Source organism: Zootoca vivipara, chromosome 9, assembly GCF_965207765.1.
Source record: "Zootoca vivipara chromosome 9, rZooViv2.hap1.1, whole genome shotgun sequence".
Classification (NCBI taxonomy): domain Eukaryota; kingdom Metazoa; phylum Chordata; class Lepidosauria; order Squamata; family Lacertidae; genus Zootoca; species Zootoca vivipara.
The window spans coordinates 54,183,468-54,471,825 of NC_142592.1; the positions used below are offsets into that span (position 1 = coordinate 54,183,468).

Here is a 288,358-nt window from a genome sequence, read left to right on the forward strand (position 1 = left end):
CCTGGGAGAGGAGCATCTGTGACAATTTCTCAACCAAAGTAAAATACTTTTCAGTTTACTTAGGTGCTAAGTATTTGTAAAATTGCAATGCTTAAGTGTCCACAGTATTTTTTGCAAGCACAGGTGCTGCCATGAGCAGAGGTGTTCGCTGAATTTTAATCCTATGCACACTACTCTGACCACTTTTCCAGGAGAGGGGAATGGAATGTTCCTCAATTTCCAATGTCCAGGTTGTAAGTGCCATTGCTTATGGAGCCAAAAATGGCACCATGCAAATAGCACCCACTGGACTGGGATGTGAAACCACAACACTTGCAAAAATACAAAAAGCAATTAGGAAAAATCTGAGTTGAGAGGACCATACACACACAAAGAATTTGTTCAGTAGTCACAGAATGCTGAACTCCAGTCATGACAACCAACAACAAGATCGCTGTTAGGAGCCTCTACTCCAGCCTTTCCCAACCTGGTGCCATTCATGTGCTTTGGATGACAGCTCCCATAAACCCAAGCCACCATGGCCTGTAGATAGAGATGATGGGAGCTGGAGTCAGCATCTAGAGGGCATCGTGCTGGTGTATATTTCCATGAGTTCAAAGGTGCCTGTAAGAGTTTAGGAGTGCTTAACTTTTTACAAGGGACTGAGGGTAACAATTGGAACCAGGCAGATACAGGAGGAGAGGTAAGTGATTGAGGCTTGAGATTAGAACTATTTGTATATCTAGTCCACAGAACCATAGAATTGTAGTGTTGGAAGGGACACTGAGGATCATCTAATCCTACACCCTACAATGCAGGAATATGCAGTTGCCCCAGACAGGGATCAAACCTGCAACCTTGGCATAATCAGCACCTCACTCTTAACCAACTGAGCTATCCAGGTATTTGGAGAAACTGAACCATAGTTTCCCAGAAGTCAGGGGTAGGGGTGTCTGTTCTTTGCCTTTTTCTCCCCCCTACCTTGAAGAAGAATGCCACTTTGCGAGATTGTCTTCATTCTCTACCATCAGTGTGTGTTTGAAAGGTTGAAAGACAAATCACATCACAGGCTTCCTCCAGAAAGCATTTTAGCTGATCTCAAGACAGAAGGAGCTGGTTCTGTTGAGGCAAGAAATCCACTGCATGTTCCCTCCTGACCTTCTGTAAAGTATCAGTCAGATATTTTCTCTAGCTATTAAAATGAAGCATAGGTTGTGTCCAAGTTCACGACTCAAAAGCGCCACTCCTTCCCTTAAATTCTGTCAACTGCTAATAGATTGAAATTCTCTGGGTTTTTCTCTTGACCAGAGGTCACATCTTCTGGACCTTCTCTTCTCCATAGGAAAGAAAGCAAAGCCACAACTATTGTTGGTTCATAATTAAAGAAATGCTGTTTATTGAGATTATCTTAAGTACAAAGGTTTATGAAAAATATAAAGATATAAATGTACATCTATGACAAATAAAACTCAGTGAGCTGGTGGTGGCAGCACTTTCTTCCTGTGCAGCCTGACATTCAGCCAATGAATCTTTATTTGCATCGGCCACTAGCCATAGCAATGAAACAAAACAAAATGTACTAAAGATAGAGGTAAAAACTTAACTATACAAAATATATTTTGGAGGTTTACATCAAGATTCAAATAATAGATCTTATTCTAATTGTACCCACTAAAAACCTTGCTGTTTTCGCTGTCACCTGATCATCTTGATCTGCTAAAAGAAAGGACACAGTCACAATGGTTGAGCAACCCGACATGGACAATAATAGAGGGGTAATAACCCCACTCATCAAATCTTTATAAAGAGTGCAAGCCAGAAGCACATGAGCCACTGACTCAATACTGCCATCTCCACGTGGACATAACCATTTTTCCAGTGGAGTTTTTTTGAAATCAACCCTCAAGTACAGCCGAAGGCAGTATATTAATATTGTGAAAGTGAAAGCGCGTCTGTATTTTGGAATTGTTAAATTTTGCAAACAGGGTGCCAAAGGAACATGGGGGGCCATTGCTGGCAGCTGAGAGATTGTCAGATGGGAGCACTATTTGGATTGATAATGCGAAGTCTTTTGTGGCTGTTGCGATTTGCAAAATAGTGGTAGCTTAGGATTCCGGCAAACGGCATGGACACCACCTGGCTGCAAAGTTATTGCCTCCTGTGCTTCTGTGGCACTCTACCAGGAACCACTGAAGACTGGGAATTGGCCCAAAGTGATAGGAAACACTTCAGTTGCTTCATTTCTACATACCAGGCTGCTAGGGAAGGCATGGGAGCAGAGTTTTTTTAAAACAAACAAACAAACACCACTTGTCAATCTTTTATGGGATGTCTTCTGTACACACAAATGCTGTAAACAAGAGTTAGATGGCTTTTTATGAACATTCAAGTTGCTGATGAACACCTTGGAATTAGGAATAACTTCTGCTGGTGGAAAAAAAAACCCTGACAGATAAAAACTCTGATGAGCACATCATTTCTATGGGCTGTATTCAGTGTTTTCTTGCAAGGGTTCTTGTGCAAGTGGGTGGCTGAGTTTTAATGTTATGCAACAGAGGAATCCACTGCAACAGTTGTGCTAGCAGAAACTTGTTCCAAAAGAGACTGCACAACAAAGTTACCAACAAGCTGCTTATGCATTCACTCATGCATCAATGCTCCATTGGTGCAACACATTTTCCAGTGGAACAAGTATACCACTAAGAGACTTCAACTTAGTGCTGCATTGGATGAAACTATTGTCTACAAACAGATCCTATGAAAATTTGAAGAGACTGTCCTAGGTAAGTGTGCATAAGTTTTGCCATAGCAGAACAAGAAACAGGCAACTGTTCTGGGTCATTGTGGGAAATGTGAATGGTGACTCACAGACCCATCTACCTGACTTGGGGGCCAAAGGTAGGTTTTAGTGCTGGTGTGCCCTACCAGGCACTGGGCTCTCAACAACTGGCCAAGAAGTTCCAAGTGCTGAAATGGACCCTGGCTCCACATCTGCCTCCTGTTGACATTCATGGTACGGTATATGATTTGACCATTTCAGAACCGGCCTTTCCATTACTGAGACAGCACACCTTGCCCAATCTAGGGGTGGAGGTGGAATTTGGCTCAACCTGCATTTTAATCCAAGTTTATGCAATTCACTCTCCTTGAAGCAATAAGCAAACTGAGATGCAGTAAACCTTTAACTCTTTTGCTCTTCTCCAAAATTCTGCAAGGAATACAAAGGAAACACAATGCAAATATGGGAGAGGAGGGTTGGAATCAATTGCTTATCATTTGAGGGCTGAAAGCAACAGCAGCAGCAATTACTGATCATACTCAATGGATTTCCGGACATGGGACAAATAAACAAACACAGGCAATTTCCACTCCTGTTTCCATTTTCGTCAGAATTCTCCAACATCCCTAGCTGCAGCCACAACATTCACAATGCAAAAAGAGTTCCCTCTTGGTGTTTAGGATATTGAATTGACCTTGGTTAGCAGTGAACATTTACACAAGAAATAAATGAAAGCAAACCAGGACTCTGTGCACAGAAATTGATTTTCTAGCTTGCGCCTTCCATTTCCCTCCCACCCCCACTACCTCTTATTTTGTGCCACAGACCATATGCCAACCTCTGTATCACAAATGCTAAGCTAGCATCATGCAGTCAGAGACTTCAGCTTTGTTATCTCCTATATGATCCAGACCGTCCTGCACTTCTAATGCAGTTTTGGCATTTACTTATATGGCAGTTGCATTCAACTTGCATTTCTCAAGTTTTTCTAGCAACTCAAGGATGTCACACAGAGCTGAATCAAACAATGGATATTCAAGCTGAAATACTGCCTGCTCCATTTCCTTTCTGCACAAGTCTCTTCTTAAAAGGAAAAAAAAGAGAAAGATCTTAAGTGGCTTTGACATGCTCTTTTTCTGACAAACTCATCTTGCTTCCAATTTATCGCCTTTCCCCCCTCCAGGGCCTCCTGCGTAATGGGAGAGGTTGAGCGATCAAGCTCTAGTTTCTACATCCAAATGAGGATTGTTGCCACTCTTCTTAAGATAAAAATAAAAAGGAATCTCACCTACAGCAGAGATCTCTGTGAATTTTAAAATTAAAAACAACACAACAGTAATCCACCAAATTTGCTACAATTCCTGCAGTTAGGTCATGCAGATATAGCTAAAGATTCAGGTGTTCAAGGAACGTGAAATGTTTTTGCCAGTGAGTTAAGCCAGCAGTGGAAGAAACTTTCAGGAAGTCACCAGGAACTTGAACTGGCTAGCTTTATTCGCTGTCTTTTCTGACATCTTGCTGCTAATTTATTTCTTATAAATGGGAAGGAGTGTATAGCACAGTGGTTAAAGCACCTGTGTTGCATGCACAATATGCCAGGTTCAATCCCCTAGCACTGCCAGTAAACAGGAATTCAGGTTTCCTCTGAGCTGTGGGCTCTTCACAGACAATTTTCCACCTCTACAGTGACTGTTCCATTGGCCCTATTCCAGTCTGTATGCTAAGTAAATGCAAAGGGAAGAAGGTGCTGGCATCTTAAGAGACCCTGAGCAGCAGCTTATCCCAGATGTAAGCAGAAGACAAACGAAATAATGAGAGATGTCTCCAGAAGGTAAAGAAGTTCTTCCCTGGGAGGTCTAGAAGTTGGTTTCCTTCTCTGTGGTGATGAGCACATCCTTGCCTGGATGTTGACCTTCCGGCTTGAAGCACAGTCCAATCAGGTGCTTCTTGGGCTGGGGCAAGTCCTCTGCTGCAGAAGTGAGCTGGTGTAACCGCTGTAGAAAGACAAGCAAGGAGCAGACAATGAAGCTGTCAATGAAGCTGTTAGACAGACCAGCACTCAATAGCCATCTGTATCCATTGCTCTGGGCAAAGGCATTCCACGAGCAAATCCATTGTACTTCCTAAAGCATGATTATTGGAAGACACATCTAAAAGAGCAGAAGGGAAACAATGTAACATTCTGATCCATTTTGCCTTTAGGCTCACTTTTTGTCGACATATGGTAGAGCCCAATAAACATTCAGCAGTGCTTACAGATGAGTGGATAGGTAGTGCGGTTGGCACAGGTTTGGGGAGAACAGCAAAGCATCCTGGGACACCTCAAAGTGTGATCCTCCAGGTCTCTCTATCTGGTCCTTGGGACACTCCCTAGGCCACACCTCCTCAGCCACACCCCTCTCCTCCAGCCACACCCCACAGTGGAGTGTTTTTGCCTGGCTGGAATGTGCCCTCAAACTCTGATAGTGCTTCTTGCTCGTCTGGATGAACGACAGAAGAACAGTGTGAATTAGTAGGTGATTCCCCTGGAACTGCTCCACAGGAGCATGCAAGTGCAGACTAGGTCACAGGCCCTTTAAAACAATGCAAACAGCTCTGCTAAGGGGACACAGCCATTTGAAAGGCATGCCCTGCTAGCCTTTTTATAGCTTTGTTAGCTGAGACATCATGCCAGCTCAAGTAGCAGGGCCCCATGGGAGCTGGCCAGGGTCCTGACTTGCTTCGTTTCAGACATTTACTCACTGGATGAAATTCTAAAATCCATTGCCACTTCCTCCATGCGCCCCAACCCGCAGCAGAACAGGGTATTAATCTGTCTTATTTCAGCATTTTAGTAGGCCAGAGCAGTATCTCTGCTTGTGATAATGGACAGCTTCAACTACCCTTAAGTTAACCAAGTAAATATATTCGAAACAAAATAAAAAATTCCTTCCAGTAGCACATTAGAGACCAACTAAGTTGCTACTGGAATGAATTTTTTTTATTTTGTTTCGACTACGTCAGATCAACATGGCTACCTACCTGCAAGTAAATATATGTTTGGCTTGAAATACAGGTTGGTGTGTTTCAGTTGCTTTTGATTTCAGACAGAGCATAGTGATAGATGGACTTTAAATGCAACCTGAATCAAATTCCTCCCCTATGCTACTTGCAGCTGATGGTGGTAATGGTGACCTCTTGGTGGGTGTGCTGGGACAAGGTTGGGAGAGGTGTGGAGGTGAATGGCAGCAGCCCCACAGATACATTCACAGTTGGAGGTTACCACCACCCTGGAGTTCCCCTGATCTCACTCTCTTGCCTTGCCCCATCTCGACAAGTGCAAAGCTGTCAATGGAAGGATGCTGCTGCCTCCACCCACCAGCCTCACAAGCCACAGCTGGCTGTGCTGAACCTTCTTAAGCTTCACGTTTTTCAGGCTGCTGCACTGCCTGCTCTTCATCCAGAGCAAGCCCTCAAACGGCTTATTTGTAACCATCATTTCAAGCAGTAGCAGTTCGTTCCAGTGCAATTTTTTTTCAGTACCATGGAGTTGCTTTCTCTTTTTGATAAAATGCTCAAGATCTGGCCCAATCTGGTGCCATGGCAAGAGCACCCACTTTTTATTAATACTAGTAATATTAATATCCCGCCTTTTGCTCAGACCGAGACTCAAGGCGGCACACAGGCATATAGGAAGTACCTGTCTAAAACAATAGAGGAAATTAACAGCACCCTTCACACCCTTAAACTAAAAGCATGCACTAGCATAGGTTAGTTAAATGTCAGGATTTACATCTGGGAGTTTTGCAAAGTTAATTAACCTTGGCACTTCACAATATCAGGACTGGGTACATTGCTCTGCTTCATGAAGCACTGCTTAACCCAGCTGCTGTGTGCAACATGAGGCCTGGAAGCTTGTGATGAAGCCTTAAGAATCTCAGTTCTCATTTTGTTTGTTTGTTTAATGAAGTCTCTAGCCCTCAGGATTGCTGAGAGGAGTTTGAAAAATACGATGGCAGGAAAGTACATATGCCTGCCTGTTCCTATCATTACTGGAATCCCAGAAGCAAGAAGAAATGCTTTCATTTTTGAAAGTGTTTCCTGGAGTTAATTAGTTACTCTGATGTTTCTACAAAAGCCTTCTAAACATAATAAATCTAGAATTCTTCGTGTGAGCAGAAGGCACCAAATCAGAATGATATGTCAGCAAGGGAGTGGGCTGTTAACTCAAAGTTTTTTTTTAATCATTTAATTTTCCAAAACTTTTCAAGGACGAGAATAAATTCACAGAAATGCAGTTTGCTGCAAAGTGTGTAGGTTGTTGTTGTTGTTGTTGTTGTTGTTGTTGTTGTTGTTTAATCACTTCTGGGATTGATTCAAAGTATGAGACCCCTTCCTCCTACCAAGCCCATGTCAAATAGAAGTGACTTTCAGTAACGCCAATGTGGTGCACACTTTATAGCATAAAGTAGAAGGAAAGTAGCGGAAGGGATGTCGCTCAACTGTAGGGCAACTGCTTGGCATGCAGAAGGTCCCAAGTCCAATCACTGGTGCTTCCAGGTATGGATGGGAAAGATTCCTGCCTGAAACCCTGGAGAGCCATTGCCAGTCAGTATAGGTAAGATTAAATTAGATCAGGCACATCCAACAGGTAGATTGCGATCTATTGGTAGATCACTGGATGGCTGTGGTAGATCTCAACAACAACTTTGGCTCCCCTAAAAAAAAGCTCAACATTTTTGCCCAGCACCCCCAAAAACTGGGCTTTCCACCTTCTTAAAAAAAAACTCATCAACTTTGACCTGAACCCAAAAAAGGGGGTAGATCACTGCCAGTTTATAACTCTGTGAGTAGATCGCAGTCTCTTGGAAGTTGGCCACCCCTGAATTAGATTGAGCAATTGTTCAATTCAGTAAAAGGCAGTGCCCAGCAACCTGTTCTCACAATGTCCAGCCAGACGCTTATGGGAAACCTGCAGGCAGGACCTCAGCACAACAGCCGTGGCTTCCAGAAACTGGTATTCAGAAGCATGTGATTGGCATATTACTGGACCTGCCCACCTATCAAAATTGAGCCCCGACCCCCCACATCAGCTCACAGATTTTGCAACACAGCTCCAGTGTGCAAGACACATGTGGAAAAAATATGCATTTCACATAAAGATGCATATTTTGTGACAGAATGCATTGAAAAACCTTGCAAGTGTGTGTTTTATGTACAAAGCACATAGAAAATGTGCACCATTTCAATGTGGACTTTTCATGTGCTCTTTTTTTAAAAAAAATACTCCACACAAAGAGGAACGGAATATTAAATGCTAACAAAACTGCATCCAGATGGAATTAGCCTATTTAGTCCACTCCTAGCTGTAAACCCTCTGGAGAAAGTGTTGGGTTGAAAATGCTGTAAATAAATTAATAAAGCAATAGCAGGAGCTGCTCCAAGAAGGCTCCACTCGGTCAAATCCAGCTCTCCAGGCCTCTTTTCCTGGTCCTGAGGATTCCCCCTAAGCCACAGCCACTTCCCTGGCCATGACCCTCATGGCCCCCTGCTCTGCACTCTCTCAAGTGCTTTTGCCTGGTTGGAATATGTCCTTGTACCATTATAATGCCATTTGCTTGGGTGGAGAGTAATATGTGTGTATATAGGAAGGTAGAAACATCCGACTTCTCTGCATGGGTGGAATGTAGCCTCCTGTAAGAATCGCATCCATTGCACCGTCCACTTTTGCCTCTAGCCCCGCCCACAACTGGAATGAGGCCTGCGGTGGGGGATCTCCCCCCCCCTGCTAAATATAAATGGCACTTGGGTTTCTCACTAGTTCTTCACTGCCTGTATTTTCACGGCAGGTCCATCCAAATATTTCCCTAGGAGATTTTCTTCAAATCTGAATCTATTATTGACAAAGCACAAAAAGAGGTGACCAGGTGAATAGTGCTATAAACACTGGGTGTGTGTTTCTATTTGAATTGATGGTTGTTCTTCACAATGACCTTCTCAATGTCATTTATTGTTAAAATGATTGTTATGACAGTTCTGTTCTCATCTGGTTGTACTTTAAGAATTGTATTTTTTGTTTTTGTTTCATTTTTACTATTTTTCTAAGCTACTTGAATGATAGAAGAAAAAAAATTCCTTCAGTAGCACCTTAAAGACCAACTAAGTTTTTATTTTATTTTATTTTATTTTGTATGAGCTTCCGTGTGCATGCACACTTCTTCAGATACACTGAAGAAAATGTTAGCTTTCCTGTTATGAGGAAATATCAGAAATTAAGCAAAACTGGTGCTGTTCTTGCTTTTCTGGGTTTCCTAAAGGCCTAGATTTCATTTCTGGTGGAATTAAGTAACTTGGCAAACCAGATCATCTGGCTGCTAGGATGTTTTGCACTGGGGTTTCTTAATAATAATAATAATAATAATAATAATAATAATAATAATAATATTTGTTTTGTTTTCACCTAATTAAATGTTGTGCAAGAATTGCTCTGAACCAAATGGTTTTTTAAAAAAAATAAATAAATCTTCATTATTTTAATTTTGTTAAAACATAAAATGGGGGAGAGTTGATATTTGTTCCATTTGTATATATTTAATTGTTCTATTTTATATTGTTTTCCCCATCTGTGCATGCTAACTACGGTATATTCAGTGGTATTTGTTATGGCCTTTGGCTAAGACAATAAACTGAAATCAACAAGGCAATCCAGTACTAATGGTTTAATGCTGTCTATTTCTTGGTTATTGGTGCTGTAGTTTCTTTTTATTGTCTCAAGCCGATTCCACACCAGGGCCCTTTAATCCTGCTCAGGCATTGCTGTTCCCCAGCCAGCTGGAACAGAGGCTGATTCAAAGAGGCCACAGCATCATAGGGCAAAATGCATATGCCAGAGACATGGAGACACATCCTGTGCAGGTGTTTATGTACTAATGCTTGAAGACTCCAAGCCGAGAAGGGTGAGCTAAAGTGCTTGATTTTAAAGAAAAGGATAGATGATATAGTGAGCAGAGCAGAAACCCGGTGGAATAGCGACAGAAACAGTGGGGGGGGCACTTATCTTGAGATAAAGATCTATAGGAAGAACAGGGGAGGGCATAATGGAGGAGACACCAATATGGATGTCAAAGACATACAAGCTAGAAAACCCCAAAAAGGGCAGACTCATCCACATACTCACTGTGGATGGTAATACCTGGAGCAAAGAGTAAGTTAGTACTGGGAAGATACAGTTGTACCTTAGAAGTCAAATGGAATCTGTTCTGGAAGTCCATTCGGCATCCAAAACGTTCAGTGCGGCTTCTGATTGGCTGCAGGAAGCTCCTGCAGCCAATCGGAAGCCACCGAAGCCCCATCGGATGTTTGGCTTCCAAAAATAGTTCGCAAACCCGGAACAGTCACTTCCGGGTTTGGGGCGTTCAGGAGCCAAAAAGTTTGGGAACTAAGGTGTTCAACTTCCAAGGTACAACTGTACTAAATGTCCAGAGTTATCCTGAGATGCTGAATGAAACTAAGGAACCATCCATAAGACGAAATGCAATAATGGACCAATAACTTCACATAGACTGGTAAATGTATGTTCACATAAACAAAGAGGTAACATTGCTAGATACCCTAAATGACTGTGCCCTAGAACAGTTGGTCATGGAACTAACCTGAGGAAAAACAACCCTAGACTTAAAGTTATGTGGTGCCTCTGGTTGCTCTTTGATAGTAAAAGGCAGCAGCAGAGAGCTATTTCTTCTTATCTTAGTGGTGTGGTCTCACAGCACTTAGATTGCAGGTGCTGCCTGAACTTTGACAATTTATTGTCAAAAAGAAGTCAGAAGCTTATCTCTGATCTTAGAGCTATGGTGCACAGTGCTAAGAGCGTAGATAATACATGTCTTATCTCCATCCCTGATGTCAGGTGAATGACAGGTAGGGGTGGTGTTATGTACTGAGCTGAATCCTAGAACAATAGGATTCAGAATCAGCAGGAGCTATCCAATCCAACTCCAGGTGGAAGTGAATCCGCAACCTGATTGGCCTGCAGGAGCAGCCAATCAGGCGGCTGGCAGAAGTGAATCTGCAACCTGATTGGCCTGCAGGAGCAGCCAATCAGGCGGCTGGCAGAAGTGAATCTGCAACCTGATTGGCCTGTAGGAGCAGCCAATCAGGCTGCAGGCAGAAGTCAATCCACAACCTGATTGGCCCACAGGTAGCCAATCATGAAGTAGCCAATCATGCAAGACCCATTGTGTAAATAATGTATATAAGCAGATGGTTTTGGGGAAAGAGCCGTTCTTCTCTTCTTCTCCTTGATGACTATGAGCTGAATAAAGAGCATGAAATTCACTCTCGACTCCGAGTATATTTCAGGTGGTTTGCCCAAAATGGCCTGGCAGGCCAATTCAGAGGCCTGGTGGCCCTAGTAAGACCCATGGCCCAGAGGTCTCCTATGCCTGGATTAGTAAAACAAGCCTTAGCCTTACAGAAGACTTGCTGGTTTTGCTTCAGCAAGACTCATTTTTCTATATGCTTGGTAATTCTATATTTATGCTTTCTACCAGCTTTCCCAGAACAGATGTTAAGGTAACTGACCTGTAACTTCCCAAATTCCACTCTGGATCCTTCCCCCACTTTTAAATGGTGTTATACTGGCCACTTTCTAATCCTTGTTGTGTAGAAGAGGGAATTTCAGCAGCTGTAACTTGCCACTTGCACTCCCTCATCCAATGGTGGGGGCTCCTGGTCCCCTTTTGCAGCTGGCCAGTAAATCAATGTCTCCATAATAAGTGTGTAAATTAAGTATTGTCAATATCACATGGTTTTTACTTTCTGTAAATCACTAAGGCTACAGCCCTAACCCCATTTGCCAAGGAGTAGTCCCCATTGAATTCAAAAGGACTTACTTCTGTGCTGTTAGAGTGTTGCAAGGAGAAAAGAGGCTCAGAAACCTATTTAATTATGGCAATTATTATTATTCCTTTCCAGTGCAATCCTCAACCATGGAGATGTTCAGATTCCTAAGCTCATCATTTTATGACTTGAAGACAGGAAAGTACTGCATATTGAAGACAACACATTTAAAGATCCTACAGTTAATATCTCAGCAGTGGTGAATTAAAACCTCCAGAGCAGTGGTTCCCAACAGGTGGTCCGGGGACCCCCAGGGGTCCGCGAGCTATGCCAGAGGGGTCCGCAAGATGCTATTAGAATAAAAATATATTAAATATATTTCGTATGATAACAGATTTTTTTGTTTTGGCCGCTTCCTGCATGAGCAGCGTCTAGTGCAAAACTAGAATTAGATGAGGCAGTAGTTCTGCTGTATGCCGTTAGGTGGCGCTTTACAAACACTCTACTAACGCTCACCTCCCCAAGATGCTTTGCATGCGTCAGCTTCATTTGTGCGCTACTGCGCAGGTACCCTGTCTTCTCCATTCCCCTCCCTCTTCCCTGGACTCTTATAAAAAGACTCTTAATTTGGCTCTGACTTTTTAATTTTAGGATTAGGAATTAATGGGGGTCCTTGTCACAATAGCGGCATGATGAGGGGTCCTCGAGAAAATTTTGTTGGGAACCCCTGCTCCAGAGAACAAAGGATATCCCTTTTCATTCCACTCTGACCATATGAGGCATGCTGCGTCAACACAGTTGACTGGAAATGGTGCAGCTGTCTTCAAAGGTGTTAAAGGCAACATCAAGGTAGAACCAAATTGTCTCCTGAAAACACAACCTTTGCTCTCCCTCCCCAAACAAAAAAGTTGTCCACCTGTTAACAACTCCACTAGCAATTCACTCCCTGTCAACAAGTGAACCACATCCCTCGTTCCCCTTCAGGTAGGTGCCCACCTTATCACACACAAGAAAAAAGTGTCATTGTATTACATGTAGCTGTGGATACACCCAACTGGAAACAGTGAAGTCTTCTTATAATGCAATATTTCTGATCTTTCCTTCCCACTGCACATTTTTCATTTGTTTGTGCCCTTTGCCTCATCTGTGTGTTTTCCTCAAGGCTCCCCTTCCTTTTCTTCCCTGTCCGGGACTTTGCCTCACAACTTGTCCACCTGAGGTGGACATTAAATCAGCGCCGGCATAAAGCCTGTCATTCCTCATTATGTTAGAATCCCTAGTCAGTAAACAAGGGCCTGCGGGCACAACATCACCTTCCCGGAGGTCAGAGCACTAGGAAGGGCACCCTCTGCAAAGTTCATTCTCTTCAGTGCTAGTGTGTGAGATTTCCCAGCCACTTGTCACTGCAACTTAAATTGCTTCACCAGGAAAAATGCAGACACACCACCCAACGAGGTGTGCGCCTAGAAGATTGAATTTCATCCTTTTCAAATTATCTGTCATTCCAAAAGCTGCAGTTTTCAGCAAGCCAACAACAATGATTTTGCACCAAAGATGCACAAGATTAAAAGTCAACGGCTCGATTTAGACATCACATCAAACTGTGGTTTGTATGAAGCATTGTTTTAGAACCCCAGAACAAGCTGCATGCGTCCAAATCAGGGTGGGGGAACTTTCTTCCATTGAGGGCCTCATTCCCTCTGCAGTGGTCTGCCAGGGATTTCATGCCAGTGGTGGGAGGAGATAACACCAGAGACAGGCAGGGCTGCCCCTTCTCACTCTATCTTTCTGCCACCTCTCCCCCACCCCATTCAACAACTCCACTCGCAATTCACTCCCTGTCAACAAGTGAACCACATCCCTCGTTCCCCTTCAGGTAGGTGCCCACCTTATCACACACAAGGAAAAGTGTCATTGTATTACATGTAGCCCGTTTGAAAAGGAAGGGGAGCCCTGAGGAAAACACACAGATGAGGCAAAGGGCACAAACAAATGAAAAATATGCAGCGGGAAGGAAAGATCAGGTAGCTGGGGAGAAGACAGATCATTCTTGCCAGAGTTATGAACTGATCACTTGCAGAGAGCTTTCCCCTCTCATCTTTCCATCACTCCACTAATTTTGACTCCCTTCTCCATTTTTCCTCTCCCAAAGGCTCAGGGCTGCATAAAATTAGGTAAAGGTCTGCCCACCCCCATTCCAAATTTGCAAGCAAATCATAGTTTAAAACTTCTTGGTTGCTCTCATCTGCTCAGCACTCCAACCTTTGGAGCTGTAATTTGTCAGTTCAGACACCGCATCAAGCCATAGCTGTGACAAACCCTGGTTTCCCAACTTACTTCAAACTACGGTCTCTGATTTTAGTTTGCCAATCAGATTTTAGTAACTTGACTCTTAGCATGCTCTTGTTATATTGATTGGGTTTTTAACAACTTGGGGTGCTGAAGGTGGGCTAAACATTTATTAAATAAATAAATAACATCAACATCACAATCACAAACAATGATCTGTCCATTCACACATTACCCAAAAACAGTAAACTTTCCTAAACCATAGTTTGGCGTGGTTTCTGCTGTTGTATAGGGGTCTTCCTTTCCCCAAACAGATTGGCCATTTCCTTGATGTAACAGTCCAACAAGGGCCTTGCCTATGGCTCTTGGTCTGCCATACTCAATCCAATGTATGGTGGCAATCTGTTGTTCATGGGGAACTGCACGCATATCAAGCCAGGTATGCTTTTAAATATGCTAATAAAAAAAAAGAATGCCTTCAATTAAGCAGAATTCATGGTTAGGTTCTCTGTAATAACCAGAGCATTACTTCATTACTTAGGATGTCACTAATGCACAATTATTCTGGGACACAGCAAACCAAGGCCATTCTGACTTTCTGTGCTACAACAAAAACCACCGAAGCTGCCAATTTCACATCTTGTGAGCCAGTGAACAGCCCTACCCAATAGCAAACCAAGGTTCTGTGACCTTAGAGATGCCTCACTTTCTTTTACCTCTTTTAATGATCCTTTGGTTTTCAGAAGGATGAACACAGCATACAATGGGATGCAGATAATAGAGGACAGTGCCATCAACCAGCCCACAGCAATACCCCATGGTGGATATTCGTATACTTTGTTATACGTGAGCGGTGTGTACCTAATGAGTGAAAACAGGAAGGTGGCCTGAAGAAGACAAAAGCAGAAAGCATGACTGCTATGCTAAGTGCAATGAGAAGATAACTCTGGAAAAGGGCTGTATACTGATATTTATAATTTGATACTTCGTAGCAGAATGATTTAAGCTGTGAAGGGAAAGACAACCCACACTGAACTTGAGTCATGGTGGCCCATGGAGAGGTGGTTGTGAAGATCCTCTTGGGCTTCCCTTCCTGACCTGGCGCCCTCCAGATGGTGTGGACTACAATTCCCAGCTATTATGGCCAATAAGCAGGGGGAATGGGGGCCTTCTGGCGGTTCCCTCACTGCGAGAAGTGAGGTTACAGGGAACCAGGCAGAGGGGCTTCTCGGTAGTGGCGCCCGCCCTGTGGAACGCCCTCCCATCAGATGTCAAGGAAATAAACAACTATCTGACTTTTAGAAGGCATCTGAAGGCAGCCCTGTTTAGGGTAGTTTTTTAATGTTTGAAATTTTATTCTGTTTTTAGTATTCTGAACTACATTGTTACTTGAGCAACACTGCAACAGAAGAACAATAAGTTCTTTACTGCAATCCTCATGGAAAGTTCAATGTTTCATCCTCATTCAGAGATGCATTAATGACCTAAAACATGGCACAAAAGATACAATCTACCTACCAGACAAACTCCAGGTGTGAGAAAGAGCCAGCACACTTTAACCAAGGGCCATGGCCTGTAGCCAATCATATCCTCAATGTTGTCATAGAAACGGCCTGCTCCTTGATGCCCACAAAGAAAGAGAAGGGTGGTTTTAAAAAAATAAACATAAATCCATAATATTATAAATCAGATGACACAGATTAACTTGATATATATCAGACAGACAGACACTCAGACAATCAGCTCTATAGTTTGTTTGTATGTTTCCATTCCCTCTTTTCTCCAAATAGATCTGGGCAACCGAACAACAACCATATCAAGATACCATTCTGTCAACTTCATGGCTGACCGGGGTTTTGAAGCTGGGTTTCCTATATCCATCACTAGCCCAGCGATGGGGACCACTGTTGAACACTTACTCCCATCATCCCTGATAATGGATCTTGCTTACTGGGGGAAGCTGGGAGTCCCCACCATGTTCAGAGGGCCACAAACTCCTCATCCCTGTTCTAGCAACTTCACTTCGTTACCAGTGATGAAGTAAACTGGGGAGATCTTGCTGTTATGAATAAGATTAAATGGTGTATTCATATTATTATGTTTTTATATGTGTTGGAAGCCTCCCAGAGTGGCCAGGACAACCCAGCCAGATGAGTGGGTTATAAATAATAAAATTATTGTTATTGTTGTTAGGCCATTTTTAAATAAAATGGAGGGTAACCTGAAAACTTCTATAGTGCTTTGGAATGCAAACAAGGTTTTGTTAGAAGTAACCATTTTCGGTGATTTACAAGGCATTTTATTTATTGTCTTTTCGTATCTTATCTTCAGAGTTAAAATGTTTTATTGTTCTTTTTCATCTTTAGGCATAATGCTGTTTTATGTTCCATAAAAATAGCAGTTGTTCTTATACGGTTGGTCAGTTTTAGTGGTGTCTTATGTGTTTAGTCATAAGGAGTGCTGGGTCTGGTGATTTTTATAAGCTTGGCTGGGGGCGGGGACACCCTCTGAAGATTGGATTAATCTTTAGAGGTAGGGTGAAATTCTAAGAACTGTCAAGGTGGGGTGTTATAAGATGGCCAAGGATTCCCCTCATCCTTTTTAAACCAAAAGAAACCCTTCAAACCAGAGTTTGGCCACTCTCAGCAAGAGGGCCACATTTCTTGGACAAGGTTCTTGCAGGGTATGACAAACTGCTTCCTTCATGGATGTGGGGAAGATCTGCCAGTATCTTGTTCAGGACACTCCCAACCAGAAGCCACAGCCCTGCCACCATTCACTGACTCAGGGGATGAGTCCTATGCAGTACCTCTGTCTCTGCTGCCTTGAGGACTACAGAATGAGGTGATTGCCCTTTAACAACTCCTGCAAGGCAAGGCCTACCACACTCCAGGTTTTGTCTGCTTACATAAGGCTTCGTGTGGCACCAACTCCCTGCAAAGGCAACATCTACTGTACAGTTGCTACTGGCTTTCAGAGCTGTCCAAGGTCCTGTTCTTACCTGCCCACATTTCACTAGCATGAGTCACTGCCTGCTTCCACTGTGAGTCTCCACCTCCCATGACTCTGGACATTAGACATCCCTGCATTGCCTAAAAAACTGTGCAATGGTCCTTCTTGCCAGAAGAGAGTGAGCATTGCACAGTTGCCTAGGCAACCCAGGGATGCTTGCCTAGCTTCTGGGGCAGTGACATGAGGAGACAAAATGGACCTCTGTTGCCTAGGTGATTGTACAATGCTCACTCTCTACCAGTGACAGCAAGCATTTCCCAACCATGTGGGCAATGCATGGATACTTGCCTAAATTTCTGGTGCTAGGCTAGAGCATAGCACTAGAAGTCTTCCTGTGCTGCAGGCATCATCATCATCACCATCATCATTATTCATTTATAGGGCACCTAATGTTTTCTAAGGATATGGGTGGCACTGTGGGTTAAACCTTGGAGCCTAGGACTTGCTGATCAGAAGGTCGGCGGTTCAAATCCCCGCGACGGGGTGAGCTCCTGTTGCTCGGTCCCAGCTCCTGCCAACCTAGCAGTTCGAAAGCACGTCAACGTGCAAGCAGATAAATAGGTACCGCTCCGGCGGGAAGGTAAACGGCGTTTCCGTGTGCTGCTCTGGTTCTCCAGAAGCAGCTTTTTCATGCTGGCCACATGACCTGGAAGCTGTACACCAGCTCCCTCAGCCAATAATGTGAGATGAGTGCCGCAACCCCAGAGTCGGTCATGACTGGACCTAATGGTCAGGGGTCCCTTTACAGTGGTGCCTCGCTTAACGAATGCCCTGCTTAACGAAATTTCCGCTTAACAAAAGGATTTTTCGAGTGGAGGTTGCCTCGCTAGATGAATGCGTTTTATGAAAAATTCGTCTAGCGAATCGCAGTTTCCCATAAGAATGCATTGAAATTCAATTAATGCATTCCTATGGGCAAAAAAAAATCAAAAAAATTTCAATGCATTCCTATGGGATTCGCTAGATGAATTTTTCGCTATAAGAAAAGACTCATGGAACGAATTAATTTCGTCTAGCGAGGCACCACTGTACCTTTTTAATGTTTTCTAAGTACATGTATGAAAAGATGTGTACAGCCACAATCCAACCCTGCCCATGGTACACTGTTGCATTTCACTCCCAACAAAAACCCAATCCTCCACATTTTACACCAAATTTGTGGATGATACGTCGACCCAGCGGTACTTTATTCAGATCTATGGATGAATGTGTGGAGGTCAGGAACTGGAACTATAGACTCAGTCCTGCTCCCTGCTCTGTGAACATTTGATATGGAGTATCACAAAACATTAGCCATAACTTGTCCTGCTTGTAGCACCATTGAAGTTAATGCTAGTTTTAAAATTTCAGAGTCAAACAAGCAGCAAGTGCCATCTCTCTGTTTTCATCTTCAGGCTCTGAAGCCACTCCATAACTGAGCAAACAAGGAATCATATTCCAAAGCCCGTAGCATTTAGACAGAAATGAAAGAGTTACATTTAATTTAAAAAGTTACTTCTGGAGCTGGGATTCAGAGTCAAAGGTCCAAGTGCCTGATCCCAGGTGGCTCAGTCTCTCTGTGAATCACAGCAAGTAAACCACTGGCAAGTCACTAGGAAACCTTCCCCACACCCCAATGAGCATATGCCTGCTGTGACATCAGGGAAGATTAGCGAATTGGGATGCAAGCAACATCAGAAGTCAAGAATGACTTATTATGAGATACTGAGATACAACTTTTTATAAAAAGCAGCCATTTTGCTAGTTCAGGGGAATGGTAATCTAGTGGGTGGGGAGAGAAAAGGAAATATTTTAGATAAGCAAAAAGTGAATAACAGCAGCAATTTGGGACATATGCACCAACACTGCTCAGCTCTTAATTTCAGGATCGTGGTTTCGAGTCCCGTGTTAAGCAAAAGGTTCCTGCATTGCAGGGGGTTGGACTAGATGACCCACATGGTCCCTTCCAACTCTGCAATTCTATGATTCTATGACTATGGTAGCATTGTTAAAGCTTTCTTTACTCGTCTGTTTCCTGCAGAAATGCTGCACTGCAAAGGTTTCAGCCAACCCATCAAAGACAAGGGGTGATGTAGTAGAAAGCAATGGAACCTGACATGAATGGATTTACCGAGTCCTTGAACGGGGAGGTTGGCATGCTCTAAATTTCAAAATGATGATGGAAAAAAATTAATCAGGCTTAAGGAGTCATCAGTTCAGTCAGCCAGTGCTGCTCTCCGGCAAAAGTGGAAGCTGGAAGAAGGATGTGGCACAGCCTCCCCACCCCCGGTCATCTATTCGAAAGGATTATGTACACTGCCGTAGAGAAGGGCCTTGAATAACTCCTTAGGGAGAGCTTTGTTTAAGTAAATGGAGGTGTTCGCTGTTATCCTGGACAACCTAAAGCACACAAGCTGAAATACTGTCACAAAGCAGCAATCCATGGAAGCAGTATGCACCCTGCCTCAAAGAGCTTATCGGTCCCCAGTCATCCCAGCAACTACCACACAACAAGGTGCTCCCCATGCCCCAAGAAGTGGTCAGTGCTCCACCACTGTACCATAGTATATCTTCAGCCTGCTCCTGGTTGCTCACCTGGCATAGGTGTCCAACTTGCAACGCCTGTGCCCAAATACGAGCATAACCATACTCAGCATTTTAATAGCACGTTTCAAGCATTCTGAACACACACCCTCCCCACCTGTTATTGCAGAATCCTTTATAACAGTTCCTGAATCAAAGGCCAGCAATATTATTACCCACTGACTCTGAATATTGCAGAGAAAAGCTGAGGGAACTGCATATTACCCTAATCCTAGTGCGATCTTGCAAGTTTGCAACTGGGTAAGATCTGAAGGGGGTGGGAATATCCCATTGCACAGCTTGCGCTCTTTGCCACACCAACTCTGTCTATCCAAATTTGTCTGTGTGCTTGTGCAAGAAAGATACACTTATTGGAAATTATTAGAGACAAGCCATGGATTCATTTCAAGGCCACTCAGAACATTGCCCTGAGCATTCTTTCACCCAGTGCCAAACCCGGTTATCTAGGATTCCAACAGCTTTAACCCGATTTCTTCTGCAACAGGAGAAGATCTCTTTCAGAACAAGAAATCTTGGGGTCATATACACTGGTGCTGTTCAGAAAATGCTCCCTGGGCTGTGTTATTATTCCAATATTTTCAAAAACATGCATGTCTGTGTGTGTGAAAGAGAGAGGGGGAGAGGGGGAGGGAGGGGGAGAGAGAAGACTCCCATCTAGACTCTTACTTTTGGCAACTGCAACAGCAACCAAAATTTGACTGGAAATGGCATGCTCCTTTCACAGAAATAAAGCCATATGCAGGAAATCCTCAAATCTTTGTCACGACGTCTGCTTGACAGGCAGGGGGAAAGCTGCCAGGCTGTGTGGGTGGCAGCAGCATGGCTGCCAACAGGCAAGTCTGAAACATGTGTCTTTATTTACGATGTTTGCTGTAATCCTTTGCAGCATAAGCAAAGCAGATCTGGGCTGCCAAACTAAATATCCTGGGGTGGAGAGAGGGCAAGAGGAGGAACAATCTCTGGGCACAAGTTGCCCGTTTACCTACATGGTACGGTATTTCATGCCAACATGGAGTGAGGTTTTGGGGTGGGGGAGGAAAGAGATTTAGAATGGAGCGCATATAATTAGGCATGTCAGCTTGCACACAGGAAATCAGGGGATCCTCCCTAAGCCTTTCCAGCAATAGCGTTCTGTCACCAAAATAACTATGAGTGCGTTATTTGTCTTCCAACAAGTCCCTCGCTTGCATAAGGAGTTGCTGGGATGTTAACACTGGGGTAGTTCAAGAATCTACCTGAATCTGGGCAACAGGCATAACAAGAGAGCACACCGGTCAAATATTGAAATTAACTAGCAGGAAAAGCAAATAAACCTATTTTGGATGTACACCTAAATATGTCACATGAATGAGATAAGCATGTGTTGAGTAATACAGTTGTCATGCAGGTCAAGAATGTGGAAAAGCCCTGCCCAGAGGGGCACACCTTGGGACTGGGGTGTGGAAGCAACAACCGAGGAAAAGAAAGACATAACATCTTACAAGGACTGAAAGAAACACCATGGTCAGAAAAACTTCCAAACACACTGGAAGAACAAGGACATAGTTTGAGTTCCTCACTTGTAGATTTATAAATCATTTAATGTGTCAACACGAATAGAAGTTATTAATATTGCAGTTGTTGTATAAAGGATTATTATTATTACCAGAATGTTATGGAAATTAATAAGATTTTGGAATGCAGAAATAAAGCAAATAATCAAGCCAGCCAGCAGTGAGAGATTTTACTTTCTTGGGCTCCTTGATCACTGCAGATGGTGACAGCAGTCACGAAATTAAAAGACGCCTGCTTCTTGGGAGAAAAGCAATGACAAACCTAGACAGCATCTTAAAAAGCAGAGACATCACCTTGCCGACAAAGGTCCGTATAGTTAAAGCTATGGTTTTCCCAGCAGTGATGTATGGAAGTGAGAGCTGGACCATAAAGAAGGCTGATCGCCGAAGAATTGATGCTTTTGAATTATGGTGCTGGAGGAGACTCTTGAGAGTCCCATGGACTGCTAGAAGATCAAACCTATCCATTCTTAAGGAAATCACCCTGGGTGCTCACTGGAAGGACAGATCGTGAAGCTGAGGCTCCAATACTTTGGCCACCTCATGAGAAGAGAAGAATCCTTGGAAAAGACCTTGATGTTGGGAAAGATTGAGGGCACTAGGAGAAGGGGACGACAGAGGACGAGATGGTTGGACAGTGTTCTCGAAGCTACGAACATGAGTTTGACCAAACTGCGGGAGGCAGTGGAAGACAGGAGTGCCTGGCGTGCTCTGGTCCATGGGGTCACGAAGAGTCGGACACGACTAAACGACTAAACAACAAATCAAGCCATCAATTCTAGCATGTGGGGGGGCCACTTTATCTAATTTATATAATTCGGTACTTGAACAATTGCTTTTAATAATTGCGTTATAAATTGGTATTGTTATAATGAGGCTATTATTGGATTGTAATTGAAAACTAATAAAAAAATATTATTATTTTTAAAAAGAAATGCAGGTTTGCTCCCTTCCTGCACGGACAGCTCAGGAGACAGACTCAGCCTTGCACTCTGTTCTCTGCTGCTGAGCTGTTTCCTGCTAATTGGCAGAGGAGAGATCAGGAGAAGAGAAAGTTTAAATTTACCATTCCCCTCTCCCTGCTGATTGGAGGGGGAAATCCTTGTAGTAGAGAAGGAGGGCCCTTTTCAGATGCTGTTTTCACTAAGACATGCATTTTTGTGTACATTTCTGGATTGGAAAAGTGCATTGCAAAATGCATCTCAATTCACACATCATTTCAGGAAGTGCAAATTGTGGATATATGCCTTAAAATGTGAACCTGAACCAAATTTCTCCCCAGTCCCAGAACTTCTACATACCATAAACCCATCCAATGCAGACAACTTCAAAGATAGCGAGGAAAAGCAGGCATGTCCCACTGGCTGCGTAATAATCAAACAGCTGAAAGATGTACATTCCACCCTGCGAGAGGCACAAAGGGGAAAAGAAAGACCATTTGCAAACAACCAGAGCAAAATGTCTCAAGAAGCCAACAAACCGGTGAGCTATATTAGTACAGTATGGTGTCCATAAGCACAGAAGAACTCACTTTGCTATTAAAAAAAATATGCCAAGCAAACCCAGCTAAATGCCTCCTCACTGTGTCAACATGCCTTGCAGCAGGGATCTGTAGCCCTTCAGATGTTGGTGGACTCCAGCTCCCATCAGCCCCAGTTCACATGGCCAGTGCTTAAGGATGCTGGGAGTTGTAGTCCAGCAACAATTGGAAAGCACCAGGTTCCCCCTTCCTGGATTACAGGTCTTAGTGAAAGAGGATCACAGCCCTTCTCATTCCCTACATTTCACAGCATGCCTACACACTTTTGCAATTCCACAAGGCGGAGGGACTTGATGCTGTGCACATCCACCTGGAAAATGCAATGATCCAAGTGCCTCTGGGGCAAGTTCCCAATACTCCATGGAACAGGAGCCTGAAAGAGGAATGGAACGGGACTCCTACACTCTTCTGCTGCTGAGAACAGGGAGTCTTCCTGTTGTGCAATGGGGAAATCGGCCCAGCAGCTTCTGCCAGCACTGGGCCCTCTGCCAGACTCTGCCCCTCAGCAACTGCTGACTTTGGTGCCAGCTCTGGCTCCCTTGCACAGATGGTGTGTTCTCTAAGTTGGGCCATTTGGGGGCTTGGTGCACAGACTTTGAATCCTCACATAGTACAGATGTGCCTCACATTCTCCATCATTTCACAGATGGAAATGGGGACACTTACCTCTGGGGTCCCTAGTGTGACACCCATTGGCAACAAAGCACTCTCAGACCTTCACCAAGGCCCCCCAGCCTCCCCTCTCACAGTGAATGGAGCCTTTGGGGGCTTTTTTTATTGCTTGCCTGGGTGGAGGATGGGTTTGCGTGTAGAAACCTATAACTTCCGTGTGGCTGGATATGTAGCCTAATGGACAAAGATAATAATGATGATGATCATAATAATATAATAATAATTTATCATTTATCATTTATACCCCGCCCATCTGGCCGGGTTCCCCCAGCCATTCTGGGCGGCTTCCAACAAAATATTAAAATACAGAAATCCATCAAACATTAAAAGCTTCCCTAAACAGGACTGCCTTGAGATGCTTTCTAAAGGTCTGGTAATTGTTGTTCTCTTTGACCTCTGGTGGGAGGGCATTCCACAGGGTGGGTGCCACTACCGAGAAGGCCCTCTGCCTGGTTCCCTGTAACTTGGCTCCTCGTAGCGAGGGAACCGCCAGAAGGCCCTCGGCGCTGGACCTCAGTGTCCGGGCAGAATGATGGGGGTGGAGACGCTCCCTCAGGTATACTGGACCGAGGCCATTTAGGGCTTTAAAGGTCAGCACCAACACTTTGAATTGTGCTCGGAAACGTACTGGGAGCCAATAGAGGTCTTTCAAGGCCGGTGTTATGTGGTCTCGGTGGCCGCTCCGAGTCACCAGTCTAGCTGCCACATTCTGGGTTAGTTGTAGTTTCCGGGTCACCTTCAAAGGTAGCCCCACATAGAGCGCATTGCAGTAGTCCAAGTGAGAGATAACTAGAGCATGCACCACTCTGGCGAGACAGTCCGCGGGCAGGTAGGGTCTCAGCCTGCATACCAGATGGAGCTGATAAACAGCTGCCCTGGACACAGAATTGACCTGTGCCTCCATGGACAGCTGTGAGTCCAAAATGACTCCCAGGCTGTGCACCTGGTCCTTCAGGGGCACAGTTACCCCATTCAGGACCAGGGAGTCCTCCACATCTGCCCACCTCCTGTCCCCGACAAACAGATAAAAAATGTATTTGTTGTTCCACCCACTTTTTGTTGTTCCACCCACTTTTGCCTATGGCCACGGACCCCTTGGTACATGGCCTCCAGAAGATGGCCTATGAAGGAACACAGCTCTCAGGCTGAAAATAGTTCTCCACCCCTGGTTCAAAAGGCACCCTAAAGACAAGGAAGAAAAGAGGGGTAGTGATTTATTTGGGTCAGGCACCAAAAGACAGGGACTGTTCCTGAGGGAAAGGACATATACAGTCGGACCTTGGATCTCAAGTGCCTTGGTTCCCCAACAAATCAGCTCCTAAATGATCAAAACTGTGAGTGTTCCAGTTTTTGAATGATTTTTGGAAGCTGAACGTCCAGTGCGGCTTCTGCGGCTTCCAATTGGCTGCAGGAGCTTCCTGCGGCCAATCAGAAACTGCTCTTTGGTTTCTGAACGTTTTGCAAGTCGAACGGACTCCAGGGAACGGATTCCGTTCGACTTCCAAGGTACAATGTGGAAATGCAAATAGTGTTGCAGCTTCTTCTAACCATTTATGTGAGCTTAGTGTGCTGGGTAATAATGATTGTACGCCATTGTGTGGTTGATGGGGCAGGTGTTATTTCCAAATGGCTCTTCTGCCCTCCCACTGAGCTCTGCTTCTCACCTCAGTGACCAGTAGCAAGCCAACTAAGTAGCAGATCACTGCAATGCCCAGGATCAGCATCTCCCGACGTCCTTTCTTACGGAAGATGTCCGGGAACAAGTCAACAATGGCTGTCACCAAGCTCTCAACACAGACAAACTATGGAAGAAATAGTCCTATCAGGAAATACAGTACCACGTTCCAGAGCTCCCCTTCTTTGGTCCTCCCTCTCCTCCAATTTCCTTGTCTGTGAGCACTCTTAGGCATAACTTCTTGTAGCCATAACCCAGTCACGCACATCTCCCAACACATGCAGGACTGGACTTGAGATACACTGCTGGAAACCAATCCCACCTGCCACACACAGTGTTTGCAATGGCATGCCCCAAGGGGCCTGAATCCTTCCACATGGGTGTGTGCATGACTGCCTTGGCACAAATCAAAGTGGCTGGAAGCCAAAACTTCCCCTTGCCGTTGGGGAGGGTTTGTAACTCAGCGATGGAAGAACATTTTTTCCTGCATACAGAAGACCCGCGGTTAATTCTTGGCAGCTCCAGTTTAAAGGCTCAGAAGATACCTCCATGCAAGACCCTAGAAAGACTGTGCCAGTCACAATAGACAGTACTGCATTAGATGGGCAGTCATCTCTCTCTCTCTCTCTCTCTCTCTCTCTCTCTCTCTCTCTCTCTCTCTCTCTCTCTCTCTCTGTGTGTGTGTGTGTGTGTGTGTGTAGATCTTTAATAGTGGATAATTGTAATTAAAATAATTGTAATGGATGCGTGTTAGTATATCCTTAGTCCGCCAATTCAGCTGCTTTTTCTTCTCTCTCCCCATCTTGTAATATTTAACCATGTAAGCAGCTTGGGAAATGACATGTTTCATTTGGAAAACCAAAAAGGTGGTGGTGGTGGTGGGGAAATAGATGCAACAAGAAGGAAGTTTGCATTTGTGTTAGCAAAACCTGTGGATCGTGACAGCTCACCTGGCACCTTCATTACCTGTCTTTAGGCTCCAGGCAAAAGCATTTCTCTATAACCTGGCCTTTGGCTGATTAACATTCTATAGCCTTTTAAATGTGTTTGTGAGAGGGGGTTATTAGTGGTGGTGGTGGTTTGTTTTGTTTTCTTATGTATTATGTATTTTTAATATGTGAACTTCCCTGTGATCTTTGGATAAAGGGAAGTATAAAAAATTAATTAATTAATCGGTTAGTTAATTAATAATGCACATCTGATGCAGGTCGAAGTGACAGCTTCCCACATCTTTTCACCAATCTATACAACAAATTAATGCTTATCATTTATTCGTGTCACTCCTTTTTTCCAGATACCATTTAGCAGGTTTTGCCCCTGCAAGATACTATTACAGACATACCACCCCCAAACTCAGGAAAAAGATAAATATTTTTCCATACTTGACTGTCCAGTCCCAAGAAGATCAGCATAAGGAAGAACAAGCAGGACCACAACTGAGACACAGGCATCATGGTGACAGCTTTTGGGTAGGCAATAAATGCTAGGCCAGGACCTACCAATCGAGCAGAAACAGGTGAAGTGATGTTTCACTAAGCCAATAGATAAACTGGGTTGATATAGACACATCTATGGCTATCATGAGGTGCCTTTCCATGTACAACAAGGTGGAGTGAAAGGGCCAGATTCAACTACCCCATTCAGCTGTCAGACGTTGGTGCAAGGACTTCCACTAGCAGAACAGGACTTTCGACCCCCTCCCCTCATTCACCCTGTGCACCCCCCAAATCTGCTTTGGGGGATTTGGCAAACTCCCAGAACAGTGAACAGGTGGGAGGAAAAGAGAGATTCTTCCATCAGACAAGCATATAATGGTTGTGCTGATAGAACAATCTCCTTAGCGCTATACATTCATACTCATAGTAGACCTATTCACACCAATGGACTCAAGTTAGTCAAGTGCATTGAACTCAATGGGTCCACTCAGAATATAATTTATTGGATACAACCCAGTGCCCTTTATCTTTCTAACCAGGTGCTCAATATTTCATGCTGGCCTTTCGAGCAATTTTTTAAACCTCCTTTAGTGTTGTAGTGGGACCTACAACAAAAGCTTCCAGGTTCTGGGATCTCATCCACTCAATTCCGTCCCTCCCATTCCCAACAGTCAGTCCAGATTCCACACCCTCTAAACATGCTCAGTCCATCCCATCGGAGCAGGGTCAATTATTCCTCCCCACATCTATTTTACCTTTATAACAACCCCACGGAGTAGGTTATGTTTAGAGCTTTCTGGTTGAATGGGGTCTTCCCATTGTCTCAATGGTCTCAGTCAATGGATTTAACTAGCTCTCATAATGATCCATAACTGAGCCACTATATGAAAAGCCAGGTATTGCCCAATAATACAGAATGGATCACATGTTCTAGGAATTTTTGCCGGGCGTGAATGCAGTCTTGGCTCTGACTCTGTTTATGTCCTGATATGTAATGTCAGCTGGTTCTGGCCAAAGAACAAACTCAGAACATCAACAGTTTTAGAGGTAATAACAAAATGTTTTCCACTCGTAGTCCTGATAACTTTTATGTGTCTCTTCAGGCTTGGGAACGGCCATAGCTCAGTGGGAGAACACCTGCTTTGCATGCAAAAGGTCCCAGGTTCAATCCCCAGCATTTCAGGGTAGGGTTGGGAATGCCCCCTGCCTGAAGTCCTGGAGAGCCACTGCCAGTCATTGTGGACAATACTGAGCTAGATGGACCAATGGGCTCAGTTTATGGCAGCTTCCTGTTCATAGTTCCATTCTTAAGACCCCAACCCATGCTTTATATTTCACCAGTCTCTTTGTTGCAGTCCCTGCATGCTCACCTGATTCAGCCACATATGAGACAGGCACACCCTGTTCGTGCGCCATGAAGCCCAACACAGAGAAGATGGCAAAGCCAGCCACAAAACTAGTGGCACTATTCAGGAAGCAGAGCATAAAGCAATCCCTGCCAGGGGAAAACGAAGGTGAGTGGGTTACAACTGGAGGACGCTCCTGTCCTTTGCACCACCAGGCTGGGGGTGGGGCTTGTGCATTAAATTAAATTAAATTAAATTAAAGCCCCCCTCCACCTTATATCCCAGAATTTGAGCGCTGGACCCACCAGTACTCACTAGCAGAGCAAACAGTTTGCAAGGCAGGAGATCTTACATTCAAGCCCTCACATCTCCTGATAGGTCTCCAAGAGACCTTTGCTGAGGAGCGTGGAGTATGGTTCCTAGTCTCATCATAGTCAACATTGTTATGACTTAATATATGGCGAGTGTGTGTGTGTGTGTGTGTATGTGAACACACACACACACACACAGGCCATCAGTCCAAAAAAACCCCACAAAAGCAACCACTAAATCATAGTTAGCTGAATGTCCTCACAAAATTAATCCAGGTCATTACTTTATTTACATTACTTATGAGGAGCCTTTGCAGTCTGCCCTTCACCTCAGTGGATCCCAGAGCTTAGTACAAAATGGAGAACGTATAGAATCATATAAGGCATAATAGTAAGTCATCAATAAACAATAAGAGCAGCTAAAATAGTAGGCTAACCTACTATCAACTAAATGATAACCACTGCAAATGCAGAGGCAAAGAGACAAGCCTTTAATTGGCACCAAAATTATACCTGTTTTGGCACCAAGTGGACTTTTATGGGGAGGGTATTCTCCAAGTGGTACACAAGTCTCACTGCGAATGAGGTTGGTTGAATCATGATGAGCATATTGGGGGTGGGTGTGATGAAATAATTTGGACAACTCAAAAGGAAGCATCATGAGTAGAGGAAAACCCATGTCCGAAACCTTGGTGGGGCGGAAAATTCTACTCCAGTCCTAGAATTTGGAACTGCTTGCTGCAGAATCCCAAGGGAGTCTGATCACAGTGAAGCACAGCTGAGTAGGCTTGCAATATTCCCCAAAGTGAAAATCTGGACAAAGTTTTTGAGTTTTTTGTTTGTTTACTTTTTGTCAAAGTAGTTGAGATTTTGGGAGGAACATCTCCTTTACCTGTAGCAATTGTTGTTGTACTTGTTGTAGCTGCCCAAAGCTATGAGGCACCCCTGGCAGATGGCATAAGAGAAGAAGACCTGAGTGCCTGCGTCCATCCATACCTAGAGCAAAGCAAAGGGGAATCATTTCTAGATTCAGAAAGCAAACCATCACAGTCTGGCAGACAGGGCATCGTTTGAGATGCCAGGCACAAATCCTGCATCTGTGTCAACTACCGTGCTTACGGTAGGTGACGTCTTTTATGCCCATGTGACAGTTGCTGCTTTGGCAACTGTAGAAGAAGCCCCATTAACATTAATGTACTTAATAAATGTACTTAATGTACTTTCTTTGGTGATGTTTTATTCCGGGTTGTTTTATATGATGGTTTTAATGTGTGTGTGTTTTTTTAAAAAAAAACATATAAAGTGGTCTATACTGTAAATGAGATGACTAAAGATGAAGATGCAGCCCCTGCCATTTCCATCATGCTATACATTTAGCTGAGCATAGGGACAGAGGAATCTCTCAACTTCAGTTTCTCTCAGTTTGTTCTCTTCCCTACATTATGCTTGGTTTACTCCATTTCTGCATTTCATTTCCCTATGAAACATTCGCAAGAAAGTTCACGCACATTTGTGTGCAGAATTCTCCTCCTAATATGTGGTTTTATTTTATTTTTGTATACAATTTTGCACAATATTTGCATTTCTGGAAACTTCCTCCTCTAATGCAATGTAGTGTCTATGTGTACTTTATTTTCATTAATATATGTACTTTAGGGCACACTTTGGGGTTGAGAACAGTACTGCAAACTTCAGGAAAGTGAAAAATTCAGAGGATAATTGTTTTTCATATACAGTGGTATCTTGGTTCTTGAACTCAATCCATTCCGGGAGTCCGTTCAACTCCCGAAACCGTTTGAAAACCAGGATACAGCTTCCAATTGGCTGCAGAAGATTCCTGCACTCAAGCAGAAGCTGCGTTGGACGTTCAGCTTCCAAAAAATGTTCGCAAACCAGAACACTTACTTCTAGGTTTGCGGCATTTGGAAGCCGATTTTTCAACAACTAAGCCGTTCGAGAAATGTGAGTTATATAGGTTGGTACTAAAATGTGAACCCTTGAGTCTTGAAAGAGTTGGTCCCCCATTTTCTGTCTCATTCATTTCCACTTGGCCTAGGAAGGCAGGGCCCTAAATGATGCCAGCTGCAGAGTCTGTTTCTACAAAATGTTTTGTGTAGCTGGCTAATAATTGCTACAATTGCTAATACTACCATATTTATGAAGCATGTCTGATATATTTATGTTTTAGGTAAAGGTAAAGGGAGCCTTGACCATTAGGTCCAGTTGTGACCGACTCTGGGGTTGCGCGCTCATCTCGCATTATTGGCCGAGGGAGCCGGTGTATAGCTTCCAGGTCATGTGGCCAGCATGACAAAGCCGCTTCTAGCAAACCAGAGCAGCACATGGAAACACCGTTTACCTTCCCGCTGTAGCGGTTCCTATTTATCTACTTGCATTTTGATGTGCTTTTGAACTGCTAGGTTGGCAGGAGCTGGGACCAAGCAACGGGAGCTCACCCCATCACAGGGATTCGAACCGCCGACCTTCTGATCAGCAAGCCCTAGGCTCAGTGGTTTAACCACAGCGCCACCTGGGTCCCGATTTATGTTTTAGTTGTGCCCATTTACTGATTTGTTGACTGCTTGGCTTCAAGTATTATTCAAGCTTGTGCTCTCTGTTCATTTCTTGGCTGCTGAAACTATTTGTTTAATCTGCTTTCTGGGTTGTATTTTCAGCTTGCCTTGGTTTTTATTATTGTTTATTTTCTATTGCTAAAGATATAAGTTATCAGCAGTGGCATGTGAAGCTACCTGCCCAACGTTGGCAATGCGGCTGATCAAGCAGTGATGTGATCACGGCGCCAACAGGAGAGCTATATACAATTCTCCCACCACCACCACCCAACATGGAAGCAATGTATGGGTAGCCCATGTGACCAAAAAACATGATAGAAATCCTCTTTTTTAAAAAATGGCAATGGGGCATAACCCTGTAGCAGGAATGGATAGCCCATTACTTGTTTCATATTTAGAGTAGCCACTTGTACTGTACAGTGATGGTTTTTGGTAAAAAAAATAATGAGATGCCAGTGCTCATATCTTGATCAAGATGAATCATTGAAATCAATTACCCTGACTCACTTAGGGTCTACTCTGAGTAGGACTTAGTTGATCACAACCCAATAACTATAATTTCAATAGCAATGCAACACATCTCACTACAGCGAGAAGATGGCGGCCTCTATGCCTGCTCAGTCTGAATGTTAACTGTTGATGGGCAACTTCAAGGCCCCTGCCTCCTCCTTCTTATTTTTTATCCTTAAACCAATCTTGGACCTAACAGCCTTTCAAATAGAGGACTGTCCTGTGTAAAAAGAAAAAAGAAAAGAAAAAGCACCCAGCTACCCTGTTCATAATTGTTGAACCACAAACTACGCAGAAATAGTTCCCATGTTTCCCATATTCCTGACTGCTCACAGTTGAGATGATAACTATGTAATTTTTCAGGGGTTTTTCCTTGGCTAGAAACTCTGGCCTCTCTGGGGAAATTCTGACGTTATCCATGAGAAATTCAAGCCAGATCCCAGTAAATTAGAAGAGACATCATCTTTCTCTTTCTTAATCATTTTCACTTAGGGCTCGGTGAAGCCATCTGTCAGGTATTGAATATTTAATAGAAGCGGCCGCATTTGCTGTGCCTTAAGTGCCAATGGCCTAACATATCCATATTTTAAAATATTCTGGCAAACAGCAGTCCTCGTGCTAGAGTAAACTTCTGCTGCCCTTTAGAAAGGGCTGTTGCCTTTAAGGTGGAATGTTAAAAACTGCTTTAGAGGGAGCAAGGTTGCCCTATGTGACCTAGATATTTTTGTCCAGGAGGATTCTTTCTTAAAAATAAAAATAAATCCAAACTGATGCAGAAATATGAATTTAAGATTGGAGAAACGGAGAGAAACTGACAGATTTCCCCATCCTCTTTAATGTGTAATATTTTATGTTTGCGTGGACATTTTATTCTACTGGTTTAATCTGGTCATGTTCTTAGATCTTTGGTTCTTCAGGTAGGTATGGAGGAGAAAAATCAGATCTTGTGAGATCTAGCCACCAAAGTCAAGCCCATCAGATCAGAATCATCCATAAACTCACCTGGGGATCTGCTAGTCTTGAAATGTCTGGCTTCAAATAGAACAGAATCCCTTCGGTTGCACCAGGAAGAGTGACTCCTCGAACCAGCAGAACAATCAACATCAGGTAAGGAAATGTGGCAGTGAAGTAGACCACCTGCAGGCAAGCAGAACGAAGATGTAGAGACAAAGTCCTCCAGAACTTAGGACTGTGATCAGGGTTAGAGAAGGAAGGTAATCTGAGAAAAACATTGTAGAAAAGTGGAGCTTATTTACAACATAAGGTAAAGGTAAAGGGACCCCTGACCATTAGGTCCAGTCGTGACCGACTCTGGGGTTGCGGCGCTCATCTCGCATTATTGGCTGAGGGAGCCGGCGTATTGCTTCCAGGTCATGTGGCCAGCATGACAAAGCCACTTCTGGCAAACCAGAGCAGCACATGGAAATGCCGTTTACCTTCCCGCTGTAGCGGTTCCTATTTATCTACTTGCATTTTGACATGCTTTCGAACTGCTAGATTGGCAGGAGCTGGGACCGAGGAACGGGAGCTCACCCCGTCGCAGGGATTCGAACCGCCGACCTTCTGATCAGCAAGCCCTAGGCTCAGTGGTTTAACCACAGCGCCACCTGGGTCCTATTTACAACATACTGGAATACTAAGATCCAAGACACAATCAACCCATGCAGGGGGAATATAGAAATAATAAGGTTAGTACTAGGTACTAGGTTAAACCACAGAGCCTAGGGCTTGCCGATCAGAAGGTTGGCGGTTCGAATCCCCGCGACGGGGTGAGCTCCCGTTGCTCGGTCCCAGCTCCTGCCAACCAAGCAGTTCGAAAGCACATCAGAGTGCAAGTAGATAAATAGGTACCGCTACAGCGGGAAGGTAAACGGCGTTTCCATGTGCTGCTCTGGTTCGCCAGAAGCGGCTTTGTCATGCTGGCCACATGACCTGGAAGCTGTACGGCGGCTCCCTCGGCCAATAATGCGAGGTGACCGCCGCAACCCCAGAGTCGGTCACGACTGGACCTAATGGTCAGGGGTCCCTTTACCTTTACTAGGTACTTAAACATACATAACCGTGAAGGAAGGTATGACGGTTACAGCAATATTATGGGAATATTAAAACAATGAAACAATTAAATTCATTGGGCGTTTTAAAGGTGCTAAAAAAGATTATCCTGGGATGAGCAAAACCTTTTTTTAAAAAAAGAACTATTGCTCCTGCTGTTAAAAGCAGGTGACATTTAGGGATGTCTCATTGGCAGTCAGAACTGCCAATCAACTCAAGCAAAGTAACTGTGTTCACATATCACGCTATGCTATGCCAAGCCAAGCCATGGTTTGGTGTGAATGTGCATAGGCTTCTGGATCAGGAGAAGGTGTCTGGTTTGCTTTTCCTCAGTCATTCAGGTGCTTCACTGCACTAAAACTCAGCTCATGGTTTCAGATTACAAGACATAATCCATCAGACAAACCTTGATCACAGCTCATGGTTAGTCTAGAGCAGGCATCCCCAAACTGCGGCCCTCCAGATGTTTTGGCCTACAACTCCCATGATCCCTAGTGGTTGGGGAAGATGGGAACTGTAGTCCAAAACATCTGGAGGGCCAAAGTTTGGGGATGCCTGGTCTAGAGAGAGCTAAATCACAAGCCTGGGTTCAGATAACACTCTAAACCAACCCCTGGCTTAGCTCAGCTCTTTAGTAGAACCACCAGGCAGGAGCAAAGCATCTGCCATCTCCTCTTCCAGAGTCCACACATTTACACTAAACCATGGCTTAGCATAACATGTGAACTAATATTATGTGTGAAATTACCCAGCATCCTTAGGTGACAGAGCACTGCACATTTCCCTGCCTCCAACATAAGCATGCTATGAGCCAAGGATGGTGGAATGCACCTTGCCATAACATCACCACACACGGTAGGTGATGCTACCTGAAATTGACCCTCAGGTTTATCTTCGGCTGAACGGAGGGATGGAAGGAATCTGCGAGCTTGCCAAGGAGTTGATCAGGTCATTACAGAGTTATTTGCAGATCACTCTCCTTCCCAGGCTGAGAGGGGGGAAATGGTGAAACCAGGTTATTTATTGGGACAGTGTGATATTTGCAGCTGCTCTTGAAATTGCAGAACAATGAAGCATGAGACAGAGCAATGGAGAACTTCTGAAACAACAATGGGATATTAGCTCCACTCAAGGCATGAAGGAGAACAACAACAACTGGGAAAAGATAGACATAATATTTTACAAGGACAGAAAGAAACATCATTGACAGAATAATGGCAAGACACAGGAAGAACAAGGATATAGTTTGAATGCTTCACCAGTTGATTTATAAATCATTTAATGTGTCTATACGAATAAAAGTTGTTAATATTGCAGTTGTTATATAAGGGATTAAGGACGTGGGTGGCGTTGTGGGTTAAACCACTGTGCCGCTTGGGCTTGCTGATCGGAAGGTCGGCGGTTTGAATCCCCGCAACGGGGTAAGCTCCTGTTGCTCGGTCCCAGCTCCTGCCAACCTACCGGTAGCAGTTTGAAAGCACACAGTGCAAGTGTAGATAAATAGGTACCGCTCCAGCAAGAAGGTAAACTGTGTTTCCATGCGCTGCTCTGGTTTCGCCAGAAGTGGCTTAGTCATGCTGGCCACATGACCCGGAAAAAACTGTCTACGGAAGCAGACAAATGGCGGCTCCCTCGGCCTTTAAAGCAAGATGAGCGCCACAACCCCAGAGTTGCTCGTGACTGGACTTAATTGTCAGGGGTCCCTTTACCTTTTTATATAAGGGATTGATATTTTGACTGGAGTGTAATTGAAATTAATAAGATTTTGGAACGCTGAAATAAAGTACAGTGGTAACTTTGGTTAAAAACTTAATTCATTCCGAAGGTCCAATCTTAACCTGAAACTGTTCTTAACCTGAGGTACCACTTTAGCCAATGGGGCCTCCTGCTGCTGCCGTGCCGCCGCCGCACGATTTCTGTTCTCATCCTGAAGCAAAGTTCTTAACCCAAGGTACTATTTCTGGGTTAGTGGAGTCTGTAACCTGAAGCATCTGTAACCAGAAGTGTCTGTAACCTGAGGTACCACTGTAAATCTTCAAACCATCAATTCTAGCATTGGGGGGGGGCACCGAAATTACATAATTTGGTATCTGAATCTTTGGTATTAGTAACTGTATTATAATTTGGCATTGTTATAATGAGGCTATTATTGGATTATGGAAGGAAGGAAGGAAGGAAGGAAGGAAGGAAGGAAGGAAGGAAGGAAGGAAGGAAGGAAGGAAGGAAGGAAGGAAGGAAGTGACCCTGGGGAAGGAAGTGACAAGCACACTGTTGCTCCTACTTTGCCAGTGGACTTGACGCCTTTCCAGATGCAGAAGTAGCAGATGATCCAGGCAAGCAAGAGGCAGAGAGCCAGTTCCCACCTCACGGTGCCCAGATTATGTATCCCATCTGTTATTCCCAAGACTCTCCTCCTGCCAAAGCGGATTAAAAGACGAGATACAGGGTGATGTCCCAAGTCTGACATTTCACTATTAGCCTATTCCAGCCCCTTCCTGATTATTTTCACTTAGACCCCCATATACCGGTAGTCTGTTTCCTTTAGAACCCATCACTTACAGTGCCAGTGCTAAATTACTTTCCTTCATCTTCCTCCATTTGATCTTTGCACTTGGTTTCAATTCATTTTATTATCTTGAGCAATGGCCATCGCTCTCTTTCCACAGACTTACCCTCCCCGCTCATCACATTGCATGGTTTCCCCTCCTTTGGACAGTGGACATTTAGCCTTTTTATCTTGCACAGAACTTGAGGCGTAAAATGTTCACATCCTTGTCCAAATCCCTGACTTTTTTTTCAGTGCCCCTGTCAATAAACTCATGAGGTTCCCCTATGCCTGGGTCTTCTGTGCATGCTTCTTGTAATTTCCTTTTGCTGGAACATTACAGAGGCCACATTCAAAAGTCTCCTGCCTGTGATTTATAGGGGGGGGGGAGGAATCAGAAAAATCTAAATACATACTCCCAGAACTCAATGGCTGGAGAGGTGGCGTTAGCTGGCATGATCTTGTCTTCCAAACTCGAGCTGTTCAGAAAGTCCACACAAAGAGCTGTGGGAAAGGGGAAAGCGATTGGGTGAGAGCCTGCAGCGCTCCAACAACATTCTGGCCTGACTTTGACCGGAACCCTCCCCTGCTCAGAGTTTCAGAAGGAAGTGGCAGCGCCTTATTTATATAGAATCCAGATGTTTGCAGTATGCAGGCTATTACTGAGCAACACAGATACAAATTCCCATTTCCCCTCCACCTCCCCCCCCCACACTTGCCTTCTGTCATCGCTTTGCATTCATCCAAGCCCACCCTCACTTACACAAAGTGGGGAGGGGCGGCGAGAGAGAGCAGTTTATTGGTGAAATTCCTAGAGAGGGAAGTAAGTCGCAGAGCATCTAGCAATGGTGGCGATAGAAGCTAACAACATATTTTAAATGAGTAATGAAAGCCCCAAGAGGAAATGCAAGAGAAGGAGCAGGAATTGCAAATGTTAAACATAAATCTAATAATAATAATAATAATAATAATAATAATAATAATAATAATAATAATAATAGAAGGAAAGACATTCACAATAAAACATCCTCACTTCTGGATCATTTGGCGATGCAGTGGTGCCATCAAGGCAAGACTGTGGGACAGGTGTCAATAGCCCCCTACTCTCTCTCTCTCTCTCTCTCTCTCTCTCTCTCTCTCTCTCTCTCTCTCTCTCTCTCTCTCTCTCTCTCACATAGGGTGGCTCTGTGTCTTACTTCTTACTTTAGAAAGGGCAGATCTCTGTTTGAAGGACCCCTCTCTCTATCTGAAGAGTTGTCCATGCTAAAGATACAGAAGAACCACAAGAAGAGAGAGCAGTCAGGACTTTGACATTGCCCATCAAGACTTTGTGCCTGGACAGCAGACTTAGCAGCCGCCCAAGACACTTGGTCACTTTCTTTCCCAATATTGTGGGGAATTTGTGGTGGTACAAATCAGCACAGAGGACCCTCACATCTTTCTTTGTTGCCCTTGGCAGCCATTGTGTGCTGGCACACACATCAAGATAGGAATACCAGCACCTCTCTTTAAAAAAAAAATACCCCAAAAAACATTGGGTGTGTTGTATTCCTATTTAAGTGATAGCGATAATGTTAAAATTGCCTCTATGTATATAAATCTTCTATGTATATAAATCTAAAAATCAAATATGGGTCCTCTTATTTGGTGATGCCTCCAGGGTGAGATAAGAACTTCAGTGTACAGGAAAGTTTTTAATGTTTGATGTTTTATCGTGTTTTTAATATTTTATTGGGAGCTGCCCAGAGTGGCTGGGGCAATCCAGTCAAATGGGTGGCATAATAATAATAATAATAATAATAATAATAATAATAATAATAGCCCTGCTGAGCCAAGCCAAAGTCCAGCCTAGTCCATCACCCTCTTCTCTCAGTGGCAAACCAGAAGCCCACAAAAAGTCTGCAAAGTACATCCTGAGTTTCACATCACACTCTCCCACCCCTCCAATCCCAGCAACCATTCAGATATTCAGAGTCATACTGCCTCCAACAGTAAAAGGTAAAGGACCCCTGGACAGTTAAAGCCGGCTATGGGGTTACAGCGCTCATCTCGCTTTCAGGCCAAGGTAGCCAGTGTTTGTCCACAGACAGCTTTCCGGGTCATATAACCAGCTTGACTAAAACGCTTCTGGTGCAACGGAACACCGTGACGGAAAACAGAGCACACGGAAACACTGTTTACCTTCCCACCAGAGTGGTACCTATTAATCTACTTGCACTTTTTGGCGTGCTTTCGAACTGCTAGGTTGGCAGGAGCTGGGACAGAGCAACGGGAGCTTATCCCATCACGGGGATTCGAACTGCCAACCTTCTAATCAGCAAGCCCAAGAGGCTCAGTGGTTTAGACCACAGCGCCATGAGCATGAAGGACCCCAAATGCAGCAGGGTTGGCTTACTCCATTTTAAAGTAAGTGATGTTTTACCCATGGCCATTTATAAAGAGATGACCCTCACCTGCCCCACCGCCAGGAGGACCATAAAGACTCTAAAATTAGCAAACTATGGGCAAACCCACACCACACATTTAAAGCAAGTTTAAAGCACATGACTACCCTCCCTCAAAGAATTCTGAGAACTGTAGTTTCCCCTTCACAGAGATGCCATTCCCCAGCACCGTTAACAGTTCCCGTTATTATTTTGGGGCTGTCATGCTATTCAGACGTGCGCTGGATATTCTGTTAACTTGTGGGGTAGATGCCCTACTTGGAAACTGTGAAGGGAAGGCCACCTACAGACTGGGAACAGGGATCAGGCCTTAAGATGTCATTAAAAATCAAATGCCTGGTATGAGTAAAAGGAAAATGGTGATTTGTAACGTGGATACAGTACACTTGTTCCAGCCTGCAGAGAAAGAGGCAAAATACTGTAAGAGAAGGCAAGAGGCATTCAGAGGTCAGGCGGAAGGAACTTCTGGCCTTGCTTCTCCAGGGCCCTGGAAATTAAGCAAAGGCTGACTGTACAAAGGTGCAGTTCACAGCCCCACTGCATGAGACTCTGGTCTCTTCAGAGACTTGAAAGAGAGAGTCGGGGGGGGGGGGTTGCAGTGTTTATTGCCATGTGAGGAGGTCAGTGGTACAACATTCTTATCCTTTCAGTCATGAGTTCAGAAGGTCATGATTGGCTCACAGAAAGGCTGTCCGCAAAGCCAGGAACCAGCCAGGCACACAAAGGCTTTAAGGGAAAAGAACTAGACTTTTTTAAAAACTCAGAACAGAATTGACTACAACATATCTAAGGAGGAAAGCAAAGAGAAGAATATGCGGTGGGTATTTCCTGTCCCCCCCTCCAAAAAAAAAAGCAAAACAAAACCCACTCTCTGGGAGTTGCACTCATGAGATTAAAACAGCCACAACCTTGTAAGGAACCTCTTCGCACAAGGGTTTTTCTTTCCAAGACATCATGTCTTTAAAAAAATAAAATAAGGGTAAACCCCACATCTCTATCATCTTGACTGGGCTCAGAGAGAAAATAGGCGGTATCAAATCTTCTCAAAGACAAGACAAAGATGTATCACAAGCGCTAGGTTGCCTATGGTCCAGAGCCATCCCTAACCTTAGGCAGAGAATGATGGAGAAACCTCAGCCAACAGATTTGGGATAGCCTTTGAATTATTCCAATAGTACCAACATCACAACATCTGGGGTTCATTCACCTGCCCATCTAAGTCCTAACTCAGAACAGACCCATTGGAATTGATGGGCCTAAGTTAGCCATGTACAGTGGTACCTCTACTTACGAATGTTTCTACCTACGAATGGAGCTCCGTCCGCCATCTTGGATGCAGTACGGATTTTTAGATAGGGTTGCTTCTACTTACGAATTTTTTCTCCCAATGCATTCCTATGGGATTCGACTTACAAATTTTTTTGACTTACAAATGTGCGTTCGGAACACATTAAATTCGTAAGTAGAGGTACCACTGTACATTAATTTCCATAAGTCTATTCGGAGTAGCATTGGATACAACCCAGTATATGTTATCATCTGCCAATAATGTCCTACATAGGACTAACCATCCAGTCTATGCAAAAGAATAAATGGGCACAAATGTCACATCAGAAGTGACAATATTCAAATGCCAATATTTTTGCTACTTTAAATTGTTAATTGCTTATTATATTTTCAACAGCAAGGGGGTGAGAAAAAGGATTTGCATTTTTAATTTCGTGTGCCAACGTATCTTGCGCTCGAACCTTTATAGCAAAGTAAGAAGAACTACAGTTCCATTGCTTCAGAAAGCCATGCAGGAGGTGGCATCTTGCCAGAGTCATACCTGTATTCCAGGTATTACTGCAGCTGGCCCAGGGTAGAACAGCAGCAAAGGAGTTAAATAGGTAGAACAGGGCCCAAGCCAATATGATGATGTAGTAGACATTCAGGAACGATTCAATGACTTGGGAAGCATAGCCAATTCCTGAGTGGGGGAGAGAGAGAGAGATAAAGGTGGTGGTTAAAAACAGACAAAAAAGGGCCAAAATTTCCTGTCAAGCTGTGATTGAAAAAGAACTGGGTTTTCAGTTACTGATAGGACCAAACATAGTTCAGAGACTGGCCAGAAGCAGAGGTGGGGAAGCTGTGGATCTCCAGATGTCACTGTCATCATCCCAGGCTGTGCTCACAGGGGCTGATGGGAGCTGGAGTCCAGCACTGTCCAGAAGGTCACTACCATGTTTTTCACATTTTAAGACACCGTCTTATATTTATTTTACTGTGGTGTCTTATTTTTTAAAAAAATTACCTCCTCTTCCTGCTGCGGCTTGGCCCCCAGAACTGGCTGCTGCTGCTGTGCTGCTGGGCGCTTTGTTGGCGCTTCAGCAGGGCACGCTGCTGGGTCCTGCCGGGTTGGGGCTCCAAGTGGTGCACGCTGTGGCTCTTGCCAGTTTCTGCCGCTGGGACGGGGCGCGGCGCGTGCTGCCGCTCTTGCCGCGTCCCGCCGCCGGGTTGGAGCTCGGCAAAGCGTGCGCTGCTGCCCTTGCCGGGTCCCACTGGGTCGGGACTTGGAGCGGCGTGCGCTGTGGGTTGCGCAGGGTCCTGCTGGGTTGGGGCTCGGCGCGGGGCGTGCTGCAGCTTCTGCCGGCTCCTGCTCCATCTGAGCTCCACACGGTGCACGTTGCGCATCCGCTTCCGGCAAGGACAGGCATCTTCCGGCAAGTACAGGAACACCTTTTCCTGTTCCTTACGGAAGCGCCATCCGGACCTGCTCCCAGCACGGTATAGTACCGGTACCCCAGCATGTCTTATTTTGGGGGGATGCCTTATATTTTATTGCCTTGAGAAAATCGTGCCATGGCTTATTTTATAGGCACGTCTTAAAATGTGAGAAACACGGTAGTTCCCCAACTCTGGTCTGAAGGCAGGTGAGATCAACATGCCTGTGGAGGGCAGGACCATCGCTCCATAGTGGGCAGGGCAATGGATGCAAATTTCATATTTGTACAGTAAGCTAGTACACACACACACACACACACACACACACACACACACACACACACCTCTATCCTCCATCCAGGCAAGCAAGAAACATTACTAGAATTCAGGGACACATTCCAGGCACGCAAAACCACTTGGGGGTGAAGCAATGGCCATGAGGGTGTGGCCTGTGGACAGTTCCTAGGGCCGGGCAGAGAGACTTGGAGGGCCACATTCGGCCCTTTTGTATGAGGTTCCCCATCCCTGTTGTACAGGATCAGTTTGTATCTCTGCAGTGTAACCTGCCACTCCTAGCATAAACAACACCTTGCAGGAAATCACCTTGTCCTTCAATTCCTCACTGCTGCTGCAAACAGGGAGCTCACATTTTTATCTTAAACGCAGAAAGACTTGCACACTTGCGGTTCCTTGTTGCCGCCACCGCTTCCTCCTCCTCTGAATATCTGCCCTTTCACCTCTGCTTCACACCTGCCTTGGCAGGGGCTCCACAGTTTTAAGCTTGTTCTGCTTCTGGCTGCTACTTTGCCACCACCTTTTGACTCTGTTTTGAGTACCAGCTCTGCCTCCAATATCTACACTTCAGAATGACTCGCCCTTGTGATTTAAACTGCAGTTCTGAACAGGTACAACAGCAGCTGGCTCTGAGCCATGCCCTGTAGCAGGGGAGCTCAGAGGGAATTAGATCAAAAAGTACAGTGCGTGTTTGATGGAAAGCTACCAGGACTTCCCGTGTACTACCAACTTGCCTTCAAAGATAGGGCAGATCCGTCTCCAGGCAGTGATCCCACCCTGGCCAGTATACTGCCCAAGGGCTGTCTCCAGCAAGAATACTGGGATCCCACAAGTAAAGAGGAATATGAGGTATGGGATGAAGAAGGCACCTGTGGAGAAAGAAAGCAGGGAGAGAAGCTGAAGCAAATTCATTGTTAACACCTTTGTTAAAAAGAGGAAAAGTGATATTTTCACAGGGCAGGATTAATGATAATGCAAAATAGTTGCCTCCACAAATGCACATACAGTCTTACCTTGGTTTTCGAACAGCTTAGTTCTCAAACGTTTTGGCTCCCGAATGCTGCAAACCCCAAAGTGAGTGTTCTGGTTTGCGAACATCTTTTGGAACCCGAATGTCCGACGGGGCTTCCTGCAGCCAATCAGAAGCCGCGCTTTGGTTTCCAAACATTTTGGAAGCCAAACGGACTTCAGAAATGGATTCTGTTCAACTTCCAAGCTACAACTGTATAAGAGTTCCATCACCATTTTTTGTTTTTACAAAATGGAGGGCAGTGAAAAATGAGAGCAGAGAAGCAGTGAGGAAGTGGAATCCTTATGCTGACTACCTCTTCTCTGTTCTAAAACACCCTCAACTACTTCCCCCCTCTCTCAACAGGAGGGGCCAGTGTGGTGTAGTGGTTAAGAACAGTGGACTAATAATCTGGTGAACCAGGTTCGCTTCCCCGCTCCTTCACATGCAGCTGCTGGGTGACCTTGGGCTAGTCACACTTCTCTGAAGTCTCTCAGCCTCACTCACCTCCAGGGCCGTCTCAAGCATGTTGGGTGCCCTGGCGCCATGGTGCGGAGATTGCTCTGGCGCTCCCCACCCCACCCTGTTTCTTGCCGTGGCTGGTGGGCTTCCGCGCGGCTCCGTCGCGTGGCGCCCCCCTGCCAGCCCCGCACCACCCAGCCTACCCCTAGAGCCTGCCCTGCTCACCTCACAGAGTGTTCGTTGTTGGGGAGGAAGGGAAAGGAGATTGTTAGCCACTTTGAGACTCCTAAGGGTAGTGATAAAGCATAAAGTGGGATATCAAATCCAAACTCCTCCTCCTCCTCCTCCTCTTCAACAACAACAGGGGGCAAGGGAGTCAAGCACCCACCCAAGCAAGGTACTTACCTCTCCCACTGGCCCCTTCCCTTTGCTGGACTCCTGTCAATAACATATGCCACTATTTTTTCCAGTGATCATGTGGGACACAACTTATCCACCTAGAGATATGCTATGCCCCTTATGCCCCCCCCCAAAAAAAATCTGGTGCCACCACTGGGGAGGGGGTGAATTGAGCTCACAGCTCTTTGACACACAAAAAATGATTGCACAGTTTTGCAACAGAACACCTAACTTGTGCAAGGCTGAGGAAATCTGTTATCTACTTTGTGACAAATATCTAGCTCATAAAATAGTCCTCTTTGCAATAAATCTGCTGCACAAAATATGATTAGCAGGTGCTAATGGCACCATCTTACCTAATGATATTTTTTTAATCTGATATATTTTTAATTAGTTTCTTCATTGCATGTCGTAAATTTTATAGTGAGTTTTATGTTTAGTCTGCATATTGCATATGGCTTGCTGTATTGCAAGCTTAAAATGCACTGCTACGATTATTTTTTTATTGTTTCCTGATGACCAATGGGTACAATGAAATAAAGGGAACTAGAAAAATTATGGATGCTGTGCACTTACCACCTCCGTTCTTGTAGCAGAGATAAGGGAATCTCCATACATTGCCCAGACCAATGATCTCTCCAGCCACAGACAATAGAAACTCCACTTTGTTGGTCCACTGTCCTCTGTCCTCGAGCTCATCCTTCCTCTCTCCTGGCTTTTCTTCTACCTCTGGAATAACCATGCTCCCACTGGATTCTGCATCCCATGGTCCTTTGCTTTCCATGGCTCTGGAGGGAAGGGATGTCAGAGGGGAAGGCAGATCACATGACGTGGGGAATTGTCATAGGATTCCTATCAAGTTGTTTTGCTTTGCTTTGCTTTGCTTTGCTTTGCTTTGCTTTGCTTTGCTTTGCTTTGCTTTGCTTTGCTTTGCTTTGCTTTGCTTTGCTTTGCTTTGCTTTGTCCAAGCAGTTTCTTATGTTCAAAGTGAGCATGAACCAAGGAGTGAGCCAGTGAAAATAAGGGGGGCTAGGGAGGGGGGTGAAATTGGATCCAGTTTGCAGCTAAGGGTGAATCTATTGAATCTGCACTTTCCAAAATAACATGAGAACTAAAACACAGCCATCCTTCAAAATTCACACTTCTCCAAACAATGGGTGGTGTTTTTTTTAAAAAAAAAAAGCATATATATATATTATGTGTGCATAAAAATAAATATATTCATGAAAATAACATCCAAAAGTGCATTATTTTAGGGGAAATTATCAGCAAAGAATGTGTACATTAGTCAAAACCACATGCAAAAATGTATTTATTCAGTGAAATTTGCACTAAAATGCTGGTGAATTTTCATGAGGATCTTTAAAAAAAAACACAACCTGAGGCCTGCAGGTATAGGGCAGTACACACATTTTATTTTATTTTATTTTATTGTTGTTGTTGTTGCTGTTGTTGTTTTATGCAGCAATGTAGAGAAGTGAATTTAAGGTTGGAAAAATGAGAAATATAGACTACTGAAATTGCTACTTGAGGTAGACCTTCGTGGGGAAAATGATACAGGGTTGTATCTACTCTGATCATAGTACACCCATTGAAATGAATAAACCTAAGTCATGTCCGTTATTCCAATGGGTCTACTCCAATTATGGCTTACATTGGATTCAATCCACAGCCCTCACTGGTCTAAAACCACTTCTTCACATCTGTGTGAATCAGCAATAGCCAAAGTATGAGAAAGAAAGAAAGAAAGAAAGAAAGAAAGAAAGAAAGAAAGAAAGAAAGAAAGAAAGAAAGAAAGGAAGGAAAATTTAACTAAAATTTAAAACTTTGAATGTAACTGTTTAACCAGAAGTAACGGGATTCTATAATCCTTATCTAGCTGAACCATTCCTCAGAAGCTTTGCATCACTTCAATCTAATTCGCAACAGCTTAGACAAATATAGGCATGCCCCGGTAGTAATCTTGAGAACTTTCATCTATCAGTAAAAGCAATAATAGTGAAAAGTTAATTTATATCTGTGAAGCCATTTTTGTATATGATTAAAAACCTGAAGAAAATTCATCATTGCAAATAATAATAATTAAAAACAGTGTACATCCTACTGCCTGCACAATTACAACACACCGATATTTAATTCAATCCAAAGACTAAACTCAAATAGTGTGGTTTGTATGTGCAATTTGAACTCTGATTATTTGAATTTCAGTGATTAAAATTCTGAACTAACATTTTTTTAAGAATCCCAAATACCTAACCATAAGATAAATTGCAGTTTGACAAGATTTAAAAACTTCCCTTTCTCTTGACCACCCCCACAAGGCACACCATATTCCTTCCTACCAAGGCTCCATTTTTCATTCATTCGTGATATTTATGTACCACTTTTCAGGCAGAACTCACAAGGCACTTTATGTAAGTTCCTTACAATGAGCATCTTTTCTTTTTAAACCCTATTAGAATATTATACAAGGCAGCAGGGAGCCTGACTCCTGGAGTTGTTTCTGCTTCTCTCCTCAGGGCATGATGCTCCCTCAGAAATCCCTGCGGCAGCAGTTGGAGGGAGGGGCCACCACAGGAAGCTGGGTGGCGGCAGCACACAAAGCTATTTGCATTTCTCCCCTTTTCCCCTCACTCCTGTTTCCTCTCCTCTATCCCAGGCCCTGCAACCTCCTCTCCTCCTTGTCCTATCCCATATTGCCTTCCCATGTCCGTGCCTCACATGTGTCAGCAAACCTGATAGCTGAGATACTTGCAGTGTAATGACCCTGACCCAATGAACCCTATTTTCACCTTGTACTTTTTCATTGATGGCCTTCCACCTGCTGCACTGAGGATCAGCTTCGCTGTTTGTGTGTGTGTGTGTGTGTGTGTGTGTGTGTGTGTGTGTGTGTGTGTACGCACACGCACACACCATCCTGCTTCTCCAAGATCCTCAAATTGCTAAGAGAGTCATCTGCTGTATCCAGATCTGTTGCGAACATGCCATCTGGCTGATCAGCTAAGGAAAATGCCTGATCAGCGCAGATGCCTCCTCCATCTCATCAGAGCTCCATGGCTTGTCAAGTGAATGAAAGCCAATGCTGTGTAATGGAACCTGTTCTGAACTGTCACAGTCCTCACCACATTCCAATTTGCGTCTGCCAAATGCAAATCATCAAGCACAGCAGTGCTTCGGACAACGCTTATTAGCAATGTCATTATGGGCAGACAGCAGAAGATCTAACTTCAATTTATTTGCTTATTAGGGATGAAAACAAAGCGTATCTCCATAGCCAGCCTGTTTTTATTACTATTTACTTGCATTTTGAGAACACTTGATCAGACACTTGTTCTGGTGAAGCACAAACCTTGACGGGCTTACAGTGATGTGGAGCAGAATCTTTTCTGCAGAATTCTTTTTTGTCCATTTCATAAGTTGGTTAGTAGAAATGAATGGATGCCAAGTACAAATATATTAAGCCAACTTGGCAGTTTCAAAAAAATTTTTTGACTTTGTTTACTGCATATAAATGCAAGTAAAGTAAACGTCCTAAATTGGATCCCTCTCTAGGACATCAGGAACATTTTTGGTGCAAACTACCGTACCGTACCGTTATGGGACACAGGTGGCACTGTGGGTTAAGCCACAGAACCTAGGGCTTGCTGATCAGAAGGACAGCGGTTCGAATCCCTGTGACGGGGTGAGCTCCCGTTGCTCGGTCCAGCTCCTGCCAACCTAGCAGTTCGAAAGCACGTCAAAGTGCAAGTAGATAAATAGGTACCACTACAGCGGGAAGGTAAACGGCATTTCCATGTGCTGCTCTGGTTCGCCAGAAGTGGCTTTCTCATACTGGCCACATGACCTGGAAGCTGTATGCCGGCTCCCTCAGCCAATAACGTGAGATGAGCGCCGCAACCCCAGAGTCGGTCACAACTGGACCTAATGGTCAGGGGTCCCTTTACCTTTTTACTGTACCTTATGCAGATTTGCACAGGGTAGTTTACATCAGCAAAATCTACTGGAAAATTTCCCCATTCAGAATTTTTCAGAAAATCCATACCACTGCAGAAATCAAAATTCAAAGTTCCTGCAAGTTTCCCCAAAAGTACATACTTCGTATGTACAAAATCCAAGGTTTAATTACTTCTGCCAGAGAAATCCTGGATAACAGCTACCAGCCAAGGTAAACAGCCCTGGGCTACCGGTAGATGAGCCTATTGGCCAGAATAAGTCAGCTTCCTATATGTTATTTTCTTAAAGGCAGGAGGAGAAAGGGGAGTTCTGTATATCGATTTATCCTAGTAAAATTCACAAACCACTATGAAATTGCTAAGAAGACTATTTTAAGCACATCGTATAATGTGGCATGACGCTTGCAAAGCACTCCCAAGTCATATGTCCAGTATGATTAAAGCCTGAATTGTGCCTCTCTGTCTGTAGGATTCATCAGCGTCATTCCTTACTGGCTCCTCTACAGCAGTGTTTCTCAACCAGTGTGCCTCCAGATGTTTTGGGACTACAACTCCCATCATCCCTAGCTAGCAAGACCAGTGGTCAGGAATGATGGGAGTTGTAGTCCCAAAACATCTGGAGGCACACTGGTTGAGAAGCACTGCTCTACAGGGATGGACCTGGGCTTGCTGAGCTTCGTAGACAAGAATCTGAATCGGAATGGACAAACTGATGGAAACCCCTGCACAATTTACAGCATGGGGAACCTCAAGCCAACTGGGTGTCAAATGTGGCCCTCAAGGCTTCTCTAACTGGCGCTCAGGACTCTCTCCAGCCCATACCTACTCCCCAGACTACACCTTTCCCCATCTCTGCTCTGTGCTTTTGTGCACCTTTTGCTGGTGGAGGAATAGGATCTTGTCTCTTGCATGCCTAGATGGAAAGGTAGGGATCCATCTGTGCATGTGCTGTTCCCATATAATCATTAAATTTTCTAATTTACATTTCAAAATATTAATTTAAACAACCTTAAATCAATTACTTCCCTTCTTCTCTTTCCATGGTTCATTTTGCATTATCATACATCCCTGCATATTTTGCATGAACCAAACCATTCAGTAATCTATTGTTACATCCATCAAAACTTATTTACACTGTTGAATTTCTCTCAACGCTACCAGCATTTTTAATTGAACACAATTTTCATCCACATAGTCAGTAAACATTTTCCAGACTTCTTTAAATGTACATTCTTCCTTTTCTCCTATTCTACATGTTAAATCTGCAAGCTGTGCTTATTCCATCAGTTTAAGTTACCATTCTGCTTAGGTGGGGACCTCGCTCGTTTTCCATTCCCCCTTCATTTTATTTACTGCAAAAAGTCTGCAATTTCAGGAAAGATGGCTGGTGGTGCAGGACCTCTCATTCAACTATAATTGCTCAACCTGAATTTGCTGATTTGTAAGGAAACCAGCCCTGAGTGCTCACTGGAAGGACAGATCGTGAAGCTGAGGCTCCAGTACTTTGGCCACCTCATGAGAAGAGAAGACTCCCTGGAAAAGATCCTGATGTTGGGAAAGATGGAGGGCACAAGGAGAAGGGGACAACAGAGGATGAGATGGTTGGACAGTGTCTGACCAAACTGCGGGAGGCAGTGAGTCTGACCAAACTGCAGGAGGCCGTGGAAGATAGGAGTGCCTGACGTGCTCTGGTCCATGGGGTCACGAAGAGTAGGACACATCTAAACGACTAAACAACAACAACAAAATGCATCCCACCCAAAAATTGCAAGCCTACAAATGCCTCTAGTCACAATCTTTCCCAGTATGGTGCGATGCATTTATTTCTGTTTATTTTATAATATTGTGTGTGTGTGTGTGTGTGTATTCCTAAATCCGCATTTATAGCATATGCAAAATTTATTCATATCTGCACCCTCTTTCATCCTTTTTAAAAAAATGTGTTGTGTTTCCTCACCTCCAGCAGCCATAGCACCACCATTCCAATCCAAATTGGGTCCCCCTCAGCTGTATAATTTTTTTAAAGAAAAACAGCAGTCCAATCACAAAGTTTGTCTGTATAAGACAAGGGTATCAGGTTTACATTATAAGAGTTTGTACGCAGTGTATATTGCTGCCTTTAGACTATAATCCTAAAGGGAAAATTCTGCATTCCCATTTCCAGAAATTTTGCAAAACACCTTTTCCCCCAAGGATACTATGTATGGATACTATAAGAGCTAGTCTAGAAAGAATGAGCCTTTCTGAAAGGGAAGGCAGGGGACCTTCCATTCTGAGTTTGCAGATTGCACTCTGGGATCATTAATTAAAACTTCAATTCCATGCACACTTACCTGGGAGTAAGCAAACTTGGTAGGATTTACTTCTGAGTAAATATGCGGAGGATTGCACTGTAGCACACTCATGCCTTCAATTCCTGTCCATACATGCAGCAATAAAATCAACAAAAATCCCATAAAAGATAAACCAACTCAGTGGAGATGACCACAAAGAATTCTCCTTCCTTGGAGATTTTAAAGCAGAGGTTGGATGGCCATATGTCTTTAATGCTTTATTTGAGATTCCTGCATTGTAGGGGGTTGGACTAGATCACACCTGGGGTCCCCTCCCAACTCTATGGTTCTATGATTCTATTAACAAGTTAGCAACCATTCTTATCCTAGCTCATCAAAGCTCAGAGCAAATACCTTTCACTTACATGGGAGTAGGTCCCATCTAACTCAGTGAGGATTACTTCTAAACAGAGAGATGGCTATAACACCAGGGTTCCCCACCATCAGCGCCGCCATCAATTGATCCATGAAAAGGGGTGGCTGGTTGGGATTCCTGAATGTTTCGTTTGGCACAGCCCTGTCTCAGATGGTGACATTGGTTGAGATGAGGGATCATCAAGAGTGCACTCTGGACTGCCCACAATTCCCTGTGGTGGGTGGGCTCTCCTGCTGCACACCTAGGCAGGTGAGAGAGTCAATTTGCTAAGCAATCCAAACATTTGCAGTTCATCCCAAGTGACTTTTGGCCAAGTTAATCTCTGCCTACATCTCTATGGAAGCAACTCTCTTTGCCAGTCAGTGTTCAGAATAGGCCTGCCAAGCCTGGTTGAGGAATAGCCCCAGAGGTAAAGTCCAAGGTTTGACACGTTGTATCAGCAATTGCTAGTTGAAGGAGTGGCGCAACTGTGCTTACAGCAGCAATATTAAGGTCAATAGATAAGGGACTTCCTTTAGGAACTCTCTTAAATGATCTGCTGCAGGTTCACATACAGACAAATTGATATATGCAGCAATAAACCCCACATGGGATGATGCACGGCTTGCTCAAGACATTTGGGTGCCTGAGGCAAACCACAGGATGTCATCCTCCTCTCCACCAGGGGGAAAATGGGTGCATGAAAAGCTACATCAGGAGCAGGAGGGGGTGGGAAATAAAGATCTACATCAGGATCTGCTGCCCCATGGATCCTGCTGCCCAAGGCAGTCGCCTCACCTTGCCTGATGGGCGGGCCAGCACTGGGCAAAATCATGGGCACAAACATGTATGCTGATGTCATGCTTGCACGCTGCGAGGCATGCACATACATATCACTGACGTCACATGGCCTTGGGTCCCCTCTATCATGGGGGCAAGGGGTGTGAATGGGGCAGTATCCCTGCCCCAAAACGTTGGCAAGTGCCAATGGTTTTGCATATGACCACTCCAATAACATCATGAGACCAAATCATCATGGATGCACAATAAAAAGGATTTATCAAATAGCCTAAATTTGTTTCACAGAGGTATTAGCCCGGCTCTCACACACACCAAGCACCAAACCATGTTTCCCCCAAGGTGCTTGTTTTCAGGGAAGCAATGTGATTTCTCAACCTCAGTGAAATGAAAACAAATTCTTGGAGTCTGGTCTGCTGTTTTCCACACATGTACATAAACACCACTGGGCCTTCAGTTTCCGGTGTTTCACAATTCATTTCCAGCCTGTGATTCATATTGCTTGACCCTGTCATGACCTATCCTTCCACACCCACATACAACCTCTTCATTGCCCCATTTCTCTCCATTTCCATCAATAGGGATGGGGCAACCTGTCCATTTCAGTTTCTCTCCGCTTTTCATTTTTCCAACCTTAAATTCAGTTCTCCACATTTCCATTGTGTGATTTTTTTAATGGTCCTTGTGAATATTCACCAGCATTTTAAAGGAGAATTTCTCCCAATATACACAATTTCCCCTAATATAACACATTTTTGCAGGCGTTTTCCACTGACACATGCATTTTTACCCTAGTATATGCATTTCTGGTACGCATTACTTGGGGGCAGAACTGCACTGAAAATTCAGAGAAGTGTGAATTTCAAAAGATGGCTGGGTCTCAGTTTGCATATTGTTTCAGAAAGTGAAATTTTGGTGGGTTCATCTTCAAATGGGAACTGAATCAGATTTCTCATCCATCCCTACTCCCAACACCATTTTCCTTAGGGCTTTCCAGGGGAAAGGAGTGTTGGGAGTAGGAAAAAGGAAATAAATCCTGCTAAGAGTTCCCTGAAAGCCAATTCATTTTATCAGCTTGCAATCCATGGGCGTACCCACCACGGGGCAAGGGGGCAGCTGCCCCTCCCTAGAAGCAGGGCGGTGGGTACGCCCATGCTTCTCCCCCCCCCACCGCCTTCTTCTCGGCGGAGCTGCCGTGGGCCTAACCGCAGAAGCGCAGTGGCACTTCAAAAGACCGGCGGTGGTGGAAACAGGCGTCCCCCGCACTAGGTGCTGCGGGGCGGGCTCGAACAAGGCTGCACGCACCCGCTCACAGCTAATCGGCGGGAAGCACCTGCCCACGCGCACACCGGAGGGAGCACAGCAGCACGACGGCAAGCCCAGCGGCCACGGGGGCGGCTGCCGAAGACGATGGGAGTGGAGCGAAGTGGAGCGGAGCCTGGTAGCTCGCGGAGCGCATGAACGGTGCATGCCCCTTGGCCAGAAAAGCGCTGCCACCACCGCTCCCTTCACCGTCGAGTCGTTTCCTGGGCGCACTCCTTTGCTTTGCTTTTCAGTTTCTGTTGGTGCTGCTGCTGCTGCTGTTTTCCTCGCTGTCCAGAGTTCAAGGTGTGGGGGTTCTGTAGCCCCGCCCATGTTCCCACTTCATGGCCCCTCCCCTCCCGTGCCTTGGCCCCACCCCTGAACAACTATGGCTTGCCCCCCCCCTAGATTTGATCCTGGGTACGCCCCTGTTGCAATCCTAGGCACACATGCAGCTGCACTTCCCAGAATTCCCTGGGAACAGGAAGTGGCTGTTAAATCACTCTGCAAATTGTAACTATGCATGTTGGGGAATAGGGGTCTCCTAACAACTCTCACCACCCTTTACAAACTAGACCTCCCAGGATTCTTTGCAGGGGAGTCATGACTGTTTAAAGTGGCATGGTGCTGTTTTGAATGTATATTGCAGATGGGGCCACTGAACACAGAGGGTCTTAGGATTGCGCTGTTAATCTACTCTCCCTGGGCCAAAGCATTGCTGCCTCCAGTACAACTTCCCATGTTGCATTGCGCTGCCTCTCAAGGCTTCTCCGACTGAAGCAGGGCACCAAAATCAGTGACAGGCAAAAGGAAGAGCCACTCACCCGAGGTCCCACAAACGCCTCCGTCTTGTTCCAGTTAGGTCACTGCAAACCAGCTGGGGAATGCCACAACCTCAACAAAATATTAAGGAAAAAGCAAATCCGGAGCCACTAAAGAGAGAGGGAGGGAGAGTTGGTTGAGCAAACAAACCCTTCTCTCTCCTCTTTCTCTCCTCCTCCTTTCCCTCCCCTTACATGAGATATTCCAAGCGAATTATCACCAGAGTTCTCTTGTGGGTGGAGGGTTAGGGTGTGTATATGCATTTCTGAAGGGGGGGAAGGGCCTTCTCTCTCTCTCTCTCTCTCTCTCTCTCTCTCTCTCTCTCTCTCTCTCTCTCTCTCTCTCTCTCATTGCCTTATAATACTTCTCTTTATGAAGCAGTGAGAGTAGAGGGTGGGTGGGAGGGAGGGAGGCCAGCAGGCAGGCCAAAAATGTGGAGACTGTGATCATTTCACAACACTGAGGGGGCGTTTTTCACACATGCGACCCGTGCCGTCATAAATGGGCATGCTAGGAAGTTAACTCTGTGGGACTTGTGCCCAAGTAAAAAGGCATCGCAATTGGTTGTTAAAGAGGGAGGGAAGGAGGGAGGTAACAACTGGAACCATACATTTCTAGCATCTGTAAAGCACATAGCTCTTCCCCCCCCCCACACACACACAAAAGAATCCTGGGGACCATAGGTTGTTGTTTTTAAGGGTGCTGGAAATTGTAGCTCTGTGAGGTGTAATCCACAGTCCCTGGGATTATGTGGGAGAAGCCAGATGCTGTGGATGTATTTCTTTAAGCAAGATTTCTGTACGACTTGATTGTAGAACACACACACACACACACACACACACACACACACACACCTCTAAGTGTTTTGCAAAAATAAATGTACAGTGGTACCTCTACTTGCAAATTTAATGCGTTCCGAACACACATTTGTAAGTCAAAAAAAATTGTAAGTCGAATCCCATAGGAATGCATTGGGAGAAAAAATTCATAAGCCGAAGCAACCCTATCTAAAAATTCGTAAGTAGAAAAAATCCTATCTAAACCGCATCCAAGATGGCGGATGGAGCTCCATTTGTAAGTAGAAAAAATCGTAAGTAAAGTTATTCGTAAGTAGAGGTACCACTGTATGGTGTGGGCATGACCTTGTGGGGGGTGTTCTTGTCACCATAATAGTGCATTGGCAATGAGTTCATGCTGCTTTAATTTGCTGTGCAATTCTTCCTGACTGCTACCACATTATTGCTGTCTGAACGGACAACGAAGGTGGGCCGAAAAGTGGGCCCGTGTTCTGCAACTGTAGCATTGGATTTATCCATTTCATTTCTATTCTTCACCCTCCTTCCTCAAAAATGCTCAGGATGGCAATGTTTTACTCACAGCAACCCTGCAAGGCAGCTAAAACTGAGAGACAGAGGCTGACAAGCGAATCATGCCTTGAACTAAGTTGAGTTGGAAAATAAATAAAATAAATGTTTGTTTGTTTGTTGAATAAACAGGATTTAAAAGTTATTAGCTTTGGTTAGATTGCGGAAGAAACAGCCCATCAAGTCCATCCTGGCAACAATTTGGGAAACTTCATACAGGATACTTATTTATGAAAATTCGTAAATGGATACAGCGGTAGGAGATGCAATCAAAGAGGCTTGTATCTTCACATGTGCTGGCATTGCAAGGAGGTATATAAGCACTGGGAGTTAATTTTCAAGGAATGAAATTTACAAAGCAAGAGCTTGCTAAATGTATGGGAAGGGGAGAATGAAGGAATGTCACATAAACACCTACTTGGCTTTATGCAGCCAGAATGGAGATTGCTAAAAGCTGGGAAACTAATGTTGGACAACTAGGGTATGCAAGCCAGGGCTGTAAAACTAGCATTTAATGTAAGGGTTGGCAAGGGGACAGACAACTGTAGTCAACCTCTGTGCTGAAAGTTTCTTAATGGTATGCCTTGCTTCCTCCAAGGAAATCAGGGCATTGTTCATGGGTTCATCCTCCAAAACAATCCTGTTATAGTATCTTGGACAAGAGCCATGGGTTGCCTAGGGTAACCCAGAGAATTGATGGCTGATCAGAGAGTTGAACCCAGATTTTCCCTGCTCCAAATCCCACAGCCTAGCCACTATACCACATCCAAATCAGGGCCAGGTTCTCTAAAAAGCGCAATACTCTCTAGTTCCCAGTGCCTATTGCTAATCAGCAACATTCCAGAATGGTACAATTAAGTTAAGCAAACAGAAGCTATGCTCTTTATAAAACATCTGGCAGCAAGGGCACTCCCACGCCTTTCCGAATTGATAAACCCTTCATACAATATTCACATTATTTGCTTTTGTACGTTTTTGCACCACGCCCAGTTGCACCCACTTGGCCCTTCTAACGTTAGAGCACCTTCCCTGAACCACTGCCTTGAAATGCCCATAGATGTTATTAAAAGACGTAAATAAGGAAGAGACTGGGTCAGTTTGCATGACCAGGAAAGTGGGGTGAGGGAATACAGCATCTGAATGATGAATGCCACAGCCTTTATTCCCAGTGGCCAGGATGCTGAGAACTACATGGCAAACAGGCTCTGGGCTTGAGGTTCTAAGGCAGAAGACCTTGAATACCATTTTCATTGAAATATGATTAGGCAGCCATATGGTTTGCTTTTTTAAAAAAAAGCAATGTTGAATAGGTATCATTGCTTATGGCAGGGGTCTAGAGTAAAATGGCAACGTTTTAAAGAAGCTAATTGTTTAAACAAGACTCTTTAAAGAGGCGATCTTCTTCTGCTGAAGGATTAGCAGCAGAGAGTCAAAAACTGAAGATTTGCATGAATGAGGGGATCCTATGACAAGGATTAGAAAACCTTTGTATTTGTAGGGAATACTATACGAAGTCCATTTGGGAATTTGCTATCCTTGCCACATCGCTACACAATCTATTTAAAAACTTTGTTGACAACAAAAGGTTCCAAAGTGCAATAATAGGGTTCACCGGACAGAGGTTTGTTGATCTGTATTCGAAAAGTTTAAAAGTCAGTTAGTGCTGCCACCTCTATTGTTCTAGCCAAATTAGGAAGTTTATAAAGTATCCTCTGAAGGGAGAGGCCCCAGTTACCTTTAGCTACAGAAGACAAAGCCCCACCCCTGACCCTTGGTTAAAACAATTTCGCTAACTACTAATTTCTGGGCACAATTCAAAGTGCTGGTCATGACTTATAATGCCCTATATGGTTGTATGAACCTGATGAGGCAGCAAGATCTTTGAGTGAGCACCTTCCCTCTGTTCCATCATCATCAGAAGAGAGAACCTTTTCCATGGTTGCTCCCATATTATGGAATTCTCTCCCAATAATGGCTCACTTGGCTCCCTCTTTGTTATCCTTCCACCAACAGGCTGAGACCTTCTTATTCCAAAAATTAAGGTATATACAATGCTGATCACTGGACCGCTGTCAGGGCAGGCTGTTTTTAACTGCAGGTTTTTAATGTGTTTGGATGTGTTTTAATTATTGTTTTAAACTAATTTGCTTTTGTTACATTGGATTTTGTAATGTTGCTTTTAAATGCATGCCGCCATATTGAAGGATCAGAGTTTTCCTTCTCCTAGGTGGGCTACCTTCCCAAGTTGACGGGCCCCATCTGCCCCTCACTTTCCTCTACAGCATGTGCAGAAACTGCTTTCTTGACTGTGGGACCCACTATTGATCTCATCCACTCAATCTCTCAGAGCCTGTCTTCAAATGCAAGGGAAGTTCCTAACTCACCAAGGGTTTGAGACCCATTGGCTGTGCCCTCACCTGGTTTAGCCAGCCAGTTGAAGCCATTCCCAGGATGTGACTGCTGTTGCGTGGTGGCAGCTTCTAGGAGCCACAGATGAGAGCTGAGTACAGGGTGGAGCACTCTGTGTCCCCCACCAAAAGTATTGCCCCTCCCCCAACACCCCATATACCCCAATTTATGCTTTATTTTAAAACCACTATAGTATCAAAAACTACATGCATTTCTAACTGCACTACAGACATAGCAGAAGACTAATCTGCTGGGGGCTGGTCCATGAGGGCGAATGGACCACTGCCCCATCAGCCTCAAGTCTGACCTCAGCCAGCTCCCACCTGCCTGATTTTTTTCTCTCCACCTACCAGTAGACCAGCTGTCCTCCTCCCTACCATCACTGACAGACACCACCCCCCACCGCTGGACTAATCCCAATGTTTGAGTCAGGATTCAGTATTCTTCCATAACCTGTGTTGTGCTGCAGTCTCCTTCCTGCCTTACCAAATGCTAAACCTAACAATGGGAACAAGCTACATCTCAGCAGTTTTCTTCTTCCGACAAGCCCTCTTCTTCCTCTATTCATCTCTTGCCAGCTGGCAGAGCCTCCTCTGTCTCCTATTCTGCTTGGCCCTTTTCTTCCTGAAACAGGTGCAGAGATTTTAATAGAACTGCTTGGGCTGACTCACGGCCCTCCCACCTGGTCTGTTAACACTGCGGATGTCTTTCTGAAAGATCCATTGGGAGATGTTCCAGGGAACTCCCTTCCTGTCACAGAAGCCTTGTGCTGGAGTCAGAGAAAACATAGAAGTCCACACAGAGGTCAGCTCCAGGCCACCTGTTAATTGAGAATTAATCCTGATTTGTTTGCAAAAAGCTTATGGGGACATTATATAATGCTGGCTATTCAGTGACCATTCATTCTGATTTGTTTCTGGGGAAGTTATGTGACCATACACCAAGCAATTGTTATCCCACACAAGAGCTGTTCGATGGTGGAACAGTCTCCCTCGAGAGGTTGTGGACTTTCCTTCCTTGGAGCTTTTTAAGCAGAGGTTCGATGGCCATCTGTCATGGATGCTATAGCTGAGATTCTTGCGTTGCCCATGGTTGGACTTCCACCTGTGGTACTTCTGTGCTTGATATACCCTTTTCCACTTCCTTGCTTCTTTGGCTTAGGTTTGCTCTTGTCAATCATCATGATCCTGGCTGGCAAGTTGTGGGTTTTGGAAAGATGCCGGACAAAAAACCCAACCTCAATCTAGATGCAGTGTTTGAGTTCTCAATTGTTCTCTGTGTGCTTGACTGCATTCTGTCCCAATGTCCTCCGGATAATATACACATGGTTTGAATTTGATGTGCTGCCTCAGTTGCTAAGCACTTGGAATCCAGGTCTCTACCTCAGCACTTCCCAATCTGTGGCTAACCTGTGCAAGTGGGTTGCAGGCTCCATAAGTAAACCCAAAATAATTATTGGTTACAATCCTTAATTGGTATGATGAATATCACTTACAACTTTTGTTTCCTTGGCATATTATAATGCTGTGTTGACATCTGCAACTCAACTTTGGAAAGGCTCAAGTCTTACATTTTAACACTTGGGAATCGCTCTCTGGCAGCTGGCAGAAGATCCAGTGACCATTTGCCATAAGGTGTAGGAGTTAAGTAATTTTTTGCTTGGATGCCTCAAGTCATGGTTATAAAATTGGCAAACTTGAAGTTAAAATGCATGAAGCAGGCAGCTGCTGAAGACCTAAGGTCCAAAATTCATGTGATAATAAATCAATGAGTCACCATGCCAAGTCAATGTGGGCTTGTGGGTCTTTAGCCAATCATAGTCCCCTGATGTCCCTACCTGCATGATATGTGCATTTGTAAAGCGCTTTTGTTGCTTTTTAGACATTTCAGACATTACTCTTTCAGTAAGAAATCTGTAAACAGCTAAAAATGTATTGTGTGGAGGCATCTGGATGTTGTTGTTGTTTAGTCGTTTAGTCGTGTCCGACTCTTCGTGACCCCATGGACCATAGCACGCCAGGCACTCCTGTCTTGCACTGCCTCCCGCAGTTTGGTCAAACTCATGTTCGTAGCTTCAAGAACACTGTCCAACCATCTTGTCCTCTGTCGTCCCCTTCTCCTAGTGCCCTCAATCTTTCCCAACATCAGGGTCTTTTCCAAGGATTCTTCTCTTCTCATGAGGTGGCCAAAGTATTGGAGCCTCAGCTTCACGATCTGTCCTTCCAGGGAGCACTCAGGGCTGATTTCCTTAAGAATGGATAGGTTTGATCTTCTTGCAGTCCATGGGACTCTCAAGAGTCTCCTCCAGCACCATAATTCAAAAGCATCAATTCTTCGGCGATCAGCCTTCTTTATGGTCCAGCTCTCACTTCCATACATCACTACTGGGAAAACCATAGCTTTAACTATACGGACCTTTGTCGGCAAAGTGATGTCTCTGCTTTTTAAGATGCTGTCTAGGTTTGTCATTGCTTTTCTCCCAAGAAGCAGGCGTCTTTTAATTTCGTGACTGCTGTCACCATCTGCAGTGATCAAGGAGCCCAAGAAAGTAAAATCTCTCACTGCCTCCATTTCTTCCCCTTCTATTTGCCAGGAGGTGATGGGACCAGTGGCCATGATCTTGGTTTTTTTGATGTTGAGCTTCAGACCATATTTTGCACTCTCCTCTTTCACCCTCATTAAAAGGTTCTTTAATTCCTCCTCGCTTTCTGCCATCAAGGTTGTGTCATCTGCATATCTGAGGTTGTTGATATTTCTTCCGGCAATCTTAATTCCAGCTTGGGATTCATCTAGTCCAGCCTTTCGCATGATGAATTCTGCATATAAGTTAAATAAGCAGGGAGACAATATACAACCTTGTCGTACTCCTTTCCCAATTTTGAACCACTCAGTTGTTCCATATCCAGTTCTAACTGTAGCTTCTTGTCCCACATAGAGATTTCTCAGGAGACAGATGAGGTGATCAGGCACTCCCATTTCTTTAAGAACTTGCCATAGTTTGCTGTGGTCGACACAGTCAAAGGCTTTTGCATAGTCAATGAAGCAGAAGTAGACGTTTTTCTGGAACTCTCTAGCTTTCTCCATAATCCAGCGCATGTTTGCTATTTGGTCTCTGGTTCCTCTGCCCTTTCGAAATCCAGCTTGCACTTCTGGGAGTTCTCGATCCACATACTGCCTAAGCCTGCCTTGTAGAATTTTAAGCATAACCTTGCTAGCGTGTGAAATGAGCGCAATTGTGCGGTAGTTGGAGCATTCTTTGGCACTGCCCTTCTTTGGAATTGGGATGTAGACTGATCTTCTCCAATCCTCTGGCCATTGCTGAGTTTTCCAAACTTGCTGGCATATTGGGTGTATCACCTTGACAGCATCATCTTTTAAAATTTTAAATAGTTCAGCTGGAATATCATCACTTCCACTGGCCTTGTTATTAGCAGTGCTTTCTAAGGCCCATTTGACTTCACTCTCCAAGATGTCTGGCTCAAGGTCAGCAACCACACTACCTGGGGTGTACGAGACCTCCATATCTTTCTGGTATAATTCCTCTGTGTATTCTTGCCACCTCTTCTTGATGTCTTCTGCTTCTGTTAGGTCCTTACCACTTTTGTCCTTGATTATGGTAATCTTTGTACGAAATGTTCCTTTCATATCTCCAATTTTCTTGAACAGATCTCTGGTTTTCCCCATTCTATTGTTTTCCTCTATTTCTTTGCATTGCTCATTTAAGAAGACCCTCTTGTCTCTCCTTGCTGTTTTTTGGAAATCTGCATTCAGTTTCCTGTATCTTTCCCTATCTCCCTTGCATTTTGCTTGCCTCCTCTCCTCCGCTATTCGTAAGGCCTCGTTGGATAGCCATTTTGCTTTCTTGCATTTCCTTTTCCTTGGGATGGTTTTCGTTGCTGCCTCCTGTATAATGTTACGAGCCTCCATCCATAGTTCTTCAGGCACTCTGTCCACCAAATCTAAATCCTTAAACCTGTTCCTCACTTCCACTGTGTATTCATAAGGGATTTGATTCAGATTGTATCTTACTGGCCCAGTGCTTTTTCCTACTTTCTTCAGTTTAAGCTGGAATTTTGCTGTAAGAAGCTGATGATCTGAGTTACAGTCAGCTCCAGGTCTTGTTTTTGCTGACTGTATAGAGCTTCTCCATCTTTGGCTGCAGATAATATAATCAATCTGATTTCGATGCTGCCCATTTGGTGATATCCATGTGTAGAGTCGTCTCTTGTGTTGTTGGAAGAGAGTGTTTGTGATGACCAGCTTGTTCTCTTGACAGAACTCTATTAGCCTTTGCCCTGCTTCATTTTGAACTCCAAGGCCAAACTTGCCAGTTGTTCCTTTTATCTCTTGATTCCCTACTTTAGCATGTCCTGTTATAGAGATTTATACTTTAGCATGTCCTGTTATAGAGATTCTAGGTGTTCATCTGTTACACAGCCAATGCCTGCTTGGGGAAGGTTGAATGAACAAGAGCTGCAGCCCATTATATTTAAGGATCAGCAAGGCCAGATATATTTCCGTGGCCTGACTCTAGACCTAGGTCACACACACCCTACACATTTAAAACACTGTCATGACACTTCAAACAGTCATGACCTTCCCTCAACGGATTCTGGGAACTGTAGCTAAGGGTGTTAACAATTGTTAGCAGATCTCTATTCCCCTCCCAGAGCTACAATTCTCAGAGTCATTTAAAAGTCAATCCCTCTTCACAGAAAACTCTCAGCACCCTTAACAGCTCCCAGAATTCCATGGGGTAAGCCATGACTGTTTAAAGTCATATCATAGCACGTTAAACGTGAATGGCACCTTAAGCCTAGGCTTTCGTGGAGCTCTTTTTCCAATTTATTTTAGTTTATATTTTAGTTTTTTCTCAAGAGTGGAGAAGAAATATAGGTGGGGAAAGCTGTGTCTCCATGCAGAGGAGACTGCCAAAGGATCCACTTGTCAAGATTATGCTATGTAAGCTGAAAGTCAGAGAAGGGATTTGTTACTCAAAGGCTGGGGAAACAAGCAAGCAGATGCTGGCTGCTTTAAGCTTTTCATGTTGTCGCCTGAAATCTGGGGAAGAGATACCACCAGTGATTTTAGGGCTCAGCTGCTCCAAGATTTTCCGAAGGCACAGCAGTGCACTTGATGCCTTTGAAAGCCCCTGCAGTACAACATGTGCACAGAGATGGCAACCCCAATGGTGCTGTTGGTTGCCTCTCTATGCCTTGCACAGCTTACACCACAGAAAGGACCAGGCAGATGGCTGGCATCAGCTCTGAGAGCCAGTGTGGTGTTAAGAGCGGTAGACTCATAATCTTGGGAACCGGGTTCGTGTCTCCGCTCCTCCACATGCAGCTGCTGGGTGACCTTGGGCTAGTCACATTTCTTGAAGTCTCTCAGCCCCACCTACCTCACAGAGTGTTTGTTGTGGGGGAGGAAGGGAAAGGAGAATGTTAGCCGCTTTGAGACTCCTTTGGGTAGTGATAAAGCGGGATATCAAATCCAAACTACTACTACTCCTCCTCCTCTTCTTCTTCTTCTTCTTCTTCTTCTTCTTCTTCTTCTTCTTCTTCTTCTTCTTCTTCTTCTTCTTCTTCTTCTTCTCTGCAATGTCCACAACCAGTTTCCAAAATGTGCACAGAGGCTTCTTAAATGAGGGACTTTTCATCTGCAGCTTCTGAGGAGCTCTGGTTTCACCAAGCCAGTTCTGTAACATGGAGCAGCCCATCCTTTTCTAAACTTTGAGCCAGTTGTAACATAACACTCCTATGTCCAAGTCATGAATCAGGCCAGCAGATATTCCATTTGGACACCTAAAATCACCCTCCACATCCAACTGCAAAAGGAAAATATTTCTTCTCTCTTTTTTTGGAGGTTTAGAATTCTGCCTGGCAATCGAACATTTAGGGTAAAGCCCTCTGAACAGCAGGAAGTGTGCAGTCCTTATAGATAATGCAGAAGGCTCCATCATTTATTTACTTGCCGTATTTCTGAATTGTCTCCCTGCCAATGAACCCCTTGTGTGCTGCGGTGTATATCTCAGGAGGCATGGGAGAAGCCTCCCCAAAACACAGGGGAGATGCAGCGTTGAAAACCCTTGTGCTGAGGCAGCTCCTCCTGGCATCATGCAGACTGTGGCATCTCTTCTGTGTCATCAAGATTGTCTTAGGCAGGGAACCAAAACAGCAGCACCATCTGACAGATGAGAAGATTCCTGCTAGATCATTAATCACTCCCTCTAATAGCAAACTCGGATGATGAGTGCTGACAAAAAATAGAGCTAGAATGAGGCCTCGGAGGAAGAGGGATGCATTCACTTACACAGGGGAGCAGATGTAGAAACAAAACTTTAAAAAACAAAATTCGCTATTGGGGCCAAACACCAAAGGAACCTCAACACACACAGGGAGAACAGGGTGTTTGTTGGAGAAGTAAAATAGAAAATGGGAGGGAGCAGGGAATGTTCTGCTTGAGCTTCTCACACTTTTTGCAAGTTGGCAGGAAGCCTGAACAGGATTACATCCTGACATTGAGGTGCACGGCCACATTTTGGTGCAGGCCCTACATGTGAAAACACACAATTCCTTGAAGAGAAGGTGAGTGTTGCACTTTACCTTGGGCAAAACCATACTCAAAAACACATTACAGAGCAGCTAAAAAAGCACCAAATGTTGCTAAACTACAATTCCCATCACCCTTGGCGATTGGCCATGCTTCCTAGGGCTGATAGCAATACCTGGGGTGAGCAAAGGCTCCCCACTCCTATAATAAAGTATTAAACACCACATGCCAGTTTTAAGTTATATTTCTATATGTACCATCCATTCATTGACTGGATTCATCCCATCTGATTAATCCTACCCAATCAGACGCCATGGGAGTTATTGTGACCCAGGAAAGCTGGGTTCCCCAAGGATTGTTGTTGTTGGCACCCATCTGTCTCGAGAGACAATGGAGTGCAACTCCAGGGATTAAGTCAAACTGCTGGAGAATCACAGCGCTGATTCTCTGTGGCTGCAGAGGCTAGTAGCTTGTAAATCGGGTCCTCCCTAAACAGAGGGCACGTGTTGCGGTGGTGTTGGGGCGGAACCATTGGAGCAGGCCACAACACCCTATTGGTGGTCCCTCTAACAAGGGAACAATTGGGCTATCGGGATGCCAATCAAAGCAGTTAGAGGGACCACTACTTAACCGCTGCACGTGGCCCTGAGCTTCTCTTTCGGGTCTCAGTGCACCGGAACACCTGCCCACCTCTCCCTATATTTGGGGCTTGCACTTTACCTTGCTATGCCGTTGTGTGTCACCTGCCGTTGGGACAGGGGCACGGCAGGAATTTTCCCCACTTGGCTGATTGGCTGGTGCCATTTGGGTTTCGCCTGCAGCGTAACAAATCGTCACAACTTGTAAGTTTGTGGATAGGCTCTGGTTCGTGTTGAAAGGGGTGGCAGGATGCCTAGCCATCCCTATGCATTGGGTATTCCTTTAAAAGGAATCCAAGGACTCATGGTTGGTCTTCCCCTAGAGGGGTTGTGCCCTGAGCCTGAGTTCAGGGCTCATCTGGGGGAGGTGTGGCAGGCACCCCTGTCTGCTTCTGTCCCAGGTATTCACCCAAGGCTGACTTATGGTTGCTGCCCAGAGTCAGCGCTGCCTGCAATGCTGCACAAAGCTAGCTGAACCAGAGCCTATGCAACAACTCACTTGATTTGTAATCAATAAAGTTGTGGCCTAAATTCTGCCAAAAACCCAACCAAAATTTGAGTCCAGCATGAATTTATTTCTAGGCCAGGATAAAGGGTCTCCACACGCAACTGCTACCTCCGGCGTTGATTTTGCTGCATTAGCAGCAGTGAAGTCACCTTTCTGGGGCACAAGTGTGGGCAGTATGTAGGGAGGTTCTGGGCTACCCAGACAAGAAGACTAATGGTGAAAAGGAAAGCAGAGCAATATGCTTGGCACCAACTTGGCTGCAGGAGTTGCTGGAAGGAGGCGTACAAGGCACCATTCAACTGTATTAGGGACTCCACTCCAGATTTGGGTAGGATTTACTCCTTAGCCTTTTCTTCTCCTGAATATGTCCTGCAAGGCAGTGGGTATAGAAAGAAAGAAAGAGAAAGAGTTTGGATTTGATATCCCGCTTTATCACTACCCAAGGGAGTCTCAAAGCGGCTAACAATCTCCTTTCCCTTCCTCCCCCACAACAAACACTCTGTGAGGTGAGTGGGGCTGAGAGACTTCAGAGAAGTGTGACTAGCCCAAGGTCACCCAGCAGCTGCAGGTGGAGGAGCGGAGACGCGAACCCGGTTCCCTAGATTACGAGTCTACCGCTCTTAACCACTACACCACACTGGCTATAGATTTTCCCTCAGGGTTTATTCCCGAAGCCTTTCTCGTGAATGAGTTCCCCAAGGGTACTCAGCAATCATAGAGTCATTATTATTATTTTTAGAGATCCCTTAGGATGATGCTTTGGGATGAGGAAATACCGTACATGCCATGGGGATATTTTGGACTCTCTGCAGTGTACAGGAATCTTGTTGCTGCAGAAAACTCAGCATCACCCCTGAATTCAACTGTTTAAATTGCTTTTCCCAAATTCCAATCCGATTGCTGTGTAGGGTACCTAGATCACCAAAAGGAGCTAAAGTACTGGGGACACCTTGTGGCTGCTAGAATGAACTTTATAATTTTATTTAAAATGCAATCCCAGTAGTTGTTGTTGCTGCTGCTGCTGCTGTGCGAGGTGGCTGTGGGATATCACCCACAAAGCTAATCAGTAAGATATCATGGGAGCTGTATGTACTCAAATGGTCCTTTATTTATTTTTGCCTGGTAGGAACATAGCAAGCTGCCTTATATATACCAAGTCAGACCCTTGGTATGGTGTAGCTCAGAACTGTCCACACTGACAGGCAGTGGAGCTCCAGGGTTTCAGGTAGGGGGCATTCTCAGCCATACCTGGAGATGCCAAGAGGTTGAACCTGCATGCAAAGCAGATGCTCTACCACTGAGCAATGGACTTTCCTGGTAAATAAAACTCCCCACTGGTGCTATAGGGGTTTGGGGGGGTTGTTGTTGTTGTTGTTTTGCAGAAGTCCTCTTATTTACAATATATTCTAGTTCTTTGTCCCTCATTGTTTATATAATAATAATCAAATGGCCAAAAGCAAAGGCCTCTGTAAATCATTGCTCTAGACCTAAGCAAGTTCATGAGAGCTTTCCGTACCTATAAGATCCCAGGTGTCGCTCACCTTTACTGTGTTCAACTGCTGAGCTGAAGTAATACTGAACTGTAAATGCCAAAACTTTCTCCCACTATTTTCCTGACTATTTTTCAATCAATTAATTTTAAACCAACTGCATTCAAAAGTTAACATAATTTCGGTGAAATTTTCACAGGGCAGGGGGAATGCAGAGTCTTTCATCACACATTTTTGAGATGTTGGAAGCTTGTCTGCAAGTGTTCTTTCATTCTGCGAGTCATTTCACCAGTGGCCTGCACTGTTCAGTCTTCCTTGCTGCAGATGCTTAGAAAGTTGAGGTAATTTTAATCTGTTTTAGCGTTATAACTTTTGTATGTTTCTTGCTTCTGTTTTATCTTTTCTAAACCACTTTGTCATTTATTTATTTTTTTACAATCAAGTGGTGTATTATGCAGGAATAGAATAGAATAGAATAGAATAATTTGCTAGAGCTGGAAAACCAGTGAGATAAGATGTATGAAATCATACGTGGAATCTGTGGGATTTGCAGCCATATCACAAGTGCATGTTTTGCTAGGACCCTCTGTGTGAGGCCTTATCAGCGCAATTCTGTAACAAATGTGATAATCCCTTACACTTCCTTCTGCCTCTGAGGAGACTCTCTCTTTACGCCATGCTCCCAAGCTAACCAGACATGTGTCTGGGGCTTCAAGCATGCGCGCACGCGCACACACACACACACACAATTTTGAGACTACCAACTTTTATATTACAGTAACTTAGAATTATTTTTCTGCGCGCTACTTTGATGCATTTGCTGCCTTCATTGAAATGTAAGTAAAACTTTTTGCTTATCTTACTAAAAATGTCTGGTTCATTCTCTGCAACGGGGGGTGAAGAGAGGAAGGTCAGCAGATCACAAATAAAAGGGGATAAAACAGTCTAACTTCGTAATTCTTAAGCTTCAGCAAACTATAAAACATATAAGTGTTTTTGCTCAGCTACAAAGGCTTCGCAGCCTGCTTACTTTTCCATTTCTCCCGCACATGTGTTTAGGAGGTTTAAATTTTAATCTACAGATTTAATCCTCAATCCATCTCCCTCAAAGAATCTAGGACTTTTTACAATGTCCCATCAATATGCTGGACTGTTGCCCAAATAATTGTTAGTATTCCACACGACAGCACCTCAGCACCTCCTTCTTCATCATGTGATGCAGTTTCATCAGTCTGCAGCTTGCCAGCCTATACTGAATAATGGACAAATAATGAAGTCGGTGAATAATGAACTGCTGAATAACAAACGCCTTCATGCCTGGACTATAAAAGAAAAATGATTTCTTTCACACACAAAAATTGTGGCAACAAATACTTGCTGCATTTGTGTTGTTGTTTTTTTAAATTGGAAAGTTCATCTCTAAATGTAAACTGAATCCAATTCTTCCTCCATCTCTAATCATGATGCCCCACCAGAGAAACTGAGGTGTCGGGGTCAGGACTGTGCATGAGTGCAACTAATGTCTGGCCCAGCACACCTGCACAATATTAACACAGCTGTGTTGCCCTCTCTCCACCGCTCCATGCTTCTAGTGGTCCATTTTCTCTTTTTTCTTTTTCTTTTTTAGTTTCAAAGCTCTGCAGGCATTCATCCATTCATCATCTTACTAAAAAACAACAAGAAACAAGTGCCCCTCACACTCCCAGTTCTCCTACCTCAATTTGACACTGGAAAGGACTTGGCACAGACAGGGGACACCCAGAGCAGCTCCTATTTGTCTGCGCTGCCAGAGAGGGGGGGATTGAAGAGCACTTTCCTAGCCAAGTAATTTCATGCTTTCCTGCAAAAGGCCTTATGGGTCAAGTTTCAAATGAGGCTCATTGCATGTAAGCAATGAACATGCAGAGATAATAATAATAGTAATAGTAATACAGTCGTACCTTGGTTTTCGAACAGCTTAGTTCACAAACAACTTGGAACTAGAACGTCGCAAACTCGGAAGTAGGTGTTCTGGTTTGCGAACTTTGCCTCAGAAGCTGAACGTCCGGCGCAGCTTCTGATTGGCTGCAGGACACTCATGCAGCCAATCGAAAGCTGCGCCTTGGCTTCCAAACATTTCGGAAGTCAAACGTACTTCCGGAATGCATACTGTTCGAAAACTAAGGTACGACTGTAATAGTAATAATAGCAGCAGCTGTTGGGGGTTAGAAGAAATGGGACCATTGAATTTTTAAAAAATCACACTTCCCTGCCATGGTTATGATGACTGCTTCCACCTCCCACAAGAGCTACTTTCAGCTCATTAGGAAAGGAGCACCTGTTGATGCTGTGCACAGTTTGGGCCTTAAACGAAAAAGGGAAAGGCGACAAAATCCTACTGCAACAAGGTAAAAGGCCAATACTGGAATACTCTACTTCTGTCCCAAGCTATATGTCCCTACAAGTTGGAAATGGAGCAGGTGCAAAGCCTTGAGCAAGCAGATCACCACCCACTTTAATAGACAATAATGCACGTCACAAATATGAGGAAAGAACAATGACTTTATAGATGGAATGGGAAGCTCCCTAAAACCCATGCAAGATAAAATGCTTCTGTGACGGTGTTAAGTATTTCCATCCCAGGCTTCTGTCCTTCCAGTCCTGCTCCTGGAAGATCTCACAGGAGGAACTTTTTGGTTTGAACCATCTCCTGTGGTTGTGCCCCCAGAGAAAAGACGGAGCTGAATCAGCTTCCACCACAACGTCTTGGGAGAACTCTCTTTCCCTAGCAGCCGCCACGGATCCTTTGGAAGGGGGGAAGGGGAAATCAGCTCCTGGGTCCCTCTCTCCTTGGCCACAGGCAAAGTCCAGGATTGTCCAATGCAGAAGGGGCTTGCTTCCCTCTAACAGTGAGAATCCAACTCAGTCAGCATCAGGAGCCTAGTTTTGGAGGCTGGAAAAGACTGTCTTGGGCACATGCCTTGGGGCAAGTCTTCATCTGGACAGACAAGTTGATGGAATCTCTGAAAAACAAAGTGGGTAGGAAGAGAAAGTGGAAGGAAGATTATTCCTCTAAGCAATCAAAGTGTCACTTTGTAGACACACACACACACACACACACACACACACACACACACACACACTAGAAGCTGGTCTATCCTAAGTCAGGCTTTTGGTCAATCGAGATCAGGGTTTCCTGAGTTCATTAACCCCCTGATGAGCTTATAAAGTTGTCACCGACTCCAACTTCTTCTCCAACTTTTTATTGTTATTATTTTTTCATTCAGAAGAAACAAACAAAAAAGCTCTCCTCCTCCATCCTCCCCTTGCCCTGCAGAAATTAAAAGTAAAGCAATGAAAAAATAAAACAAGTGAAACTTGGCATTTTTATCAAACAAAAGTATTGTTCCAAAGGACTCTGTGTGGTGGCAGAGTTCTGTGTCCATGCTTATTCAGTGTTGCATAGGTGATAAAGTCATGCCAAATGGGGGGGGGCCTTTGGATTTTTTGCCCGATCTCTTTTCCCGCACATACGCTGTCAGTTTGTCTATTAATATCAGGTCCCATAACTGAGCGTGCCATTCCAAATTAATAGGAATGGTACTGAAATTAAGTCAAGAAATATCAACATATAATCAACATTTATTAATCAATCAATCAATCAACATTATTAGGAATCATAACATGTAGAAAAGAAAAAATAAAACAAAGCAGCATGGGCTGAAAATACTGTTGTATTGTGTCATTTAATACTGAATAAGGCTTTTGAAACTTGCTATGAATTATTTGGGGGGGGTAGAGAAAGAAACTTGAAATGGATCTAAGAAGGCATAGCTCCAACTACAGGGCTGTGGCAATCACCCCACACTGCATTCATGATTCTGCAACTTCTTCAATAGCTCTGCATAGTGGAAAACAAATTTAAAATATCACACAGGAAATACATGAAGTGTTTTGTCTGGAAGTCAATAAGCAGAGGGGGGGGGAGAAGGGAGCCAGAGAGCACTGCAAAGCGAAGCTCTCAAATGGTGACATTTTTAAAATGCTATGCAGTCAATAACAAGCTCACAGGAAGGCAGTTTTCATCTGCCTAGCCCTCGAGCCAAACTGAGCTCAATAAAGCCGCGAACTCTTCTTGCCAGTAACTGAATGATCCTTGGCAAAAATTAGTGCAGTGTCCCCGTTAATTACTTTTGCAACACAGCAAGCCTGCCTCCAAAGTGCATCACGTCAATAGGGCTGGGTGACCAGCAAGCCTCCCTCGCCCAAGCAGCCTCTCAAAGCCCAGTTCTTAAACACAACGACAACCTCACCTCTCTCAGGGAGCCCTTGATGGTGGAAAGTTTATAGACAATCCAGAGCGGGATGCAGATCATGGATGAGAGTCCCAGCAGCCAGCCCAACGTGTCTCCCCACCACGGGTACACGTATTTCTTGTTGTATGTCAGTGGGGCGTATTTAATGAGAGAAAAGAGAAATGTAGCCTGGGGAGAGGAGAGGAGGGAGGGTTAAGCACACTGTCCGTCACTAAGTCATGTTGCTCACTTTATGGCCAGAGCAAAATGGCCTATGACACAATGAGAACCTCCCTGGCCAAGAATTCTGAGTTCTGCCCAAAAGAAGTACTTCTCCTGATGACCCAACACACACACACACACACACACACACACACACACACTGCATACACACACACTGCATACACACACACTGCATATACACACACACTAGGAGATGTAGGCAATGTGGTTAGTTTCCAGATGTTGTTGAACTACAGCTGGCTGGGAAAGAAGGGTCTCAGAGTCCAACCACATCTTCTTGGCTACCCACAGCATATAGATACCACCAGGGCCAAACTAGGTGAGATGTGCAGGGACAGCCCAATATGTTTTGCTGCCTGATGCAAAGCAGCAAATGCCACTCCCCACTTCCCCAGTCATAATACTCACGGCTAGCCAAGTTATTTTGGCACCTAAGACAACAACAAAAAATTCTCACAAGCACCTCTCCCATAGCAGTAGAAGTATCATTATCATTATCACTATCCATTAAATAACCAAGCATTTGCTGCCTTTTCTTGACACCCCAAAATCAGCTGCCTGGCACCCCAAAATTAGCTAGAACTCTTCCCAATAGTATAGACTGGCCTTGGTGATCCACAATCAAACACTTCCCAGGCCCATTGTCAGGGGTTGGTGTGGTCAGGCACTGGATGAGGCCCCTGGGGCTCAGAAGGGCCCATTTTCTTCTGGTGAGTGGCAGCACTTTTGATTCTGATCCACTACAGTCACCTGCCATGGCCAATTACCCACAATGCAATATCTGACCACACATTACTGTACATTTTGGGCAACAGAACCTGGCTATCAACTTCTGCCTCATTTATTACCCACCTCCGTCAGAATTAAACTAGTATAACTCCAGCACAAACATGCAACAGTTATGGCCAATTCCATAACTGTCAGGATGTTGAACTATGGAACATGAACCAACCTGCATCAAGTTTTGGGTTTCTCCTTAACTTCTTCTGGATTCTGTCTGTTTCCACTTATGCAGAATCCTTTCATTACCCCCCAGTTCCTTGAGGAACCACACGCTGCAGTGCGGTACAGCAAGGATAAAGACTATCTGTATCCCCATTTTGGAAAATCACTGCCCAGTTGCCCAAGTGCACTCTTTCCTGTTGTGCCTCCTGAACAAATGACTGGGATGCCTAACTCACCAGGCAGACAGCTGGAGTGATGAATAGCCAACAGTATTTGATGACAGCCCATGGCCGGTAGCCAATCATGTCTTCGATGTTATCATAGAAACGGTCAGCACCTGTGAAAAGGAAAAAGAGAAGAGGGAAAGCAGTCTGCTAGATGCATATGGTGGGGAGAAGGAAAGGCTAGCAGCACCTGTTTAAGGTATCAAAGCAATGATTGGCAACTTCTCTGGCCAGTAAGGCAACATAGGGTAGGCCAGAGAAGTGACATCAAGGTGCCTCGTTCACTAGGAGTTTTTCTAGGGCCCCTTCAGTATTGTTGCAGGTGTATTCTGCAACATGCTCTTGACATTATTATTATTATTATTATTATTATTATTATTATTATTATTATTATTATACCACACCCATCTGTCTGGGTTTCTCCAGCCACTCTGGGCAGCTTCCAGCAAAATATAAAAACACAATAAAACGTCAAACATTAAAAATAATAGTGTACTAGTGGCAGATTTATTCTGTTTTAGCATTGTTCTGCAATGTTTGACTGATCCTACCATGTTGCTGCTATCTGGAGGGGCTACAGGGCAACAAAAGCAGGACAGAAATAAACCAGGGCACTTGTGTTATAAAAAGTTATGAGATTTCAGCAGGAAGTTATGAGATGTGTACTGATTGAAATGATGCAATGTGATCACCTCAAAACCTTTGCGGGTACAAACGATATTGAAAGAGGCATCACTTCCAACCACCCCCTTAGTATCGTGAACACAAATCATTAATGTGTGTCAAAAATGACATCTAGGGAACCTGGTGTTTTTAATGCCTGCTTCAGAAACCATAGAGATGTGCTCTTAAAACAGTGGCACGTTTTCCCATCGCATTTGCACTTACCATATACCCATCCAATGCACAGGGTTTCAAAAATGGCGACAAAGAGCAGGCACATCCCACTAGCAGCATAGTAGTCAAACAGTTGGAAGACATACATGCCACCCTAAGAAGGGGAATAAGGATGCAGAAAGAAGGAGAGAGAGGAGAGAAAGCCAAGGGTTGTAGTTAATGCACAGAGCTTCTCTTCCCAAGCAACCAATGACTGCCTGACGTCTTCTAATATAGATCTAATTTTCAATGTAGTATAACTTTCTATTAATCTGATCTTCAATACAGTGGTACCTTGGTACTCGAACGGCTTGGCTCCCAAAAAAATCAGCTCCCGAACACTGCAAACCCAGAAGTAAGTGTTCCGGCTTACAAACGTTTTTCGGAATCTGAACATGCAACACAGCTTCTGCTTGAGTGCAGAAAGCTCCTGCAGCCAATCGGAAGCCGCACCTTGGTTTTTGAATGGTTTCGGGGGTCGAACGGACTCCCAGAACAGATTAAGTTTGAGAACCAAGGTACCACTGTATAGTACAACTTTCTTTTATCGAGAAACCTCCTCTCCAAATATCAGTTTGGGAAATTATCTTACCTCAACTTGGCATTATCTCAACTTGGCATTTCAATACAGTCTCCCTTTATACATGTGGATAGACAAAAATTACATGAAAACCAAGAAACAATGGGTAATGGCATCCAAACAAAATCAGAACATGAAGCCATGATTTAAAATTGGCTACCAGATTCCGGCTTGTTTGGAAGTCACTGACCATAGTTTCTAGTTCAGACACAACAGGAAACTATGGTTAACTGCGTCCTGGCTTACTCATGCAAAGGGAAAATCAAAGTGACTGCAAAAAGAGCCTGTGGTGCGATGGGTCAGTGTAACCTTCTGTTAACCAGAAGGTTGGTGGTTCAAGCCCACCCAGGGACAGCTATGGGCAGGATTCCTGTATTACAGGGAGTTGGACCAGATGAGCCTCAGGGTCCCTTCCAACATTACAATTCTATGATTCTACAATGGTCCACATCCTGGCTTAATTAAGCAGAGGTATTTATCATCCACTGGGCCATTATTTGGAATTTGGAGATCCTGCCAATGTATCTTATATTGGCAGTGGACTCCATCTGCTCCCTTCAGATTCCTGTTGTTGCTTTTTCCTTCTTCGCTGCTGCCAAAAAATATCTGAATTTAGGGGGAAACCACTGTTGCTCCAATATCTAATAATAATAAGTAGTAGTAGTAGTAGTAGTAGTAGTAGTAGTAGTAGCAGCAGCAGCAGCAGCAGCAGCAGCAGCATAACAAAGGCCCTAGTGGCTGTTTATATATATTGCACTATTTAATGTTAAGCACGCTACACAGCAACTGATGTGCATGTTGTGGGGAGCGGGGTCCAAGATGGATAATAAGTAATTTATTGTAAAAGTCCAACCCCAGGGACTATTCCTTAAATACGCCACATCATGATGGAAAGCCCATGTCTCTGGAATGCAATCTTAGCAATGTTCTCCTTTCAGCCTCTTGTTACCACGAGGCAGAAAAGAGACGGTAAGTTATAGTCTGGGAATGCAAAAGTATGCAGCAGGCCTATATTTAAGCCTCCACATGGCGAGAAACTAGGAATCCAAGGTATCCAGGAGGACGAGCTACAAAAACTTGTGTCATTTCATGCCTCTGTAGAAAGCTGGAAAAGAGGGAGCTCCGCTGCTGCATAGATGTCCATGCACTGGGTGGCAGCTGTTCATCTCCATCCAAAAGGCACTTTATCAGCCTTCAGAAGCCCATAGGGTAGGTGGGTGTGGGATAACTTATTTCAGTCTAAGGGCCACATTCTCTTTGGGGCCAACTTCTAAGGACCACATGCCAGTGGCAAGCAGGGCAAAAGTGGGCAGAGCAATTAATATAAACGTTAGTCTTGTGCAGTGAGCTAGTTTCTCAGACACCCCTCTCCCTCTCTCTCTCTCTCTCTCTCTCTCTCTCTCTCTCTCTCTCTCTCTCTCTCTCTCTCTCTCTCCTCCATTTAAGCAAGCAAGAGGCATTGCCGGAGCTCAAGGACACCTCCCAGCCAGGCAAAACCACTCAAGGAGAGTGCAAGGCAGGAACAGTGAGAGGTGAAGCCGAGGAGGTTTGCATGGCCTGGTCCTGAAGGTCAGCTAGAGAGGCTTGGAGTCCCCAGGCCTGAGGTTTCCCACTCCTGCCATAGGGCATGACCAGGAAGGCAATTCCTGATAATTCACAACACAAAAGTGGACCTGCGGTTCACACGCTTTCACACAGTTTCTGGACAGTAATATCAGAAGTCTAAGAAAAAGTTGGCTTGAGCATGAAGATGCAAGTCTTGTTTTCCAGAAGACTGGAGGTATTAGACCTGTATCTCAGCAAATAATATTTTAGTGGTTCCATTATGCTTTCTGTTCTAGATTGTTTGCTATTAAATTTGTGGTTATTAATTGTTGATGTTTCTAGGCAATGTGCATAATTCAACAGAAAACAATTTATGCATAACTGAGGCAGCAAGATTGCAGCTTTTGATATATTTCATGAAAGGTGCTGATTATTGTATGTTTTTCTTAAATCTTCAAAATTAACCAGCATTAGGAGGGGAATATCTATCATAACAAGGAACTCAACTGGGATGATACATTTTCTAGCAGATAGTAGGATACTTTCTTAAAGTATCCCCTTTCAGGGGTGCCAACTTGAATAAAATATGGGGGGGAGGTAAGACCCACCAAGCATAATTGATTACATGACATGGTGCATGCAACCATTTGAATGGCAATGCCCATCAACTGGGGGGGGGCAGCCCCCTCAAAAAATTTATTGGTGGGGGCAAACACCCCTAGGCCCCTAGGAATTAGCTCCTATGCTACATTTCATGATTAGATAGTTGGCTGTCTGTGAAAACCCAGGCTGCAATGTAGAGTGATTACTCAAACCAACTGATAAAGTGCTGGTGATGAGTTAAAGGCAGAGCCCCATTTCTCTGCCCCTTTATCCAGGGATGGTGAACCTGTGGCTCTCCAGATGTTTGATGGGAACTGTAGTGCAACAACATCTGGAGGGTCAAAGATTCTCCACCCCTGCTCAAATCCTGCTTGAGTCTCCCTGGCAACTCCTTGCCTCAATGTTGCCATTATGAAGTGGGAGACCACAGGATCCTCTGAGGTGACTTCCATTTCCTTACAAGAGGGATGTCTCGAGGGGAAAATAGAGCAATTTGTTCATTTTAGTGCCACTGGCACCCATGGGGCTAAAAAGAGTGTGTTGATTTTGGAACAACAGCAAACCCCCTTTCCCTCCCTTTTTTATGCAGAAGTTATATAAGCAAAGGAAATGTAGGTTCCGATACCTCTGTGATCATGACCAGTCCCACGAGGTATGAGATGATGGACACAATAAGGATTAGCATTTCTCTGCGGTTCTTTTTCCGGAAAATTCCAGGATACATGTCAACTAGGGCCGTCACCAGGCTCTCCACACAGACAAACTAGGGAGATAATTTAGGCACCCATCAGCAATTTCCTATCACAGAAGATCGCCCAATTTAGACCCTCCTTTATCATTCAACTCAACAAGTATCCACAAAGTATTGAACACAACACAGCCATAGCAGTTCTGAGCCGGAGATGAATTTGAGGGCTTCTAATGCTTGCCACACCTTAAGACATAAGCAGACCGGGTCCCCAAAGCTTCATTCTAGTCCTGAGCCCAACCAACATTAACATCATTTTTACCCGCAACATTGGTTGCTCACCCAAGCAATGAATTAATCGAAGGTAACATTAAAAGTTCTCCTTTAGACAACCAGATTCCAGCCTCCTGCACCTTCCCCGGCAGATGATGAGTTAGGTAAGCACACCAAGACAAGTCTAATCAGGTAGGAAAAAATGTATTTCATGCCCTGTTAGGTCTGTCCGAGGCCCCTTTCCTCAATGTTTAGTTGCTGTTATCACCCACAATGAAAAGAAGCAAGCTGTCTTCTGCCTCCCAGGAGAGAGGTTAAGTTCTTGGCTGAACCTACCCACTCAAGGCATTGTTACCTGGCTGTCCAGTCCCAGCAGAACCACCATGATGAAGAAGAAGCAGGCCCAGAGTGGTGAGAAAGGCAGCATGACGACAGCTCGCGGGTATGCTATGAACGCCAAGCCAGGCCCTGTCGAGAGAAAGTTGCTAAGCGAGGTGTACTGGAATCAGAGAGTTTTGTGAAGAGGTGTTATGAGCACCAGGCAGGCAGGCAGCAAGAACAATGACATAACATAAGCCACATTCGCCAAATTATATTTATAGGGCAGGGAAGTCCAGCCTCTTTCCACTGCCATGCACAGTATTGATAAAGAAACAAGGCTGGTGAGGTGTTGGGTACCATCTTCAGCAGCAAGTAAAGCTGTAGGCACTGCTACAAGAGAAGGGAGATGGGGAAGAGAAAAGGCCTTCCAGTCTGATTTTGGCTCTCCCATTATAGAATCAAGGCACGGTGCCCCCCCCCCCCGCAAAACAAGCGCAGTCACATACAGCATTCTAGGATGCTGATTATCATAATGCTACTTTTCTGCACACAATCTCACATGCATAAACCACTCACCCGACTCAGCTACCTCAGAAATAGGCACTCCCTGCTCCTGTGCCATAAAGCCCAAGATGGAAAAGATTGCAACACCAGCCACAAAACTTGTCCCACTGTTCAAAAAACACAGAGCAATGCAGTCCCTAGGAAGAACAGGCGAATGTCAGAGCGACAAAGACAAAAACAAAACAAACCATACATCTAGTGAGAACGAAACATTTATAAAGACGGGCAGCCAATCAAATGATAAGCACCATCGGTGTGCCCTGCGGGTTCCTCTTGCGGCAGGAGGGGGCCTGTGGGAGGGCAGCATGAAGGAGGAGGAGGAGGATTAAGTCAATATTATAAGAATAAGATTTTGAATTGGAATAGAAAACCCGCCATAATTAATTAGAGAAGCTAGGAAAACCAGGAGTATCGAGGAAGTCACAATTATAATGTTAAGAAAATAAGAATTGGGAATTTATATTTTTCCTTTATTATTGATGTTGTTGTGTGTATTTGTTTAAGTATGCTTAAGAAAGAGTTGGGGGGAAACCAATCCTCAGAGCTCCTCCATCCCTGTCCCTTCAGTGGCAGGGAGGGGATGAGGGGGGGAGGGGGAGGCCAAACCCAACTTATAATGGACCCCTTTGATTCTCAACGCCCACAGGTACTACTGGTGGCAGAAGTGGACTGGTGGGTGGAGGGAAAATGAAGGGACAGTGTCATATTGTATGTTTTGTTTGTCTTGTTTGTATAAAACTAATAAAAATTATTATAAAAAAAAATGATAAGCACCATCGGTAGCCAACAAGACTGAAGTAATCAAATGAAGATGTGTGCATCTTAGGGAAATCACTAAATTAATTGCATGAATTATTAATCAATCAGTTACTGATGAATAGCCCCTTAATTGCAGCTTAGTTACTCATTTCCTGTTCTACCTGGTGGAAGGGAAAGCAGATTTAATTACTGGTTTTCTATCTTTTTTTATTTCTTTTATTTTTTGTAATTAAAGCCCCATCTCTACCCCATGCAGGGAACAGGATGAGTGCAATGCAGTTTAAAAAATAGTAATTTACATTTTAAATTTAAAAGACAGCTATAGCTGGCAAAGTGTATTGAAGTTTTTCAGGGTTACTGTGCTTTTAATTAGTAGCTTACTCTTTGCAGTTTCTGCCTCATTTATTCCTTCATAATTATTGTTAGATGTTTTAACTGTGTAGTTGCTGCCACAAGAAATAGGAAGGAACAGAGGCAGGAGAAGATGCAAGGAGTAAGCTTGTAACTAAAGGCACAGTAACTCCAAAAAACCTCAATTCACTTTTTGCCAGTGACAATTTTCTTTTATATTTAAAATGTAAATTAAAGAATTATCACAAATTAGGTCTTGGGGGGGGAAACACAGGATGAGAAGGGGGGAAATTAAATGACATTGTCTGGATTTTTTGTAAAAAGTGAGTGAGTGAAGGATGGCAATTCCAGATTATGTTAGTAGTGTGGAACCAACCAATGTGAAAAAGTGGGTTAAATTTTGCTACATTTTACAGAGGGCTGGAAGGGGACAACTTGATATGGAAGAAGCATTTTTGGTGGAAGCCTTGTGCTTCTTGTAACAGATGGCTCACCTTTTAGTTTCCGGAAAATGAACAAATTTTAAAACTCATTTGGAAAAGACAGGAAATTTGAGAAACACAACACACAGGATCAGAGCAGGGATTACTTTATTCCAGTAAAGTTCTGCTGCTATGCAGAAAGTATACTGAAGGTTCAGAAAGAAAACAACAAGAAGTGAAAAGGGCAGGACTTTGCATGGTGGACTCACATTCAGTTACCTGAAGCAGTTGTTATGATACTTGTTGTAGCTGCCCAAAGCTGTCAGGCATCCCAGGCAAATGGCATAAGAAAAGAAGATCTGAGTACCTGCATCCATCCATACCTGTAAGCAACAGAATAAACATAGCAAAGTGGAATGAGCATCACCTCAAGGAAGCTTTGCCACTTGAAAGACAGCGGATGGGACTTGTTGGTGAATAACTCCACTAGAGAAAATACCTCAGCCTACAGTTTCAAGAGGCAATTTATCTCCCCAGAAGAAAATCCTTTTCTGCCCCCCTTCCCTAACAGTAAAATTAAGTAGGTAACAAAAAGGGAAGCTGATCTTCTTGCTGTTGTGTCAAGTGAGGTCTACCTGTTCACTTAGGGTTTGTACCCATCACCCTTTCGTCTGGCTTTAGTCCATTTCCACGCCAACCTTTGAATCCATGTACACATGACGTTATCCACAATGACTCTCAATCCTCTGGCATCTTCTGAAATACTGCGATTTGATGCGGTTTCCACAAAGCCAGTTTCGCTCTGATTACAAAACTGTTTGTGTGGTGAATCCCAGGTGTTTACAATGCTTTCATGAAGAAGCATTGCACTTTTCCCAGGGCCACAATCTTACACCCCCCCACTCCAAAATAGCGCATTTTTCAGGGCAGGAGCAAGGTGCAGTTTGCGTGACTCACCCGGAAGCATATCCCAGAAGATGTGCGTCCTGGTTTTGCATCGGAAAAAGTTGGAAGGTATTATATAAGGCAGGAAGCCATAATTCACTACAGCTTTTCATTACATTTGAACCCAGAATTATAGTGAATGGCTGCCAAATAAACCAATATCTGCAAGCCCACTTTAAAGCATAGCTTCATATTCTGCTTTGCTTAGAAGCCATTTGCCCTAGTTTCTCCATCTGCATGTTACAGGAAACTGTAGCTGAAGGGACCTCTCCTGGTTCGTACAAAGGAAAGATCACAGTGACAGCAAAGGGATGCACGTGGGCGCACGATGCTCACCCACATCTCAGCCGATTAAGCTGAAATATCAACATGCAAATGCAGGCAACATGCAGCCTGGGACATATCCTAAAATCCTCTGCAGTGTGCAAGAACGTTGCAGCAGACATGCATTTGGCACATGTTGACTTGGAAAGTGCTCACTCAGGGGCATAGGAAGGGGTGGGTGGGGGGCGGTCCGCCCCAGGTGTCAGCCCAGCCGCTGTACTTACTGAAGGTAACAGGCTTGAAAACAGCTGTGGTACACCATCCGCCATCAATACTGCCAAATGCTCAATATCCCTTTGCATGAACTATCAAATATTGCAAAATTTTCAACTGTCAGAATCTAATACAGTGTTTCTCATATTATAAGACATGTCTTATATTTATTTTTTCCTTAAAAAAAACACACTATGGCTTATTTTCAAGGGATGTCTTCTTTTTTTCCTCCTCCTCCTGCCGCGGCCGGCATTGCTTCTGCGCCTATCACTATGTCTTATTTTCGGGGTATGGTTTATATTCCTTGAATGCTTAAAAATCCTGCTATGGCTTATTTTATGGGTATGTCTTAAAATATGAGAAACAGGGTACAGTGGCCAAGTATTCAGAGAATTTTTGGGAAAATATTGAAACATGAAATGAATGTCTGGGTAACCATTTCTCCTTTGAAATTCAGAGAATAGTTTTGAGGAGTTTGCCTTCAGCAGTGAAAGCAGAATACTGTACAGCCATTATTGCTGGTAGCCATTGATTGCCTTATCCTCCAAGAATAGCACTTCTCTGTTGATGCTGTCAAAATAAAGCTTCCAGGCTGGCCTGGGAGGGGTTTAAAGGGGTTACAAAGGGTTTTGCTGACCTTTCCCCGCCCCCCAGGCAGGCACCCCCTTAATCTCCTTTGTAGACACCTCCTCCCCACAAAAATGCTGGTACAGCAGCTCAGCTGGAACCGGGATTTGACATGAGGGAAATTTTCTTGAAGAGATTAAAAGAGGGCAGTTGGGCAAGGAACTTTTCAGCCAGGCAAAGTAGAACGAGCTTTGGTGACTGAGGGAGAAAAGAGAGGCGAGGAGGGGGGAGCACTTGTGGAGCCAAGGAGGCTGCAGCAGCTGCTTCTGAACAGATGCACCGGATCTATTTACCATTTGTTGTTGCCCCTCAGCAAACTCTAAGCACCTGAGCATCGATAAAAGCTATCACTCACTAAGACCTATAAAAAGCATAAAGGTGGCACAATGTTGCCTTCAAAAAAACAAAAGTGACTGCCACCCAAGGCATCTATGGGCACCTTCCTGAGGATAGTGGCCTGGCCTGGGAAGAGGAGGTTCGGTGGCTGGAGATGGGGTGCAGTGTGGGGAGAGTCCCATGGTAGAGGTGGGGGCTTGTTGAGCTGAATACATAAAAGCTGGATTTTTCAGCCCTGCTTGATGAATGATGAGTCTTCATTTGGGGGGGCCACCGTGTTTGGAATCACAACCACCTTTGTTGCACAAGAGCATATAACAGAATTGCAACAGGGGTTGCAGCAAGGAGATTTCCTTGGGCAGGAAAAAAACCCAGAAAGAAAAACTGAGGCAATGGTGGGTTAATTGCTGTCATCCATGCAAATCCTGCATTTGTTGAAGAAATAAGAATAATAATACGGAGGTTCAGCCCTGGAGATCACCCCGTTTTCTTTGCAGAATTGTTTCATTGTCCACATATTCTGTATTGTTTGGGTAATTGCAGTGTTTTTGTTCACACAGCGGCCTTTGTTTGTTAGCACTTAGTGGCCTTGGCTTGTATTGCTCCACATATTTATAGCAACATCGTTCTTAATCGCAACTTTGCCTTTTTTGTTACCTCTATCGGGGTCACCCCCTCCTCTGCTTCTTGTCTGGTTCCGTGTAAGGCAAATTGGTATGTTCCTAAAAGGGTCATTGGCAGCAAGGTTATTAAAAATAAAAATAAAATTCTGATGAGATTTTCTGCAGAAAGGATAAATCCAAGTTAAACGGGGGGAAGGGGGGGTTTAAAGGCTGCCATTTTGATGCCAGTGAATGCAGCAGGTGCTGCAAACAACTTGCATACATGAGCAGCATCAATCCCACAACTCACACCTGTCGGGAAGCATCCTTAAAAGGAGACAAAGAAAAAAGAAACGTAAAGCAAGCAGGTTGTGGGGGGGGGGAATAAGAGAAATTTGCAAAAGGGATACATGAGGATAAGGAAGCCTCTCTTTGCTTCTCTCAGCTTACCTGGGGATCACTGAGCCGAGTGAGGTCTGGGTAAAGGTAGAAGAGGATCCCTTTAGATGCCCCGGGAAGGGAGACACCCCTGATCAGCAAAACTACCAGCATGAGGTATGGGAACGTAGCAGTGAAGTACACCACCTGCAAGAGGACAAAACGCAGTCACAGCATCAGCAGCTTGCTGCGAAGAACAGCTGGGTTAGTCAGACAGGTGGCGGGAACTTCGAGTAAACCTACAGCGAAGCCTGCTTAGCCTTCAAACATTATAAGGGATGGGATGGTGGAAGCAAGGAAGGAACGTGCTCCACCTGAAAGCTCACTGCGATGGAGACTTTGCCGTCGCAGCTGGACACTTCTGTTTATCCAGGCCTCATGTCAAAGCTGCAAATGTGGTACAGTGGTTAGAATGCTGGACTAGAACCTGGGAGACCAGGGTTCAAATCCCTCATCAGACACAAAACTCACTGGGTGACCCAGGGCCAGTCACTGTCTCTCACAGTCTAACCTTAATCACAGGCTTGCTGTGAGAATAATCTGGAAGGAAAACGTAGGATATAAAGGCAACAAATAACAACAAATAGGTCACTCTACAAATTTTGCTGTTGTTCAGGTGTAATAGAATACATAGAAGTGACAGCTAAGAATACAAATTGAGAATGCAAAAAGGTAAGGTGACTTGGGAGGGCTCAAATGCATCCTGGATGACCCAGATATTAGAGGATTTTTCCTTATTCCAGCTGCCCCACATCTCCATGTAGCAGCTCACAGATCTGAAATGTCATTTCCTGGTACATTAATATTCCCTATGAAGATCATGAGAATATACACGGATACAAAACACATTATTAAATAGAATATATGACTGCAGCAGCACTTGACTGCAATATGTATCCAAACAATTAATAAACAAATGCAATTGGATTTTTATTCTGTTTCTCCATTCTAACTATAGCAAGTATTTAACTGCTTATAAAAACAAAGGGCACTGGATCCAATCTCCAATACTCAACCCTGACCATTTTAACTGCCACTAACTTAACTGAGAACACCAACTTATTTGCTGAATGAAGGAATCGGAGGTTTCTGAACTTCTGGGCGAATCTTTTTGTTCAATATTTTTTCCATCTCAAGATCGCTAAGATCCAAGCTAAAACAAAACAACAGTTCAGGTGAAAACTGAATACCCTGTTTCCCCTATTTTAAGACGTAGTCATAAAATAAGCCATAGCAGGATTTTAAAGCATTCAAGGAATATAAGCCATACCCTGAAAATAAGACATAGTGATAGGCACAGCAGCAATGCCGGCCGCAGCAGGAGGAGGAAAAAAATAAGACATCCCCTGAAAATAAGCCAGTGTGTGTGTGTGTGTGTGTGTGTGTGTGTGTGTTGTTGTTGTTGTTGTTGTTGTTGTTGTTGTTTGAGGAAAAATAAATATAAGACGGTGTCTTATTTTGGGAGACGGGTATATCAATGAGGACTCGAAAACAAAAGCATAGTCTGTCCCCCCTGCCTTGCTTTATTTGGTTCTGGAGATAATCCAAATGGAAATTTCCCTCTTACTTATTTCTGAATTGAAACAACAGGGTTGGAACAGAGTTTGCGGGTCACCTAAGTTGAAGTGCCTGCCACAGCAGGCTTCCCTGCCATCACATTGAATCAAGGGAGAGGGGGAGGGAGGCAGCTATTGAATATTGTTACAGGCCACCCCAATCCCTGCCAAGCCACGCATGGGATTCCAGGGGTTTTGGCCCTCAAGCAGGGTCTGTGCTCCATTGGACATTTGAAGATGCAGCAGAGGCTGTCATACCTTTAAGAAATATGGTTTATTCACATATTTGCATTTGAATTTAGACAGAGGGAGTCCAGATCTCACAGCATGTCAGGGACTGGCTAAGGTGGAATCTCCACACATATTAAAACCGTTCTGAAAATGCTTTCCCCCCCTCCCCCAAAAAAGTGTTTTTAAAAAAATACATTGAATTTTCCATAGGGCTCATCATCGCCATCTAGCGCCACATTGTATATTGCACTTAAAACGTTTTATTTGCAGCTGTATAGCTGAATCCGTGGCTGGATCTAGACACATCAAAGAAGCGTTTCAGTTAAACGCGTTGTAAATTTAAACAGGGGAAACAGGTAGAGAAAACAGGACTCCACAGCGCCATCTGGTGGCACAATGTTATATCGCATATACAATGCATATCAATCGCTTTTTCTTTACCAATCTAGCTGAGTCCCTAGATAACAGGAGTGGTACCAGATGGGGAAGCCCCAAGGGAAGCCCCAGTTGAGGAAGGCTCAGAGCCCAGGGATTGGTGGTGGGACACTAAGGAGTACTCAGAAGGAGGATGGCAGGAGCAATGGTTGGATGCTGAAGAAGAGACAGGCTGTAGTGATCAAGGATTGATTGATTGATTGATTGATTGATTGATTGATTTAAATAACTCGCCCTTCCTCCAAGGAACCCAGGCTGGCAAACAGATGCACAATTTTAAAAGCACACAGTTATTTAACCTACTTGTAGGTTTGTCAGTCAAATAGTAGACATAAGAATCTAACAACTTCCAGTGGTGACACTGATCACAGAACACAAATTAATGTCTTTCCTAGAACATAAAAACTGGGTTTGAAAAGAGAGAGAGAGAGAGAGAGAGAGAGAGAGAGAGAGAGAGAGAGAGAGAGAGAGAGAGAACTAGTGTGATGCAGTGGTCAGGCAGCTGGACTGGGGAGATCCAGGTTCAAGTTCCTACTTAGGCATGAGGGGATTTTGGCCCAGTCACACTCTTTCAGCTGAACCTACCTCACAAGGTGGTTTGTGAGGATAAAAAAAATGGGAGGGGGAAACTTTTTATTTACACTTCTGTAAGCTCCTTGGAGGAAATGTAATAAATAAGCAAAATAAGTAAGGAAGAATCCTAGCCATGGTCTTCCTCTGCATCTGCATTTCTCCTTTTAAAAAAAACACATACAATATCAACAGCAAAACAACCAGCTTTTATATTTATTTGGATTTGCAGTTTGTAACCTAGAAACAGCATAAATCCCTCCTAAGCTGAACCTTTCTCCCCAAAGACAAAGGCAGGACTCATTAATGCTCTCACCCAGTAGAATACAGACAGAAACAACAACAAAAATTCGCCTCCTAGTCTGCTTATTAAAAAAATGATAATAATGAAGGCATGTGGAAGTCAAATTCACTGAGATTTAGGGTTGGGGAAAGAATTTTGTTTTAGTGTGGCATTTTAAAGATGAAGTCACTTTCCAAAACAATATGTGAACCGAAACACACCCATCCTTTAAACCTAGTGCCCACATGTAAGGTATACCCACACCAGTGTCCTAGTCATTTTTTCTTCCCAAAATTCTGGTATGTGTGTGTATGCTTGCACTCTTGGGCTACCTAACAGAGACATTCAGCGCTCTCATCAAACTACAATTCACTAGATTCTTTGAGGGAGAGCCAAGGGGGTCGAAAGCATGACTAAAATTGTTATAGATGTTGCATACATATGCTCAGAGCCATTCATTCCCAGTCCAATTATTCATTATGAATTTTCCTCATGGCGAAAGGGGCTTGCTCAGTGCTCCTATGGAACTGGCTCCCCCCAAACCATGGGCAAACACCTTCTTCCTCTAACATTTATCTGATGGAAATAGGGACGTCCCATTCCATAATAATAATCTTACTATTTCTATCCCACACATCTTACTGGGTTGCCCCAGCCACTCTGGGCAGCTTCTAACAAATATAGAAACATAATAAAACATTTTTTTAAACTTCCTATTACAGGATTGCCTTCAGATGGCTCGAGGGTCAGACAACTCCATACCCTCCAACATTTCTCCAATGAAAATAGGGACATCCTAAGGAAAAGTGGGACATTCTGGGATCAAATCAGAAACCAGGATGGCTTCTCTAAACCAGGGCCATCCCTGGAAAATAGGGACGCTTGGAGGGTCTGCGTATGTGAACTCATGTAGGGAGTGGAGGTTTCTATCAATGCCCAGACTCTGCACCTTTCAAATCCCATCTGAGCACCAGGCGAGCACACACCTGCTTAGCTGCAACGACAAAGCCTTTTCCCAACTCCTACAAGAATTTGTGATGGGATTGTGCACCTAAAAACAGCAAAATATTTGCTCCGGTGTAAATGACTGGCCCAAATCCAACCATTGTTGGTTCAATGAAATGATAGCAGATGTTCGGCTTAGTTGTGACCTCTGCCCCCCCCCCAACCCGCCCATGCATTTTTAAAGCACTGTTCACACTGACTTGACTATGAAAAAGCCAACTGCGATCAAAGACATTGTGCTTTGACTCACGTTGTTTTATAACAGATATGATTTTGTTTGGATCTGGTCCATGCATCATCAGTGCCAAATTATTCCATCCATGGCATTGAAGAGGACAAAATATCAACTTTTGTGTTTCCTGTAGCACTGACAAGCTTATGCATCTGCTCAGTGCATGAAGCTCCTGCTCTGGTGGAATGGAAAAAGCCAGCAGTCACATCACAGACAATGATGGCACCTCTCCAAAACACTAACATCTGTCTCTGGCCTAAGACAGCCACTTAGAGCAGGATGTAGGGATGTGGGAGAAGTCCATTCGCCCCTTCTCATGCAGGCAGTTTTGTGGGCGGGCCCCAGGCCTCCTCTGTGAACCGGCCTATTGCAGGCCAGAGCATCCCTCCTGCCACCAAATTGGCCAATGGCGACAAGAATTAGAGTGTGTTACCCTGGGCATGGGACCAACTGACCAATAGCAGCGCTTGGCCCTGTGTTAAGGGCAAAGGTAAATTCCCAGTCTGCTGGGCCTTCGGCCTCTATTTGCAGTTCTCCAGCCAAATAATGTGTACAAAAATGCAAATATTAGGATAAGTTGTGCATATTCATGAAATAACCGCATTATATCAAGGGAAAATGTTTTGCAAAAAATGTGTGTTATTAGGCAAAATTGCATTACAACCATGTCTTATTAGGAAGAATACTGAAATATACTCGGAGTCGAGAGTGAATTTCATGCTCTTTATTCAGCTCATATTCATCAAGGAGAAGAAGAGAAGACGAATGGCTCTTTTCCCAAAACCATCTGCTTATATACATTATTTACACAATGGGCCTTGCGTGATTGGCTACTTCAGGGCTACACCTGTGGGCCAATTATATTGTGGATTGACTTCTGCCTGCAGCCTGATTGGCTGCTCCTACAGGCCAATCAGGTAGCAGATTCACTTCTGCCAGCCGCCTGATTGGCTGCTCCAGCAGGCCAATCAGGTTGCGGATTCACTTCCACCTGGAGTTGGATTGGGTAGCTCCCGCTGATTCTGAATCCTATTGTTCTAGGATTCAGCTCAGTACATAACACCCCTCCCCTCTAAGTTCCAGTCCTGCCCGGGAAGTTGCATTCATAGTCCCCAAGGTCTGCTGGCCGCCTCCGTGTGCGTTGTGGCCTGGGGTGTTCCTTGGTCAGGGGTTCTGGTTCTGGCTCGTGTTCCGAGGCTGCTGGCTGTGCCGGGGCTGTCTGGTCTGGCGCCACTGAACCACTAGGTTGTGACTCTGGTTCCGGTGTCCTTCCAGCCTCGGGGCGCCCCTCTGTGCCTACTGCTTCTGCTTCCCCTGCCCACCCCTCTCGCTCTACAGGCCTCACTGCCCTGCTGTCCCCTTGGGGCCCCTCTGTCCCGCTCTCCTCCCGGGTTCCTCCTGGGAATCGTCGCCGTAGCTGGTCGCAGTGGCGGCGCCAACATTGCCCCCCTTCCGTTAGTACCTCGTACGACACGGGACCGGTCACCTTGGTGACTGTGGCGGGTACCCATGCTGGGCCTGCCCCAAAATTCTTTGCATACACTGGGTCCTGGGCCACAAATGTCCGGGGGTTCCTGCCTTTCCCCTCCACTACCTCATCCTGAGCTCTGTCGGGGTGAAGTCGGTCCAGTCTAGTTGCAAGGCGCCGGCCCATGAGTAGTTCAGCTGGGCTCCGGCCCGTCGTTGTGCTTGGGGTGCTGTGCTGTGCTAGAAGAAATGCGGCAAGGCGATATTCCCAGTCCCCTTGTGTTATGCGGCGGAGGCTGTCCTTGGTGGTCCGCACCATGCGCTCCGCTTGGCCATTGGTGGCAGGGTGGAATGGTGCTGAGCGGATGTGGCGGATGGCGTTCTGCGCTGTGAAGGTCTGGAACTCCTCTGACGTGAATGCGGTTCCATTGTCCGAGACGAGGGTGTCAGGGAGCCCGTGGGTTGCAAACAGCTTACGTAGTACCCGGATGGCTGCCGCCGTAGAAGTGGACGGTACCAGTGCGACCTCCAGCCATTTGGTGTAGGAATCCACCACTATGAAGAATGTTTTTCCCTGGAAGGGGCCAGCGAAGTCCACGTGCAAGCGTGACCATGGATGTCGGGCGGACTCCCAGGGCTGGACTGGGGCCCTTGGGGGATCCGGGCGGGATTCTTGGCAGGTCTGGCAGTGTTGGACCCAGGCCTCTATCTCTCTGTCAATCCCCGGCCACCACACATAACTCCTGGCAAGGGCCTTCATCCTCACTACCCCTGGGTGTGTCTCGTGTAGGGCTGTGAGGACCCTTTTGCGGAGGGGCTGGGGAACAACGACCCTGCTTCCCCATAACAGGCACCCCTTGTGGGCCGACAGTTCATGTTTGCGGTTTGTGTAGCCAGCGAATTCTGGCCCGGGGCTGCTGCTGGGCCATCCTCGCCACACCCAGTCCAGGACCCGGGAGATGACCCTATCTTTTGTGGAATGGTGCGCAACTTCTTGTGCCTGAATGGGTCGGTCGGGAAGCAGCTCCAGGGTCATAACCTCTTGCGCAGGCGCTGGGTCGGGGCCTGTTTCTGGTAGTGGTAGCCTGCTGAGTGCGTCTGCGTGGCCCATCGCCTTCCCAGGGCGGTGGATTAGTGCATACTGGTAGCCGGCAAGGAAAATTGACCACCTGAGGACACGTGGAGACAACACTTGGGGGGTCTGCTTCTCGGGGGCAAACAGGCCAAGCAACGGCTTGTGGTCAGTCACTATGGTAAAGGGCCGCCCGTACAAGAAATCATGGAATTTTTTTACGCCCTTCACGCTTGCCACACCCTCCTTGTCAATCTGTGAGTAGTTTCGTTCGGCTGCAGCAAGCGTCTGGGAGAAGTATGCCACCGGCACCTCTCTTCCATCCGGGAGTTGGTGTCCCAGGACAGCGCCGATGCCATAGGGAGAGGCGTCGCATGCCAGCACCACTGGCAGCCTCTCGTCGAAGTGTGCCAAGACCGAGTTCGAGACGAGCAAGTCCTTGACTGCCTGGAATGCGGCCCTTTGTCGCTGGCCCCACACCCAAGGGGCCCTTTTATCTAGGAGTCTGTGTAGGGGCTCCGCTACCACTGCCTTATGGGGAAGGAAGGCATGGTAAAAGTTCAATAGTCCCAAGAATGACTGAAGTTCGGGCTTGCTCTTGGGCGCTGGGGCCTCACAAATGGCCCGTACCTTGTCACCGGTTGGATGGACCCCTTCTGCGTCCACCTTAAATCCCAGAAAGTCCACCTGCGGCACTCCCAGTAAACACTTTTCCCGCTTCACCTTGAGGCCCGCCGTCTGGAAACGGTGCAGGACGGAACGGAGGCGGTCCTCAAATTCCTCTGGTGTGGGCCCGGCGATCAGTACATCATCGAAGAAGGGGGTGACGCCAGGAATCCCTTTAAGGAGAGAGTCCATTAGATTCTGGAATATGCCTGGTGCCACGCTAACGCCAAATTGCAGCCGCTTTACTCTGAATGCCCCTCTGTGCGTCACAATCGTCTGAGCCTCTGCTGTGGCTTCGTCCACAGGCAACTGTTGATACGCTTGGGCCAAGTCCAGTTTGCCAAAGATTTTTGACCCAGCCAGGGTGGCGAGGACATGGCTGACCACTGGCACTGGGTATGCATGGGCCGTGAGAGCCTTGTTTATGGTGCATTTGTAGTCTGCACAGATGCGGACCGAACCGTTAGGCTTGACGGGTGTGACAATTGGAGTTTCCCAGGGGGCGTTGGGCACCGGCTCCAGCACTCCTTGCTCCACGAGCCGGTCCAATTCCTCGTCTATGCGGGGTTTCAGGGCGAACGGGACCCGGCGGGCCTTGTGCCTGATGGGTCGTACAGCGGGGTCTAGCTGTAGGGCAATGGGGGGTCCTGTATATCGTCCCAATGCCCCATCGAAAACCCCTGGAAACTCTTTGCATATGGCGTCCACGTCCACTTGTAAGCTAGTGCGGTTCACCCCGGTAACGGCTAGCCCCAGAGGTCCAAACCATGCCAGTCCCAGTAAGCTAACGTAGGGGCCCTTAACTACCAGCAAGTCCAATTGTTGCTTTCGCCCTCGATATTGCACCCTGAAGGTCCCCACCCCCATTGTAGGGACCTTACGTTTCTGGAAGTCCCGGAGGGTGAATGGGGCCGGCCTTAGTTTGGGACCCCCATTAGGGCACAGTTCCCTTAATGTTCGGGCCGAGATTATGGATAGAGTTGAACCCGTGTCCAGCTCCATGCGGCATGGGGCTCCCTCTATCTGTACCTCTATATAAATTTTCTCTGTGCTGGGATGGGGCAACTGGAATACCTGGTAGTCCGTGATCTCCGTCGAGTTGCCTTGGTGCATGGTGCCGTGTGACCTGGGGCTCCTGGGTCGGTCATCTGATGCTTGTCGACGGGTGAGTCGAGCCCGACACACCCGGGCGATGTGTCCCAATTTTCTGCACTGCCTGCACTCTGCGTTGCGGAAACGACAGGTCCTCCTCTCGTGGTTCTCCCCGCAGCTTGCACAGTTCCCTCCTTCTCGTCGAGGCTGCTGTGGTGTGTGTGCTGCTTGAGTGCGCCGCTGTACTCGGTGTACTTCCTCCCTGTCAGATTCGGATTCGTCGGTGAGGTCTTCGTGGTAGACCCTCGGTTGGGATGGCGGGGCCGGTCGTGCCTCTTGCGTTGACCTCTCGGCGGCTTCGGTTGCCAGGGCTTCCTCCAGAGCAATCTGGAACGTGAGGTCTTTTTTGGCGTAGAGGCGTCGTTGCAACATCTCGTCCCTCAGGCCACCAACGAGGCGGTCACGAAGCATGTTCTCCAACTCTGAGAAGTTGCATAACCGGGCGGCTTGGCGGAGGGAGGTCACAAACCCAGTTACGGTTTCCCCTGGGGCTTGCCGCTTTGCGTAGAAGGCATTTCGGCAAGCTACCACCGAGGGCTGTGGTGAAAAGTGCTCCTTCAGCCGTTCCATTATTGTTTTGTAAGAGACGGTAGCGACATCTCTAGGTGCAAGGAGAGCCCGGGCAATTTCAAACGTCTCCTCTCCACAGACGCTGAAGAATGTCGCCCTCTTCATGGCATCGTTGGTGACTTCTTTCGCTTGCAGGAGGAAGTTGAAACGGGCGGCGTACCCTTCCCAGTCTCCTGATGCTGGTTTGAATGGCAAGAAGCTGCTGTCGGTTGCCATTCTGGGTTCCTTGGGTCCTGGAGCTGAAGCCTGGATGCACGGTGCGATGCAGCGGTGCAGCAGGTGGCGGTGCTGCGGTGCAGTGCGTGGTGGCGGTCAGCTCAGCAGGATCCCACCTTCGTCGCCAGTGAAATATACTCGGAGTCGAGAGTGAATTTCATGCTCTTTATTCAGCTCATATTCATCAAGGAGAAGAAGAGAAGACGAATGGCTCTTTTCCCAAAACCATCTGCTTATATACATTATTTACACAATGGGCCTTGCGTGATTGGCTACTTCAGGGCTACACCTGTGGGCCAATTATATTGTGGATTGACTTCTGCCTGCAGCCTGATTGGCTGCTCCTACAGGCCAATCAGGTAGCAGATTCACTTCTGCCAGCCGCCTGATTGGCTGCTCCAGCAGGCCAATCAGGTTGCGGATTCACTTCCACCTGGAGTTGGATTGGGTAGCTCCCGCTGATTCTGAATCCTATTGTTCTAGGATTCAGCTCAGTACATAACAAATACAGTGTTGAATTCTCACAATGACTTTTAAAGGAAAATGCAAAAACCATAGCCACTGGTTGTAAATCAGCTACGGAGAGGTAGTCATAACACAGACCAATGTTTCCCAAAGAAAGTGGGCTACAGGGAACACAGAATAAGCATCTGTGTACATGCCTTTAGAAAGGGTGTTTTTCCTGTCCTACCTTAATCCTTCCTTGACCTCTTGGGCCTTCAAAAGCTGTAAGAGAATACTTTCATCATGTTCATTTCCTCACACAACAGGAGCTCAGCATGTGTTGGGAAAGAAGACAAGCCATGGTTGTTTTTGGTCATTTGGAGCTCAATGAAAATTTAGTGTTTATCTTAATGAGCCAAAGTTTAAGAGATATTCCTAGATTATTTCCGGATTATTCCAGACAAGGAGATCCATTTGCACTCTATTATACTGACATAAAATATGAACACAGAGATTCCTCCCAAGGATGAAACAAGACAGCTGAAATGTTAAGGAGAAATTGGACAACAGATGTTAGCAGTGGGGAGGGAATGTGGAACAAAATGGAATTGTAGACATTTTAAGCATTGAATGGTAAATTTATAATTGCTGTTTCGTTTTTCCTGAATAGGGAAGAGCCATAGCTCAGTCCAGAGCATGTTGTGGCATTGCATATAGAAGGCTGTGGGACTGGTGGCCCAATAAAAGTTGTGGGACTACAACTTCCATCATCCCTGACCATTGTAATAATCTGGCCTGATTTGAAGGGAGTTATAATCCAACAACATCTAGGAGGGCCATAGATTACCCATATCTGTTCTAGTTAGTCATGAGCTACTTTTTCGTTACTAACAGTTGCTTATTTTACTTATTAAATATCTGCATGCCTCTCCATAGCAAAGTTCTCTGGGCAGTGTATCTAGGCAAAATGTAAACAGCCTCTCTCCATTCAGGGAATGTGTGCCGAAGACTTCACGTTTTCACAGTTTCCATTCTTAGATCTTCTCTTCGGAGTTTCTGTGTTGCATGCCAGCTTTGCTTTCAAATAGCATATGCTTTACAAGACATGGGGTTTTTTTCCCCCCACTACATCAGTTATCCATCAGCATGTTTGGTCTTATTTTTCTACATTCCAAGCAGGGCCAACCCAATACATTTTGCTGCCTGAGGCAAAACACAAGATGGCATCTCCTTCCTGATTCCATGTACGGAAGCCGTCCAGCCTGGCAGCTGACTGTCTGGAGATGGAGCAGCATCTTCTACCATGCCCAAAGAGCAACAAGGTAGAGCACCCAGCACACACATAGCAGCCCTCCATCGCCTTTCTTGAACTCTCTTCCCACTCCATTTGAGATCTGTTCCACACAGCACTTTCTTTCCAGAAAACAAAGTTATGGTCCTCTTCCCCAGCCCCATTTTCTCTAACACACACACTGTCTCCTGTTACCTCTCAATTAATTAAAGCCCCATTTTGCATGCCCCCTCCCCGTTCTTCAAACCACCACCCCCACCTTGCTCCATCTGCTCTTCCCACCCAGCATCCCACCTTCCTCCTCCTCCTTCTGAAAAGAGCGAGCAAACACAGAAGGGAAGAGGTGCTCACACTAGCCCTTCCGCTTGCCACGCAGCAAGGCAGCGGCATAGCGGCACGTCTAGGGGGAGAGCGCGCCATTGTGGGGCAGCTGAGGGGAAATGTTGCAACCTGTCGACTGAGAGCAGCAACTACAGCTCTGAACAAGGCCCTCCTTTTCCTCGCCACCTCAGCCTCCTGCTTTTTGCAATCCTCCTTTTAGTCATGGTTGCCTGCTTGCTCTCTCCACCCTCTATTTACTTTATTTCAAGATTTGAAAGGTGGGGAAAAGGTGCCAGTACTGCGTACCATTCAATAGCTCCAGAAAAAAAGCACTGTTTCCACACAACATGAGAACCAAGCCTTTAGTGTTTTGACCCCACCCTTTGGAATTCCCTCTCCTGAAGACCCCCATCTGCCAACAAGACTTTCAAGCAGAGAACGTTCACAGTCTGCGTCTGCATTGGAATTTTTAAGGTGTCCTTAGTGTTTCATCAGCTGCTGTTTGTTACCCTGGGAGGAAGGGCAGGATATACATTTAACAAACAAATAAACAAACAAACAAATCTCCATTTCATTATTGGGGGTGTTGTGGCAGCGGGGAGCTTGGTAGAAACCTGTTGATAACGCTCCGTCTCTCATCACAGTGTCAAGGCTCAGGGCAGACTCTCATTTCATTTTGCAGCGGAGGAAAATAATACGGAAACCTTTGCCACGCATGTGTTGATTCCTTCTGGCCTAATAACCACGCTGTGGTTTGCACCTTATCGGGAAAAGACGGTCTCCCCATGAAGATGATTTTGAAGTTTAAGAACAGATGGAAGTTCAGGCATTGCCTCCTGCCTACCACTATCTTTATATCTTCAAAAGAGGACCAGACAAATTCATGGAGACAGGGCTACCAATGGCTACCAGCTACAATGCCTGCCTGACGCAGTATGCCTCTGGATACCAGTTGCTAGGAATCACAGGCAAGAAGAGTGCTGTTGTGCTCGGGTTCTGCTTGCAGGATCTAGTTGGCCACTGTGAGAACAGGAGGCTGCACTATATAGCATAGCTGTCAAGTTTTCCCTTTTCTCACGAGGAAGCCTATTCAGCATAAGGGACTTTCCCTTTTTTTAAAAAAGGGAGAACTTGACAGCTATGCTATATAGCTCGCCTTCCGTTCTTATGTTTGCATTCTAGGAAAAGCTGCCCAAGTTGAATTTCTGCCTGTCACTCACACAGGAAAAATAGGCACGAGTGGCAATCTTTCCATAACTAGGCATCCTGCACATTGATGCCACCCTCTCCTGGGTGGTGTATTTAAAACCCTTGATGTGGCTAATAGCCACGCAATTAATGTACTGCAACATGTTGTTAAGCCCATCAGCTGCAGAGGGCTACAAGTAGTTTGTATTGTGATGGAGGGGGGAGAGAGAGAGAGAAATAAAATATGCCCACCTTGCCTGTGGACTTGACTCCTTTCCAGATGCAGAAGTAGCAGATGATCCAGGCCAGCAGGAGACAGAGAGCCAATTCCCACCGCACACTTCCCAAGTGCTCTATGCCATCAGAAATGTTGAGTACTCTCCTCCTGTGGAAGAAACAGAGCCTGGCTTGATTTTTTTTCTGGGTGCACTTTGTAACATCTCCCAGTCTGGCCACTTCCCACAGAATATACTGTTTTGCACATGGTACCCCCTCGCAATGTCATGGAGGGTTCCCATGGGAACCTCAGGAGGAGCTGGGCCACTCCAAGCCATGTTGCAGCCTGAGGCAAATCGCCTCACCCCCACACCTGCCTGGTCAAAATGAAGAGCAATTCTCAAGGCCAGTCAAGTTATTTTGTCGCCCAAGTCAAAAGATTCCCCTCTGGATTATGGAACCCCAACCTGATGTTTTGGTAGCCTGCAAACTTACAGAAACTTAGCCTATTCTGGCAAGTCCCCATACTGACCGTCAATTCTGACTTTGCACTGCTGCAGGTGACAGCAAGCAAGTAAATGGAGCAGTTCCCTCTTTGTGCATCCATTAAGGAATTCATTGTAATATGCTTCAAATCAAGGGCATATATACGTGATAGCTATTTGTTTGTTGATGAAGAGCAGGAGTGAGGGGGGGCAGTTCTGGCCCTGTGGCCCAAAACTTTATCTCCTGCCACCCCCACAGGTCAATTGTGACAGGTGGGCAGCGCCATGAACCTGACAAACATCTGATGCCATGATGAGTTGAAACAAATTTTCTCGCCAAAGAAGCCACACTCTTCCAGTGCTCCTTTGTGGATTTTTGTGTTGGGCGTTTGAATAACCTCCAAGTATTTGACGCAGATAGCTGATTTCAGAAAGGAAGACGCAAGGGCGGTTTCTATGGAAATGACCTAATTGTCCTCTCTGGTAAGGGAGTGCAGAGGTGTAAATGCATGTGTGGAGGAAAAACAGGATTAGATTACGAAAATGTGCCACTCCTGCACTGCTTCTGAAACCATACAGGTGCCATGTGCTCACTGTGGTGGAACATACATTATGTGCTCCTGGGTCATTTCCAGTGGCAGCCCTTTCCTGTCACCTCCTTTACTGCTTCTTCTGTTTTATATACAAATCTATATTTATGTATTTGTACAATCGATCTATGAGAAGGGAGCAAACAACCATTATTGCTTTTGTGCCTGGAATCAGGAGGAGGGGGCTCGTTGTTGGGTAGGTACAAAGGTGCAGACAGCAACTGCCACAAGTTACTGGATGGGTGGACCTTATGTTAAGAGCTTGCATCCTGCAGGTAAGGTATGCATTTAAATTTACATAATACGTTTTTTAAAATATGCAAAAGGTGAGGAATAGACAAGAAACCCAAGGCCGCTTTGTGTAGAACTTAACAGATTTAAATCGCAAATTAAGAGTTAAGATGCTCAGAGACCAAGATTCCATTCCCACAGTTCATGCTTTTCTCAGTTAGCAATGCAAGCTATTGAGATCTTTAGACTTTGCACGCCCAACAGAAGAACACTCCTGCGGCTGGTGGTTGGTCATAGCTGCGGAAACCGGAATCTGAATATGGAGGGATCTTCACTTACTCCCAAAACTCTATGACAGGAGAGGTGGCATTTTCCGCCGACACATTTAGCGAAGTGTTTGTCTTCTGGAATTCCACACAGTTCTCTGTAAGACAGGCCCAAGTGACAGAAACTGTGAAAACATACAACTGGAAGACATCCCCACAAAATGCAACTAATCCACTTTCCTTTATTAAAAAAAAAGGACCATGAATAAAACTGCAGAGCTCAATAGGATGCTCAGGAAAGAAAGAGTCTGTGTCACATGTGGCTAGGATCCTACAGAGAGCAGGCCTTGGATCAGTGTCCAGCAAAGGGGGGGACCATCTACCACTGAAGCACATCTGAGAAGCAGTGGGTGATGGCAAGCACGTGGTGAGATGCCCAACATCAGCACCATGCCGAACCCACCCACCCAAAAGTTTGGCGCCAAACCTGATTGAGATAGCTGTTCATGAGTGTAACTGGGCAGCCAAGTCTATATGTGTACAAAAAGGATGAGGCAAGTTCTTTGCTAGACAAGATTGTCTACTCTTGATTGTTTCAGAACCCATGAAGTTCAGGACTGAACAGCTCAAGACTACAGCTAGTTCAGAGGTGGTTCCCCCTTCCTGCCCCCCATAATAGTAATCCTGTGTGGGGCTAGGGTTAAATTTGAGCCCGTCATCTGCAACAACATCCGTTTCCACATGTAATGGAGAGAAGGCAAGGCAAGGCAGCCTGCACCGCCTTGTCAAAAGTGGGCAGAGGTTTGTTTGTGTTTAATGCACACAGAGGGCATATGCTGGGTTGACCACCTACAGGGAAGGCGGGGCAGAAGAATAAGAGTGTGGCAGGGAGTTCCAAAGGGTTGACGTCACGACGGAAATTGAAGTACTGTAGATGGTTATTGCTAGCGGGGGTGGGGGGTCAGTACAAAGTAATACTAAGCATCTTGCAGAACAGCAAGGGAGGGACTCCAGATTACCTGTGTTCCACTCATGATCACAGCTGCCCCACGGAAGGTCTATGGTGAATGAGCTGAAGAGGTAAAACAAGGCCCAGGCCAGAACAATAATGTAATAGAAATTAAGTAGTACAACAATCACCTGGGAAGCATAACCAATTCCTGCAGAGTGAACAAAAGAAACAGGGGTGGGTGGGGATTTTAAGAAAATTAATTGGAGTAATAAAGCCAGGGTGGTTTTGTTTTCTCAGGCTTGCACCTACATTTGGGGGGCCCTGAAGCTCGAACTGTTATGGGGCCCCCTTTGCAACCAGCAATGAGGTCTCGGTAACCACTCTGTTACCCACAATTATTTTTAGTAATAATAATAACTACGACATCTCAGATCTTGATTAAAATTGCTATACTGGATTATCTCACATGTCAAAGTCACTGCAGTGAATAAATATTTCCCATGCCTTGTAGTTTTCAAGTTATTTGGAGGGAGGGAGAATTAGGGAAATGTTATATACATGCATGAATTAAGTTGCTTCTGGGGCCCCTCTGTGATTAATGGCTTCTTAAGTTTCATAGTAGATCTGCCCCTGGGTTGCATCCCAGTGGTAGGCAAGCCAGTTGCAAAAGTCAGTCGTTTCTATACACAAACACTTACGCATCATATAACACCCCTCTCCATTCTCCTTCCATGCAAACAAAGGGTTCAAGGGTTCATTCCAGCCAGGCAAAGGAGTGTTTGGCCCCTTGAGGTGGTGTGTGGCTTGAGGAAGAGTCCTGAGGGACAAATATAATCTGCTGGAGGACTGCACTTGGCCCCCAGGACTTGGAAGTTCCCTTTGCTAAAGTCAGCTGGCTATCAGTTGTTCTTGATTGCAATGAAACAACTGCCTTTGTTTACACGGGCAAGAAATTCCAACAGCCCTTTGCTTACAATGTTACAGTGAATAATGAACTCCATCCACTTCTACCTACCTGAGCTAACTGCCAGGCTATGATTAACACAGTAATTTGTCCTGGAATGAAGCAGAAATAAATCAAGAGTCCCTAATTACCCAGGAACCTTTTAGCCTCAACTTGCCATTTGATCCAGATTTTGAGTAACCTTCAAATCATGCAAACATCTGATCAGAAAGTGAAGGGGTCCATTATACTAGATATTGAGGGAGGGGGAGGTGTCATCCACTGAATCTGAAGGATAGGGGATTCAGAACAGACTTTTTGCCATGCTGGTTGAGGCTGATTGGAGACGCCTGCCCTGATCCATAATTTTCATAAAATCCCCATAGGGGATGCATTCTCATTGCAGGATACATCAACTTTTCTTTCCCATTTTCTCAAGTGCTCCATTCACCATTCTGGGTGTTCCTTTCATTCACCATGTCTTCCCCTTGGTTTCATTTCCACTTAGTTTTTTAATTTTCCCTGTACCTGTTTATGCACTTTGCATTTCCCAGGTGTCATATATTCTAGAATCTTACAATTCTACAGGAAAACAAGTAGATGCTCCCCCTTTTCTCTGGTACTTTATACTAGTTCCAAAGTGATGCCTTATGTCTTAATTTTGGCACGGCAGCCCTTGTTGGAGGAATTGGGCATGAGGAAGGTGTTAATTTCCTCCATGAGCACAAATAACCCTATATATTAGAAAAGGCCAGAGGTGCAAGGCCAGCCAAGCCAGTTGCTATGGCAATAGCCCAGGATCATCTACCGGTATGTAAGGGATTGCAGGCATCCCCAAACTTTGGCCCTCCAGATGTTTTGGACTACAATTCCCATCTTCCCCAACCACTGGTCCTGTTAGCTAGAGATCATGGGAGTTGTAGGCCAAGACATCTGGAGGGCCGCAGTTTGGGGGTGCCTGGATTAATGCATGCCAGCTCATCTGTGCCAAGGTGTGTTGTGTGTCCGGGTCAGTCATATCAGCATCCAGAACTGTATTACTGAAGCTTTATCTTCTGCAGCAGTAGACTAGTTGGGGCTCTAAGCTGCCTCTGTGTGGTGACTGGACCTGGAGGCAACTTCCGCTGTGTGGGTATCTCATCTCAGATTCCCAACAGACCTTACCCCAGCCGGAAGAGAGTGGGGGAATCTTTGATTTAAAACAAGCATAAAAAGTAGACATAAGCATGCATTTTTACAGAGCAAAACAAAAAGAAGAAGGAAGATCTTTGATTAGCACCCACCCCATGCTGATTGGCACTGCATTTATACAATTTCCCCCAACCTGGTAGATCCTTTCATGTAATCAGTAAACATCTACATTTAACATTTTCTTTCAGCTAATGTGCAACCTGAACTTCTGTTTTCCCTTTTCATCATGTTAATTTTCCTCTTTTATAAAAATTGAGATTCCTGTGGTCACTTCAGCCACACTCTGTTGCCTCCACAACAGTGATCTGAGGGGCATCTGCATTTTCGACTGACAGGTATCACTCTCAAGCAAGCTTCAAGAAGCAGGCAGTGGTGCTGTTGCAAGAGACATACAGTAGTCGTTTAAAACCTGAAATAGTGCCGATGCACGATGATCTGGTGCTAATGCTACAGCAAACATCCAAAATTGGGCAAATGTTGACATCTGCATGTGAATGCTGACACCCCCAGCTGAATCTTGTGGGTGCGCAGGGAGGCAAAGGGTTTATCTGTTCACATCTTATTTCCTTGAGCGTGGCCTCTAATTCATGCTAGGGCCCTCCACCCCACCTGCCACAGAGCATAAAGATCTTCACGTGATACGAAGTGCATGGAAATGTTATGCAAATATGTGTCCCCTTTTGGAAGCCAGACAGAGGGTCCAATCCACGTGTAAGTGTACCGGGCCCAGAAAATCCTGTGGATGCCCTGTGTAAGATAGGCTCCTTTCGTGCAAAAGGTGGTACAGTACAGACTTTCTAGCAAACAAGCTGGCCCCATCATACCCAACTCACCTTCAAAGAGAGGGCACAGCCTCCGCCAGGAAGTGACACCTCCCTGGCTGGTGTACTGCCCAAGTGCCGTCTCCAGGAAGAATACTGGGATCCCGCAGGTGAAAAGGAAGATGAGGTAGGGGATGAAGAAGGCACCTACAGGTTCAGAAACACATGGAGGTGTTAGATGCATTGCTCAGGCTTTCAAAACAGGAAGCTATGGTGATGACAAAGAGCCAAGTGGGGAGGGGCATTTATTTATTTATTTCTGCGAATGTTCATGTTTTTGTTGTTCATTTGTTATATTAAGAAAACCCAACTTTATTATTATTATTATTATTTAAAAAGATATGTTTGCTAACCACAAAATTGAAGTAGTTTGACCCTCAGAGGTGTCTGAAGATCATCCCTTGGGTTTGGGCCAACCAACAGCAATACACTTTCTGTATTACAATTCTGCCAGCAAAATGTTAAAGCTTGTGGACACATTGACCCAATGGCTCAGTGAGCAGGTTTAGCATGGTTCTTAGAAAGAAAGCTCAGACTACAACAAATATGGTTTTGATTACTTCGTAGCAGAACAAGAAGGTTCAAACCTTTGATCAGGATGAGACAAATGCAACTGTGATTGTATTTGATTAGACAAATTGCATTTTTAAAAAATGAGTTTATTAACATCACAGAGTTAGCTGTGGAACAAAAACACTGTCTAACTTAACCCTCTGCACAAAGCATTCATTGGTCTTAAGAGCCCAAATAAATCTGCTCCCAACTATTCTACACAATATTTTGCTCTGCGAACTTTGAACATATTGAAGATATTCTTGGAATACTCTTATCGTTTAGCAGATACTTACTCAGGATTGAATATCTATATTTTATATACAATATTGGCTTCATTATTTGATACCAGGATAATGTTTGATACTTGATACAACATGGTATTCCGTACTCAACAGTGCTTGACTGCTGCCACCCAAGGATTTCTTGCAAGTTATTTTTTACAGCTGACTTGCAACTATAGTTAATATTAGACAGCATTCAGTAGTTGTCATGTAATATCAAATGGTGTTCATATTTGATGCTGGCCCAGCATTAAAGCAGTCAAAAGATGCTAATCACAACCTATTCAGCAACATTCAAACTGGTGCCCCCCTGTGGCATATGGGGCAGTACCCAACAAACATGTCCCATCAACGCAAGGATTTCTGCAACAGGGCTCCCCCCCCAACTCCTTCCCACCTCATGTCCTCCCCAAATCTAGTCTGGTTGGTTAGAGGCATGAAAGGGGGGGTGGGTGGGCCAAGTACCATTGAGCAAACAGAATCTTCTTTCTTGTAGTTTGAATCCATTGCTCCGTGTCTGCTTCTCTGGAGCAGCAGAAAACAACCTTTCTCCCATGACTAACATTTTGACTGAAAAGGGAAGGAATTAAAGCAATTCTAACGCCTTTTGTGTCCAGGTTTGGACAGATGCAGACTCTGCTCCTTGGCATTAATTGCTAGCCACTTTCAACACCTCCATCCGTTCCAGGATCAAGCCAATATTTAACTGACTGGAAAATCACAATTAACTTTAATTTGCTCCGAAATCCCTTTAACGGTTCCAGCTCTTAGCGGGCTGAGCTGGGCTCCCTGCCCTTTGACTGAAGTCCATACCAAGCTGGCATGGCAGGAGGCTGTGACTGCTATGGAAGCAATGAGCTTTCAGACCCTGGAGGTAGAAGGAGGCGAGGTCACTCCTCTGGCTCCCTTCCTCTGTTCCTAGCCAATGGTAAAGGAGGATGCTTTACTAAGCCTGACAGCAGAAACTGGGCTGGTATCCTCCATGTTTTTCATTGCTTTTTTGTGCTAAAAGGGCATGTACCATTCAGTTTAGTCAAGAATACCAGCTGAAAGGTGATTCCTTTTTCTTGCTGAAAGAGAAATCCAGGATCCAATTAAAACATGATGCTGGGTCATTTTTTAAAGGAACAAGGAATGGAACCAATAGCGAGATCCACATGTATGTCAAGTTTGAGCTGAGTGTCAGTGGGGTGTCTATGGGGCAGAGGGACTATGGCCACATTCAACACCATACATTTAAAGCAACATGATATGAAGGGCAGGTTTTCTACTTCTTTATTTAATAAAACTTATACAGTATACCACTTGACTGTAAAAAAGAAAAAAGAAAACTCCTCAAAAGTGGTTGAGTGGATAGGAGCATTCACCATCAGTATTCAATTACAGTATTGCTACTAGTGTATATTTATTACTATTGTATTGATTTCCAATTTGTATTGATGGTTCCATTGTATATTTTTGCAATAATTGCTTTGGTTTGATTTCTTTTGTTGTACATCACCATACCCCAAAAGTGTCCTGGAAAAATCAAGACACCCTGTGGTTTTTCTTTTGTCGTGAGAGAATGTTGGCCATTTTTGATGCCATGATCTCACGCAATTGCACACCACAATTATTTCCTGAGGCTGTGATCTTGTGCAGCGCCCCAAAAATACACATTTTGGAGCACCGTGCCTGAAAAAAGCTCTTTTTCGGGGGGCAAGATTGTGGTGCAAAACCACACGAGATCAAGACATCCAAAACATTCTCTTGAGAAAAAACAGGAAGATGGCGTCTGGGAATATTGTGTCTTGGATTTTGCCATCAAGGTGTTAGAGGATATGCATCACCAAGAGAAATTTTATATATTAAGCAGTATAAAAATGGTTTAAAATAAATATTGAAATCATCCCTGACTATTGGCCATCGTAGTGGGGTTGATGGGAGTTAGCGTAGTTGATAGTCAGGCAACATTTGAAGTGCACCATGTTGCCTGTTCCCGAAGTAACAATGGGGCTTCTTAGTAAGCATGCATAGGGTTGTTGGCGAACCCAAGTTTAGGAACATTCCAGCCTCACAAAAATAAAAACAAGCCTCCCCTCTAATCCATCCTCAAAAACAAAATTCTCAAGCAGAAAGAGAAACAAAAAGGAAAGCCGGCATGGAAGTAGCTAATCCCCTTCATGGTGTCAGGGTGGGAAAGCGGTTTAGGTAGGCCTCTAAGGCAAATCCAAAAGATTTCAGACCAGAGTTCATAAATCTACTCGCCGATAACTCTTACAAGTACCAATTCCTTCTAACCTGTTTTTCTACAAGCTTCCAGAAAGTCAGATTAAGTAAATAATTATCAAACCAAACAAGGAGAACAATTCCCAAATAGGTCTCTAGGTAATTTTTTCCCAGAACAAATACATAACCCACACAACAGCGCAGAGCGTACCTGTGGCAGATGACTCCTGTTGAGTGTTCTAAAGGAAACTTTATTATAATAGGTTCTTATGCTGCAAAATTATCTTAACTGGAGAGAAAAACTTCTGTATTCATATTATACAACTCTTTGGATTTAAAATCTTACTAAGACAGTAAGGCTTGACAGCCATATGTCAAGAATGCTTTGATGGTGTTTCCTGCTTGGCAGGGGGTTGGACTGGATGGCCCTTGTGGTCTCTTCCAACTCTATGATTCTATGATTCTATGATTCTAAGACAATTACTGCACTTTTTACTTCAGTGGAGCTGGTTGAGATGAACACCTATTATCTCCAAACAGCAACTTATCACACCAGTGGTACTACTATAAAGAGAGACGAAAATATTTTATTGACTTTTTTTTAAAAAAAAACACATAAAAAGAAAACCATGGGCCCTTTTTTTAAGCAGGTATGGCAGCGAATGATGGCCCTCACTAACCCACCTATATAATGTTCTCCAGTACATGCTTCCATTGTGAGGGGAAACACAAGTTGCTGGAAAACTAATTCTCTCGCCCCAACATATTTTGTTTTGTGGATGACAGTTTCATGCATGTCTTCTTGTGACATCACCATGAGACTCATAACAAGCCTCTCCACCCCTTGCCTACATCATTTTGAATGCCCCACAAGGACAGATGGGAGAATCTGTCAATTTCAGTTTCTTTCAGTACCTCATTTTCCCATCTTAAATTCATTTCTCCACCTTTGCAAAAAAATTAAAAGATCTCATAAAAAATTTGTCAGCATTGTACTGTGAATTTCTTCCAGTACATACATTTGTATGCAGCTTCCCCTAAAATACACATTTTTACAAATTATTTTTCCCTAATCCTGCACATGCTTATATGTTGTTTTCAGAAATATATACATTTTATGGACGTTTTATCCTAGTATGTGCCTGGCAAAATTTGGAGACGTGTGGATCTTACTGTGTTTTGGTTTGCATGTTGTTTCAGAAAGTGTTAGGTGGGTTCTCCTTTCATAGAATCATAGAATCGTAGAGTTGGAAGAGACCACAAGGGCCATCCAGTCCAACCCCCTGCCAAGCAGGAAACACCATCAAAGCATTCTTGACATATGGCTGTCAAGCCTCCGCTTAAAGACCTCCAAAGAAGGAGACTCCCCCACACTCCTTGGCAGCAAATTCCACTGCCGAACAGCTCTTACTGTCAGGAAGTTCTTCCTAATGTTTAGGTGGAATCTTCTTTCTTGTAGTTTGAATCCATTGTTCCGTGTCCGCTTCTCTGGAGCAGCAGAAAACAACCTTTCTCCCTCCTCTATATGACATCCTTTTATATATTTGAACATGGCTATCATATCACCCCTTAAAGCTTCTCTTCTCCAGGCTAAAAAATACCCAGATCCCTAAGCCGTTCCTCATAAGGCATCGTTTCCAGGCCTTTGACCATTTTGGTTGCCCTCCTCTGGACACCTTCCAGCTTTTCAGTATCCTTCTTGAACAATCCTTCAATGTGTCCTGAATCAAATTTCTCCCTCATCCTTACTCACAAGTAAACAAGTGTGTGTCAGAGAGAACTTTCTAAGGACAGAGTAAAAGAAGACATCTCCTTGGCAACTCTCTGCATTACATCTTAGGACTATGCACCATGTGAGGCAAAATTGTAATGTTGTGGAAAGGAGTTGTGCTGTCCTCTCATTCCAAAAGATAGGGAAGGGAAGGGGGAAAACCCTGCTTTTAGTGGGAACACAAAATTATTTCTTCCTTCATGCAAGGAACTATTTCTACTAATTTGACTAGATGGGGCTCCCAACAGAGGAAGGGAGGAGGAGAGGGGAATCAGTGCTTCAAAGCCATTCCTGTCTTTTTTGGGGTCATTTTTGGGACGCTAGCTCATTACAGAGTAAGGCTACCAGATTTTTTTCAATGAATCCGGGGACATTTTTCAACTTCAATGGGTTTGTATGAGGACTGATTTGTAAATCCAGGGACTGTCCCTGGGAAATGGGGACGTCTGGTAACCTTATTACAGAGCCATAATGTTATAGCCAGGTTTTTAGTCCCTCTTCCCTCAATACAGCAATAACTCAGCCTGGCTTTCCCGGCTCTTGTCAAGATTAGTGAGGTGGTTGTTTTTTTTACAGTAAAAGTCCTGTAGCAGCTTAAAGACTAGCTAATTTGTTATGGCATGAGCTTTCGTGGACACACATTCACTTCAGATGCATGAGGGATTGTTCTCTATGGACATTTGTGAGTGAGAGACAGACACACGGACACAGCGTAGAGAAAAAAGCAGTAGGAGAAAATGGCCATGGAATGCAGAATGTGCCTTCTGAAACAGATCAATTCAAGCATGGAAAATAAATACAGCAACCATTTCAACACCATTTCAGTTATACAAAGCAGTCATCCTAGACTCGCTTGTAAATTAAGCATCCATAGAGGGACAGGAAGCCAGTGGCCATGTTTGGACAATCAAAACCAGGCTTCATAAATACTAATGAGCTCTGGGCACACAGATGCATCCCTTTCGCTTCTTTTGCATGAGTGAGGAAAGAAGCCATGAAGCCACAGTTAAGTCTGTTACATGCAGCCTGGGACACAGGGGCGCCAGCTAGGGGGAGCCCTCAATATCCCGTCATGATGTGCAAATGCCGTGCACTGTGCTTACATCACGGCGCAAGCCGCGTGGCGTGCGCACATGACATGAGCAGAAACAAACCAATAACTCCTCTCCCACAATGCTAGTCCTTATTCAAAGTAGGCCCACTGAAATAAACAAACATGACTAACTTAGGTTCATCCATTTCAATGGGTCTACTCTGAGTAAGACTTTGTTGAATTCAACTTTGTCCATTTTGTTTCTGCTTGTAGGGTTAATAGCTGCTCTTTTTTTTCCTTTTCCTTTTTTATTATTATTAAAGATTTTTTGGTTTGCAAAGGTATGCACAATGTTTCTTTTTTCAAGTTACATTTTTCATAGGTCAGTTTCATTTGTTGAGACATTAGGGTTACATTAGGAAGAAAAGGGGGGAGGTGGAGGGGGCCATGGTGGGTGGGGGTGGGGTCGGGAGATGGTGTTTCTATTTTACTTAATGTATGTGTGGGGCTTTGTGTCAGTGTCATTTGTGCAGGTTCTCTTTACTATTCGCTTGTATTCCTTTGGTGGTGAGAGAGGTTGGGGTTGGCCCTAGGGTGTGGTTGCTTGTTTGTGATTGGCTGTGGTGAACTTTGTTTTCGTGTGTGAGTGGGTGTTCTTGAATCAGGTTGTTGTTGATGGATTCTTGTCGTTGTCTTGTTGGGCTGTGTATGTGATAAAGGAGAGCCATACCGTGGTGAAGGCATCTTTTTTTATATGTCCCCATGTCAGTTTCAGTTTATTGGTTAATTTTTCTAGTAGGCTGTTTCCCATACTGTTTGGTACCATTGGCCTATGCTTACTCCTGACAGGTCTCTCCAGTGTCTGGTTATGATGTTTCTGGTTGCTGAGGGTGTGGGATGGAACACTGGGGCAGACAAGTCACAACAGTTCCTAGAGTGTCCACTAACAGGAACTCACCTGGAGGGACACCTGACTAAATTCAGTTCCTTTTCCTCCAGATATGCAGATGAGATGGATTAGCTGGTAGACAAAAGCCCCTAGCCAGCAGCCATTCTCTCTCTTAGGCTTTTCTCCTTCAACGGGAACACATCTCCAGAGAATCTCCAGTTAGGATGGTTCTCCCTCTTGGCCTGCTGCCAAGAGAGAGACCAGATGGAGCCTCACTTTACTAAGTAGACTCCAGATGTACATACTTGTAACTTTTCTACGTAAGCCTGCCTTTCTGAGATTATGCTGTTAACTCAGGATGTCATGTGAGTAAACTCTATCTTATTTTAATACTATTGTGTCGTATTGTGTGTATTTCTTTTAAGAGGGACAAAGGGGATTTGCCAGGAAGTATAATATTGAAGTGTAATATTGTTGCAGAGGTTCTAACAAACCTAACGCTCATGCTTTGCTGCGCACAAAAGGGGAATGTCACTCTGCTGATATTAGAAGCTTGCTAACACAAGCTTGGATAGGATCTATCTAATAATATATCCTAATCCAGGCATCCCCAAACTGCGGCCCTCCAGATGTTTTGGCCTACAACTCCCATGATCCCTAGCTAACAGGACCAGTGGTCAGGGATAATGGGAATTGTAGTCCAAAACATCTGGAGGGCCGAAGTTTGGGGATGCCTGTCCTAATCCATATCCCTAACATTCCCACAGAGAGTAGGTGGGTTATGAGTTCTTTGGTGATGTGAGTAGGCATTATTGTCCTGGAAGATGTTCAGTAGGGCCAATTCTAATACTTGCATAGTTATTTTACATATTTCTTGTATGGCTGTTGTCCAGAATAGTTGGATTTGGGGGCATTCCCACCACATGCGGAGGTATGTGCCTGTGGAGGTGCACCCTCTCCAGCATTTTGGTGAGGTTCCCGGGCGTATTAGCGCTAATTTCCTTGGTGTTAGGTACCACCTGTAGGTGAGTTTCAGAGTAAGTTCTTTTCTTTTCATTGATATGGATTTAAAGGGGGGGGTTAGACCACATTCTGGTCCACTGAGTGGGGTTAATCTCATAGCCTATATCGTCCTACCATTGTTTTTTTAATTACATCTAGGGGGTTCCTGGGATTTTGGAGTAGTATTTTGTATATTGCAGATACTATCTAGTTTGTCTTGTATTTCTTGTGTTGACAAGGGTTTGTTATTTTTATAGAAGTCTGTTAGGCGATATAGGCCTTTGGTTTGCCAGGTTTTTATCTGGAGGTTTTGTGCTGCGTGATGGAATAGTGGGTGGTGTGCCAGGGGAATTAGTGGGGATGGGGTTGGGGTTAGTTTGCCCATTTCTGTTTTAAGCATGGTCTGTGTGTACCTCCTTCTTCTTTTTTCTTTTGATGGGGTGGGAGTGGAAAATGACACAAGAAGGAAAAGTTCACCAAGAACCTCAGCACCATTGCTTCAGTCAAAAAAAGAAAGGCCTTTATAGTTGCGTGAATATTTATTCATTTATTCTATTTAGTAATGTCGGGAGATCTCATGTTGTATGTGGTTTGACACTTAGCTCGCAAGGACACAAACAGTATTTAGGGGGAAATTGTGCAAGTCACTGGCTGCATCTTAAGTCCCACACACACACACACACACACCTTGTACCTGTACTGGGGTTTGAAGAGGAATCTCTTAGGTGGTTTTGTCCAAGTTCCTCTTTCTCTCTCACCCTAACCTACCACATAAGGGTGCTGTGAAGATAAATGGCATAAATTTTGCAAAACATTTCGTATGCTGAAAAAGGATGGCACTTGGCTTGCTTCAGCTGGCATTATTGGGCGCGTACCTGAGTGTGTCAATAGGAAAGTGACACAGTAGAGACATCTAGCAGATGGGATGTAAATTTGCTGGGCAAGAGCTGCACTTACCACCGCCATTCTTGTAGCAGAGATAAGGGAACCGCCAGACGTTCCCCAAGCCGATGATTTCTCCTGCTACAGAGAGCACATATTCCATTTTGTTGTTCCAGTGGTCGCGTTCTAGTGTTTGATCTCTTGCTTCTTGCTTCTTCTTCTTCTTCTTCTCCTCCGCAGAGGCATGTGCAGGTATCTCTCCATTGATCACTGCCCCGGGGACTCTGTAATCCATCCCACCTTCAAAAGGTCAGCGCAGCCTTTCGCCCCTCCACTGTTATGCTTACAACAATCAAATTCTCAAGCTGGAAGAGAAGTGAGAGACAAACTCAGGGACACGCTCAAAAGTTCACACCACAGCTTCCTTGCTTACAACAGCTGGATATGTTGACCTTCCAAGTGCACAAGATGTACCCATAGACTTTACTGAGGCAGGAGGTATTTACTTTGGATTAGAAGAACAGTGTCAGCTTAATTTTTAAATGATTCATCTCAAATGTTCTGGTTCCTCACAGAGTATCCTTTCAGTAAGCATTCGCCGATGTTTTGTACACCACCAGGTATTTTGTTTATTTACTTCCCCTTTTCATTTTAATTCATTTCACTTGTGAAAACAATTCAGTGAAGATATTGCAATCCTGTTTACTTTTACGAAAGTGTGCCTAGAAGCACTGGGCTCAGACATGTTTGGGGCCATGTTTGCTCCTGTCTCTGGCCCATCACATCCTCCCAGACCCATAGAAATAGCCCTATGGTCCCCTTCAAGAAAATGTATTCACATTTGCCATGGAGCATCAGTGCAATGTCCTTCACAACCTGGAGCTGGGTTACCTGAACAATAGCTGACCACCAGCTGGATGCTCCTGTGATCTGTGTCAGGGATGGAGAACCTGCCGCTGAGACCACATAACACCGGTCCTGAAAGACCTACATTGACTCCCGGTACGTTTCTGAGCACAATTCAAAGTGTTGGTGCTGACCTTTAAAGCCCTAAACCAGGCATCCCCAAACTTCGGCCCTCCAGATGTTTTGGACTACAATTCCCATCATCCCTGACCACTGGTCCTGTTAGCTAGGGATCGTGGGAGTTGTAGGCCAAAACATCTGGAGGCCCTCAGTTTGGGGATGCCTGCCCTAAACAGCCTCGGCCCAGTATACCTGAAGGAGCATCTCCACTCCCATCGTTCAGCCCAGACACTGAGATCCAGCTCCGAGGGCCTTCTGGTGGTTCCCTCACTGAGAGAAGTGAACTTACAGGGAACCAAGCAGAGGGCCTTCTCGGTAGTGGCACACATCCTGTGGAACACCCTCTAATCAGATGTCAAAGAAATAAACAACTACCTGACTTTTAGAAGACACCTGAAGGCAGCCCTGTTTAGGGAAGTTTTTAATGTTTGATGTTTTATCGTGTTTTTAATATTCTGTTGAGAGCTGGCCAGAGTGGTTCGGGAAACCCAGCCAAATGGATGGGGTATAAATATTATTATTATTATTATTATTACTATTATTATTATTATTATTATTAATTCCAAATGGGACTACAACTCCCATAATCGCTGACCATTGCCAATGCTGGCTGGGGCTGATGGGGGTAGAAGAGCATCATTCATTAGGAGGGCCAAGGTTCCCCATTATTTCTGTACATCAGTAGACTCCAATTTTTTCAGAGCTCATACCCATCCTGTAACTAAGAGGACAGCACCAGTATTTAACTTCTAAATTCTTTTAAACAGTGTTCCAGGTAGAGCCTGACAAGTGGAGGTGGTAGTGTTTGCTTGCTTACTTTTAAAATTGCACCTTCCATTTTTTTTTCATATTGGCTTTCTGCACTCATCAAAATAAGCCAAACCATGGAATCATAGAATTGTAGAGATGGCAGGGTCCCTGAGAGTCAAATAGTCCAACCCCCTGCAATGCAGGAAGCTCAACTACAGCATTCCTGATAGGTGGCAATCCAAACTCTGCTTAAAAACCTCCAATGAAGGAGAGTCCACCCAGTGGCAGAGCTTCATGCTCCGGCACCGGGGGTGGAGAGCAGGCAGGGGCAGGGCTGGTGCACATTCGGGGGGGGCATGGTGCGCTGCCCGTAGGGCCGTGATGTGCGATCTGGGGGCGTGGCACGCTCCCTGTGGGGCGGGGTGCCCGGCGTAGGTGGGGGAGCAGCCGCAATGGCACCCTTGGGATCGTGCTGCCCAGGGCGGAGCACCCCTATCGCCCCACCCTTCCTATGCCCCTGAGTCCACCACCTTCCAAGGGAGTCCGTTCCTCTGTCAAACAGCTCTTACCATCAGAAACATGACCATGACTTTAGATGAATACTAGCCTCAACTGCCTCCCTAAATTCTGCCCCAGCTAAATTACTACTATTTAAGGAATACAGTTGAAGGTGACTTGTGTCGAAATACATTTTCATTCCCATATTCTCTTTCTATACTTAATAGCACTTGGAGTACAACTCCCATCATTTCCCAGCCAGCTTAGTCTAATGGTCAGAGATGATGGGAGCTGTAGTCCAGCAGCATCTGGGGACCTGAGGTTGAAGAACATTGCTCTAGATCAAGATGTCCCAAACTTGGGTCTCCAGCTGTTTTTGGACTACAGTTCCTATCGTCCCTGACCACTGGTCCTGCTGGCTAGAGATGATGGGAGTTGTAGTCCAACAACAGCTGGAGGTCCAAGTTTGGGAAACCCTGCTCTAGATCAGGGTTGGGGAAGCATGTGGCCCTGCAGCGCTTGCTTGACTCCAATTCCCATTGGGCTCAGCTAGCATGGCCAACAGCCAAGGGTTATGAGAACTGTACTCTAGCAACCTGGGGGGGGGGCAGCACAAGTTTCCAACCCTTGTCCTGGAGGACATTTTCAGTTAAGCTGAGACCCAACAGGCCTGACTGCTGCCCCATACAAATGAAGTAGACAATCCTGAATATGTACCAGAAACCCCTTGCAACAGATTGTGGTTCTGTAGCAGGTAGGCAGTGTTCCCTTGTTAGCAGTGCCAGATTTACTTATAAACTAAACAAGCTATAGCTTAGGGCCCCACTCTCTTGGGGGCCCCCAAAAAAATTAAAGAAAAAAAACTGGATGTACATTTCCAAAATATAACAATTATTTGGTATAATACATATTTTGTAATGTGCAAATGGCTTTAGGTCCATAAATTAGGTCCATAAATTCACATATAGCATATATTCAACACAAAAAACAGCGACAATTTGTTGCTGACAAAGGACAGCTGGACATATAAAGGGCCCTATTACCTTCAGTAGATTAGGGCCTCATCAAACCTAAAACTGGCCCTGCTTGTAAGACATGGCATCATGGAAGGAGAGCCTGAAGGAAGGACGCTTGTAATCCACTCCATTGCTGTAGACCAGGGGTGTTCTCCTGGTTTGACCAGATCAGGATGGTGTTCTCCAGACATTCTGAGCTACAGCTTCCATCACCCCTGACCATTGGCTGTGCTGGTTGGGGACAATGGGATTTAGAGTGCACAACATCTGAAGGACACTTTCTTGGCTACTCTGCCTTCAATGCATTGACTGATCCCGAGTGCATCACTGAAAGGAACGTGGCGAGTCCTAAGAAATTAGGCGGTGAAAGAGAGCATTGCATATGCTCTGTAGCATCATAACTCACATCACACGAATCTTTAACATTGTTTATTGATCAAGGCAAAGATCTGGCAGCCAGGTGTGTCTGCCATTCTTCTTAAACAAATGGTGCTTTGGGGCCGTTAGAATCCAAAACCAAGTAACTATCAAGGCGGTAACATAGCAGGTGGTGGGGCTTCAGGCTGTGCTTTAGGTAATTGGATGTGGTGGTAAAAGTGGAATGGGGGCTGCAAGGCAGATGAAAACATTCTGTGTCTGGCTCTGGGGATTGTTCTAAATAAGGAGGAATTAGTTCCATAATCAGACTTTATTATACAAACCATGCAAATTTGGACATCACTATTAAGCGTAAAGCCTTTATTTTGTGGAAGGCTGAAGCAGCGCAGCGGACAGAGACTGGATGTGGGAGATCTTTAGAGGCTAGCAAAAGTAGCCGAGCCCAATAAATCTCTCCAAACACATTAATTTCTGAAAACTAAGCAGACTCTCTGTTGTGATTAGGTTCTGCCCCCTGCCTCCTCTGAACCAGAAATGCCTCTTTCCCTGGAAAAAATCTTGACTCTTGAGACTCTTAGGATGCTGCATTCTGCTCACAGATCTGGACATGTATTGCCCTTTTATTAAAACACACAAAGGATACCAGCTTGGAGGCCAAATGCAAGGAGGATCTGGCACATGAGGGATCTGGTGCAAATCCACCTTTTTAAGGCCACTTTGGGCATGCATAGCATTATTTCAATAGAAACTGCATACATGTGATGGAGTAATGAGCCAGTTAAGAATAGGATGAACAACTAAAAGGACACATCTGCTGTAATTTTAATAATGCAGTGCGTTCTTCAATCTGAGGTCCCCCAGTGTTTTTGGAATACAGTGCCCACCATTCTCAAACACTTTAGCCAATCATCAGGGATGGTGGGAGTTGTAGTCCAACAACATCCAGGGAGCCAAGCCAGAAGAACACAGCTTTAATGGGTATGTAGGAGAGGATATTCCACCTGCTGGGATCCCTACTTCTATGTAACTTGTAAAAGTAGAGAGCCTTAGTCACTTTCCCATTCGTTCACCTTAGCAATGTGCCAACTATTGCACACCATCTCTTAATGGTGGGTTTTTTTGGGGGGGGGAATCTGTTTTGAGATCATACTCCAGGGTCCCTTTGGCCCTCTGGATCTTACTAAACTAAAACTCCCACCATCCCTGGTCTGCTGGGCTGATTGCATTTGTAGTTCAACAAAACCTGGAGCCCCAAAGGTTCTCCACACCTGCCTCAGGCACAAGGCAACCAAGGTGTTTTCTTTTGAAAATGTCTCATTCAATACTTTGCCCAGTGAGAGAATGTTCCCATAATCATCATGTACAGTGAATACTTTGCCTCTCCCCAATTCAGGTATCTTTAATAGTCCACAATGGTCCAGTTCTTACACACACACAAACTCACAGTGGCCCAATCACATGCCAAACCCAACTTCCTTCATGCCACTTTCAGATGCACCTCAAAGGATCTTTGGAACCCGCTCCTTATGGAGAACCACTCCAGGAAAATAGTGGTGGCATCTTTCATGTGAAGAGCATCAGCCATTTGTAGGTTACCCTTTTCCTCCTCCACCCTGCCTGCCCATCAAAACCAAATTCTTTGATTCATTCATTCTCTCAGTCGGTTCCTTTTGTGAAGAAAACAGAGATTCCAATACACAGGGAGGAATGCTACAGCCCAAAGTGCTTTGAAAGCTACACATGAATGCATAGCCAGAAGGAACAAGAAATCATGTTAAATCGGAGGGGCAGGGGGAGGAGAGGAGGAGAAAGAGGTGGGTGCATAAAGATATCTTTGCCACTAAAAATGGTTAGGCAGTCCACACACATGCACACCACATACAAACGCACACAGTCCCCCTGATAACAGTCCCCCCCCCCCAATGCAGCAGAGGAGAGGATACAAAACTAAGTTGTTACCTTGAAGGAATGAGCTGTCAGGGGTCTGGCTGACGGGGGAACTGTGAAAGCATTAAGAAAAAGGTGCTGGCTATTTAAAGCATGCAAGAAAAAAACCTATTCTGCAATGGTGTAATTCTAGACTTTGCCCAGCCCACATTCCTTCCTCCACCCCCACCCCCCAGGGCTGTACAATAAACTACACACGACTTCTGATGTGCCTTGCTAAAGGAGCCCTTGCCCACTGCCCAGGCAACTTTCCTCCTCCTCTTCTTTTTGCCGTGTGGAAGAAATGCACACAAATGTGCAAGTTCTCCCTCTCTTTTCACTGCCAAACCATGTCTCTGTCACTGGTCAATTTCTGTTCGGTCTCACCTTCCAAGGCCCAGCCACTGAAACATACCGCAGCATTGTTGAACAATCTTTTAATGGGGATTACGGATATTGAGGGAGCAAACAAAGAGGTTGTTGTTGTGGTTGTTGTTGTGGTTGTTGTTGTTGTGGTGGTGGTGGTTGTTACCACTTCCCCTTCACCCCAAGTTCCGAGGGTGGGTTACAACAATTAAAACACAACACTAATATTGAAACACACTACTATGCAATACTAAAAACAGTTTAAAAGTTAAAATTACAGAAATAAGATGGGTCCTAAAATAGACATTTCAAGTGTCAAAAGGCAGGTCCTCAGCATTGGCTGAATGCCCCTTGGAGCTCTTCACAAACCCCATTTTAACTACACAGAACTGTTTGGTATCATCAGCACACTTTGCTACCTCATTGTTCAATCCAAACTCTAGATTGTTTAGGAAGAGGTTGAAACACACAGGTCCCAATCTGGGGCGGGGGGGGGGCTCCACTTTCTATATACCTCCATTGTGAGAACTGCCCATTCATTCCTGCTCTCTTGCTTCCTGTTTCAAAACCCATTCATGATCCATATGAGGACCTCTCCTCTTATTCCATGCCTGCTAAGATCACTTGGTGAGGTACTTTGGGAGAAGATTTTTGAAAGTCTTGAATACACAATGTTAACTGGAACACCTCTGTCTATGCGCTTGTTGACACTCTAAAAAAACAACAAAACTCCTCTGAATAGGCTAGTGACACGGGACAAAGTTAAGTTAACCAGTGATTTCCAGAATCCCCTTTAGAACCCTTATTTATAAATGGTATGGAGGCTGATCAGAGGGACAAGTTACTTATTTGCATTCTTTAAGAACTCTCGCGGGGATAGCGTTCAGATCCAGCAATTTGTTTTTATTTTATTGACAAGGCTTCCTGTGGAAGTTAGTTCAGAGACAGGGATCTGCCCTAAAAGTTATTCTGCGAGGACAGAAGCAAAAAAAAAAAAATTCATTCTGCATCCCTGCGTTCTTCTTATTGTCCTTTAATGTACTTTTGACTCCCTTATCATCCAAAGGCCCAACTACCTCCCTAGCAGGTCTCCTGTTATTAATGCATTTATATATTCTTTGCAAGACCAAGCATTCCAGATAACTAATCTTTGCTAGGAGGCTTCTACCATTAGCTAATATAAGCATCCATACACAGTCTCTTTCCAACCATGTCTCTTGCACTTGCATTTTAGCCTACTCTTCAACCTCTTAATTTCTACCCTGTGCCCCCACACTCTCAATGCCAACTTCTGCCAACTTCTGCCTTTAAATATGTTTTTCACCTTCCTTTTCAGCCCAGGAGGTGACATTAAGGTGGCTTCTTATCTTGCCTAGAGACAGGACACCACATTTACACAGCATGCTGAACACATATTTTTCGCTATGCTTGAGATGTGTATGAAATATATATGAGCTCTACACCTGACAATCCCAGGAGTCCCAGTTAAGTGTTTCTCTGCAAATGCGTAGACTAATTTTAAAGTTAATACTTGGGTTATTAAGATTATTATAAAATATGTTAACCTACATGGATACTGGGAATTGAAATAAACCTGTGTGTGTGTGTGTGTGTGTGTGTGTGTGTGTGTGTGTGTGAGAGAGAGAGAGAGAGAGAGAGAGAGAGAGAGAGAGAGAGAGAGAGAGAGAGAGAGAGAGATTAAAAACAAACATATAATTACAGCTAAAAACAATTTTAGGAGATATCCCTGCGACATTGAGGAATATGGACTAACGATTCATCTCTACACAAGAAAGTTTTGCATGTTGCTAGACTGTTGCTGAAACTTTTTCAGCTTCTAGGTTATTTGAATCAAGATGCAAATATGGCTTGTTTGTTTTTAGAAAGCAGTAAGATAAGGTTATAAACTGGTCCTTTCCAATTTTACAGATTTATGAATTGTTATTGCCAGCTAACCCCAGCAGAACCAAGAGATCAAGAACGGAAATTCCTAAGCTGTTTGAAAACATTGCGGTGTGTATTGCTCTCACACAGGGGACATTAGAGAACTGCTGGATAACCACCCTAAATTAAGTTCTCACACACTTCAAGATATTCCTTATTGTTTAGACAGCTAAGCAGCTACCCTTGAACCACAGCACATTAAAGAAATTCATGACCTAAACAGTTCACACCTGCATCTCAAAAGCTTCCAAATTCTGAGCTCATCATAAATTATGATCAGTTAAATGTATGCAGTTGCAGTCGATTAATCTCAGTTGCCAAACTTTTCCCCAGAAACATGCTGTATTTTCTCTCTCCCCCACCACTCCAAAAACAAAAACCAATGGCTATTGCTAGCCTGGAATGATGGGAGTTATAGTCCAAAGTATTTGGAGAGCACAAAGTTGAAAGAACCCAAAGCCTTAGAACCCAAAGCCTTGTGTCAACATTGTCATAGAGATACATTTGACAACATACAAAGAACTAGACATTCCTCTCTGTGGAGAAATATATGTGAATCCACAGCAATCACAATTCTGTACCAGAATTCCCTATCCATGTGAATAATTTTTCAAAAAACTAACAGCACTAGTTTAGAGCACTAGTTTGCTGGAGAAAATTTCAACCACTTCTCTTAATTATTTTGCCTGCAACTAAGTATTCAAAAATTTCCAGTGGTGGTAGACATAAGAGAAATCATAGAATCTATTGGCTCAGGTGTAGAGTTGGTATGTTTTAATTAATTAGTAGCATGCTATATTTGCAATAAAAATAAATAAAAGCAAAAGAGAAAGAGGAGTGTAGTTTTGCTTTAAAATTCTGGCCATCTCACCTCCCCCCTGGTGTATGACAGGTAGGAATGCAAAAGCATCAGCAGTGTAAGAATGTAAAAAGTCTCAATAATTATAAAATAGTGAACAATATGTCATTACAATGGCAGGCTTTGTGGGTTAAGTCACTGAAAAGGGACAATGGTGCTTTACCATCACCCCCTCATATTGTTCTTTAGTAGCTTCCTAGGTTAACAAGAGTATACCCACTGAAATCAATCAACTTAAGTCAAGACAATTTATTTCAATGGGTTATTCTTTATTCTTGGGTATGACTTAGGACACAACCCTGCCATTCCAGTTGCATAACCTCACAAATACCCACATGGCAAGCAGGAGTGTTTTTTTATACTGAAGATGTAATGCTTGTGAAACTACTTTTGCTGAGATTTGGTTCATCATCTGGAAATAGTGAGAATGTAGGACAAGGGTTGACTAAACCCCAGAGCCAAATCTGGCCTCTCCAAGCAATGTTTCTGCCCCTGCTCAAACCCCACCAATTTTGGTGGCAAGAGTAGACTGCAATTGGGTAGATGAAGCCCAGAACCCTGACAAGGCTGTAGAAGCCAATGAGTCATTTCAGTAGGGAGCCTGAGTGCCTTTGTGTGCATGCACATGCATACAAGTTTATGGGATGGCCACACCTACTGCTGATATGTGATCCACCTTACCTGAGGGTTGGCCAGGGTGAATACAGGCCACAGGCCAAAAAGGTTAGCCAACCATGCTGTAGGAACCCTTGATTGCTCATCATCTTCCAAAGACCTTCCATCATCTTGCGCAATGCCTAAATGAGGCCACTTAGTTCAGAGCTTGCAGAGAAAGTGGCTATGATAGCAGTTTCATTGTTAATCAATTATTTGTGAAGGCCAGGAGGCAAAGCAAGGCCCTCGCCAGTGCTTTTGAACGAGGAATGCCAATACTTACCAAACCTAGCTTGCCCCTTACGAATCAAGAAGTTAATTTCTCTTCTGCTCCTGAATCACTTTGCTCTACATTTTTACCATTGTTTCCCAGCTTGATGTCATCTGCAAATTTCAAACAAAAATACTCCCAGCTGTCCTTCCACCTAGCTAATGACTGAAAATATGGAACAATTTGGTTGCCCAAGACTGTGGGCTCATCATCAGACTTCCACTTGTCCCACCGCTTTCCCATGAGGAAATCTGATTTTTACAGCCGAATCGAAACAAACATCAATGGGGTTTTAGAGTAGACTGACGTTTGCACTGATTCAGCACTACGGTAAAGAGTAGACTTTCTTGGAGAAAATGGACCCATGTCTAGAAAGCATAGAACAAGTGGGGAACTTTTCAGACCCCTGCTTTCTAGGCATGAGACAAGCCGAAGTGTGGACAAGCCCTGTGCAAAGTCACTCCACTGCTTGTCAAATTGAAAGCCTACACCACCTTTCCTCTTGCCCCCAACTCCATTAGTGCTTACTACAAATTAAGGTGCCAGTAGGAGCCAGATAGATTGCCCTAGGAGCTCAGAAACAGGGCATTATGGCTATGACCTTCCCCACCCTTTGTGCATCCATATTGAGAAGCCAAACTACCTTCAGAGTTTTAATTTCACTCCTGAAACTTTTGAGTTTGGTCAGACAGACTCTGTGTGAATGTATTGGGGCTGTAAACTTCACAGGAAGTAGCAATTCAGCAAGGAAATATTTCTTATACAGCTTCATCACATCAAATGTATTAAAATCCAAACATTTTAAATAATCCATCTACATTTTGTTCAGCATTCCAGTTGCTCTCTTAAAAAGTATTTTGGTATAGCTTTACTTTTAGCAGACTAGGCCCCTATTTGCTGCTTTCTTTACCACCTTTAAACTACTCTAGGAAAGGAAATCTGTACCTTTCCTGGGAATTGCTTTATTCCTTGGAGCCCAGGTATTAGTAGCTTGAAAAGCTGTCCTCCTCAGCTTCATCTCTAAAGTTGGAAATGGCTCATTGTTTCACATTTCTAATCCAATGGCTGGTTCTCTTCACCCCTTATCCTCACTTTGATCTTTCCTGACCTCACTATTTTCAGTCTATATATAGCATTACCTCCCCGCTTTGCAGTTAAGCATGCTATAGATCTCCTTGCACCTGATGAGTGTAAAAAGTCTCTAGAAAATAAGAATTTTGATTTTTGCAAGGGAATGAACCAGTTGTATGTGGCAAAAAAACTGAGCAGAATGAGGCTCAATTCAAATTTAACTATGGCACATAAGATTTCCTACCCAAGTATACGGATCAAACATCAAGCTTCACAAATAATATTCTGAAGCCCACAAGTCCCAGTTAGCTTAGGTCAGGCATCCCCAAACTGCGGCTCTCCAGATGTTTTGGCCTACAACTCCCATGACCCCTAGCTAACAGGACCAGTGGTCAGGGGTGATGGGAATTGTAGTCCAAAACATCTGGAGGGCCAAAGTTTTGGGATGCCTGGCTTTGGTGTTTCTTGCTCTTCCCCAACCCCTGCCTCACAGAAAACATTTGGAGCATGAACCATACTACAAAAGGTGCAATATTCAAGTATCTGAATAGGTGTAGCATACAGGCCACGGTGAAAAATGGGCTGTGCTTATTGAACATCTCCTAACCATTTGACATTAGACTACCTACAAGTAGAACATGTAGATATTCAATCCCTTCTTTGCATCCAAAAGGAAAAGTCTTCTTGTTTTTTTCGCCAAGAGGAAATTCTGAGAAATCTGCAACAATCACAGTGCAATGCAGGAAATCATACACACTACTAAAGGGAGGCAGAAACCCCGACAGCATTATTTGTAAGCTATGTCTAAAATACATACATGTCCTGAAGGAGTCTGCCCCACACCTTTCTATTGTTGGTATCACATTGCCCAGTAGGTATGTCTTGGTAAGCCATCCATAGCAGTCACCAGAGGAAGAATGACTGCTGGGAGAAGCGCAGAGGGAAGCGGTGCCATGGTGCATCTGCAGTGGCACAACAGGGTGCCTTCATCTGCCCCAGCTGCAACAAAATATGTCTTTCCCATATCTGTTTCTACAGCCACAGCAGGCACTGTAACCTTCCAACAGTTTGACTTCATCCCCAAAGGCGCGCTCCTCCATTGTCTCCTGAGACAGATGCCAACCAATGGGTAAGTCATCAACATTTGTAGCAACCACTGCCCCTCCTAGAGCTCAAGGGATGGGTTTTCTGATGCAGGACTGAGCTTTGGGGCATTCTGAAACAACCAGCCCCAGGCCAGAACGAGGGAGGGAGGGGATGGTCTCTGAACCTGCTTTCCAAGGCTTCACCGTTTTCAGAATCAGCATACTGTAGGAACTTGCATTGAATTTGCTCTGAACTTCAGAGGCACATGAAGGCAGAAAAATCATTTTCAGGTAAGAGATTACTCTGCCTCATTTGCCAGAAGACAATATATATTAACATGTTTCTTTCCCATTTTCAGATGAGGGTCAGTGATAGTCAAGACCTCCTACCCTTAGAGTAACTTAAGTGGGACTCATTAAATATAATAAAGCATTCACACCACTTTCCCTGAACATCTAGGGGAATTGTTGTACACTCTTGCCCTCTTGTAAAGGAGGCTAGTATTACCCTGTTACTTTGAGAGGAGACAGAAGCACACACCAACAACAAACATTTGGCAGCCTAAGGTCAGAACAGAGACTTAGCCAGGACTTAGTGAAGATCTTTGAGGATTGACAGATCATACTTCATACTCATAAATGCAATGGCCTTTGGAAGTAAAGTGAGAACACAAAGGCAATGTTAACTGAATAAACTGATGCAGTGGTTCCCAACAGGTGGTCCGCGGACCCCCAGGGGTCCGCGAGCTATGCCAGAGGGGTCCGCAAGATGCTATTAGAATAAAAAATATATTAAATATATTTTGTATGATAACAGATTTTTTGTTTTGGCCGCTTCCTGCATGAGCAGAGTCTAGCGCAAAACTAGAATTAGATAGAGGCAGTAGTTCTGCTGTATGCCGTTAGGTGGCGCTTTACAAACACTACTGTTTTGCAAAGAGGCAGCACGCGCATTCTAAACACTCACCCCCCCCAAGATGCTTTGCGCGCGTTGGCTTTATTTGTGCGCTACTGCGCAGGTACCCTGTCTTCTCCATTCCCCTCCCTCCTCCCTGGTGCGCACTGGCTCTTTGCAAAACAGTAGTGTTTGTAAACAAAGCGTTGTTTTTCGCGGAAGCTACAGTTCACGTAGTTAAAAATGGACCATTGGTTAAAAAGTGGTTCATTAAAACAACAAAGGCCTACATTTGATGTTCAAGCAAGTAAGTCAATTAATGGGGGTCCTTGTCACAATAGCGGCTCGATGAGGGGTCCTCGAGAAAATTTTGTTGGGAACCCCTGAACTGATGCATTTGGTCTGGTAGGGTGGGTCAACCACGGTGGTGAATTCAAGGTAGGAAGGTTCCTAGGCTACTAGTCAGGATGGCTATATGGAACCTCTACACTGAGAGGCTGTGTGTTACTAAATGCTGCGAAGTAACAGAAGGTTATTGCCTTCACACTCTTGCTCGTGGATTTTCCAGAGGCATCCAGTTGGCTGCTGAATGAAACAAGGATGGTGGGCTGGATAAAACTTTGGTCTGACTCAAAAGGCCCATTATAGAAACTTGAAAAATTGAAACCAGTGCCAAAAAAGGGTAAAAACAGTCCAGGATTGGAAAGCAGACTTAAATAGGCTATAAAACCCGGTCGATGCATAATGAATGCATAAATACTGCAAATCTATACACATTATGCACATTAACAAAAGAGGGGACTAAAATATTTGTTTCACCTTAATGATTTCTTGGCCTGGGAGGACCAGAAAGTATGGGGACAAACACTTCCTCAACTAACCCTATAAAGTCATGTTGCTTTAAATTTTCTTTGACAGTTTAATATCACAACTTTTCTGCTACCACTTTCTGTTCAGAAGTCTGTGGTGATCAAGTTGACTAGGTCTGACCTTCATACTGTAGCTCTGGCTGGTATTTGAGGCTGACCAAGTAAGAAACTTTGTTGTACCAGGGATCAATAATCTGCTTTACTTGTTCTTTGCAAATCACTACACTTTTCTTACCTTGCGGCCACGCAATTGAGAGGACAATTTGCTTCCAAAAGCTGAAATTGCAATCCAGAAAGCTATATAAATGATTGGGGGGGGGGGAGGAAAGACCAAGGAAACCCAGCCAGAGATTTCTTTGAAATGTCAACTATGATCGCATGAGCTGAAGAGGAAAGATGTTTTTCAATTTGATTTTACAGCGGAAGCAGAAGTGGGTTGCCTGCCTCTTCAAAATGTAGTGAAAACTTGAGAAACCTGTCAGCATTTTCCACTTCTTCACAAAGGAATTAGAGGGTCATGTTGAAATGCACCTCAGGAGAACATTTGTGGGTCCTGTAAACAGTTTTATAAAACACTAGACCCACCCCTTGACTTAATGAGAGTCCCCCACCCCAATATTTTACGAGGTGCGTTATTTGTAGACGGAAGCCAGCGATGTGCTTCAGGACAAAGATGCTTGACCAACGACATCTCCAAGTACCAGATACAACAGAAGGGACACAAAACAGTCAAGGCAGAACACTACAAGATTTTTATCTTTTAGAAAATCCCAACCCCTGCATCTAGTAAGACTGGACACTATAATTACAACACTCCTAGAACTGTAGAAGAATGGAAACACAATAGATAATGGGAACGGGGGGGGGGGGACACACCACCATGGCCAGTTTCAGCCACTCACAGAAAAGCTAGCAAGGATCAAGATGCCTTGCTAACAGAACAAACTCCAACATGAAGGTAGCACATGAAATGTTTTGTTTTTACCTATTTAAAACACAGGCAGCAGGTGGAGCAAGGATGTGGGGAGTAACTGCTAATTTCCTTGTACTACAAGGAAGGAATGAAGTTAAAAACCCAAGCCTGCAGGCAGGTTTTTTTGTGTGTGTGTGTGAGCCTCTCTCTTTTTTCTGTGCTGCTGGTAACCGTGGTAAGTATAAAAACCAAAGAAAAATAATCTTTCTTTTTTTCTTTTTTTGTAGAACAAGTCAGTAGTCCGAGACATAGAAAAAAGTAAAAACCAGTCCTTTTTTAAAAATTGGTTTACTAAAACAATTGCCACCTGCTCCCCAAGTCGCCTCTCTTCCAGGAAAGCAAGGGGGGGAGAGAGATTGAGCCAGATTTGTAGCCAAGTGTAGGCCTTTAATCCATAGAAACCTAAAGGCGAGGAAGCAGGGCTGCAATCTGTAGACTGCATTTTTGGAACTGTGAAACTACTGTTTGGTGATGCTGGGAATACTTGTGAGCTGGTGTTTTTCACAGAAGCATGTCAGTGTGGAATCGTGAGGAAGCTGGGCTACTCTCGGCACCCATCTCCAACCCCATGCACTCGTGATACCTAACATACCAGCTGCACCTTGCTTCAGACAACTTAGTGGCAGGGTGTCAAGCAAAGCCTGAGACAAGGGAAAATGGCAGAGAGGAGTGCTTTGCCAAGGAAACATACCCTCAGCTACATGTTAATTTATACGGTGAGCTTTCCCCAACGAGGGGAGGGACCACCAAAGGAAGGAGGGCAAACACAAAATCAATGTCTGTTTCCAAGACCTATAGTTCCTTCGCCTTCTAACAACAAAACCAGGAGCTATTCGTTTGGGTTTTTTCCACCCACCCATCTCCCCCTGCGTGGTGCTCAACGCAAGTTCCTTGTCCACATAACATGGCCTTGAGCTTCTACAATGTGAAAAGGCTGAAAGGGAGCCTTCGTCATCTCTGCCCAATCAGCCCACCACTCAAGAGGCAAACTTGTGGGTTGCAGGATTCTCAACAATTACCCCCATTTGAACTGTTGAGGCAAAGAAGCTTAATCCATGGGCCTCATATCTGCTCAGCCTGAAGGTGGTACCTACGCTTAGCCTCTTTTTTTCTTAAAGGAAACATGGGAGTAAATACACTGGCTGGGACTTCCAACAGGGTGGTATCTGCATAGCTGGGTCAGTACCCCTGTGCCCATGACATCCCTTTTGCGTAAAGGAAGCCGGCTATATGGGGCCAGCTCCGCTATAGGGCCGTACGTCCGCAGAAGTGGAGCATTTCCAAGTGGCTACATTAGCTTCACGCCGCCATCTTAGTGTTCCATTTCCCTTACGTCCCAGTAAGACCAAGTGGCTGCTAACTCGTCTCCTTGAGGTCCTCCAAAGGTAGTTTGTAGCTCAGCAGGAAATGAGGTGGTGGTGCACGTGTCGGACTGCCTGCCCCCTGCATCTGTTTCTTTGCACAGTTTATACAGATATAATCTTCACTCTCGGCCATTTCTGGCGAGACACCAACACAAACTTGATGAAACCACTCATCACAGCCACCATCACACTGCACCCAGTCTACCTGTAAGATACAATAGACACGTGTTAGTGACATCGCAACGGAAGAGAAACTCACAAAATTCTCCAGCTTAGCATTATAGAAGCTGAGAAACTGGAGTACAAACCTATTCATGTGTCATTAGAGAAGCAAGGGTTAATATAGATCTGGCATTCACTCTTTACCACCAAACCGGGCATCATCAGGAGAACTGCATCTGGCCCCAGACCTTCAGCCTGTCCATCAGGAGCAGCGTTAAGGATGCCAGAAACCAGCAGCAGGTGCTACAGTACCTCATCAGTTGTTCCCAGGTAACTTCTGCTCAAGGGGACAGACTGAGGGGTGCAGAATACTTGGCTGGGAATTTACCAGGGAGGATGACTCCCTGGTTAATGCAACAGAAATGGGCAGGGAAAGCCTGTGAGAAGGAAAAGCCCCATTCTGTAGGATTTACCTGGAGACTTCATTTTTGAAACCAACATATCGCAGGTGCTTCCCATGGTTCAGATGTTGCAACCGTGTTTCAATTCTCATTCAAGTAACAAAGCAGGGTTTCCACAGCCTGCGCCCAGAAGACTCAGAGATCCATACAACACCCTAGCTGGCATAAAGTATGAACATACATTACCTGCATAAACTTCCATAACAGAGGGGGGACTATGATTCCAGTAAGTGGGCAATTAGGCTCTTGCATTTCACCACCAAGATACATGGCACTTTGCATAAAAAATAATCATGTGAAATGACACGAGCACAATCCCAGTTCTTGCAGTTAAAATCACAAAGGCCAGGGATATACACAGTGAGAATTAGCTGCTGCTGCTGCTATATATTTAAGGCTCACTTTCTAGATAATTACAATGTCCATTTGTTCAATATACTCAATTTCCTCCTCGAGAACATACACAAACACACACACAAAAAAAATATTTCCAATATTAAGGTGTTCCTGACCACAAACTGGCCCTTCCTGAAATCTGTGGTTTCAATGTCATGTACAAGCAAAATTGGAAGTAAAAAAGTAAAGGGAGAGTCCACAGCTTTATGGCATAATATATGCATATATGAAGACATTCATGTTCAAGTCTGCAGCAAATCCAGACCTAGATAGCTGCTGCCAGTCTAAGTAGGTGGGCCAAAGGTATCAGGCAACTTCATATATTCAACTCTACCATAGGTATCAAGTTAAAACAGACCATCATCCTCTAAATTAGTAGCTGGCTTGATTTTCAAGTAGTATCGGATTTTGTCCCCTAAATTAAGTGCACTCTACTTTAAAAGAATTTACATTTATTGACTATCTCAAAGTAGCCATGAACCCAATTCAATCATATTATTGTAAACCTCCTTAATTCAAGTCTATTCTCAACAGTTTGCTTCCCCTTTTTGCTGTTCTGAGCCAAGCCTACTTTTTTGTTTCTAGCAATGCTTTAGTCACTGATCAAAGGATTCCTCCTTGTGTTTTTTTTGCACATATGTGGCAGAGGGTTAATGGCCACCATGCAGTGGCAGGAGCATATAAAAGAGGAAGCACAAGTGGGATGGAAGTGCTAAAATTATCAGTTAAACCAAAGGCAAGCATGCTGTCATCAAAAAGAGAAACACAAGCTTTGGTTCCCAGCACTGAGAAGCATTTATTTCAGCAGTCAAAAGGATTTCAACTGAGCGTCTGACCTTAATTCTACCCAAAAAAGTGAATCAAGTACAGTAAATTAAGATACTCCAGCATTTGAACCCAATTCTCCTCCCTGTCTCCAAGCAGAGCACTTCAAGAGTACTTGAGGAGGTGCTACTTCTATGTCACTTCCTGCAACTGCTGGGGTATTTTAGGGGTGCAGGGCTGTGGCCTCCAACCTGTCATGGTTGTTGGAACCATCAGTGGTCAATTAAACATTTATTATCCATTATTTAATTCTGGATAAGGCCACTGACCTTGTTTGCGTTATGAGACCTGGCTGAGTAAGGCCTGGTTTTGGTCTCGTGCAAGTATCCAAACTGCAGTGGGGAGAGAGAAGTGTCAGTTATTGGTAAAGACAGTTATTGGTACCTTAGCTATGCATTACGGTCTGCGGTTCTTAATTCATTGACTGCAAAATCTATTTCTGCAGTGCTGGAGGTTGGGCAGACCCATTATACTGGATAATTCAGCATACAAACAAAGGCCAGAGCGGACTTGAACTTCTTGGTCTCTGACAGCCATGGGTCTACACCAATACCTGGCTCTGTTCATGCAACAGGGTAAGTTCTGGGATCCATGATCTGCCCTAGTCTGAAAGCCTATTAGGCACTGCCAACTTGGAAGGCAGAGATCCCTCCCTCAGGTACCCTCAGTGGGATAGTAGGCATTTTAGGCTGGTGTGCCACTGGATTCATGAAGCAAGCTGGATTCCGCAACTCTGGAGGATAAGCAACAGCGAATGGGCCTGGCTGATGTGTACAACAGAAGGTTGCCTTTAGCCAGTGTTACTCCCAATAGCCTTTTCATTGGTACTGTCTCCCTGGTTTAGGAAGTTGATGCACGTGAAGGAGAGACCAGTGTTAACTCTTATTAATGCCAAACCTGACCAATGGACACATCAGCCTTCCCTCTTTGCTGCCACTGTATCTGCAAAGCATCATCCAGTGGACCTGTTCCGAGTGGCAAATAATGTTTTCTAAAATTCCTGCCAACTTGACTTTTGGCCTAAATGGCACAGAGACTGTGATTGTGGCTTTTTGGTTGATTCCCATCTACAATGGGAGAAACAATCTCCTACAGGCCTTGTTAAGACTTCCTTGCAGCCTTTCAAAGTACTGGCCATGAGTCTTGGCGCCCCAGTTACAGAACTAATATTCATAGAATTGCTTGGCTATTGTGTTCATTCTTGAGAGAAACCCCAAAGGCCAGTAAGATGAGATTGCTCACCTCCCTGCCTCACCCCCACCACCCCTTCTTACAGAACCCCATAATGCACACCCACTATGTATGAAACCACTGGGAGATCTCAGGTGTAGGGATGGCATTACTCATGTACAGATGAAATCGGTATACTTTTTATCCAATCCAGGTTCTGCAGAGTCTATGCCTGATGTCTGACCACTGAGGATCAAAGTTAATTGAAGCCCTATCTAGATAAGACTAAAGTGAATATGGTTAGCAGGTAGGAAGATGGGGGCTTGAGCTTAGTCCTCAAGCTTGTAGCTTTGCTGGGGGCAGCAAACAACTCCACCTGTTACAGCAACCTCAGATTCAGACTTAAGGGACCATTCATGTCTTCATAGCTTTGAAGCTGGAATGTCATAAAGTGGCAGAATGGAGTCCACACATTACTGTGCTCTAGCATCTGCATCAACTTTCTTATTACCTGGGTCCTTCTCCCTCTTCAAGACCATGGACTCTCCTTCACTGGAAGTTTTTAAAACAGAGGTTGGATGGCCATCTGTCATGGATGCTTAAGATTCCTGCATTGCAGGGTGTTGGACTAGATGACCCTCACGGTCACATCCAACTCTACTATTTTATTATTCTTTGACCACTACTTTCCACAGGCCCAACCACTGTGTCTTAGAACAAGTGTGCCATCTTAAGCAAAACAGTGCAAAACATTTGAATAAGAGAATGTACAGAAACATTATTGATAGCTACTGTTTGCCATGAAACACTTTCTCCTATAGTTTGCCAGTGTTTAGCAGCCTCTTTTTATTTGTATTTTTTTTTTTGGACAAGTGCACAGTGGGCAGGGCAAATATGAGTGGCAATATATTTTAAACTGGTTTCTAAAAATATATTAAGTTTATAAAGGAACAAATTAGCAAGGATGTTATACAATATTCTCTGACCTGAACTAGTGTGGATAGTGTGAGCGATCAGTCTAAAAAATAGGCAATTTAAAGCATCTTCATGGTGTGTTCCCTAGGTCTCTGCAGCTAAATTCTGCAGCAAACCCCTGGCTTTTGCAGCATATGGAAATTTCTGCAGCAGCTTATGCACTTGTGCAGTATTTACATTTTGAGGCGTGTGGCTTTTTTTTTGCAAAAGGACAGCTTTATTTTTCAACAAATAACCACACAGCCAACAGCAATCTGCATTGTTCACCTGCACAAGAACCCCCTGTTAGTGCATACCCTGTTTCCCCACCCCTGGATGATTAGGTGCATTACTGCACATAGGCAACAGCTGGCATTGCCAACACACAAGTCAATCCTAGTTATGCGTGCACACACATGCATAGCAGCTTTGTGGAATGTTCTCTGAACAGAAGCAGCACAAAACTGTGATGGAGTTTGAGTGTTGCTTCCAGGAGATTGCTCTTGCAGAGCTGAAAGTAGAGTCCAAAGTTGCTGCAAGTGGACCTGAAAAAAGGTCTCCAGGGCGGAAGAGATTTAATTTGCTATAATCCGATCAGTTCTAAAAGCTCTGCAGATTTACCTCCAGCAAGAAAAGTGGGGCAGTGCAGCATGTGGCTTCCCTCAACCTGCAGACTCATGGCTCACAGGCTTTATGCAAGAGCTTTTGGAAGATTAACTTTCCTAGACGAGGACCGCACGGCCAGCTTAGAGACTTTCACTTCGATACACACCAAGGCCTGGGAATACAGTTCTCTCTCAAGTCTGGAATTAACTCCTGGGTGTCAGTCAGCAGGTTTTCTAGAGTGCCAGCGGGGAAGGAAAGATGAGGAGATGGGAAAACTTATCAGATGGACGAACTATTTTCAGATTTACCCATTTCTCTACTGCATCTCTTAAACTGCATCTGTCAACAGTCAGAATCCAGTTAGCAAGACTGAATTCTACTTCAGAACACCATAAGTCATACATGCACAAATGGTACACACGCATAAAATTCCTTGTTCATTATTATCAAGCATACATTTGTATGGTTTCTACCCTTTAAATAAAAATAAAATGACAGAATGCTAAGACAGCCTGCAGTCTGAAGCAGGCTAGTACTGAGCTCTGAAAAAGTTCAGCCAAGGTGACCCACCTTGTCCTTGCAGGGCCTCTGGCAGTTCTGTGCAGCACACACTGCATTTTCATCATCGGACTCCTCAGCTCCTGACCAGTCATACTTGGAGGGGATATCCAAGATTTTCTTCTCCCTCTTTTTCTCTGTGCACTCTTTCACCAGCTCTACCTTGGCCGCAGCCGCCTTCTCACGCTTCTTCTTCCGCTCCTCCTCCTTGGCCAGTTTTTTGGCCAGTTTGTTCAGCTCCTTTGTCTTATCCATGGTCAGTTTTAGCTTCTTCTTCTTGGGCTTCTCCAACTTCTTCAGCTCTTTAGACTTCTGCTTCATTTCGCCAAAGAACTGCTCTGCTTTCTCTAGCTTGCGCTTCCGCTTCCGCTCAGAAGAGTCTCTTCCCCGCATTTTTAATGGCTTCTCGTCCATGCTGTCATCCTTAAAGAAAATGTAGTTTGACAAAAGAAAGGTTAGGAAGATGGACATATCACAAAGCAAAGTCAAGGAACTAGGATTGTTTAAATCCTGTAGCGATTCCAGAGAGCGAAACACATACTGCTGTGATGCTACTTAGGTGACACTGTTCAATGTTGGAGTGGTGGCAAAGTGAAAATCAATAAGCAGAATGTGTACACATATACACAGAGAGACAGGCTACATGATCCAGAAAGGCAGGTGCTGCAGTTCTAAGTTTTCTCAATCTTATACAGTTGGTCCATCTAGCTCATACTGTCTACACCAGAGCTTGGGAACCAGCAGCCCATGGTGCCTTTGGATCCAGCCTGCCGCCTGCCTGCCTTCCCTCTTTAACAGATAGGCTTAAATAAAAAAGCTCACACACACATGACTGAGTTTGTTTTCCCCTGAGCCAAACTGCCTAGTATGGAGGAGATTTTTGATGGGGTAGGGAGAGAGATGAAAAAGTGATTGGGGGGGCAATGGAGTTTTCCCTGCAGGAATGCAACCCTCAACATAAAGAAGCTTCCCCACCCCTCCTCTAGCTTAACTAGGCAGGGAAGAGAAGGTAGTTGTTGTTCTAGCTAATTTTGTTTTGTCTCCTAGACCCAGAGCCACAGGCTGTCCTGTTTTCCTCAGTGGATGTGGAGGAAAGAGAGGGGAACCCCACAGTATTAAGCAAGCATGTCTTGAAAAAGGACTTGGGGGAAGAAAAGAGATGGAAACTCTTCCTTTTGAAGGTAAGTTAAGAGAACTAAACGATTCTCAGTATGGAACATCCATCCTCACCTCCATAATATGTAGAAACCTATCCTCTGATGGTGGGTGTGTTGCTTGCAAGATCCGCCAGATGTGCTGGGTCTCATCCAGAGAAACCTCTAGGAGATCTCCGATCATCATTAAATCTTCTAGTTGTGATTTGGCTCCAGGAGACAGCTCAAGCACAGGAGGTTCTAAACTGCGAGGTACCAGGGGGCTTTTGCGAGGCTGCTTCCTTGGGGTGTTGGAGCCTTTTAGAGAGAAGCCGAAAATCACACCAGACAAGTCAAAAGAGAATGGTTTAATTTTTCATTAACATAAAAAGGACTAGAACAGACAAGATTTCAAATAAACAATTCATGCTGTATTTCTTAGTAGTGAATGGCAATTATTTCCCTTAATTATGGCATACTGCAAAGTCACTTGAATGATCAAACACAGCAGTGGAAGCTAGAATTATAGTTAATTACTCAAGAACCACAAGGCACTCAAGTGTTACATGTTACTGTGAGGTCAGACAATCCCTTAGATGCCCCTATATAGGAAATGTTACCTTGAGAGCAGCTTTTGGAAGCTGATGAATATGCATGTTCAGCACAAAAGGAGGGGGCTGTCCACATGTGTGTTACAACTTCTTCAGATTTAATGGGAATTTCTTCATCACAAAACAGGTTGGGCTCCAGACTGCTAGAGGATTTTACACTGGCATTGTCCTACGAGCAGAATGTAAGTGGGCATAAGCATAGGGTTATCTGTTTTTGTACCAACATATGTTAAGCTAGTGTGTTATAGGAACATGGGTTAAGGTTTACTTTTTAATCACTGCAGTAGATAGACTAGAGGGCGAATACTTCTCTCCAGATTTATGGGGACGGACAGTGCATTTTTGCTCATTTCCAGTCAGTTAATTCAAATGCAAACTCTGCAGTAAGATTGAAATCCATTACAAGCTTCCCGACACATCTTGGATCACCTTGATGTGTCAAAGCAACTTTTACAGCTGTGACTGTAAGCTACAGTAAATTGGCTGAAGTTTCATTGAAGAAATAAAACTGACATTAATGCCATGATGCTCAAATATTTTTACTGCAGTACTGACCTTTATGTCATAGCCAAATGCTTCCCTGATGTCTTCATCTGAATCCGTCTCCTCATCATCATAGTCTATAGTCTGTCGCGGAGATGACGACACACTACTCATTGCCCGGTTAAAGCCAGATTGCTGAAAACTAGTCAAGTGACCCTAAGGGGTGAAAAAAGTAATAGGAGGTAAAAACTAGGTTAATTTAGAAGAATTCAACAGGTGGTCTCCTTTGCTTTGCTCTATGGATACAATTCAGACCCAGAAGTGTAATCTTCACATCTAAATAAAATACAGTATACTGTATTTTGGCAGAGAAAGCCCAAACAGAAAAAGGAGTGAAGCAAACAGGAGGCAGGATACCAAAATTTGATTAGTAACTCTTCAAAGTAAAGATATAATCCCATCAGTAAAACAATATGGGAAGTACACCTACATTCACCTGTTCTGATTGTCACATTTGACAATCTCTGGTTTTGCAGCCTATAAACCCCCTGCTGGTCAATGAATATACTTTAAAGAAAACAATGTGATTTGACCACTTACCTACATTTGTAACAAACTTGAGTTTATTAAACTGTGAAGCCACTCCTATTCAAACTTAACCTTATCACCTTATTTTGTAAGCCAGGGGTAGGCAACCTAAGGCCCGGGGGCCGGATGCGGCCCAATTGCCTTCTCAATCCGGCCCACGGATGGTCTGGGAATCAGCGTGTTTTTACATGAGTAGAATGTGTCCTTTTATTTAAAATGCATCTCTGGGTTATTTGTGAGGCCTGCCTGGTGTTTTTACATGAGTAGAATGTGTGCTTTTATTTAAAATGCATCTCTGAGTTATTTGTGGGGCATACCGGTAGGAATTTGTTCATTTTTATTTATTTTTTTCAAAATATAGTCCGGCCCCCCACAAGGTCTGAGGGACAGTGGACTGGCCCATGGCTGAGAAAGGTTGCTGACCCCTTTTGTAAGCCTTGTGGCTTTATTTTTGTAAATGCAAAAGAAAATGTGATCAGCTGGAATTCCAGAGTTAACTGGCCATTGTCTGAATGGTGCACTGCAGCTATGAAAACTGAATATACATTTTTATAAAGTTTTGTGCCTTACTGTTTTGTGTTACTTTTGTGGAGGTCCCTGTTGTATATATCATTGTAATCTTCGCTTGTAAGCCTTACAAGACACCTAAGGTTTTTTTTTATTTAAAAAATCACCAGAAGCTTTTGGTCGCAGAAGATTGAATGCATTCAGTCAAACTAAGCGGCAGTTCTTAATATGCAACAACTTTTCAAGTGTTCCCTGAAAGAAGCACTACCGTCTTTCCCCCTTTTTAAGACGTAGTCATAATATAAGACATAGCAGGATTTCTAAGCAGTTGCGCGATATAAGCCGTAACCCGAAAATAAGACATAGTGACAGACCCTTCCCCCCTCCCGCCAGCCAACTCCCCCCCATAAAAATCTCTCCCCATTTTACTGTCGCTCCAAAGACACGTATTTCTTTTAAAAGCTTGTAAAAAATGCACCGTAGAGCCGTTGCTGCAGCCTCGTGATTTCCCCTCCCGTTTCTGTAAGCATTTTTTTAAATACCTGTAAAAGGATTCCAAAATATTTTTTTAGCTAGGCTGTGTGAGCTCTACTTGGTGAAGAGGAGAAAAGTGGCATTTGCGGTGGGGAGAAGATGAAAGCACGAGGAAAAAAAGAGGGGCGATTGAAGACGCTGCCTTCCCCTTTAGGGAGAGACTCTGTGTGCGCGTCTCTCTCTCCCCCCCCCCCGCGCCTCTCTCTCTCTCTCTCTCACACACACACACACACACAGCCCACCTCTCGCTTCCCCCCAGCTTTCCCCCTTTTAATAGCCTTTTAAAAAGTGAGGATTCTTTTTTCTTTCTATTGCTTGTCTGTAGAGCTTCCCCTTTAAAGGATTTGTACCGGTACCGGGATCACTGCCGGTGGTGCAGTCCTTGCCTTGGGGATTAAGGACTTTCCCCTTCTCGCTGTTTAGGAGCTGCTAAACACTGCCCTAAACCCTACACAAAAGTTAACATTTTGTGGACCAGCAGATTATCTCACCCCGCTTTCCTACTGGCTCAATTGCTACTTAATTGCTACCATTTACCATCTTAATTGCTGCTCAGCTGGTTTCTTTGTTTTCTACAGTATCTCGGGAGCCTCTTTGCTATCAGTGCTACAAAGTGCTACATTGTTGGAACTTTCGCTCTTAAGTCTTGGGCAGTTGGCTGGCTGGTAGAGATCCTTATTTGCTTTAGTATAGGCTACTGCTACGACTGCATCACACAGATAGATTCCATTATACTGTACTGGTTTAAATTTAAGAAGCTCCAGTGTAGCAGATTGCTATTAAGTGAGTCCCCACCTGGGAGGAGAGAGAGAGAGAGCAGCCCTTCGGAGGAGCTCCCTCACGATCATCCCAGGGCCGGGGAGAGAGGGCTGGGCCAGCGATGCACACACCTCCCTTCCCTCAGACTCCCTCTCATGGAGCTTGGTGGTGGCTGTTGCCCATCATTTTCTTTCAGTCAAGAGTCCTGCCCCGCAGGGAGCCAGTGAGCAAGAGGGGCACTGCTCCTGATGTAATAAAAATACCGGTAAAACATTCCCTGAAAATAAGCCACCCAGTGTTTTTTTGAGGAAAAAAAGTTATAAGACGGTGTCTTAAAATGTGGGAAAGACGGTACATACACCAGAGAAACAAACTACATGCTATGTATTGCTTAGGCCCCGCCTCACCCTACCTGTAGGTCAGGGTTGGCTGCGGCCTTCTGTAGTTCTGCGCTGATTATTTTCTCTGTTTTCTCCCGGGCAGCCTGTTCCACCATACGCTGGCTCAACACAGACAGCTTGGCCAATGCGGAGGACAGTTCATCTGTAGCCAGAGCTTGCCGTGCTCGGTCCTGCCAACTCATAGCCCGCTCTGTCAAGCACTGGAGTGCCTCCCCTTCCGGCAGTCTGACCGGCAGCTTTTGCAAGGACACAAGCAGAGATAAGATGGTCTCAAGGCGGGGTCTTCGCGAACGCATGCAGAGTGGGCATAGGAACTTGACTTCTTTGGCAGGCCAGCTGGAGCCTTTCTTTTGGGAGCTGGTTTTGGGGAGGGGCACACAGGTGCTGTGAAACCAGTCTTTGCAGAGTTCACACTGGAGCATGAACCCACTGGCTGTTTTGCGACAGATGCAGAACTTGATCTCCTCGATGCGGTCCACCATCATCATCTTTGCCAGGTTGGCTTCCCTGAGGGCATGCATGGCTTCAATCTCCTTCTGCTCACGGTCCTTGAAGACGGCCACCTATTTGACAGGGAGAAGAACAGATGAAAACCCTTCACTCAGCTCAGCTGCTATACCCCATTTTCCTTCTTCCTTTAAGTGGGGAGCTGGGGAGGCAAAGAGGCCACAGCACCAAACTATGAATCAGAAGGTCCCTTGTTTGAATCTCACCTCTGCCATGAACTAACTAGCTGGCTTTACGCAAACTTTTCTCTCCATCTCTGGCACAGTATTACTGAACTCGATAACTCATGTGAAGCACTATAGAAATATATCATTTTTAAATGTGCAGAAGAACCTTCATCTTAATTGCCACAGAATTTCCTATGAACATACGTTTACAGATTAGTCCAGTATTCAAAAGCAGTTCACATCTCTCCACGTATTGAGGGTTTACAGCATAATTATATAATTATCTTTACATGCAAGTACATGTAGACGCAGGTGGCACTGTGGGTTAAACCACAGAGCCTAGGGCTTGCTGATCAGAAGGTTGACGGTTCGAATCCCTGCAATGGGGTGAGCTCCCGTTGCTCGGTCCCAGCTCCTGCCAACCTAGCAGTTCGAAAGCACGTCAAAGTGCAAGTAAATAAATAGGAACCGCTACAGAGGGAAGGTAAACGGCGTTTCCATGTGCTGCTCTGGTTCGCCAGAAGCGGCTTTGTCATGCTGGCCACATGACCTGGAAGCTGTACGCCGGCTTCCTCGGCCAATAACGCGAGATGAGCGCCGCAACCCCAGAGTCGGTCACGACTGAACCTATTGGTCAGGGGTCCCTTTACCTTTACATTTTATTATTCTTCCGAAATGCCTTCCATTTTTAACATAACTTTTAAAATTATGATTGAAAGCTTTCCATCTCAACACTGAAGAGACTTCCACTGAGCAAACAAGAACTATGCAGCATAGCTATTCTGTGTATTTAATTTCAAAAAATTACAAACAACCACCTCTTTACCCGGCACCTAAAACTATAGCAATGAGGCATGTTGCACTCTGGTTGGGAAGGCATTCCATGGGCTGACCAGGGGATGCCCTGGCCCTGGAAGAGCTGGGCCTCAGGTCATGATCACAGCATGTGGAGAGGAGCCTACAGATGAAGGTAGACATTAAGATACCCAGAGTCCCAAGCCATTCATGGCTCTAAACTTTAGCATCAACACTTTGACCTGAGCCTGGAAACAAAGGGAGTGATCAAAAATTGGCGAAAATACCTGCCACACTCACAAGCATTTATTGTTCCATGAAGTTAGAATATAAGGGCCCCCCCCCATAGAAGAAATCAAACCCAGTGCAGCGCTGTTCTAGTTCCTTACCACAGTTGCAGTGTCTCTGGTCTCTTCTAGTCCATCTTCTAGCTCACTCAAGGACTCCAGGTCAAGTTCCTTCTCTTTCTCCTTCTCTATCAGTTCCTTGACTCTTTTTCGCCTGTTCTTACTGCTTCCATAAACACCAATGTCAGTTCGAGGGCTCAGAACCTGCAACCAAAAAGCAGACCAGTTATAAGATCACTCAGGTTGAATGCTTCACAGAAACATTTCAGACAAATTTCATTCGAAACCAGATTTAAGTCATAATTCACCATTGGGACAAATTAAAATGATTTTGGCAAACAGTACTTAATTAGCAAGCTGAAACGTTTTGGGGTGGGGGTAGGGAATCAATTTCAGGCAAAGCAGACCCATTTTCCTAGATAGAACCCCTTAGCATGGTACTGAAGTTCATGTATTTTCACCTCAGTCATGTGCAGATTTAAAGCTTCTCAGTCGGTTAAGCATTAAGGCACTGGGAAGTGTTATGGCTATACCAGCGCCAAGCATCAGATAGAGATGGTCACTAGCCTAAGGTTACCAGCCGTCCCCATTTCCCGGGGACAGTCCCCAGATTTACAAATCAGTCCCCATACAAAATCCATTGAAGTTGAAAAGTGTCCCCGGATTTTTTACACTAGCCCCAGTTAACCATTTGAAGGCAATGCTAAGGCCATTTCTACAGGCCCTAATACAGGATTGCCCACAACTTACCTGTAAGAGTGTGTAGCTTGAGTTCTTCTTAAGGAACGTTCTGCCTGTTCGCTCCCTCCAGGCACGGGCTGCTGCTACCTGTGAGTCGACTTGCGGCAATGCCTCAAGGCGGACGGGTATCAGGCGGCCTTTTGCAGACAGATTCTCTAGCTGTTCTAAATATGCATAGTTGCTCCCATTCTAGGGGGTAAAGAATAATTCTCAGCTAAACATTGCCACCACCACAGTAAACTGAACTTATGCCAACCTATGCAGCCACAGGTGGATTTCAACACTGCTCAATTATATTAGTATAAAATGGATAAGTGCAATAAAATCACATATGAGCATTAACACAGCATGACACAGTAAGAGAATAAAATTACAACAGTAAAATAAAAGCAATTCACACTAATAGCCCTGAGAAAATAAAAGGGTCCATGTCTGCTGCCAAAAATACATTGGATGCTGCCTTTTAGGAGAAATATTTACCCACCTAACCTGGCAATATGGACCACCATGGCAGTGGTTTCGGAGTCTCTTGTAGTGGTCTGTCCCATTACTTGCCACCTGATTTTTTAAAATGGAGAGGCCAGGGATTGAACCTGGGACTTTCTCCATTCAACACAGGAGCTGTGTTGCTATGCTATGGGCCCTACCCATAACGTAATCTTCCTTGGGATGAGTGTCCCAAGGCTGGGGTGCCAAAATTAAAAGGCTCTTTCCTGCCAGATCTCAGAGGGCATAAGCATTTGGAAAAGGGCCTCTAAGGATGACCTTAGTGTACTAGCAGGTTCATATTGAAGGAAGTGATCCCAAGTAGCCTATTACTCTACCAGCTCTCACCCATAAAACACACACATTTAATAATTTCTACACATTTCATTAGTTCCCATAATTTACTCCAAAAGCAAATTTTATAATTTTTAAGTACATAATTCCAGAACACCTATCTGTAAATAACAATTGACTTCACTCTGCTTGTGAGCAACAAGTGAACTTGTATGGGTGCATAAATATAAAATTGAAAACCTCTATAAAAAGACCTGTTCAATTTTTGTTCAAGGAACCACAGCTCTACGGCTAAGTCTGAGACATAAGGGGCAGGGTGGATGATGCCATTATATTTATCAATACAAATACAGCTCATTTAATTGGAGAAGGCTTCAGTATTCAAGTTGCTCCAACTGAGCAGTTTTCACCAGCAGTGACTATCCACCCTTACATTCTTGAAGCCAGTTCAGAGAACTAAAAATGTCAGCTTTTATTCACAACTAAACACAATCACAGCCAGGGAACAGACTCCCTACTATTCTTCGCTTAAAGAAATGTTACAGTTTTATTCTATTTTTGCTGTGTATTGCTTGCCGCCTTCAGCATCTCTATTGAAATGGAAAGGCAGGACATAAATACGGTAAGTAAATATTAAGAAGACACTGCAACGCATTGCCAGGATGCATCAGGATTAAAAAGCATGGAAATGAATGGGACAATCAATAAATATCAGATTTCAAAATGATGCTTTATTTTCGGGGAAGGAGGGAAGTGCCTGTTGGAAAGGATTTAAGGATATAAATACCAGCTGCATTGCTTGCTGTGAACCATACCTGAATAGCCTCCACTTTGGATGTCCAGTCTCGCGCTCGCTGCAGGGCTTCTCTTAGTGCCAGCACATTGGGCAAGTAAGCAGGGATGTTCTTTGCTTCATTGACAATGCTCTCCAGAGCTGCTATGCTTTGCCGTGGCCTGGGGGTGCAGGGCAGCACAACCTGATTAGCATATGGTCTTGCTTTCTTATCATTATAAAGTAAGTCCTAGCTACCATGCAGTCATTGCCTGAACAGCCATCACCCAAAACTAATCCCTTCTCTGTGGCAGTGCATTTTTCAGCGTTATTTATTCTATTTTTAAGGCTGATGATGGAAACTGAATATCATCAACAGGATTCAAAGTGCAGTTTTAGCAAGACGCTCCCAAACTTATCTCTGAATAAGTTATCTCTGAAGGACAGAATTAGAATGTGAATGCTTTGGTTTCATTTTTTGGCCATAAGGCAGGCAACGCTCCATAAAATTATTAGAGGAATCAGTTCAGGTGTTGGGAGGCCAAGACTCAACTACAACTCATTGTGGCTTAAATGACACCGCAGTTCCGAGGTCCTGTAAACAGAGAGCAGAATGACCAAGAGTAATACTCGCCTTGCTTGCAGGCAGACTTTAGCTTTCTCTTCCCACCTCTCGGAAACTGTGAGCAGCTCCTGCAATTCAGCCATGGCCTTCTCTACCGCATGGTGTGGGGCCAGCCCCACCCCTGAGTCAATCAGTTTCTTCATCACATCCAAGGTGACTCTCTGAGGATCTGAAAGGGTCACCCGCACCTCATCCAGCCAGCGTGCCTGCTGCAGCTCTTGCTTCAGGCGAGGCAATTCAGGAAGTTCCACATAGAGGCCTGTGCCCATGTCTATCAGCATCTGCAGCTTAGATGAGTCAGGGACCTCATCCATCATGGCCTCTTGAGCACGTTCATGAAACTCTTCAACGTCATCCAGCAGGTTCTAAGGGAGTGACAAGAAGGTTCAGAACTATTGAGGTTCCAAGCAATGACATCTGATGTCAGGCAAAATAAAAAAAGCTACAATGAACAGTTTATTGCAGGAAATGCTGCCCAGAATAACTGACAAGGTAGGAGAAAGTGCTATTCTAAGTGCTTTGACTGGAATGGCAAGCAGTGCTAACGCACTTGCTTCTACCTGTTGTGTTAAACCTGAAACCCCTCCCCGTAAAACACTTTTCCTGACTATGACTACTGGAAACAAACAAGTTCAGTTTCATTACTGTCCGTGTTTTGTTTTCCTAGGATACTAGTGTCCAGCTCACTGCATTTCCCCCTTTGAACAATTTGCTTCTCAAACCATAAGAAGAGCAAGCACTGCCAGGAAAACAATCTGCCTTTGTATGACTTTGGCTATATTTAGGGAACACGAAATGCAAATTATTTTTTGATTAACATTAGGAAGATTTAAAGACCACAGAACTAAATGGAATAGTGTGTTAAACACAGCCCCTGGATTACACAATTTTCAAACTTAGATATGTTCATTTATTGATTATCTTGCAGAACTTCCATTTCAAACAGGAAATGGAAGCTCTAAATCAGAGGCAGCTGATTTCCAGATGAAGAGCCTGATCCCGCTCCCTTGCCCCCAAACCTCACTGATTTTAGTGGCAGGAGGTTTAAAAAAAGTAGAAAGTGCTAAGATTATTACAGTTCAGTGCCTTGATGGCAATCGAAATCACCACCTCATAAGATCAAACATCTGTTGAGCAGAGAGGAGTTGATAACACCACCATACTCCCAGCGACACACAGACACAGCTGAACTGCAAAGATCAGCTGAGTAGCAGGGGCTGCAGGCCTGTGATGTCTGCATGTGCAGGATAAACACTCTTCAGTCATATCAGGTAGCCACCTCCGTTCTAAAGAGAACCAAAACTCAATCCAAGTACAGCCTTCTCCAAAAACCCACCTTTACTTGCCGGGCCTGACTGATGACACAGGGAAGGCTAAACAGCTGCTGCACAAAAGCTTTCAGTTCTTCCACAGTCAGCTTGGTCCGTGTCCTTCCACTCTCTGGGGTCAGTCTACTATGGGGAAAGAAAAGAACCTTGTAAATCACATACACAGTACCTGGAGGGCAACAGAGTCAACAAACGGGCCAAGTTCAAGGTGTTGATACTAATATGTAAAGCCCTATACAGGCCAGGACCAGCTGTTCTCTGGGGAAGGTTCTCCTGCAAATTCCAAACATCTCAGAAGCCCGCTCCACAGTAATCTGGAGCAGGGCTTGCAGTGTGGCAGCCCATTCTGTGGAACAGCATTCCTGTCAAGATGCAACAGATGTCACTTTCTGCACTTTTTGGCAACTCTTTTTTGTTGCTGTTGTTCCAACAGGCTTTCTCAGCTGGATAAATAAGTCATTGCCATGAGTGTCTATTTTGTATTATGTTAGTTTTGTTTTAAGTGTATTGGCTGTTTTTGTGTTTAACTGTTTTTTACTCTTTTATTGCACATCGCCTTGAGACCACTGAGACAAAGGCGGATTTGATTAATAAATTAACAACAACAACACATAGTAAATTTCCTCTGGTTACATAAACATATCTGTTTCATAAAATAGAGGCTGTAGGGGAGTTTGAGGCCTCACCATCACACACTCTGAAAAATAAGAGTTCAGCTGTTCACTATGTAAGAAGAAGAAAGAGAGTTTGGATTTGATATCCTGCTCCGTCACTACCCGAAGGAGTCCTCAAAGCGGATAACAATCTCCTTTCCCCTCCTCCCCCACAACAGACACTCTGTGAGGTGAGTGGGGCTGAGAGACTTCAGAGAAGTGTGACTAGCCCAAGGTCACCCAGCAGCTGCATGTGGAGGAGCGGAGACGAGAACCCGGTTCCCCAGATTATGAGTCTACCACTCTTAACCACACCACACTAGTTATATGTAATATGTAATAATTTAAAAGCTGTATAGCCCAATATTTTACCAAAATTAATAGTAGTGTAGATTTTCAGAGTTAAAGCTTGCCAAAATCTCCACTTATTTTCACCTCACAACAAACATAAATATTTGGGGACATTTTATTAACATGCAAGTTCACATGGAGGAGAAAGGAGTCCTTCAGGATACCCATGTGAATATTAATTACGTCTTTCTAGTTGCACCCAGAAGCAGCAAAATTCCTTCAACATGAGCAAAATATGATCAACACTAGTTTTGAACACATTATTTCCAATTTGAAATGTTTCACCAGTTCCCTAATTCTCTTGCCATTGCAAAAGTTTTCTACATGCATTCTCTAGGGGGTAGAATCCTTCTGATATGACTTCTCTAAACACTTTCCAATTTCCTCCCCCTTCATGACCAAACTGTCTGTGGCACATCCCCACCACCACCCACCAAACCACCCACCCACATTTGAAAAGTGTCAATTCTGGCAAAGCATGCACAATTTATTTTGACAGTAGAATAAGTGTTTTTGGGTTGCTGGTTTATACAGTTACACCAAAAATCTACCTCCACCCTTCCTGGTCATACCTGTGCTTTTGTTTTTTGCTCAGAAGCAGCTGGGCCACTGAAGCACAAGTCTCTGCCTCTTTCACAGCATCTCTTAGCTTGCGGAAGAGGTCATTCTCTGGGTATTTCCTGTCTTCAGCATCTTCCAACATCACTCTCAGCTCAATCACATCTGCAAGAAATTAGCTAAGAGGCTATTTGCACATATACACAAGCACAGCAAACTACTCCCCACACCCAGTCACAAAGTCTCCAAGAACAGTAGACTGAACACATTCAAGTTATCATATGCATAGCTATTCATTCGTTATGAGCCATTTCCTACATCAAGAAAGTATTTGCTCCTCACTTTAGTCAAGATGCCTCAATTCATGGCAATTCATTTCTGCAAAAAAATGGTGTGAAAGGCAGGCTGGCAATCAAATACTTCCACTAACTAATTAAACTTGACTATCTTGCCATATTGGCACTTTAAACAGAAGAACGTCTCACAAGGATGAGCACACTAGCTTGATATCAGATACTCTGCTCACATTGTGTATCACACCCATCACCTTGCTACATGGAATCAATGTTAAGTATTAAACCTCTTCAAGAACAGACAAAGTTTCCAGGGTGATAGCCATCTGTTGTTTTTAAGAGTGAAACACACACACACACACACACACACACACCGTATTTTCACTCCATAAGACGCACCTAGTTTTTAGAGGAGGAAAGGGGGAAAGCCCTGTTTTTGGGGGGATCGGCTCACAGTCGTGCAGCTTCTTTTGCAAAGCGGAAAAGCCCCATTTTTTGAGGATCAACTCAAAATTGTTGAGCTTACTTTGCAAAGGGAAAACCCCCTATTTTTATGGGGTTCACCTCACAGTTCTGCAGCTTCTTTAGGAAAGGGAGCCGTTTCCAGACAGATAATCTAATCAGCCAGTCACATGTCGCTGGGGAAACAAACAGCCTCCATCTGCAGAACATTCAACAATGGAGGCCTGGGCAAGGGGGCGGGGCCAGAAAGCGAGTCAGCAATCGACCACACATAAGACGCACAGACATTTCCCCTTACTTTTTAGGAGGAAAAAGTGCGTCTTATGGAGTGAAAAATACAGTGTATATATATATTTTAATGAAACAGGGAGTCAAGCATGCAGTACTAAAGGGAACAAGTATTTCAGATGACACAAGAAGTGACATTCTCATCTGGAATGTCATATAAGCTTGCTTGGGTCATGTAAGGTTGCTCAGGTCAAATGCATACTGTCTCAATCTTATTTTGAACGCAAGAAAACTATTCCCTCTCTGCAGGACATACCGTAGAGCCACAGTGTAGAAATGTATGGAAGTAGCTTCACATACCAGCACACTTTTCTGACCCTGTAGCCCTTCTTTGTGTCACATTACAAGCTGTTCCTCTGAGCTCAGGGACACTTCCAAAGCATGTTTTAGTGTACATGGTTCTTCACTTGCCCCCATTTTGTATCTTCCCCACAAATCAGGCAGATTTGGCCGAACGTGTGTGGCTGGTCCAGTGAGCTTCATGGCTGAGTGGGGATTTCAAACTGATCCTAGTCCAACACGCTTAATTGCTATGCCACATTGGCTCTCTGGAGCTCACTGTGTTAAATAATTTGCTGACTTAATTCAGTTCTGTGTTGAACATTTTTGTGTTTTTGGTTTTAAATACATGTTTACATGTCTTAGTGAAGTATTTTGTATAGCTTCCCCTGAACTTTATATATCGTTTTAGGATTTGGTTTTGCTCAAGTCCATCTCCCATTTGTGTTTCCAACCAATTGAAAATCTTCCTTAACAGATTCCAATAGGAAACAAAACTGCATCTAACCTTTCTTGTGGTTGAGGTTGGCAGACAGCGCATCTGTGACCCTGTTGACCCATGTATCATAGGACTGTGCTCTGACTTTCACTCCATACAGCAAGGAAGGGAAGTCCTCTAGTGGATACCGGTATCTGGAGATAAACAAGGAGGAAGAACTTTCAAATGTACTGCAACTTTCAAGAGAGTAGAAGCAAATAAATGGGGAAGGTGACAATAACATTATGTATTTGTCAGACTACTATACTATGCATTTGTCTTTGATTAAGAAGGAACATTATTACGGTAACCATTTATTCTAGTTTAAAGGCAGAAAGTACGGCAGTATACAAAAGGAAGCAGGATGGACTGGGAAGATGGTACCTTAAACATTTCTTCTGCATAGAGCATGAACACAAATCATTTGGATGATATAAGCATACAAGTCGTTCAGGGTTACAGGAACATGTAAGAGCAGACAGGAAACAGGTGGTCCTACAAGCTGCACACTGACGCTCATCATCTGGAACCAGCTCAAACACTTCCTCCTCTGACATCAGAACTCCCTAAAGCAAAGAAAAAGTGACATCTAACAAAGATACTGGTCAGGGGAAGACCTTTTGTTTCCAAGGCCTCACACAATCTCTTTGTTCAGTCCAAAAAGGCATGAAAGCAGAGCTTCCCTGAACTCACCATCTGTATGACAGCCTCCCTTAAACGTGCCTCATCTTCTGTCATGAGAGTCATTTCTTTGCAGACCATGGCAGCCAGCCCCACATCCAAGCACTCTGGGTCTGCAGCCATCTTGAAAATGAGCTCTTCGTGAGAGAACACACAGTGACGCCTCAGTCGCCGATAATGGCTGACACACTGCCGACCTATTGGAAGCTAGAAATGCAAGAAGCGAGGTATCTGGTTTAGAACTATCCCCAGCTCATCTTGGGCTTCCACACTGGAGTTCATGAGAAAAACATGCTAAAATAGTCTCATTAAATGATATAGGCAATTATTATGAGCATTAAGTGTCACACTATCCACGAGTAGGGTCTCCAGGGGCATCAGTAAGTCAAGCTCTTTGGAGTCAACTTGGGGGGGGGGGATAGGAGGGAATTGCTTATGTGAGGTCTGGAACCCAAGGGCTTCATTTCACAAGAAGCCAAAGGAGTCTCAAATAGCCTGTCTGAAATCAGCCTCTCCCCCAGAAACTCCAAGCCAACCACATCATTAGCTGGGAACAAAAAAAGATAAACAGCAATGGGGATGGGAAGCAAAAAACAAGAGGAGTGAGACTTGAAAATAAGTCTCTCAAGGGGATACCATCTCCTCATAATATCTGAGAAACCAAAGAAGCTGCAAGAGCCAACACATTTTAACAGAGGAAAATGATGTCAACATTGTAACAGAGTAAGAATTAGACTTACACTGCAAGACTTGAAGTATATCACCTAGTCTCCTGCCAGCACTAATTATTTCAGCAAAAAAAACAAGTGAGGCAACCTTAAAGATCAGGTGTCCAAAAAAAGGAAATTTTGCCTCACTTGAATATAAAAAAGTAGAAAACACAAAGGTTCTTTCAGAATGATCAACTTTACATTATATTGCAACATTTCATTATACCAATTTTAATTTTCAAGCTCTGGTTCTATTGAAAAAGAAGGTATCCAAATGCATAGCAAACAGACAAAAGAACTTTCCAAAATATATAGTACAATGGTCCCTCGACTTACGAAGTACTTGACTTACGAAATTTCGAGTTATGAATGAAAAAAAATGGCTGCACGCTTACATTTTTTGACATCCGAAAGGAAAACCATTGCAGTTTAGATGTTTTCTCAACTTACGAATTTTAGATGTGGTTTACTCAACTTACGAATTTTTCCGTTTCCAATGCATTCCTATGGGAAACCACTTTATTCGACTTACAATTTTTTCGACCTACGAATGTGCATTCGGAACAGATTAAATTCGTAAGTCGAGGGACCACTGCATATCATTTCATGTTCTTCAGAGTGGTGAATAAAGGTTTAACTTTGTAAGTCAGTACTGAAAAAGTTTCAATTTCCCCAATATTTGAGATTTAATTTCCAAAAAGACAGCCAACTACACAGAGCATGTCACAACCTCTAGAAATTCTGCAGGGTTTCAGCTTGCATCTGAGCTAGATAAAATATCCAGGCTTTGGACTGCAACGAGTGTTGTGCTTAAAATTGGTTTGATGCAAGGTATATAAGGTAACTTATCATCATAGCATGGTGGAATACAGTGTGATATGCATTAATTATTCAAGGGGCTTACACGAGTGGACACAGAGGTAACAATAGTTGTGTTTTTTGCTCAATCAAAAAAAATACATAGACAATATAAGAAAATTTAAAAGCAAACCTTAAGCAATGTATCTGGATATGCTGGTTTAATAAAGTTTTAAAGAGGTGTCTGAATACATGCTTGCCTAATGTTAACAGCATAGTAGTATTTGGATACCAAACCACAATAGGATTATTATAGTAAGTTGCTTGTTCCATACTAATGGCAAGAAGCAAATTGGAGAGCTGCCAAACCTTATCAGCAAAAAGCTAAATAGCCATAACTGTATTTCGCCCAATGTAGAGAAAACTGCACCTTGAGCTGTAACCAAAACAATAATCCTTTTCAGATGGGTACTACTTGGGTGCCTTTTAACATAATAGCACCAGACAGTGCCCAGATAAGAGAAAAGCTAGGTTATACCAGATGTATACAGACCCAGTCAGCAGTGCAGAAGTTCACAGCTTCAGCAAAATTGTATCCTTGATTAAATCCAGAGTGATAGGCACGTGGAAAAGTCACAACAAACTCGCCAGCACACTGATTGGTCCGGTACACCTAGAGACAGTGAGAAGTGAGAGATTTTGGAAAGAAAGCCTCATTATCATATTCATCTTTCAGAAACAGAGATTAAAATGGCTGGTAGTAGCTACTAATTCATGCATGAACTATGCTATCACTTTTTCCCTTCTCAACCACTTCACAGAATCCACAAACTGATGCACGCTGCAAAGAAGCTGGTTTTTAAACCTCAATATTTTTACATAAGGCTCTTGGGGCATATCGCCAAAGGAGCATCTTTCCACTATCTACAAGTGAAATCACAAGTTGCCTAAGGGTTAAAAGCGTTTAAAACACGATCTATACACAGTAGCTAGAAGGATGTCGAGGTTGATGGTATTGAAAGTTACTTAAGATTCCACTGGGAAACCTTCCTAGTCCAGTTCCTGGCACAGGTTTTTCAGACCTAACAAAGCAATCTCAGTCCCATAATCAGGCCTGAAGCTGGACTGAAATGAATATATAGACTGTTTAAAATGCTATTCAAAGTCATTCTACATGACACAAGACAAGTAACCTATAGGCAGGTAAAGGTTCTGCAGAACGTACAGGCACACCATGCTCCATTAGCACATTGGGGTTCATGATGGTTACTAGCTGGTGCAGAAGGTCAGGTTGATTCTCAAATAGTTCCGGAGCAAGCTCTCGCATTACTTCCTCCAGCTGTTCTGCTGCATGGGAGGGCACTCCATACCACGTCTTTGGCTCTCCCCTATCAAAACATATCATCCATTACCACAAAGCAAGCACATTCTAGCATGAGACATATTTTCCAACCCTAATCTACAAACAGGCCCAGTCTTCTAGAAGCAGTAGAAGTTTGCCAAGAATAAATTGAACTGGAAAACAAGGTGCTTCAAGTCAAGGATGAGCTACTTATTTATAAGCCTGCTCTTCAGGTAATATACAAACAAGGCGAATGCTGAGCAATTGCAGGGAAACATATAATGATTGTTCAGAAATTGACTGAAGAGGTTCACAGACATTACTCTGGCCTGCCCCACATATTTGGAGTGTTTTGCAACATAGACATATACCAACTTATCTCATTAATAACTGTCTTTGCCCCTTAAAGGTAAAGGTGAATGTACCCCTGACCGTTAGGTCCAGTCACGGACGACTCTGGGGTTGCGGGTTGCGTGCTCATCTCGTTCTATAGGACAAGGGAGCCGGTGTTTGTCCGCAGACAGCTTCCAGGTCATGTGGCCAACATGACTAAGCCGCTTCTGGTGAATCAGAGCAGCACACGGAAACACCGTTGACCTTCCCGCTGGAGCGGTACCTATTTATCTACTTGCACTTTGATGTGCTTTCGAACTGCTAGGTGGGCAGGAGCTGGGACCGAACAACGGGAGCTCACCCCGTCGCGGGGATTCGAACTGCCGACCTTCCAATCAGCAAGCCCTAGGCTCTATGGTTTAAACCACAGCGCCACCCGCGTCCCTTACTTTGCCCCTTACTGGACACTAATTATTGTATTCAATGCTCTTCTTCCCTGAGCAGAGAACTTGTGTAACATTCTAGAAAAGATTAACCCTGGACAAATAAGGGTGCCATTACCTGGGCATGCACACCCACCCACCCAATGTGGCAGGAGTCCATACCAGTGAAGGTAGTTGATGGAATAACTCCAGTGATCCTCAATGTGCCAGCAAAAAGAAGAGAAGCACATTCCCACATAAAGCCAGGGCACCTTCATGCCAGAAATATCAGCATTGATGTGAGCAAGAACAGATTGTTCCAGGACTGGCATGTTGTTGAGGTTCCAACCAGAAAGGGCATACTCCTGCCAAAAGAATGAAGACAAGTTTGTAAAGGAAGCGGCCAGAAGACAATTAATACACCCTAACATAGGACAAGAGCCAGTTCTTTACTCTCTCCTCCTAGACTGGTTATAATCCTCTGCCACATTCAGGCAGCACATAAGGTTCTGCAGGTGTTTCACCCATCACTTGAACCCTGGGGTGGGGCAGGGAGGCTGGATGGGGTGGGGAGGCTGTACTGATGGCAAACCTGACCTCCATCAGCCCAACCTTCACTTACAGCAGGGGTAAGGAAACTCTTAGAATGGGCACAGGCCACATTTGGGGATATATGTGACATCAGGTGTGGGGAAGACAAGGACATGGCTACAGAAGAACAATTGGGAGCTTCAAGCAGGGTTCAATTGGCACTGACAGCAAGCCCCACTGCGACTGGATCCAGTAAGATGCTCCCCCTCTGAAGAGGAAGGTTTTTTTAAAAAACAGCTAAGGGAGTTCCAGCTGCCAGGAGAAGTTGAAACACTCCCCTTCTGCCTCTTTACAACACCAATTACCACTTCTAGTGGCATTGCTACAAGAGGCTTCAGTGAAAAGTGCCATTTATCCCCCTACAACTTGTTGCTAAACCAGTAACAATAAAAGTATTAGGGGGCTCTAAGTAAGCTGCCCTTGGTGGTCAGCCTAACATCCCACCCATCCTCACCATTCATCAGATGGTGGAAGCACTCCTGGCACACACATGAACTGGTTGGTGCCTCCATGCTAGTGATACTGCATCCAACATGTATACATAAGGGATGAAGTCATTCATATGACAAAGCACACGCATTTGGACTAAGAACTCCACAACACTCAGTGACGCCATAGGGCCACCCCCCCCCCATAAGGAGCAGGGGCAGCATTGCTCACATGGCAATAATGAGAGGGTGCAAAGATCTGTTCAGCACCACTGCCAGCCTGCTGAGCTAAAACAGCAGCAGTGTGGCCTGGCCCCAAGCTTTCTGTCCACAATGCTAGTTGGGGCCAAGAGAAAGAATGTTAACTGTATGTTAAAACTGTTGCCTCTCAAAACTGAAATACCCCCAAATACATTAATCCTAATAACATGTAGAGTCAACTTTCTAAAGTGCATTCAGATTGTGTATCCTAGCCACACCTCCTCTTCCGGCATCAGCTTTCGCCTGCCATCCTTTATAGGGAAACCACTTCCAAAGTCCTTGGATGAAATGTCGGCTCCATACTCCACAATTACATCCTCCTCAATGCTGCTCACAAGTCGCCAGAACTCCTTCTCCACCAACTCAGTGGGAACCATCTGAAAGCACAGAGGGAAGAGCTTTAAAACTAGCAAGTTACATGTAAATGGCATTGAGCAGCACTTACCGCCTCACTGGTGTTCAATGTTTTCCCAAACCCACATTTAAAGCAGTTTTTCTCTCTAGACCAGAGCTGAGGAACTTGCAGTGTTCCGGGAGCTATTGGACTTCAATTCTCCCTAACCAGCATGGCCAAAGTACAGGGAAAATGGAAACTGTACTCCAGCAACATCTGCATTACGCAGGTGCAGTGAAAGTGGGTGGAATCACACTTGAATGCTCCCCTTCTTCCTACTAGGGAAGCAAGGGTATGCATGTGAGAGAGAGAGCGCACCCACATAAGCAGTCAGACTAGGTTGTGAATTATAACAAATGCTGCTAGTCTGCTCGAATTCTACATCTAGAGGAAACCAACCAGAGAGAATCAGTCACTGTGCTTGTTTTTTTGCAGCAACAGAGTTCTACTGCTATTTTTTCACCACAGATCAAGGGTCCATAGGAAACAGAAAGATAGGTGGGTGTTACAGATAATTCTTGTATGGGTGGCCAACTCCAAATTCCTGTAACATACTTGTTGGATCTGAATTTAAATAAATGATCATGTCAGCATAAGAAAAGATCAATCATGATTAGCATTCATAATCCCTTTTACCATCTACCATTTTTCTAGCAACTAAAGCCAATTCATGAAAATAGCAGAGTGGCAGGGGATAGAAGAAAGGAAATACTGTATTTACGCAAATCTAATGCACCACTGAATCTAATGCACCCCTCAATTAGCAAATCTTGAAACCAAAAAAAGTATTTACAGTACTTTGTCAAAGGTGTTTTTCAAGCTTGCAATCAAATCTAATGTGCCATCAAATAATGTGCACCCTAATTTTCGCAACGTAATTTGGCCAAAGAAGTGTGCATTACATTCAAGTAAATATGGTAGTTTAGTACTACTAAACATGCTTTGCATGTTGGAAGCCCCACATACCTAGAGAAGCAACAGGACTGGGGAAAAATTCTGTCTGGGAACTTGAGGAGAACCACTGCCAGTTATAGAGGGTCATCTCTGGCCTAGATGGGTCAGTGGCCTTGTCAGTAAACAACAACCTTGCTATGGAATGTTTCTAAAAATACCTGAAACTGTTTTTACAAAATTGAAGACAAAATCCAACTCCTAATGCTGCCAGAATAAAAGCCCAAATGGATATTAAAGAGCTTGGCACCTGAACTGCATCCACTTTCCTTTCATTTTAAAATGCAAGCTTTTTATCATGGATGTAGAGAAGGAAAAAGGACTCCATTGGGGCTCTCTGGCAGATATCTACTGGCCTCTAAAGAAACATTTCCCCCATTTTTGTCCCTTGAATCCAATCCCTGAGATCTCTACAGAAGAGAACAGAATTCTAAATTCTGCAACAACAAAAATCTAAAGAAATTTTTTAAAAACCTATAAAATAGTTAAATAGCAAAGCTGTGTGTGCAAATCTGAACTGCCTATAGGTTTTCCGACTACTAGTGAGAACACTTTGACTGCAACATATATTACATACTTACGTGGACTGGCATGTTGAAGTAATCAGACTTGAAGTTATCTGCCATCTCACCAAAGCTCTGAAGGGTGTACTCTCGAACAGCCTGTTCAAATCCAAAGGCCTCACGTGGTTTGCTACATTCCTAGAAAAGAGGAAAAGGTGTTCTTCGGCATCACAGAAAGCAGTTTAATCAGAGCATCCTGCAAAAATGGAATGAAGTTCCTTCATTTAACTAAATGTAAGAAAATATTAAGCTTTCATTTTTTTTATCTGTCCAGGTAAGTTGACTTAGGCCAATGAGCGCATGTAGCAGTGTTGGTGGACAAGTGGATTTGCTTCCCAAAATACTGAGTATCTGTGCCTTTTGCAGTACATTGCTGCTGGGGAGAGAAAGACAAGGAAGATAGCACAGCAAGCTGTACACAGCTCATCAGTGAACCTGGAATGTGAGAAACATCTAGAGCAGGGCCATTTGAAAGCAGGTTCTACTTCTCCATAGTAATCTGTGTCTAACACAGTTGCACAGGCAAGAACTCTGACAGAAGCTTCTTCAGCTGTTTTCTGGACTTAGGGCCTCTCCAAATATCATCAAGTTCCTACACAGAAACGCCTTCCAGATAGGAAGAATCATGAAAGATCACATATGACAGCTGCCCATGTCTCAGCAAGCCAAAGTTGACTGTAGCTACTACAAACATCAAAAGAGATGCATTTTCCTACTGTTAACAAGGAAGCCTTGTGTCCTGGACAAAATTCCTCTACACCTCAGAAGGGGTAAACCTTGGGTAGCTAGATGAAAAAGAAGACAGGATTCCTTAATCTCAAATAGTTGGGTTGAAGAGGGAAGGAATTTCAGCAAGTGCAGCTCACATGCCAAGCTGTTTTCCAAATTTTCCTCTTCTATGCAACTAAAGTGACACAGGAGTCCTATCCTCTTTTCTTATCTGGCCACCTTAGCCGAACCACTAGTGTTTTGCGGCCTCAATGTTTCAAATATGCCAAAAACAAAAACACTGTACCTCAGCAACACATTTAGGGCATCTCCAGTCACCTTTGGGCACATCAGGCAAAGGGGGTATCAGGCAAAAAGTGTGGTAGCTGTCGTCACATCCATCACACAGCAACAATTTGTCCTCGTTGTTGCCCCGGCCACAGAACAGACAGACATATAGGTCAACCTATACAGGAAACATCATCTTGACTTTCATGTCTTCTATGCATAAGACAAACCTACCCAAATCCTTCATTACATCTAATGTAGCTGCATGCAGTGGCCCTCTGCAAGGAGATTCTAAATAAGCCTCCAGTGGAAAGATGTCAATCTTCATCCAAGGAAGCCAAGGTCTCTTTACAGGGTTAGAATAGCATTTGCTGGGCACTGGCCAGCATGGGGAATCTCTGGCTGAGGAATTCATCTTTACACTTATTTTTTGCTGTATTTTCAAACTACAGTTAACAAAAGCAAATTAACGTATGACTTACCAATAACATAATTCAATGGTTAACACTACTATATGCAAACCAATATAATTACTGGGCTCACTGATTGTAGCCAGGTGCCTTTTTTGCATTTCCCCCCAAAAAACATCTATTCTCTCATTAAATATAATCCTCAGTTGTGTAGTATGCAAAGTTATGTAAAATTCAGTGATATCATCTCCCTAGTACTAATTAGCACATGTTAGAGATGTCACATAATTAAGACTCATTAACTGACCCAAATTTCTCACATTCTGCTATTGGAACACTCAGAATGCATCAAGGTTATTCTGACACCCAAACAAAATCTGGAGGGAGCTTGTTTTTAAACACCCATTGTACACATGCTTCTTCCATGAAATGCATAGACACAATAATGATGATCTGGCAGCTCTCCAATTAGCACAGATTTTCTCTATACAGTATAGGCAACTGCAAGCAGTCTTGCTTAAAGACAATGCATAAAGCCAGGAATAGAATGAATAACATTGCATAGTCTCAAAAACTAGTAGAGGTACTATTTGGTAACAAGTATCCAGGATGTTAACTGTGATCTCTACACCTCAGAAGGGGTAAGCCTTGGGTAGCTAGATGAAAAAGAAGACAGGATTCCTTAATCTCCAATTTCAAATTTCTCATCTTATAGACCTCTCTCATGAAGTTAATGTAAACAGTTCCAAATGGTAGCCTGAAGAAGAATTAGACTTCTGCAACTACAGACTAGATTAGAAGTTGCTCTCAACCAAATTACAGCACTACCAGCAATTTTAATAAAATGAAAGTGTTTTCCTTCCTTATTCCTTCATTCATCATTTCCAAGCAAGGCAAGAAGCAACATATCAGATGCTCAAGAGCAAACTTACGAAGTTGACAGAAAGGGCCCCTTTCCGCTGCCTCATCTGCATGCCGAAAGCCTCTGACCTAGTACCTTTCCGCCTTCGAGGTACTTCATCTGGAGAGAGAAAGTTGTACTAGTTATATTCTCTGCAAAGATTTCACAGGGTCAGTCTGGTGTCCTGAATGGAGCAACAAGCAAAGCATAAAGGTAAAGGGACCCCTGATCATTAGGTCCAGTCGTGACCGACTCTGGGGTTGCGGCGCTCATCTCGCATTATTGGCTAAGGGAGCCGGCGTACAGCTTCCAGGTCTTGTGACCAGCATGACAAAGCAGCTTCTGGCGAACCAGAGCAGCACACAGAAACGCAGTTTACCTTTCCGCTGTAGCGGTACCTATTTATCTACTTGCATTTTGATGTGCTTTCGAACTGCTAGGTGGGCAGGAGCTGGGACCGAGCAATGGGAGCTCACCCTGTCGCGGGGATTCAAACCGCCGACCTTCTGATCGGCAAGTCCTAGGCTCTATGGTTTGACCCACCGCATCACCATGCTAAGCGAAGCATGCTTAGCAGTAAACACAAGAGTCACAACTAGCCACAGAATGTTTCCTCTATGGAATGGGGTAACTTGGTAGCAACTTAAAAACCTTTTGTGTTTAAGGTGAGCAAAGTTTATCATGATAGCTGTAAAGCAGAACTTTAAAGCCTGTGAGCAGTCTGTAGCAAAGGGATGGAAACCAGAAGGACGCTGATATGATTCCTGAGACTTGGGTCACCTCTTCAAGGCCACTAGTCCTATCAACTCCACCACACATTTTACTCTTACCTTTACAACCTTCATTCCAAAGTTCCCAGTTACAACTAGTTAAAACTGGAATGTGCACATCACAAATTTTACCAGATGAAAGCATATAAATATATTCCTAACACCCCTTTAAAAGGGGGGGAACACTGCTCAGGCATGCAAATGTGGAAGATCCATCTCGCCTGCATCTCAGTATCTCATAAGCAGCATATCCACAATACGCACATTAGTAGGCTAGAAGGCTCACCTTCATTGAAATCCTTCCCCCCATAAACTTAACTAGGAATCACAGTGACACACGAGATCTTTAAACTTTATCATGTTTGATTATTTGCGAGGTACCAAGTTCCCTCAAGGTTTCAGCTAAGTACCACAGTAGTTTATTTCGTGCTGGCTTCTAGTAGTGCCAGTTTTAACAAATATATAAAACTCTGTTGCATCTGGAACTAACCAAGATTCTCAATGGAGTGAGCATGCAGATGCTATACAATTTTTGGAAAAGCTCATTTCACCACCTTGCACCAGCAGCTAAATGATGAACCACCAGGCTCAAAACTCTATGTTGCAGAAGTTAACATACCTGTGATCCTCAGATGAAGGATGGTCAAAGAAATTTAATAAATAAACAAAATAAAAAGTAAAATAAAATAATAGCCTCACTCCACTTTAATTGCAGTGGCTCAAAGCTGCTGCTTACCTTCTTTTTCTTTTGCTCCCAAAGCCAATCCCATCATCTTTGGTCCTGCTCCAAAGATCTGGAGCTTCTTCAGTTCAGTGTTTCTACTCATCTCGCCTGCCTCTGCCTGAAAACAAGATCACATCAACTCATCATTAGTATTTACAGAGAATGTAATTGCTCTCATAGTAGATGACCAGAGGAGTTATGGGGCTGGAGCAAACTCCTGCTCCACAGACATTGGTCTTTGCACAGTCACTGCCAAGAGCAGATACTTTGGAAGATAGTGTGGCTTTTATCTCTACCATCATCATGTGTAACAAATTTCAGATAATCAATACAATTCACCTTGCTTGGAATGGCACCCAGCTGCAAAATGTCAAAAGCAGGAAGAAAATTAAAATGAGAACATATTTACTATCCCATTTCTACTAACTGACACCATCTGCTAATGCACTTTTTAAATCGTTTTGTAATGAAGAATAAAAACATTAGTTATTAAAGGACAGTTCCGACAATAAGGAACAAAAATAAGAGTTCATTATACATATTCAAACTGCTTTGAGTTTTTTAATAATCAAGTGGTATATAAATTACAGGAAATATATACTATTAGAATATAGTACTAAGTATATGCCTTTGTTAATGAGATTGAGTCTTGCAGGCCTGGATGCTCTCCAGTACGTGTCTCAGTTTTTCACGCACGCAACATTTATCTATAACCACCATACATCTTCTGCTACATTTCTAGTGTTTATTAAAACAGTCCAATCTGCTGTTTCTCAGAAATCCAGGAAAGGCTTTATCTTTCAAAAGGCTTAAATCATTATTATTTTTCACATTTCCAAATTAAATTTTGTAACACTAAATAGTATCTCTCATGCTCCTGTCAAGTTGTTTAAAATGCAAAAGGGACATGATTCTTAGTGAATGGAGATCACAGCAGTGCCTGAACAACATAAGGCAATATGTAGAAAGTGAGATGCAGTTTACAAGAGAGAGAGAGAAATTTCATTAGGATTCTTCATTTTACGTGATATCTTGCTTAATTTGTAAATGAGCAATTGCTAATTGCAATGTCTTCAACGATACTGTCTGTCTACTTCAAAGTTAGCCTTTAGCAAAGTACATTCCTTTTAACTGTGATCAGGTGATGGAGAGCGTTAACTCGTGCTCCCTAGACCTTCCCTTCTTACTCAACCACAGTTCAGCGATATGCTGCCACCAACATTTATTGCAATTAAGGCTAAGCAGATTCCATACTTTTAAGGTTTCTTAAATCAGGATTTCTGGCTTAAGTGGAACCCTTAACCAAAATTTTGGAAATGAACCCTGGTTAATGGGGGATTGTCTTTAAGGTCACACCTTCATATCTCTTAACCATAGTTAAGCAGAAGAGATGATGGAGTGTGCATGACCCTGAAAGCTTGTTATTGGTCACATTTAAGAATGCCTTTGTTATGCTATGCTGGCACTAAAATTGTGTTTTAGCTAGGTGAATCACAAATGACCTTGTAGGGAGCAAGCATCTCATTTGGAACATGCACAATTGTAGCACCTGCCCCAATGTGAACTGGAGAGATTTTGTGGAAACCCTGTAAGGTTTCTGAAAATGGGGTTTTTGTTTTCTGAACAGTTGTATGCTAAGCTGTGCACCGAAAAAGCTGTACCAAGATTCCAATATAAGTACAGAATAAACTGCTTTCAGTATTTCATAAGGTTTCCAAAATTGGTAAGAATGGTCCTGCCAATCTAAAGTACCAAAACAGGCCTATTCCATCCACATCTAGATATATTTTATCCACGTTTCAGGAGAAATATGCTTTGCTACAAACCACACTGTATTAAGAGCAGGGAAGTTGAAAAAGAAGATCAAGAATACTTTTAATGTTGGTCCACAGGGAAGCATTTAAGCAGAGTCTGGGGAAAGCCACTCTACTCCACAAAAGTACACTACTGGGAATGGTCTAGCTAATTTACATATCCAATTCCAAAAAAACAGCATCAAAACAAGATGAACCATGAGAATTGCTTTGGAAGACTCAAAAATAAATATGTTTAAACCGTCTTAAAGAGGTGAAGGGAAAAAGAAACCAAATGTGATTATCCACACTCAGTTAACAAGACCAACAGTAGCAGTAGTAGTATTACTCAAGCATTTAAAGTACGGTACTTTATTCCATGTTTTGATTGCAGAAAACACATTGGGGATCTAGACTTTGTTGTGCTTAGAGGAAACTCAACAAAGTGAATGGGACTTAGATTAGTAATAACTCTCAAGTCCCAAGTGATCTCAATGGTCTACTGAAGTCTGGATTCAACCTAGGATTTGTTACATAGTCAGATACCACCCAATGACCAATCATATTCTGAGCACACACTGAAAAAAATCAACCAACATGAACCAAGTTCAGAAATTTCAGTGGGTCTACTCTAAGTATGACTTGTATTGTATCCAACTTAGAGCCAAGTTAGTCATGCCATTAATTTCAATGAGTCTACGTGGAGTATGACAAAGACTAGGTATACTGTAGCCCTTTATTTTTAACTTCATACTGAGGGTTTTTCACGCTCACATTTGAAATTATACATACAGGAATGCAATTCAGTTATTCTATCAAAATACTTAATTCTGGTAACTGTGACTTATAAACCAAAATCAATTTTAAAAGGGCCTCTTAAGATATTTCTGTTTTGACTGTCCAGACTCCTTCCCATCTTCATTTTTATTTTTCAGAATTTCACACTAGACTGCACAAAGTCTTCAAAATATAACTAATGTTATTTCATTTGAACTTTAAGATACTTGTATACTAAATATCTATGCAAAAGCCTGATTACAAAACTACTAAGGACTAGCCACAAAGATAGAAAATGTACTTTGAATGTGTGTGCCTTCTACAAACAGTATACTGTACTGTATATTTTTTAATTACTGTTTCAGTAACCCTAATAAGCTCCACAAGGCCTCCCCATTTGGCCTCTGAGACCATTCTGGCCTCAACATCCACAGGTAAATATGTAGTTGATTGACAAGACTTGCAAAGCACAGGCAAAAATGTGTCACCTAATGTCCTTATGATGCCAGGTTACTGGCAGGTCAGCAGTCCCACTAACCAGTCAAATTTGGCCTGTGGGGATGGAGCAAAGAAGATAAGGGTGGCCTACTGGCTTCATCCAGTTCTTCCACCCCTGCATTAACTTGATAACCTACTCTTAGGACACAATTTGTGGAATATTTCTGCTGCGCTAGCACAACCCTCCCTACTTCCATACCTGCACCAGAGCAAGTAGAAAAGTGCGAGCAAAAACCAGACATACCAAATATATTTGGGGACCCTGCATAGCCAAACTACCATGTACCAAGTCAAGAAACCAGCTCCTCACTTATTATTTGAGCAGCATTTAGCCTAAAAAATTAAACTATAATTGTCACTTCATACTTACTTGCAAATGTTAGAGGATTAACCAAAAAGCTAACTTTCCTTTAAAGCCAACTGACCTACCAGCAAAAAGCTACTAGAATGTTTTGTTTAATGAAGTACAGAACGTGTCTCTCCTTCCTGTTCATTCTCCTTTTGCATAATCATTTATATCATCCTCAACTGTATTTGCAACTTAGTGTTTTTATGTTTGAAACTGAGCTATGGCCACCTCCCCTGTGAGCAATCACTCTTATATGAGTTTTTGGTACCAGCAGAATGCTGATGCCTTTGGCTGGTGAATTATAATTGCAGCAGGTTTTGTTTTTTTAGTTGTTAAATGATGTAATGAAATTTTTAATTGTGCTTTGTTTTATATACTGTATTTTAACTTATTACATTCCCCACTTTAGGATTGCTGCTCAAGAACAGGTAATAACTATTTTAATAAATCAAAACATGAAAAATACTTACTTTAAACATACACAGAGTTTAACAATTAAAGAAAAAGGTTGTCAATGCTAGTTACAATTTTTCATATATTTATTTCACTCTGTTAAAAAAGAATTGGGCTTTTAAATTAGCTTGAGTCTGGGAAAAAATACTCTTAACCTTCATGAAATAAGGTGGTTATATTAACTGAAATAATGGGAAATTTGAACGTAAGTAGTAGACATTGCTTAGAAAGCCTTTACTGCTGCAAGCAATTTCTTCCCTTCAGTGTTAGGACTATTCTTAAGACTTCCGTCTGCCACAACACACAAAAAGAAGGTTATCTACAAATTAACTGAACCCAAATTTCTACATAACTACTACTTCTGCTGGTGTTAGTGTGCATCAGCCAATCTCCTCATACATACCAATACTAAGCATTTATACAGGACCTTAAGTTTTCAAGAATACTCAAAACAAGCATTTCATTCATTCTTCTAAACAATCCTATAAGGTAGACCAGTTTATCATCTTTGTATTACAGCAGGTGGGGAGCTGAGGTTAAGAGATAATGGTTTGCTTAAGGCCACACGGCGAGGCCACAGTCCAAATGAAACCCAAGGAACTCCTCAGCTTGGGCACCAGCTCAACTGATATAAAGCTGGCATGAAGACAAGTCTTTTTCCTCTTAACATAGTCAGCTTATTCAGTGAGAGAAACATTAGTAAGGCCGGCACAACGTGAGTGTTTTTATCTAGCACGCTCACTTTCGATCTTTAAAAGGATGGCTTGCTCATGGTAAGTTTTGAGTGAGCCCCCACGGCCGGACAAAGGCTGTTGCATTTCCAATGCATCTGCACTGGTGCAAAGACTAAAGTACTCTGTCTACTGTGGCCAAGTGATCTGGGTACCTGGGACTTGACACGTCTGGTTCTCTTCAGCACAACGTTCACTCTTGTACCCTGCTTAGGGGGAGACTTGGCACCAATGCCGAGGTCCTCAACCTCCACTTTTTCCTTAAGGTCCAAGTTTTGCTTTTGGATGCCCTAAAGAATCAGAGCACAGAAGGACACCAGGTTGGTTGGATCTGGGATGGCAGACTCTGGTTTTCAAGATGAGCAGCACTACTGGGAGAAAGGGCTACCAACAATGACACACTGCATTACAAATGTCATCTGGACAGAGTCACCCACGAAAACTGAATAAAACTGATTTCTCAAGTGCAGCTGCCTAGCCAAGGAAAGATTCCTTCCCATGTTTGATTCTGTTCCAACAAAGTCCTCATCCTATCAAGGTTGACCTCAAGCATAAACAAAGAAGTAGATACCATCGCAAAACCAGATCACAGTATAATACATCTCTCTTGATCATGATATAAGCAACTTGTTTCCATGAGGCAAATGCACAAGAGCACAAAACCTTGTGTTAGTATACAGTAGACAAGCAACACACTGTATCTCATATTACTCTCCTGCAAACAAAGCCATCTCTCACCATAAGGCTGACACCAGACTGGAAAAGCTCATATGGATATAAGATCCGTTCATAGTGTGACTTCAGCAGTGAGCCAGTTGCCTTTCCTGGTAAGTATCCAAGACGATTTGCAACTTTAGACCACTTCTTTTCTTTAGTGACCACTTCAAAGCCTCCTTTGCTGGCAACAATCTGAAATAAAAGTAAAACAGTTGTGTGTTTTTTAGAAAGCTACATACAAGTTTCTTAAAGCATACTGGTCACAGTCCAAATATAAAACCTCACCAGATCCTCTACTTAATAACAAGGGGATAGTTGTTCTGCAGAATCAAATTCATTTCTCTCTCCAAAAGCTTAATGCATAAAGACAATTTGGATGCCTGAAACCAGACAAGAAGCAGTTCCCAAAGGTGTTTGAAATAGCAGATTCTCACTAACACCAGCCAGAAACAAACAGTTATGAAAAGCATTAATTTAACCGGCTGTTCAGTCCAGTTCAGAAGTCAGAAGAGCTGGAGATCAAGAATAGTGGTTATGCAGACACTCCCAGGAAAGAGTCTTAAGGCAACAGATTATTGCATGAGGTAAAACAGTCTGCTTCTTTCAAGTTGAAGGTGGCTGACACAGCTATATTCAATTCTTAATTGATTCTTATCAATTTAGACCCTTAATTTCTACTTGTTCAAGTTCACATCTAACAAGCCACTGAGTTGTGAAATACTACTCATCTCACTCAAAAGGGCCCATAGCTGTGCATACCGCAAATCTGTGTTCTTCCTTCGTGGCATTCAGAGAGGTGACAAGGCACTTTTGAGAAGGCATTCAGCTTACAAATGAACTGCCATGAGACCAAAAGTGCCATTGCACAGTTGAAACTCTCTGCACTACTACTATTGTTACTAAACATTTTCTAAGCGTTTCACAATTATTTAAAGACAAACCAGTCTCTGTTCACAGACTCACAATCCAATAGTTAGAATACAGAAGGAAAGAAAGTAGGAGAGGGGAAAGGAAAGCAGTTCCAACAAGTCCTTCACTAATTGATGAAAGGAGCCAGGTTGGTCTGCCTCTTACCATGATGCCCTGAGAGGGAGGGATGCAGCCTCCCAGTGGCCCTTCATCCCCAGCTATGGCAGAAACCAGGCTATTTACATTGGTTTGCATTATACCAAGGTTGCAGACTTTAAATAAGTTGTAAGCTTTGTGCAGCTTTGGAAAGGCAGCTTTAAAACATTTCATAAAAGTAAGCATTTAGGACCACAAGAGTTTAGCATGCTTTACAGGAACTTTTAAAACCAGCAGCAATATTATTTAGCATTGTTGTTTTAATGATAGTTTAATGATAGTTTTAAAATGTACTACTTGCTGCCAATTAAATCACAATTCACAGCTTTCTGCCATGATGCAATGCATATGCTATAAACTGGTATGGAAACACTAAGAAGCTGTGCAGTATGAACCCTACATGCCTGGAAGTTACGTTCTACTAGAGTAACCATATTAGTCTCCTGCAGCAAGACCAACAAAGAGTCTTATGACACTTTGAAAACTAGTAAGAGTAATTGCAGAAAAGCAATGACAAACCTAGACAGCATCTTAAAAAACAGAGACATCACCTTGCCTACAAAGGTCCGTATAGTTAAAGCTATGGTTTTCCCAGTAGTGATGTATGGAAGTGAGAGCTGGACCATAAAGAAGGCTGATCGCCGAAGAATTGATGCTTTTGAATTGTGGTGCTGGAGGAGACTCTTGAGAGTCCCATGGACTGCAAGAGGATCAAACCTATCCATTCTTAAGGAAATCAGCCCTGAGTGCTCCCTGGAAGGACAGATCGTGAAGCTGAGGCTCCAATACTTTGGCCACCTCATGAGAAGAGAAGAATCCTTGGAAAAGACCCTGATGTTGGGAAAGATTGAGGGCACTAGGAGAAGGGGACGTCAGAGGACAAGATGGTTGGACAGTGTTCTCGAAGCTACGAACATGAGTTTGACCAAACTGCGGGAGGCAGTGCAAGACAGGAGTGCCTGGCGTGCTATGGTCCATGGGGTCACGAAGAGTCGGACACGACTAAACAACAACAAGAGTAATTGTGCCTTGCTGATATAGAAAGCTACTGCACCCAAAACGCCTTATTGCTTATGTACTCAGATAAAAATCCATTGGAGGGATGGGGACTTATCAATGAACACACCATATTATTCAAGCCATAAGCCATAATCTAGAATATTTTATGATTCTCTATTAGAGCAGGGAAAACTGATTTTATGAGAAACCACTAACACCCTACCAAATGATTGTAGATTCACACTCACCTTGCTCAGTGAATAAAGATCCAGTATTTTTCTCTCCACAACTGGGATTTTTAATGTAGATCCTTGAAGTTCCCAAAATTTTGCCAGCTGATCTAAGAAGTCCAGCTTCACTCTAGTCATTGCCTATTAACAAACCAAGGCAGCAGATGGACATCATACAAGTTAGGTATGAGAGAAGTACAATACCCAAGGAAAATAATGACAACATGCTCACAGTTTGCTCCTCTATTTTGAAAATCTTCAAAACTTAGACCAGAATATGTCCTATCAAGGCTATTTCAACAAATGACAAATCTGAATATAAGCTTTCTACATTCCTACAACTCTGGTGGAGACTTCTCCTTTAGCACTGGCAGATGTTTCTTGCACAGCAGAAGTCAAGAAAACGAGGAACGAGGAGAAGAAACAGGTGAATCCAAGTACAATGAAAAATACTACTTTAGTGCAGATGCCTTGTCTCTCCTCTTTTCAGAGTTGCATGTATATCATTTAAGCATTTTCAAATCAAAATGCTGTGCAGTAAGAAATAAAGGTATCAATGTAAATTGAAGTTTAAAATATCAGAGTAATATCCTCATGGAAGCGTTTCATTCACTACCTGAAAGCTGAAGAGAGTCTATGTCTCACTAGACTATTATGCTGGTATTAAGTCTAATACCAGCTCTAACTTATTTACTTGAAAACAAGTTCTACTGGAATCACTGAAACAAATCGTATTCAGGCATTCAAGCAAACACGCAAACTTTGCAAGGGGCATGGGGCTGTGCAATGTCCCCTATATACAATGACTGTCTGCTCCACCCCAATCTTCCCCTAGTTGTCTAAATGTGTCTAGAATCCTCCTGACGATCAAACATCCCTATCATGAATAAGGTTCTAAATGTATTCAGCCAAACATGCTTAAAATCCCCCTTCAAACCTACTGGAAAGATCCAAAGATTGGCTGGGGGGAGCAGAGGGAGTAGAGAGGGACAGCATGTGTGTAGATGTTCAGTAGTGAATGTACTCCCTACACAGTTTGTGCCCTCCTGCATTCTTCTGAGCACCTGAATAGGGTTATAGTTTCAGGGAATGTGTTTTAAACTGGTGTTGTAAAACATTTCCAGTAGGGTGTAAAGAGCTCCTGCAATGATGCACGGTAATAAAATGAAACATTGCTCATAGACACCTGAAGTTAAATTAATCAAATCATGTAAATACAAATGATGTTCTAAGCATTTCTTAAGACAATAACTTTGTACCTCATAAAAAAACCCAAATAAGTCTAATGCTTTATGTAGGGGTACAGATTTATGCCAATGGTTGGGACGCTCACCTCTAGTTCATTCAAACGCTGAACTCGTGGCGTGAAACGAAAACTTTGTACATCACATGCAAAAGGAGGCTGCCAGTCCTAAAAAGAAAGGAGGGAATTTAGTTTCAAGATATAAGCCTTCAATCCAACACATCCCCATAGCTATTTCCCCCATATTTTATAAATACTGAATTTTTATTCTTACATGCAAGTTAAATCAATGCACAACTGAGAATATCTTCAGATGAATTAGAAAGTAAAAAGGCTTTTAAGAACAAGGTTAATTTATTTTAGAGCTGACAGAAAACAGTCAGAATGCTGGCATACTTAAGAATGTATCTGGCTTTAAAAGGCCCTAATTCTTCCAATGTCAATAGTCATGTGGGTCACTAATGTATACAAGCAGAAGCAGAATCTGCGATCCAATAAAACCTTCACTCCTGCAAGGAGATGTTGGCATGAGAGGAACACACAACTGAGGACAATATGCAAGGTAAACCCAAGAATTCATCATATTGTAAACATGCTTAGACTCTGACTTCAGCAAATGCACTTCAATTTCTTGTCAGTACAGCAGTATGGCCTCACAAGTTACAAGTCCATAAAACATATTACTTGCCTGTCTGCCTACATCTCTCTTTGCCATTTATGGCACAGTATGGCATGAGTCAACAACAAAAAAACCACTTGCCATAAGCAATCAAATTACTACAAACTTTTTTGTTTCAAATATAAAAATCACTTGCAATGCAATATTTCAAAAACATTTAGAATAGCATACTGCTTAAAGCTTCTAATAATATCAAGCAAGCAAGTTACATATTCATTGCCTGAATGAAGATTTAAATTATCTGCCAATGTAACCAGTCCACTATGCAGGTGCTGAAGCTGCTAGTAAGAATCAGAAGACATTTAAGCTCAACAGAATTTTGAGTTTTCATCTTAGGACCACAGCAGATACTACAAACAATCCAAAGTATCTGATGTGGTCCTAAAATAAGCATCTACTTATAGAGCAACATGCCACAAGGCCAAGTAGGTGGATTCAAGAATAACACAGAGGCAATAAAAAAAGGCTACAAATTTTAATGCCGCCTATTTTTCAGTATTTTAGTGAATGATAGACTTGTTCCTGAAGTGCTTTTTAATCCTTATGTATTGCTACTACTCCGTTTCAAAATTAAATGTTATACTACTTTGCACTTGAGATTATGCTCTAACTTGCAAGTAAAGTGCTCTTTTTAACAGTATGCAGCAGTAATCATCCATAATTGCAACTGAGAATTGTCCTGAATAAAACCATGGTTTTTAAACACAATATAGTAACAGAACTGAAGCTTTTATTTTCACTCATCCCCAATAAGGGCTAAATGGGGCGCAACATTACTTCAGAATTCATTTCATTCAGTAACAAGTACCAGAAATATATTTAAAAATTAGCTAAAAGTTTATTGCCAGATCACTGATGCTACAAAACCATCGCTCAATCCACTTTAGAAACCCCTCACTATTGTGAAATTAGAAAGAGAAACCCAAATACCCAACTCTTTTAGTGACAGACAGGGTGTCCACATCTTATTCTGACAACACTCCTTTTCCAGCACCTGCCAAACTCAAGGTGCAAAAGCAATGCCAGAAAAAAATGCAATTCTAATAATTGCTATTGCTTTTCCCTTTCTACAAGTTATTTGGGGCAGGGAGCTGAAAAACTGAGAATGAAAACTCCAGCACTTTATAACACCTCTTGAGATTAAAGGGAATATTATGAGTAAAACTGTCTTTCATACAATGCCATGGAATATAACTGAAATATTATACATTGAAAATGCAGTAACAAAGATGGAAGACATGATTTAGATTGACCTTGGATGGTGAAGGGGAATGAGCAACATTCAAAGCAGGATGCAGCAACTGGATCCCATTTCCCAAAGCCAGAAAAGGATTGTTCAAGGGGAGAACTCGGAACTTTTTAATGTAAAAATAATAATAATCACCCCTATGTTAAATTGATATTTTAGATTACTGAAGCAATGTACTAGAGAAAAAAGGAGTGTAGGATAGAAGACTTTGTTAAATTGGTATAGTGTTTTCTGCTACTACCAAGTTGCCTCCAGAGAGACAAGCAAAAAGGCTTGTTATGCAGGAGCTGCACATAAATTTTTGATAGGGAATTTTATACACCTCAAAAGGCTTAGGGGCCCTTTACCCTAAAACTAACAAAAGTTAGTCTTTGTGGCCTACCTCACTTGCTCTATGCAAAACGTAAAACATGGTAACCCTCCCCCAATGTACAGAAAGTAAGTATTCTTATTGTATTGATCATAGCTACTGTATCTTATATTGCTACAACACTGAATGGACCCTTAATATTCCTTGGGAGCTCCAATACCCTCTCTTCCTGTTTTTCTCCTTTTTTCCTTGTATGCACCAGCCCAGCTTTGCTTTTATGAAACATCGTTACGGAATTACACAGCCAAAATTAAAAGCAGGTAAGTGTAACAAACAAAAATCAAAGAATTCAAAACAGAAGTTGCCCCATCGTTAAGGAAGCGCCACCCCTTTGGCACCTTTCACGGGCGAAGCATCACAGACCGTGGCAGCTGGTGATGCGACCGGGCTCGGGAGGCTGGGCCAGCGAGGAGACGAAAAGCCAGGGGAGTGACTGATGGGGGGAAAGGGGTCGGGGAGCGACTTCACGGAAAAGCCGAAATCCTGTTCCGAAGCCCCAACGTGCACCCACACGCCCTCCCCACCACGGACCACTTCCCAGGCCTTGAAGGGTGGACCCCACTTCCCCATCCCCCTCTCCTCCTTCCCCGGGTACCTTGGGAGGCCTGATCTTGCAGATTCCCGTTTTCTCGGCCAAGGGCCGGATGCGGCCGATGAAGCCCAGGGGGTCGCTGAACTCCTCCCAGCTGGGCTCGAAGACGGGGCATTCGGGCGGAGGCACGAACTCTGCCACGTAGTGAGACCCACCAGGGCCGTCGTCGTCCCCCGACATGGCGGCGGTGCCGTCGACGGTGATGGTGATGATGTCGCCGCCTCAGGGCCGGGGAGGGAAGGGGCTAAGCTGCGGCGGCGGCAGAAGAGGAGGAGGCAGGCAGGGAAGGAAGGAGTGAGACAGGGAGGGCGAAAGGGGGAAAGGAGAAGCGGAGGCAAAGAAGCTCAAAGATGGGCCAGGGGGCGGAGGGACATCCCAGTCCTCATCGATGAGGGGGAGCGCTGCTGCCCACGAGCACTGAGGCCCCTCAGAAACAGGAGCTGGAGTCTCGCAGAGCCCGCGGCTGAAGAGGCCTCCCGTTTGTTTTTGTTTCCCCCTTCGGGGGTTTGTTGTTTTTTCTTCTTTCCTTTTCCTCCCCTTCTTGAGGCTCGCCGGAAGTGACGCGTCTGTTAAAAACCCTTTCTTGCGGAAGCGAGCAGTGAGCATAACCCTCCGCAAAGTATTTTATGTTAAAAGAATAAGTCCCGGCCGTCTCTACTTCGGGGCTTAAGCCGCTCCTCTCTTCGCGCGGAGGTGGGGAGAAGACACCGGCTCGTGTACGCGCTAAGTTCGCGAGTCGCCTCCTTTTGCTCCTGCAACGGGTCTACCGTAGGAGCAAGTTAGACCGAGGCCCTATTTTATTTTATTTTTTGGTTCGCGGAGGAATGTGCAGTGCGTTTTGTGTGATGGGACCCACTTCGGCGAGAGAACTTCCGGTGCTGACTGTCCCTGTACCCCTTTCTCTCCGTGTGCGAACAGATTCTGCCCCGCCCCCCTCCGTGGAAGCTTCGCAGAGCCCCGCCCGCCTCCACGAGCCTTAATGCGCTCCTTTCTCTCACCTGCCCCCCCGCCCGCATCCATTGGCGGAAGCCGCCTCAGCTGCACCGTCTCTCTTGACGTTTCGCTCCCCCACCCGGCGTTCGAAACGGCCCACCTGGACTCCACCCACTTACAGCGCCCCCAGCAGCTGTCACTCTCAACAACTACCTTTGCCGCCCCGCCCTAACGGACCCCGCCGCCAGCTCTCGGTCGCCAGAGCAACCGCCCCCCCCCCAAGCGCCACAGTTCCGTGACCCCCTCGGAGTCCCTCAGAGAACAATCCCTCGGGGGGGCTGGCTGTCTGAGGCGGTTTTTACCATAGTCATTAATTAAAACGACTTTCCCAGTAAATAAACTTGCCAGCTAACCAGGAAAAAAAGAAAACAAAAACCACGAGTTCAGTGTTTTAAAATCTTTTAAAATCATTTACCTGCCACTTCCCCCCTGCTGGCTGCAGTTTGAAATATTTTTTTTAAAAAAAACCTATCCCCGCATCTCACTGCCTTGCACCAGCTGATAAAATATATTTTTATTCCAGTAGGCAACAATTTTCAAACTGCTTTTTTTTAACCTGCAAAGGTCATTTTTAAAATCATTGTTGCTTTTAAATGTATTTTTAACGTGTGTTTTTTAGGAGCATTATTCCGATTTTAAATTCTTGCAAGCCACCCTGAGGGATGTGTAAGCACTAGAAGAGCAGGATAGATATAAATGAAAACAGGTTTCCCTGCATGCAGACATTTTAATTTAGGGCAGGCTAGGCTAGGTGGAGAGAGCAGGGCATGAGGTTGCAGCACCCATGTTTGCTGAGAGAAGTTCTGAGTATAGAGATTTTAATCTGGATGCTGTACAGTACATCCATTGGCTCACTACACACCATCCCTCCCCCCCCCCAAAAAAAAAGATTGCTGGGAAGGTGCTGGGAATTGTAGCTCATTGAGTGGTAAACTACAGTTCCCATGATTCTTATAGGGGTGTGTGCTTTGACCGCCATACTGCGCCGACTCTTTTTATATCAGGTTGTTGTGCAAAACTTCAGCCAGTGACTTTTTCATAACATACACAACTGCATTATCCTCTTAAGGTCTTCTACCGTATTAATGGAACATTATCAGAGACTGGTTAAATAATAATAACAACAACAAACCAATAGGAAAAAAATGGAGGTACTTTGTAATCTGTAGAGAATTGGGGGCTCACCCCTCACAATCAAAGGGAAAAATTGGCTTGTTTGAAATTTAGATTCCATAATACAATGCAATCCTTCAGTATTATCCCACAGCTTTTATCTTAACAATTAATTTTAATTGTATTCAGATTTTTTTGAATATCTATTTTTAACTTTGTTACAATGGTAATGGGTTGGGTTGGTTTTGCATGGGTTGGTTTTTTTTCTTTTTTGTAACCTCTAAGAGCTTCTACTGTATTTACAATCAAGTGGTAAATCCTTGCTTCTGGCCACTCACTGCCTCCGAAACCTGGAAACTAGAAGTGTTGAATAATACTGTGGGTAGATAACCTTATTTCAGGTTATTTCATATGGAATAATCTAGTTTTGTCATTAATCACCAACATGAACAAACGTAAACATGTATTGAAAGAAGAGAAAACAAACCAACTATATGCTTATGATTGTTCAGTCTCTTCTATTGTGTGGACAAAAGGGTTACTAATCTGCCATTTCCAGGCAGCTCCACAACAAAAGTGGAGCAGAAGGGGGCGGGGACTGCGGTGATTCTGCTTTTGTCAAGGTCCTGAGCAAGAATTGGGAAGCGTATTTTCCATTCAGTTTCATTATTTTAAGGATTTATAAAACATCCTTCAAGTATGTTTCTGGGGCACTTTCAAAAAAACATAATAGCATCACAATAGAAATAAACATAAAGCAACAATTAGGACAACTAAACAAACACAGTGAAAACCAATTGGGAAAATCCTGAGAAAATAAAAAGGTTGTTGTGTAGTATACAGTAATATGGAAAGTTTGCCCTATCTCACATTTATTCATTTTCATTTAATCCAAATTAATAACAAAGGAATACCACCCCCTGGTTCTATGCTGACAGTTGCTAATAATGTTTACGATTGCATCCTACCTTGATTATGTACTGCAATAAATCCACAATTTATACCATTCTGTATACAGGGTTTGATGTGCTATGGCAAACTCTTGTCCAAGATCTGCCTCACTGACTATTTGCCAGGTGGCAGGTGCCTGATGAGCCCCGTTTACTTTTTACAGTCCCAGGAGGGCAAGAAAACCAGGAAATCAAGCCCTTCATGAGTTGCTATACATAGCTAGTAAGCTGAGCTTGATTTGGTTCATGTTTAGGCCAGAGCAAACTAATGTGTTCATTGCTTTTTAAAATATACTATACTTACTTAACTTGATTCATGCCCATCCTTCAGCCCTTCCCTTTCAACAACCATATAACACCCATCAACTTCATTGGACTGGTAATGTTGTGTGGATGCCTTATTATTGTCTTCCAAAGCAACTACTCTATTCCGAACCTTAAAATGGAAAGCGTAATGCTGGTGGTCAACAAAAGAGGTTTAAAGACTGTCTCAAGGCAAATCTAAAAAAAAAAGGTACCGGTAATATAAATACTGAAAACTGGGAAACACTGGCCTGCAAGCGCTCCAATTGGAGAACATCCTTTACCAAAGGTGTCATGGGCTTTGAAGACACTCAAATTCAGGATGCAAGAGAGAAACGTGCTTGGTAAATCCACACCATGATCAACTCCCGCCTGGAAACCAATGTCCCCACTATGGAAGGACGTGTGGATCCAGAATTGGCCTCCACAGTCACTTACGGGCTCATTGTTAAAACCGTGTTTATGGAAGACAATCTTACTCGGCTACAAGTGATCGCCAAAGAAGAAGAAGAACACCCATAAATCCTGAAGCTGAGGGTTTCCCCAACATGTAGATTCGGTGCTAGGAAAAGCTTAGATTCCACCCTGTGTCCTATAAATTAATGCCACCGACTTATTGGTTCAGAAATTGATTTCCAACACTATTCAGGATTATTCTGGGCACTTACAAACAGAACATGAATATTACATCCTTTCCCTTGTTTGTGTGCAGCATCTGGCATTCAATAGATATATTGCTTCTTATCATGGATGTTTGATTATTTGTTAAATGTATATCACATCTTTCTTCCATGGACCCCAAGGCAATATTTATAAAGCTTCCAGGCCGTCTCCTATCTGGGCACTGACCAATATCCATTTCTGCTTAGAGTTCAACACATCATGAATTTGTCTAATGCTATCTGCTGAACACCTACTGACTCCCTGCTTGCCACACAGCTTTGTGACTGTACATCTAAACTAGTTCGAGGTTCTTGTCTTAATTTAAAAAGCCCTTACCCCCTTGTGCCCAGGATATCGTAAATACCCCCTTTATATCCAGCCCAATTACTAAGATCGTTGGGGGAGTCTCTGTTGGTGGTCCCCCATGGCTCAGATGCATAACTCATAACTACTAAAAGTGGTATACAAATGTCTGAAATAAATAATGAATTGTTCACCTAAGAATATTTTCAGAATGCAACTGGTTTGGTACCTGGCAATGTTGTCATGGACTATTTGGATGCAGAGGAATGGTGGGAGGAAGCAGCTGGGGAACAACCAAGGGAAGAAGGCTCAGAGCCCAGGAAGTGGTGATGGGACGATGAGTGGTCAGAGGGAGAAGGAAGTGTCAGAAGCTGAAGAGGTAGCAGGGCTTAGTGAGCAGACAGTGTTTATGGCAGAGAGAAGTCCAGAAGCAGACACTAAAGCAGGTGAGTGGGATGAGGGAGGCCAAGAGGCAGAGATGAGTCAGGCTGGAGTGGGGTACAGGTGTCCGTCTTGCTGCAACAAGTTCCGCTAGCTCCAGCCTGATTTCCCAGAGCCAAGAGAGGCATGAAGAGGATGAAGGAGAAATTAGCATCATACAGGTGCAGTCTCAGATTGCTTGGGGGAAACCCTGGAGACCCTTCAATCTCCGCAACTGCTTCATAAGGGCACCTACCAAAGAAGAGCTGCTGTGCTTATTTGACCTAATACTTCTGTGCAGATCCTTTCCCCCCAATTAATAATAATAAAAATTTTATTTCTACCCTGCCATGCCCGGGCTCAGAGCGGCTAAAAAATAAAATAAATCAATGGGATCTCATGTCCAACTGCCTTCTACACATGTACACACATTTCTTGGAGGATGCAAAGCAATGTAAAGGCATTATTAAACACTTGCTATTAGCCTGCTATATAAGGAAAAACTAAATTAAGCATTTACAACAGATAGGCAAATGCGTAAAAAGTTAACTGCACTTTGTCGCTCACCAAGGCAAGATAGGCCAATCCTGGCCTGACTGCACTGGTACCAATTAGGATTTTTAAAAGTAAATGGATTATGTCCACTTTTTAATTTACAGGATAGCCATGTTAGTCTGTTGTAGCAAAAACTACAGTCTTGTGGAACCTTAAATACTTACTGTATAAATGTAAATGCAATAAACTTTCATGAACTATTTATCAGATGCACAAAGATCCTGAACTGACAAGCAGGAGGGAATTTAGAGAAATATTGTTTTAAGTATTATTGAAGGTTGTTTAATTTATAGTGATTTTACTATTTTTGTTGTTGTTCAGAGTGGTTTGATAAGCAATGTACAGGGTGAGTGTAGTACCGGTAAGTAAGCAATATAACCAACAAAGAGTGATCCCATCCACGCTTAAAGTGAATACAATGGGGCTTATTTGGACTTCACAGTTATAGACTAGCTGATTTATTCCTGCATTGCAGGGTGTTGGACTAGATGACCCTCAGGGTCCCTTCCAACTCTACAATTCTATGATTCTATAACAACCATAATCCTGTACATGTTTACTCAGAAGTACATCAGTACTAAACGGAGTCTACTCCAGAGTAAGCATGTACAGGATTGGAGCGAGGAACACAGTTGGATTTATTTCCAAGTGAATATGCACAGAAGTGCAATGATATCTTCAATCCTATGGACACCTACCTAGGAATAAATACCATTAAACTTGGTACCACTTTCTGCAGAGTAAGCTTATTAAAATTTGCAGTGTCATTGTCTTCCTGGGCACCAATCCTAGGCAAGTTTATTCAGAAGTAAATCCCACTGCATGACGCCCACGCGTTAATGGATTTCCCCCCTCTTAGTAAACATAGGAATGTGCTGTGCTTCGAAAGCATAGCTGCCAAGTTTTCCCTTTTCTCGCGAGGAAGCCAATTCACCATAAGGGAATTTCCCTTAAGAAAAGGGAGAACTTGGCAGCTATGTGAAAGTATCCAAGGCTCTTGGTTGATGCTGCAAACCGATTAACAGGGGAAACTATTTGGTTTGATTTATATTAATTCCCTCTTTGCTTTCGTTTTGGCGAAGGGTTTGGATTAACTTTTAACATGCCTCTCTAGACTCTAAGCCTATCCCCAACTCTTCCCACGCGCCGCCGATTTCCTTCCTCCCACGTCTGGGCTTCGTTTTCCCCTTGTAAACGAGAGTTTAAAAGTATCGCTGGATGGCAAGAGAGCTGGGATTGGGCGAAAAGCTCTGACTCCGTTTCTTACAGCTCTTACGATTGGAGAGTGCTTGTAGGCGCGGAGGGGCCCTCGGCTTGGCTTTTTGGTTCGTCGGTTGAGAGGAGCACTAGCTGCAGCGCGAACGGGAGTGTTAGAGCGGTTAGTGTGTTTGGGGTGAGCGGCGGGGAGGCGCACGGGATGGCTGAAGTGGGGCAGAAGCGGAGAGAAACACGATGCAAGCCACTTGCTCCGTGGGGCGGGTTCACGGTGCTTTGCTAGGTCAGAGAGGAAGGGGCTCCTGTTTGATTTTCATCTTTAAAAGTTAAGTTGGGGGCGTCTAATGCAGATGACTAGGAGGGTAAAGCTCCCCACCTATTATTATTACTGTTACAGTGGGTTACAACAATCAAAACTCAATACTCGGAAGCAATTTAAAAGATCTTACAGCCACAGAAATAAGGTGGGTCCCAAAAAATATGCCCAAGCAGGCAAATACACAGGTTTACAGCCAGTCCTCGCATATTATTTTGGGGTGTGGGGTTGGAGGCAAACAGCGTGTTGCGTTGCCTATGAATTTGGGCTTGGGGAGAGTTGGCTTCAAGTCCCTTTTTAGCTAAAAGTAACCCTGGACCAGTCGCTGAGACCATTCGACCTCACAGCTGTTTCAGGAATAAAAAGCAAGGTGGGGTGGTGGTAAAACGGTTTCACCAGCCCTAGGTACCTCCCTTGCTAGCAACTGCTCATAACAACTTGCCATAATTTAAGCCACCTTTCCGACACTCATATTACTTTATTTCTCTCTACCTCTTCCTGTTTTGACTTTCCCTGCTACCTTTCCCACTGCTTTCTATTCTTTGGCTGCAAAACCTGGCAAATTCCCAATTCTGTGTGGGTAGGCTGATAGCAGACATTAGCCCCTGCAGAAAGGTAGGGGCCTTTTGGTTGAAATTCTTAGCTCTGTGTGGTAGGATAAATGTAATAAATCATTTATATGTGCACTATTGTGTATGAAGCCTTTTACAAGTGCATAGTTTGCCACATCAGATTGAAAAATTGTTGGCTGCAGCACGGCTTGATTTAGCGTGAATTTGGTTCTCAAACCACTTTCTTTGAGCACGTGCATCTGTTAGTGAGGAAATAAAAATGGGCCACTACAGAACCGTTAATACACTTTCTCTGAACCTTTGGCTTTATGCTTCTGTTACCAAAGAGTAAAAAAAAGGTATATTTGGCACTACTGCAGGTGGTAGGCGTGAGCAACATGATTTCCTCTCCAAGAACACCCTCTGCCTCCAAAAGGTATGTTAAGGAACTGACTGCTTTGTTTCCTCTTCATTTGTATTAAATATTATGAATATCTTTTCTTGAAGACCGCCTGCCACTCCACTCTTAGAGGTAGAACATTGTATTGTAGCTTGATACCCACCTACCCCTGTTCCAACCTTTGTCGGTCTGAAGGCCACATTCCTTAATGGCCAGCCCTTTGAGGACTGCATGGGCCAAAAGCTGTGGTATAACCAAGGCTAATGTGGGTGTGGCTGCCCACACCACTCTTGTGTACACATGTGCAGACCACACACAACCAATTTCTGTCTTTGTGCTAATTTCCCCCTTTTTCCTTAAATGAGCAACACAAAGGAAAGTACTGTATCTATGGAGGACAAGGTGAGGAAATTCCCAAGAGCAGGTGGGAATTCAAATTCCCTGAAATGCCGATGCATCTTTCAGATGTTTCCTGCATGTATATGCTGATGCGTGAGTGTGGTGAAGTGGAGGAGCCAATTTTGGATGTGGAACAATGCCAATTTTGACACCTTTGGGTGTGCTTAGTCATGCCTTTGTCCAAAAAGGTTCCACAGAAAGTAGGAGAAAGGTACCTTCTTTAGGGGAAATTGAGTTTCTCAAAAATCAAAGATGGATCCACTGAGGGTCCTCTCCCAAGGAGCAATAATACTCAGTTTTTGTCTAGTGGGAAAGAAAGTTTCAGAATCCCTCCCAGGTGTTCCTTTTCCCCAAAGGGAGCCTGCCACAGCTTTTGAGAAACTGGAGGTGGGATAGGTTAAATTCAGGTCTACCGTAGATTTTATGACCTGTGTGAAACCGTTCTGTGTTTTTATGTTATTGCTAACTTCAAGAATTGAGGTTTGATAGTCTTTATGACTTTGTAATAGAATTGTTCTTGTTATATTCAATCATGGTGTTCAGGTCAGCTACCGGCCACGGCTCCCCCAAATGTACTAGTTTCCCATCACCTCACCAGAATGATTGTACTCCTCTTCCTTCAATCAACGAACGTCTGGCCTTTCTCCGCCCTTCCCGGCAACTGCTAGAATACTACCGAACAAAGATTGCAGAATTTGATGAAGAGCATGAGGAACTGGTCCAAAGGCTGGAGAAATATAAAGCATCACATGATGAGCAGGTATGGGAAAAGCAAAAGATGGGTGAACGGATCACTTTTATCTGGTGCTTAGCAAAGCCAGGTTTAGTATTTTGAATTAGGATTTAGTGTTTGCTGAAATGCTTTGTTACTTGGTTTGCAAAGAGAGTATTTGCCATCTTGGATTTTCTGGGAAATTCCAAGTGAGGAGTGTTGGTCCATTTTGAAAATACAAAGAGGAGTAAATGTGAATGGTGTGGGGCTGGCAGCGGCTGGCAAAGTCATCTATAGGTCTGGGAGTGACCCAAACTATAAACCTGGGTTTGAGTGTCAAACCCTTAGCCTCATCCTAAATAAAATGAATTCTAATATAGCAACTATTAAACCAGTAGGTTATTTTATTGAAAACTAGTATCAATCAAATATAGATGGGATGTAAGGGGTTGTACCTAATGTAGGGTCAGAAAGGCAAAATGGGGATTTTGCCGGTGTCCTGCCAGTGCCGCTGCCCAGCAGCTTCTGTGACTGAACTGGCGGAGTTGGTGTTGGAGAATCCCAGAATGTTAGTTTTCAGTAGTGGACCATCATATCATCCTGGAGTAACTCTGGGTTGGGGCACAATGGTGCCTTGTCACAGTGGTCCCGCTCCTACTTCCAGGGTCACTACCAGGACTAGCATTGGGAAACTTATGTGGCCTTATAGCAATTGTGCTGCTGGGTTCCACAGTGTTCCATTCTGTCTTTCGTACTATTTAATAGGTATATGAAACAGTTGCAAGTAGTAATCCGGGGATTTGGAGCAAAGGTTATTTCATCAGTACAGTATTTGGTTCGCAATGAGAAACCCTGTCTCTGCCCTACCTTTGCTGTTCCATTTCCCCCCTGCAGCACAAATTACAATGGGAAATGCGTCAGCGAGAAGAAGAAATCGCAGAGCTGCAGAAGGCTCTGAGTGACATGCAGGTTTTCCTCTTTCAGGAGAGGGAGCACGTCTTGCGCCTTTATGCTGAGAATGATCGGCTCAAAATCAGGTTTGTTGCCTAGGTAGGAAGAGTGGAAAAACAGCCTGCAGAACAGAGGGGAACGGCATGTTTGTGCCATTTCTTTTTAAAGTTACAGGGATTGAGATACCTGCTGTTCTCTCCCACATGAAGTGATCTACAGGGAAGAATGTGGAGCGTGCTACCTATCCTAAAGTAGATGTGCTACTGTCCAATCCCCTCTGCTGTTGTCCTAGACTAGAGGCTCAGAAAAGGGCAAGCGAAATGATAAAAGAGGTGGAGCAACCCCCACCCGAGGAAATGTTGCAGCATTTGGCACTTTTTAGTTTAGAGAAAAGGCAAATAAGAGGTGACATGTAAGAAGTTTATAAAATTATGCATAGCATGGAGAAAGTGGATAGAAAAGAGTTTTTCACCCTGGACTCGGCTTCACAGCTGCAAATAAAACGTTTTAAGTGTGTTGTAAAGTGCAATATACAAATGTGGCACTAGGTGGCGACAGTGCTCACGTTCTGCTTGTAGGCTTCTCACAGGCAGCTGGTTGACCATGGTGAGAACAGAGTGCTTGACTAGATGGGCCATTGGCCTGTTACACCAGGCTGGAAGGGCTTCAGAGACTATTTCTTTCCTTTTTGCTGAACTGCTGTGCTAGGATATGCAGAGCAGTTGCCAATTTGAGTCCTCATTTTGAGTAGGAAGGAGCTACTATATGCTCCGTCAATTCTTTGTGGAATGGATGCAATATTAGTGAGAAGAGAGAATGAAATAGGATAGGGGAAATTGGGGGCCTTGCACTACACACTGTCTTTACGTAAGATCTTGTTCAGCAGCCAGATTCTACAGGACAGAGAATTTCTCCAGTGTATGCAGACAAGCGAGCTATCTATTCCCACTTCTTAGATGTTTGCTGGGCTTCCACTAGTTGGCCTTAAAGACAGGGTGCACCAACTAGTGCCTTTGGGAACAGAAATAAGTCACTGTCCTTTAAAATGATTTCAGAGAGCTGGAGGATAGAAAGAAGATCCAGCATCTTTTGGCTTTACTAGGAACAGACAGTGGCGAAGTTACCTATTTCTGCAAAGAACCACCTCACAAGGTAAGAGCACCTCTGTTAACCTGCAAGACGTTTTTATTTCGGGTTCTTTCTAAACTGTTCTATGTTGCCTCTGTGAGATATAAATTACATTAAAGGCATTGCCTTTGGTGGTTCACAAAGCATATTACGACAATAAAATACAGCATGATGTGACATGTAAAGTAACAATAGTAAACCGTGACAGCAAAACAGTAAAGAATTGCAGCAATATATAGTGAAATAGAGTAAATTTCTGGAGTGGAAATAACTGTATGCCATGCTACACAATCCTGTGAATGTCTTCTCAGAAGTAAGCCCTGCTGAGTTCAGCCTGCTGAATCCCTAAGCAAAAGTAGGCTCACAGAACTATCCTTCTAAAATCTGTAACTGTGGAATAGCCTTCACAAAGTAATCCATTGAGCAAAGCCTAATAAATATATTGTGATACTGTAAAAGTTTCCATTGGTCAGATATCTAGCTCAAGAGATCTGCGGTCTTACCTTTTTTGAAATTGCTTATATGCTGTTATTCATTTCTTAATCTTCTGCTTTACGAAAACTAAGATAAAACGATGATTGCTGTAGTTCAGGGGTCCCCAAACTTACCCAGCTTTGGGTCGGATGCCCGCCGCACCGATTGCGTGGTGGGCCGGAGGGTGGGGGAGCGGAAGCGCACGGCTGTGCGCGCCTATGTGCATGCGCAAACGCTATTTCTGGCACACTCCCAACCTGGAAAATGCCGGAAATAGCTTGTGCGCATGTGCAGAAGCCTCCTCCGACCCGGTAGTACACCGGAAATGATGCTTGCGCGTGCGCGCAAGCTATTTCCGTTGCTTTTCTGGGTCGGCAGTCGGCAGCCGCACCAGTAAGAGTGGGCAGCGGGGGTCCTTGGGGGCCGTAGTCTGGGGACCCCTGTTGTAGTTATTCTGCCTATACCTACTTCAGGTATCTTAAAAATGGAGATTGCTAAATAGGGATTAGGATCCTTGATTCCCTTAAGATGTATTTTGCTCATGGGATACTCCCACTGGGGGAGGGGAGGTCATTTTTGACAGTTTTCCCCACATCCCCATGTGCACTGTGAAAATCTGCTGCAGAAAAGGTTTAGAAATTGGTAGGGGCTGAGAGCCTGTCAGTAGGAACCATCACTGCACTGAAGTTCCTCCTATAAAGGGCAACTCAGGATCCAAGCCAGGTTATGACGGTAGTAAATATTGTTGCTATTACAATGGTACCTCAAAACTCGAAAGGCTCCGTTCTCGAACGTTTTGCCTCCCGAATGCCAAAAACCCAGAAGTGCTCCGGTTTTCAAATGTTCCTCAGAACACTAATGTCTGGTGTGGCTTCCACTGTGCAAAAACCTATCTGTTGGCCAATCAGAAGCCGCGCCTCAGAACTCGAATGGTCTTCTGGAACAGATTACATTTGAGTTCCAAAGTACTACTGTAATAAGAAGTAATTGGGGTCTGTGTGTAGGGAAGTTTTAATGTTTAATATTTTATTGTGTTGTTATATCTGCTGGAAGCCACCCAGAGTGGCTGGGAAAATCCAGTCAGTTGGGTGGGGTGTTGTTGTTGTTATTTATTAAAAGTTTATGGATTTAACTCCATACCACTAAATCCAGTGCCTTACATAGTTACAAATTCCAGTGGGCGGTCTTTAAAAAGCAACTGTTATCTCTGCAAAAAACAGCTACTGTACTTAAAACAGTCTATGCAAATGATTTCAACCAGCTGTCTACCATTATTTGTTCCGGAGGTTTGCTTGTTTTTTTATTTCACCAGCAAGTACACACAGATGAGAAAGACACTTGTAACAAGGGGCTTGGCGTCCAGTTTCCTGATTCTGAGCACATTTACTTTGCTACTTCCTCAAAGGGTTTTAGGAATGCTCAGGCCTAACAAGGACATGCTACTAGTGTGGGGGTTATAATGTCAGAGCAAGAGCTACAACCCTGATCATTTGCATTTAACAGAAAAAGAAACGGACTTTGCAGGACAGTAATGGTTTGCACAGGGACGCGGGTGGCGCTGTGGGTTAAACCACAGAGCCTAGGGCTTGCTGATCAGAAGGTGGGCGGTTCGGGGTGAGCTCCATAGCTGCCAAGTTTTCCCTTTTCTTGCGAGGAAGCCTATTCAGCATAAGGGAAAATCCCTGTAAAAAAGGGATAACTTGGCAGCTATGGTGAGCTCCCGTTGCTCGGTCCCAGCTCCTGCCCACCTAGCAGTTCGAAAGCACGTCAAAGTGCAAGTAGATAAATAGGTACCGCTCTGGCGGGAAGGTAAACGGCATTTCCGTGCACTGCTCTGGTTTCACCAGAAGTGGCTTAGTCATGCTGGCCACATGACCGGAAGCTGTACGCTGGCTCCCTCGGCCAATACAGCGAGATGAGCACCGCAATCCCAGAGTCGGTCATGACTGGACCTAATGGTCAGGGTCCCTTTACCTTTAATGGTTTGCACATTCCTCCCTGGACCAAAAGACAGCACAATGTGTGCATTCAGGAAGCTCTGACAGTGTTCGAAGTTGGCAAGCCCAAGACAAGATTGTAATTGTTTCAGCTGCCGTTCTGTGCGTCGCTAGTGACTTCATGGAGCGCTACAGATGGGTGCATACAGATCCAGTCCTGAACATTACAGTGCTAAGAGAGCAACTCTTACGGTGGTACCCAGAACACAGTCCTGGTAATAGGGGGCAAACTGACTCCTAATTCTGAAGCCCAACTCCAGCAGTTACACACCACCCATTTGGTGCTGTTGGGTGGCAGAACTAGATGAGACCTGTACACACAACATGGGTAGAAGTGCCCTTCTAGGAACTGGGCTGCTAGAGAAACGACGCTGCAGGGAGAACTGAGCCACAAGTTCATGTTGCATTCTGGGATTCAGTCATGTGCCTATTTTACTTTAAAATTCCTTTCCCTCTGAGGCTTTTTGCATTGTATTGCTACTGAAGCCTATCTCAGAAGCAGAGCAGAAAATAAAGCCTTTTTGTCCTTGCAGGCCACTATACCTCAAAGTCTAATCAAGGGCAGGGATTCACATGATCGAAGTGGCAAGCATACTTCAAAAGCAGGTAACTGAGAAGCTAAAAATTGTCTCCATCAAAGAAGTCATCTGAAGAGAGAGGATATTGTGGGCATGTGGGGCGGGGACATCTAAATAAAGGAGTGGCATAGCTTTTCTTTACCAATTCAGCTTTTATTTCTACTCTAGGTATAAAAATCTGTGCCACAAAACCAGCAGAAAAGGGAGAAAAACCAGAAAATGAGGATAGATACATGAAAGATGAGCAAACACTCTTATTACAGGTAAGTGGCTTTGTGCAGCCTGGGTAGACTTCTGTTGTTTTTAGATCTCTAAAACCAAATAGTTCTTTCTCTGTGAAAAGTCAACTTTGCCAATGATGGGCATGATTTTATGCACATTGCCATCGATTGAAAACAGGGGAGCAAGTATTTAGGTCAGTGATAATCCCCTATACCAGTGATGGCGAACCTATGACACACGTGTCAGATGTGACACGCAGAGCCCTCGCTGCTGGCACACGTCCCATCAGCCCATTCACACTGTTGTTGTTGTTGTTGTTGTTCCTGTTGTTGTTTTTTCCCCATTTGTTCTCCCGCTCCTCCTACAGCTTGTCTCCGCTACAGCTTGTCTCTTCTAGAGCTTGTCTCCGCTACAGCTTGTCTCCATTGTTGCTGGTAGCCAGAGATTGGTTCTTTAAACCCTTTCTGTGCTGTTTTTCTGGCGCTTTCTGTGCTGGTTTTTTTGGTGCTTTGGCAGACTATGTCGGTGCTGCATGTTAGTTCCAGCGAAGGTATTATCCGTCATTTATTTTTGTTCTCTTTCCCCCCCCCAAAAGCGCAGCAGCTTTGGGACATCCCCCCCCCAAAAGCAAAGCAACTTTTGCACCCCCCAAAAAAACCCTCCAGAGGTTAGCAGCTTCCCCCACAAAGCTCAACAACTCTGGCACTTTGTGATAAATAAGGGGTTTTTGGTTTGTTTTGGTTAAATAATTAGTTTTTGGTTTATTAAATACAGTTATATATTACAATTATACATTTTTGTTATTTAAACTATAAATATCGTGAAATTATGGTTTTTTTTCTCGAAGTGACACACCACCCGAGTTATGCTCAGTTTTTTGGCCAATTTTGACACACCAAGCTCAAAAGGTTGCCCATCACTGCCCTATACGATGGGCCATCCTCAGGGAGACAGAGACACCTTTGGGAGGTGAGAGGAAGAACAGCTCTGAACATTTCCTTTGGCGCTGTGACCCTCCCCAAACTCTAGTGTATTTACTGCAAAAAAAAGTGGTAAGCCAACTCGGGTGGCTTGAAGCCCTTCCTGTTCATTTTGCGAAGTGGTCCTCCCAGAGCTTTGCTCCAAAGTCCTGTCCTGACAGCACCATGTCGGGGGAGGCAGGCAAGAGAGGAGAGGAAACATTCCTTCCATTAACTTCCTTCCGTTAACTTATCTTAGAACACTAGCCAACAAGAAGTATATCATTGCTTAATTTTATTCATTAAATTTGTATCCCAACCTTCCTCCCATAGGAGCCTAGGGCAGTGAACATCACACTGTTAAAACAACACAATTTAAAACAAATTATTAAAACATACTTAAAACCATTCTAGAACATTAACCCCATCACCTTCCAGTAAATTAAATGCAAAAGACTGCTTCCTGTCTTTGTGTTTTTGTTCCTGTTGTCAATCAGTAAGGCATTCCTGTGGTGGTTGTTTTCAGGTATGTACTCTCAGGCATCTTAAAACAATACAGTACTGTAAATTTATTTGAGACCCTATTCTTTCTCTTTGCTTATGATCTCATCACACTCAATTAAACTTTGATTTTTGCTTTAACTGCTCAGAGCCAACAGTAAAAAGAGAGAGGCCAGAATATTCAGAGGAGAGTTGTCTGTTTTGCATTGGACTTCAGAAAATTTAAATGTTTACGTAGGGTGGCTGATTGTGACAACACCCCCACCCCACCCCACCCCCATACTTGTAGCTGATCTATTAGCAACTCATTCATATGGTGATGAATCAAGTGCATTTGAGGGAAAGGGAGGCAAATGGGATAAATGGCTCCAAATCACTGGCTTGTCATATGACAATTGCAACAATCATGGTCAGTGAATAGCATGATCATTGAATTAGTAAAGGAACTTAAAAACAGAGTTCATTGATTTGGGTATTTAGCCACCTTATTTCTCTCTCATTGTAGTGCTTGACTGCCCCAATCTATCATACGATCTCTTAGTTTTCCAATTGGTTTTCAGTATTGCTTTTATATTCCAAGATTGACAGCTTAGGTAGGTATGAAGCTTTTTATTGTGCCAAACTTAGAGTTTCAGAGTTACTTTTATAGCTGAATAAGGCGCCTTAAAATTGCCTGTTAAAAAGCAAGAACAAAAAACCAAATCCAATATCAAATGCGCTTTTTTTGTCTTTTAAAAATGCAGTTGCAAGAACCTGACCAGGATTACTTTTCAAATGCTTTTTTTTTAAACCAAATGACTTCCATAATAGTCTCACAACAGGAACAAAAAAATAATATCCATGCTAGCTCTTTCTAAGGTCCATCTAGTTCAGCATCAGGTCTTCCATTGTGATGAAGAAAGAAATGACGAGAAAGTTCATTGGGATGGTTATGAAGCCATTTTTCTGCTATTCTCCAGCATCTAGCTGCTCTGGGCAGGTGTCTAAGAAGGTGGAAGTTGCACTTCTGAACATTACGGCTCCCAGTTATTCTTTGTGTATAGAACAATGTTAACTGTTCTGCCAGAGGAAAACATGACCAAATATTCTACCTCATTTTCTGTACTTGTTTAGGTTGAAGCTCTTCAAGCTCAACTAGAGGAACAGGCCAAGCTGTCCAAGGAACAAACTGAAGCATTGCTGGAGGACAGACGAATCCGTGTAGAAGAGACTCTGGTCCAGCATCAGAGGGACCAGGAGAAGATCAAGGAGCTTACTGAGAAGTAAGTGCAAGAAGAATGTGTCTTTGCTTTCAGTCTGAATACAAATCATTTTATTTATGTTACTTTACTTACATTTCTATCCCACCTTTTTCCATCGTGGAACCAATGGTGATGTATGTGTGGTTCTTAGGCAGTCGCCCACCTAGGTACTGACCAGACCAAGACCTACTTAGCTTCAGCAAGGTGGTCACCTCTTGTGCCTTCATAGCATATCGTGGGACCAATAAAAAAAAACCCTGCTGTGATGGGGAGAAGTGCTGGTCAACTGTATTAAGACAGTGCATGGACCTCCTATTGGTGTTGATTTGGTACGGTGTGAAGTCACAGGGTACTTTGTGTCTCTCGTAGCACGTATAAGGTGGCAAACATAACATACGGTAGAAACCAGTCATACATTTGCACTGTCCTACTCCTTAGATATGAACTTGGACTCCTCATATGCATGCATACAAGTAGCTCTTGTCAGCAGAGCATCATATTTTTTAATATGATGGTCCAGGGTTTGGATCCCTACTCAGGTATGGGAGAGATGCACGGCTCTGGGTGCTGGCTTTAATTTGAGGGAGGGTTCACAACCCAGTTGCAAGGCACATCCTTTGCATACATATAAGGTCCCAAGTTAGTTAACCGGACCTCCAACCAAAGGATCTTGTGTATTGCTTGGTAAGTCTGGTGAGCTGCTGACAGTCAGAATAGACAATATTGAACTAGATGAACAAATGACTCCAATATAAGGCATGGGTCAAAGATTCCAATATAAGACAGCCTCATTATTGTTGAGGTCCCTCACAATGGTTTCATGTGGGTCCAAAGCCAGGGACAGACAGCTGCCCGTTGACAAAGTGAATTGCGCTCTCAAGCGATTGATTCCCACCCCGATTTGTAACACGGATAGTGGAAGAGCAAGGGAAGAAACTGATGACCGGTTCATTGCCATTCTTCTCTCCAGCTACCACAAAGTTCAGAACTTGCTGCACGAGAGCACCAGAGATTTTCTCCAGATGAAGTTTGACGCACGCGCAAATGAGAAATCCTGGATGGCAGAGAAGGACAGGCTGCTGAGGAAGCTGGACAAAAGCAAAAGAGCACCCAAGTGGAGCAGGATCCAGCGGGACGTTGGCAGAGGTCGGGAGGTCATCAATAGAAGCCAAGACGGCGGCCGGCAAGACAGTGGCCAAGGTTCAGGAGACATCAGGAGAAGGCAGGACAGTGGCCAAGGTTCAGGAGACATCAGGAGAAGGCGGGACAGTGGCCAGCAAGGCATCATCAGCCCAGGGCGGTGGGACAGCAGCCCGGAGCAGTGGGACAGCTGCAGCCCGGAACAGTGGGAAAGCAGCCCAGAGCAGTGGGAAAGCAGCCCGTACCAGTATTCTACTGGCAGAGTTGCTTCTGGCAGGAGGAAAATGCAAGACAGAGGTGTCAAGCACGTTTCACGAGCACAGCATGAATGCCGTAAACGATACTGTGCAGAGATTAAGGTAACAGGGACTGCTATAACCTAACTGCGCTTTCTGAGGGCTCAAACATATGATACCATCAAATGTCAACACCCCCTGATGCTGTGGCACATTGAGATGTAGCCCTATGCTGTCCTGCCAGTCATGTCTTCTTCTTTTTTTAATCCCCTAGTATCAAGAGTACTGTAGCTTTTTCCTCACCACAGGAGTGATACTGTGCTCAAGGCCTGATTGTGAACTTCCCAGAGGCATCTGGTTGGCCACTAAGAGAACAGAAAGGTGGATTAGATTAGCCTTTGTTCTGATCTAGTGGGGCTGTTCACTTGGTGATGTAAAAGTTTGTATAAGATCTGCATCCAAGTTGTTGATTGGGGCTGGTTATAGGGGACATAGTCTCCCTTGTTACAGCAGCTCCACTGGCGACTGCAAATGGTCTTGCATGAAAAAGCAAGGGGTGAGATGGCTGAAGATCGCTTTATCATGTATAATGAGGTAAGAATCCAACGTCTCTGTTCAAACCAGGTCTCTCCATGGTTTTAAGCTTGGTGATAAGTTGCAATTCAGCAACTTATCTTTCCAGTCTATTTCCATCTCACCCTTTGCTTTTTCATGCAAGACCATTTACAGTCGTCAACAGCTGTCAGTCATTCAATCACCCATTTCCACCACCCTTCTGAGTGATATCACCTCCCCACCCTTTCTCTATATATAAGCGTCTGGGGACTTCTATTTCAGTGTATCTGAAGAAGTGTGCGTGCACACGAAAGCTCATACCAAAATAAAAAACTTAGTTGGTCTTTAAGGTGCTGCTGGAAGGAATTCTTTTATTTTGTTTCGACTACGTCAGACCAACACGGCTACCTACCTGTAGCAAGTAGAACATGTGAGCTAAAGTACCATTAGTGTCTCAAACCAGCTTAACTTTAAAACAAGCACAGGGTTGTCCTACTAATGCCCTTCTTTGTCATAATAGAAGCCACTAATTATTCAGGGTGATCTAGTTGCCTTCATAGTGCTGTTTAGGAAGGAAGCAGTTCTGCATAAGGCCTCTCTCTGCCTTACAGCATTTCATAAGCCAAGGTTCATATAAATATATATCTCAATCACAGAGGCTACAGGAGCGATTAACACAGGAACAGCGGCTATCAAACATGTTCCGAGAGCAGTGCGTTTCCCTGGAAGAGCAGCTGGCTAAGATTCGAGAGGAAGGAGATGTAGGACGAGAGATCTTCAAGGTAACATCTTTCCCTGCTGCTGTCAAGCTTAGCAACCACTTTGGCATGCTGTGACAGTCTCCTCCATCCTCTTTATTACAGGAGTTATTCATGGGATCTATAATCTTCTGTTTGCTTTCAAAAGGAACGCTCAGAAAAGATGGGGAAGCGCCTGCAGCTGATGACCCAGCGCTATGAGGCCTTGGAGAAACGGCGTTGCATGGAGGTGGAAGGCTATAAGACAGACCTCAAACAACTTCGGCAAAGTCTGAAGGAGGTAGAGCGACTACTTTTCAAGGTAAGTGCTGTTATGACCAGGAGAAGGACAGGACTGAGATCCACTAGGGTGGAACCTAGATACATATAAAAAACGCTGTGAAAACCCTTTTAAAAAAAGTTTCGGAAAAATATATTGAATTTGCCATAGCTCACCATCGCCATCTAGAGTCACATCTGTATAATGCACTTTACAACACACTTTAAATGTTTTATTTGCAGCTGTGTAGCTGAGTCCTAGGTAGAATTAATTTTGAATGTTCAGACAGAATTCCTCTGGTGCGATACTCAATTCTGTTACAAGGAAGAAAATAAACATACACTAGCCCACAACTAGGAATCCTGCTAGTTGTGAATGGAGATGTTCAAAATTGACCTGGTATCCCTTTCGCTATAGTTTTGACTGGCCTTTTAATGCGTTTGTGGGACAGGGATAATTGGTTTGCTTTTGTTCTATTATGCATTTTGTCTTCTCATTTTTTTTATTTTTATGTTGTGAACCATCCAGTTTTTAAAATCATAGAAAAATGGGATGAGGGGAAGGCTTGGATGGCCACAAACCTTTTGGCAACCCAACCTTTTGGAACCCACAAAAGCATTTTTTTAACCATATAACTTTTCTGAAAATGATGAATTGCGGGAAGGGACAGCAGTAGCCAACAGACCCCAGGATAGCCAACCACAATCTAGAGCAGGCTTCCTCAAACTTAGCCCTCCAGATGTTTTTAGCCTACAACTCCCATGATTCCTAGCTAGCAGGACCAGTGGTCAGGGATGATGGGAATTGTAGTCTCAAAACATCTGGAGGGCCGAGTTTCAGGAAGCCTGATCTAGAGGATACCGGGTTGACTTAACCCTACAATAGTCTAAACTGGAGATAACTAGAACAGAAATTACCATGGTGAGATCCAGCTTTTTTCGGGAAGCATTGTAGCTGCCATACTAGCTGAAGCTGGAAAAAGGGTTCTCCTACTCAGTGTTGCTACTAATTTTTAAAGGACTCTGCTTCCTTTGAGGACACCAAGAGTGCTAGACTAAGGTGAAAGATGCTTATACAGGCGTTTGATCCTGTCCGTTATCTTCTTCATCTAGGGTGCCAATGCGCCATTTGAAAAAGAATGATCAAGTTGACTGAACCTTTATATATCCATCTGTTTTTCTTTCCCTCTCTAGGTGACAGCGACTGTGGGGCCAGACCAAGACCTTGCAATTCTGCAGGAAGTTCGCCAGGGGAATAGGAAAACTAAAAAAATTCAAGGGGAATTGAAAAATTTAAAGGCAAAGATCTATGGGCTGGAAAATGAGCTCAGAGTCTGCTGATAAAAGACACGCCAGCCAACACCAGTGGCATATAGATAAAGGGCATTGTTGCAGCAGCTTTCTTGTATCTTTATTTTGTGACACTACGTGGAGCTTTCTGTGGCTCTAGGGTGTAGCTTTATACTCCAGGACTTAAGGGAACCCATTAAACCTAATGTGAGGTTTGGAAGGAAACTCTTTATTTTTATTTTTATTTTTTTACATGGGTTTAGAATTGGCTTCCTGTTTTTCTGGACCTCAGTTTATGCACAGATTGAGCTGGAGTCATTTGCTAACTCTTACGTTGCTCTTGCAGCTTGCAGGAACGTTTTCATCTGTTCTAAGAACGATGCAATATTCAGGCATCTCCAGAAACCAGCTCAAGTAGATTTCATGCTATGTGTGTCAGTGGTTATTATAAAGAGGGAAGTAACCTCCCCATGTCCCTCAGAAATTATTCTGTAAAGGGTGGATGGCAGTTTGTATGAAGAGAAGCCCTTGGTTACATCTGCACTTGTGGGCAGTATTCAGCTAAATAGTTGCACAAGCAGAACACCTTTTACCCACACAGTGCAACTCCACACCACACTTCCCGCATGTGCTTGCCCTGCACCATCTCCAAATCTGCTCTGTTGTGTTGCAGGGCAGGAAGAAGATGAGGAACCCCAAAGAATTTGCTTCCAAAGAAATGCGCCTCAAGTCAGGTTGTACAAGTGCTGCTTCAGTCGTGGGTCTCGCTTAGGTTTTCTTGCAGAATTTCTTCCGCTGCAAGATAAACACTTGAAGTGTTGTCAGGCCGCATCATTAGTCCCCTGCTATAGAATTAAACTTGACATTAATTTAACATATCTCTTGGTATTTGTCACCAAGGCTTCCATTTCCTACCACTTCTGCAAGCCGAAATGCAGGCAATTGCTTGCCTTTGACCAATATGTCACACTTGGTTTCCAAGAGGGAAGTGCTTTCCATGCAGGAAATATTTAACCTTTCAAGTGATCCTATCGGAAGTCCTATCCCTGTTGAGGTTTCTGGTCTCCATTCTCATGTGACTTTGTGATGGGTACTTAAAACAGCCATATCACAGTGCTGCTAATGTGTAAACGCTAACATGCACCTCCAGACAGAATTCACAACTAAAATCACTGCAGCTGGAAAGTCTGTGCGCCTCGTTGCTTTCTTTAAAGAAAGCCAGCAGTTATAGTAAGCAAGAAGCTGAGAATGCAAAACAGCAGGCAGGCAGATGGATTTTTATTTTTTTGCTCTTAGAAATCTGACACGGTAAGCAAAAGTAATGTAGATGAGACTGTTTGCACTGCAAATATTAAATGTGATGTGTTAGGTGCTCTTTGCCTGCACCGGTAACATAATAACATCAAAACTATATTCTCGTCTGGCTTCAACTGGCTTGTAATGATTTGGACATGTTTACACACAATAACACCTTGAGGATCTCTGAAGAGCAAAATGCTGTACAGTAACTGAACATGCCTTAGCCGTGTCTCTTTGTATTTTGTACCTTCTATACTTGTCGATTTCTTCAAATTTTATAATAAAATTGGAGTTAAACACTTCTAATTAGATTAATTAAAAACACGGTTGTGTTGCCCCTTACAGGAATACTGGGGGGCAATCCAGTCAGATGGGTGGGGTACAGAACCTGTGGCCCTCCAGATGTTGGACTCCAGGTCCTATCAGCCTCAGCCAGCATGGCCAATGATAAGAGATGATGGAAGTTGTAGTCCACCAACATCTGGAGGGCCACAGGTTCTCTTGTCTAAATTACCGGTAAGTTCTGTGATCCTTCTCAAGTGCCTGGCAATCAAACTTGTAAGTTGCATTGCAAAGTCAATAAAAGATTGCACTAGCTAGTGTTGCCCGATTTCCTCCAAAAGGTAGAGCCTATTCCCAGCTTTCCTCCCCCCCCCCCAGATTGCGGATCTTCTGAAACTGCTTGCTTGAAAGACGATACCAAGAATGCTTGCATATCATGAGATGAAGTCCTAAGATGCATTTGTACTTACGGTGGAAAATGGAGATGAGGAAATGGGGGTGGGGTGGGGTGGGTAGCATGAAAAGAAAAGGCTAAGACTTCAAACAAATTGGCTCACGCTCTGAACATATGTTGAACCATTAGCACAAGTGGATGTCTGTAGACAGCTGCCCCAAGGTGATTGGGATATGGGCATGTGCATCCTTCTCTTAGCCTTAAAGATGTGTGGGGAACCGAGGGCTAAATATAGTAATTTCTATAATGCTGGAATATGGTAATATGTGAGTTTGACACTGGAGCTTCACCATATGTGAAGATCACCATATCGGATCATGCTGGCATTGCATTACACAGCTTTTACGTCCTCTAATCGTTTCCTTCCCACTTTCCAACATACATTTTAAAGCTGCAAGTAGGGAAAAGTAATATATCTTGCGCCACAGGAAGCTGCCTTGCACAGAGCCAGATTGTCCATTCAGCGCAGTACTGGCTGCTCTGCCTGGGAGCAGAAGCTCCAGTGTCTCAGAGTTTGTTCGCTGGAGATGCCAAGACTAAACCTGGAGCTTCTGCACTCTCCCATTTTGCTATGGACCCTTGCCTAGGATCTCTATCCATAAAGTTAATCTGAACATAATTCCAGCCAATCCTTTATTTAATATATATCTATACGGTACATCCTGTTATACATCTGCCCAGAGCACTGGGGCAACCTAGGCAGATGGGTGGTGTCACGGTGGCCGGAGTGGACTACTTCAGAGTAACGACGCCACGCAGCTCTGCATTTTATTCTTTTATTGGTGCTGCGTATTTACAGTGCTCAAGTCATTGCTATTTACACGGAGTGATGTGGTCAGTCGGTTTCAGAACCTCCTAATGGCTTTTGGCGCGTCTTTCTCCAACACAAAAGCTTTGGCAGACCCATCCTCTTGCCCCTCCTCTTCCTGCGTAATTCTGGAGTTGGGGGGATGGGTCTTCCCCCCTTGCTTGCCCCTTCCTGTCCCACCTGGGACCCTGGCTCCTCTACCTTGCCTGAGCCTCGGACACGACTTCCTGCTTCCCCACTGGAATCGGAACTCTCCCTGCTTTCCCCTTTGCTCGGGGACGGGCTTGAACTCAGGAGGGGAGGGACTTCGCGATATCCCCTGTCCCTCACATCCACCCCCCTCCCAAGCTCTCCTTCACCCCTCCCCAGGCCCCCCCCATGTGTCGGTGACGACTGGAAGCCTAAGAACTCAGTGCTCTCCGAGCCCGTTGGTGTGAATACCTCCCCCCAGTCCTGCGAGTCCCCCCCTTCCGCCTGGGCGGACGGGAATCCCAAAAAGTCCGTGGCGTCAGAGCTGGTGGGGGTAAAAACGTTCTGCCAATCTGCTCCTTCCTCTGACTGGGTGGATCTCGGTGACACCCATACCTCATCCTCTGGTTCCTCAAACTCCGCTTCCCAGCGCCATGGTGAGCTGCTCTCCCGTGCCTCCTCCTCCTCCCCCTCCCTTTCCATGTGCCAGGGCTTGGGTCTGTGGGGAAAGAGGGCGTGAAATTCTTCCACCAAGAATTCCTCCTGTATCTGAGTGGCTGGGACCCATTCATTCTGGGACGGTGGAGCATCCTCCCATGCCATGAGGTACTCCAGTCCCCCCACCCCCCACCTTGAATCCAGGATGGCCGTGGCCTCATTGAGTTGCTCCCTGCCTTCCCTCTCCCCCCCTCCCTCGGGGGTTTGTTCGCTGTCTCGGAGCCTGCTGCTTTCCCTGTACGGCGACAGCAGCGATCTATGAAACACTGGATGCACCCCCATGTCCTCTGGCAGTGCCAGCCTGTATGCCACCGGGTTGACCTGTTGCGTGACCGTGAAGGGGCCCAGCCTTTTGGGTGCCAGCTTTTTGCACCTCCCTCTGGTGGGAAGGCCCTCCGAGGACAACCACACCTTGTCCCCCACCCTGATGACCTCCCCTAGTCGCCTGTGGCGATCTGCCCCCTTTTTGTACGCTTCCTTGGCCCTCTCCAAGTGTTCTCTGAGCTGCTGGTGCACCGTCTCCAGTTCCTCTGCCCAATCCTCAGCCTGTGGGCCCTCCTCCTCCTCCTCCCCCTCCCTCTCTGGGAAAGATCTGAGGTCGCGCCCGTAATTGGCCTTAAAGGGCGACACCCCTGTGGAGACGTGCACTGCATTGTTGTAGGCAAATTCTGCTAGTGGCAGGCGATCCACCCAGTCCGTTTGCCTCTGGCTGACGTAGCATCTCAGGTACTGCTGCAGAATGGCGTTGACCCTCTCCGCTTGTCCGTTGGTCTGCGGGTGTCTAGCCGTCGACAAGCTGACCTCCACCTGCAGGAGGTTCATGAGCCGCCGCCAGAACCTGGAAACAAATTGGCGGCCACGATCCGAAATAACCCTTAAAGGTAATCCATGCAGTCTGAAAACGTGATCAACAAACAGTTTGGCTGTCTCTTCTGCAGAGACTGCCCTGGCACACGGTATAAAGTGGCACATTTTGGACATGAGGTCCACCACCACCAACACTGCGGTCTTACCCCGGGAAGAAGGCAGATCTGTGATGAAGTCCATGGACAGCACTTCCCACGGCCTGTGTGGCGTGGCTAAGGGCTCCAGCAACCCTGGTGGCGCTGCTCTGACCACCTTTGCCCGCTGGCAGGTGTCACAGCCCCGTACATAGTCTCGAACATCTTCCCTCACCCCTGGCCACCAGAAGTGTCTCATGACTAGGTGAGTGGTCTTGTCCCTTCCAAAATGCCCCGCCGTTGGGTTGTCGTGCATCTGTTTGAGGACCGTACGTCTGAGCTGGGTGGTGGGCAGGTACAGTGCCCCCTTGTAGAAAAGCAGCCCTCTGCGTTCTGCAAAGTCTTTTGCCTGCTCCCTCCCCCCTCTCAGTTCTCTGAAGATGCGGTTGGCAAAGTCATCCGCTGCCGTCAGTGCTGTGAGTTCTGCCTCGCTCACCACTGCTGCTCCGCAGGACCATGCCGACGGGGGGAAAATGTGCCTTGGGGCTGGTGGCTCCTCCTCCTCCATGTACTCTGGCTTGCGGGAGAGGGCATCCGCCCTGACGTTCTGCTCTCCCGGGATGTAGTGTATGGAGAAGTTGAAGTTCGAGAAGAACTCTGCCCACCGTATCTGCCGCTGGTTGAGCACCCTGGCAGTTCTCCAGAACTCCAGGTTCTTGTGGTCTGTGCACACCTGGATGGGGTGCTTGGCGCCCACCAGGAAGTGTCTCCAATGTTTGAACGCAGCGTGGATCGCAAGAAGTTCTTTGTCAAACACGGTGTAGTTGCGCTCGGGCTGTGTCAACTTCCTGGAGAAGAAGGCACAGGGTCTCCACTCCCTGTTGGCGTCCAGTTGCAACAAAATGGCGCCCACAGCTTTCTCAGAAGCATCTGTCTCAATGCGTAGGGGCACGTCCTGGACCACGTGGAACAGGTTCTGGTCCGAGGCGAACACCCTCTTGAGGCTTTCGAACGCTGCTTGCGCCTCTGGTGTCCACCTGAACTTCTGCTTGCCTCTCAGGCAGTCAGTGATGGGAGCCGTAACGCGAGAGAAGTTCTTGATGAACTTCCTGTAGAAGTTGGCGAAGCCTAGTAGGCGTTGGGCATCTTTGCGCGTCCTGGGGCTGTGCCAGTCCAGGATGGCCTGCACCTTGTCCTTGTCCATCGCCAGCCCCTTGTCTGACAGCTTGTAGCCCAGGAAGTCCACCTCCTTGGTGTGAAACTTGCACTTCTCCAGCTTCACATACAGGTGGTTCTCCTTCAGGCGCTGCAACACTTCCCTGACATCTTTCACATGCTGCACTGGGTCATTGGAATAGATAAGGATGTCATCCAGAAAGACCAGGCAGTTCTTGAAGAGGAGGGACCCCAGGACGTGGTGCATGAAGGCCTGGAAGCAGGCTGAGCCCCCTTGCAACCCGAAGGGCATCACCAGATATTCAAAAGAGCCCAGAGGCGTGAACATCGTGGTCTTCCATTCATCGCCTTCCCGGATCCTGATCAAGTTGTACGCCCCCCTCAGGTCTAGCTTGGTGAAAATCTTGCCCCTGCGTGCTGCTGTCAGGAGATCATCCACTCTGGGCATGGGGAAAGCCACTGGCTCTGTCACCGAATTCAGCCGTCTAAAATCCACCACCAGGCGGCGCTGTTGCGTGTCTTTCTTGTCCACCCAGAAGACCGGGCTGCCCCCTGCTGCCTTGCTTTCTCTGATGAACCCCCGCTTGAGGTTCTTGTCGATGAAAGCGCGCAGATCCTCCAGTTCCTGGTCTGACATGGCGTACAGCTTGGCTGGGGGTATAGTTGCCCCTGGCACCAGGTTGATCTGGCAGTCAAAAGGCCTGTGTGGGGGTAGGTGGTCGGACTCCGCTTCGCTGAAGACCTCCTGCAGGTCCCAGTACGGCTTGGGTATCGCCTCACCCCCTTTGACGTGCATGGTGGCCACCGTGGCTATCGGAGGCCCCTCCCCTGGTTGGTGCTGCCTGCAATGGTCCAGGCAAAAGTCCGATCCAAAAGTGATGCATCTCTGGTGCCAACTGATGGAGGGGTCGTGGCGCGCCAGCCAGCTCATGCCCAAGACGATGGGGGGGTCTGAGATGGTGGTGACGTTGAATGCCAGTGTCTCTGAGTGCCTTCCCACCGTCATTCTCATGGGGGGGGTTTGATGAGTGATGGCCCCCCCCAGCAGCTCTCTGCCGTCAATGGTTGCCACGTGAAGGGGAAAATCCAGCTGCAGAAGCTGGATCTGGTGCTCTTCTGCAAAGTTTCTCGAGAAGAAGTTCGCTGAGGCACCACTGTCAATTAAGGCAAGGACTGTCAGGGGATAGCCATTAGGGAGCGTTAGCGTGACTTCTAGAACCACTCCTGCTCTGGGAGGGGTGGGCTGGCTCTGCTCCTCTCTGTGCGGGTGGGTGGGCTGGGGCTGTTGTCTGCTGACTGTGCCTGGCTGCTGCCCCTTGTCTCCTGCAGCCAGGCTTTCCCGTTTCCCTGCTGTGGTGCTGCGTCAGTGGGGGAGGGCACCACCGTTCCCGCCCTTCCTTGCCACTCCCTGCGATGTGGGCAGTCTCTGACGAGATGCTGGGGGGAGTTGCAGAGAAAGCAATTCCCGCCCTTTCCCTCCTTGCGTCTTGGCGCCGCTGGGGTTTGAAAAGCCCGCGCGCGCGCGCTATCAATCTGCATGGGTTCCTGGTCCTGGCTGGCCCCAGGCGTGGCTTGAAAGGGTTGTTGGGGGAGTGGTTTCTCCTGCGACCGTGGGAACCAAGCCCGCTTTGCGCGCGTTGCTTGTTTGTCGCTCCACCGGGATTCCTGTCTTACCCCCACCGCCAGAGCCGCTTTGCTCAGCTGATCCATATCACTGGGCTTTGGACCTCTCGAGAGCTCATCCTTCACCTCCTCATGCAACCCCAAGTAGAACGCCGCTTGCATTGGGGGGGACCCCAGTTCCCACCCCAATCTGTGCACCAGCATGGTGAATTTCGCCCAATACGCGCGAACTGTCATATTTCCTTGGCGTAAATTATGAAGTTCCTCCTTAGTCTGGTCCATATGACTATCGGACGAATACATCGTTTTCAAACCTTCTAGAAATAGTTTGACATTCTTCATGCAAGGATTCCTTGTTGCAATTAACGGTCTTAGCCACTCCCTGGCTGCCCCGGTAAGGTGCTCCACAATAAACGCTACTCTGTGCTCATCATCAGGGAACTCATCGTGGTGCAGCTCAAGAGCATACACAATCTCAGTCTCAAAGCCTTGAAATTCCTTCGGGTCTCCATTGAACTTGCTAACTAGGGTCCCAGCTCTCCTTCCTGGCAGCACTTGGACTTGGGGTGCCCCTCCCGCCTTGTTTTTCTCTGCATCCAGCTTGTTTTGGAGGTCTACCGCCACCGCCCTTAATTGCTGCTCTTTTTCCTGAAGCTCTCTCACCTGTTCCGCAAGTTGTAGCCGGTCGTCCTGGACCTTCTTAGTCTCCTCTTTAGCTGCCTTCAATTCTCCCTGCGCCTGCAGCGACAGCTGCTGCAGTTCTAGCTGGGCTTGCTCCGCGATCTGCCGCCACTTCTCCGCCTCTGACACGCTCATCCCGGCAACTCCAAAGTAGCCCAAAAATGATTAGGAGGTTGCTGTCACGGTGGCCGGAGTGGACTACTTCAGAGTAACGACGCCACGCAGCTCTGCATTTTATTCTTTTATTGGTGCTGCGTATTTACAGTGCTCAAGTCATTGCTATTTACACGGAGTGATGTGGTCAGTCGGTTTCAGAACCTCCTAATGGCTTTTGGCGCGTCTTTCTCCAACACAAAAGCTTTGGCAGACCCATCCTCTTGCCCCTCCTCTTCCTGCGTAATTCTGGAGTTGGGGGGATGGGTCTTCCCCCCTTGCTTGCCCCTTCCTGTCCCACCTGGGACCCTGGCTCCTCTACCTTGCCTGAGCCTCGGACACGACTTCCTGCTTCCCCACTGGAATCGGAACTCTCCCTGCTTTCCCCTTTGCTCGGGGACGGGCTTGAACTCAGGAGGGGAGGGACTTCGCGATATCCCCTGTCCCTCACAGGTGGGGTATTATTATTGTTTTTATTATTATTCTCAGGCCACTCTTCTGAGTCTTTTATGATACTCTGCTTCAGGGTTAAAATAAGTCAGCCCCAGAGCAAGGGGCAAAAGTTTTTGAGTATCGCCATTCTCACTATCACTTCTGAAGTTTATAGATTCACACACACATAATGTTTAGTACAGTATTACTTTATTTCTGTGTTTTTTAGTTGTGCTAACGACTAAGCAACAACAATGTTATAATAATGGTCTGTTGACTGCAAATAACGATTCGTGTTTTTTTGTTGTAACATTAAAAAGCGCTAGGGGGCGCAGTCCCTCTTGTATTAAGCAGAGCAAAGGAACTGCTCTCCTTTTCTGCTTATTCTATTATCGAACATAACGTGTATGCACAGTGTGATTTCATTTGTAACTATTTTTAAACGTTTGCGTCTCTTTAGCTTCCTTGCAAGGCTTTCTCTAAGTCTTCCTGGAGCTTTTGAGAAACAGATTTAATTCCTTTTGCCTTCCTACTCCAGCAGAACGCGGGTTGGGGAGGAAGTCGTGCTGCGCTTCCTGATCTGGGAAGACTGTTCATCTAGACAGCATCTCTTGTTGCTCGCTATCTGCGAGAGAGAACAATCCAGGAAACCATAATGCCCTGCTGGCCAATGTCCCATTTGTTTAAACTGCTGGATGGTTTTCTTATTGGGCCACAATGAAAGGAACTTCCTATCAGCCCCCAAATCAGCACAACATTCGCTGCTATTGTTTGCCTGTGTGCTTTAGAGAACCCAGATGCATCTCCCGAGGTTGCAAGAGCACACTTGGGTACACAAACCAATCCCACTGCCTGCTTTAACACATCAAAGCTACTAGCTATGGATAGTGGGTAGGGAAGAATTGCAATGCATTCTCTATTACTTTATGCCAAGAAGATGGTACAAAATCACTGCCACAGTAATTTCTCTACACCCACATTCAGCTTCTGGGCTTATCTTCATGCCATGAAGTTGGAGTATCTTCAAATAGTACTTTTCCCTACTCTCTGCTCCCTATGGGGAAAGGGTGAGTGAACGTCTTCCAGAAGGAGCCCAGTACGACTTTTCTTTTTTTTAAAAAAAAAAAAAATTATTAACAAAATTAAACGGCTTCCATAAGTTCTAGTTACAGGTAGGTAGTCGTGTTGGTCTGCCGTAGTTGAAACAAAATAAATTAAAAAATTCTTTCCAGTAGCACCAAGTTTGTCATTGGTATGAGCTTTTGTGTGCATGCGTATCTGAAGAAGTGTGCATGCACACGAAAGCTCATACCAATGACAAACTTAGTTGGTCTCTCAGGTGCTACTGGAAGGAATTTTATTTATTTATCTTCGATAAGGTTAAATGTAAAGGACCCCTGAACAATTTAAGTCCAGTCAAAGGCAACTATGGGGTTGCAGCACTCATCTCGTTTTCAGGCCAAGGGAGATGGCGTTTGTCTGCAGACAGCTTTCCGGGTCATGTGGCCAGCATGACTAAACCGCTTCTGGCACAATGGAACACCGTGATGGAAGCCAGAGCACACAGAAACACCATTTATCTTCCTGCTGCAACACTACCTATTTATCTACTTGCACTAGTGTGCTTTCAAACTGTAGGTTGACAGAAGCTGGGGACAGAGCGCCGTGAGCTCACCCCATTGCGCAGATTTGAACTGCTGACCTTCTGATCAGCAAACCCAGGAGGCTCAGTGGTTTAGACCACAACACTACTTCCATAAAGCTGAGGCTGAAGGGGTTGTGCAGTACATAAAAAAGCCCTGCTGGATCAGACCAAAGTTCCATCTATTCCAGCATCCTGTTCTTACAGTGGGCAACCAGACGACTATGAGAAGCCTTCAACCAGGACCCAAGTGCAAGAGCAATTTCCCCCGCTTGCAGTTCCCAGCAACAGGTATTCAGAGGCAACTTGCCTCTGATGCCAACCATAGATGTTTTGATACAGAAGAAGGGGAAGCAGTGGGCAAGGACGTTTATCCCTCTGGATAAGGAGCAACGTGGGACCGCAGGACCTTCCTCCAATGGCTGCACTGAGATCGCATCACTCATGGCAGGCTGTTTCCTCACTAGCACAGCCACAACAGAGAGCCAGTATGGAGTAGTGGTTAGAATGTCAGACTAAGACCTGGGAGACCAGGGTTCAAATCCCCACTTAGCCATAAAGCTTACTGGGTGATGATGGGCCAGTCACCGTCTCTCAGCCTAAGCAAGACAGTTTTTGTGAGGATATGGCCTTGTATACCATCTTGAGCAACTTGGATTAATAAATAAACCCGGAACAGATGTAAAGTGGGATAATCGGCCGTTCAAGGAATAAAGCAGAATAGATATCTAAATGAACTAAATAAATATAGCCCCACGCTATTCACTTCCTTAGGTGTGGGCATGTACCACTTTGCTCCTGTGAGTTTAGCATCTCAGTTCAAAACACAACCTGCTTTTAGAATACTTGAAGCAAATGGCAAATGCAGTTCCTCATTTTGATAGCTGCCACTCTCCTGTTCTTTGACACCAGCTTTTATTAATGTTTCACTATGCCTGTTCCTAAAGCAGGGCTTTGCAGCCTTTGATTTTCTGTCCCACAATCAAGTTTTATTTCATGATATTCACAAAGCCAGGGAAAAAGCACCTCCTGTTCACCAAGAGGCTGCTGTAGAGGGCAATGCATTCATATCTGCTGCCTCTGTGGATCCTACCACCCAAGGCAGTTGCCTCACCCCTGCCTGAGTACAAAGTCCCTACATTCAAAGTCACCACATAAGGAGCACATGAGACAGTATGCCATGTCCTGGGAGGGAAGAAGTGAGCCTGAGACTGGCCCATGCTCAGTTTATATCCTGCTACTGCTGTGTGATCTGGGGTGTCAGATCACTAGCGGGGGGGGGGGGGTCAGAGCTGTGTGTGCAAGGCTTAACTTACAGCTTGTTGTTAAGTAACATGTCCAAGATGAATGGGTTTATGAGCCAGCATGTCCCCTCCTGCCCGTTCCAACCCCCACCACTCCCCTAGAATGCCCACTTGGGGAAACTTACACTGGCATAAGATTCTCTGCCAGAGCAGGGATGGGGCTCTGGCTCAGCTGGGATGGGGTAGTTACACTGGTATATCCCAGCTAAGCCAGGATTTCCCCACCTGAGCCAAAGTTCCACCAAATCCTAAGCCATTCAGCCTAATGGTTCTGAGCTCAAGATTGCAGCCATAATCTCTGATCTTAGAAATACTTCACCAATATGCTGCAGCATTTGTTTTAATTTGCCTCAATTTATTTGCCTTGCTAATTTATACATATTGGGGGGGGTGTTATATAAACAATTAACTATATAACTGGGCTAATGACCACTACACTGTGGATGTGCCCATTGTTTGAGTATTTTCAAACAAGCAACTCTGTGTCTGCTGTAATGAGAACAGCCAAACCTCTATTCCAGGGGTCAGCAACCTTTTTCAGCCATGGGCCGGTCCACCGTCCCTCAGACCATGTGGTGGGCCGGACTATATTTTTGGGGGGGGGGGGAATGAACGAATTCCTATGCCCTACAAATAACCCAGAGATGCATTATAAATAAAAGCACACATTCTACTCATGTTAAAACACCAGGCAGGCCCCACAAATAACCCAGAGATGCATTTTTAATAAAAGGACACATTCTACTCATGTAAAAACACGCTGATTCCCGGACCATCTGTGGGCCAGATTGAGAAGGCGATTGGGCCGCATCCGGCCCACGGGCCTGAGGTTGCCTACCCCTGCTCTATTCCCACAAACAGACTTGTGTGCTTTAAAGCTTGGGAGAGCAAGTGCCTTGAAACTACAGTGGTACCTCAGTTTAAGTACACAATTGGTTCCGGAAGTCTGTACTTAACCTGAAGCGAACTTTCCCATTGAAAGTAATGGAAAGTGGATTAATCCGTTCCAGATGGGTCCGCAGAGTACTCAACCTGAAGCATACTTAACCCAAAGTATGAGTGTAATTGGTTCTGGAAGTCCGTACTTAACCTGAAGCATACTTAACCTGAAGTGAACTTTCCAATTGAAAGTAATGGAAAGTGGATTAATCCGTTCCAGATGGGTCCGCGGAGTACTTAAACTGAAAGTACTCAAACCGAAGCGTACTTAAACTGAGGTATGACTGTATACAGGTGGGCAGCATCCATGCCATAGCTTTCAAGTTCTCCCTTTTTTTTAAGGGAAATTCCCTTATGCTGAATAGGCTTCCTCGCGAGAAAAGGGAAAACTTGACAACTATGATCCATGTCAACAAGCCAAGCTTATTGAAGACAATCAAATAATTGCATTTTAGTTGTATGACCTGGCTGCACCATGTCATCTCATTGACAGGACCCACAGCATTTACATAGGAGATGTCACCAAATCCACCACCAAATCACATTGAATCCATGGACTGAGCCATGAACATCATGAAGCCAGTGCCACCAGGAGCAGCTCTGTGGACCTGAGGTACGGATCCTCTGGATTTTTACTAGGGAGAGCCACAAAATCTCTGATCACATCAGTAGCCACATCAGACTGCTCCACAAAAGCTGCAGATCCGGTGATACACTGCACCACATGGCACAGAGACATGAATCCAGAGCACAGATCCCTGTGAACCTGTTTATGTTTTATGTTTCTTCCCCCCTCCAAATGAAACCCATAAAACCAAGGATTTGACTGAGGCTTTGTGGGGATCCCTTATGAAAATCTAGAGGATCTTCAAGGAAGCCTTTCCTGGATCCGAAGGATAGAATCTGCGCTTTCTATGACTCAGGTCATGGACACAAATGGGATGGGATGGGATGGCTGCTGTTTTGGGATGGTCACACATTAAAAAAACCATGAGGATCCATGGGTCAACTTATTTTTGTATCATACACCAAAAGCCATAAGATCCTTGATTTTTACAGCTCAGCCTGTGGAGACTGTTGTGACCTGTGATTTGGTGGGGATAGTATCCCCTGTTTTGTTTTGTTTTGTTTTAATCGTGTGTATTCAAGAAGTTGACTTTTAGACGACTAAATCCTACTTGGAGAATACCTACTGAAATCAGTGGTCGTGGCCAACTTTTAGGTCCATTGATGTCCATGAGTCTACTCCGAGTAGGACTTAGTTGGTTGGGTACAACCAGATCCGTGTTTGGGTTTGGTTCGATTTACTGCTTTCAAGGTATGGCGCGTCCTCACCCTGAGACTGGCGCGAAGGAGTCTCGTTCGTTCCCCTCAGCCGGTGGGTTGGGTCGGCTGGGGCGGACAGGTGCAGGAAGGGAAAGAAGAGCCTCTGTAACCGGAGGAGGAGACGCGCGGGCTGCCCTCGGAGATCCCTCCTCCCTGGAGAGACAGCGGGGTGCGTTTGCGGGGAAAGAGAGAGTGTGAATGAAAAGGGAGAAGACTCAGTGCCTGGAAAGGAAGGCGGGAGAGGGAGCCCAGGAGAGGAGGGCGAAGAAAGGTGGGACGAGGGAACAGAGCAGAGGAGGTGGCTGTGGGGAGCGCGCGGAAGGGCCTGGACCGGCCACCCGAAGGAGAAGCGCGAAGGAAGGCGCTGAGGCAGAAGAAGGTTGGGCTCAGGGAAGGCGGCGCGTCACAGGGCGAAGAGGCTCCCGCGGCGGCGCCGGGGACCTTATCGCCCGAGCAGCTGAGGGAGCAGGACCAGCCCCATAGTAGTCCCCCCACACCGGCCCTAGCGAGGGAGGGGCGACGACCGCAGCAGAAGTTGAATTTGGGCATCCCCGCGGCCGTGTGAGGCGAGGCCACCCCGGCGACGACGCTGTTCCCGCCCGGCCGGGGGGAGGCGGCGAAAAGAGAAGCGGCGGCGGCGGCGGCAGCAGCAGCAGCATGGTCTCCCCCGGCGGCTTCGCCTGAGGCGGGATGAGGAGCCGCCCGTGGCAGCTGGGCAAGGTGCTGAGGAGGAGGTTCCGCCTCGTGCTGGTCTTCGGGGTGCTGGCCGTGGCGCTGTGCGCAGCCTACCTGGAGCTGGTGGTCTTGGCAGACGGCGGGGGACACCCCTTGAACCGCAGTGAGTGGCCGTCGCGGGTTCGGAAGGGGGGTGGGGTGTCGCAGGGCCGGGCTTAGGATCCCTCGCGAAGACTTCAGCTGAGTTTGAAGATATTAGAAAACAGGCGGGCGTAATCGAGGCGAGAGTGTCCCTGAGCGTGTGCAGAGAGCGTTATCCCGCTCCTCGGGGCCAGGGATTCCACTGGGGATTAGGGCGAAGGGAACGCGGCTTCCCAAGCAGATTCGGACTCAGGTGCCCCCCTTTTATAGAACAGAACCACAGTGTCTGGTCTGATGGGGCGCGGAAGGGGACAAGTGAGTGTTGGGGAGCAAGGCAGACCGCGCAGCTTTTGCCGACCTCACAATGCTGCGCAGATACCCTGCGCGTGCGAGAACTGCTGTTAATGAGTTAGTTAAGGATGGAGAAGTTTCCTGATCTAGAACCTAAAGGCCTAGAGACCCATAGGATGAGAGGGTCAGGAGGGAAGCACACCTCAGTTGTTATCCCAGGCAGAAATGGCTGGCCTGGCTACCTGGAGTGCTCATTCCAGAGATTGAGTCCTTCACATTCCCTGACTCAATGGAAAGGGAGCCCATCCTACTGCTCTTCTAGCCGGAGAGAAAAACCATAAGCAGGGACGCTCTTATGGGTGGGCACATGGCGCCTCTTCACCCTTCCGCTCCCTGGGCTTCTCCTCCACTTCTTTGGGCCTTGGAGAAAAGCCATGAGTGGGGTGGTGAAAGGCAACAAAAAAACAAACTTTTTGAGTTTCTGGTCCGTGGTCTGGGGGCAGGGGGTGCCAATACATCTCCTTGCCAAGGGCACAAGGGACGGGAGGACACCGATACAGGGAGCTGAGGTATGTCTCTGACTATAAGGAAAGGGGTAGGGGAAGGCCCGTGGTCAGTATTAGAGTATATGCTTTCATAGAATCATAGAGTTGGAAGGGATCCTGAGGATCATCTAGTCAAACCCTCCTCCTGCAATGCAGGAATATGCAGCTGTCCCCATACTGGGATCAAACCTGCAACCTTGGCATTATCAGTGCCACACACTAACCAACTGAGCTATCCATGCTCAGGCTTTGCCTGTAGAAGGTCCCAGGTTCATTCCTCCAACGTCTCCAGACAGGGCTGGGACTGTCATCTGCCTGCAACCTTGGAGAGCTGCTGTCAGGCAGTGTGGACAGTACTGAGCTTGATGGACCACTGGTTTGACTCAGTCTAAGAGTTAGGGTTAAGCTCTGGATGTCTTTGGCAAGCCACTATCTCTTGACCTCTGCCCTCAGTATCTGTAATGTAAAGGTAAAGGGAACCCTGACTGTTAGGTCCAGTCACGGACGACTCTGGGGTTGCGGTGCTCTTCTCGTTTTATTGGCCGAGGGAGCCGGCATACAGCTTCCGGGTCATGTGGCCAGCATGACTAAGCCGCTTCTGGCGAACCAGAGCAGTGCATGGAAACGCCGTTTACCTTCCCACCGGAGCGGTACCTATTCATCTACTTGCACTGCGTGCTTTCAAACTGCTAGGTTGGCAGGAGCAGGGACCAAGCAACAGGAGCTTGCCCCGTCACAGGGATTCGAAATGTAGCCTTTTTCAGCCCTCTTCCGTAGCCCTTCCTTCCTTCAGAACCACCGACCTTCCGATCGGCAAGACCTAGGCTCCGTGGTTTAACCCACAGCGCCACCCGCGTCCCTTCAGTATCTGTAATAGTGTGTTAATAGTACAGACCTGTCCTATAGAGTTCTTTTAAGGATTGAGGCAAAGGCTGTACAGTATCCACATTACTGGCTAAAATGCAGCTAAGTTGTTCCTTTCCTCAGTTTTGACCCAGCTTTTTATCTTTCTAAGAAATGACAGCATCGATAGCAGGATAGATATGGATTGTGGCTAATGTGTGCACACTACTTCCCAAACCAGCAGTGGATGCAGAGTAAATGGGAGTGTGTGTACACAGCCAATGTATGTAAAATATTGTGAGCACTTATGAAAAATAAGTGCTCAGTAAGTAGTAAATACTGGTGTTATTATATGTGCTGGAACATTGCATTTAGTCTCCGGACTAACCCATTTGGACAGGACTTGCAAAATTAAGGCTGAAAACCCTATGCCCACTTATCTGGGAGTAACCCCCTTTGAATTCAGCAGGACTCCTGAGTAGAACATGTGTACCGTAGGATTGTGCTGTAAATTTAAAGATACCCTTGGGGTTAAAATGCACCTTTGGTGAATCTTTCTCCAAAGAAGCTGCCTAGAAATCATGGCCAGAGAGCATGCAATTAAAGACGCATTGAAGACACAGAGGACTGTTGGAGTTGTCTTCTTGGGAGCCAAATGTGCCTTTGGCTAAGGCTAAGCCTTCCTCCAGAAAGGGGTTGTAATTAAAACCTGCCAACTGAAGACAAGAGATGAATCCTTTCTCATCAGGCAGTGTGAAATTAGTAGGTCCGGAAGAGGCACGTGTTGACAGTTTAGCCATAGGATATAAGAGAGCATGCAGGGATAGTGATTACGATCTCAAACATCCCACCACTCAGGACAACTAGAAGGATTTACTTACAGCTGGAATTGAAACGGGAGCATCCTATCTCCAAAGTAGGGGGAACTAGATGGTAATTTGCACCTCTCTCTTTTTCTTACTTGTGCATCCAGAAATGTGGGTGTACTCAAATCCGACAGAATATACAGTACAGTAGTTGATTGATTCATGTTTGGTTATTTCATTTCTATGCCGCTTAATATATTAACAGTATGAGAGTTGCACAGAAAACCAAAGCAGCAGCAGAGAGCTTAGAGACAAAGTATTGCAAAAATACAGTTAAATAGAAAAATGTTACATTAATACAAAGTTACGTGTGTGTGTGTGTGTGTGTGTGTGTGTGTGTGTGTGTGTGTGTGCTGTATTTAAAAAGTTGCTTCATCCTTTCACACAGCCACCCTTTTTCATACATTGGAACCATTTTAAAAGTAGCAAAGCTACTATCCTAAAACACTAGGGAGTAAGCCCATTGGACACAGTAGGACATTTCTGGGCAACTAATTATGTGTAGGATTGTTCTGCGCAGCTGAACTCGGACTAGTTTCTTTTCTCCATTGAAACAAGGTTGTCTGAAGGCCGTAAAGAGGGCACCATAAATTTGATAGATTCTGCTGCCTTCGGTGCACTTCAGACTATCTTCCAAAACCAGCTTGCTAGAAATCTGGTTATAATGTAAATTCATCATGCTTTAGACTTAGTCAGATGTCCTGAGGTGGATCCTAATGACAGTTTTCCTGGGTTTTTCCAATCTTCATCGTGCAGAGGAAGAAAATAATGGTGGTGGCTTAATCGAAGCTTGTCCATACTGTTATTAAATGTGGGCCTTCCTGTACTGCCATTACCGTATTTTTCTGTCTATAAGATGCCCCCATGTATAAGATGCCCCCTATTTTGGGGGACTCCAATTTAAGAAAATGGGGGGAGATACTATCCATGTATAAGACAAACCCAGATTTTGAACATTATTTTAGAATTTAAAAAACCATAGTCTTATACATGGAAAAGTACGGTAATTCTCTGTTGGATGTTCTCCTCCAAATCACTGCATTCTCACACTTTCCCTTCCTTCAGTCTGGATTTTCTCAAACCAGGGATACTCTGGAAAGGAGAGGGTGAGACCATCTGGATTGAGGGAGGGGGAATGTGGGAAGGCAGTGATTCGGAAAAGAACATTATATGGACAGTGGAGAATTAATGGAGGTATAGGAAGCTTATTGTCCACATTAAACAGCAATATGGATGAGAGCTCAGTGATCCTGAGTTGAAACGTCAGATATTGAATTGGTTTAATGAATGGTTCACAATGTATTTATATCATAGGCCACCTCCACATTGCAAAAGTGGGTTGACTGAATGTGGATTAACATGTGGATTGATCACAATATGTTTCATAAACCAGTAATTCAAATCATGAACCATGTACCTTTCATTCGGTGTTGCTTGATAAAGTCCTCTTACAATGGGGGGGAACTGGTGGATGCAATTAACCCCTTTGCATCTGATAAAGCAGACTGTAGTCTACAAAAGCTTAAACTGGTAATAAATTTGCAAAAAGGTGCTCCCAGCTACCCTTTTGGCAATTGTAAAATGTTTATGTTTTTTGCACAGCTGTCAGCTTGTCCATCAGTTAAAACAAAAGCCAGTGTGGTGTAATGGTTAAGAGCGGTGGAGTCGTAATCTGGTGAACCGGGTTTGCGTCTCCGCTCCTCCACATGCAGCTGCTGGGTGACCTTGGGCTAGTCACACTTCTTTGAAGTCTCTCAGCTTCACTCATCTCAGAGTGTTTGTTGTGGGGGAGGAAGGGAAAGGAGAATGTTAGCCACTTTGAGACTCCTTAGGGTAGTGTTAAAGCTGGATATAAAATTCAAAATCCAAATCCATGAGTTTGTATTATTGGTTGTGGCATAAGAAGAGTGTGTGCTGTATTTATTTACATATTCACATTACGTGGCAGCAGATAACCTTGTTGCATTTACATCAAAGGTTGGCAGCGAACCGTAGCTCAGTAGCAAGTGAGAAATGTATTTCTAATGATCAAATCCAAAAAAGAAGGTGAAGGAGATTCAGGTTCTCCAAACTGCACTGCATCCAGACTTCATCCAGACTGTGTGTGTGTGTATGCAATAACGAAGAGTGATTGTGTCTTGGTGAGAATGGGAATGAGGATTACTATTTCAAGCTCTATTAGGGTTATATAAGGGCAAACCATGATGGCTTAAAGAAAATTACAACCAAAATATATTTTGGGAAATGTACACTTTTAAGTTGTAATATGTTGTCCTCTAGGTACCTGACAAAAACTAGAGGAAAATTAACTTCTGTGTTTAGTTTATGATTGAGAGGGGTTGTTTTTTTTTGTGGCTTGTGGAGGTAGACTTTGAGACTGCCAGTGCTACCCTACTACCAATAAAAAAAAATCTATTTTGAGTTGTAGTAATGAAAAATAAATATATTTTTTTTCATTTTGCCTTCGTAACTCAGTAAAATTTCCACCTTCTACAGGTAGAGGCATGCTCTATGTTTGCTTTCTGTTAAAAAGAGCTGGTCTCAGGCTGAAGGAGACAGAGGATGTTAGGAATGGAGTTCTTCCAGAGTTTTATTCATTCTCCTTTATTTTTGTTAAATCTTTCTTCACAGTCTCCCTAGTGACAACACATAATTGGGTACCAGCCAGCATTTATAGCATTGCCTTTGCTGATGCAATAGCCTCCGTCTGCGTTTGTTGTTCTGCATCCCAAAGGTAGATTTTTCTCCAGTAATTTTCCAGAGCTGGAAGTCAGTCTATAGATCATTATTTCCATCTCTGTTTGCAACAGAACACTCACTGTTTAACTTTCTCTGGAACGTACTTATGGCACATGGGATGCGTGGGATCCCAGCAGGCTCCCCCCCCCCCCAAAAAAAACCTTGGTGCTAGCATTCACAGCGTTAGTCTGGATTTATTAATCTGGATTATTTCTACTATGGCATTCCTACTTCCACTCACACGAACACCAAAAGACTGAAATAGTTGCTTCTAATGGCTTTTGTAAGTGTTCTGCAGCATCTGCAATGGGGTCAACTCAGTACTGCTTCACATTTAACATTATGGAATAAGGGGAAGGATCCCATTATGAATTGATAAACTGTTTCATAGGTCAATGAATATCAAAACCAAAATTCCATTCTTCCACCTGGCTAAGAAATGTGCCAGACCTCTAGCAAACACAGAGGGCCCAAGGGAGAGGTGAAGTCGTGACTCATATGCACAAGACCAGTATCCAGCCAGTATCTTCTTATTGTAATAATAATAATAATAATTTTAAAACTGGGTTTGCCACTAGGAAATACTGGCAGGGGAGCAGGCATCTGTTTCCCAGTGAGAAAAGATGAGTCTCTGTGCCAGGTTTGAGGAACATGAGGACTGCCAACAGACCGGGTGCAAGAGGGTATGTAAAGCCTGCTGAATCAATTGCGATCGAAAAGCTGGGATTTTGAAAAAGAGCTGTATTTATCTGACACGTTCCTTATTTGATTTTTCAGTGTAAGATTGCTATCTCAAATATCTTTCTCCAGATCAATCTACATGTGAGAACTTGTCTTAATGAGTCATGTAGCTACACCTTCCTCCTATGCTTGGTCCTGGATGACTCAGCACTTCTGCTTGAGAAGGTTGGACTGTTTGCATATGGAAAAGTTCAAACTCTTAATGCAAGTGTAAGAAGCCTGAAAGAATTGCTAACTCCACCCATTAAACACACCAGATACTGCCGCCTGAGGAGTATTTTGAGGAACCTGAAATGGATTTGGTCAAAAACAAGAAGCTCTTCTCATATGTTATATTACAGTTATATTTGCATTTAAAAAACAGACCTGCACTGAGCAAAAATGTATGTCTCCCTGACAAATCTGAGGAATTTCTTCTGTACAACTGTCAGTGCTCAGAATGATTTGCAATAATCACTTGGCTTATACTCAATCCTGTCAAACAGGTAATATTATTTGCATATTTCAGGGATACAGATGGAGTGGGCAACCTGGCATTCAAACCCAGGCAGCAGTCACTAGATCCTCCGACTCATCCAAATAGTGCCTACTTTGGGCCTAATTCAGGGGTCAGCAACCTTTTTCAGCCGTGGGCCGGTCCACCGTCCCTCAGGCCATGTGGTGGGCCGAACTATATTTTCCTGGGGTGTGTGTGTGTGTGAGAACGTATTCCTATGCCCCACAAATAACCCAGAGATGTATTTTAAATAAAAGGACACATTCTACTCATGTAAAAACACTAGGCAGGCCCCACAAATAACCCAGATATGCATTTTAAATAAAAGGACAAATTATACTCATGTAAAAACAGGCTAATTCCTAGACCGTCCATGGGCCGGATTGAGAAGGCCTAATTTAAAAATGCCAAACATCTCTGTACAACTTTTGGCTTAATGATTGGAGACTTGGGGCCACTCCAAATTTCTTCATGGAAGCTGAAGAACTATTGTGAAATCTGCAATTAGATTGTCACATGTGATGGTTTTGAGTTTAGGTACCTCAATACACGTTGATGAGCAGGAAAAATACAGCCCATCAGTTTTTCTGCAACCCCCCCCCAAATAAAATATGTAGGTGCATATGCTTTTGTCACACATGACAACCAATAGATATTGCCTGTTGTTGCCTATGCAGAAGTGCTTTCCATGTAGCTACTGTGTAGGGACATAATGGGACACACCATGGTTGCAAAGGTTCTAGCTTCAATGTGCTCTCCCTGCTTGAACATAAAGTCTCCCATACTGTCTAAGATTTATTTTAATCACTATTTACATCAGCACCAGTGTGAACATGGTGAAAGCAATCTAGGATTGTCTTCGTAGCCATCAAAACCAAGTATCAATGTGGGTTTACAAACCATGGTTAGGGGCAAGCCCTGATTAGCTTTAACCATGATTGTAATAGAGGGGAAGGGAAACATTTAGATGTGAGAGGGATATGGAAAGCCACATGCAAAATCCATGCCTTTGTGTGCTTTAGGTTCCTTCTGTGCAGATTAACATCCTAGGAAACAATCAGAGGGTTGTGCGCCCATCCAAAGAGCCTCAGGGGTAAACTGTGTTGTCAGCAAAATGACAGAAAAGAAAAGGGCCCCTGTCCGAACCTGCCCTCTTCCATCTTTCCACATCTTGTTTCCCTGCATTTTTTTTGTAGAAGGTATTTGCTAAATTTCTCTCTGGCCTCTGACACTCTGTGAGTATTGCCAAACTTAAGCATAGTGGCAGCTCACCTACAATACAGTCACACCCAGTATGCAAGTCAGTCTGTGGACTCTGTTATGAAGAAAACAAGAGACCATCAGGAAGAGTGCTAATGACTCTTCTAAAGAACCCGGGGGGGGGGGCTTTCTCACCCTTGAAGCAGAGCTTAATCACTGCTAACACTAAATGTTTTTATGAACTTAATTGCTAGCGCTTCCAATACCCTAAGGTAAAATAGTTTACAGGTTTCACAAAGGCAAAGATAGCATTTTCCTTTCCTTTCTAGGTCTATGTCTTCATCTGTATCATCTCATATCCCCAGAGGATATTGTTATGAGTTTGGGGGGAGGCAGACCCCCCCCCCAATAATTTCTACAGTAAGTGGTTAGAATTTCAGCACACACATAAATTGTGGCCAGTTCTTCACGCACTTCCCACAGTCCTTTCTGTTGCAAAGAGACATTTCACTGCTACAGTTTAAAGGTAAATACAGTTTAAGGCAGTGGTTGTTAAACTTTTTTTTCTCCTGGACCACACTTTCAGAATAACATTTTGCTTGTGCCATACCAAATTTTTTATTGGTAAGAAACACATTGGAAAACAAAAGAGAAACAACAACTAGCAGTGCTTGATTTATAATGTAGAACACAAATACTTTATAATATGATCTTGGGACACCCAGAAACTATAAAACAATGCAGCTACATAAGAACGTGAATAAGCTCAGTTGGTTAGAACATGGTGCTGATAAGGCCAAGGTTGCAGGTGTGATCCCCATATGGGAAAGCTGCATGTTGAACTAGACGATCCGCAGGGTCCCTCCCAACTTTACAATTCTATTATTTCTATGATTCCCAAAATATAGTTATAAATGAGTTAAGCCCTGCTCCCCGTCCCCCCTCCCACTTCCGCTTGATGGGCCTGTGGCAGCTATTTTGCATTTTCATTGCTTACATGCAGTGGCCCTGAGCAATCTCTCTTTTATTTTAGTGTCCCTGTTTTGGAAAGGGTCCCCTTCCAAACACACAAAATCGTGGTGTGTGTCCCCCCCCCATTTCAAGAAAATCCAACGCAGACTAAAATACTTGGCTTTTCGCATCAGGGGGCGGGGCGCCTTAAATGTGCTTCATTGAGTTGCACCCAGCAAATGTGCACAGAGCTGCACCCAGCAGCCTTGTAGTACAGGTTGAATTACAATACCGGTAGAACCCTCCCAGTAGCTACTAAAAGTGAACAAAGTGGAAGTACAGTAGTTCATTCAAACAGCCTGCTGTGGTAGCTGAGAGTGCAAAAAATAAATAAATCCCACTTGTGTAATATTTTTCAGGTCATATTATTTCCATCCACTTAGAGGCAGTTTTAGGGTAGTACAACCGGTGCAATTGCACTGGGCACCGCCTTGCAAAGGGTGCCAAAAAGTGCTGTACAATGGACCACAAAATCCCCCTCCCCAATTTTCATGCGATGCACAGGGTGCTGCTGGAATTTGAGAACCCAAAGCCTGCCACTGCTCCACTTGTGGCCCTTTAACAAAGTGTAAACCCCATGACTCAGGGGAATTTGATGAATTAGTGCTTGCATGATGCTGCAGAGGTGACCGGGAACATCTCTGGAGAGCGATGATGTCTGTCAGGTTCACATTTATTTCCACAAGCAAGTTCAGGCAGGAGGGTGGCATAGATTGGGTTGGTTTTACTTACACTGCTGCTTTCACTCTAAGACAGAAGGCATTTGCAGGGCAAGGGTTCTCTGGGCATGTGAATGGTATTTATCATGGCTTTGTTTTCCCACACTCTTAAATAAACAGCAAAAGTGCTTGCAGAGTTTATTTTGATGATTTACACAAGGTCTACCAGGAAAGATCAGAAGGCGGGTGTGTGTGTCAGAATTAATGGGATGAGCCTTTTTAAAATTTTATTTGGCAAGCATTATGAATCAATGGCTCCAGGCAAAACTTGTCCTTGCTTTGTTCTCTCTGGAAAATGAGAACAACAACTTATGAAGACTTACTTATTTTTTATTTTATTTTATTCCGTTTACCGGTATATCCCACCTTTCCTCCAAGGAGTTTGAGGTGGCTTCTATAGTTCTCCTCTTCCCCATTTTATCCTCATGCCAACACCCTGTGAAATAAGTTAGGCTGAGGAGTGAGTGACTGGCTCTCTTTATCCAGGCATTTAACTCAGCATTGTAGAGTGGTGGCTAAACATAGCCATGTTCAACTTGGTTTGAAGTAAAGCCCCTTCCAATAAACCAGGCACTCCCATACTTGGCCCTCCAGCTATTTTGGGACCACAACTCCTATCATCCCTACCGTAGCTAACAGGACCAGAGGTCAGGGATGATGGGAACCGTAGTCCCAAATCAGCTGGAGGGCAGAGTTTGGGGATGCCTGCAATATACCTTGAACACATGATGTTGTGCCCACTGTGTGCGCAGCCCATAAACCCCCTCATACCCTCCAACATGGAACAACTCCAGGCACGCCTGGAAGAAGCGGACCATTTGGATCCCTTCCAGTCAGGATTCAGGCCTCATCATGGGACTGAAACTGCCTTGGTCGCACTGGTCGATGATCTCCGGCGGGCTAGGGACAAAGGTAAGAGCTGTTTCCTTGTTCTGCTGGATCTCTCAGCGGCTTTTGACACCATCGACCATAACATCCTTCTGGACTGTCTAGAGGGCTTGGGAGCTGGGGGCACTGTCATGCAGTGGTTCCGCTCCTTCCTCCTGGGCCGTGTTCAGAAAGTGGTGGTGGGGGATGAGTGTTCAGACCCCTGGGCTCTCACTTGTGGGGTGCCTCAGGGTTCTGTCCTCTCCCCCATGCTTTTTAATATCTATATGCAGCCGCTGGGAGAGATCATCAGGGGGTTTGGGCTGGGTGTCCATCAGTATGCTGATGATACCCAGCTCTACCTCTCTTTTAAATCAGAACCAGTGAAGGCGGTGAAGGTCCTGTGTGAGTGCTTGGAGGTGGTTGGAGGATGGATGGCGGCTAACAGATTGAGATTGAATCCTGACAAGACAGAAGTACTGTTTGTGGGGGACAGGAGGCGGGTGGGTGTGGAGGACTCTCTGGTCCTGAATGGGGTAACTGTGCCCCTGAAAGACCAGGTGCGCAGCCTGGGAGTCATTTTAGACTCACAGCTGTCCATGGAGGCACAGGTCAACTCCGTGTCCAGGGCAGCTGTTTATCAGCTCCATCTGGTACGCAGGCTGAGTCCCTACCTGCCCACTGACTGTCTCTCCAGAGTGGTGCATGCTCTAGTTATCTCTCGCTTGGACTACTGCAATGCGCTCTACGTGGGGCTACCTTTGAAGGTGACCCGGAAACTACAACTAATCCAGAATGCGGCAGCTAGACTGGTGACTGGGAGCGGCCGCCGAGATCACATAACACCGGTCCTAAAAGACCTACATTGGCTCCCAGTACGTTTCCGAGCACAATTCAAAGTGTTGGTGTTGACCTTTAAAGCCCTAAATGGCCTCGGTCCGGTATACCTGAAGGAGCGTCTCCACCCCCATCGTTCTGCCCGGACACTGAGGTCCAGCTCCGAGGGCCTTCTGGCGGTTCCCTCATTACGAGAAGCCAAGTTACAGGGAACCAGGCAGAGGGCCTTCTCGGTAGTGGCACCCACCCTGTGGAATGCCCTCCCACTAGAGGTCAAAGAGAACAATTACCAGACCTTTAGAAGGCATCTCAAGGCAGCCCTGTTTAGGGAAGCTTTTAATGTTTGATGGATTTTTGTATTTTAGAATTTCTGTTTTTTTGGAAGCCGCCCAGAGTGGCTGGGGGAACCCGGCCAGATGGGCGGGGTATAAATAATAAATTATTATTATTATTATTATTATAACATTTTTCTGATGAAAATAGGGACGTCCTATGGAAAAGCGGGATCAAATCAGAAACTGGGGCAGCTTCCACCTAAACATTAGGAAGAACTTCCTGACAATAAGAGCTGTTCGGCAGTGGAATTTGCTACCAAGGAGTGTGGTGGAGTCTCCTTCTTTGGAGGTCTTTAAGCAGAGGCTTGACAGGCACATGTCAAGAATGCTTTGATGGTGTTTCCTGCTTGGCAGGGGGTTGGACTGGATGGCCCTTGCGGTCTCTTCCAACTCTATGATTCTATGATTCACCCAGCCAGATGGGTGGGGTATAAATAAATTGTTGTTGTTGTTGTTGTTGTTGTTGTTTTCTGTAAATCTAGGACTGTCCCTGGCAAATAGGGACACTTGGAGGGTCTGATGCCTGAAACCCTCCTCGCACATTATTTCAAATTGTGGGTAGATCATCTGGACCCCTCTTGTCTTTCTGCCTTATGCTGAGGTCTTGGTCTACACATAAGAATGGCGTTTTTATGGTAAGTAGTAAGCAGAGAACCGATATGACATGAGGCCGCCACATTGCTGAAACTAAGCAGGGCCAGGGCTGATCAGTGCCTGCAGGGGTGACTGCTCATCAACACTTTCTTAGGTAGCATGGCATGTAATAAGATAAAGAGTAAATGAATGTTCGTTTGTTTTTACTATAAATATACTATAATAGCATCGCCTTTGGACTTCCATACCCAGCCCTGTGCTTTTTAACTGTAGACAAGAAGAGCCATGGTTGAAATCACTGACAGGAAGTGCCTTGAAGTCTTTGTCTAGTGGGCTTTATTCCAGATTTCACGCAGGCCAGCTTGAAGGCTTGGATCCTGCCAATGGAATACTGTCTGCTTTGGCACTCCCTTGGGACTCTGTTTCCTATCCAGATGCAACACTGTGTCTGGGGGAATGGAACAGAGTAGTTCCGGACAGCCAGCTCCCATGTACGACAACATATTGGAAGCTCTGCAAAATTCCACAAAGTGGCCTTGTTCCAGATTTTCTACCACAGCAGAGCTCCAATGGATCAGCCCTTAAATAATAGTCAAAGCAGGTGTGAATACGAATGAAACATGAAGAGACAGAGGTTAAAATTTATTAATGTCTATGGGGTGAAGTATCAGGTTGTGTGTGACAGAGCATTAAAAACAGTACTGTACGAGTAATTTTCTTCAAAAACATTGAGACCTTACATACGTTTGAAAGATTGCTTACAGAAATGTAAGTTGGAGGCAGGAAAATGGCACCGCCATCTTCATCTTCCAAACATGCGAAAGGATCTTCACATGATCTGCTTTTCGAGTTTTTATTTATTATTATTGATTGTCACAGTCCCAGGGTCCCAGACCCCTCAGCGGTCATCCAGCCATCTTTGCTTTTTTTCAGGCACAGGCTGGCCTTCCTTCTTGATCTTACCAGAAGAGAGAAGACCTGCTCTTCAAAGGGAGGGAGGGGGTGAAAGAAATGATCCCACCTAAGGTAGCACTCAGCAGTTACAATAACCTAATTTCCTGCCTTCCTAGGAGCCTTACAAGCAATCGCCCACAGTCTGGATCTTAGCAGCCCCTGTCCAGCCCCACATTTCCTCAGGTGCAGCCTGGCCTGGCTGGTTGGGCTCCTGCAATGAAGCATTGACCTGCTTCTTTTCCACACTGGTGATTAGGCAGACAGCTGTATCTTCTGTTTCGGTTTCTTTTTAGGACAAATAAGGAGCTACAGCAGAACTGGATTAGTATGACTGTTGATAGCTTTTGAACTGAGTACAGTGATACCTCGGTTTATGAACACAATTGGTTCCGGAAGTCTGTTCATAAACTGAAGCGTTCATAAACTGAAGCGAACTTTCCCATTGAAAGTAATGGAAAGTGGATTAATCCGTTCCAGACGGGTCCGCGGAGTACTCAACCTGAAGCGTACTTAACCCGAAGCATGGGTGTAATTGATTCCGGAAGTCTGTTCATAAACTGAAGCGAACTTTCCCATTGAAAGTAATGGAAAGTGAATTAATCCATTCCAGATGGGTCCACGGCGTTCGTAAACTGAAAATTCGTAAACCAAGGTGTTCATAAACCGAGGTTCCACTGTATGTGTCTTTTTTTTTTTTTGACACATACTCAGTGTGGGGGCACCTTTATTACAGGGGATGGAAATAGGAATTGGATAGGCCAGTTCAGAGAAAAAAGATACGACAGTAAAGATATTCCGGTCCTCTCCTTCTCCCTTTCCTTGGTAATCCTGCCAACTGGCCCATATAGATCTTTGTTTTGGATGTTTTTGATGATGTTGTTGTTAGAAGCTGCCTTGAGTTTTGGGGAGGCAGTATATAGATAATTGATATAAATATCCGCATCCCATAATTACATGTAGTGCAGGCCAATCAGATATGACAACTTCTTGATGGAGTTGGATTGCCTGGGACTTTACCCCCTGGGACTGCTAAGTCATCTTTCTGCAGGGCTGAATGAAGCCCATGTCACATACTACTTTTTAAAGTACAGTGGTACCTCTACTTACGAATTTAATGCGTTCCGAACGCACATTTGTAAGTTGAAAAAAATTGTAAGTCGAATCCCATAGGAATGCATTGGGAGAAAAAATTCGTAAGTCGAAGCAACCCTATCTAAAAATTCGTAAGTAGAAAAAATCCTATCTAAACCGCATCCAAGATGGCGGACGGAGCTCCATTCGTAAGTAGAAACATTCGTAAGTAGAGTTATTCGTAAGTAGAGGTACCACTGTACAGTCGCACCTTGGTTGTCAAATGCCATGGAACTCGGACGTTTTGGCTCCCGAACTCCACAAACCTGGAAGTGATTGTTCCGCTTTGGGAATGTTTTTTGGGAACCCAAACATTTGACAGGGCTTCTGCAGCTTCTGATTGGCTGCAGCAGCTTCCTGCAGCCAATCAGAAGCCACACTTTGGTTTTCGAACGTTTTGGAAGTCAAATGGACTTCCGAAACGGATTCTGTTCGACTTCCAAGGTACAACTATATTTAGGGGGAGGGGGTTATTGGTTTGTTTTGCTTTTGCTTTATTATGCATTTGGTGTTTTCATTTTGTATTTTTATGTTGTTCTCTTTTTTTATATTCAGTTCTCTTCGGATGAACAGCAGTAGACAAATTTCATGAATAAAGTTTATAAACTTAATATTTGAGTATACTGACTGTGGAACTTGAATCAGAATATTTGTGCAGTGCAAAAAGTGTGACAAATAGAACATATATAGATAATAAACATGTCAAGGAGTTAAAGCTTCTTGTTGAAAGTACAGTATACTCAGTGCAAACCCAGGTTTGTTGCTGTGCAATGCTTAAAATGGCCCTGAGACCTGCTTCAGGCACAGAGAATGCAAGCTTGTTTCCTTACTTTGTGGTTGTGGAAGTAGGTTTATATTTAGCTGGGCAGTCTGTGGGCCTTGCGGGCGGCTCGAAGAAAGAAATAATCTCTCCCAATCATTACCTCACATTGCCTAGCTTTCCAGAGCATTTAAGCTGCCTGGGTGGAAAACTGGGTGATAAATTTAGATGAGATATTTCTTGCCAAAAGCCATGTATCTGACCCGGCCCGGCCTAGTAAGACAGAAAGGGAGAACGACATAAGATCTCCTCTCGGAAAGGAGCTCAAAGTTCTCCAAGCCTTCCATGTTCCAAACATTTATGATGGAAAAAGAGAGTGCCTTTCTCAAGGACATTGAGAATCCCATAGGAAAGCCCTGGGAACAGATTACTGCAGTGGTAACCTTGTGTTTATAGTGGAATGGCCAAGCTATATCTGTCTTGCATAGCATGGAGTAAATACCTTCTCCATTGAGCTCCCTAAGTATGCCAGCAGGCAGCTGATATACTTATGTGTGGAATGCTATAGGGCTTTCCTGAAAGAAACCTGACACAGATATAAAGGCCTGCAGAGGCTGTCCAGAACTTCAAAATATTTGGCAGAGGGAAAATAAAATGTAAGGAATCCCAGAGAGCAAAGTACCTGGATTCCCTCCTTTCTCACACACAGTAGCCTTGTTTGCACATCACTTTAAACCATAATTGAAAGCCTGGAACAAACCTTAGTTATAGCTCATGTTGTTGTTGTTGTTTAGTTGTACAGTGGTACCTCGGTTTATGAACACATTTGGTTCCGGAAGTCTGTTCATAAACTGAAGCGTTCATAAACTGAAGCGAACTTTCCCATTGAAAGTAATGGAAAGTGGATTAATCTGTTCCAGGCGGTCCGCGGGGTACTTAAACTGAAGCGTTCATAAACTGAAGCGAACTTTCCCATTGAAAGTAATGGAAAGTGGATTAATCCGTTCCAGACGGGTCCGCGGAGTACTTAAACTGAAGCGTTCATAAACTGAAGCATGGGTGTAATTGGTTCCGGAAGTCTGTTCATAAACTTAAGCGTTCAGAAACTGAAGCGAACTTTCCCATTGAAAGTAATGGAAAATGAATTAATCCGTTCCAGATGGGTCCGCGGTGTTCATAAACCGAAAATTCATAAACCGAGGTGTTCATAAACCGAGGTTCCACTGTATAGTCATGTCCGACTCTTCGTGACCCCATGGACCAGAACCGGGCACTCCTGTCTTCCACTGCCTCCCGCAGTTTGATCAGACTCATGTTCGTAGCTTCAAGAACACTGTCCAACCATCTCATCCTCTGTTGTCCCCTTCTCCTTGTGCCCTCAATCTTTCCCAACACAAGGGTCTTTTCCATGGAGTCTTCTCTTCTCGTGAGGTGGCCAAAGTATTGGAGCCTCAGCTTCAGGATCTGTCCTTCCAGTGAGCATACCTCATAGTTTGGAGCAAAACAAGACACGAGCCTGGGAAATGCTAAGGCAAACCATGGTTTATCTCCCAGTAGTATGGCAGCATGGGAGGTGGGGAGGAGCAAGGGGGCCACGATTTCCTCCCTGTACACCAGCACAGTGTATGTTCACCTTTAAACCATATTTAAGCAAAACTATGGTTTAAAGTACATGGGACGCGGATGGCGCTGTGCTCTAAACTACAGAGCCTAGGGCTTGCTGATCAGAAGGTCGGTTCGAATCCCCACAACAGAGTGAGCTCCCGTTGCTTGGTCCCAGCTCCTGCCCACCTAGCAGTTCAAAAGCACGTCAAAGTGTAAGTAGATAACCAGATACCGCTCTGGCGGGAAGGTAAACGGCATTTCTGTGTGCTGCTCTGGTTCGCCAGAAGCAGCTTAGTCATGCTGGCCACATGACCCGGAAGCTGTATGCTGGCTCCCTCGGCCAGTAAAGCGCGATGAGTGCTACAATCCCAGAGTCGTCCACGACTGGACCTAATGGTCAAGGGTCCCTTTACCTTTTTATGGTTTAAAGTGATGTGCTAACTTCACCACTGATGTGGGTGTTATCTTTCAGTGAATTTCAAATGGGGACGTGTTCTTAGAGGAAAGATATATTTTGCCATATCAGCATAGTAGCCCCATTTCATAAGCTTGTATTCAATGAATTTGTATTCATAAATGCACAGCTGATTTTAAGTCTGTAAAAAGGGATGTTTCATGGATCTCCCATGAAACATGTAGTTTGACCCATGGCATAAATCTTGTTCTTATAGTTTTCAGTTGCAGCTGTTTGGGAACACTAGTTTCTGCTCTGTCTCCTCCTCCATCTTGTCACTCAGTATGTGTTTCCATATGGCATATGGGACCTGCTTAGTCTTGGGCATACAAAACCCCTCCTACCAGCCATGTCTTATTATTGCCTGTCAAGTGCTTGACTGACACAGGCACACTCCTCCTCCCACCTCTCAGTCTCAGGCAAGGAGCACTTATCAAGCTCTTGGTGGGTGCCAGATGTAACTAATGGGCTGTGTTCAACTTTGTGGAGGTCTGTTGTACATATTTAAAACTTAAGTCCATTAACATTCGCCCTTGAACATATGCATACTCATCCCTGCCCTCCAATAACGGAGTTTACAGATGGTTTTTACTGTCCCTGATATTTTTTGCTACTTTATATAATCCCTTTTTTGTTTGAAAGCCAGCTGTGCAGTCCTTTATGCCAGAGCCAAACCCTCTGATGGGTGCAAGTGCAAGGGTGTGGTCTACTAGTCAGAGCAAAGGGATGGATGCCAACACTTTCAGCGTTCTATAATTGGCTTGGCCAGCAGTGCGCTGTGGGATTTTAAAGGAAGCCAGTTTACCTCACTCTGGCTCAGCAAGTGTGCAAAAAAAATTATTATTTTTTTAAAAATGAATGTGTACTTGTTCATTCTTGGAAGATGTTGTGTTTTAATCTATGCTTAAAAAATGTGAAAGTTGCTTAAGCACAAGGTGACAGAATTGGTCGATGATGGACCGAAGAGATTCCATGTTAGACAGTAGGGAGCAGATGTTCTAAGACCCTCAACACTGTTGATCATTTCTGGTTCCTCAACTTCAGTGGTTGAGAAATTACTCAAATATTAGCTTCGGTGTCTGGAAAATATCTTTCAAAAAGTTACAGAACTTACCAGCTTCTTGGCCTTTATGAGCCTTCAGTCAAACAACACAAAATGAAAACAATGAAAAACTCATTTTTCAAAGGTACACATGTTTACCATGGTAATCTTTAAAGGTTGACTGCAATATGTGTAAGGATGTAAGAAGACAGGGATTTCCATTACAACCTGCTTCTGTTCTGCTGGAGTTCTGTTTCCAGCAAATACTGCATTGTTCATTTCACTGACTGCTATTTATCCTAATTTATGTTACAAATTCAATGTAATTAATGATGTAATTTTCTCTCACATCATTTCTTTTAGTGCAAAGACCATTCATTTCAATATTTCGTTTAGTGCAAAGACCATTCATTTTAATAATAACATCAAACATTAAAAATTTCCCTATACAGGACTGCCTTCAGATGTCTTCTAAAAGTCAGATAGTTGTTTATTTCCTCGACATCTGACAGGCGCGCATTCCACAGGGTGGGTGCGGCTACCGAGAAGATCCTCTGCCTGGTTCCCTGTAATGAGGGAACCATTGCTCCTCTGCCTGGTTCCCTCACAATGAGGGAACCACCATAAGGCCTCAGAGCTGGACCTCAGTGTCCAGGCTGATTGATGGGGGTGGAGACGCTCCTTCTGGTATACAGGGCTGAAACCATTTAGGGCTTTAAAGGTCAACACTAACACTTTTAATTGTGCTAGGAAACATACTGGCAGGCAATGTTGTTTTTTAGGATTGGTGTTATATGGCCCTGGCAGCCACTCTCAGTCATTAGTCTGGCAGCCGTAATTTGGATTAGTTGATTTCCGAGTCACCTTCAAAGTAGAGCACATTGCAGTAGTTCAAGTGCTAGATGCAATTGAAATGTGGGGAGTTACATTTTGTTTGTGGACTGAAAAGAACAGCAAGAGTGACTAATAGTTGTTACTGTACTTGCTGGATTCAGTTCCATTCCGGACATGGCACGAATAAGCATTGTTTCCATTTCCATTGGGATTCTCCAACATCCCTAGGGATGTGCCACAAAGGCCCAAACAATGGAGCTCTTTGAGTATGTGGATAAGTTTTGTTGTTCAGACTCTATGTCACTTCATTTTTTGATAGCTTGTGGCATTTAAGATTTGTGCTTGTAAGAGACAACACAAGTGAGCCACAAGGAAAAACACACACAACATCCTCTTAAAGATGCCAGTAAACAAAGAGTAGGAACTATAAGCAGAAAGAGGCAGAAAATCTGAAAAACCCAGTGTAGACATGACGTTGTTCATATGCAAACATCCACAGAAAATGGTTCCTAAAACATTTCATTGGAGGCAAACATTACATACGAACTAGTCCTTAAAGAAGTGTGCTACTTGTTGCTTTGCTAGACAAGCATCTGTCTGGCCAGATAATAGCTTCTCCTTCCCAGTTGCAGCACCATGCAATTTTCATTCTAATTAACTAAGGAAAATCCTTTCATTTTCTTTGATGGAGACCAAGGGAGGAACCGTTAGGGTATTTATAACATAAAAAGACATAGAAATATCATTTTTCCAGTTTTCGTACCAGACATTCTAATCTAAAACCAGAACCCTACAGTAGTTTTTTTTTTTACCATAATGATTTATTTTAACCCACTAAAGTTCTGTTTGTTGCACTCCTTTGGAATATTCAAATCTGCTCCAGTGGCTGGAATTCTACTGTGGAGAAGTGCCTCCCACACTGCTGTGTATGTTTGTAATGGAAGTCTGAGGTGACCACAAGATTTGCCTTGTACCTGCAGCATTTGGAAGCAGCCTGATCTGTTTTGGATCTGCTTGTGCCGTTTCATTCAGATTCATTATTAAAGTGAGAATCTGATCTGTTAAATCTAAAGCTCTGTTCTACACGCACTATAATGGGGAATCTAAAAATGGTGACAACTTTTTTCCTTTTCACACAAGTGGATGAAATTTGCAGGTAAGGGAGCACACCTGCCCCAAAGTAGATTAATTAATTAATCAGGCAGGTGCATTTGGGGGTTTTCGTGTAGAGAACCTTTCAATTGTTTGTTTAAATAAAAGTCTTTCAGCATAAAAAAAAATAAAAAAATAAAAAGGATTTCCAACCCCTAATCTCTCAAGCTTTGGGTTTTTCTCCAGTCCGTCTGGTTTAATTTCTCAGAAAAAGAAAGGGGATAATGCATTTAACTTTTTGGAAAAGCTGAGACCAGAGAACAACTCAGAAGCTTAGGGGGTCTGAGGGGGTCTGACCCACTTTAAGACGCCTTGAGACACTTTGTCAACAGCACGATCACGATCCAACTCTGCAATGTGAGATCATGACTCAAATCACCCCGGCTCACCTTGCTCTTCGGGCTACACACTGAGTCAATGAACACCTCTAGTATTTAAAGGGGGCTTTAATCTTTGCAGTTGGGCACAGTAGAGCCAAAGAAAATAACAAAAGCACAGTCAGAATTTCAAATGTATCTGTTTGGCTTTGTGTTTTAAAATCCTTCATAATTGTCATTATTTGCAATTTATTTCTGCTCTTAGTAATAATAAAAAGTGCAAATCTTTCTCTTTGGGCACTGGAGACAGGAGAAGGATGATGGTACGATTATGACATTTGCAATGTTCATTTCCAACTTTATCTGTACGCTTTATAAAGAAATCTGCCCTTTAGTATCTGTACATAATTCATATTAAACACTTGCCTATGTTATCAACTTATGGTGTTTTTCTTCTATGTTTCCCCATTCTTCGGTGCTTGTTTGGATTATGTCTGCTGTGATCTGTTTGCATAACAAGGCAGGCAATGAATAAGAAAACAGAAGTAGTGATTTTGCAGCTGTGTATACCAAAGTGAAAGAACCTCCGGGAACCTCATTGTGCTTATGGTTTGCACAAGCAGCCCAGCAAACTGAACTAGTAGGTGCACTTCTCCAATTCAAATACCACAACAGCCTGGCAGAGGCAAAAGGTCCACACGCAAGCTGCCTTTTGCATTGAATATGCTGAGCAATTGTAACAAAAGTCTGCCTTGAAGGTAAACTTGCAAGAAGAGGAGCAGCTACTCTTTTCTTGTGAAAGGTCTCCAGCAAACACCTATTCTCTTTTTGCTCTGTATAGTCCAGAGTTGCAGGAAAGACGACTTTCATGTACAGGCATTGATAGGTCTGAAACAGCAAGTAGCAAATGACCCATGATCATCTTGACTTGCCAACTTATTTGGTACCTCACAAAATCACCTTTTATAAGAAGAGCACTGAGCATAATGACTTTTTATCTTATGCCAAAAGCAATGTGTCCAACTTTGTCTCCTTTGACATTGAGACTTTGACTCTTGAGTTGAGTTGACTTATTGTTGTTGGCATGTTGACCAGCAAGTCTGACACTATTTGAGACACATGAATGTATTAGTTCTACGCGTCACTAGCCCTGAGCAGTGAATTAATACCAAAAAAATGCAGCAGTAGAGCTGAATTTTCAGTTTCAGCTCAGATAATTCAGCACTATCAATTGTTTTAAGAAAAGGAAACAGCTGGAGTGTTTTACAAATCCACGCTACATACAAGTATGTTTTGTTTTCAAGAATGAAGATGACTTGGGATGAGAAACATGTTGCAACAACAAATATTTATTGCATTTTTACTTAGCATAATCTATGTGCTGCTTGATTTATAGTAAAACCTCTAAGGAGTTTATAAGACTTAGTAAAATTTATTTGTTTGTTTATTGCTCATTGTTCACCATAAGGTTCCACCCCAGGGCAGGATACAGCCTTAAAAACAATATTAAAAACAATTAAAAACAACTTACAACCATAAAAATAAGGTGTGATAAAATTATAAATAGAAGAGTTAAAAACAATTAAAAAGATAATTAAAATTAACAGAAAAAAGAATAAGACACATCAACATCAATGTTTCTGGATAGCGTCACCTAAACAAAAATGTTTTAAGCAGGCACTGAAAAGAGTACAGTGAAGGCTAGCGATTTTCCTTTATTACCATAGGAATGCAGAATGCTTGTGCATGTAAGGGACATTCCACCCATTAAATGTACTAGAAATATTATATTTGAAGTGGTCACAAATTTGCCAAGGAGGGGAAAAAAAACATTTCTGGGTCCTGTGAATATGTAGCAAACTTGCTCACAACATCATGTGTTTGGGCATGGACAACAGCCTTTTCAGACCAGAATTTGGAACCTATAAAATTGCAATAAAACCAAATGAGGGCGGAGGGACCAACTGTTCTCTAGGTTTGACCATTTACGCATGCCAGACCATTAGTAAGAAGAGTTGCTGCCAAAATCCTCATGAGAAGTTCAGTCTGGAATAGTACCTTCATCATAATCACCAAATTATAAGAAGGGCAGGGGAAACTGGCTGTGTAAACGAGTCTTTAAATGCTCCAACTGCGGTTTCTTTCAACTGGTGTGACTGTGGACCGTGGGCTATAAAGGGTTAGTGAGGAATCTCAGCTCCTGAGTTTCTTTCTTTCACATTGTTGTCTGTAGGCAAAGTGGGTTGGTTGGTTGGTTGGTTGGTTGCTAGGTGTGTGCATAGCATACTTCTGGCTGTGGTACAGTGAACATAGACTTGGACTGTGGGCAAGTGAGCTGGCAATTTAGGAAGCAGGGGCCATATGGCTAAGTGAGTAGTCAAAATCAAAGAGCAAGTTTGGAGGCAGGACCAAGACACAAATGAGGAGGCAAGTCCAAAGTGCTAGCCAGAAGTTAAGACAGAGGGATACAGAAATCACTTGTTGCTCAAGCACTACAGAGGGTTTGGTGGGCATGAAAGAAGTACTTTAATAAGTAATCTATCCCGACACTTTCAGCATTTGGCTTCCTTGTATGTCCATGAGTTCTAGTGTTAGGAAAGAGGGAGTAAAACTTTTCTATATCAACTTTCTCCACACCTTTCATAATTTTATAATTATGTGAGTGTGAGCAGTGGAAATTGGCTCCGATCCTGTTCCTTTGTCTGCAGGCTCAGACACTTGTTCAGCCGTTCCCTTCATGCACACTCCAATACTGGGGTGGCGGTGGCGGGGGTGGGGGGGTTAAAAAGTGCAGACTTGAATCTTGCAGGGAGTAAAAAACAAAACAAAACAAAACATTTTGCTCCAGTGTGCTGAAACAAAAGTGTTATGGATCTCATTGAGTCTTAATGTTGCTTTATCTGATTCTACCGTGTTTCTCCGAAAATAAGACACCGTCTTATATTTATTTTTCCTCAAAAGAACACACTATGGCTTATTTTCAGAGGATGTCTTATTTTTTTTCCTCCTCCTGCCGCGGCCAGCATTGCTGCTACTCCTATCACTATTTCTTATTTTTGGGGTATGGCTTATATTCCTTGAATGCTTAAAAATCCTGCTACGGCTTATTTTATGGCTACGTCTTATTTTCGGAGAAACAGGGTAATTAGGCTGTACCAGGACCTGGGAAGGTAAAGGTAAAGGGATCGCTGACCGTTAAGTCCAGTCACGAACGATTCTGGGGGTGTGGTGGTCATCTCGCTTTATTGGCCAAGGGAGCTGGCATTTGTCTGCAGAGAGCTTCCAGGTCATGTGGCCAGCATGACTAAGACGCCTCTGGCGAACCAGAGCACCGCACGGAAATGCCGTTTATCTTCCCGCTGGAGCGGTACCTATTTATCTACTTGCACTTGACGTGCTTTTGAACTGCTAGGTTGGCAGGAGCAGGGACCGAGCAACGGGAGCTCACCCCGTCGCAGGGATTCGAACCACCGACCTTCTGATCGGCAACCCCTAGGCTTAGTAGTCAAATCCCCACTCAGCCATGATGAAGCCCATTGGCTGACGTTGGACCAGTCAGTATCTCTCAACCTATCTTACCTCCCAGGGTTGTTGGGAAGATTAGCATGGTGAGGGAGAGAAGTTTGCATGCCACCTTGAGATTCTTTGAGGAAAGGTAGGATTTAAATGTAGTAATGGAATTAAATATAGACAGTATGTGGCAGTAACAGGGCCTCTTCTGAGGCATTGCAAATGCCCTTAAATTCTAAGAAGTGTTTCTTGAATGGGAGCTGTATTCAAATCTTGTATGACTTGGCTATGGCCAAGAGCGGCCAAGGAGTTCTGAGGAGAACTCCCCTTACCAGTGCAGTCAGTCAATGGTGAAGGGGACAATGCCAGTATTAAGATATTGTAAAGGCATTCAGGATATTGGGTTGTCAGTGGGAAGCTGGCAGAAGGACAACAAACTAAGCTTTAATGAAACAAGCCATGGTTTGCTTGGTCATCTGTATGGCAACTCATGATTTGTTCTTGACAAACCAGTTTAGCATTGCATGCAAACCTGGCCACTGTGTGTGCATCCATGTGGCTTAAAAAAAAAAAGACTGGAATGCATGTATAGGAAAGATTGGGGGTACAAACAATAAATGTAGTGTTCTGTGTAATATCTGAAATGTACTGCAGTCTTCTTTCTCTGAAGGGAGGTGTGACCTTTTGCTGCTGAATGTGTACCTCTTGTTTGTTTTTTATTAAGAAAAAAGAGTTTCACTCTAGGACGGTCTGGGTCCAGATGGTTAGATATCGAAGGTATGTGTAGGAGAATGTATTGTAAGGTTGGTTGTTCTTGAATCTTGATATATTGTTAATCTGTTTACCAGGTGCCACTCCTATAGTACAGCAGGACCCCTAGGCTGTTTAGACTGTAGTTACTTCCTGGGTATGGAGTCAGACCACAGGACAGACGCCAATATGTCAAACCTTGAATGTGACTTGTGTGACTTCAGGAGGGGTGGGGAGGTGAAGAGAGAGATTGACAACACTTTAATGGCTAAGTGAGAAATGTAGCTGCCTCTTGTGTTCACAAAGGATTTATTGCAATCTAGAGATTAACAGTAGAGATTTTAAGGAGGCTGTGATTTCCAACCTGTCCTCAAACAACACTGTTTCCATCCTGCTACGATTTGGCTGTGGTTAAACCACTAAGCCTAGGCCTAGGGCTTGCTGATCAGAAGGTCGGCGGTTTGAATCCCTGTGACGGGGTGAGCTCCCGTTGCTTGGTCCCAGCTCCTGCCAACCTAGCAGTTCGAAAGCACGTCAAAATGCAAGTAGATAAATAGGAACCGCTACAGTGGGAAGGTAAACGGCATTTCCATGTGCTGCTCTGGTTTGCCAGAAGCGGCTTTGTCATGCTGGCCACATGACCTGGAAGCTATACGCCGGCTCCCTCGGCCAATAATGCGAGATGAGCGCGCAACCCCAGAGTCGGTCACGACTGGACCTAATGGTCAGGGGTCCCTTTACCTTTACATAAAACCTATGTTATCTGTCCCACTTTCCACTGCAGCCAAAACTACAGTACAGTAATGTAATTAGCTGCATAATTTCAGTGCATTTCAGTGGAAGGGAAATGTGGAAACCAACACTATTATTTATGTAACAGTTGCCAACTAAAGAAGCAACTCTGGTGAATACTGCTTGTGTTCGCTTGCAGGATTTCTGTTCCTGACCTCAGATGAACGTGCAAATTGCAGCAATTTCCATTTCCAGAGGAATTCTCCCACATCCTTAATTAACACTGTCCATTTAAAACTGCTGCTGAATCAGGAGACTCAGTAGTAGCTGCAGCCATTCCTACCGATTTCCCCCTCTGGTCCTGTTATTTGCCTCTGTTCCCCTGCTGCAAAATCAGAGAATCACAGAATCATAGAGTTGGAAGAGACCACAAGGGCCACCCAGTCCAACCCCCTGCCAAGCAGGAAACACCATCAAAGCATTCTTGACATATGCCTGTCAAGCCTCTGCTTAAAGACCTCCAAAGAAGGAGACTCCACCACACTCCTTGGCAGCAAATTCCACTGCCGAACAGCTCTTACTGTCAGGAAGTTCTTCCTAATGTTTAGGTAGAATCTTCTTTCTTGTAGTTTGAATCCATTGCTCCGTGTCTGCTTCTCTGGAGCAGCAGAAAACAACCTTTCTCCCTCCTCTATATGACGTCCTTTTATATATTTGAACATGGCCATCATAACACCCCTTAACCTTCTCTTTTCCAGGCTAAACTGTACTTCTGTAGACTTAACTGTAATCAAACTGGAAAAACTTGAGCTGTTACTGGCTGAGAACCAAACTGAGAAAGAAAGAAAAATTCGTAATTGAGGTTTGATTCTCTGACTTCCAAAGCAGCGCACATTGCATAATAGAATGCCGTTTCTAGAAATGGATTGCTGCTTAATGAATCTCATTGCTGTTTTGGCCTTACGCAGTTGAATGCTCTATCCAAACCTGATTAAGAAAATTTGAGCTGAGGTTTGAACACATTCTTTTAATTATGCAGTAGGTTGTAGACATCTGCGTGCGTTCAACATAGATACCTTTGTTTCTATTGAAAATTAGCAGATGAAATTAGCAAATTCTTGCTGCTGCTGTATGTATTTGTTCCACCTTCCTTTTGGAGAGTCAGCACATCAGAAGGGAAAACCTAAAAGAAGCAATAGCCCTGTGAACAATGCATATTGGGGCTGCCTTCTGTCAGTCAGTGGTGTAGGATAGGGAGTAGCCTAGAAAAGTGTATGAGGACAGTTCCCACACCCAGTGGAACTGCAACCTACAGAGGAAACTGCTAAAGAAGGTAGACAACTCGGCCATCAAAGGTATGCCTTCCATGCTGAGAGCTGCAACATTAAAGGATATGACTTATCCATTTTATATATAAAGCATGGTTTTCCTCAATAAGGCCTATTATCCTTTCACCTGCAAACATATTAGAATGGGACACTGCCTGTAATTCCAGGATGCTTTTGACTCTGTACATTCTCTCTCTGAATATCCTTAGCTGCTCAAATATTCTGTGTTCTCCAGGTGTCTGCCAGTTCATTGTACCCTTCACTCACCCCTGCCTCCCCCCCCCACCTTGCAAAATCTGAACCAACCAGTTGAACAACGTCTCCTTAATAGCTTCACTTGCTCAACCAAGATGATTTTGTAGGGGCAACAACAAACCAGGAAGGAATGTCTGGGTGGCTGGTCAGTTCATGTGAAGTGACTGACTATAAATCTAGAATATGCCAATATGTAATGCTTTAAATTTGGTGCAACAATGCCTGCATTGCAGCATCAAATTAGAATGGAAAGAATTCAAGGAAAGGAGGGATCAAAAGCTGCTGGTCTCCCAGAAGAGCTGATGGAGAGGCTGCCATATTATGTTTCCAGGTAATTTCTGTAGTGTTTGTCTGCAGGACAGCAGTTATCTTTTCCTGAAATGTCCTGGAATGCTTGGTTGTTGTCGCTGACCGGTGTACAGGAAGACAAGAGAACTTGACTCTGTATAACATATAATCTGCATGCTATGTCCATCTTTTGAGGACACATTTTATCTGGTTTGTAGTGTCTATGTTGCATGATTTGTAACATGGCATGACACCTCCAGTTCTGCTGCCTAGTGGAAATAAATTTAGCTTTGTAATCTTGGCTACCATCTGCAAGCTCAGCATCCACAATATCAATCAACCTCTGGTTATGTTGTTCTGGAGATAACAGTTATATAGTAGTAGTTACAGGTAGGTAGCCGTGTTGGTCTGAGTCGAAGCAAAATAAAAAAATTCCTTCAGTAGCACCTTAAAGACCAACTAAGTTTTTATTTTGGTATGAGCTTTCGTGTGCATGCACACTTCTTCAGATACGTATCTGAAGAAGTGTGCATGCACACAAAAGCTCATACCAAAATAAAAACTTAGTTGGTCTTTAAGGTGCTACTGAAGGAATTTAGTTATATAGTAGGAACTTGATTACATACCTAATGAAAATGAATGACTACTTCACACTAAATAACTTGACTAATGCAGTTCACTTCTCTGCTTTTCATGTTAAGCTCTATTTAGGCCATTTGGAAGCTGTCTGCGGACAAACGCCGGCTCCCTCGGCCTATAGAGCGAGATGAGCGCCGCAACCCCAGAGTCGGACACGACTGGACCTGATGGTCAGGGGCCCCTTTACCTTTAATCTTAAAATGGATTTTCATGAATTACAACCTCACCCTGCCTAATTTCATAAGCTGCTAAATATTGTAAAAATAAAACTAATCTTATCAGGGGGTCAATTTGTTTCCTCCAGGTAGCCAAGTATATGAGGTTCCCCAGGTTAACATATGACATTAACATTTGCCCTCCTCAGGTACTTGCATAAGAACAAACTGGTAATGGTGAACACAGAAAGCTACATTATTGTACCTGAAGCAGCCGTTTGATGTTTGTGGAAGTCATTTTTGCAAGATGTGTTCTGTAAATTAAAGATCTTCCTATATACATACAAATGTAAGGCTGTCGTCGCACAGCCCCTTTTGGAAGATTTGTAGTGCTTTATCACAATCCTGGATTTGCATGAAGTTAGAGGGGGAGGGGGAGCAAAAGAGAAGGGAGGTCTTTTAAATGGTAATTTTAAGCAGCAGAGGTTGGAACAAAGCAGGGTAGAGGGACACAGAGAAGTTTTAAGGATATGGGTATGATCGAAGGAGCTGTGAGAATATGGGGAGATTAAAGGACCCGTGAGGACATGAGGGGTTGAGTGTGGTGTACAATAGGTGGGAGGTTTGGTGGGGCATGCGAATAACATGTGCCAGTACCATTGTGATGTCATTGTTGCATCACAGTCAGAGCCTCCATTCCTTGCTAATCAATACTGATTGGCACAGAGGACTTTGTGCAGCCTCATTCTACTTTGTAAAAACAGATAAAGAAATCAAGATTACAGTACTTGAAATTGTGAATAATGGAATCCTGTGAACATTTCTTGCCTCAAGCAAACCTTCCTCTACTCTGTCCCTTCATTAGTTAGTGTCTCTGTATTTCCATTTTGCCATACACATCATGACATCTAGTTGCCTTAATAGGCAAAAGCCCTGTGTTGCACAAAGGAGGAGGGAACAAGGGAGCAGCTGTTGAGCTGAGGCCTCTGCACTGCCTTTTTATGGAAATCTGTTCCATTATTTCCATAGGAACTCTTGGGGTTATTTTGGCATCCAAGACATTAGAAAGGACACTGAGCAGCTTGGTTAGACAAAAGCAGCCCTCCTGGTGGCTCTGGCAAATACCTGTGTCCCTTCCAGTGATAAGGTGGTTTCAGAAAGCACCCCAAGCTATGCACCTGCTTTTTCAGAGGGAGTGCAATCCCATGAACAGCTGGCCTTTCCCTTTAATTCCTGGACCTGGAAACCTCCCAGCCAAATGATGCAAGTGTGATACATATCAGAGCATGAGACTCTTAATCTCAGGGTTATGGGTTCAAGCCCCATGTTGGGTGTCAGGGTTGTTGTGACTACTCCTGAGTAACGACCTTCCACATGCTTGTCTTTCAGAAGTCTTTATTAGTGCACATTATTTACAGTGTAGTGAGCTGTTGGTTTCATGTCTCCTCATTCCGAATCAGAATCCGGCACCGCCCCCTTCCGCGATTTGGACCAACATAAAAGCCTCGGGACAGTGAATCTCCTCCCCTTTCTCCTACTCCTCAATTCCGGAGTCGGGGGGGGGGAGGGTCTGCGGTCTGCCTGATTCCTCTCCTCTCTTTCCCTCTCCCTCTCTTCCTGCCTGTGGAGCAGGGGGTCTTGGATGTTGCCAGAGGTCTGGCACTCCCTTTTCGTCTCCTGACTTTCCTCATCCGCCCCTTCGCTTTCATGACTGCTTGGAGACGGGCTGCTTCTGATGAGGGGGGGCTGTTCTCTATAAGCCCTTCCCCTTATATTGGGCAATATATTTATGTGGTCCTTTCCAACTCTACAATTCTATGTAGAATAAAGTAGTAAATGCAAATCTCTCAATGTATAGTAAGCACTTTATTTTCAGAAAAGTGTTCACGGCACAGGAATGGTGCCAGATGTTGGGGAGGGTGCTTGGCATCTGGCATTGGGGGGCCCCTAGGACAGGGCGCAACTGAACTTGGCTGCTGTTCAGAAGCGACCCCACCACTGAAAAGCATCTGGGGGGTTGACGGGGAAGGCAGAGAATGATGACATCCTGAGTCAGGCTGGGGAGAGGACTTTCCCTTCCCCCAAGGCCCCTGTTTGAACCAACTGCGGTCACTGGTTTCAGAAGTGAAGAGTTATGATAATAATTGCCACCATGGAGCCCAAACATGACTTCTGTATTTATTGAGATTGTAGCTTTGTTGCAAAATGATCCAAAGTGGACTTTGGCATTTATATTTTAGAACTTCAGGTTCATAGGACACTTCTAAAACTACAAAGCAGGGCCTTCCAGAGTTGGATCATCCCGTTTTACTGGCAGGAAACTGAGGCAGAGCAACACTGGTTTGCCCAAGATCACCTCTTTTGAATCAGTGACATGGGAGGCTTGGCTGAATTCATCTTCTTCTACCCACTGGGCCAACCAGCTCCCTTGTAGATTCACTGCTTTGAAATTAGGAATTGATATACGTAGTTGTAATAGCCTTGCAGCAGGCAACGAGAGGTGACACCATATGTACCAGTAGATTCTGCGTAAGAAACCCCCTGGGGCCTATTTCTGCGATGAAAGAGAAGTCCTGGCTTGCATACTCAGCTATTACTTTTCAGGTGCTAACATTGGCGGGAGGTTATTTTGCAGCCTTCTCTATTAACCATCTCTCTGTGTGGCATGAAAATCTTACTGCTGTGCTTGGGTCATTGTCTGTGCCCTTATAACAAAGGCAGATCACTTACTCGCTTGAGAAGAGGAGATGACGGGAAAATGAAGGACCTGGCGATCATTTATTTATGCTACAGTGTTGCATTTCCTTTTGACTCTTCCAGACTTTTAAAGTCTATAGAGAAAGAGAGAGAGAAGTGATGATGTTTAAATAAAAATGGCTGAGAAACTTGAGAGGGGTGGCAGAAAAAGGGCTCCAGAAACGGGTCAGTAAAGCAGGGGTCATATATTGCTGTGGAAGTGTCGCAGCCTGGAGACACAGGCAATATTACATTAATATGTGTTTGTATGTAGGCTATTTATGCTCAAGTTCTTTTCCTGCATTTCCTTCCAAAGACACTCTAAGCAGCTCACATGAAAAAAATCTAGAATGTACAAACATATCAAGGGAGATTTGGTTTGGTAAAGAAGTCCAGAAACAGGAGCAAAAGCAAGGGGGTGACTGCTGAGAATGGGAGAGGGTAGCTAGGCAGTTTTCTACACTGTGGCTAGGAAGGAAAAACATGTGGGTTGTTTTGTTTTGTTTTGTTTTGTTTTGTTTTGTTTGTTTTGTTTTGTTTTGTTTTGTTTTGTTTTGTTATGAACTACTTCCAGTTGGTTGATAACTTTTTATGGTAATGCTGTGCTTTACAGATTTCACAGCCATCTCCTTCAATTATCCAGGCTTGCACAGTGAGTCTTTGCCTGCTATTAGGTAGGAATCTCTCCCCTTTTCTACAACATTTGCAGATCATTGGCCTCTGTCCATGTACCCAGCGATAGTCTTGGTCAGAGTTCCGCTTCAGCTATATCTGACAAGACGTATGTCAGGAATGTTCCGGCTTCTCCAAAGCTTGACGGACATTCAAAGGGGGAACAGAAGAATTTTGGTTATATATAGTTATACCCCATGTCATTTACTCCTTTGTTTTCATCCCAGTTGGTGCTCGATATTGCATTTCCTCCTTGGAATGCTTTCTACTCCACATTCAGCCCCCTTAGAAAGCTCTGTAGTAAGTATCATTGTGGGAAGGGATGTGACTCAGTGGCAGAGCACCTGTTCTGCGTGCAGAAGATGTACCAGGTTCAATCCATGGCAAGTCCAGGTAGAGCTGGGAATCTTCCCTGTCCGAGAACCTGGACAGCCACTGCCAGTCAGTGCAAATACTGAGGTATAAATGGACAAGTGCTCTGACTCAGTTGAAGGCAGTTATCCCTGAAATAAGAGCCTTTCCATTATCACTGATGAAAAAGACACAGTGATTTAAAAATAAGCAACAATTTATTTCTGGCTGTTTGGCACTGCACAGGTTTTGAATCAGGAATGCTGACTATGGGACCCAGACATGCTCTCTGCTTATCTGTGGCAGCCATTGATGTACATTTCTAGAATGACCATTCCATTGTCCTGCAAGTGGGACTTCCTAACTGCTCTAGAAAGCATTTCTTGGCAGGATAATAAATTTTTTGTTGTTGTTTAGTCGTTTAGTCGTGTCCGACTCTTCGTGACCCCATGGACCATAGCACGCCAGGCACTCCTGTCTTCCACTGCCTCCTGCAGCCCTTAGGAAACAATGGAGAAATTGAAGACTTTAGAAAAGCTGTAACTGGGAAGCAGAAGAATGACACACACACCCCTCAGCCACCATAGAAAGATAAGCAAGAAGTTCAGCTTCTTTCTAACCTAGGTCTTACTTTTCATGGGAAAAAATGAAATTTCTGCTGAGGGAGTGGTTTTTGTGAGAGTCCTGCAGTGTAGCCCAGTGGTTTTATCCCCACATGACACATTGGGCAAGGGGATCACAACCACCCCACATAATTGTGACGTACGGTAAGTGGCAGGCAAATGGGATTGAGAACAAAATTGTCATAAGACCCTTTAGAAAAGGCTGTATGAATTGTCACTCTCTTGACACTTTGTTGAGGAAATGTGTAATCATAGATCAACATCAGAGTACAAATGCTTCAAGTGAATTTGAAAGAACAGGTCAAGCATTAACTACTGGTTAATGAACAATACTGATTTCATCAAAGACTGTTGCAGTATCTATTTGTGCATCTCTAAAGTACACTTTCAGGCAGCGTATTGCAATTAATTTAGATGTACTTTTCCGATTATGGTTTTTGTCAGCGAAAATATTTGTGACTCAAAGAATTCATTATAAAAACCATGAATATACTCACTATTCCGTATAACAATCAGGATTGTTAAAAGGCGTTTGAAATGCTGCAGTAGGAGTAATACCTCTCCCCTGCTAAAAGAAAACCCCTGGTGATTATTTCAGATACCTAGTGGGAAAAATTCCACAATATAAAATATATACGGTTGCAACAAGCATAGCCTTGTTGGACACCTTCAGTCACCCTGCAAACTTAAAAGCAGGACTCCCTGGAATGTACTGTGTTCTGTTCACGGGCAAATAGGAGCTTTGAGGTGATGAGATGATGTGTGTGCTTGTGTGTCACAACACAGGGACAATGGTCAAACCCCTTCCTAACAGTTCTGCAGTCCTGATACAGATCCATCCGCCCATGGCTGCTATTACACATGAGCCTTTGACAATTCTTTTGGGGACTGTCGGAGAAGCAGTACTTTACAGTGGTTCCATTCCTATCTGTAAGGATGGTTCCAAAGAGTAGCAGTGGGAGACTTTTCCTCGGCCCTGTGGCATTTCTGCAGGTTTCAATCTTGTCTCTCATGCTGTTCTAGATGTGGAGTCATTGGGAACAGTCATTGTAGGATTGGGAGCAAAGTGCCATCATTATGCTGATGACCCCCATCTGAATCGGGAGATGCAGCATAGGTGCTGAGCTGTTGTCTGGAGGTGGTAGTGGGTTGGATGTGGGCCAATGAATTGCAACTGAATCCAGACAAGTTCTGTGGTTGGATGGTTCTTCAGTTCAGGATTTCGAAGATGCAGGCAACATAGCTTGGGAGTACTGTTGAAGCCATCTTTGTCCCTGGAAACCCAGGTGGCTTCAGGGGCCCAGAATACTTATGCCCAACTGTGGCCATTCCTAGACTGGAATAGTCTAACTAGTTACCCATATTCAGTGAACCTCCAGATTGGACTATTGCAAAGGAGCTCTACATGTGGATACAGTTGAAAATGGTCCAGAGGTTAAAACCAGCACAGAATGTGACAGCCAGGGCACTAATGGATGTTCCTAGTCACATGCATATAACATCAATTCCAAAAGAGTTCCATTGAATACCAGTGGTATTCTGGGTCATGTTGTAGGTGCACAGAGAGATATAGATGTCAGGGATGAAAAGTATGAGTAAAAAGGATGCACTGAGCTGGTTCACATGTAATGCTAAACCAACACAAATGTGCAAACATGGAGATCACAGTCATTTCACTCTTCATGCACTCCTCCTGCTAATGTGAGCTGGACCATAGTGGTCCAAACCCAGCGTTCATGACTAGTCTCCGTTAGACAAGCCATGAGCTGTAAACCCGAGAACAAGCCTTGGCTGCAGCTCATAGTTTGTCTATATAGCAACACAAACCATGAGCCTGGGTTTGGATAACCTGCCACACCAAATCATGGCTTAGCTCAGTGCAGCAGCAGGACTAGAGGAGGAATAAAGCCACTGTGATTTCCTCTCCAGGAGTCTGCACACTTGTGCTAAGCCATAATTTAAGATGCTTGGGATGGACAATTGATCAGCCACTTGCCCAGTCACCTGTAGCTAATACAGAAGAATTGCCTTTAAGCAATCAAGTGGGGAGCCATATTAGTCTTCATTTTAAGCTGCAAATTATTAATATAGGTATGTGTGGTCAGGTGATTGGAACACAAACTGTTGTGGATTTATCTGTGAGGCTGGTTTACAGACATCATTAACTTTTTATGTGTACTAAACTATGGGAACGAGTGCTTGGATGTGTAAAAATAATCCAATCACATCCTTTGAGGTGAAGAAAGATGAATTCCTCTAGGAATCAAGAAACAGTCTGCATCACTTTCTAAAAGCAGTAAAGTTAGATAATTGTGCATTCTGCACTAAACACGGTTGTATCTACTCTACTGCTAACCTGATTGGTAGTTATGTGCTGTTAGCAATGGCACTTGAACTGATTGTTCTTTCCAAGAGCTTAATTTCAATTTGTTGGGCACTAACAATCAGTTGCTTTATTATGTCAGCCACGCAGCCATGGATCGTGAAGAATAATCTTAGATTCTAATCAGATCCAGATAAGAAAGGGCATCCTCTGGCTAAACTTGTTTTTTCTTATCTAGTGATTCTGATTAGTTTTCACACAACAGTTAAGTTGTTGGGTTATCCAAGCTTTGAGCAATTAATTTTCTTTTCCTGGTACAGATCTACTTCGTCACCTGAACTTGGCAGATCCCCCAACACTTTGTAGAGCATAGCCCTTGCAAAGAGGCATTAATTTAGCATTTGGTCTCCTCTTGCAGCTGCTTTTGAACATGGAAGACCAGAGTTAAACCCTTTCCCAACCATCCTCTTCTTCTTTGGCGATCACTTGTAGCCGAATAAGATTGTCTTCCATAGACACGGTTTTAACAATGAGTCCGTAAGTGACTATGGAGGCCAATTCTAGATCCACACGCCCTTCCACAGTGGGGATGTTGGTTTCCAGGTGGGAGTTGATCACGATGTGGATTTGCCAAGCATGCCTTCCTCTTAGCACAGTTCTCCCTTGCGTCCGGAGTTTGAGTGTCTTCAAAGCCCATGACACCTAACCATAAAGCTCTGTGAGTAGCCTACCTAACAAAGACATTGTGGATAAAGTAAGATTATAGTTCAGTTTACATATTAGATTAGTTGTTTCTGCTTTGTACCTATCTTCTTCAGTGTATGAGTCGAACAAGCTCAGATATTGGTCTGATGTGTTTTCACATATGAAATTGATTTTTATTTTCAATGCGTCTGCTATGACTATCATTGGATATCACCCATTATTTATGCTTATTGATAACTGTGTGACACCTGCACCAAAGCTCCTAGGCAACTTACAACATACAAAATATGAAAAATAAATAAAGATGATCACATAAGAGCATAAGTAACCCTCTCTTGTATTATTTAAAGCTCTATGTAAAAAGCTTCCACATCTAAAATAACAACCCCAATTAACAGCACAGAAAATGATTAGCAGGATGAAGAAGCTAATTATAAAATTCTAAAAACTGTGCTACTGTTAAAACTATTAAAACTACTAAAATTTACTGAAATGCTTCAGGGGGCCACCACCATAAAGGCTTTCTCCACACTTCCCATAGAGGGGGCACCCTGAGGCTTAAGGACATCAAATACTGGATCCTGGAAATGCAAAAACATGGATCAAGTCATGATCAAAGAGAATAATTTACTTTTACTCTTAAAACAGAAAAGTTCTGTATTTACTTTTGTTAGGATTTCTGGTTGTGCTGGAATTAAAGGCAAACTTCCCATAGGCATGCAGGGACTCTACTTAGTGGTTTTATCCTCATCCTCAAATTTAAACTGATGGTGCAGTTGGCTTTTTATAAAGCCAAAACACCAACAAAAGTTCACTAAACTTTTTTTTAATGCAAGTCAAACCACCTAATCTGCAACATGTGGGTCTGGTTTTATATCTAGCTTTATTTATGTATTTAAAAATGACCAGCTGGCTACCCCACTCCCCTTTTATTATAATATTGGGGAATTCTGGGACCCAGTTGCTGATGGAAGATAAAAAAAATTTAAAACTTTTTTGCATACATGAAATAAAAGAGCGAGCAAGAGAGAGATGGATGTTGGCAACATAATCTTGTGTATGGTGCAACATGGCCTAGATATTGCTGCACCATAAAATCTAATCAGGCTCCAGAAACCCTGCTATGTCTTCTCTTAATGTGCCAGGTTGGTGACTACAGGGACATACTGGGAAGGGAGCCAGTTTTAATTACAGGATCAGGTTGGAAAAATAAATATTCGGATAATCATGGCACCAGGTGTCTGACAAACACATCAACGGATTAATTGCTTCATCTGGTGCTGTTCTCTGCACTTGTATATAGTAGCACTGCTGCAGTATGTATGGTCGGAGGCAGGGATGAGCCAGCTGGGCCACTGGCAGAGGCCCCAAGACCTCAGGGCAGCACACAGCACCTGGAACTGGACACCTCTCCCTTCCCAGCCTCTTTCCTTTTTTATATAAAAGCCATTAGTACAAAAAAAAACAAAGCAAAACACGGTGCTGCTGTGTTCTCAGCCAATGAGAGTGAGCAGAGCTGTTTTCACCCAATGGGTGGGGACTGAGGACAAGTGAGTTATTTTGGTCAGCAGGTGATAGGATTCTATGCCGCTTGCCTAACTTCCTTCCCTGTGATTCCTTTCTTCATAGAAACCAGAATGCATTTTTGTTGAGGCAGGTGCTTCCAATATTTATTTGTGTGTGTGTGTGCAAGCAAATATTAGTATTTCATGTGTATGAGGATTTTAAAGAGCACACCCCCCAGCAAATTTCATGTATGCAGCAAAAATAAAGTCCATTCATTTTGCATTAAAAATCTACTATATAGTTAACTTTAAGGACTTAGGTATATATGTCTGCTCAGCAGTAAAAAAAATTAAATGTTTAATGGAGCTTATTCCCAGTTAAATTAAATTGGGTATCAGAGTTGCAGTAGTGGCCAACTAGATGCCTATGGGAAGCTTGTAGGCAGGACCCAGCAACAACAGCCCAGCAACTGGCATACTGCCTCCAACAGGGGGCAGGCTAGAGCTTTGGCACCATGGCTAGCAGCTCCTTGATAGCTTTATCCTCTATCTGTTCATTGCTTCACATGGCCAGGAGTCCTAAAGTGATGTTCAGGGACTGTTTGGATGCAGGTTCAATTGTTTCCAGCATTTAATCCATAGAATGACATATTGCTGGATGAAAAGGGCCTGCTCTGAATTTTGTCATGCTCCTAGTCCCATGCCCAACTGTACTGTGTTGGTGGAAGAGAGTGGTCTTGGCTTACCATAAAATGCCTGTACTGTAGTTTCAAGTTGTTTTAACCTATAATGTGGGTATCACAGTTCCTGAGCTTTAGACTCTCAATAATCATTGCGCTTTTACATGGGATTAAGTCCTATGAAAACGATGGGGTGGGTTTGTAAGTAAATACACAGTGGATTTGTTTATATGGCGCTTGATTATATTTAACATATGGACAGCATTTTCTTTTGCCTTATATAAAACACTGCCAGCACGATGGCCATGTTCAGACCCTCCAAACATCCCGATTTTCCAGGGACAGTCCTGGATTTACAGATTCCATCCTGGTTTCTGATTTGACAATGGAATGTCCCACTTTTCCTTAGGACGTCCCTATTTTCATTGGAGAAATGTTGGTGGGTATGGAGTTATCCAATCCCTGAGCCAAGGAGATAAGTAACTATGCAACCTTTAGAAAACATCTGAAGACAGTCCTGTATACGTTTTTAATGTTTAATGTTTTATTACGTTTTTGTATGTTGGAAGCTGCCCAGATTGGCTGGGGCAACTCAGTCAGATGGGCGGGCTTTGATATTATTATTATTATCTAGGATGTCCCTATTTTCATTGGAGAAATGTTGGAGGGTATGCATGTTTACTTGTGGGCAACCTGCCATGCAATGCATGGCTAGGGTCAAAGGTTGAAAACTGGGTGGAGCAAAGGATGTGACTCTTGTCTTTGCAGAGTAGGCTATGTTCCAGCCACACAAAAGCCTGAGTTTTCTAAAACAAACAAACGACACACACCCCACCTCTCCCCGAGATGTTATGACTGTTCAAGGACACAGTCCAGCCAGGCAAAGGCAATCTGAGGATAGTGCAGCTGCATTTAACCCTGAGGTGAAGAGGTTCCCCATTCCTAGCCTATGGGAATTGTTGGTGCTTCCATAATGGTTGAGTTGCCATTGTTTTTTAACCTGAAAGTTAATTTCCGCATTTTCCTCTTTTACCTTACAGGATATGGAAGCTGGAGTGAACTAGCTAAAGCTCTGAGGAACCAGGACAGCCCTATAGTGGACCCAAGCCTGCAGTTTTATCTGCCTCAGAAACCAGAAAATCTGGTAAGGAGAACTCATAAATCGTACTAAGTGCTCCAGATTTAAAAGCAAAGGAATTAAAGTCTCAGGTTAGTGAAAAGAAATGGGGTTGCAAAAATTTCCACCAAGTTTCATCAGTGTACAGTCTCTGTTTTTACAGTCTATGTTAATAGATAAGAACTGGATCCTGAATTGTTACACAAAGGTGTGGCTAAAACTATGCATTGTTTTTATTCCAAACCGCTTATACCCAGCACACCTTAGACACCAGCTTTGCTAACTACTCTCTTGGATACAATTGCAGTTGCAGAGGGCACTCTTTTAATAATAACAGATAATTATCAGGTATTAGCAGCAGGAACAAAAGGGAGGCATTCTCTGTGGCTGTCTATCCACTCCACCCCAGTTACATTAGGAACTCCCTGCCATTGCTGACTCACCTGACTGCTTTTCAAGAGCATTGGTAAGACCTGCTTATATGGGCTCAGTTTGTGTGATCATGTGAAGTCTAAAAAGGTAGAGAAATCTCAATAAATTTTAGTAGGATGAATTCTTATTCTGTTCTGCCGAGAGTTGCTTTTTGTCGTATAATACATGCAACACATGGGCAACACACAATAATCTCCAAGTCAAGTATACATTATTCATCATACATTATTCATCAAGCTTCTGAGAAAAATATAAAGCCTTATGTAAAAGCCACAGAGACTTACAAACTAACAAATCTGATGATGTTGTAAACAGATGTTAAAGTACAGAAGTACTGTTTGTGGGGCACAGGAGGCGGGCAGGTGGGGGGACTCCCTGGTCCTGAATGGGGTAACTGTGCCCCTGAAGGACCAGGTGCACAGCCTAGGAGTCATTTTGGACTCACAGCTGTCCATGGCGACGCAGGTTAATTCTGTATCCAGGGCAGCTGTTTATCAGCTCCATCTGGTATGCAGGCTGAGACCCTACCTGCCTGCGGACTGTCTCGCCAGAGTGGTGCATACTCTAGTTATCTCTCGCTTGGACTACTGCGATGCGCTCTACGTGGGGCTACCTTTGAAGGTGACCCAGAAACTACAATTAATCCAGAATGCGGCAGCTAGACTGGTGACTGGGAGCAGCCGCCGAGACCACATAACCCCGGTCTTGAAAGACCTGCATTGGCTCCCAGTACGTTTCCGAGCACAATTCAAAGTGTTGGTGCTGACCTTTAAAGCCCTAAACGGCCTCGGTCCAGTATACCTGAAGGAGCATCTCCACCTCCATCACTCTGCCCGGACATGGAGGTCCGGTGCCGAGGGCCTTCTGGCGGTTCCCTCGCTGCGAGATGCCAAGTTACAGGGAACCAGGCAGAGGGCCTTCTCGGTAGTGGCACCCGCCCTGTGGAACGCCCTCCCACCAGATGTCAAAAAGAAAAATAACTACCAGTCTTTTAGAGGACATCTGAAGGCAGCCCTGTTTAGGGAAGCTTTTAATCTTTAAGAAATTAGTGTATTTTAATATTTCTGTTGGAAGCCGTCCAGAGTGGCTGGGGAAACCCATCCATATGGGCAGGGTGTAAGCAATAAATTCTTATTCTTATTCTTATTCTTATTCTTATTCTTATTATAGGTATAAATGAAGAGACAGGGACAGGGTGCCAGCGTTTTCCACCTGTTTCGCCCTGGCAGTCCTGTTGTTTGCTAAGCAAATTTAGTTCTTCAGTTTAAGCCAAGAAATAGTATTCTTCATGAAATTGAATATCAATATATGTATCTAAACTTCGAGAACCACTGAAGAAGCCCAGAAATTATCATGGGAATGAGTTATCTGCAAATCCCAGTCAAAGGGACCCTGTCTCTTCATTTACACCTTCTTTAACATCTGTTTACAACATCATCAGCACCTCACGGTATTGAGAATAACATCAAACTTACCTTTGTTGGTATCTTTATGAACTTATCTAAAGGAAATCAAAAGACTGAGCTAAACATCTGGAAAACAGTCACACATTTGAAAAGCTCATTGGAATTAGATATCAGCAGTTTGTTTTCAGATTTGTTAGTTTGTAAGTCTCTGTGGCTTTTGCATAAGGCTTTATTTTTTTTCTCAGAAGCTTGATATAAATAATGTATGATGAATAATGTATAATTGACTTGGAGATTATTGTGTGTCGCCCATGTGTTGCATGTATTATACGATTATCTGTATGAGCAGCACAGGTACAATTTTCTTAGTAGGAGAGTTGGTTTTTGGCATACTTTTATTACCTGCCCCTAACTTTTTATAGCAAAGTGAATAATTCAATTTCTTAATCTTTTTATTCAAGTGGGCAAAAGATTCCTGCATTGCAGGGATTTGGACTAGATGACCCTCATGGTCCCTTCCAACTCTGCAATCCTGTGATTCTATGATTCTGTGATTGCTTTTTGCCACCTTAACTGTCAGGAAATGTACTGAAGGTAGCAGGAAGAAGGAGCACTTGGGTTGTATTTGGCCCAAATACAAAGAGTACACACCAGAAGAGAATAAGGAGGATTCAGCAGCTTGATTTACCTCTCAGATTTTCCTGGAAGACATATGGAGCATTCATTTTGTAGCCTAGACCAATGTAGTCCAGCTTTGTAGTCCAGTAAAACCTAGGGACCCAACTCCCATCACCCTCAGTGGCTTATCCAGTTGTCACGAATGATGGGAACTGCAGTCCCAACAACATCTGGGAACCCAGGATTGAATAAAATTGATCTTGGTTGCTGTGTCCACTTCTGAGTGACAGATTTCCAGGACATAAATCTGACATCAGGAACCAGAAGACAGAAAAACCAGTAGGGGAACACTTCAATCTCCCAGGACATTCTATACAAGATCTCAAAGTAGCTGTCTTACTACAAAAGAATTTCAGAAATAGACTGGAAAGAGAAGTTGCTGAATTGCAACTTATCACCAAGCTCAAAACCATGGAGGGACCTGGTTTGAACAGAGATATCGGGTTCTTATCTCATTATACATGATAAGCGATCTTCAGCCATCTCAACCCTTGCTTTTTCATGCAAAACCATTTGCAGTCGTTTGCGGTCATCAACAGCTATCAGTCAGTCAATCACCCATTTCCACCACCCTTCTGAGTGATCCCCCCTCCCCATCCCCACCCCTCCCCACCCCTTCTCTACATAAGTGCCTGGAAACTTCCATTTCACTGTATCTGAAGAAGTGTGCATGCACACGAAAGCTCATACCAAAATAAAAACTTAGTTGGTCTTTAAGGTGCTACTGAAGGAATTTTTTTATTAGATTTCCAGGAAGACATTGACAAACTGGGGTGCTTACAGAGGAGACAACCTAGATGGTGAGGGCTTTTTGGAAACCAAGTCATAAAATAAATGAATGAAAGAGCATGTCATGATTAAACTAGGATATGAGATTAAGGGGAGACATGATAGTTGTCTTCAAATAGCTGCAGTGTTGTCCCATAGAAGATGGAGCAGTCTTGTTCTCTGTTGCTGTAGTGGCAGGGAAGCAGGTTAAATTTCCTCCTCCTCCTTCATTTTCTTTCTCATTTCCCCCCACACCATCCATCCATAACTTCTTCAGCAGTTAGAGCAGGAGACTCTTCAGTCTGTTTAGTCCCCAGCATCTCTTTTATCTTTTGTTTTGAACAAGTTTTAATTTGCTTGTGGTCCACAAGCCACCAGTTGTGCACCTCTGAGACATATTGTAGCCAGCCACACAGACTTATCTTCTTGTTTTTCACTCTGTATAGGTTCATACCAGAGTTAACAGAAGAAGCAATAAGACAAATCCTGCAACTTTGAATAACTCTCCCCCTTGGAGGCCTGAGGTTAGTGTTCAATATAATGTCTTGCAACTGAATTAATAAACCCATTTAGGTAAGGTGTATTTCATACATTTAGCCCATGTTTATTCAGAAAATGCCCAGATTAATTGGAATTAAAACTTGGTGAAGTTTTATTGATAAATTTCCTCTGGATTGTGCTCCCAACAAGGGATGCAACATGCAAGCAGCCATTAAGCTGTTTGTTTACAGCGTTTGTAGCATATGAGAGAATAAATACATCATAATAAAAACTGGACATCACCAGATGGGCAGCATCGAAATCAGATTGATTATATTCTTGGCAGCCAAAGATGGAGAAGCTCTATACAGTCAGCAAAAACAAGACCTGGAGCTGACTCCAGGTCTCAACTTCTTATATCAAAATTCCAGCTTAAAGTAGGAAAAACCACTGGGCCAGTAAGATACAATCTAAATCAAATCCCCTATGAATACACAGTGTGAAGTGAGGAAAAGGTTTAAGGATTTAGATTTGGTGGACAGAGTGCCTGAAGAACTATGGATGGAGGCTCGTAACATTATACAGGAGACAGCAACGAAAACCATCCCAATGAAAAGGAAATACAAGAAAGCAAAGTGGCTGTCCAATGAGGCCTTACAAATAGCGGGAGAGAGAAGGCAAGCAAAATGTGAGGGACATAGTGAAAGATACAGGAAATTGAATGCAGACTTCCAAAAAATAGCAAGGAGAGAGACAAGAGGGCCTTCATAAACAAGCAATGCAAAGAAATAGAAGAAAACAACAGAATGGGGAAAACCAGAGATCTATTCAAGAAAATTGGAGATATGAAAGGAACATTTTGTACAAAGATTACCATAATAGAGGACAAAATTGGAAAGGACCTAAGAGAAGCAGAAGACATCAAGAAGAGTGGCAAGAATACACAGAGGAATTATACCAGAAAGATATGGAGGTCTCGTACACCCCAGGTAGTGTGGTTGCTCACCTTGAGCCAGACATCCTGGAGAGTGAAGTCAAATGGGCCTTAGAAAGCACCGCTAATAACAAGGCCAGTGGAAGTGATGATATTCCAGCTGAACTATTTAAAATTTTGAAAGATGATGCTGTTAAGGTGCTACACTCATTATACCAGCAAGTTTGGAAAACTTAGCAGTGGCCAGAGGATTGGAGAAGATCAGTCTACATCCCAATCCCAAAGAAGGGCAGTGCCAAATAATGCTCCAACTACCGCACAATTGCACTCATTTCACACGCTAACAAGGTTATGCTTAAAATTCTACAAGGCAGGCTTAAGCAGTATGTGGACTGAGAACTCCCAGAAGTGCAAGCTGGATTTCGAAGGGGCAGAGGAACCAGAGACCAAATTGCAAACATGCACTGGATTATGGAGAAAGCTAGAGAGTTCCAGAAAAACATCTACTTCTGCTTCATTGACTATGCAAAAGCATTTGACTTTGTCGACCACAGCAAACTATGGCAAGCTCTTAAAGAAATGGGAGTGCCTGATCACCTCATCTGTCTCCTGAGAAATCTCTATGTGGGACAAGAAGCTACAGTTAGAACTGGATATGGAATAAATGATTGGTGCAAAATTGGGAAAGGAGTACGACAAGGCTGTATATTGTCTCCCTGCTTATTTAACTTATATGCAGAATTCATCATGCGAAAGGCTGGACTAGATGAATCCCAAGCCGGAATTAAGATTGCTGGAAGAAATATCAACAACCTCAGATATGCTGATGACACAACCTTGATGGCAGAAAGTGAGGAGGAATTAAAGAACCTTTTAATGAGGGTGAAAGAGGAGAGCGCAAAACATCAACAAAACTAAGATCATGACCACTGGTCCCATCACCTCCTGGCAAATAGAAGGGGAAGAAATGGAGGCAGTGAGAGATTTTACTTTCTCGGGTTCCATGATCACTGCAGATGGTGACAGCAGTCACGAAATTAAAAGACGCCTGCTTCTTGGGAGAAAAGCAATGACAAACCTAGACAGCATCTTAAAAAGCAGAGACATTACCTTGCCAACAAAGGTCCGTATAGTTAAAGCTATGGTTTTCCCAGTGGTGATGTATGGAAGTGAGAGCTGGACTATAAAGAAGGCTGATCGCCGAAGAATTGATGCTTTTGAATTATGGTGCTGGAGGAGACTCTTGAGAGTCCCATGGACTGCTAGAAGATCAAATCTATCCATTCTGAAGGAAATCAGCCCTGAGTGCTCACTGGAAGGACAGTGAAGCTGAGGCTCCAATACTTTGGCCACCTCATGAGAAGAGAAGACTCCCTGGAAAAGACCCTGATGTTGGGAAAGATGGAGGGCACAAGAAGAAGGGGACGACAGAGGATGAGATAGTTTGACAGTGTTCTTGAAGCTACCAACATGAGCCTGACCAAACTGCGGGAGGCAGTGCAAGACAGGAGTGCTTGGCATGCTCTGGTCCATGGGGTCACGAAGAGTCGGACACGACTAAATGACTAAACAACAACAACAACAATAAAAACTGTTATACTTTTATAAAACTTAAAGTGTACAATTGTGGCTCCTTGAACTCTGATATGCAACCCCTGAGCTGTCTGTGTCCATATGGTGAGGATGTGGGTGAGAGCCTTCTTGGTGGCTGCTCCCTTCCTTTCTAGAGAAGCTAGACTGGCTCCCTCCTTGTTGTACTCCTGCAAACATTTTTATTATTATTATTCCAGTGAGCTCTGGGGAACTGACAGCTTTGAAGGAAAGGGCTCTTGTGATGTTTTTGTTTTACTATCTGTGTTTTAGTAGATAGGGTTGTTTTTTTTTACATTACGTTAATTCCATAGATATATTTATTACATTTTAGCAATAACTTTTTACATGTTTTATCTGTGAATGTTTTATCTGTATCTATTTTAATTTTTGTGAGTCATCTTGAGTCCTGGTTCTGGGGGAAAGGATAATAATAATAATAATAATAATAATAATAATAATAATAATAATAATACTTCTTGCCTGGATGGAGAATAATAAGGAGCGTGTCTAGAGAAAAGCCTAATTTACAAGGGTTAAATTTGCATTCATTACTTTGGCCACTTTTGTATCTGACCCCGTTCACCGCTCTCGGCTCATAATGGTTCCCCATCCCTCCTTTCTTTGGTTGGTTTGGAAGTGTGCCTTGTTGTCTTTGTTTAGTTATTTGGGCTTAAAGACTTTCCACCTCATTTTTCTGGATTTGGTGAGGTGGTGTTGATAAAAGTTTGCAAAGCCATGGCAAATGCAGTCCAAAATGGCAAGTGGGTTTATTTCTACACACATCAACCTACAGTTTTGCTAACTCAGGCTCCTCTGACAGAGACCCTTTGTAACCCAGATTCTTTTTACCAGTGATACCAGCTAACCCATATTGTCACTGATTTTTGTCAAATTTGGGGGGCATGGTCACAGGGGCAGAGGAAGGGGGTGCGGTGGGGATGGACCGCCCCGGGTGTCTTTGCTGAGGGGGGTGACATTGGCCCGCCGCCCGCTCGCGACTCCCAAGCCTACCCCAAGCTGTTGGGGGAAGTGGGGGAGCTGTGCCGCTTTGCTGGCGACATTCCCCCCCTTACTACTTCGTTTTCCCAAGCTGGGGGAGGCTTGGGAATTGCGGGCGGGCTGTGCGCCGAATGTCCGCCATGGACGGCTCACTGTGCCCCCGTGGGTGACTTGCTCCGCCCCTGGCTGAAGGGCGCATGCTCTGCTCTGTGCACCTGAGTGGCTATCTCATGCTTGGGAGGGCACCCTCCGCACCCCACATCCCCCGGGAGCAGCGTGGGCATATGTTCCGCCACTGCATGGTCATCTGAGGCAAATCAAAGGACTATGAACTGAACCCTGTTCTGTTCCTGAATTGATTTTTTTATTTTATTTTTTTGGTTCCTCAGATTAATTTACTGTTGAAACATAGCAGTTTGTGGATTAAGCATGAGAAATCCATACTACTTCACAAATTAATTACAGGGGGTATTCAATACTTCTGTTGTATTATCTGCATCTGCCTAAGCATGTTATTGCACTGTGGTTCCTGCGGCTGATAAAAGGGCCCAGAAAGAGGATCGGGGATGGTTTTATTTCTGCATGTAATAGAGCTAGTCTTCGTTTGAACAGTAGGTATGTGTTTCTGGCAAGAAAAGGAGGTTTGCAACAACAGGGCATCTTTGACAGAAGAAGAGGTTTGGCATCCTTCCCCCACATAGCAGTTTTTAAGAATGGAAAACCAGAACGGGGTTTGACCTTGAAAACCTGGTGCTACTTCACTCATGAGGGTTGCAGCAGAATCCCGTGTGTGTGGTGACTGTTTGCTCTTCTTCATGCATCCAGGCCAGGGGTCAGCAACCTTTTCCAGCCGTGGGCCGGTCCACCGTCCCTCAGACCATGTGGTGGGCCGGACTATATTTTGGAAAAAAAATAATGAACAAATTCCTATGCCCTACAAATAACCCAGAGATGCATTTTAAATAAAAGGACACATTCTACTCATGTAAAAACACGCTGATTCCCGGACCGTCCGCGGGCTGGATTGAGAAGGCGATTGGGCCGCATCCGGCCCCCGGTCCTTAGGTTGCCTACCCCGATCCAGGCTGTGGTTCTGCCAAGCAAAAGTGCTCATTAGTATTTGACCAGCAGCGCCAATTGTTAGAGAGCTCCCCAACCCTGTCCTAAAGGAATTGAGTTTTCAAGAAAGCATGTGACTACAGGACAGTACAGACACATGTTGTTAAACTACAAGTCTTAAAGGTATTCTGGAATTGGCAGTCCTGAACTGGGATTTGTAACGGGAGTGCTACTGAGCCTAGACAGTACTGGAAAGTGAACCATTTGCTTGTTGGAACAGGCGGTGCCTGCAAGAATTGATGACATTGCTGCCTCTTTTTCACCTCCTCGCTGCACCTGAGAATAGAAGAGGTCCTTGTTGCTGACATTTCTTAACAGATTTTTCACAAGTGCATAGTTTTGCATCGAAGTCATGACTATAGAATGGCTATAATCATTGGAAGTTTATCTAGGGAGGAGAAGCCTGGATGTTCAGTGGAGAAACACAAGAGTCCTATAAGCAAAACTGGGGGGGGGGGGAATGTCATACGCAGCTGCACAATGCCTCCATTCTTCTCTGGCTTAAACCTCCTTTTTGTCTAGTTTATCTTCACCCGCATTTACACATTCTTCAGATTGTGTGTAGCTGATTTGCCCCGGAGATACGGAACTGCCAAACAATAAAAAAATAGAGCAAAGCTTTTTGTTACTTCATTTCTAGCAACTACAGACCCCTCTCCAAGGGGCTGCTTTCAATGCTGCATTTCTATATTTTGAGTTTTGCAGGATGGTGACCAGAAAATGGCTGGTCACGTGGAACTTGGGCATAGGGGAGAAGGTAGCCAAAGTGGTGTCCTCCAGATGTTGTTGTTGGATCCTGATTCCCATCATCCCAGTCAGCATGACCAGTGGTGAGGGATGATGGGAGTTGAAGTCCAACAATATCTAGAGGACACTTTGCTGTCTACACTATGATGACATAGGTATTTTACAGCAACCAAGTCATCTTGCCTGATGCTAAGCAGTTCTGGGTGTGGTCAGTGCCTCTAAGGGTGACCACCTGGAATCCTTCCTTCCTTGAGGTTTCCAAGAGGAAAAGGACAAGGTATAAAAGTAACACATAAACTATTTTTTCTAGTTTAGGAATGGTTGCATCAGATACACTAATGAGAGTGTCTCTGGATTTTTTTTGTGCAGGGATCTTGAAATTCATTTTCTGGCTACTGTCCTTGTTTTAAACTTTTTATGGTTTTATGATATTTTTATTCATTTATTAAATTTATATACTGCCCTTCATCGAAAGATCACAGGGCGGTTTGCAGTATATAAGCACAAAACATTCAGCACAACAACAACAACAACAACAACAACAAAGCAATATCCCCTCCCCTGTTTGTTTATTGCTGTAAACGGCTTTGGTTTTTTTTTATGATATACAGTAGTGGTATACAAATACTTTTATAAATAAATAAATAAAATGTGCATTTTCTAAATATGGAGTAAGAAAGGGTGTCCCAGGCTCTCTGTCCTCCCCTCACCCCCATTGCTTTCTGTTTCAGCAAGGTTTGGGCCTCTTTTCTTTTCCTTGCCCTTAGTTCTCTTTTTTGAGGAACACGTCTGGCAGGAATAAATTTTTGCTGTGTAGAAAGAGATGACTATTTTGCAGCCTGCGTGAGAGTAGAGATTTATAACCTCTCTTTGTTGTGCAAATCTACCTCTCCCTATAAAGCTGTTTACCCAGAAAGGGTTGGGCTGCAGGGCCTGATAACCTAGAATTCCATTTTTAAATAAATAAAAATCTCTAGGCCTCCAATGTGCTTGTCTAGTAATTCAAGCTGGCCAGCACTTCCGATACAGTATGTGAAAAGACCTGACTGTTAATACACCTGTTGAGTAAGCTTTAAAGTAGGGCTGTCGTCCAGCACTCATTTAGAATAGATCCCAGGCCCTGTTAGAGTTATGCAAAATTAGCAAGTGAAAGGCCGAATTCAATTCGGAACAGTTCTGGGTATTTCCCTACTACCATAAACCATAAAAAACACTTTGTCTCAGATGAAGGATTCAAGGGGAATAAGGTAAAGGTAAAGGGACCCCTGACCATTAGGTCCAGTCGTGACCGACTCTGGGGTTGCGCGCTCATCTCGCATTATTGGCTGAGGGAGCCGGCGTATAGCTTCCAGGTCATGTGGCCGGCATGACAAAGCCGCTTCTGGCAAACCAGAGCAGCACATGGAAACGCCGTTTACCTTCCCGCTGTAGCGGTTCCTATTTATCTACTTGCATTTTGACATGCTTTCGAACTGCTAGGTTGGCAGGAGCTGGGACCAAGCAACAGGAGCTCACCCCGTCACAGGGATTCGAACCGCCGACCTTCTGATCAGCAAGCCCTAGGCTCAGTGGTTTAACCACAACGCCACATTCCTCTTAAAAGTCTTTGGCAAGTCAACACTCCCTATTGCTATACCAGGTTGCAAATAAGTGGGTGTGCCATATGGGCACCAGATCATCCAGACTGTGAATAATAAGAGTATCTCCTTGTGCTTGAAGTTCCAGGGCCAGGTCAACCTTCATGTCTTTGAGGACTGGTGTGGTGGCTCCGTGGAACAGCTGAGGAAGAACCTCCACTTTCCACTGCATCCCCACGTGAGTCCTCCGTATCCTTGTGCCAAATGGAGGGTCCTCTTTTCTTAGGTTCTGCCAGCATCCTAACCGACTGTAAATCAGTGGAGGTTGGTCCCATATTGGTGAATGGGACACTGTCCCTCCAACGTCCAACCTCACTCCACCTGCCTGCCTTCTTACCTACAACTTCTTGGGGTGTGGCTCCACCTACTGTTGGTCTCCCTGTTTTCCTCCCTACCACTCCCAGTGGGCACCGGGCACCGCTGCTAGAGTCAGCAGACGTTTGCTGCAAATGCTATACACACTTAGCTAGGATTCATTCTGAGTAGGATTTTTATTTAAAGAACCACCAGCTTCATGGTTTTCTTGGTTTTAGGCATTGTGGAAGATACCTGGCCACTGAAATTTACCTCCAGAGGGTATCCAGAAAGAGAAAGAGACACCCTTTGTTTTACTGGGGTGGGGGGATATCTGTTTTAGCAAAGGTTTCACTGCAATCTCCTTCATGATCCTGGAGAAAGCTGAACTCCTACCACCGAACTGCAAAGGGAGCGGTAGGAGCACACTTTGTTTCAGGGTCACAAATGGGGTTTCACTGAACCCCCTGGTAACATGGAACAAAAAACCTTCAGTTTAGCAATGCCTTCAATGCAACCCCCTTTGTGATCCCGGAGCAAGGTTCTTTGAAGGTGTGCTAGGAACATGCCTTCCAAGAGGTTTGCATCTGACATCATTATGATGTCAGGTGGGCGGTCCTACTCACCTGCCACATTTGGCCCATGAGGGGTTGGGCAAGATATAGGGGTAGGGCTGCATGTTTTTCATACTGACAAGGAAAACCCAAACCTGTAAAACACTCCAGAAAATGGAGAGCAAGGACCAACCCAGGGCCATTCCTTATTTCAGGTTACTCAGCCTTTGCTCTTCATTTTCTGCTTCTGTGCTCCCTTCTATCCCTTCTCCCCATAGATGCTTCTGCCTCCCCTGCCTCCAGCCCAATGTCATAATTGCATACTTGCTTTTTTCCCATTACACTTTCAGACACGGACTACTCTGAAGAAACTGGCGGCATCTCCAAGATGGACAAACTACGGGCTGCGCATCTTTGGCTATCTGCATCCCTTCAGTGATGGTGAGGGAGAGACTGATATGGGCCCAGGTTGGAGGGAATCGATGATGAAAACAAAAGGCTTTAATCCCACACAAAACAACATTTTATGTTTATTTATTTATTTCAGGTATTTATGTACCGTTTCCAGATTTTAGAAGGAGGTTCATTCTTATTCGAAGCTCACTTGAAAAGGAACCTATTGAGGTTTCTCATAGCTGAGCAGTAGGGAGCCTGAGATCCTCCAGATGTTGCTAGACTCCAAACTCTCATAAGCTGAAGTCAGCATAGAGCCAATGGTCCAGGATGATGGGAGTTGTAGTCCAACAACATCTGGCGGACCATAGCTGCCTCCACCCCTGTAGCAGAGAAAATATGTGTGTCACTCCTTTACAAAATATTTTCCCATACTGCTGTTTTAAAACGTGTATAGCATCTCAACAAGTTTTCCAGAATTATTAGTGATAGCTTGACCCTTTATAATAACCCATTTGATGAGAACAAGGGGGACTGCTTGCAGTTTGCTTTCGGGGAGCCCCATGCTGTACTTGGAAGTCTCAACAATAAAGGCTTCAAAGTCATTATGATGTCTGGTGATTGACAGGTTGGCATTCCAAGTGGCCTCCCAGGGGTGGGGAGATAATGATCTGGCCTGCAGACTAGAAGAGCTTTGTCACTCCGGATATAGAGGTATTTAGCAGACTTCTCGGCAACTTTGTAAAACTCCCATGCTTGGGGAGCAGCCTTTGCCAACCAAGTGCATTCCAGATGTTGGACCAGAGCTTGCTGCTGGCTAGGGCTGATGGGGGTTGTGCTCCAACAACCTGTAGCGGGCACCGCATATAAATCCTGTTGGATAAATATGTATATATAGCCAGATAAGCCCCAATTATTTCATCAGCAGTGTACATTCCAGTTTGTTGCAGTGCCCATGACAGGAGAGGAGAGTGCAACGAGAAAAGAGTAGGTCAGGCAAAGGAGAGCACTTGGAACATTCCTTTCTGCTCTCATAGCACAAAACTAGAGGTTTAGGTGTCAACATTCTGGTTCTCCCCGCTTCCACCTTCGAAGGAGGAATTAAGGCTTACCTTCCATAGGAGAAGAAAGCCATCCTCTCTTTGTCTCCCAAACAGAATTTCCTAATGTACCAGTTAATCCCAGGAATCTCTCTCTAGGTGAGTTTCAGTTTGCCATTTCTGCCGACAACAATGCAGAGTTCTGGCTGAGTCCAGGCGAGAGCATCTTGGACCTCCAGCTGCTGGCAAGTGTTGGCAAGGTACAGTACATGGGGCCTGGTGGGAACAGCGAATGTGCAAGCCTAGCAATCAATGGGGTTGCAATTGGCAGTGAACTCCCTTGCAGGATATTGGAAATCTACTGTTCTTTCGGCTTTGCTTTGTAAGAGCTGGATGCTGCTCTGCCTCAAGGTTCAAGAATGACTAAAAATACCAGTCAACAGCACTGGATCCATAGGAACATAAGGTGAGCCTGCTGGCCCATAAGGCTAATGGCCCATCTATTCCAGCATCCTGTTCTCACGGGGGCCGGCCAAATGCTTATGCGAAGCCTGCAAACTAGGCATGAGCACTCTGCCCACTTGTGATTCCCAGCAACTGGCATTCAGAGGCATATAATGCCTTTTGACAATGGAGGTAGAACATAGCCAACATATCCTTTAGTAAATAATTGAACACTTGCATTATTTAAGTTGGGGAAGGGCTCACAGCTGCTCAGTAAGCAAACAAGGAGTTGTTGCAGTTCCATCTGCTTGAGGAATAATGTAAAGGGGACTTTTTCCGTCTTTGTGCAGACTGGGAAGGAGTGGACGGCACCTGGGGAGTTCGGGAAATTCAAGAGCCAGAAGTCGAGGCCAGTGAAGTGAGTGAACTTCTTAGCTGCTGCTTCTGTTTTGCTCAACAGACTGCAAGTTTACTCGCTTGTCGTGGACCACCAAGGAACAACGCAGCCTCTTGCCCTGCATTAAACACAATTGGCATGCATTCTCCCATACTGATCTCCAAGTTTTTAAAAATACTGTTTTAGAACATTGCAACTCCATGTGTGTCATGTGTGTGTGTGTGTAAATAAATTAAGCTTTCTCCTTATCAGTAGTATGCTCTGTGCTGCTTAAGCCTTAAAATAACTTGAGAGTGCCTCCTGGTGGCTATTGTCTGTATTTCCTAGAGACAAACTAATTTCTCCTCCTCTCTTACTTTTCTCTGATGAGATAAATTCCCCCTAAGATTCTCAATAATCAAATGGCAACTATGGATTCAGTTAGCCAAAGCTGTCCATGTCTAGGCTGCAATAATCATTTCACAACCGTTCCATCTGAAAATTAGCCATTCACCCTGTCTTGTGTTGTTCCATTTCCCTGCTTTGAGGAACTGGAAGTTGTGGCTTCTGTAACTCTTGAGCTGCATGCACAGGACATGTTTGAAGCGTAGTCTCTTTTCCTGTGTTCCGGATATTTGTTCTGCTTCTAGATAATCACATCCACACCATACATGGTTTTCCCCACGAAAATATTGGGAACTGCAATTTCCAATACCCTTAACAAACTACAGTTCCCACGATTCTTTGGGTGGAGTCATGTGCTTTAAATGCATGGTGTGTACACAGTGCAAGGAGCTGAGGCTCCACTGTGACTCTTATCCAGGCAGGTGCTCTTGTATACTGCTAGCCAGGGACTTCAGCTGTGGTTTTGAAGTTCCTGCCTGGATCACCATTTCCTGAGAGAGAGAGGAGGGTATAGAACTGCCCAGGAACCCAACCCAGGCAGCTGGTGTGGCAGTCTCAACTCCTGAGGCAAGGATTGTTGGATCCAGTGTGGTGTAGTGGTTAAGAGTGGTAGACTCGTAATCTGGGGAACCGGGTTCGCGTCTCCGCTCCTCCACATGCAGCTGCTGGGTGACCTTGGGCTAGTCACACTTCTCTGAAGTCTCTCAGCCCCACTCACCTCACAGAGTGTTTGTTGTGGGGGAGGAAGGGAAAAGGAGATTGTTAGCCGCTTTGAGACTCCTTCAGGTAGTGATAAAGCGGGATATCAAATCCAAACTCTTCTTCTTCCAGTGAATCCATAGTTTCTAATCCTGCTCCTCCTCCAAGGACACTTCAGGTTCTGGGTATGGGCAGGACTGAACTCTGACACTCTGTCAGTCTTTCAAATTGTGCAGGTTGACACTGTCAGCAATGGCAGAAGTGACCTTGCCATTAGATGAGTTGACTTGTTACATTGTCTAATTTGAGCAGAGATGAAGAGGAACATAGAATTCAGTGGCTATATCCCTTAGCTGGAAGGAATAATTCATCAAAGGCTTAAATAGAATTCCAACCCAGTTTGAGTTCTTGGAAGACATCACTGTACAGAACCAATGGAATCCACCCCCTTTTGACCAAAGAGTAGATACAATCTTATAGTCCAAAGTGATGTGGCTACTTCAGTTTCCGTGGGGAAAGTGGGGAAAGATGCTCTGCATCAATAGTGTTTCTTTGTCCACTTCCCTCTCGCAGGTTGTCTTCCACGAGCAAGTACTACTTTGAGGTGCTACACAAGCAAGATGACAAAGGCACAGACCACGTGGTAGTGGCAGTGAGTACTCAGCCTAGGGCTGCATTCAGATGGCACTTTATTTCATCATCCCGACATTTCCTTACCAGCTCATTTTTGCATTTTTATGTGATCTTTCTCACATACTCAAAGAAGACCAAATAATTGATCACTTGAAATGTCTGACGTACTCCTGAGTGTTGCATTGTTGTTGCTGTTTTTAATTTAAGAAGACTAGAAAATCATGTACACGAGGCAGATGACAAATACTAAATTCGATTGAGCAACCAAAACAGTAACTGCAATGTATTCTTCCAATATATCTAATAATGCCAAAGACACACACTAAGCTATCTCAGAAGCGAGGATTAAATTAAACAATGAGCAATGAGAGAACATTTGATAGTTTTGCTCATCCGCTTTTCCATGGATATTCCTGCTTTGTGAAAAGCCTCACTATCTTCATGCACAGTGTAATATATTAACAGGATCTGAAATTGGGAAAGGATTCCTTGACTTTGTAGATCACAATTGTATACTGTGTACCCAATTACTTTGCATCAGTCATGTATAAGTACAGAAGAGGTTGGGGCCCTTAATAGTTGTGCTGAAGAGGAAATTTTGCAAGGGCAGCCTCTTCTACACAACAATTAAAGGTACAGGAGCCCCACGCTGTCTCTTTTCGGCCACCAGACCTGTATAGCAGTCCACCAGGACAATAAATCTCCTGGCTTTTCTGCTTGCTAGAGATCTGTTAAACCACAATATGTAAACAGTGGACTTGGCAAACTATAGCTTGGCAAACTACTAGTCATGTGGGTCTGTTGTAGACAGATCTCTCTTTCCTTTCCTAATTGGCAAATTTACAGGGTGCCGGCCGCGGGATCACATTCATCCAGTGCTTTACCAGCTGCACTGGCTCCCGGTGGAGTACAGGATCAGGTTTAAGGTGCTGGTTTTGACCTTTAAAGCCCTATGCGGCTTGGGACCCTCGTACCTACGGGACCGCCTCTTCTGGTATGCCCCGCGGAGGACCTTAAGGTCCACAAACAACAATATTCTGGAGATCCCGAGCCATAAGATGGCTAGATTGGCCTCTACTAGACCCAGGGCCTTTTCAGTACTGGCCCCAACTTGGTGGAACGCTCTTTCCCAGGAGACCAGGGCCCTGCGGGATTTGTCATCTTTCCGCAGGGCCTGCAAGACAGAGCTGTTCCGCCTGGCCTTTGGGTTAGACTCAGCTTGACCCCTGTGTTTTCCTCCCCCATGGCTTGGATTTATGGACTACTTGAAATGAGGCTGCACTTTAAATTTTAATACTGTATTTTAATCTGTATTTTAATTAATTGTTTTTATGTTTTATTGTAATTCTGTTGGTGTCAGCCGCCCTGAGCCCGGTTTTTGACTGGGGAGGGTGGGGTATAAATAAAAATATTATTATTATTATTATTATTATTATCTTTGAATGCATCCGCCTTTCTCTTTCAGTGGAAGCTGAATGACCCGGAAACCAAGTTTGCTGTTATTGACTCTGAATCCCTCTCCCTTTATGCTAGTAAGTATCTTCCCCTCCTGCCCCACAGGACTAATAAGGCCAAATGGGCTTTTTGTTGCTGTCAGTCTTCCTTCCTTCCCATCACCAGAAAATCTTTGCCTCTAACCGCAGCACATCCTAGGCAGATGCAGAAATATTGCACTATACCCTTCTTCACTTCGTATCAGGTTCATTTCATAGGCTTTCGAGAGGCACTGAGCTTTGAGAGAGGGCAGAAAATATCCTGGGAGGCTTGTGAAATGGGACTTGCATGTAATTTACTGAAATTTGGAATTCAGGTTGGGTTGCCAGATTAGCATTAAAAAATAAGGAGCACTTTGAGCTGTGAAATCCCTTGAAGCTTGTTAGCAGTATGTGACAGAATTGACAAGAGTTAGAGTTGCAAGAAGAAAAATATATCCAGCTGTCCTAAGAAGGTGAATTATTCCTTCTTCCTTCCTTCCTACCCTTTCACACTATTTCTCTCCCCACCCACCCCAATGTGCTTTAGATGAAACGCTTTTGAAAATGGACGAAGTTGGTCACATCCCGCAGACACTGGCTACGAATCCAAAACAGATTATGTACAATCAGGGTGCAATGGAGCACTCAGCTGACATGCTCAAGCCTGACCCCCGGGACACCATTCATAAACGTAAGTATCTAGCTTGCTGCCAGAGCATAGGAGTGCAGCCTTAGATGGCTTTGTTTGGGGCTGATCTAGAGCAGCTACCGTAGATACAAAAGAGAACAAGCTCCTATGTATTTAATGGTTAGTACCGTAGGAACTCTCTCCCGACTGCCTTATGCCGATCTGCTTCTGTCATAGCCTCTCATTTATTTTCTGTTTCTCAGTGCCTCTCATAAGGAAGTCGCAGTTGCGCAAGATCCTTCCAGACTGCCCTTACAAACCAAGCTACCTGGTCAATGGATTGCCTCTGGAGCGCTATCAAGGGCTTCACTTTGTAAGTCTTAATTCTCAACTCAAGTTTTTGCCCAGCTTGCAGCTGCTGCTAACAGTGAAGTCCAAAATAAAACAAGCAGCACGCAAAGGCACCAAATTCAATCAAGTTTCAATCAAGTATTATTAATCCAAAGAGAAAACAATAAGAGAACCATATACAAGTGCTGACACAAGAGCCAAAATCAAACGTTAAACAGATAGCATGTACAAATTAAAGGCAAACCAGTCTTTATAGTCTTTGAGGCTATCTAGCGGTCAGCAAGTGGCAGCAGGTCGAACGAGGTGTCAATGGTAGTAGACAGGCTGCCGGCGTTTTTTGCCTGTTTCGCCCATATGACGGGCTTCTTCAGTAGTTCTCCTTGTACTTTTATGTTTAGTGCATTCACTGGTGGTATAAACCAGGTCTTATTAGTATTCGAATTAAGACACTAATATACATATAAACAGAACAAATATCAAAAACAGTACTTACAATTTGTATGAAACCACTTATCTTGGCTTAGGCCACAATGCTCAGGTGTTTTTTCAAAAGGTTCTCTCATTTACATATTCACTGGTAATACAAATCAAATTCTAATTATTGTTTGAAATAATACAGTAATACAATTTCTAAAATACATGTACACATAAAGAGATACTTACATTTCTTGTATTCAGAGTATTTTTGGTTTGAGCATGTATTGACTAAGCAAATATCCTGTGTTTGGAGCACACTTATATACAAAAAGTTGGTTCACAGGTGATAATAATTAAAGATGACAATTAGGAGGGGGCAGAAGAATGTGAGTACTGATAACACTTACAGTATCTCTATGATTACTGTATGTTATACTGCTGGTGTGTTCGTTTAAATGAATACAGAAAGGTCAAGATCTGAGTTTAAACCGTCCGGTTGTAATGTCTTAAACATAAAAATCAATTTAGTTTCTTGTTGTCTCAATATTTTTAGGATATCCTGCTTGTGGTATTTCTTGGGTGTGTACTGCCATAAGCCAAAAAACATTAAATCGGAGTCACTGTGTTTCATTTGTAAAAAATGAGGTGTAAGAGGGGCTTCCATCACTTTATTGCGGATGCGTGATCTGTGTTCTCCTATACGTACCTTTAGTGCCCGCGTGGTGCTGCCTACATACAGTTTGTTGCAAGGGCACCGTATGCAATAAACTACGTTCTTGGAGTTGCATGTGGTCATGGAGTTGATTTTAAAAGTGAACTGCATATGTTCACTTTTTATTTCTTTTACTTGTAAACTGTAGGGGCACATATTGCATGAGCCGCATCTATAGTGGCCTTTAATGACAATGGATGGTGATTCCAAACAATCAGCTTTGACCAATTGATTGCGCAAAGTTCCTTTCTTCCTCAACCCTAAAAGGGGGGGATCTTTACAGCCAGGTATGTCTTCCACAATATGCCAATGTTTATATATAATGTTTCTAATGTGGCTGGCCAGGGGTGTGAAATCCATCCCCATGACCAGGCGGCTGGGTTTTCTGTTTTTAATGCTATCAGACCGTGTTTCAAGCAAATTTTTTCGATTGCGACCGTCTACACGTCTGTATGCGTCCTGTATGATACAATTAGGGTAGCCCCGGTTAACGAGAGCTTTTTCTAGCTGATGAGCCGCATTTCTATAGTCTCTCTTGTCCGTAGCATTCCTTTTCAGTCTGATTAACTGTCCGTATGGTAAATTTCTTTTTAAATGAGAAGGGTGACTTGAAGAGTAATGGAGTAGGGAGTAACAATCCGTTAATTTCTTATACGGTTTGAATGCCAAGGTGTTTCTATTTGAAATGTAGACCACTACATCCAAAAATGGAATTTCTTTTTTGTGATACTGACAAGTAAATTTTAGATGGGAATCCAATGTGTTCACCCATTCTTGGAATGCAATACATGTTGCTTCAGATTTAAAAATTATGAGCAAATCATCAATGTATCTTTTAATCAGAATGATGTCATTTGTAAAGGGGTTAGATTCAGAAAAAAATGTTTGTTTTCAAAGTCAATCATGTGAATGTTTGCTACCGATGGGGCCAATGCCGCGCCCATGGCAACCCCCTTGGTTTGGATGTAGAAGTCATTTTTATACCTGAAGAAATTATTTTCAAAAACAATATCCAGTAATTGGATTAAAAAATAATAAGGAGGGGTTTGTTCTTGTCTGGAACGTAGTAAATTTTCAATGGTCCCTCTTATGGTCTCTAGTGGGATATTAGTGTAGAGAGAACCTACATCGAGTGTTGCCAGGATCGCTCCTCTAGGCACGGGAAGGTCTTCCAGTTTAGCAATAAGATCTTTAGTGTCTCGGATATATGTGGTGGTGGCAGTGGAGTATTCAAATATAAATGAGTCTAGGTACTTGGATAAGGGTTCAGTGAGTGAACCAACAGCTGAGACAATAGGACGGCCCGGGGGTGGTGTGATATTTTTATGGATCTTGGCGAGAGTGTAAAAGATAGGGACCCGTGGATTTTTACAAAGTAGGAACTCGGCGGTTTGTATAGAAATATAATCTAGCGCTAGAGCCTCATTGACCGTGATACGAATAAGGTTAGAAACTTTCTGAGTGGGATCATAACTAAGAGGTAAATAATATCTTCTGTCGGCCAATTGCCTGTTTATTTCCCGTTCATAAGTGACTGTGTCCATTAAGACAATAGCCCCTCCTTTGTCCGCAGGTTTAATTGTGATGGAGCGGTCATTCGCCAAGTTATGAATTAGCTCTTGTTGTTCTCTAGTTATATTATGTCTAGTAGGGATATGACGTTTTTCCAATCTGTCTAAGTCTTTTATAATTTCATGATGAAGAGCTTCTATCCTAAAATCCTGGTTATGGGGGAATGAAGGTTGATTTGGTTTTAAAAGGAGTACTAGTGTCCAAGGTATCAGTGTTGGACTGAAATAATAATTTTAGTTTCAGTTGACGGATCATTTTATACACATCAATGCGAGTGCTTAGGGCCGAATATTTTTGGGTGGGAGCAAAATTTAAGCCTAAACTGAGTACTCTCAACTCATCCGAGGAGAGTATCCGGCTTGACAGATTAACGACAGTTATCTGTTCTTCCCTCTGCCCCTGCGCCTGTGAGGGTCATACTGTGTATGTTGTCTGGGTCTTAATTGTCTAAACTCAGATGTTGATTCTGATGATCCTCTGCTGGAAATGCTACTGTTCTCATCTGGAATAGTAGTGCCGTTTTTTGTTTGTGGATGTTTGGTTTTTCTGTCAAAAAACCTATTGTTTCTATTTTCATATTTAGACCAATTGTACACTCTATTGTTTGCATAATCATCTTTATCTCTATTGAATTTTTTCCTTTTGTATAATTTTAACTCTTTACTAAATTCATTAATAGAATCTTCAAAAAAATTTATTTCTCTATCAAATGTGGTTTTGTCACTTTCCTTCTTGAAATCTTTTTTAATCCTCTCTATTTCATGGTCAAATTTGTTCATTTCGGACTTAGATTTTTCGATGATTAGTAACATTAAATCAATGGCGCATCTATTGAGTATACCAGTCCATTTCATGACAAATTCTTCATCTCCTTTGTAAAGACTGGGTTGTTTAAGAACCCTTAATCCCCTTGGAATCATATTGGATCTAACATATTCCGAGAGCGTAGATGCATGTGAATATGCTCTAGTTCTTTTCCTCCCCAAGTCCATTAAATCCTCTAAAACATTCACCATGTCCCTCCCTTCTTCCTCATCTAAGGGAAAATCCCCTACAATGCGGGATTGTTCTTCTTCAGTGTAACCAAACACATGAGTGCCAGAAGCCATAGGTACAACAAAAACAGAGATGATGGGCTAATGCTGCCAATTTCTTCAAAAGTCCAAAATAAAACAAGCAGCACGCAAAGGCACCAAATTCAATCAAGTTTCAATCAAGTATTATTAATCCAAAGAGAAAACAATAAGAGAACCATATACAAGTGCTGACACAAGAGCCAAAATCAAACGTTAAACAGATAGCATGTACAAATTAAAGGCAAACCAGTCTTTATAGTCTTTGAGGCTATCTAGCGGTCAGCAAGTGGCAGCAGGTCGAACGAGGTGTCAATGGTAGTAGACAGGCTGCCGGCGTTTTTTGCCTGTTTCGCCCATATGACGGGCTTCTTCAGTAGTTCTCCTTGTACTTTTATGTTTAGTGCATTCACTGGTGGTATAAACCAGGTCTTATTAGTATTCGAATTAAGACCGACAGAAGATATTATTTACCTCTTAGTTATGATCCCACTCAGAAAGTTTCTAACCTTATTCGTATCACGGTCAATGAGGCTCTAGCGCTAGATTATATTTCTATACAAACCGCCGAGTTCCTACTTTGTAAAAATCCACGGGTCCCTATCTTTTACACTCTCGCCAAGATCCATAAAAATATCACACCACCCCCGGGCCGTCCTATTGTCTCAGCTGTTGGTTCACTCACTGAACCCTTATCCAAGTACCTAGACTCATTTATATTTGAATACTCCACTGCCACCACCACATATATCCGAGACACTAAAGATCTTATTGCTAAACTGGAAGACCTTCCCGTGCCTAGAGGAGCGATCCTGGCAACACTCGATGTAGGTTCTCTCTACACTAATATCCCACTAGAGACCATAAGAGGGACCATTGAAAATTTACTACGTTCCAGACAAGAACAAACCCCTCCTTATTATTTTTTAATCCAATTACTGGATATTGTTTTTGAAAATAATTTCTTCAGGTATAAAAATGACTTCTACATCCAAACCAAGGGGGTTGCCATGGGCGCGGCATTGGCCCCATCGGTAGCAAACATTCACATGATTGACTTTGAAAACAAACATTTTTTTCTGAATCTAACCCCTTTACAAATGACATCATTCTGATTAAAAGATACATTGATGATTTGCTCATAATTTTTAAATCTGAAGCAACATGTATTGCATTCCAAGAATGGGTGAACACATTGGATTCCCATCTAAAATTTACTTGTCAGTATCACAAAAAAGAAATTCCATTTTTGGATGTAGTGGTCTACATTTCAAATAGAAACACCTTGGCATTCAAACCGTATAAGAAATTAACGGATTGTTACTCCCTACTCCATTACTCTTCAAGTCACCCTTCTCATTTAAAAAGAAATTTACCATACGGACAGTTAATCAGACTGAAAAGGAATGCTACGGACAAGAGAGACTATAGAAATGCGGCTCATCAGCTAGAAAAAGCTCTCGTTAACCGGGGCTACCCTAATTGTATCATACAGGACGCATACAGACGTGTAGACGGTCGCAATCGAAAAAATTTGCTTGAAACACGGTCTGATAGCATTAAAAACAGAAAACCCAGCCGCCTGGTCATGGGGATGGATTTCACACCCCTGGCCAGCCACATTAGAAACATTATATATAAACATTGGCATATTGTGGAAGACATACCTGGCTGTAAAGATCCCCCCCTTTTAGGGTTGAGGAAGAAAGGAACTTTGCGCAATCAATTGGTCAAAGCTGATTGTTTGGAATCACCATCCATTGTCATTAAAGGCCACTATAGATGCGGCTCATGCAATATGTGCCCCTACAGTTTACAAGTAAAAGAAATAAAAAGTGAACATATGCAGTTCACTTTTAAAATCAACTCCATGACCACATGCAACTCCAAGAACGTAGTTTATTGCATACGGTGCCCTTGCAACAAACTGTATGTAGGCAGCACCACGCGGGCACTAAAGGTACGTATAGGAGAACACAGATCACGCATCCGCAATAAAGTGATGGAAGCCCCTCTTACACCTCATTTTTTACAAATGAAACACAGTGACTCCGATTTAATGTTTTTTGGCTTATGGCAGTACACACCCAAGAAATACCACAAGCAGGATATCCTAAAAATATTGAGACAACAAGAAACTAAATTGATTTTTATGTTTAAGACATTACAACCGGACGGTTTAAACTCAGATCTTGACCTTTCTGTATTCATTTAAACGAACACACCAGCAGTATAACATACAGTAATCATAGAGATACTGTAAGTGTTATCAGTACTCACATTCTTCTGCCCCCTCCTAATTGTCATCTTTAATTATTATCACCTGTGAACCAACTTTTTGTATATAAGTGTGCTCCAAACACAGGATATTTGCTTAGTCAATACATGCTCAAACCAAAAATACTCTGAATACAAGAAATGTAAGTATCTCTTTATGTGTACATGTATTTTAGAAATTGTATTACTGTATTATTTCAAACAATAATTAGAATTTGATTTGTATTACCAGTGGATATGTAAATGAGAGAACCTTTTGAAAAAACACCTGAGCATTGTGGCCTAAGCCAAGATAAGTGGTTTCATACAAATTGTAAGTACTGTTTTTGATATTTGTTCTGTTTATATGTATATTAGTGTCTTAATTCGAATACTAATAAGACCTGGTTTATACCACCAGTGAATGCACTAAACATAAAAGTACAAGGAGAACTACTGAAGAAGCCCGTCATATGGGCGAAACAGGCAAAAAACGCCGGCAGCCTGTCTACTACCATTGACACCTCGTTCGACCTGCTGCCACTTGCTGACCGCTAGATAGCCTCAAAGACTATAAAGACTGGTTTGCCTTTAATTTGTACATGCTATCTGTTTAACGTTTGATTTTGGCTCTTGTGTCAGCACTTGTATATGGTTCTCTTATTGTTTTCTCTTTGGATTAATAATACTTGATTGAAACTTGATTGAATTTGGTGCCTTTGCGTGCTGCTTGTTTTATTTTGGACTTTTGAAGAAATTGGCAGCATTAGCCCATCATCGCTGCTAACAGTGAAGCTTAGGTTAAAGGTTGGCTTTCCTTTTAGGAAGGTGTGTGTAGTTGTCCACAGTGGCATGTGATGTTAGTGGATCGTCAAATCGTGACCTATTGCTGCAGTTGCTCCACTGCCGTTTTTGTGTGTGCTTGCACAAACTTTCTTTCAAAGTGGTAGCTGGATGTGAGCTCACGTGGTGATGCCCAAAGCTCAGTAGCTAAGATTGTCTCTGTTTCGCTTGCTCTGCTCCTCTAAGTTTAAACATATCTTCTCCATTTATCTTGGGGTCTTAGTAGGGAACAGCTCAGTTTTGGTTGCCACACATTTGATTGGCCGAACACCAATGGCATTCATTCTTTTCTCCAGTTTAGGCGCTAACTGGGATAACTTGCCACATTGAGTTTACACTTTCTTTTAACCAGTTCATCCAGACGAGAACATTCCTGTAACATGAAATAATGAATCTCTGTAGTGCAGAGCTTTCCAAACTTTTCATGTTGGTGACACACGTTTTAGACATGCATCATTTTGCCACACAGTAATTCAGTTTTACTAGCAAACCGGAAGTTAAACTAACCACTTTCCAGCCCCCCTGCCCCCGGCAGAGTGTGGGGCGTCTTCACGTGACACACCTACACACTGCAGCCGACACACAAACGTGTCATGACACATAGTTTGGAAAGCTCTGCTGTAGTGGGTCAGACAACATTTCAGACCTTAAATACCTTATGGGAAATGCAATTGATTATTTTGAGCAGCTCCTGATGATCATTTAAGTAGTATAGATGCTCAGTTACCCTGAAATTGCAGCTGCGCTCACGTGCTTCACTGTTTGTTTCTGTTACAGAAGCGTTAAACCTAGGGCTTTAAATGTTGTTCTTGTTAGCATATATCAGCTACCTTTATCAAGCTCAAAAATAAGGAAAAGAGCTTCTATGTTTAGAATAGAATAGAACAGAATGGAATAGAATCATAGAGTTGGAAGAGACCACAAGGGCCATCCAGTCCAACCCCCTGCCAAGCAGGAAACACCATCAAAGCATTACAGGTGGTTGTCTCTCCTCTTTCGTTTTGGAATAAGTGACTACAAAATCAATAGCATGACCGTTGTCCTTTGTATGGAAAACTAAGCATCTCTCTCAAAATTCTACACACGTACACAACAGTCAGTATAAATAAATCTGAGGCAAGTTTATTGATTTTTTGCTAATAGACCTGAGCTGTGCTCTGGAAAGTTTGGCTGTCCCTGATCACACAAAATAACCCTGAAGTTTAGTTTTAGTACTGATTTTTTTGTGGATTCCCCCCCCCCCCTTTTCTAGGTCCATTTGTCATTTGTATACCCCAATGACCACACTCGTTTGACGCACATGGAGACACATAACAAGTGCTTTTACCAGGAAAATGAATCTTTCCTCGACAGGTAAAGCCTTCCTTCTAGGTAACTGAACTCTGCTGTTTTGTCACTGGAAAGCAGGGGCTGAATTTTAGGAGAAAGGTATTGCTAAATAAAAGATGTAAACTTTTTTTTGCTGTAGAAAGTCTTTTCAGTAACTTGGTTCCTGCTAGACATGATGGGGATTTGAGGGTGCTGGGTGCCTTCAGAAAGTCAAAAGGATTAAAGACTGCTTCGCACCGGATTATTTCCTACGTGTTTTTCTACATGGAAGAGAGATCTGTATTGCCTTATGCAAGCAGAATCTAAAGCTGCTATTGTAGTTTGTTACAACCAAGGTCCTGTTCACTGACCCTCACTTATTCAGTTAGCATTTATTATTTGTTTCTGTATCTAGCATGGAGTCCATGTCAGCTTACAGTATATTTTTTGTTTCTGTCACCCAGTCCATGTAACTATATAAATCCCCCTTCTCTTTATCTAAATATCTGGCTATCCAAATGCATTAGATACTCCCTACCCAGAATATTTGCGCCAAAGAGGGTTTGCAGTACCAGTATTGCAAGATATATTTTTAAATAAGCTGCAAGATACTTTTGGAACTGAAAAATAAGTATGTTGTGTTGCCACAAGGTGGATTACAAGTGCAAGGAATGGGGCTGTAGCAGGATTAAGGGCCAGTTTATATGATCAGCACATGAAAACACAAACTAGGTTGTGGGGATGAAGGGAACAGCCCAGACTTCTCTGTCGTGTTACGTTTTCTATGGGCAGAGAGTTTTATCAAGGGAATAGCATAAACATGCAACCTGCTACCTGCAGCCTGTAAGTAGTACAGTCCAAGCAGACCTTAACCACTTGATTCTACTGGTTGCATAAAATGACTCCCCTTAAGCTGAAGAGATGTTTAGCAGAGCAAAAATGTTGCATACTGGCTAAGCTTAAAGAGTGTGGCAATTGTAATGCCTGGGTTTCCTTTTTAACTCCTGCAGATTTGGATTCTTCAGGTATGTGAAAATGGACAAGCCAGAGGGGAGGAATTCAGATTCTGAGGAAACAACTAAGTTGCCAGGTATGGAAAAACCTGGAAAAGCTGTTTCATCTGCCTCCTCTCTTGTTTTATGGTTGACTAATGAGAGATAAAGAAGAGAGAGAGACTGCAATGGGCAGAATCGGAGGAAGTAGTTTCATTATCTACATCAAACGAGGAACAACCAGAATGGGAAACATGGCTGACTAAGATGCTTAGTTCATATGGAAGCATGTCCACCCCCCTGTTCAAAATGCAACACTTATAGAATCAGAGAATTGCAGAGCTGGAAGGGACCGTGGTGGTCATCTAGTCCAACCCCCTGCAGTGCAGGAATCTTTTCCCAATGTGGGGCTCAACCCACGACCTTGAGATAAAGTGTCTCATGCCCTACCCACTGGGCTAAATGCATCAAGAGAGAAACTTGGGACGCCTGTATTTTTTTCACCTATCGGCCAGGGTATTGCTAAGTAGTTAAAGGACTTGGGGAACAGGTTCATGACACAAATTTGCATATGCCAAATTTTTATATATGGATGCCTCTGGAAATTAAGATGATGGATGGCTCACCAGTATTGCACTTGGCAGTACATTCAGGCTGCATAAACACTGTACCTTCAAAGCACACGAATCCCCCCAAATAGTCATGGGAACTGTAGTTTGTTAAAGGTGCTGGGAATGATGGCTCTGTGAGGGGCAAACACCAGTTCCCGTGATTCTTTGGGAGAAGCCATGTGCTTTGAATGTATGGTCTGTATGAATCCCTGGTCACCATGTAAGTTGAGTTAAGAATTACTCCAAAATTAAGGGGAGAGAGAGAGAGAGAGAGAGAGAGAGAGAGAGAGAGAGAGAGAGAGAGAGAGAGAGAGAAACAACAGCAACCAAGGTGTGTTCGATCTTTTCAGGTTATGAAGGAGAAAATTTTGATGATGTTCAGTATGAAGACCCAGACGACATGCATCCTCCATTAAGCTCCTCCAGACCCAAAGTGGAAAGAGGTCCCATCCTGACAGCGGAGTACGCCAATGTTTATGATTATTCCCCACTAAAGCCTCGGACTCTCCTGTCAGTGACTGGAAAAGGCACACAGAGCAAAGCTGCTAAAAAGCGGACAATGACATTTGTCAACCAGACCAACAATAAAACCATCCCAGAAATATATCCACCAGTAGGAAGCCTGTATCTGAACAGCAGAAACCAAGAGAACTCCAAAAGTTCTCCTCACCGTGACAGAAGTGTCCATGAGTTGCCAGCTACCAAGAGGAAAGGAGGAGATGAGGGCATGCAGACTAACAAAAGGACCAAAGGGATTGGGGAACAAAACCCCATCAGTCACAGGGATTCAGCTGGAAGGATCCCAAGAGAGACCTTGGGTTTTAATGCAAACGGAAATATGGACCTGTCATCATTAGAAACCACAAAAACAAGGAGGCAATCCCAGGTGCTTGACAAAGGAGCAGGGAAGGCAGCCTTCCGGGATCAGCCTGCTCATGAGGACCAATGGCTTAACCAAGTAGATTCGTATATAGCCCAGCACAAGGCAGCAGATGCTGCGAATGTCATATTTGGAAGAATGGACCTGAATCCCCAGCCACCTGTCAGGACTGATTCTGCCCAGCCAACAATGCACAAGGCGGAGGATGAAGAAAAGGTGGTGGTGGTTGAGGAACAGGAGGAAGAAGAGGAGGAGAAGGAGGAGGAAGGGGAGGTAAATGAAGAAGAGGAGTTTCGTTACATGCCTGTATTTGACCAACTAGTGAACTGGCAGCAGACTTTCAGGGCGAGTAACTTGGACTTCCAGGTGCTGCGGACAGACTGGATTGACCTGAAGTGCAACACTTCAGGGAACCTGCTGTTAAAAGAGAAGGAAGCCCTTGAGGTCATTCATGCATTCCTAAAGAAGCTCAACCAGAAGAACAAAGGGTAAGCCAAAAGTCCCCTTGCAGACTCTCTCTGGTCCTTATTAAGGCTGGCAACTGCAGCATGGAACAGACTCTTTGGGTCTGGATATGTAGCTAGAAATGCTGTCAGATCTTCATTGTGAAATGAGAACTGAGTCACTCTTCATCCTTAAAAGGGATGTTTGGATATGTTCTTCTGTAGTCTTGGGGAGCTAGGAATGAGCTCTGATTTCACCTGGTCTTTATCTTTTGGCATTTTCACTGTCATATTGAGTGGCACAGACTTAAACTTGCAACCTTTTTTTAATTCACTGCATTTACATCCAAGGAGCTCAAAGTGGTGAACATGATTCTCTACCTCCTCATTTAATCCCCACAACAAGCCTGTGAGGCTGAGAGGCAGCGACTGGCCCACGGTCACCCATGACCGAGTGGGGATTTGAACCCTGGTCTCTCATGTCCTAGTCTGACACTAACCACTACACCCCTAACTTATGATTCCTTACTCTCTGCATCAACAGAGTCAATAGCTGGAGGGTGGAGTTACAAGGAGTTCAGTCCAGGGTGCTGACCTTCAGCTGCTTAGGGCTGGACCAGTCTCCCCTCAGCAGGTGCCCTCCAGATTCTACAGCGCTCCAGCTCTCATCATTCCTGACCACTGGCCACATTGTCTAGCACTGATGAAGTCAGACAACATCTAGAGGGAGTCAGTTTAGGGACAGCTGGGTGGACCTGGCCAGTGCTTGGTCCTAGTCGCTTGAAAAGCCCAGAGGGTCCTAAGGCCTGTGGCCAGTTGCAAAGCAGGGAAGGGCTGAAAGGGAGCTGCCAACACTACAGGTTGGGAGTCGCAATGGGCCTTGGGTCTGGACTGGTTGAAGACCACTGCAGAATATTAGGCAAATTTGTTTGGGAGGTAGGAGTTGTCTTGTCTTGTTATGGAACTTGCCATTTTTATTTTAGTTTGGAAAGGGTTGGTGGCTAAACATAGTTGGGGGGGGGGACATTGGCATGGCAAAGGCATTAGTGTCTGGCTGATCTCTTGCAGTGAAAACAAAAATTAGGCTAAGGGTACAGTGCAAATGTTTTGTGCATCAGGCCTGTGGACCTGGTGCTTGGTCAGACACTGCCTTAAGAACCTGGTGTGCAAATGTGGTGCTACATTAGAAAAGCCTACTGGATCAGGCCAATGGCCCATCTAAAGCAGCATCCTGTTCTCACACTGGCCAACCAGTGTTTGTTGGGAAGCCTGCAAGCAGGATCTGAGCACAACAGCACTCTGCCAACCTGCAATTCCTCTACAAAGCTCAATACCACTTACGGAGAAGTGTATCACAAACTAAATAACTCTGTATGTGGTTTACAAAAATTCATTGTACAGAAAATTCAACACCTTCTAATACTTAGAGTCTTAAATGATATTTACAATATCAAAATAATACAGAACTCAATATCTCTAAGCCAAACCTGCAATTCCTAGCAATTGGTGTTCAGAGGCATACTAGCTCTGACATTGAATATAGCCATCACGGTTGGTAGGCATGCATAGGAAGACACAATTCCTTCGTATAATAGGAGGACACCTTATACCAAGTCAGACCATTGCTTCATCCAGCTCAGTCTTGTCCGCATAGGCAGGGACTTCCCAAGTGGTCAAACTGGGAACATTCCCAGGCCATCCCTAGAGACTCAAGGGCTTGAACCTGGCACCTTCTGCATGCAACACATCTGCTCTGCCACTGAGCTGTGGCCCTTCATGCCAATTTCAGGCGATTCCAACTGCTGCGCGTCGTCAATGTAGAGAAGCGGCAGGACCACCTGCGAGGCAGCCGCTACCTTCTGGAGCTGGAGCTGGTGGCACGGGATAAGCGCATTGTCCGTTTCTCAGAATACGTATTTGCACGGGACTGGCATGGTAGCAGCAGCGGTGAGGAGGAGGGTATTATGAAGGATCTGGCATGGGGCCGCCAGCGCCATTTGTTGGCCAGAAAAACTGAGCCAGCCCTGTGCTGGCCAGCAGGCTTTTCCTGGAACCATCGTGCCGTTGTCCACTTCATAGTGCCAGGTAAGGGGGATATGACAGCTTTATGGTCTTGTCAAAATAGCTGCAATGGAGAATGATGGGATTTTGGCTCCTGCCACCTGTACTTCACCTGGTAGAGGTGCTATATCAGGGAGATGAAAAGTCTCAACCCTAATTTCCCTTTGAGTTTATATACTGTATCCTACATTATAGAACAGTATTTTTAGTTCCCATCTGGGATGCAGGTGGCGCTGTGCTCTACACCACTGAACTCCCATTGCTCTGTCCTAGCTCCTGCCAATCTAGCAGTTCAAAAGCAAGTAGATAAATAGGTACTGCTGTGGCGAGAAGATAAATGGTGTTTTCGTGCGCTCTTGGCGTCACGGTATCCCTTTACACCAGAAGCAGTTTAGTTATGCTAGCCACATGACCCGGAAAGCTGTCTGTGGACAAATGCCAGCTTCCTCGGCCTGAAAGTGAGATGAGCACCACAACCCCATAGTTGCCTTTGACTGGACTTAAGCATCCAGGTGTCCTTTACCTTTTTTTAAAAAAAGTTTGTTCCCATCTGGCAACCTTAATTTTTCTTCTAACTCTCAGTGCCTGGTTAATGCCCCATGCTCTTTCTTATATTTCCGGAAGAAAGACACAGCATTTTTTTTCATGTATCTCAAATTGTCACATATCCTAAAATTCTCCTAGGACAAAATACTCATCTTAAGGTACTAAAACAGAATCAGTCATCATATTTAGCTATATGATTTTGCTCCAGTTTTAGGTAACATCCGTCGAACTAAAGGACATGTGATAAGTGTGTTTCACAGGAGCACAGAAAAGCCAGACGTGTGGGCTTTGGCTCTAAGAATCACACATCCTAAGAACTCCACAGCTGTGTTGGTGTTTTGGCTTGGTTTGAAGTTATGCATGAAAGGAGCTAAGCAGAGGTTTTCGCCCAGAAAACTTCTACTGGTCAAGGGATGGAGTGTCTAGGTACGGAATCCCTCACAGTCCTCATAACTATCGAAACCATATAATATATATGATTATTTGTGAGCGCTTTTTTTAAAACCAAAATAAAGAGCAGAATATCTATTTTGCACTCACAGCCGATGCCACAATATCATTGAGCTATGCTATTTAGAGAATTAAATGATGAAGCCTAGCAGTTTCCCCCCTGATATTGGCCTAGATAGCCCACTAAAGATTCTGCCTGTGGTTGGACAATGCAAACTGCTTTCCTCTGAGCAACCTGCTTCATTATCTTCACTGCGCCTCTTTGTTTGATGTATAGCAATAATGCTGCATATCTGTATTTGATAAATTAGTAAGCTCTTGTTGCCACAAGACTTCATATATTTTGCTGCAGCAGGCTCTCATGGCTGCTCCACTGGAAGCAGCTGCATTTGCATCTGTAGCTGAATCGGGATATGATGAGCAGCCTTATACTGAGTCAGACTGTATTCCCTCTAGTCTCATGTTAGAGGTGTCAGCAGTTGGATATAAAGCCATGCCCCCGTTTACTGGAACAGGAAGCAAATTGTGTATGTGTGTGTCTTGGCCCCCCTGGGACACAACACCATCCTTTAAACCAACTCTGCCCTCATTCTGTTCTTCTCTTTGTTCCCGGTGCCAAACAGTGAAAAACCAGGCACGTTGGGTGCTGCAGTTCATTTCTGACATGGAAGAGCTGTTCAGGGTTACTAAGGACCCCTATTTCAATGTCATCATCACAGACTACAGCAGTGACGATATGGATGTAGAAAAGGCTCTGAAAAAGTCCTCATTGCGCAGGTGAGAGCAGATTTATTGCATTTGCGAACAAGTACATGGGCCAGCATATTTGAAGCATATAAGGGACTGATCCTATATAATAACGTCCCTGTGTCTCTGCGTCCAGTATTCCCTGTGTCCCTGGGTTTGCGCTAATGCGCATGTGCCCCACGGACACAGGGACTGGATGAAGAGGCGGAACGTACACACGCGCGCTCTCTCCCCCCCCTCAACCCTCTGCCTCCCGTCCCCCTGCGGTGGCGGACCAAGATGGCGGCACCGGGCTCCGGGGCTGCGGCGGTGGGAGCCCGGTCCGGCTCCCGCCGCGGCCCCGGAGCCCGATGCCAGCATCTTGGTCCGCCTCCTCCTCCTCCTGACAACCCTACCTGGCCCGTGGGAACTAGTCTCATTCAGCCCGTTAAGAAAACAGGTGCTAGAGGTGCGACGGGGCCGCGGCCTTCCCTCCCTTTCTGTGCTCGGCCGCGGGGCGCGCCGGAAACGCAATTAAACATGGCCCACGGCCGAGTGCAGAGAGGGAGGGAAGGCCGCGGCCCCGCCGCACCTCTAGCACCTGTTTTCTTAACGGGCTGAATGAGACTAGTGCAATAATAAATCCTTACTCATAGAATCTTAGAGTTGGAAGCGACCTTGAGGGTCAGCTAGTCCAACGCCCTACAATGCAGGAATCTCCACTAAAGCATCTATGACAGATGGCCACCCAACCTCTGCTTTAAAACCTCCAATGAAGGAGAGTCCACAACCTCCTGAGGGAGTCCGTTCCACTGTCAAGCAACTCTTACCATATACTTCTGTTGTTGCAGCCTAGAATAGCATTAACTGGTTTTGCTGCTGCATCAGCTTGTGGTCTACTACAGCCCCTAGATCCTTTTCACACATACTATTGGAAAGCCAGGTGTCCCCCATCTTATATTTGTGCAGCTGATTCTTCCTGCCTAAGTGTAGAACCTTACAAAGCTTTACTTTGTCTGTAAAAATATAACCCATTTTTTGTCTTCAGGTACCAATATTTGCGGTTAACAGGGAACTTTCAGCGCTCTGCAGGCCTTCAGGCTGGAATAAACCTAGTGAAGGTGAGTGATAGCTGGCTAGGGCAGATGTTGTGAACTACAACTCCCATCACCCCTGACCATTGGCCATGCTGGCTGATGCATAGCTGCCAAGTTTTCCCTTTTCTCGCGAGGAAGCCTATTCAGCATAAGGGAAAATCCCTGTAAAAAAGGGATAACTTGGCAGCTATGCTGATGGTAATGGGAGTTGTGGTCCAAAGTGTATGGAAGGCAGCAAGCTGGGGAAGGCTGAGCTAAAGAGCCTCAGCTGCCAAATGTTAGGTGGTTTCGGAATGATTGAAAGGGGTTTAATATAAGGCAGGCATCCCCAAACTTCGGCCCTCCAGATGTTTTGGACTACAATTCCCATCTTCCCTGACCACTGGTCCTGTTAGCTAGGGATCATGGGAGTTGTAGGCCAAAACATCTGGAGGGCCGCAGTTTGGGGATGCCTGATATAAGGTTTTCTTTGCTCTGGAGATTTCTCTATGAAAACCAACTCTGTAGCACTCAATTGGAGCAAATTTCAATTCTCAGAAAACCTGAATTGACATTTGCTCTGATGGAGTGCTAAAGAGTGGGGTTTTTTGGAGGGGCAAAGAAAATCAGCCTTTCCTGCTCTGACTCTCTAGGGTTGGGATAATCCAGGCATCCCCAAACTGCGGCCCTCCAGATGTTTTGGCCTACAACTCCCATGATCCCTAGCTAACAGGACCAGTGGCCGGGGAAGATGGGAATTGTAGTCCAAAACATCTGGAGGGCCGAAGTTTGGGGATGCCTGGGATAATCCAAGCCTTACCTAGAGATGATAGGGATTGGGGCCTTCTGCAGGTAAGGCAAGATGCTCTATGGCTGAATGAACATAAACCACATGGAAGTAGATGTAGGTTGAATATTTGAGTTCATCTTTCTAACTGAGTGATTCATCCATAAGAAAATCTGCCTTTAGTAGTGGAAACTCTTTACACACACACACACTCTCTCACTCCCCCCCCCTCCTCAGGTACAGGTATTTGCAGGGCCGTCTCTAGGCCCGGGTCCGGTGGCGCGGGGTGCCAGGCCACCAGGGGCGCTGCTGCGCCCGCTGAGAGGCGCAACGGAGGCCGCCCCAGGAGCACCTCTCAGCTGTTCAGCAGCTTCAGGTCGCTCTCCGGAGGCGCGCAGGCCTGGGGCCGCCTCCGCCACGCGCAGGGGCAGCGCCCCCTGGCCCAGGGCTGACCTTATGGGCAGGCTGGGTTGCGCAGGGCTCCGGCCCTCCAGGCACAGCTGTGCTGCGCCCGCCCACCGCACTGGGAAACGCCGCACCACGGCGCCAGGTATGCTTAAGACGGCTCTGGGTATTTGACAGGTTTGTTCTGCATATAAGAAATTGTCTTGGAGCTGGAGGGTGTTGCATGATGAAGCGTGATGTTCACATCTTCCTTGAATGGGCATTTCTGTGAGCCTTTCCCCACGTGAGTGAGTGTACCATGGATAACCTGACTGCTCCGTTTCTCTGTTTAATTACAGGATTCACACAGCATCATTTTCCTGTGTGATCTTCACATCCATTTCCCGTCAGGGATCATTGACTCCATTCGGAAGCACTGTGTGGAAGGGAAAATGGCCTTTGCACCCATGGTTATGAGGCTCCAGTGTGGCGCATCCCCAAAATGGCCTGATGGTGAGGTGCTGCAGGGAGGAGGGTTTTTGCATAAAACCCATATTCTTCTGGGCATCTTTCTTTCTTATTATCACTAATACATTTTTCTGCAGTTCATAGTTTAGCCTTATAGAGATGGTTAAAACAGTGGTTTCATAACAACAGAGGGGGTAGGTCTAGGACAGACAAGGAAAATATTCTGTATAGCAGGTTTGGGGGAATCTTTCTCAGCCCAAAGTCAGCAGTCCCTTCTGGGCAACTTCCCAGGGCCCATGTGCAAGTGGTGGCTTCGGGTGCGGGGGGTGTAGAGAGGCAAAAGTGGGTGGGGGAGGAATGTACAGTACTTTCCTTAGTTGGCTACTTTTTATGCATAATCTACTCTCCTTCCAGCCAAGCAGGAGGCAGTATCAGAGTTCCAGGACACATTCCAGCCAGGCAAAACCATTCAGGGAAGGTGCAAAGCAGGGATCAGTGAGGGATGTGGCCTGGGGAGATTCCTGAGGACTGCAGTTAGCCCCCCCCCCAAGTCCTGAGGTTCTTCATTCTGGCATCCTATTCCTTCCCAATGAAGAGTGGTTGCAACTCATTAGGGTGTGTGTGTGTGTGTGTGTGTGTGTGTGTGTGTGTGTGTGTGTGTGTAGAGGATTTTAGTTGGATCTTTCCCTATTAATCTGACATGTCTGGACCAGTGGGTGCCACAGGTTAGTCTGAAAACTTTAATTTTTTACTAATAAACCATGTAGATGTGGCTGATGCTTTTGTGTTTCGCTTTCATAGGCTACTGGGAAGTGAACGGCTTTGGCCTCCTGGGTATATACAAGTCAGATCTGGTTCGCATTGGAGGCATGAACACCAGAGAATTTGGGGAAAAGTGGGGAGGAGAGGACTGGGAACTCCTGGACCGGTGAGTGAAGATGTGTAGCAACTGGCTTTGGGTTCTTCTTCTCATAGGAACATAGGAAGCTGCCTTATACTGAATCAGACCATTGGTTCATCTAGCTCAGTAATGATGGGTGAAGTCTAAGAGGAAAAGCAAATAAAAGCAATTAACCAAACCGCTATTGAGCACTAAGTTTCATCCTCGTAAAAAACTTCCTCCTACACGCAAACAGAGCAATCTTAATTATGTACTCACAAGTAAGTCCCATTGATTCAATAAAAACCCACTGCCACTAAAGTGTCCCCCTTACTCTTTGTTGGAGGGGTAGTTTCCTGTGGCTGCCACTCCTGCCCAAACTTCCCACCCTCCAGATCACTTGCTTAATCAGAGTTTAAAGTCCTGATCCTGATAAAGACCTGGCCCATGGTGCTTTAAAGATCCCCCAACCCTCCCAATCCAAGCTCCACAGAAGCAGGCAGTTCTAGTTAGCCTCTCGTTCCCTCTCTCCTTCCCTCTCCTCCCACAGGATCTTTCAGGCAGGCCTGGAGGTGGAGCGACTCTCTCTCAGAAACTTCTTCCACCATTTCCACTCCAAGCGGGGCATGTGGAACCGACAGCAGCTGAAGATGTGACGAACATTTGCACTCGCAGCACAGACTTTATCCAGGCATGTCGAGGAGAAGCCTCCAGTGCCACAGAAGTCAGAACATAAATTTAGGCATTATGAGAAAGTAAGTTCAGGGGCAGAACTGAGAGCTTTTATCTTGTGAGAAAAATGAAAATGGGAAGAAAACCATCCTACCTCTAGTGTCTTACATCCATGACAGCGATCTTTTTAAGAGCACAAAACCAAACTTTCTCACCAGCATGTCACAGATGCACTTCTGGGAAGCAAAAAAGGAAGCTGCCTTCCTCTACATCAGACCAATTGGTCCATCTTAGCCTAGTATTGTCTGCACTGACTCTACAGGGTTTCAAGCAGGAAACATTGTCAGCCCTACCTGGAAATGCCGCAGATTGAACCTGGGACCTTCTGCGTAAAAAGCAAGTGCTCTACCACCAAGCTATAACCCTTTCCCTTTCCTCTTCACCTGCATCATCCCTCTGCCTCAAAATCCTCTTTTTGTGGTGCCTTCCTACTTCTTCCAAGGTTTTACTGAAATGCTTTCACTTCTTAGAAGCATCAGTAATGCTACAGTTCTCTGGTCAACGGGTACAAATGAAAAGGAGTGCCTTCCACAGTGTGTTAAAAAGAGGAATATAGCCTCGTTATGTGTAGTGAGTTGTTTTTAATGATGCTTCTTTTTTTTAGATACTTGAACAAAAAAATGTGTCCTGAAATCCATGCCTTTGGACCAAAGTCACTGATATGTGGGTTGTGTCTGAATACCTGTACATAAGCCCAGCCAGGACATACTAAAGGGGCCTAAGTGGATTTTTCTCCTCACTTAATGCATATTGTCCTCTGCTCAGGTACAGCAAAAAGAATTATGTTGAAGCCTTCACCTTGTGGCTTGCTGCATCTTTATTTCTTAATAAGCAGCCTCTCTCTCTCTCTCTTAATTACCATTAAGCTGGGTCAAAACCCTGCTAAGACTTGAGATAGGTTTTTGGCACAGAATTGTGTTTATCCTGACAGTCATATGAAACGGGGAAAACAGGGAACTGGAAATATGAACTTGAGACAACAACCCTTGAATAGCCTAGCACTCGAGAGATTAATTTACAGCAGGGATAAGGAAACTGTGGCCTCCCAGATGTTGTTGGGCTACAACTGCCTTCATCCCTGACAGGGTTTCCCAAACTTGAGTCTCCAGCTGTTATTGGACTACAACTCCCATGATCCCTAGCTAACAGGACCAGTGGTTAAGGATGATGGGAACTGGAGTCCAAAACCAGCTGGACACCCAAGTTTGGGAAACACTGATCCCTGCCAACTGGCCATGCTGATCTGAAGGGCCAAAGGTTCCCCATCCCTGATTTACAGTGCAATCCTGGGCATATATTTTAGAAGCAATTACCATTGAGTTAAATAGCTTTTATACACTGTCCTCCCACGCCTTCTATTTATTTTGTAGTTTTAATGTTGGTTGGTTTGTACTCCGATTTTAATGTGTTCCAAGCCACCCTGAGGTGGAGGAAATAATCGTTCTTGAAGGACAAGATATATTTTGTAAAATTAATTGATAAATTAAAGTTATGGTTTTGTTACTACGTTTTGGTACTGATTATGTATGAAGACCAGGTGCCCTTGCATCAGAAAATATGTAAGAAAATGAGCTATCTACGATGCAGTTTTGGAAGGAGTGGGAACAAGTTGTGCTAACTGGAAGTCAGATTTGGGCCCGACACCTTCAGGAAACAAACCAGTCCTTAAAGCAGGTCACACAAAATGGCTGTGTGTAAAATGAGGAGCTGAGTTGGTTCATTGATGCAGGTGGGTTAAAGTGTGTGTGTGTGTGTGTGTGTGTGTGTGTGTGTGTGTGTGTGTGTGTGTGCCAAATGATAATGGGAATGGCATTTTCTGTCTCTGGAAACATACGAGTTTCCAGACTCCTTTCTTTTTTTAACTCTCTCTTCACCCACTGTAACCCCACCCCATGCAGCATAAAATTATTGTAGTTTTTTGAGCCTCAGTGTGGAGCAGGAAGGGATGAGGCAAGGAAAGGAGGATTTGGGTTGGTCAGTGGTTCCCCTAACCCAATTTAAAAACAAAGTAAACCTCTTTCTTCAGAACTATTATTAAATCCTGTTTAAATGTGTGCAGATTTCATTGATTCTACAATATCTCTTTGACTTGGTGGCACACAGATACCATAGCTGCCAAGTTTTCCCTTTTCTCGCGAGGAAGCCTATTCAGCATAAGGGAAAATCCCTTAAAAAAAGGAATAACTTGGCAGCTATGACAGATACATAAACATCAAACGTTGGATGTGTGTATCAGGATTGGGTTTTGCTATGAAGTCAAAGAAGGAAATTCTATGGGCCTATGCTGAAAGGACTTACCAGTCTGAATCTATTGTTTGTTTGTTCCAGTATCATCAATGTCACTGAAGTACCTCTACACCTTTTATAGCTTGTGTGAATATCTGAAATGTTCTTTGGTATATTTAAATTCATTTATGAAATGTGTGCCTTATTGACAAGTCCCAAACCTTTTATTACTTGCAAGAGGAAGCATAAGTGCCTCTGTTTACAAATACAGATTCCTTACAGAAAATGTGTGTGGTGTCTTTTTCTGATCCTCAAATGCCTGCCTGCAAAGTGGACCAATCTAATGTGAAATTTTTGCATATGGGACCTGTCTCCTCTTCTGTATTAGGGTAGCTATGTACTATTCTATAAAAGGATATAAAAGAAAGATGTTTAGCGCTTAAGATTTTCATTCACTGTCTGCATTGAGTAATTTGATATATAGACCAAGCCACACCTTTGGATAAAATATACTTTAATAAATAAAGAGAAAGCAAATAGTTGGAATGTGCGAAAGATGCACCAGTTCTAAGTGGGATGACAAAATTGCAAGTCCTTTATAAAATATTGTGAGAGTGGGCTAAGGACAGCATGGGGGTAACTTTCAAGAGAAATGCACTGTTTACAAAAATCAAGGTTAACTTGTACAGCTTTAAAATGCTTTGTATTACTATGCATAGTATTATTGCCACCAGCAGAGGTTTATAATGCAATTTATTTTTTGCCACATGCAAGCTGATGGTTTGTATTTCAACTATAATCCTAGTTTTATACCTTTTGTATACACTTTTTATTTTATTTAAATAACATAATTTGTATACAGCTTAATTGCAAAAAACTAAGCAGGTTTACATAACAATTTACACTCGCGGAGGAGCAGGACTAAGTACAATGAACCTCTGTATGTGGAATTACCTCTCCTGCTTGGGCAAAACATACAAACTATGGGAATCTTGGCTAATCAGGAGCTCCAGCAAAATAACAGGAGTTTCAGCTAGTTTCATCAGAGCCTCTGCACCACCACTGATTACTGGATCAGGGTAACATAATGCTCTTCATTTAATAATTGCATTTCTCAATGTTTTAGTAGCTGGGGCAGACTCATCTCTGAGCTAAAACCAGATATATACTTCTCATTCTTATTTTTAGGGTAATAACTGTCCACCCTCAGAGGAGCCAACAACTTGTGTGAGTCACTATTTGGGGCTGGTCATTCTGTTGCATCCCATCATTGAGAGCAGTTGATCCCATTACACAACACAGAAACAAAGTCTCATCCGGAGACATGCATCCTACACTAATTCACTGCTCAGGTGGATGCAAAGCAAGAGCAGTGAATCAAAAAGAAACACAGTAGGCAGCCTCTTCTCTGGGTGGATGCTGTGTGCTCATACAAGATGGCTTAGTGCGCAATGCTAACTCCACTCCCCTGTATTCAGCAGGACTGACTTCTTAGCAGTTGTGATTAGGATTGCAGCCTTAAATGATTTTTTCCTCCTGCTTTGCAAATCTGTCTTCATCTGACAACTTAGTGTCCTCTTGGAGAAAATTTGAACTAATGACCTAGCATTTGCCCCTTATCAATTGTGCTCATTTGTAATTCTCTTCCAATGTTTTATTTTGATACTGTTGTCCCCGTTGCTTACATGGGCCGCTGCTGCCATTGATGGAGTACATCAAGTTGAATCACTGAGGGCTGCTCCTTTCCTGGTGGGAGCTGGGAAGCTCTAGCTGAATTCAATCCTCTGAATTGCAGAGGAATCTCATTGCAGCCGCGGGTTGGGAACATTTTTCATACAGTCCGTTCCGGGTCAGAGACAAAGAAGAACAAACTTTTTTTCATGTGTATGGTAGGCTAGTTTCTACACACACTCACACTCACTGAGGAAGGGTGCGGAGTAGGGCCAGTGGGGGATATAAGCTGGGGAAGAGAGGAGTGCTTGGCTGAGGAAGAAGTCTAACCTGGGGAGAGTCCCAGAAAGTCCTAAAGGGCTGCATTCGGCTCTCAAACCTGAAATTCCCAACCACTCCATTACAGGAGACAAACATCATTATGGGTTGAGATGAGGAGAGGCTGCTGTCAAGATCAGCTGAAAAATTATTCACCTCTTCACAGCTGTAAACATGTTGCAGAAGTAGCCCACAAGGAGCAACTGATGTACTTGCAATAGGGCTCACCCAGGCAGTTGTGTATCTTAAATGGATCGTCAAGTCTGAGATCAATAAGACTATATGGAAAGGCATCCCAGCTATCTTCTACCATGTGCTCCAGCCTGCAAGGAAAAACAAGAGGATCAGGCAGGTTGTGCATCTTACTGTTGATGGTGACAAGGATCAGACTCTTCTGCTGTGGAACTGTCTGCCTAGAGATAACCACCCTTTTAATATTTTTTGGGGGGGAGGGGAGAGAGAGAGAGAGAGAGAAGAAAGAACTGCCATCATCCCACTTCATTGCTTAGGATACTCCATCAATCATTATTCTTAAGCAGTTCATATGTCCAAATAGGCAAAAATGGATGGTGAGTGTTTATCTGTCAAATCTGGAAGCCTAAGACTCACTCTTTTCTTATTCTTCCAAGGCTTAATACAGGGGTCAGCAAACTTTGTCAGCAGGGGACTGGTCCATTGTCCATCGGACCTTGTGGGAGGCTGGACTATATTTTGAAGAAGAAGAAAAAAAGAACAAATTCCTATGTCCCACAAATAACCCAGAGATGCATTTTAAATAAAAGCACACAATCCAGTCATGTAAAAACACCAGGCAAGCCCCACAAATAACCCAGAGATGCATTTTAAATAAAAGGACACATTCTACTCATGAAAAAACATGCTGATTTCCAGACCGTTTGTGGGCAGATTTAGAAGGCGTTTGGGCCAGATACGGCCCCCGGGCCTTAGTTTGCCTACCCATGGCTTAGTAGATTCTCCGACCACCATAAATGCTAGGATAGAGACCCGTCTTCTGCACACCGAAAGCGGTAATGAAGATGTTGATGATGACTATGATGAAGACTAGGATTGTGGCAATGTTGTTGAGCAAATTCAGGCGCTGCTGCTTCGTTACGTCGTTCAGGTTCATCCGAGCTATGAAAAACAAAAGACAAAACCAAGACAGAATTCAGAGAAAACTCTTCTGCTCACTACATTCTGCAGAAGGTGTGCCACCACCGCCACCACCATTATTATTACTCTCTTAAATGTTTGATAGGCTTATATTTCCTTTCCTCCAATAAGGTAAGGTCAGCAGACACAGTTTTACACACTATTCCTTTCCTTCCGCCTGGGAGGGCGGAGCCTTGATTGACTCCAGCTTCAAAAGCCAAGGCTGCCAAACAGACACTTGGGTTGGGGTATCATTGCTCTTATTGTTCTATTGATATGTGTGTGTTTATCTTTGTGTGGTTTTTGATGTTTTATTTATGTCTATTTTTGTTATGTTTGTGTTTATATGAATGTTTTCATGCCAGCTGCCATGAGCATGGTATTAACTATGGAAAGGCAGCATACAAATAAAATGATGGTGGTGGTGATGAAACAATGCCGGGGTAAACTCTTCCAGTGAGATTCTTATCTAAGTGTCATTTAAACCAGAGATGGAATAGCTATGCTTCCCTTCTCTGCTCTGCAGCCTGGTGGAATGTTAGGATGTTGCCTGCCACTTTGAGTTGAAAATTTACTTATAAAAAAATAATATGTGACCTAATTTTGCCCATGTGTACAGCTTTAAGTCCTTTTCATATTTCCGTGAGTTTTCTGCCCGATTGCTGTGGTTTAGAGAAAAGGGTGGCTAATGTCCTTTAATGGTCCATGTCCAGCTGCGCCAGCCACATCTTTCATTTGGAAAAATCATGTTAAAGGCAAAGAATGGTCTGGGAAATGTCTCTCAACAGAAGCCAATGGCTAGGGGAAAAACTGGAGATTTATCTGGAAGGTAAGGAGAGCTAAAACAATTTTCTCCTACCCTAGCTCAAAGTGGGAAGCTGTAGTTTGGGAAGGATGGCAAGAGACATGGAAGCAGAGAGCTAGCCAAAGTCTTAAAAGGCTTGGACAAGGAGCTTTTAAGCATGGCTCTATGCCTGGAAAGAGCAAGGCAAAAGGTATGTGTGGATAAGCCTTAAATTTGGCTACAACCCTCAGGTTTCCAGGGATCTCTCCCACAAAAAGGAAACTAAATCCTGCCCTTCTTTCTTGATGCACAAGTATACACCTGAAAAGTCAAGCATGAGTGTGCCAAAAATGAGGAAAACCTGCTGTGGTCTGTCGCTTTGTGCAATGCCTTAGATGCAGCCCCCTCTTCAGTGTGGGCTCTAAAACCAAAGGCAACCATCGAGGAACATTTAATTTTTTTAAAAAATAAAGCAGACTACATTCAGCCTTTGCGAATCTGGTGCCCTCCAGCAGTTCTGGACTATAACTCCCATCAGCCCTAGCCAAGCTGGCAAAAGCTGAAGCAGATGACTATGAGACACACACCAGATATTTCCATTTTTAGATGGCTTTGGTGCTCTAGGGCAAGCCAGAGGCTGGAGGCCAACAGCAGCTGTGGATGCTGAGGAATGTTTGCGGTCAGGCCCCATAACGAGAGAAGAGATTCCATTGATGCAGCATTAGCTGTAGCCCAAGTTCACGACCCCTGCCATTCCTTTGAATGCCAAACTCACAAGCGGAGAAAGACATGCCTGTGTTGATCATGTAAGCCTTATCATGCAAGGGAACAGTGGGGCTGACCCGGAGTCGGGCCAGACAGCTCTGGAGACTGTAGCCCTCTGTATATTAACTGTAGGGGCAGCAATGGAATGCAGGGGAGAAGGAGGTGAAAGGGAGAAAGGCCGGCTACACTGGGATGGGGGTTATAGCTGCAAATGATGAGGTTTAGGCAGGGGGTGGTAGAGGCTGTGTAGGGCAGCTTGGGTAGAGCAGCCTTGCTTCCTACTTCAAAGAAGGTGGCCCTCTATTCGAAAGCATCCTTTGTTTGAAGGACTGCCCAGTTGAAAGATGCAGAAACCTAAGAGGGGAGAGCAAGAGGGGCCTGGAAATTGTCCATTAATAGTGAACACCCAGACAGCAGGCTGAGAAGGCACACAAGCCAGCAGGTCCCTATTGTTTCCCTATTTAAAATACAGTAATTATTTCTAAGTTTTCATCTATACATATAAATTATCCTATGCATTTTATAAATTACTTTCATTGTAAATCAGTGTGCTCCTTTGCTGGTGACACATTTATTTCTCTTTTTGCCATCGTGTAAGTCGCCACCCTAACGTGGAATGTTTGTGTGTGTGCTCAAACACTAAATGAGCATCCAGCTTATTTCTTCCTGAGAGCTATTTTTAAAAGTCTTTTGATTAAGAGAAACATTGGGCATTATGGAAATGAGATTCCTAACTGAGGCCTGTCAAAAGGAGCATCCCTCAACACAGCCTTGAGAAAACTACATGGGTTCCTGGTCCTTACTTTTAATTCTAACTATAAAAGTACTTGCAAGATTAGATTACGCTCGCTATCTTATGAACATTTTTTCTGATTTATTTGTGGGGAGGTTAGATGACATTGCATCAAAGTAAATGTTATCTTCCCTTTCCAGGGCATTTCCCCACTACTCTCCTTATGGGGGTGGGGGTGGGGGTGGGGAGTCCCATATTTGGGGAGAGCAGGTTTGTTCAGCCAGGCAGATTCTCTACCACTGAGCAGTCCCACCCCAGCTTCCAAATCACATGGCAATGTTTGAAATCTGGTAAATGACTCAAAGTAACATCTGAACTGCTCTGTGAAAAGCACTGGCACACTGTGCTGTGTATCACTCTTTCCTCATATGAAGATCACTGGAATGAACTTTTGAAAGAAGCAAAGAGGTCTGCAGAAAGAGACTTACCTATAATGATCAGGAGAATCCCAATGGCAGTTTGGAAGAAGAGGGAAATGGTGATGAGAGCTGTCAGGGCAGCATAATATTGGAAGGACGTCCCCTGTTCCAACACTGCCTTCAGTTGCGCAGCGTTGGCCATGAAGAGCGCCACATCCAGCATGCTCTCAGCCACGCTTTTCTTGGTGGCGTAATGATTGATGTTGATGATGTTTTCCAACCTGGAGCCAGGAATGGATGGCTAAAGGAGGAGAAATAAAAAGGTCTTGGCACATCAGAGTAGGAGATTATCTTAAGAACGTAAAAAGAGCCCTACTGGATCAATAATATCATTATAATAATTTATTATTTATACCCTGCCCATCTGGCTGGGTTTCCCCAGCCACTCTGGGTGGCTTCCAACAAAACATTAAAATACAATAATCAAGCCAAAGGCCCCTCTAGTCCAGCAGCCTGTTCTAAGTGCGGCCAACCAGATACATGTGGGAAACAAGGAAGCAGGATTCAAGTAGAAGAGCACCAGGAAGTCCACAAGCAGGGCACAACCACACTCTCTCCCACTTGTGATCCCCAGCAGCTGGTGTTCAGAGGTATATTGCCTCCGACACTGGAGGTAGAGCATAGCCATCACATCCTGTAGACCAGGCATGTCAAACCTGCGGCCCTCCAGATGTTTTGGCCTACAACTCCCATGATCCCTAGCTAGCAGGACCAGTGGTTGGGGAAGATGGGAATTGTAGTCCAAAACATCTGGAGGGCCGCAGGTTTGACATGCCTGCTGTAGACACTGGTAACCTTATCCTCCATCAATTTGTCTAATGATCCTTTTAAAAAAGCAGGAAGTTGGTGCCCATCATTAAAGATTCAGATCTTCAGATTCTACCTTCTCTGATTTAAATGTTTAAAATGGAGGAAAGGTGGGGTGGGCAATGGGGCTGTCAGAGAACATAATAAATACCCAGTCCAAAAGATCACAAAGTCAGTGTGGTGTAGTGGGTAGAGAGCTGGGCTAGGAAGACCTAGGAGGCCTGAGTTCAAATCTCCACTTGGTCCTGAAGCCACTCATGATATCTCAGCCTAGCCTACCTCATAAGGTTGCTGTGACAATAAGGTCAGGCGAGGAGAACTCTGGAAAATTAAGAGGAAAGAGAAGGATGAAATGCAATTAAGAAAACATCCTCCTGTTGTTCCCTGCTTCAGAAAGGACCTGTTCAAGTTCAAGCTCAATTTTTATTACAGCAAAGGCCAGCAATACAGAATATCATAATAC

The 288,358-nt window shown here is 44.2% G+C and overlaps 6 protein-coding genes and 1 long non-coding RNA gene across 30 annotated transcripts in view; 3 read left to right on the forward strand and 4 right to left on the reverse strand.

The window, feature by feature from the left end:
• Nucleotides 1-2,280: 2,280 nt before the first annotated feature.
• On the reverse strand, nucleotides 2,281-52,707 carry LOC118090766 (sodium- and chloride-dependent betaine transporter). 3 transcript variants are annotated; one of them, XM_035126911.3, is made up of 15 exons: nucleotides 52,549-52,707; nucleotides 43,560-43,771; nucleotides 41,848-41,982; nucleotides 39,945-40,085; nucleotides 36,089-36,176; nucleotides 35,409-35,541; nucleotides 32,078-32,212; nucleotides 28,885-28,988; nucleotides 27,706-27,830; nucleotides 26,282-26,394; nucleotides 24,889-25,026; nucleotides 22,314-22,416; nucleotides 15,383-15,483; nucleotides 14,581-14,751; nucleotides 2,281-4,752 (listed from the first exon to the last, which is right to left on the reverse strand). In XM_035126911.3, the coding sequence occupies exons 2-15, from the start codon at nucleotides 43,765-43,767 to the stop codon at nucleotides 4,615-4,617; spliced, it is 1,833 nt and encodes a 610-aa protein (XP_034982802.1). In that variant the 5' UTR covers nucleotides 43,768-43,771; nucleotides 52,549-52,707; the 3' UTR covers nucleotides 2,281-4,614. The 3 variants fall into 3 exon arrangements, with proteins under 3 accessions (XP_034982802.1, XP_088508456.1, XP_088508455.1); XM_088652329.1 differs by lacking the exon at nucleotides 14,581-14,751 and having other exon boundaries at nucleotides 4,473-4,752; XM_088652330.1 differs by lacking the exons at nucleotides 14,581-14,751; nucleotides 15,383-15,483 and having other exon boundaries at nucleotides 4,237-4,752.
• Nucleotides 52,708-65,555: 12,848 nt separating this feature from the next.
• Nucleotides 65,556-93,985, forward strand: LOC148684640 (uncharacterized). Of its 2 annotated transcripts, none has more exons than XR_015945903.1 (3): nucleotides 65,556-65,848; nucleotides 92,736-92,881; nucleotides 93,854-93,985. It is a non-coding gene; the product is annotated as an uncharacterized LOC148684640 (long non-coding RNA). The 2 variants fall into 2 exon arrangements; XR_015945902.1 differs by having other exon boundaries at nucleotides 65,558-65,848; nucleotides 92,739-92,881.
• LOC118090959 (sodium- and chloride-dependent GABA transporter 2) lies at nucleotides 68,029-114,399 on the reverse strand. Its single transcript, XM_035127395.3, has 15 exons — nucleotides 114,303-114,399; nucleotides 108,751-109,040; nucleotides 100,067-100,201; nucleotides 97,167-97,307; nucleotides 96,221-96,305; nucleotides 94,612-94,744; nucleotides 81,673-81,807; nucleotides 78,455-78,558; nucleotides 76,656-76,780; nucleotides 76,114-76,226; nucleotides 75,423-75,560; nucleotides 72,082-72,184; nucleotides 71,206-71,306; nucleotides 69,800-69,970; nucleotides 68,029-68,509 (listed from the first exon to the last, which is right to left on the reverse strand). Exons 2-15 carry the CDS (start codon nucleotides 108,968-108,970, stop codon nucleotides 68,390-68,392), a joined length of 1,824 nt encoding a protein of 607 aa, XP_034983286.1. The 5' UTR covers nucleotides 108,971-109,040; nucleotides 114,303-114,399; the 3' UTR covers nucleotides 68,029-68,389.
• An 8,619-nt stretch (nucleotides 114,400-123,018) lies between these two features.
• On the reverse strand, nucleotides 123,019-168,556 carry KDM5A (lysine demethylase 5A). Of its 10 annotated transcripts, none has more exons than XR_015945906.1 (30): nucleotides 167,216-168,556; nucleotides 164,413-164,490; nucleotides 163,098-163,220; nucleotides 160,807-160,977; nucleotides 160,224-160,358; nucleotides 155,480-155,585; nucleotides 154,005-154,093; nucleotides 152,682-152,840; nucleotides 151,685-151,804; nucleotides 149,977-150,135; nucleotides 148,662-148,843; nucleotides 147,607-147,769; nucleotides 146,935-147,054; nucleotides 144,886-145,080; nucleotides 144,577-144,758; nucleotides 144,223-144,347; nucleotides 142,407-142,557; nucleotides 140,839-140,953; nucleotides 139,512-139,867; nucleotides 138,921-139,059; nucleotides 137,335-137,514; nucleotides 136,627-136,788; nucleotides 134,780-135,331; nucleotides 132,052-132,195; nucleotides 131,506-131,665; nucleotides 130,983-131,203; nucleotides 129,765-130,175; nucleotides 129,210-129,427; nucleotides 126,734-126,796; nucleotides 123,019-124,825 (listed from the first exon to the last, which is right to left on the reverse strand). XR_015945906.1 is itself a non-coding variant. In XM_035127038.3 (29 exons), exons 1-29 carry the CDS (start codon nucleotides 167,390-167,392, stop codon nucleotides 124,613-124,615), a joined length of 5,151 nt encoding a protein of 1,716 aa, XP_034982929.1. In that variant the 5' UTR covers nucleotides 167,393-168,556; the 3' UTR covers nucleotides 123,019-124,612. The 10 variants fall into 10 exon arrangements, 7 of the variants coding, with proteins under 7 accessions (XP_034982929.1, XP_034982928.1, XP_088508458.1 ...); XR_015945904.1 differs by having other exon boundaries at nucleotides 140,839-140,956; XM_035127038.3 differs by lacking the exon at nucleotides 129,210-129,427.
• A 4,786-nt stretch (nucleotides 168,557-173,342) lies between these two features.
• On the forward strand, nucleotides 173,343-189,993 carry CCDC77 (coiled-coil domain containing 77). Of its 8 annotated transcripts, none has more exons than XM_035128561.3 (12): nucleotides 173,343-173,890; nucleotides 174,975-175,030; nucleotides 175,937-176,153; nucleotides 177,000-177,142; nucleotides 178,112-178,208; nucleotides 181,189-181,261; nucleotides 181,402-181,496; nucleotides 184,029-184,177; nucleotides 185,127-185,655; nucleotides 186,744-186,869; nucleotides 186,994-187,146; nucleotides 188,298-189,993. In XM_035128561.3, exons 2-12 carry the CDS (start codon nucleotides 174,993-174,995, stop codon nucleotides 188,442-188,444), a joined length of 1,767 nt encoding a protein of 588 aa, XP_034984452.1. In that variant the 5' UTR covers nucleotides 173,343-173,890; nucleotides 174,975-174,992; the 3' UTR covers nucleotides 188,445-189,993. The 8 variants fall into 8 exon arrangements, with proteins under 8 accessions (XP_034984452.1, XP_088508462.1, XP_088508461.1 ...); XM_088652336.1 differs by having other exon boundaries at nucleotides 173,346-173,890; nucleotides 177,090-177,142; XM_088652335.1 differs by having other exon boundaries at nucleotides 173,849-173,905.
• A 12,320-nt stretch (nucleotides 189,994-202,313) lies between these two features.
• B4GALNT3 (beta-1,4-N-acetyl-galactosaminyltransferase 3) lies at nucleotides 202,314-281,472 on the forward strand. Of its 2 annotated transcripts, none has more exons than XM_035127004.3 (20): nucleotides 202,314-202,978; nucleotides 241,582-241,685; nucleotides 245,389-245,466; nucleotides 252,534-252,629; nucleotides 253,650-253,740; nucleotides 254,892-254,992; nucleotides 255,527-255,594; nucleotides 257,230-257,308; nucleotides 258,755-258,821; nucleotides 259,312-259,455; nucleotides 259,656-259,765; nucleotides 267,869-267,969; nucleotides 268,935-269,014; nucleotides 269,878-270,895; nucleotides 272,640-272,935; nucleotides 274,531-274,684; nucleotides 275,682-275,754; nucleotides 277,240-277,393; nucleotides 278,150-278,276; nucleotides 278,779-281,472. In XM_035127004.3, exons 1-20 carry the CDS (start codon nucleotides 202,831-202,833, stop codon nucleotides 278,882-278,884), a joined length of 3,195 nt encoding a protein of 1,064 aa, XP_034982895.2. In that variant the 5' UTR covers nucleotides 202,314-202,830; the 3' UTR covers nucleotides 278,885-281,472. The 2 variants fall into 2 exon arrangements, with proteins under 2 accessions (XP_034982895.2, XP_088508497.1); XM_088652371.1 differs by lacking the exon at nucleotides 202,314-202,978 and adding an exon at nucleotides 230,904-230,961.
• Nucleotides 281,473-281,683: 211 nt separating this feature from the next.
• NINJ2 (ninjurin 2) overlaps nucleotides 281,684-288,358 on the reverse strand; it is a 49,182-nt gene continuing 42,507 nt past the window's right edge. The window contains exons 2-5 of one of the 4 annotated variants that reach the window (XR_015945908.1): nucleotides 287,098-287,329; nucleotides 284,133-284,309; nucleotides 283,785-283,879; nucleotides 281,684-283,498 (exon numbers count right to left, since the gene is read on the reverse strand). Coding sequence is in view for 3 of the 4 variants with exons in the window: in XM_035127008.3 (XP_034982899.1) it covers nucleotides 284,140-284,309; nucleotides 287,098-287,329 (402 nt within the window). In the remaining variant the exon portion in view is untranslated. Of the gene's footprint in view, nucleotides 284,310-287,097; nucleotides 287,330-288,358 lie in introns of all 4 variants that reach the window. The other 3 variants (XM_035127008.3, XM_035127007.3, XM_060279973.2) reach the window with 3 other exon arrangements.

What these genes read in the sequence shown, in the direction of transcription:
- B4GALNT3 (XM_035127004.3), top strand. Translation starts at nt 202,831, where the DNA reads ATGAGGAGCCGCCCGTGGCAGCTGGGCAAGGTGCTGAGGAGGAGGTTC. An exon ending in TCTGCATCCCTTCAGTGATG is followed by an intron (nt 253,741 to 254,891) that starts GTGAGGGAGAGA and finishes ATCTCTCTCTAG; the next exon opens with GTGAGTTTCAGTTTGCCATT. An exon ending in TGCTGGCAAGTGTTGGCAAG is followed by an intron (nt 254,993 to 255,526) that starts GTACAGTACATG and finishes GTCTTTGTGCAG; the next exon opens with ACTGGGAAGGAGTGGACGGC.
- LOC118090766 (XM_035126911.3), bottom strand. Translation starts at nt 43,767, where the DNA reads ATGGAAAGCAAAGGACCATGGGATGCAGAATCCAGTGGGAGCATGGTT. An exon ending in GCTTGCTACTGGTCACTGAG is followed by an intron (nt 22,417 to 24,888) that starts GTGAGAAGCAGA and finishes TGCCTCTCGCAG; the next exon opens with GGTGGAATGTACATCTTTCA. An exon ending in CCAAAGGATCATTAAAAGAG is followed by an intron (nt 4,753 to 14,580) that starts GTAAAAGAAAGT and finishes GTCTTTCTACAG; the next exon opens with CGGTTACACCAGCTCACTTC.
- LOC118090959 (XM_035127395.3), bottom strand. Translation starts at nt 108,970, where the DNA reads ATGGATTACAGAGTCCCCGGGGCAGTGATCAATGGAGAGATACCTGCA. An exon ending in TGCTGGGACTGGACAGCCAG is followed by an intron (nt 75,561 to 76,113) that starts GTAACAATGCCT and finishes TTATCTCCCTAG; the next exon opens with TTTGTCTGTGTGGAGAGCCT. An exon ending in TCAAGGGCTCCCTGAGAGAG is followed by an intron (nt 68,510 to 69,799) that starts GTGAGGTTGTCG and finishes TTTGTTTTTCAG; the next exon opens with AGATTCCATCAACTTGTCTG.
- KDM5A (XM_035127037.3), bottom strand. Translation starts at nt 167,392, where the DNA reads ATGTCGGGGGACGACGACGGCCCTGGTGGGTCTCACTACGTGGCAGAG. An exon ending in GGGAGCAAAAGAAAAAGAAG is followed by an intron (nt 154,094 to 155,479) that starts GTAAGCAGCAGC and finishes TTCTCTCTCCAG; the next exon opens with ATGAAGTACCTCGAAGGCGG. An exon ending in GGGCCCTTTCTGTCAACTTC is followed by an intron (nt 152,841 to 154,004) that starts GTAAGTTTGCTC and finishes TTTCCTGTATAG; the next exon opens with GTTGACCTATATGTCTGTCT.
- CCDC77 (XM_035128560.3), top strand. Translation starts at nt 174,072, where the DNA reads ATGCAGATGACTAGGAGGGTAAAGCTCCCCACCTATTATTATTACTGT. An exon ending in AAGCATCACATGATGAGCAG is followed by an intron (nt 176,154 to 176,999) that starts GTATGGGAAAAG and finishes TCCCCCCTGCAG; the next exon opens with CACAAATTACAATGGGAAAT. An exon ending in ATCAAGGAGCTTACTGAGAA is followed by an intron (nt 184,178 to 185,126) that starts GTAAGTGCAAGA and finishes TCTTCTCTCCAG; the next exon opens with CTACCACAAAGTTCAGAACT.